The 273,503-nt window shown below is 47.0% G+C and overlaps 2 protein-coding genes, 143 non-coding genes and 1 pseudogene across 146 annotated transcripts; 1 reads left to right on the top strand and 145 right to left on the bottom strand.

Annotated features, from left to right (window-relative positions):
• Positions 1-48,835: 48,835 nt before the first annotated feature.
• On the top strand, positions 48,836-52,340 carry LOC144128129 (very long chain fatty acid elongase 4 pseudogene; annotated as a pseudogene). The gene has a single exon (XR_013313696.1). The product of XR_013313696.1 is annotated as a very long chain fatty acid elongase 4 pseudogene (transcript).
• Positions 52,341-61,836: 9,496 nt separating this feature from the next.
• TRNAV-AAC (transfer RNA valine (anticodon AAC)) lies at positions 61,837-61,909 on the bottom strand. The gene has a single exon. It is a non-coding gene; the product is annotated as a tRNA-Val (tRNA).
• Positions 61,910-67,086: 5,177 nt separating this feature from the next.
• On the bottom strand, positions 67,087-67,159 carry TRNAV-AAC (transfer RNA valine (anticodon AAC)). Its single transcript has one exon. It is a non-coding gene; the product is annotated as a tRNA-Val (tRNA).
• A 6,578-nt stretch (positions 67,160-73,737) lies between these two features.
• On the bottom strand, positions 73,738-73,810 carry TRNAV-AAC (transfer RNA valine (anticodon AAC)). The gene has a single exon. It is a non-coding gene; the product is annotated as a tRNA-Val (tRNA).
• Positions 73,811-75,061: 1,251 nt separating this feature from the next.
• LOC144128128 (uncharacterized) lies at positions 75,062-78,696 on the bottom strand. Its single transcript, XM_077661217.1, has one exon. It carries the CDS (start codon positions 78,662-78,664, stop codon positions 77,405-77,407), a length of 1,260 nt encoding a protein of 419 aa, XP_077517343.1. The 5' UTR covers positions 78,665-78,696; the 3' UTR covers positions 75,062-77,404.
• A 262-nt stretch (positions 78,697-78,958) lies between these two features.
• TRNAV-AAC (transfer RNA valine (anticodon AAC)) lies at positions 78,959-79,031 on the bottom strand. The gene has a single exon. It is a non-coding gene; the product is annotated as a tRNA-Val (tRNA).
• A 231-nt stretch (positions 79,032-79,262) lies between these two features.
• TRNAV-AAC (transfer RNA valine (anticodon AAC)) lies at positions 79,263-79,335 on the bottom strand. The gene has a single exon. It is a non-coding gene; the product is annotated as a tRNA-Val (tRNA).
• Positions 79,336-79,571: 236 nt separating this feature from the next.
• On the bottom strand, positions 79,572-79,644 carry TRNAV-AAC (transfer RNA valine (anticodon AAC)). Its single transcript has one exon. It is a non-coding gene; the product is annotated as a tRNA-Val (tRNA).
• Positions 79,645-79,875: 231 nt separating this feature from the next.
• Positions 79,876-79,948, bottom strand: TRNAV-AAC (transfer RNA valine (anticodon AAC)). Its single transcript has one exon. It is a non-coding gene; the product is annotated as a tRNA-Val (tRNA).
• A 236-nt stretch (positions 79,949-80,184) lies between these two features.
• On the bottom strand, positions 80,185-80,257 carry TRNAV-AAC (transfer RNA valine (anticodon AAC)). The gene has a single exon. It is a non-coding gene; the product is annotated as a tRNA-Val (tRNA).
• Positions 80,258-80,494: 237 nt separating this feature from the next.
• TRNAV-AAC (transfer RNA valine (anticodon AAC)) lies at positions 80,495-80,567 on the bottom strand. The gene has a single exon. It is a non-coding gene; the product is annotated as a tRNA-Val (tRNA).
• A 236-nt stretch (positions 80,568-80,803) lies between these two features.
• TRNAV-AAC (transfer RNA valine (anticodon AAC)) lies at positions 80,804-80,876 on the bottom strand. Its single transcript has one exon. It is a non-coding gene; the product is annotated as a tRNA-Val (tRNA).
• A 547-nt stretch (positions 80,877-81,423) lies between these two features.
• TRNAV-AAC (transfer RNA valine (anticodon AAC)) lies at positions 81,424-81,496 on the bottom strand. Its single transcript has one exon. It is a non-coding gene; the product is annotated as a tRNA-Val (tRNA).
• A 5,115-nt stretch (positions 81,497-86,611) lies between these two features.
• Positions 86,612-86,684, bottom strand: TRNAV-AAC (transfer RNA valine (anticodon AAC)). Its single transcript has one exon. It is a non-coding gene; the product is annotated as a tRNA-Val (tRNA).
• A 240-nt stretch (positions 86,685-86,924) lies between these two features.
• On the bottom strand, positions 86,925-86,997 carry TRNAV-AAC (transfer RNA valine (anticodon AAC)). Its single transcript has one exon. It is a non-coding gene; the product is annotated as a tRNA-Val (tRNA).
• Positions 86,998-87,235: 238 nt separating this feature from the next.
• Positions 87,236-87,308, bottom strand: TRNAV-AAC (transfer RNA valine (anticodon AAC)). Its single transcript has one exon. It is a non-coding gene; the product is annotated as a tRNA-Val (tRNA).
• A 238-nt stretch (positions 87,309-87,546) lies between these two features.
• TRNAV-AAC (transfer RNA valine (anticodon AAC)) lies at positions 87,547-87,619 on the bottom strand. The gene has a single exon. It is a non-coding gene; the product is annotated as a tRNA-Val (tRNA).
• A 2,306-nt stretch (positions 87,620-89,925) lies between these two features.
• On the bottom strand, positions 89,926-89,998 carry TRNAV-AAC (transfer RNA valine (anticodon AAC)). Its single transcript has one exon. It is a non-coding gene; the product is annotated as a tRNA-Val (tRNA).
• A 2,112-nt stretch (positions 89,999-92,110) lies between these two features.
• TRNAV-AAC (transfer RNA valine (anticodon AAC)) lies at positions 92,111-92,183 on the bottom strand. The gene has a single exon. It is a non-coding gene; the product is annotated as a tRNA-Val (tRNA).
• Positions 92,184-96,127: 3,944 nt separating this feature from the next.
• On the bottom strand, positions 96,128-96,200 carry TRNAV-AAC (transfer RNA valine (anticodon AAC)). The gene has a single exon. It is a non-coding gene; the product is annotated as a tRNA-Val (tRNA).
• Positions 96,201-96,437: 237 nt separating this feature from the next.
• Positions 96,438-96,510, bottom strand: TRNAV-AAC (transfer RNA valine (anticodon AAC)). Its single transcript has one exon. It is a non-coding gene; the product is annotated as a tRNA-Val (tRNA).
• An 883-nt stretch (positions 96,511-97,393) lies between these two features.
• On the bottom strand, positions 97,394-97,466 carry TRNAV-AAC (transfer RNA valine (anticodon AAC)). The gene has a single exon. It is a non-coding gene; the product is annotated as a tRNA-Val (tRNA).
• Positions 97,467-99,786: 2,320 nt separating this feature from the next.
• Positions 99,787-99,859, bottom strand: TRNAV-AAC (transfer RNA valine (anticodon AAC)). Its single transcript has one exon. It is a non-coding gene; the product is annotated as a tRNA-Val (tRNA).
• A 1,190-nt stretch (positions 99,860-101,049) lies between these two features.
• Positions 101,050-101,122, bottom strand: TRNAV-AAC (transfer RNA valine (anticodon AAC)). Its single transcript has one exon. It is a non-coding gene; the product is annotated as a tRNA-Val (tRNA).
• Positions 101,123-105,066: 3,944 nt separating this feature from the next.
• On the bottom strand, positions 105,067-105,139 carry TRNAV-AAC (transfer RNA valine (anticodon AAC)). Its single transcript has one exon. It is a non-coding gene; the product is annotated as a tRNA-Val (tRNA).
• Positions 105,140-105,376: 237 nt separating this feature from the next.
• On the bottom strand, positions 105,377-105,449 carry TRNAV-AAC (transfer RNA valine (anticodon AAC)). Its single transcript has one exon. It is a non-coding gene; the product is annotated as a tRNA-Val (tRNA).
• An 883-nt stretch (positions 105,450-106,332) lies between these two features.
• On the bottom strand, positions 106,333-106,405 carry TRNAV-AAC (transfer RNA valine (anticodon AAC)). Its single transcript has one exon. It is a non-coding gene; the product is annotated as a tRNA-Val (tRNA).
• Positions 106,406-108,725: 2,320 nt separating this feature from the next.
• TRNAV-AAC (transfer RNA valine (anticodon AAC)) lies at positions 108,726-108,798 on the bottom strand. Its single transcript has one exon. It is a non-coding gene; the product is annotated as a tRNA-Val (tRNA).
• Positions 108,799-109,678: 880 nt separating this feature from the next.
• TRNAV-AAC (transfer RNA valine (anticodon AAC)) lies at positions 109,679-109,751 on the bottom strand. The gene has a single exon. It is a non-coding gene; the product is annotated as a tRNA-Val (tRNA).
• Positions 109,752-109,988: 237 nt separating this feature from the next.
• TRNAV-AAC (transfer RNA valine (anticodon AAC)) lies at positions 109,989-110,061 on the bottom strand. Its single transcript has one exon. It is a non-coding gene; the product is annotated as a tRNA-Val (tRNA).
• A 3,944-nt stretch (positions 110,062-114,005) lies between these two features.
• TRNAV-AAC (transfer RNA valine (anticodon AAC)) lies at positions 114,006-114,078 on the bottom strand. Its single transcript has one exon. It is a non-coding gene; the product is annotated as a tRNA-Val (tRNA).
• Positions 114,079-114,315: 237 nt separating this feature from the next.
• Positions 114,316-114,388, bottom strand: TRNAV-AAC (transfer RNA valine (anticodon AAC)). Its single transcript has one exon. It is a non-coding gene; the product is annotated as a tRNA-Val (tRNA).
• Positions 114,389-115,231: 843 nt separating this feature from the next.
• LOC144129680 (uncharacterized) lies at positions 115,232-129,394 on the bottom strand. The gene is made up of 2 exons (XM_077663782.1): positions 128,288-129,394; positions 115,232-115,243 (listed from the first exon to the last, which is right to left on the bottom strand). The coding sequence occupies exons 1-2, from the start codon at positions 129,392-129,394 to the stop codon at positions 115,232-115,234; spliced, it is 1,119 nt and encodes a 372-aa protein (XP_077519908.1).
• TRNAV-AAC (transfer RNA valine (anticodon AAC)) lies at positions 115,272-115,344 on the bottom strand. The gene has a single exon. It is a non-coding gene; the product is annotated as a tRNA-Val (tRNA).
• TRNAV-AAC (transfer RNA valine (anticodon AAC)) lies at positions 117,665-117,737 on the bottom strand. Its single transcript has one exon. It is a non-coding gene; the product is annotated as a tRNA-Val (tRNA).
• Positions 118,618-118,690, bottom strand: TRNAV-AAC (transfer RNA valine (anticodon AAC)). Its single transcript has one exon. It is a non-coding gene; the product is annotated as a tRNA-Val (tRNA).
• TRNAV-AAC (transfer RNA valine (anticodon AAC)) lies at positions 118,928-119,000 on the bottom strand. The gene has a single exon. It is a non-coding gene; the product is annotated as a tRNA-Val (tRNA).
• Positions 122,943-123,015, bottom strand: TRNAV-AAC (transfer RNA valine (anticodon AAC)). Its single transcript has one exon. It is a non-coding gene; the product is annotated as a tRNA-Val (tRNA).
• TRNAV-AAC (transfer RNA valine (anticodon AAC)) lies at positions 123,896-123,968 on the bottom strand. Its single transcript has one exon. It is a non-coding gene; the product is annotated as a tRNA-Val (tRNA).
• On the bottom strand, positions 124,206-124,278 carry TRNAV-AAC (transfer RNA valine (anticodon AAC)). The gene has a single exon. It is a non-coding gene; the product is annotated as a tRNA-Val (tRNA).
• TRNAV-AAC (transfer RNA valine (anticodon AAC)) lies at positions 124,516-124,588 on the bottom strand. Its single transcript has one exon. It is a non-coding gene; the product is annotated as a tRNA-Val (tRNA).
• A 295-nt stretch (positions 129,395-129,689) lies between the features above and the next one.
• On the bottom strand, positions 129,690-129,762 carry TRNAV-AAC (transfer RNA valine (anticodon AAC)). Its single transcript has one exon. It is a non-coding gene; the product is annotated as a tRNA-Val (tRNA).
• Positions 129,763-130,387: 625 nt separating this feature from the next.
• Positions 130,388-130,460, bottom strand: TRNAV-AAC (transfer RNA valine (anticodon AAC)). Its single transcript has one exon. It is a non-coding gene; the product is annotated as a tRNA-Val (tRNA).
• A 5,151-nt stretch (positions 130,461-135,611) lies between these two features.
• Positions 135,612-135,684, bottom strand: TRNAV-AAC (transfer RNA valine (anticodon AAC)). Its single transcript has one exon. It is a non-coding gene; the product is annotated as a tRNA-Val (tRNA).
• A 317-nt stretch (positions 135,685-136,001) lies between these two features.
• Positions 136,002-136,074, bottom strand: TRNAV-AAC (transfer RNA valine (anticodon AAC)). The gene has a single exon. It is a non-coding gene; the product is annotated as a tRNA-Val (tRNA).
• A 237-nt stretch (positions 136,075-136,311) lies between these two features.
• Positions 136,312-136,384, bottom strand: TRNAV-AAC (transfer RNA valine (anticodon AAC)). The gene has a single exon. It is a non-coding gene; the product is annotated as a tRNA-Val (tRNA).
• Positions 136,385-136,621: 237 nt separating this feature from the next.
• On the bottom strand, positions 136,622-136,694 carry TRNAV-AAC (transfer RNA valine (anticodon AAC)). Its single transcript has one exon. It is a non-coding gene; the product is annotated as a tRNA-Val (tRNA).
• Positions 136,695-136,931: 237 nt separating this feature from the next.
• Positions 136,932-137,004, bottom strand: TRNAV-AAC (transfer RNA valine (anticodon AAC)). The gene has a single exon. It is a non-coding gene; the product is annotated as a tRNA-Val (tRNA).
• A 237-nt stretch (positions 137,005-137,241) lies between these two features.
• TRNAV-AAC (transfer RNA valine (anticodon AAC)) lies at positions 137,242-137,314 on the bottom strand. Its single transcript has one exon. It is a non-coding gene; the product is annotated as a tRNA-Val (tRNA).
• Positions 137,315-137,551: 237 nt separating this feature from the next.
• TRNAV-AAC (transfer RNA valine (anticodon AAC)) lies at positions 137,552-137,624 on the bottom strand. Its single transcript has one exon. It is a non-coding gene; the product is annotated as a tRNA-Val (tRNA).
• Positions 137,625-137,941: 317 nt separating this feature from the next.
• TRNAV-AAC (transfer RNA valine (anticodon AAC)) lies at positions 137,942-138,013 on the bottom strand. The gene has a single exon. It is a non-coding gene; the product is annotated as a tRNA-Val (tRNA).
• Positions 138,014-138,247: 234 nt separating this feature from the next.
• On the bottom strand, positions 138,248-138,320 carry TRNAV-AAC (transfer RNA valine (anticodon AAC)). The gene has a single exon. It is a non-coding gene; the product is annotated as a tRNA-Val (tRNA).
• A 237-nt stretch (positions 138,321-138,557) lies between these two features.
• Positions 138,558-138,630, bottom strand: TRNAV-AAC (transfer RNA valine (anticodon AAC)). The gene has a single exon. It is a non-coding gene; the product is annotated as a tRNA-Val (tRNA).
• A 237-nt stretch (positions 138,631-138,867) lies between these two features.
• TRNAV-AAC (transfer RNA valine (anticodon AAC)) lies at positions 138,868-138,940 on the bottom strand. Its single transcript has one exon. It is a non-coding gene; the product is annotated as a tRNA-Val (tRNA).
• A 626-nt stretch (positions 138,941-139,566) lies between these two features.
• Positions 139,567-139,639, bottom strand: TRNAV-AAC (transfer RNA valine (anticodon AAC)). The gene has a single exon. It is a non-coding gene; the product is annotated as a tRNA-Val (tRNA).
• Positions 139,640-141,601: 1,962 nt separating this feature from the next.
• Positions 141,602-141,674, bottom strand: TRNAV-AAC (transfer RNA valine (anticodon AAC)). The gene has a single exon. It is a non-coding gene; the product is annotated as a tRNA-Val (tRNA).
• Positions 141,675-141,846: 172 nt separating this feature from the next.
• TRNAV-AAC (transfer RNA valine (anticodon AAC)) lies at positions 141,847-141,919 on the bottom strand. The gene has a single exon. It is a non-coding gene; the product is annotated as a tRNA-Val (tRNA).
• Positions 141,920-142,172: 253 nt separating this feature from the next.
• On the bottom strand, positions 142,173-142,245 carry TRNAV-AAC (transfer RNA valine (anticodon AAC)). Its single transcript has one exon. It is a non-coding gene; the product is annotated as a tRNA-Val (tRNA).
• A 318-nt stretch (positions 142,246-142,563) lies between these two features.
• Positions 142,564-142,636, bottom strand: TRNAV-AAC (transfer RNA valine (anticodon AAC)). Its single transcript has one exon. It is a non-coding gene; the product is annotated as a tRNA-Val (tRNA).
• A 237-nt stretch (positions 142,637-142,873) lies between these two features.
• TRNAV-AAC (transfer RNA valine (anticodon AAC)) lies at positions 142,874-142,946 on the bottom strand. Its single transcript has one exon. It is a non-coding gene; the product is annotated as a tRNA-Val (tRNA).
• A 237-nt stretch (positions 142,947-143,183) lies between these two features.
• On the bottom strand, positions 143,184-143,256 carry TRNAV-AAC (transfer RNA valine (anticodon AAC)). Its single transcript has one exon. It is a non-coding gene; the product is annotated as a tRNA-Val (tRNA).
• A 237-nt stretch (positions 143,257-143,493) lies between these two features.
• On the bottom strand, positions 143,494-143,566 carry TRNAV-AAC (transfer RNA valine (anticodon AAC)). Its single transcript has one exon. It is a non-coding gene; the product is annotated as a tRNA-Val (tRNA).
• A 237-nt stretch (positions 143,567-143,803) lies between these two features.
• TRNAV-AAC (transfer RNA valine (anticodon AAC)) lies at positions 143,804-143,876 on the bottom strand. Its single transcript has one exon. It is a non-coding gene; the product is annotated as a tRNA-Val (tRNA).
• A 237-nt stretch (positions 143,877-144,113) lies between these two features.
• TRNAV-AAC (transfer RNA valine (anticodon AAC)) lies at positions 144,114-144,186 on the bottom strand. Its single transcript has one exon. It is a non-coding gene; the product is annotated as a tRNA-Val (tRNA).
• A 1,961-nt stretch (positions 144,187-146,147) lies between these two features.
• Positions 146,148-146,220, bottom strand: TRNAV-AAC (transfer RNA valine (anticodon AAC)). Its single transcript has one exon. It is a non-coding gene; the product is annotated as a tRNA-Val (tRNA).
• Positions 146,221-146,457: 237 nt separating this feature from the next.
• Positions 146,458-146,530, bottom strand: TRNAV-AAC (transfer RNA valine (anticodon AAC)). Its single transcript has one exon. It is a non-coding gene; the product is annotated as a tRNA-Val (tRNA).
• A 237-nt stretch (positions 146,531-146,767) lies between these two features.
• On the bottom strand, positions 146,768-146,840 carry TRNAV-AAC (transfer RNA valine (anticodon AAC)). The gene has a single exon. It is a non-coding gene; the product is annotated as a tRNA-Val (tRNA).
• A 236-nt stretch (positions 146,841-147,076) lies between these two features.
• Positions 147,077-147,149, bottom strand: TRNAV-AAC (transfer RNA valine (anticodon AAC)). Its single transcript has one exon. It is a non-coding gene; the product is annotated as a tRNA-Val (tRNA).
• A 1,963-nt stretch (positions 147,150-149,112) lies between these two features.
• TRNAV-AAC (transfer RNA valine (anticodon AAC)) lies at positions 149,113-149,185 on the bottom strand. The gene has a single exon. It is a non-coding gene; the product is annotated as a tRNA-Val (tRNA).
• Positions 149,186-149,417: 232 nt separating this feature from the next.
• On the bottom strand, positions 149,418-149,490 carry TRNAV-AAC (transfer RNA valine (anticodon AAC)). The gene has a single exon. It is a non-coding gene; the product is annotated as a tRNA-Val (tRNA).
• A 237-nt stretch (positions 149,491-149,727) lies between these two features.
• TRNAV-AAC (transfer RNA valine (anticodon AAC)) lies at positions 149,728-149,800 on the bottom strand. The gene has a single exon. It is a non-coding gene; the product is annotated as a tRNA-Val (tRNA).
• Positions 149,801-150,037: 237 nt separating this feature from the next.
• Positions 150,038-150,110, bottom strand: TRNAV-AAC (transfer RNA valine (anticodon AAC)). The gene has a single exon. It is a non-coding gene; the product is annotated as a tRNA-Val (tRNA).
• A 237-nt stretch (positions 150,111-150,347) lies between these two features.
• On the bottom strand, positions 150,348-150,420 carry TRNAV-AAC (transfer RNA valine (anticodon AAC)). Its single transcript has one exon. It is a non-coding gene; the product is annotated as a tRNA-Val (tRNA).
• Positions 150,421-150,657: 237 nt separating this feature from the next.
• TRNAV-AAC (transfer RNA valine (anticodon AAC)) lies at positions 150,658-150,730 on the bottom strand. Its single transcript has one exon. It is a non-coding gene; the product is annotated as a tRNA-Val (tRNA).
• A 318-nt stretch (positions 150,731-151,048) lies between these two features.
• Positions 151,049-151,121, bottom strand: TRNAV-AAC (transfer RNA valine (anticodon AAC)). The gene has a single exon. It is a non-coding gene; the product is annotated as a tRNA-Val (tRNA).
• Positions 151,122-151,293: 172 nt separating this feature from the next.
• On the bottom strand, positions 151,294-151,366 carry TRNAV-AAC (transfer RNA valine (anticodon AAC)). The gene has a single exon. It is a non-coding gene; the product is annotated as a tRNA-Val (tRNA).
• Positions 151,367-151,538: 172 nt separating this feature from the next.
• Positions 151,539-151,611, bottom strand: TRNAV-AAC (transfer RNA valine (anticodon AAC)). Its single transcript has one exon. It is a non-coding gene; the product is annotated as a tRNA-Val (tRNA).
• A 318-nt stretch (positions 151,612-151,929) lies between these two features.
• TRNAV-AAC (transfer RNA valine (anticodon AAC)) lies at positions 151,930-152,002 on the bottom strand. Its single transcript has one exon. It is a non-coding gene; the product is annotated as a tRNA-Val (tRNA).
• A 237-nt stretch (positions 152,003-152,239) lies between these two features.
• TRNAV-AAC (transfer RNA valine (anticodon AAC)) lies at positions 152,240-152,312 on the bottom strand. The gene has a single exon. It is a non-coding gene; the product is annotated as a tRNA-Val (tRNA).
• A 237-nt stretch (positions 152,313-152,549) lies between these two features.
• On the bottom strand, positions 152,550-152,622 carry TRNAV-AAC (transfer RNA valine (anticodon AAC)). The gene has a single exon. It is a non-coding gene; the product is annotated as a tRNA-Val (tRNA).
• Positions 152,623-152,859: 237 nt separating this feature from the next.
• Positions 152,860-152,932, bottom strand: TRNAV-AAC (transfer RNA valine (anticodon AAC)). Its single transcript has one exon. It is a non-coding gene; the product is annotated as a tRNA-Val (tRNA).
• Positions 152,933-153,023: 91 nt separating this feature from the next.
• On the bottom strand, positions 153,024-153,096 carry TRNAV-AAC (transfer RNA valine (anticodon AAC)). Its single transcript has one exon. It is a non-coding gene; the product is annotated as a tRNA-Val (tRNA).
• A 318-nt stretch (positions 153,097-153,414) lies between these two features.
• TRNAV-AAC (transfer RNA valine (anticodon AAC)) lies at positions 153,415-153,487 on the bottom strand. The gene has a single exon. It is a non-coding gene; the product is annotated as a tRNA-Val (tRNA).
• A 237-nt stretch (positions 153,488-153,724) lies between these two features.
• Positions 153,725-153,797, bottom strand: TRNAV-AAC (transfer RNA valine (anticodon AAC)). Its single transcript has one exon. It is a non-coding gene; the product is annotated as a tRNA-Val (tRNA).
• A 237-nt stretch (positions 153,798-154,034) lies between these two features.
• Positions 154,035-154,107, bottom strand: TRNAV-AAC (transfer RNA valine (anticodon AAC)). The gene has a single exon. It is a non-coding gene; the product is annotated as a tRNA-Val (tRNA).
• Positions 154,108-154,344: 237 nt separating this feature from the next.
• TRNAV-AAC (transfer RNA valine (anticodon AAC)) lies at positions 154,345-154,417 on the bottom strand. The gene has a single exon. It is a non-coding gene; the product is annotated as a tRNA-Val (tRNA).
• A 237-nt stretch (positions 154,418-154,654) lies between these two features.
• TRNAV-AAC (transfer RNA valine (anticodon AAC)) lies at positions 154,655-154,727 on the bottom strand. Its single transcript has one exon. It is a non-coding gene; the product is annotated as a tRNA-Val (tRNA).
• Positions 154,728-154,964: 237 nt separating this feature from the next.
• On the bottom strand, positions 154,965-155,037 carry TRNAV-AAC (transfer RNA valine (anticodon AAC)). The gene has a single exon. It is a non-coding gene; the product is annotated as a tRNA-Val (tRNA).
• A 237-nt stretch (positions 155,038-155,274) lies between these two features.
• Positions 155,275-155,347, bottom strand: TRNAV-AAC (transfer RNA valine (anticodon AAC)). Its single transcript has one exon. It is a non-coding gene; the product is annotated as a tRNA-Val (tRNA).
• Positions 155,348-157,308: 1,961 nt separating this feature from the next.
• On the bottom strand, positions 157,309-157,381 carry TRNAV-AAC (transfer RNA valine (anticodon AAC)). The gene has a single exon. It is a non-coding gene; the product is annotated as a tRNA-Val (tRNA).
• A 237-nt stretch (positions 157,382-157,618) lies between these two features.
• On the bottom strand, positions 157,619-157,691 carry TRNAV-AAC (transfer RNA valine (anticodon AAC)). Its single transcript has one exon. It is a non-coding gene; the product is annotated as a tRNA-Val (tRNA).
• A 237-nt stretch (positions 157,692-157,928) lies between these two features.
• Positions 157,929-158,001, bottom strand: TRNAV-AAC (transfer RNA valine (anticodon AAC)). Its single transcript has one exon. It is a non-coding gene; the product is annotated as a tRNA-Val (tRNA).
• Positions 158,002-158,238: 237 nt separating this feature from the next.
• TRNAV-AAC (transfer RNA valine (anticodon AAC)) lies at positions 158,239-158,311 on the bottom strand. The gene has a single exon. It is a non-coding gene; the product is annotated as a tRNA-Val (tRNA).
• Positions 158,312-158,548: 237 nt separating this feature from the next.
• On the bottom strand, positions 158,549-158,621 carry TRNAV-AAC (transfer RNA valine (anticodon AAC)). The gene has a single exon. It is a non-coding gene; the product is annotated as a tRNA-Val (tRNA).
• Positions 158,622-158,858: 237 nt separating this feature from the next.
• On the bottom strand, positions 158,859-158,931 carry TRNAV-AAC (transfer RNA valine (anticodon AAC)). The gene has a single exon. It is a non-coding gene; the product is annotated as a tRNA-Val (tRNA).
• A 237-nt stretch (positions 158,932-159,168) lies between these two features.
• Positions 159,169-159,241, bottom strand: TRNAV-AAC (transfer RNA valine (anticodon AAC)). The gene has a single exon. It is a non-coding gene; the product is annotated as a tRNA-Val (tRNA).
• Positions 159,242-159,478: 237 nt separating this feature from the next.
• Positions 159,479-159,551, bottom strand: TRNAV-AAC (transfer RNA valine (anticodon AAC)). Its single transcript has one exon. It is a non-coding gene; the product is annotated as a tRNA-Val (tRNA).
• Positions 159,552-159,788: 237 nt separating this feature from the next.
• On the bottom strand, positions 159,789-159,861 carry TRNAV-AAC (transfer RNA valine (anticodon AAC)). Its single transcript has one exon. It is a non-coding gene; the product is annotated as a tRNA-Val (tRNA).
• A 237-nt stretch (positions 159,862-160,098) lies between these two features.
• Positions 160,099-160,171, bottom strand: TRNAV-AAC (transfer RNA valine (anticodon AAC)). Its single transcript has one exon. It is a non-coding gene; the product is annotated as a tRNA-Val (tRNA).
• A 237-nt stretch (positions 160,172-160,408) lies between these two features.
• TRNAV-AAC (transfer RNA valine (anticodon AAC)) lies at positions 160,409-160,481 on the bottom strand. Its single transcript has one exon. It is a non-coding gene; the product is annotated as a tRNA-Val (tRNA).
• Positions 160,482-160,718: 237 nt separating this feature from the next.
• TRNAV-AAC (transfer RNA valine (anticodon AAC)) lies at positions 160,719-160,791 on the bottom strand. The gene has a single exon. It is a non-coding gene; the product is annotated as a tRNA-Val (tRNA).
• A 237-nt stretch (positions 160,792-161,028) lies between these two features.
• TRNAV-AAC (transfer RNA valine (anticodon AAC)) lies at positions 161,029-161,101 on the bottom strand. The gene has a single exon. It is a non-coding gene; the product is annotated as a tRNA-Val (tRNA).
• Positions 161,102-161,338: 237 nt separating this feature from the next.
• On the bottom strand, positions 161,339-161,411 carry TRNAV-AAC (transfer RNA valine (anticodon AAC)). Its single transcript has one exon. It is a non-coding gene; the product is annotated as a tRNA-Val (tRNA).
• A 1,961-nt stretch (positions 161,412-163,372) lies between these two features.
• Positions 163,373-163,445, bottom strand: TRNAV-AAC (transfer RNA valine (anticodon AAC)). Its single transcript has one exon. It is a non-coding gene; the product is annotated as a tRNA-Val (tRNA).
• A 237-nt stretch (positions 163,446-163,682) lies between these two features.
• Positions 163,683-163,755, bottom strand: TRNAV-AAC (transfer RNA valine (anticodon AAC)). The gene has a single exon. It is a non-coding gene; the product is annotated as a tRNA-Val (tRNA).
• A 237-nt stretch (positions 163,756-163,992) lies between these two features.
• Positions 163,993-164,065, bottom strand: TRNAV-AAC (transfer RNA valine (anticodon AAC)). The gene has a single exon. It is a non-coding gene; the product is annotated as a tRNA-Val (tRNA).
• Positions 164,066-164,302: 237 nt separating this feature from the next.
• Positions 164,303-164,375, bottom strand: TRNAV-AAC (transfer RNA valine (anticodon AAC)). Its single transcript has one exon. It is a non-coding gene; the product is annotated as a tRNA-Val (tRNA).
• Positions 164,376-164,612: 237 nt separating this feature from the next.
• Positions 164,613-164,685, bottom strand: TRNAV-AAC (transfer RNA valine (anticodon AAC)). Its single transcript has one exon. It is a non-coding gene; the product is annotated as a tRNA-Val (tRNA).
• A 237-nt stretch (positions 164,686-164,922) lies between these two features.
• TRNAV-AAC (transfer RNA valine (anticodon AAC)) lies at positions 164,923-164,995 on the bottom strand. Its single transcript has one exon. It is a non-coding gene; the product is annotated as a tRNA-Val (tRNA).
• A 236-nt stretch (positions 164,996-165,231) lies between these two features.
• TRNAV-AAC (transfer RNA valine (anticodon AAC)) lies at positions 165,232-165,304 on the bottom strand. Its single transcript has one exon. It is a non-coding gene; the product is annotated as a tRNA-Val (tRNA).
• Positions 165,305-167,266: 1,962 nt separating this feature from the next.
• Positions 167,267-167,339, bottom strand: TRNAV-AAC (transfer RNA valine (anticodon AAC)). Its single transcript has one exon. It is a non-coding gene; the product is annotated as a tRNA-Val (tRNA).
• A 237-nt stretch (positions 167,340-167,576) lies between these two features.
• TRNAV-AAC (transfer RNA valine (anticodon AAC)) lies at positions 167,577-167,649 on the bottom strand. Its single transcript has one exon. It is a non-coding gene; the product is annotated as a tRNA-Val (tRNA).
• A 237-nt stretch (positions 167,650-167,886) lies between these two features.
• On the bottom strand, positions 167,887-167,959 carry TRNAV-AAC (transfer RNA valine (anticodon AAC)). Its single transcript has one exon. It is a non-coding gene; the product is annotated as a tRNA-Val (tRNA).
• A 237-nt stretch (positions 167,960-168,196) lies between these two features.
• On the bottom strand, positions 168,197-168,269 carry TRNAV-AAC (transfer RNA valine (anticodon AAC)). Its single transcript has one exon. It is a non-coding gene; the product is annotated as a tRNA-Val (tRNA).
• A 237-nt stretch (positions 168,270-168,506) lies between these two features.
• TRNAV-AAC (transfer RNA valine (anticodon AAC)) lies at positions 168,507-168,579 on the bottom strand. Its single transcript has one exon. It is a non-coding gene; the product is annotated as a tRNA-Val (tRNA).
• A 237-nt stretch (positions 168,580-168,816) lies between these two features.
• On the bottom strand, positions 168,817-168,889 carry TRNAV-AAC (transfer RNA valine (anticodon AAC)). The gene has a single exon. It is a non-coding gene; the product is annotated as a tRNA-Val (tRNA).
• A 237-nt stretch (positions 168,890-169,126) lies between these two features.
• TRNAV-AAC (transfer RNA valine (anticodon AAC)) lies at positions 169,127-169,199 on the bottom strand. The gene has a single exon. It is a non-coding gene; the product is annotated as a tRNA-Val (tRNA).
• A 237-nt stretch (positions 169,200-169,436) lies between these two features.
• TRNAV-AAC (transfer RNA valine (anticodon AAC)) lies at positions 169,437-169,509 on the bottom strand. The gene has a single exon. It is a non-coding gene; the product is annotated as a tRNA-Val (tRNA).
• Positions 169,510-169,746: 237 nt separating this feature from the next.
• Positions 169,747-169,819, bottom strand: TRNAV-AAC (transfer RNA valine (anticodon AAC)). Its single transcript has one exon. It is a non-coding gene; the product is annotated as a tRNA-Val (tRNA).
• A 236-nt stretch (positions 169,820-170,055) lies between these two features.
• Positions 170,056-170,128, bottom strand: TRNAV-AAC (transfer RNA valine (anticodon AAC)). Its single transcript has one exon. It is a non-coding gene; the product is annotated as a tRNA-Val (tRNA).
• A 237-nt stretch (positions 170,129-170,365) lies between these two features.
• Positions 170,366-170,438, bottom strand: TRNAV-AAC (transfer RNA valine (anticodon AAC)). Its single transcript has one exon. It is a non-coding gene; the product is annotated as a tRNA-Val (tRNA).
• Positions 170,439-170,675: 237 nt separating this feature from the next.
• Positions 170,676-170,748, bottom strand: TRNAV-AAC (transfer RNA valine (anticodon AAC)). The gene has a single exon. It is a non-coding gene; the product is annotated as a tRNA-Val (tRNA).
• Positions 170,749-170,985: 237 nt separating this feature from the next.
• On the bottom strand, positions 170,986-171,058 carry TRNAV-AAC (transfer RNA valine (anticodon AAC)). The gene has a single exon. It is a non-coding gene; the product is annotated as a tRNA-Val (tRNA).
• Positions 171,059-171,295: 237 nt separating this feature from the next.
• Positions 171,296-171,368, bottom strand: TRNAV-AAC (transfer RNA valine (anticodon AAC)). The gene has a single exon. It is a non-coding gene; the product is annotated as a tRNA-Val (tRNA).
• A 236-nt stretch (positions 171,369-171,604) lies between these two features.
• On the bottom strand, positions 171,605-171,677 carry TRNAV-AAC (transfer RNA valine (anticodon AAC)). The gene has a single exon. It is a non-coding gene; the product is annotated as a tRNA-Val (tRNA).
• A 237-nt stretch (positions 171,678-171,914) lies between these two features.
• TRNAA-AGC (transfer RNA alanine (anticodon AGC)) lies at positions 171,915-171,987 on the bottom strand. The gene has a single exon. It is a non-coding gene; the product is annotated as a tRNA-Ala (tRNA).
• A 237-nt stretch (positions 171,988-172,224) lies between these two features.
• On the bottom strand, positions 172,225-172,297 carry TRNAV-AAC (transfer RNA valine (anticodon AAC)). Its single transcript has one exon. It is a non-coding gene; the product is annotated as a tRNA-Val (tRNA).
• Positions 172,298-172,534: 237 nt separating this feature from the next.
• Positions 172,535-172,607, bottom strand: TRNAV-AAC (transfer RNA valine (anticodon AAC)). The gene has a single exon. It is a non-coding gene; the product is annotated as a tRNA-Val (tRNA).
• A 237-nt stretch (positions 172,608-172,844) lies between these two features.
• On the bottom strand, positions 172,845-172,917 carry TRNAV-AAC (transfer RNA valine (anticodon AAC)). The gene has a single exon. It is a non-coding gene; the product is annotated as a tRNA-Val (tRNA).
• A 238-nt stretch (positions 172,918-173,155) lies between these two features.
• TRNAV-AAC (transfer RNA valine (anticodon AAC)) lies at positions 173,156-173,228 on the bottom strand. Its single transcript has one exon. It is a non-coding gene; the product is annotated as a tRNA-Val (tRNA).
• A 5,154-nt stretch (positions 173,229-178,382) lies between these two features.
• Positions 178,383-178,455, bottom strand: TRNAG-ACC (transfer RNA glycine (anticodon ACC)). Its single transcript has one exon. It is a non-coding gene; the product is annotated as a tRNA-Gly (tRNA).
• Positions 178,456-178,692: 237 nt separating this feature from the next.
• Positions 178,693-178,765, bottom strand: TRNAV-AAC (transfer RNA valine (anticodon AAC)). The gene has a single exon. It is a non-coding gene; the product is annotated as a tRNA-Val (tRNA).
• A 237-nt stretch (positions 178,766-179,002) lies between these two features.
• TRNAV-AAC (transfer RNA valine (anticodon AAC)) lies at positions 179,003-179,075 on the bottom strand. The gene has a single exon. It is a non-coding gene; the product is annotated as a tRNA-Val (tRNA).
• A 6,145-nt stretch (positions 179,076-185,220) lies between these two features.
• On the bottom strand, positions 185,221-185,293 carry TRNAV-AAC (transfer RNA valine (anticodon AAC)). Its single transcript has one exon. It is a non-coding gene; the product is annotated as a tRNA-Val (tRNA).
• A 236-nt stretch (positions 185,294-185,529) lies between these two features.
• TRNAV-AAC (transfer RNA valine (anticodon AAC)) lies at positions 185,530-185,602 on the bottom strand. The gene has a single exon. It is a non-coding gene; the product is annotated as a tRNA-Val (tRNA).
• Positions 185,603-190,537: 4,935 nt separating this feature from the next.
• On the bottom strand, positions 190,538-190,610 carry TRNAV-AAC (transfer RNA valine (anticodon AAC)). Its single transcript has one exon. It is a non-coding gene; the product is annotated as a tRNA-Val (tRNA).
• Positions 190,611-190,851: 241 nt separating this feature from the next.
• On the bottom strand, positions 190,852-190,924 carry TRNAV-AAC (transfer RNA valine (anticodon AAC)). The gene has a single exon. It is a non-coding gene; the product is annotated as a tRNA-Val (tRNA).
• Positions 190,925-197,926: 7,002 nt separating this feature from the next.
• Positions 197,927-197,999, bottom strand: TRNAE-UUC (transfer RNA glutamic acid (anticodon UUC)). The gene has a single exon. It is a non-coding gene; the product is annotated as a tRNA-Glu (tRNA).
• Positions 198,000-216,050: 18,051 nt separating this feature from the next.
• Positions 216,051-216,123, bottom strand: TRNAV-AAC (transfer RNA valine (anticodon AAC)). The gene has a single exon. It is a non-coding gene; the product is annotated as a tRNA-Val (tRNA).
• A 6,077-nt stretch (positions 216,124-222,200) lies between these two features.
• Positions 222,201-222,273, bottom strand: TRNAV-AAC (transfer RNA valine (anticodon AAC)). Its single transcript has one exon. It is a non-coding gene; the product is annotated as a tRNA-Val (tRNA).
• A 2,985-nt stretch (positions 222,274-225,258) lies between these two features.
• On the bottom strand, positions 225,259-225,331 carry TRNAV-AAC (transfer RNA valine (anticodon AAC)). The gene has a single exon. It is a non-coding gene; the product is annotated as a tRNA-Val (tRNA).
• Positions 225,332-233,063: 7,732 nt separating this feature from the next.
• TRNAV-AAC (transfer RNA valine (anticodon AAC)) lies at positions 233,064-233,136 on the bottom strand. Its single transcript has one exon. It is a non-coding gene; the product is annotated as a tRNA-Val (tRNA).
• Positions 233,137-240,868: 7,732 nt separating this feature from the next.
• Positions 240,869-240,941, bottom strand: TRNAV-AAC (transfer RNA valine (anticodon AAC)). Its single transcript has one exon. It is a non-coding gene; the product is annotated as a tRNA-Val (tRNA).
• Positions 240,942-258,736: 17,795 nt separating this feature from the next.
• TRNAV-AAC (transfer RNA valine (anticodon AAC)) lies at positions 258,737-258,809 on the bottom strand. The gene has a single exon. It is a non-coding gene; the product is annotated as a tRNA-Val (tRNA).
• Positions 258,810-260,875: 2,066 nt separating this feature from the next.
• TRNAV-AAC (transfer RNA valine (anticodon AAC)) lies at positions 260,876-260,948 on the bottom strand. Its single transcript has one exon. It is a non-coding gene; the product is annotated as a tRNA-Val (tRNA).
• A 4,855-nt stretch (positions 260,949-265,803) lies between these two features.
• On the bottom strand, positions 265,804-265,876 carry TRNAV-AAC (transfer RNA valine (anticodon AAC)). The gene has a single exon. It is a non-coding gene; the product is annotated as a tRNA-Val (tRNA).
• Positions 265,877-273,503: the final 7,627 nt, after the last annotated feature.

The raw sequence follows: 273,503 nt of genomic DNA, 5'->3' as shown, positions 1-273,503 counted from the left end.
GGGAAAGCTTGTACCCATTGTATCACCGGTGGGTACCCGGCGGCACTGGGGATCGAACCCCGTACCTCCCGCATGCGAGGCGGATGCTCAACCACTTGGCCACCACTGCGGTGGTCGTACTGTTAATAAAGCCCTTTCAAGCTCTGCCCAAGATAGCGAGTTTTCAAATGAACCAGCACGTCTGCAGAACCATTTTTTTTTTCACACAACGTGCGAGTGGATAAAAAGGAGGACAAGGAGAGATGCAGACTACACACGCGACGCCGACAAGACAGCGCGGACTCCGTCTCTCCTTGTACTAGTTCGTGTGCACTCCTACCTGATGTGAAGAAAGCGCAGCGCCAACTCGCTCAACAATCCGTTCTCTTGTGCAACCATGCAGGGACATATCCTCACACCTTGAGAGACGCGACTGCGACATGTTGTCTAGCCTTCTGAAGGACACCGGCGTGAGACAGCTATGCGCATTCTAAGCTCGGAATTTGCGGTTAGCCTAAGTCACTTTCATCAACATCAGGATAAGCGCCAATAGAGAGCCTAATGACCAGTTTTAATTCGATTCGCCTCAGGCCTTGAGCACACTTTCGCCTCAGAACTATTGCTCAATAAAAAAAATTCTTGGGTCGCCGCTGAATGATACAAAATATCATTTTTTTTTTATTCCGCAAGCACGCTAAGCGACGTGACACTTAGCCGATTGGTGAAATGTGTTTTTAAAGAGGCAAGCAGTGCCAGTCAGTAGCCTTCGTTATTTATTTGGCGTACATGCGATGGCCAACAAGTCTCTCATCATATATGAATGATATAGAGAAAGAAGATAGTGACAATGATTAAAATGCTAGGATCTTGGACGGCAAAATTTCTGGCATGCTTCTTCAGCAAGCTTTTTTTTTTACCTGCACTGGCAGCTTCCCGTAGGAAAGTGGAGGGTGACGCTGAAACTGCGCGACAGCGGCAACACACACCTATATCAGACACAGGCAATAGGCTGAATTTCAAACATCACACTGTGAGGCGAAGTAAATAAGCAGTGGGTAAAAAAAATTTAAACAGTGTTTAACCACGGTTATACCCGAAGGTCGAGTGAGATCATTTTGGCAATGGCCCAGGCCAAATTTGGAGGTTGCCATCATGTCGGCTACGCTCAGTTATGGTTGAACATCGATTATGGTCCAAATGGGCTAAGGTCAAATTTCGGGGGTAGACCGGGCCAAATTTTGGAGTTATGTAAACTACAAAGGATGTCTACTACTTTCGAATCAATGCGAAAACACTGATTTGTCCTACGTAGAAGACGACGTTGAGCGAGCAGTGCCCTCGGATGGAGCATATGGAAGTTCATGAAGACGACGCTTTGAAGCGCACAGCGCGAAAGTGCGCTGTAGTTTACTACTCCTTCTCCCCCTCTAAACGCTACTATTTAGCAATTCATCGCCTTTGTCTTGGCCACTCCCCCGTAGTTGGTATGTGCCATCCTTATTTGAGACCGACCGACCGACCGACACGAGTCGTGTTCGGCTGTGGCTATAATACATCGCATCATTGTAATAAGTACCATGTTCAAAGAAAACAGTAGCCATAACCTGTGTCGTGTGAAGCTGATCCGGTCGAACTGCCGCGGGTTCGACTCGCACTGGTCGATGTGGTTTTTTTCTGCGTCTTTTTCTATCTAGGCACATTTTAACCTTGGATAGGCTGAAGGTCTAATTCAGATAGCGGACAGGCGACGTGGCATAGAGCGGGGATGGAGCATCGAGTAGACCTCTCGCTCTTAAACGTCGTTCTTTGCTCTGTTTAAAGGCAAGGAAATGCAAAGACGATACAAGTCGCTTTTTCTGCTCTGCACGCGAAGGCCCAGAATCAACTTGTACCGTCTGCTGTGCAGTAACTTGGAGCGGGTAAACGTGATCACTGCGATTTCTTGTTTTTTTACAAATCTCCGTGGTCGGGCGAAGAGATGGCCGATGAGATGGCGATGGCCGAGCAAGCTGCCCTGCTTCTTTCTCGACTAGATAGGAACCACGCGCCCCTCTAAGTCGAGACCGTCGGTGAAGGCTATGTGGCCTGTGAAGTTTAATGGGTCTTCCATATATCCCGTGAGGATGCCGGCGACCTCACCGAGCGTTTCGAGGCATCGCCGTAGAGGGGAACACGGAAGACGGCAGCTGTCAGCCGAGAAGACGCTTCTTAACGGAATGATATGCTTGGTCGCAGAGATTACCACGCACCAGATCGCCGATAAATTCGTTGTTGTGAGTTGTCCATTCGAGAACTGCGTGAATTGTCTGTTGGAGTTCCTCTCGACCACTTCGGCCGATGTTTTTCGTTGGAATAGACATTCTAAACACAAGAAGAGTGGTGCGGGATTCGGGCCTTTGGCTACGACGAAGAGCGTCAGACAAGGCCTGCCCAACGCCATTGAACGTCGCGATGGTTGCGACAGCGACCCACGTCCACGAGAAGGTGTGAACACTTACATTAGAGAAGAATCCTGAACCAAAGAAGCAGTTCACTGCGCCTACTCCGGGTTCCCGGGTTCTGCGCATTACGAGTGAGCACTGGAGAACAGTTTCCCCAGCAGAAACACCGTTGACAAGTTCGAAGGCAATTCGTAGTTTTGTAGAAACTCAAAGCATGAAGCATGCAAGTTCAGGAAGATAGAACAGCATCACGTTCAAAAACTGCACTTTTATTTATATATTTCATGCTTCTTTTACACAATTTATGAATGACCTTTTATTAACAGCATGCTGTAGCATTCACACATAACTTAAGTGAAATATGGCCTATGTCTAATTTTTCAGCTCACTGCGAAAGATGCGTGATAATCATGGGAAATGATTTACCGTGTTATGAATAATGATCGATGGCTCAAAGAATTATTAAGCTGGACGCCTCCATGAAGATTCATCCTACTTTCTGCAGCCGTGACTCGGGACCTTCAACAAGCGCCCAAGCAGAAGCTACGAGGTAATGTCAGTTATGAATTGTGGGCTCTAATGTCCCTAAGGCACACATGGTCTGTGATGAACGCAGCAGTGGAGGACTCCAGATTACTTTAGACCACCTGGGGTTGTTTAACGTGCGCTAACACAGCGCAGCACACGGGTATTTTTCTAGTTCGCCTAAATCAAAATACACCCACAGCGGCAGGGACCGAACCCTCCACGCTGGAATAAGCAGTCAATCGTCAAAGTCGCTTAGCCACCACTGCGGATGAAGCTACCAAGGGGTCTTCAATCAAGTTCAGTAACCATGAGCAATCAATAATCAGCGAGTAATCATCAAAGGGGCATTGAGGCTGCTCAAACAATATCTCAAAAGGCTTCTTTACGTAGATTAACATTGCAATGAGGAAATGGTCCTCATAATTGTGGAGGCATGTGCTCTTCACCTGTGCCCAGGGTTCAATGATGATGCCGACCACGTGCCAGAGAGCTGACCAGGCAGCCAATGGCAGTCGCCAGTGCGAAAGACCTTGACCGGCGGGGAGGGGGGAGGGGAGCATTCTGTTTTTCCCAGGAGAGATCTGTGACCGCTTATCAGCCTTCCTGCACTCTCTCTACCATAAAAGTATTTTAGGCGCACGTCAAGCGCGTCTGCAGTTTGTTCTGAAATTATGTTGTAAGTGTAGCATTACCAACAACAAAAAAATATGATCCAATGGAGACCAACCCAACAGTGTCGGTTCGATTTATTCCATTTGATCCTAATTGCGTTTTACCTGTTTACAATTGGACGTTACGTGTTTCTTTTCTTTTTCACTGAGATATATTGTCCGCATGAAAATTTCCCTAATTGGGAGGCAAAGATGTAGTCAGCCTGAGGCCGCCATTTGTTTTTCCTTGAAACGTACGAGTATGTGATGGCAGCCATAACAAAGACTACGCTCATTGATCTCGAAAAATTATAAGGTGAGTACTTACGTAAGTTGAAGCCCACAGAAAAAGGAGAAGTCTTGCTTTCACTGACCTGGCCAAGGTTCTAGCGGCAAAGCTAGCTGAACATGATGTAATAGAAAGTCCTTTCTCAGGATCCAAGAATATTGTGTAGTACTAGGAATCAAGAGACATCATGCTGAAGTGCGCGACATAACAAACTAAAATACTTTTCTAAAACTTTCTCAGAGCAGAGATACTTCTAGCAGCATGATGCGAGAATATAGCAACGGGTCACTATAGAGATGAGTGTGCTGTTTTGATGTTAGTGTAGGGAAGTGAAAATTTGTAACAGAAACGAAAAAGAAGAATAACGTACGACTAATCAACAAGCATAAATCAAGAAAAAACAGAAAAAAAGCAAAAATAAAATGCTAAACCAAGAATAAACCAAGACGACAGAGTTATTGCTGCTACTATAAAAAACAGCTGATGCGATTAAACAGCTGATGATATATAAAAAAAAGAAAAAAGTAATGTTGAAGACCAGAAAAGTTGCTTCATAATAATATGCGTATCCTGCATAAAAAAAACACCAACTAATTTTCGCCATTGCCTCCAGTGTCTTGACAAAAATAGATGCATAAAACGAGAACCAGGAAACGGCAATTGATCGCGTCAAGTTGTTGCCACAGAGATAAAAAAAGAATGTCTACTATATGAAAAAGTTGGATTACAAAATGCCTACCATACACACACGCAAGAAATGCGTAGATCTAATTTTTGTCACTGCCTGTGAGGTGCGTTTCCTCAGAGACTGAACAAGTCTCTCAAGTGGCACAATTTTGCTTTACGTATCTCCATCTTCTCACAGTGCTGCCTTTCTCTGCTTGCGAAGCTCTTGACGACAGCGTCATCCAGTCAGAGTGCCGCCGTCTTCTTTAAGGGGGAGTCGCCCACCTTCACTCTTACCAGACGGATACAGCTGGTGTAAGCTCGATCCAGATTCAGGGTCCTCGTCCAAACTGGAGGCAATAAAGATAATAATAATAATAATAATAATAATAATAATAATAATAATAATAATAATAATAATAATAATAATAATAATAATAATAATAATAATAATAATAATAATAATAATAATAATAATTGGTTTTTGGGGAAAGGAAATGGCGCAGTATCTGTCTCATATATCTTTAAACACCTGAACCACGCCGTAAGGGAAGGGATAAAGGAGGGAGTGAAAGAAAGGAAGAATAGGTGCCGTAGTGGAGGGCTCCGGAATAATTTCGACCACCTGGGCATCTTTAACGTGCACTGACATCGCACAGCACACGGGCGCCTTAGCGTTTTTCCTCCATAAAGACGCAGCCGCCGCGGTCGGGTTCGAACCCGGGAACTCCGGATCAGTAGTCGAGCGCCCTAACCACTGAGCCACCGCGGCGGGGCGCAATAAAGATAAAAAATCCTATTTTCTACACATAATTGTATTGTATAATTATTACACCACTTCACAGCGCGTACTTGACAAAAACCTAGCACAGGGTGCCACATACATAGCTGTGCCCATCACCAGCAGAGTGCACTGTGTCTGTTGACTGCAAACAGAAAACCTCTCGATGCTACGCGACAGTTCTCTGGCAGAGCTGCCCCTCTTGTTGTTCCGTTGACACAAGACATTGCACGCATATTTGACAGCAGTGCATTCATTATACGTATCTCCAACAGTCAGTTGATCTGTAGGACAGACCTCTGTGTTAGCTATGATGTCGGCTATCGTATGCGGGCAGACGTTTTGATGGATTCCAGCTATGCGGCCGGCAAGTGCTGCATATCTCTGAAGCAACCTCAACGACTCTTGTGTGCGGGAACCGTTCTTTCACTTCCAAAGAAGCGTATGCCGTTTGCTTACGTCTACAATATGTTATTTGAGTCAGCTACGTGGGGACAGCATTAACCCCTGAGGTCAGTGAACACACTGCATTACTTACAAAAAATTGCCCCTCAGATCTTCTCAGTTCACTTCAGTTTGTTACATTACAAGTTCACGGTTTTAGGGATATCACATCACATCTTAACAGTACGTTGTATTGTGCAAGTTGGAAGTAATTCATATTGTGGACCCCGTGCCGTCGTGGCACTCGGGTCGTCCTCTCTTTCCTGTGTCCGTTGTCTGTTTTGCGCTGGTCCACAATCTGAATTACATTACAGGAGGGGGGGGGGGGGGGGGGGTGTTACAAAAATCGGTTTTAAATTAAGCGAACATGCTTACACGATGAAATATAGACGTTACGGAACTGAAAAACGTAGATATGCAGATGACTTTGGCGACGTCGTGTGGAAGCCCATTCCAGACTAAGACTATGCGCGATGCAGGAAGGATGCAGCAAACGTCGTAATGTGAGAACGAGCGCGGGAAACTTGAAGCGGATGACCAGGGCGGAGTGAAATACGTGCCGGAGAAGTGATGCAGGACGAAGGATGGAATTAGCTGCAAGAAAACTTGAAAAACAAGCCCATGCTGTCGATTCCATGACTAGAAGCTCAGGTTTGTTGGGCCGGACTCTTCCTCTAATGATACTGTGGTGACGTCGTACAATAGCGGGAATGAATGAAGCTAGTGGCTTGATTCGGTACTGATTCTGGTTGTTATTGTTAAATAAGTATGGGTAGAGATTTAGATGCGAATGCATTTTCCAGCTTTTATCGACCCAATGACTTATACACCAGCAAATTTAGGTCTTGAGGCGCGGCAGCACTGATGACGGTTTTCTAAATGGACTCAGTTAATGTATATTGCCGCGAATATTTGTACTGCTTGTTTTTTTATTGTTTAAAGCAGCGGCATGCGGCTTTATCGCTTTGTTTGTGATGCAAGACGAGACCATGAAACACGGTCACTACAAAATTAACACACAAAACAGAAAAAACAGTATTCATTTTCGCGCATAATACGGCTTTAGATGAACGGCACGGCTTTTGATGGACGCTGCTCAGTGTGCCCCTGTCGTCGAACACTTCAGTTCTGCGAACGTGGGAGGCGCGAGGTCTAACTGGTTGCTTTCGCGTCTTGAGGAGCTCCCATCAACAGTCTCTTTTCTTAGTTGGACCGAGTGCTTGGCTTTCATTACCGCTGTTGGCAGTGTACTCTGTGCCGCAGCATTCATCCGTGCCTTTCTTTCGGGATAGGCAGCGAGCACAGCATCCCTTGCTGTTTCCGCTGTTTGACGCGGCATAGCTCTCGCCCGCTCTTCATCGGCCTCAGCGAGGCATTTGCCCACATTTGCCGCCTTCTCACCTTCATGTGCGGCTATACGTAATGTTGCGATTGGCGAGATTGTCTAACATTTCTATCTCTTAAATCAACCGGCTCAATTTAACAGTCACAACGACTACTACTGGCGCCATGCTTTTGGCAGCGATGAAAGAGCGGATGAAAAATCAGGAGGACGACGTGAGGATACGTAACGGTAAACGCTGCCGGTTAGAACACACAGCACGAGAGGCCACGGCGATGCCGCTTCCAAGAAGTATTGCAAATAGTTCATGGACATAGAACATGACTTCAGTGTAATTTTACAATGTTTAAAGGGGAAAAAGAAACAAAGCTATGGCGATGGCAGGGAGTTCTAAGGCATCGAAAGACGTAGGCGATCTGTATGCGCCGGCGTTGGCTAGACCCTCGCTCGGGGGCTATAGGGCGTTAATCGTTTTTGTTGCTATAGCTTTACAATCACCATATCGAAATAAAATCTGTCCACCCGTCAGTATGAAGCCTCGGTTGGCAGGTGGTAAAGGGGAGAGAGGCAAATCCCTCCACTTTCATCGAAAAGGAGAGGAAGAGGGCAAGTGGGAGAGGCAAAACAAAGAGGGGATTTGAGGTGACGGGCGGCAGATGACAGAATGTAAAGGGGTAAATCCCTCTGTCCCCTTGAAGAAGAAAGGAGGGAGACAGAAAATGAGGGAGAAAGAAGAGAGGGTGGTAGGTGATGGGTATTGGGTGAGGTAGAGTGGAGCGGAACTGCGGCGTGCCCCGCTGTGGTTGAAGTACTGGCACGGCATCCACTAGCACGGTCTGAACCCGTCAGCGGCAGCGGCCGCTCCGTTGGAGAAAACTCTAATGCTCAGCTCATGCAATGCCGCATCAATCGCATTGATCGTCTATAATTTTTCTTTCTCGCTACCATGATACGATCAGTTGGGAAGTTTCCAGGGGAAGTTCGGCTTTATGTTGCGGCCTCAGATTGGCTGCGCTCTCCTGACAATGTTTGCCCGAATTTGCCGAGAATGGGAGCTAAAAGCATTTCATGAATCAAAAACAAAGGCGAATTTTAAATGGGAAATATATAGAGGCCTAACACAAAGAAAGTAGGGAGCAGGTATGTAAGGTCGTCATCCACATGTCTCAGCAAGAAGCAACAGATATTCAGAGACATGTTGATCTGGCTGTACCTTCACTGGCCATGCATATCTCCGTTTTCGCTAGTGTGGTGACTGTATATCTTTTTCGTTGCCATATCTTCTAGTTAGTGCTTTTTTTTACTTACTTGACGACGCCATACCTGAAGATATAACTACCGTACAGTCACGGTTATAAGTGAGCACCGCTCCTACAGCTGTAACCTGACACCTGCGCGAAAACTCTCCGAGAAATTTTGGTACCAACGTCGCGTCGTCTTACCCGCGATGCATGACCATGAAAACAAACAGTTCTGCGTCCTTCACGTCTCGCGGTTCAGGTGTTTTTGCTGGCGCGCAACCCAGCGAGCGACGAGGGCCGCTCCGCGACAAGGGTGAGACGCGTGGCGACGCCTATTACCATTCGTACCAAAGCATACATGGAACTCGAGTTCTGCATGATGTGCTTTTATGCGTTCTCGTCGCATGGTAAATTACGCCCTCCAAGCGAGGGTGCTTGGCGCTTTGCCTTCTAGAAAGGAAACGGCGAGGTATCGTAATCTTCCTACAGGAAGAGGAATCTATGGCTTACGTATAATTCCGATTCCTCTGTCAAGTCATTCGTAAAAGGCAGCAATAGCTCATTGAGGCAAGTTCAGTATCAATCAGTTGGAAAGACCGGGTCATCTCGGCCAACTAGGTCCAGTTGTCTGAGCGCTTGATCTACGCTCTTCAAGAAACTTGTGTTTCTCGCTTGCTTTCTGCACCATTGATAAGGAAGTTCTCCGCATACGAATGGAAATGTAAATATGTTTTGAATTCTAAAGGACAGGATACAAATTATCCGTCAATTTTACTTCAATTAAAGAAAACTTTTTAAAAATTTAAGCGTTGCACTCATTTATATTTTGTTTTACCATGTGATCCTTCATAAATCTTGTCCTCTTGGCTGTAATTACTATGTATCAAATGAAAGAACTGAGACATGTTAAATTTAAATAAAATTGCAACATGCTAATACAAAGGAGCGCATCATTTTTCAATACAGTCCGTCCAGGCGAACACAACAAAGCAGTTGCTCCCCAAGCATATTTCCGTATTTAAGATGTGGAATGAATGAATGAATGGAAACTTTATTGTCCACCGAGAAGGAGCCCCCAAATCCCCGGTCCCGGCACGCAGGCCTGGGACGCGGGTAGGGGATGCTCCGCAGACAAGTAAAGATGCATTGTTCTTCACAGCCTCAGCCGCCAGGTAGGTGACTTGCTGTTGGATGGTGGGGTCCTCGGTCCGCAGCGAAACTTCCCACGCTTCTCTACTGTTGATGCTTAAGTTGGCGCCCGGGGATTCGGCGCCTTCTCAAATTAAGTGATCAAGAGTGCCCCTTTCACCGCAATTTTTAAATTTTGAATCTTTTTCATCCCCGGTCTGTGTCAGGTAGACCCAGACTGGGCAGATGTAATTTCCAGCTTGTAACCGCCTCCAAATGCGCGCCTCATTATTGGAGAGAGACCGATCAAGACATGGATTCCCCCCTCACCTATCACTGTTCCGGAAAACCAGCAGCATTATAACTTCTCCTCCCCCGCCCCCCCCCCCCCCCCCAAAAGAAAATGCAAGTCGTTGAACATTTTAATTCATTGAATGTTGGGAGAGAACGGGTACTTCCCTTCCACACACAAATGCAATGATCGTTCTTACTTTTTGAGGAGAGATAGAAGTGGTCGCGTGCGTTTCACGGTTTTCACCTCGCTGTCTGTAAAAGGGAATTCTGGAGTACAGACACATGGCAGTGTGTGTTCTGAAACCGGTCCGGTCGTTAAACAGTGCGTCACGTTCGGCGAACCAAAGCACCTCGGCCCCGACACTGCTACCTTGAGAGAAATTACAACGCCACCCCTTCCCATGACCGAAAGAAAGAAAAAAAAATTAAGTAGAAAACAAGACGCGAAAATTTATAACAAGAACATTTTCTTCCTCAACACAATCTTTCTCAGGAAATAAATTAGGATACACACTTTTCAATATTCCACTGTCATCAGAAAACATACTATTTTAGCGTAACAAAACGGTCTGCATTGTTAAATTTATATATTGTATAGCGCTTGTCCCGTCCAGTTCTCTTGTCCTTTGTCTTTACCTGTGCTTTAAAAATTCATACCCTGTTTAAACTTTTCGAACATATCTTTCAAAGTAACGAAAAGCCATTGACAGCACGTCGGTAGGTTACTGATCGGTCTCAAATGCATCTGTGTAGATATTTGAGAAGGCTGTGTTAGGTAGGCACCCGTTTGTTTGTTTAGCGTTACTTAGTGTGGTTCTTCATTACGCATTTGCAGTTTATGACACAGGTTATGCTGACCTTCTTAAGATATTTATTTCTGGAGCACTGCTTTTGCAGTACTTTTCTCTGTCTCAGTTTACAATTTTGTTTCCCGTGCTTTGGGTTCTAATTCTCGCGCATGTGACCAAATTGAACTGAGGTGAAAAAGTTTAACGCAATAACCATCGCTTATAGACGTAGTGATTAGTCTAGGCCCGCAAGCTTTCCGGCCACGTGGCACACCCGCTCGAGAGTTTTCTAAACCTGGCCCTTGGTTCCTTCATAACTTATTAATGCGAAAGCATTATATGACTCATGAGGCGGAAAATCTTGCGTTGTCGTTGTCCACGCCAGACAGCCCGAAAACCCACGTGACCTCAAGACGTCACCGGCAATGAATGCATATTCAAAAAAGAAAGGAAAATTTCTCCCCAAGGAGGTTTCGAATCCATTCTACAGGTAAGAAATCAGCTTCGATGGCCACTTTATTAGAGCACTGCGCTATCCCCGCTTTTTATTTATTACCCAAACAAAATCACACAATACCTACACAAGAATCGTCAGCCAAAGTGTGACCGATGCAGAAAAGCTAAAATTGCCTAACTGCCATTAAATTTTTAATGTACGGGAGCCAGTCAGGTGACGATGAAGATGCATTTTTTATGGCGCAAGGGCAGCTATGGCCAAAGAGCGCCATGACCCAAGCTAGTTTTCATTTCACAAGGTGGGGTCAGGTGCCGTATCCCAAGGTTTGATTAATTCAATATATATTGCCATTGCTTTTTTTAAATACTCTCTAACTGACCATGCGTCAAGATCTGCACGACACACCGCCATTCTGCTCCTAAACATACTACGCAATCCCAAAGCCATGACAAGATTGTAAGGAACACCACCGTCGCTTTCAATCGGGACGTATCTAATTCCCTGGGGCTCAAGCGGAAAATCTTTCTTGAGAGTCCTTTGGAGAACATTCCTGACAAAACTAGGAAGTCTACATGTAGCGCCTTGAAAGATGGTACGTACATGTAGGCTCCCTACACAAAACTGCGTCCCAACAGTCCAAGCAAACAAGCTCAATAGTTTCACCGTTTTTACTTGAACTCCCCGCAGCACAAATAATACCATCTTCGGCAGCCATGTTTTTATGGGCAAAGTGCCGTTGTGTAAGCGAAAAAGAAAGGTTTTGGCTGCAGGAGAAATCATCATTTTCATAACACTTTTCAAACCATCTTGCCCTGAACTTGCACTGTATATGGTGGTGCACAATGGTTGAGAGAATAATTATTCACAAAGGTCTTTGAAAACGTCTTTTCGAGTCACTCTACTGAGATGATCAGAAGAAAACAACGGATGCAGAAAATGACAGGACTGTTCGACTTCCTTGCAATATCCACGAGCAGCTCTTTGAATACAGTGTTACCAGAAGAGCGTAAAATATGAACTAGCGCCTATTTTAACGAATGTTTTCAACGAAAATTTTCATTTGAAGCTAGTTCAACGGTCATTTCTATCGTCTCAAACAGTACTCATACCTAGGACAGATGACTCCGCTAAGCTATGGCAGGCTAAATTACCGTCCTGTTTGCCTAAAAATGCTAGTTATAAAATTTTCGGCTCCATTACCGCCGCACAGCACCCCGCGTGATAAAATGACAGTCTCTCGCGCTGAGTGTCCATCAACTTCTATTCGGGCGGCGCGAACAGATCAGCTTCGCAGGCCAACGCATTGGAGCAGTACACCATCGTTGCAGCCCAACACCCCGCGTGCATACTTTCGCAATTCACAGCGCGTAAATATCTGACATGCCCTCTGTAATTTTAGACGCCGTAATATTCACATAGGAATAGATCTGCCTAGTTCCCCAGCACGTCTATCTCAGAGCTAATTCTTTTCTTGAGGTGATTAGTGAATCATACGGAAGATTTTCGAGAGGAAAAATTTTGCCCGACGAGAATAAATGAGTGGGCGCGCTCGAATCGCTTCACTTACCTTCTCGATAGTTCCTTTCAGTTCATTCAAGGTCATTCAAGTTCATTCAGTTCATTCAAGTTCAGTTCAAGTAAGGATAGAACGTAGCAACGACGGTCTGCGGTGCCCATTTCAACCCGGTAATTTCTTTTGGAGTACGACGAATATTCAACGATTTTTCACTACCGTCAGTCGTAAAGAAGCCCTGGTAGAAATATTTTCAGCAGCGATCGCTTGGCAAGCAAGGCAACTCTGAATTTAGAAAGGAATCGAAGCAACTAATATTTTTTGGTGCCACAAGTGATGCTAGGTGGTGGTACCGGCTGCGGATGTGGCTCCACCTCCAAAGATCAGTACGCACTTCACATCAGGCCTGCAGCTGGCCACTACTGACTGCAAGCGTTGCGTACGTTGAATCGTTGAGTCGCGCAGAAAAAAGTATGAATTCACCTACAAAGGACTGTAAGCACAACATACATACAATCGCGCAGCACACAACTGGCGCCTGGTCTCTACATGCTGCAAGCATTGCATACATTGACTAGCGCCGGAAACATCCTGCATCCGGCTGTTCACCTCTAGTGCTGCATATACTGAACCCTTGAATTGCGCAGCATACAGCCCGCATCCGGCCGCTGATACTGCTAACGTAACATACACTGAATCGCGCAGAAAACCACCTGCATCCGGCTAGTATTGAATGCGATCATTGCATAAAATAAATCAGGCAGAAAACAGCATAAAACAGCGTACGGAGTGCATACGTTGAATCATGAACCACGCAACCTGCATCCGGCCACTTCTCAGCGCAAGTGGATATATATTGAATCGCGCAGGTAGAGCCTGTATCCGTCTACTACTGACCGTATGCGTTCCATGCACTGAATTGTTGAATAGCGCAGAAAATAGCCTGCTTGCGGCCACCACTGACTGCAAGCGTTGCGTACACTGAATCGCGCCGGAAGCAGCCTGCATCTGACCACTACATACTGCAAGCGTTGCATGCACCGACTCGCTCAGGAAACCGCCTGACTGCGAGCGTTGCATATACAATAAATCACGTAGGAAACAACCTGCATCCAGTCACTATTGTTTGGGAGCGTTGCATGCAAATCACTTGTTGAATCGCGTAGAAGACAGCCTGAATCCAGTCAGTTCTTATTCCAAGCCTTGCATACATCGAATTGCACAGAAAACAGCTTGCATTCAGTCACTACTGATTGCAAACGTTGCATCAATGGAATCGAACACGAAACTGCTGTTTTCAGTTTCACAAAATGCACTTCTAGTGTTAGCGGTCGATACTCGAAAATGTTCCTCTAAAAGGTGGTTCACAATTTACATCAGTCAAAATGACTTATCGCGAAAGAAATGTGCCCTGCAAACCGTCATAGTTGTCATCACAGGCTTTCTAAATGCGCCACTCATCAAGGACCCCTCTCCAACCTCTCAGAGTAAAAGTTTTTTCTCTCCCTTCCTATGAAAATATTGTTTACGCAGCATATTTCAAATAGCGCGGAAATATTGGGACCGTAAAGAAACAGAGGAAAAACAAAACAGCTTCAGAGAACTTGCTGTCGGGATAGTTGGATTAGGTTCATTGTTGATTTTAAAGAAACCCAATAAATAGGGTGGAACAGGAAGCGAGGCGCTTCGTCCTGTCATCTACCTTCATGCTCTGTACCGTTTGTTTGGCGCCTTTAAAATCTATAACAGAACAGCTGCTGTCGTTGCCTCTGGAGCAATGGCGCATACCCACAGTGGATGATTGGCCAGAGTTTGGTGCAGATCCAAACAAGTGAAAAATTCATCCAGACGCCAGTGCTGTCGTTTGTGTGTTTCTTCGTCGTCTTCATTTTATCGCACTCCAACCGGTGGCATGGTTGTTTTTTCCGCTGCTTTATAGTTAATTTTCTTTAAGTGATAAAATCTTCACTAATAATCTGCGTTGATCAACACAACAAATAATAAAAAAAATCTATGCTCCTTGATTTCTGCAGCTTCTCTCTCTTATATATATATATATATATATATATATATATATATATATATATATATATATAGCTTTGTCTGCTATATATATATATATATATATATATATATATATATATATATATATATATATATATATATATATATATATATATATATATATATATATATATATATATATATATAGCAGACAAAGCTAAGGAAATGAGGGGCTCGTTTGATACACTTATGAAGGGAGCCAACAGTCACCGAAACCAAGGTGCATAGGGGAATTTTTAATTTTTTTTAATGTGTAGTGTTGATCAGTGGGATAATAATACTTCGATTAATCAATCGCTTATAAGTAATTTATTAGTAATTTTCTTTAAGTGATAGGGTAATCGAAGTATTATTATCCCACTGATCAGCACTACACATTAAAAAAAATTAAACATTTCCCTATGCACCTTGGTTTCTGTGACTTTTGGCTCCCTTCATAAGTATATATATATATATATATATATATATATATATATATATATATATATATATATATATATATATATATATATATATATATATATATATATATATATATATATATATATATATATATGGTTCTATGGGGGATGTCGTAGTGCAGGGCTCCGGATAATTTCGACCTCCTTTGGTTCTTTAACGTGCACTGACATTGCACAGCACACGGGCCTCAAGCATTTTGCCTCCATCGAAATGTGACCGCCGTGGCCGGGATCAAACCCGCATATTTCGGGTGAGCAGCCGAGCACCATGACCACTGAGCCACCGCGGCGGCTCCAAAAATTGATTGTTCACTCAAAACTCTTAATTGTTTACAGATGCATTACCGCTGACATTTTCATTATCTGACATCATGGTTCGGAAGAACATCTTGCCTTCTTTGCATCATTTCACAGTTTCTGGACATCAATCTCACTTTCGCGGTTGTGAGCTTTAAATATTAATTTTCTTAATGCTGCATTGCATCGTGCGATGCCATTTAAACATTTCCAAACAAGCATTCCATACAGGCAGCCAGTTCGTTTCAAAAGTATATGCTCCTAGCCATCGGACTTTTACCAGAATTTCACAGCACCTCAGGGCACCTTTACAAAACAAAATATCCGGGACAAATAAATGACGACGCCATAAAACAAGCCGATGCACTTGCCCACAGGACGCTTCATAACGCTACGAAATAATCTGTGCCGAAAAAAAAAACTAACTTTGTCAAAACCTATTTGCAGCCTGACCGCAATGTAACAGGTGCTAAAAGTGGCACCAAAATAATGCAAATTGATCGTCTAAAGGACATCTTCCGGGAACCCCTGCTATCAGCATATCGAACGCTACAAATTTTCCTGACCTTGATTTATGTATAACTTCTTCCAAAATTGTAGTTTCTTTCTTCACTGATTGTTCACCGTGAGAGAAACTCGCTGATAAGTCAGTCAGCAAACCACAACTTCACAGTCAGCTTTCAGCACTGCTTCTAGCTGTAGAACAAGAATAGAAGGAAACTTAATTTGCGACTCATAAAATGTATTGTACCTGCTTGAATGTTCGGTTTTCCAGCTCCAATATATAAAATATCTACCATTCAATAATCACAAGGCTCAAAGTAACGGCCTTCGAGATCTACTTTTATCCAAGCGTGCACTAATTTCGGGTCACTCATTTGAAAATTTAGAATCTGCATTTCGATCACACAAAGACAATGAAATCGGGGGATCACTTTCAGCGACAGGTTTCAAAGGCCCGCTCCTTGCGTTTAGCGTAGGCGTTGTAGTAGCAGCAGTCGGCGTAACCGCAGGGGGTTACCGTAGAAAGAGGGTTGCAGTGACGTCAGTCATGAAGTCACTGGAATGCGCCATGGCAACGCGGCATGCAGAGTGGTCCGAACCCAGTGATTTTAGGATTGACAGCGCAGTTTCGCTCTCTCGTAACCACACTCACTGCTCTTAAGATCCCCCCCCCCCCCCGGCACACAAGCATAGATTCAGCATCAAGCATTGGTTCAAAATCTTCAACATATATCCTGACTCTTCTCGTATGACAAGTTTCTCTTCATAAATATAACAAGGACTGGGAGAAAAGTGCTACCTTAAAAGCGAGTACGTATGAAAAATAAAGAAGAGGAGGGAGGAGGAGAAAGAACTTTAATGGAACAGGAGAGTATATGTGCATGAAGCCCTCATACGCATTACCTGAGTAAATCACAAAATCAAAATACTTCAACAGCTGTCTCTGAACCTGGCGTTACGCAGTGGGAACCATACTGTGAGTTTTTGCTTCCTCATTCAAACTTGCAAAGCTGTCTCCCCACGCATAACGAAAGCGTTGGAAACTAACCTGTTTATCTGATTTATCAAGAGCTACGTAGCTTGAAAAAACTGGAGGAAACACATAAACTCCGTCCTGAGGGTGTAACGCGATAGCGTAATGGGATGATTCCTGTACATGCACAAGGTCATTCCCTACTTTTCATTCATAGATCCAGCCGCCGCGGTGGCAGAGTGGTTACGGCGCTCGGCTGCTGGCCCGAAAGACGAGGTTTCGATCCCGGCCGCGGCGGTCGAATCTCGATGGAGGCTAAATTCTAGAGGCTCGTGTACTTTGCGATGTCAGTGAACGTTAATGAACCCCAGGTGGTCGAAATTTCCGGATCCCTTCACTACGGCGTCTCTCATAGCCTGAGTCGCTTTGGGACGTTAAACCCCATAAACCAAACCATTCATAGATCCCTGGAAGTTCTCATACCCTCCTGGCGCAGTGGTGCAGCGGTTAAACGATGCGCCACTGTCCTGCGATGGCAGGTGCTCTGAGCGGTGAGTACTGTGCGGCCTAGGTTGATCTCCCCTGGTGACCATTAATTTAACTGCCACCAGCCATGGCGGGCAGTTTGCGCACCCTTCGGTGGGCAGTTTGTGATGACGCCGCAAGGTCACGTGACCTAGGTGGCCCACCTGCCTCCTGGGTTGCTCGCTGGTCATCACCTGCCAGAGTAGTGCTCGTGATTTTCCGCTAGCAAAGCTGACGTGTGTCTGTGCGTGTGTTTGTGCAATATTGATACCACGGTTATCAGTTAGTAACGCTAGTCACCCAGCATCAGTTGGCTCCTTATTGTGAAAAAGGTAGAAACATTACAGTTTTGTTAGTATAGTGAATGATCTAAATAGCATCGCAGCTGCGATCTAGTGGTTTGCGCATTCGCCTCGTGCTCGGGAGATGCTTGGTTTGTGTGTTGAAGCTGCATTTTCAACTTTTAAAGGCGGGTGTCCAAAATTGCAGTGGTGCTGGGTTGGAGGGTAGGCGAGGCATTTTTACCGTGATGCCAGGAGGCGTATTTTCACATTGGGCTTTACGAACTGCGTCCCATCGTGCATGCCTGCCGGCCATGACATTTCATCGAGAATAATCAGAGCTCATCTTCATCGGATTCAATAGATATCCTCTTCGCCATTTTTCCATTGCGAGTGCTGCTAGGCAGAGTCGCCTCCACCAGTTAAAGTGCTAGTGCCTCTCCATTCTGCTAAGGGCGCTACGGGGACTGAGATATTGGCTGCGGCTGCACAAGGCCCACGCCTTTTCAGGGAAACACACAGCGCCAAGTTTGTTTTTTTCAAATTGCAAATGCGAGCTAGAGAGGAGTACACAGCAGAGCACTAAGAGCATGAAATTCGCTATCGCATCAGTTGCTTGCGAGTAGTGGAATGGTCTTAGTATGCGGCTAATGTCACCGTTAGGGAGGAGGAGGAGGACACGTAAAGATCATGAGGATAAACACGTTGTAGGTGACAGAAGTACACAGCGCACGACGACACAAGGAAAGATGAGACATGGGACACACGAGCGCTGAATTACAACAGTTTATTTCGAACATCGGAATGTAATACAAGTAGACCATGACCAACATCACGGATGTCCAGCAAGTAGGATATTCAATTGCGTTCCGAGGTTGAAAATAAACTGTTGTAAGTCAGTGCTTGTGTGTCCCACGAGTCCCACATGTCCCACGTGTCGTTTTCTTTCCTCGTGTCGTCGTCCTTTGGTGCGCTGTACGCCTGTGTATAGTAGCACTGGGAGAGTTGCGGATGTACCTGAAAAACATAATGTAGAGGAAAAACCTCCAGAATTCTTGCCCTCCTGCGAGGCGAAGGGTTGATCATCCTTCATATTTTATTTTCCGTTAAACGCCTTATGGGGTATCACATAAAAGGGGAGAGGACAGCCAGTGCTCACAAATAAAACAATATGATGTGAAGAAACAATTACTTAGACATGAGAACTTCAGTTCTGCCCCCTCCCGAGAACTCCACCCTGTCTCACCGCTTCCAGCCCCGAGGCATAGGTGTGCCATGTCCATTAAAATCCCATGACCAGGCTCACAGTGCACGTCTTGCACAAGCGGCCGCCTCTCTTCCTTCGTGAATAAAGCACATAAGAACGAGGCAGCTTTTGGTGACGTATTGTCTGCATGGCCAGGCGTGCGCTATTTAACCCCGATGAAGTTCTATATGGAGCCTTCGCAGTGCAATGAGTCACCTGTCCAAAAGCACGTCTCTATTACTCTTCGGTTTTCTCACACGTAATGCGTTGCCTCCATGGTCGCTTTACGTAAGCACGACTCGGTGGTAGAAGGGGGCATTCCACGGAGGGTCCAACGCACACGACTGTTCCCTGGAAATGGCCGAGGATGAATAGATGGCGAATAAATACGTGCGTAATGCTCACTTGCGCAGAGATGTCGGCGCAGTTTCAAATTTGGCGGAAAATGCTCAGCACCGATTAACCTTCACCAGCCAAAGTCTTGTTTTCACGTTGCCTTTACTGGTAATTACCCACAAACGCTCACATCCACACTTTTCTCAGGCTTTCCTTCAACCGGTTTTCCCTTTATACGCGTTTAAAATTCCACATTTTTTAGTCATGTCCAGCTTTCTCGGGCAAAAATTTTCAAACTTGAAAAATTGTAACACAATATTCTGAAAATCTTGAAAATAATGATCCATTATTCTGATATGTATAAAAATCTTTAGAGTGTTTCCAGCGATCGCATCGAACATTTAAGATGCCATAAAAACCCAATGGGGAACGCTTTTAACGAAAGCGAAAAACGTGAACAGAAAAAAAAATACAAGACTGCCATAGGGTGATCTGCAGATGTATTGAGTGTTTTAAAGAAATCTTAGATTATATGAAAAGACTGTGTTCATAACGGTTTCCCGCTCAAAAATGCTTTTGTCCATAATTGCTGGGTATGTAGGGCATTATTCGTGAGCTTGATTAGTTGCGGCGGGAAACAATAAAAACGGGTGATTCGTCGGAGGGGAGCGGACTGAGATTCATCAAGTCTGGTTAACTGTAGTGAGGTTTGCATTGATGGCGTGAACGGCGTATTGGTGGAAAGAGAAGAAAAAAACGACAACTTCGTTCTTATGGCTGCCGACGAGCGCGGAATAATTAGCAAGCAGAATTAACATTGCTATAAAAAAATTGCAGCAGTTCTGGAATGCGGTGAAATCGGCTTCCTACACGATATCCGACGCGCATGTTGTCTGGTTGCAGGAGATTGCGCTTGGTCGACCCTGACCATCAGTACATCTTGTCTTCATTAGTTATCTTTATTTTAAATTGGTTCTTTCGTTCTATATGTTTCTTGATGGTCTGGTTGGCAGCCAACAAACATTGGCCACACGCCAATATGCATTGCATTGTCCATTAAATGCACCTTATGGTGCAATGCATGGAACGATATTTTAGGCCAATCATCACTAGCTGACTGCACATTTTTATATTGTCCAAAACTATTCGAAAAGATATGTCATAAACTATTACTTCACAAACTGACGTAACTAATTACTGACTGTAACTTGTTGAATTAGGCTGAGCTTTTTTCTTAATCGGTCACAATTTGTGCTAACAGTTGTAACTGCGGTCTTACAGTCGTGTGTTCAGATGTTCCACAAGGTTCACTTCTTGGAGCCCTTTTGATTCTAATTCATGTTAATGATCACCCCTCTTTTGTGAACTCGCATATGTACTCTTGCGAACTCCTACTTTCGTTTTCCTCACGTTGTACCATCATCATCGCACTCTTCGCGATCGCTCATCTCCCAGTCAATTTATGTATTTCATCGCATTGATCACCACACAAAGTCGGCATTGCGTCATACAAAACTAAATGTTTCACGCAATCATTCCTGCCGGGAACATTACGGAACTGGAACCATATTTTCGCAGAAGTTACTGGCGTTGATAATTATAAACAGTTCTGTGAAGCGTTTTCTAACACGTATATTCAGGTGCCTCATTTTGATATAATTACCCCTCCCCCTCGTTATACCTCTGACCCTGGGGGATATAATAAATAAATATAGAAAGGAAGAAATAGTTGCTAGTTTGCCTAGTGACCCTCACCTTTCTTTTATCTTATGTTCGCCCCTAATCGTAATTTGCAACATGCTGGTCGGCCACCGACTAGGCGAACTGTACACTTTTAGGATGTTCATGGGTGCATTGCTACCAGTATTTTGCCTTCATTGCCGCATAGATCATGGCGCTGTAGTGCTTTCTCCTCTGGCACATCAGGGACATCGTTATTCCATTTATTTACGCGATGGGCTTCGTAGAAGAGCAGTGAGTGCGACTCTACTTGTCTCAGTGTAAACAATTCTGTGCCTCCACCTAGTTGGGTGCTTTTGACCTACAGTACACCGACGTCGGGATACCATGCCTATACGTCGGTGAAACCACCGCGGTGGTAGGATCTCGTTAGGGCTTATTGTAAAAAAAGACGTTGACTTGTCTGTTCGTTTTCCTCCATTACACGAGCATCGTTTCCCTATAGCTAATGCTCGGCTAAATGAGTACGGGAAAAGCGAGTCCAGGGATGCGGGCGCATTCATCTCAAACGCATCGCTGTCTTTTCGTCCTGCTGCTTTTGTGAATGCGGCACGTATCATCCATGCGCACTGCGACCATCAGCACGGGGCGAGATCGTCTCATATCGATCATCAATGATCTCCGTGGCGATTTATCCAGTAATCATCTTTGCCGTTGTCCACAAGGAAACATTGCCTGTTGCAAAACCCTGAAAAACAACAACAAAAAACTGCGGCAAATCTCTGTGGCGGACCTTTGTTGATCAACCGTTATTTCACGTGCGGCGCAATATTTTGTTCCTTCCTCGAAGCTTTCTGGCACGTCTTCATTTCACCTTCTTCTCTTCTCTCTCTTTATCTCTCTCTCTCTCTCTCTCTCTATCTCGCGCCGGTCACACCAGTTTTCCATATCGTCGGCTTCGGGTTCTCGCTTGCGCAACGGTCGGTGAGCCATGGCGGTGATTTTGAAATTTGCTCGTGCGTCATCGATCGCTGGGCGGTAGAGTGCTGAGGTGCTACTGTGAGGGTGCCCCAGCATGCACAGGCAGCGCACTTCGACGCAGACCAACGTCAGCGATCACCTCATCCTGTCCTCTAGCCCTCTATCATTTCTGTATTCTCTGCCGCTTTGTGCTTAACAAGAAACCTCAAGGCCACTGGAACAAGGAAATGTTGGCTCGGAGAATGTAGGCACTTCATTACTTATACGCGCCCGCATCTGTATTTACACAATGCCTTATGACGATAAAGGAACCGGACCGCAGGAAGAAGTCTGGCATTAAGCTAGTTTAACAGAAAGGCAGCGTCAGTTAAAGCCTCTAAAAATTACAAGTCCATCGCTTACGGTACATCGTGCACCAGACATTAAACATGGTAGTTGCTAATAGAACCATGGCAACGCTAGGGTTTCACTGCGCATGAAACCGGCAAATTTTGCATTAAGGTACTGAAAAGCAGGTCACGTTTATGCCAGCTGTCAGAGTGTGCAGAAATCTGCAGGAGACAAAGCTCCCCTTTGAATGGCTTTTAGGCTAGGAATAAGCATTTTATTCAGTGAGAACCGCGTCAGACATTCCAGGACTAGGAGACTAAAGCGCCGAACGAGGATACTCAGATCTGCTATAAACAAAGGTGGGTATCCTCACGAGGGCGAGCCCTCATGAGGGCGTCCTCACCCTCACCTCAGAAGGATTTCACTTCGTGACGTGGGCGGAGGATCGGCGCTTTAAAATTCTTGAGAACGAGGGTGAGGGACGCAAGACACGATGAGGTTAGTGCAAGGGCGGCATGATGCTCGGTCTGAGGGTGCGGATGGAGGCCCGAACCGTACTCCGGGCTAACGTTTCTTGTCTGTGCAGCCCGCTGTGGACACCCGTCTTAGAGCGCTAGTTCTTAGTGCGAAGGTTCCCGGGCAAGACGTAGTTTCGGCAGTCAGGAGATACACGAGGCAAACACTAAGCGAGATACCTGTCAGCCTTCGACTTGTCAAAATATAACCAACAAAATACATGTTTAACGCTGCGGAATCGGATCAAGCGAGGCATCTGCCTCCCACTCTCAAAGAGCAAGAATCTGCAGCACCAAGCCGCATCTCCGTCAGCCTCTGAGTCACGGCCGGATCGGACCGTCTCGTCCGGTCACCACAACGCATTTCTCACTTTCAACTAATCACTGGTCTCCTCGCTTTCTCTCGAAGAAATTAAACGTTACAAAAACAAGGAAAAATCACAACTACTCACGCGCTACTGACACTATGCCGGAGTTAAGATACAGAAATCCCCGCACATGTGTGGCGCATAGCGTAGCATCGTGGCTCAAGCCAAACGGTGCAAACAGCATAACTCGGTTTTCGACCGGACTCGAAGTCTCGCACGTGTTGCCAGCATGCGGTATCCAGTAGCCGTCTCCAAGGGCTTCGATTCCAAACGCAATGAGGGCGTCCCCCGGAACAGTGTGATGGCGTGACCCGAAAGGCATTTAAAATGTGGCCCATTAAAATCGCGATATTTCCCAATCAAATTGACATGCTCTTCCCATTTTCAAAACTATTCTGAATATCTCAACTGAAACTGAAGGTATTGCAGACTACCTGAGTCCGAAAGAGTATGTGACTAGGAAGTCACCAAATATTTTCGGCTTCAAATCTAGTCGAGGCGATGACAATATTTAGTATTTCATCGGGAATTGGATGAGGCTGATCAGCTGATGGGGCAAGCGGTGCTAGCGGAGCCATCGAACATCCCTTCATCCTACCACGCGGCTTTCATTGGAGTGTATGACGCTTTATCTCCCCGTATGCATGGCACATTGTAAGACTTCAAAAGTGCGTCTGCCGCGCCCCGGCATCAGATCCTTCCAACTCACAAAAGTACGCGACGTAGGGAAACAAAAGAAGCCGTAAAAAAAGACATAAATATAAACTTAGCTAAGCGAGTGGTGGGATTAAAAAACTCGCGAATCAACGGAGGGAACAAAGCGAACGAAGGAGACGACGCGCTCGCCCTGGAATCCCTTCGCGACTCTCGCGAGAGCGCAAACCGGAGAAACAAGGGCGCTGCGTGTAACCACAGCCTAGACGAACGAATCGGCTGCCTGGAGAGCCGGTTTCGCGTTGCACGGCCTTTCGCGGAGCCCAAGCAGGTCTCTAGGGTGACACTGTGTCCTGACGTGGAATGAAATTGGCTGGTGGTATGACAGAACATAAGCACTGTTTAATCAATTCCTTGAGATGAACACAGACGAAAGCAAACTGACAATACTAGAATGATCCTAAACCCCCGTAGTGAACGATATAATCCTGCAAGAACGTGATTAAGTGTGGAAGGACTCTAGGCAGCATCGGCCATGCTTAGCTCAACAGTTCGCACAGCCTTAACTTACACGTTCCGTTTGTGCTCATTAGATAAAGAGGAAAACAGCTAATGCCATACACATACCACACACACTAGACCATATCTACTACATGCATCACTACATATTACGAGGCGGCCGCCGCGGTGGCTCAGTGGTTATGGCGCTCGGCTGCTGACCCGAAAGACGCGGGTTCGATCCCGGCCGTGGCGGCTGAATTTAGATGAAGAAATTCTAGAGGCCCATGTACTGTGCGATGCCAGTGCGTGTTAACGAACCCCGGGTGGTCGAAATTTCCGGAGACTTTCACTACGGCGTCCCTCATAGCCTAAGACGCATTGGGACGTTAAACCCCAATAAACCAAACCAAACACATTACGAGGCAGAGCGTGCTAAAAAAAATGAAGTCAGGCGTCCAACTACAGAATCAGAGAGATTTGGACACTTACTTGAAAAACGTTTGAGGTCATTGCGGTAACCCACATTGGAGGAATGCGAAAGGATTGACGCCTCCTCGTTTCTCTTTGCCCCGCTTTTCCTCTCTTTGATTCACTTGTTCCTTCTCCTCACATTTACTCGATTAAACACTGGTGTAAAGTCTTCCAATTTCCCAATTACCACAATCAATTCTCTTACTTAATCAGGTTCCATCAATTGCCAATTTTGAGTTTTCAAGCTTGGCGCCACGCTTCGTTTTAAAATTTGGCGTCACGCGTTGGCTCCGCCCACACTTCAGGTTTTACAAATTTGGCGCTACACATTGCTCTGGCTCCGCCCACTTTTTGGACATATTTGGCTCGAATTAATTAACTAATCACTCTATCAACAGATTTTTTTTTTTTTGCGCAGCACCCTGACATCATCCTCTTGCGATTACAACCATTCGTTTGGCGTTACCTCTTCTGACTTCGCCACAACTGCTGCGGACACGTTTTGCGGACACGACCTTGTAGCCTAGTAAAGCTTTCGCGTTAATAATAACTATTCTACCGAGTGCGTAATTAAAGTCCCATTCATGTTAAGGTGGCATAGAGCCAGGTACGGAGATGAGGGAATTTGCTGAGGTAAAGTGGGCGCCGCTGGCGCGGAATAGGTCTAATTGAAGGAAAGTGGGAGGGCCCGTTGTCTGAAGTGAACTTAATAGGGGTGACGAATACGAGGACGATGATGACGCCCAGCCGATACCGATGTACCCGGGATTGGGCAGGCCATTAGCGCCGGCAATCACTGAAAAGAGGAACCATATTGTCTGATGGCGGTTTTCTTTTCAAGTGAAGCTAAAAATGCGTTTTCCGTAGAAAGGTTGACGATGGCGGTGAGCAGGTGATGGATGAAGCCGGTGGTGCCTCTCTGAGCTGTATCGTTGTCACGTTGGGTATACTACTTCGAGCCACCGGGTGGGCTAGGACGCCTGTGCGCGTATCGGTGATCGTCTGTGACTTGCATTCGCCATGCTTATGCTGATGACCACATCTTGCCGTTCGTGCAAACAGCCTATAGCACTGCCGTTCTACAAAGCTGGCTGAACGAGGGACGTTTCATGGTGCTTAGTAATATACGTTGTTGCTGTGCGTCCGTCTTGACAGAAATAACTTGTCGCACCTGCAGCTAGCCCTGGACTGCCCCTGCTGCATGTATTCTGTGTCGTGCTTTGTTGCAATGCAAACACACTGCGCGTTGCGTATGCATGGAGATCCCGTAGACGCCCTTGCATTTTATTGACGCTACCTTCTTTCTTAGAGCGCCACTCTTAAGCGCCCGTTCGTGGATTGAGCCGTGTCGCCACCGTCGGTATAACCGAGCCAGAAAATAAATAAGTTAATAAAAATAAACATTGCCGCCACTGCGATTCCAAAGCAAAAAGATCAGCTTCACTGGCCCCTGCACGAAGGCACAAGGCTACCGACGCAGCTGATCCCACCTCGTGTTAAACTGCAACACATCCTCGCGCTATTTATTGCACATCGCTGTCTTTATTGCATTAATATCGTCATTTATTGCACTAATATCGTGCCGACGACCCAGCAAAGCAAACCATTGAGCCTACAAAGCCTGAGACACCGACAGAGATGCGGTCAACTTTCGCGTTTGAGAGAATAATAATCATCCGTAGAATTTTTTCTCCTTCTTCGTCTTTTCTTAAACTCATCTGGATATTGTAGATAACTTGAAATCTTAGCTACGCGGCCGTGCATGCAGCCTGCACTGTGAGTGGCCTGCACGTAGCCTGTACGTTGCCATGTATGCAATGAGTGCTTACAAATCCAAGGGCACTCATTATTATTATGCAGGTGAGCTTAGACATGAAGTGTTGTTGAGCTGTTGTACATGAAGCTCTAAGATGGAATGGAACAGTCAGTTTACATACGAGAATGATTGCTGCCATTACTGCCGAACTTTAGTTGAAAATGACTCACGGACGTTATCAGTCCACAGTACAACTATCTAGATCAAAATAAAAAACGTGAATTTCACTCATAATAAAAATGAGATGAAAACTTTTGAAAACAAAAGAAAAAAGGGTGATTTTCACTCATACTTATACGGAAATGACTAGTTGAATACGAACAGTGGGTTCCCTTTTTACTGGTGCGAACTATATAGTTCCCCTTTTTAGTGGTGTTCCAAGCCCACTTTGGCCCACATTCTGTAGAAAATTTTGGTTCTTCGATCGACACAATGCGCTCACTGACTGGTTGAAGCAGCAGAAACTCCTGTGGCTCTCATTCGTGACGAAAAGTAGAGTGGTTAGGTCGTACACCGTCTGCATCTGTGGCGCCAGTGTATTATAAAGCATGAACAGTGCCTTACATGTGTAGGCCGCTTTTTAAAATACGGGTATAACGCACTAAGAAAGAATATTTTCGATACACAAGGAATTGTCACGTCCTAATATAATGATGCGTCTGGAAATTTGATTTTTGCGCATTACCAACAAAGACACATTTTTGGCCATGCTTTCTAAGCATAACTGCCACGCAAACACGCTGGCGTCATGCCGCTTAGACGCCACGAAATACTGCCTTATAACTTGCACATCTCCGTGACAACCAACGTAGTAGCCGCGTCTTCTGTGTCGGTGGCCGTGCAGCAAGAAACAGCCGCCAAATCAGAACGCGTGTCGGTAGAGACGTACACGCCACAATCCTTACGACTCATCCAACAATGCTTTGTGGTGCAGCTGAGCGGTACATCCGCTTATGCTGCATGCTCAGCCAATCGGTGAGAGCTTAAAAGGACCGGAGTGAGGATATGGGCCCCGAATACTTTTTCATGTTGGCCAGCTAAGAGCCCACCCGTGGACGAACGGACGAAAATGTGCCGACACGGTAATAGTGGTCCCCAAGAGTGATGCCCAAAGGGCCAAACATACGTCGGGACCAGTATCCCCATCCCCCCCTTCATAGCAACAACCACCTACACGGTAAAGTGCCCATGTGAGTGCCTAATGCACTCTGTGCATTAGAACTCCCGCGATCGCTTCTTGTACCCCAAGAAAGATGTCGAGTTGGCCGTGCGGGGTCCATGCAGTGTGTGGGTATCAGGGAGCAGGCGCACCACGAAAACATTCAACCTGTGGTCGTACTGGACAATACAGTCTTTAGAGCGCAGCTGTACGTCGGAGAGGGGGGGTGGGGGTGAGGTGGGCAGCGTGCGTGCAGTGGCTACTGCTGCCACTTCATTGGCCCGGATACTGCGGAGAGCTTGAAATACTTCCAGCGGTCAACGCCGACTGTCTGCGGGAGGCAAGTACAGTCTTTGTCAGAAATATACATTCCAAGGGGTCTGCTTCAAAGCCGTGTAGCGGGGCTCTTAAGCAAATTTGATAGTTGTATGCTTGGAAGGGTTCAAGATTCAAGTTCCTCCCGCCTTCGTGAGATTGGGGTCCCTGAGTGTGCAAGAGGAGCCGTGCTGCAGGGCTCAGAAGCAGACCTATTGGGTTTTATAATTTCGACAAAGACTGCACGCCGGGAGTGGCGTTACTCCGCCCGGACAGCTGAGAGCAACGGCACACAATGGTTAGAGCCCCACCCACAACTCTCACTCGTTACCGTGACCGCTATCACACGCTTGCTTGTCGATGCATGGAAATGTCCCCGTTATGAGATGCGCGGCGCCGCAGTCTACTGTTAAATACAACAACAAATATATATACCACGAGTGGATGCTCTTCCTAGGATCCGGCGTTATCACTGGACGCTCAATGTATAGAGCACCTTTGCAATGACAAGCCGTTGCGGCTACTTGCCACGGAAAATAAGGCTTACTTTGCTCGCAAGCACGCCATTCAATACGGGAGATAAAACCAGTTAATGATTTCTTGTTCTACGTTAGCGCATTGTTTTTCACTCGTGACATCCTCTGTACATTAAACGCGCACAAAGCAAGGAGGCTTCTTTTAGACCCTTAACGAAAGCAACTGTTTTTTCTGAAGTAGCTGCCCGATCTGAAGTAATATAACATAATTCATTTGCGTTTGTATTGCATTCCTCCTAGTTCTTCGTAAAAAGTGGCACGCATTACGTATTCTCCTTGCGTCACTGACTCCAGCTCATCAACGAAAAGGCTTTGCTTCCATAAAACTCCAAGAGCGACAGAAATAAAATTAGAATGTATATAAAAAAGGAATGCTTATGACATCGGTCTAACATACACGCGTAGTACACCATGTAAGGTAGCTCATGTGACTGATGCCTAACCTGAGACTGCCCAAAAGTCGGCTCAATCGGCTTGTCTGACTGCGTTTCTACCGCACTTGCCCTCGCTTACCTTGGCAGCTTACTGTTAACGTCGTGTTTATTTTCCTCCTTTTTTCCTCACAGATCTCTTAAGTCCGATTACCCGTCACGACAGGAACCCCGCTTTGTGCATACATTTCCGACTCACTCGCTCGAGGTGCGTCGCATCGAGTTTCGGCTGCGTAATAGTTATCTGTTGATTGAGTGAGCACTATGCGCCAGATTTGTAGCAATAGCTACATTACGGCAGCATTTCTAGCCTTCAGCGTGGCGGCACCGCCACCCTGTGACTGCGCTGCCACGCTGTCGCGTGGTTGGTCACGTGGTGTGGAACAGCTGCCGGCGGCACGGCGCCGTGGCTTATGACGTGATCCGTCACGTGGTTGGTAACGTGACCAGCCACGTGGTGCGTAGCAGCTGCTGCTGCTGGCGGCGCGGCGCGCCGGCGAAACCGAGCTGCCACAGCTGTGCGCATGCGCCGTGTCAAGTTGGACGAAGATGAAGAAGGAACGCCCAGCGAAATGGAGCGGCGAAGGAATGACTTGGCAATTCAACTGAGCAAGTTCCACTCGGCCAGCTGTAGCTATCGCGCCACTGCAGGTTTAACCAGAGCTAAACCACCGCCATTTTTTTCCCCGACAGCAGCATACGAGACGAGAGGACACAGGCAGAGGCGTAACTGCTCGCTACATAAGGTTGAGATATTACGTGCTTTAAGCCATAGAGAAGACCATTTTTACCGAATAGTGGTGGGCCATCATGTCCACGGCTCCATTATCTCAATTCCAGAACACCGCCAATGTATCACTTTCGCGCCAGAATGCACGAGAACTGTGAGGCTGTGGCTAGGCGCGGCTCTATGACACATACGAACTCTGCTTATAGTTCTAAAATCAGAACGAACGGAACAACTTACCCGACCTCAGTCAAACTCGTACCTCGCGGATTCTGTAAAAGCCACACTGCCGGTTCTGGGAAAGGTAGCGAGTGCAGCGATCTCCCCTCCACACACTGTGGGCAGCACGTGTATTGCTGCAATTCGCAGTAAAGATCCCTCGCAAAACTCGCAACCGCTGCATGCGTGTCCACTGTCCACGAAAGGAAAACGAAGTTATACAGTGAGCTTGAGGGTATCATCGTCACCACCACCCTTACTTATTCCAGTAAGGTGTGGGGCTGTCTCTGCCAGCGTCAGCCAAAATGTACGTCGTCGACAAGAGCCAGTCCATGCAGGGCTACAGCCATTCCGCTTGCCTTTTACTTCTATTCCATTCTGATTCTTTTCTCCCACCGTCGGTGACTCGACTTAGCGCTATTGACGGGATTAATCGATCGGTGTGGCGTAATGAACTGATTACAAGAGAGGCACCGCCTAAGCGGTGTGCAGTTTTCAATGCGCAACTTCTGCCTTTGGAAAGGTTTATTGTACACTGACCTAGAAAAAACGAACCTGACATTACCGAGGCTGAGCGAATTATAGGCAAGGAAGTGCGCAGTTTCTACTCCACCGCATCGGTGTTTGGAGAGGTTTTGCGATACTGGACTAAAAGAACAAACCTCATGTTCTTGAGCCAGGAATAAATCTTGGAGTAATTTTTGCTACACCACCTCTCTTAGGGGAGACATTTTGTTATACTGACACAAAAATAAAAAGAATTACAATCCATACTGAAGCCTGCGCGAAGTATTGACAAGGCAGTAAAAAGACTTTACAAATCAATGCTTCTCTCAGTGTGAAGTACTTTTTTCTTTAACCTTATAATGGAAAGGTTGGATCCTGGAGCTTGAGGAGGTATTGGGAAAGCAGTGTCGAACTTACGCTACGCCGTCTCCTGCAGGCGTTGTAAACCATTAACAGCTAGCGTTACCTCTGACCATGACCGAAACAGGAAAACTACTCGGTGGAGCGAAAGTTGTCCTGCAAGTGACGAAAACTACCGACACGAACACGACAGACAACGGCTGAGGAAAGTCATCGAAGCATGTCCTTCATACATACATATTCCTAGATTATTCCTTTGTTGTTTCCCGTTTCCTTTATTTTATGTTCTTCTTTCGTTACGATCAGTTTTTTTAGCAGCTGCATCGCTACTGCTTCTAGGAGGCAGCGTCGTCCACCGCTGCCTTCTGAGCTTTCCTCCTGGTTTTCATTGTTCTATCACGCTTATGTGCTTCGCTAGATTGCGTGCGTGGTCCTCTTGTAGCACGTGTGGCTCACTAATGTCCAAACACTTTCCTTGCCCTTGGCGAGCCGTGGCTCGATAGTGATATTATGAAGATCCGGCACTGCTTAACTATTGAAGACACCTCAGTCTCGCACTTATATGTAAAGTCTACGGTTAAATTCCGGCAATCAATTTGCTTTCATTTCCGTGCTCAACAGAGGGCTCGCGCCCGGCTTGACCAGGAGTTCTACTGTGTTTCGCGCCATTTTATACGTCCGAAACCTTACTGAGAAAAAAACAATGAACGCTTCAAATTTTCTGCGAGCCAGCACTCTCAGGATTTCTGTATATAGCGCAAAACGTTCAGCTTCTTTCTCAAAGCAAGTCACAGTATTCAAAAATGACCGGTCTAATCCGTGATACGCCTAGAATCAATTACCCCACTGCACAAACGCATGCGTGCTGTTCAGCATTTTGATCTCATGCGTACACAAGGAACAACACAATGGAGGTTGTCACTAAAGTAACCTGTATGCATTCGAGCAAACAAGTGAAGGCAAAAGAGGTGCTCGTTATGGCATACATGACGGAAGCCGACAGGCTCCAAAACCAAGCAGCATAGGCGGAATTTGTAGTTTTTCATGAATAGCAGGTTAATAAAAGGAAAGGAAAACAAACCACAGGCCGCTGGTGGGGTTCCGACCCAGGACATCTCAATTTTGCGTCCGGTACTCTACTAACTGACGTACCGTGACTGCTGTCCAGTCTGCTCCTTTTGGGGGTATTTATGTGTAGTGTAAGCGAACCTTAAGAGTGCCCACCAGCGCCACCCTCATCCGTAGCGGCGGACATAGTACGTCCTGTATTACCGCAGGTGCCACGTAGGAGCCTGGCCGAAGCGCGAGGGCGGAAGCTGTGCGAGAACCCTCTTACGCTACCTCGGCACCAAGGCTGCCAGATTTGAGGCCCTCGTTAAACTGTTAAGCATACAAGTGAAAACAAAAGAGGTGCTCGTTATGGCATACATGACGGAAGCTAACAGGCTCCGAAACCAAGGTGCATAGGGGATACCTTTTTTTGTTGTTTCGTAAACGCAACAGACAACGCATCAAAAAGGAAAACATTCAGCGCTTTCCAAAAGCAAAAAAAAAGTTGCAACATTTTTCACGGAATGTCTCTTTGGTGACCTCATGAGGGTAATGTGCATTTATAAGGCGCCGCGTGTTCCTTCTTGGACCCGTCTTGTAAGCGCTGTTCTTGCCATCATGATTCACCAACTCGCCCAACAAGCATCACTTTTATAGGCTTCTACCACCTCCACACCAGCTGAAACGGAGGGGACATAGCGGGTATCTGTTGCTGCTGCAATTCCTACAACGCGCCTATTCTCTCAATCTTTTCCTTCCCATCTATTTGTTTCGACTCCCTTCAGTATGCACGCGACAGTAATAGTGGCCCAGTTGGAGAGGATCACTTTGTCGTAATGTGCACGGACGGACCGACGAACATCTGCCGGCCAAGAGACCTGAAAATATATCCGCCCTGCAATAAAAGCTTCGCCATGCCAGCACATTGCGCCAGGTGTTCGCCAGGCGCTCAGCTTACCGAAGCGAGAACGTGCAACTAGGTTTATGCGCGCGGCCGTACTTTACTATGCACAGCCTACGGGGCCTGGCTAGCTAGCAGGAACAGTGCACTGCTGCAGCAAACAAAGTGATATATGATCGTGGCCGCAGTATCCGTCTGTACGGAAGGTGAGAGGTCTTACGCAAGCATATGTCAACACAGGCATACGCAACTTGTGAAAGCAAAAGCTGTTTTTCTTTTCAGCAGGAGCTGCTCAGTTTCACCAGTTCTGCCTCGCATTGCAGTGCTCGAGAACTCCACCCAAGCCTCACGTGATTGGAACATACTTGTTTCTGAAAACTGGTTTTTGAAGAAATGAAAGGTCCTTAACTCTCTGGCTTCTCCGTGGACACCTGACGGACGCCGTGAGGGAAGGAAGACGGTGGAAGTGAAATAAGATGAAATAAGAGCGAGAAAAAGAGGTGTCGTAGTGAAGGGCTCCGGAATAATTTCGATCGCATGGGGATATTTAAGATACACTGACATAGTACTACATCTTTTGCATTTCGCCATTATCGAAACGCGGCCGCCGCGGCCCGGTTCAAGCCCGGGTGTCACAATTTTTTGACATCGGGTACACTAGCTCATTGGTCGACCGCTACTTATTTCTGTCGACGCTGAACATTCTGTATAATTATGGAGAGGACCAAATGTAACCAAGCTTATGTTAGCTCAAGTTATGAAGCAAGGAGAGAAGCTGTAAGTCTCTCGCTCTGTCATTACGGGTGCATGAACAGCGTCAACGCGACCCAGATTCACCTAAGGCAGCATTACAAAATGGTGCACGGAGGAGAAGGGGGTCGAAGTGACAATGTTGATGACTGCGCTTGTCGAAGTGCCTTATTTAACTCAGAATGAGTTCAATGTTTCAATTCCGAAACTCAGATCCTGCTCTGGTGAGTTATGTGAGAACGCACTTCATATCGATATAACCTCAAAGCGAAAGACATGCACTTCGAAAAAGCCAACCATTGGTCAGCGTTGGACTTGGTCACATTCGTCATTCAGCGGAATTTTAATTTCTCGCACAGCCTTTACACTACCCCTTTATGCATTCCTTAAGATGTACCTCTCTATGGCTTTATTATAGGGGAGGGATTCTGCTTTGCAACGAATAAAAACTATTTGTATTCACAAAAGGAACGTCCAGGTTCTTCGGATTTCTTATCTTTTGAAAGCGAACTGAAAGCGAACTGGCAAAGAGCATCCACTTTCAAAAAATTATTAAAGCTTCGCAGCCCTCACAGTAAGAAAATCAAAAATTTGCATGTCGTGGTTTTCTTTTTTTTGCTTCATACCCAATCTGAGTGAGTGAATTCCTCCCGCAAGTGCCTCTAATTTCGTTAGTTCCTGACCAAGGTAATACGAGAGGTGTTCAATTGGCTGTCTAACAGGGTGTGAAAATAAAATTTTTGGACCAAGTAGAAGCTACTGCTTACTGATGTAATCCCCCTTGGCATCAACATACAAATTATACTTCTTTTTATGGTTGCGTTCACAACAGAAGGAGACTTCTCGGAACTGCAAGAAGCCTGCCACCACATATTTGACTGCACAATCGTAAAAAAAAAAGCGTTGCCTACGCAGAGATTATTTCAGGTTGCAGAAAAGAACAAATTACCGGGACCCAGACTTCATCTGCAACCTGACTGGTTAAGCGCAGTGATGCTACATTCCAGACAACAGCAGGTATTTGCAAGGTTTGTGAGTTGAGGCATTGTTATGAGGCAGAAACGGACTTGTCGAGAACATAAAACGGCGTTCCGCATTCGTCATCATCATGAGTCTGTTTACATCCACTGCAGGGCAAAGGCCACTCCCATTTCTCTCCAATTAATCCTTTCCTTTGCCGGCTGCGCCCACCCTATACCTGTAAACTTCCTAATCTCATCCGCCCGCCTAACCTTCTGTCGCCCCTGCTGCGCTTAATTTCTCTTGGAATCCACTCCGTTACCCTTAAGGACCAGCGGTTATCTTGCCTTCGCATTACGTGCCCAGTCCTAGTCCATTTCGTCCCCTTGATTTCGACTAGCATGTCATTAACCAGAGTTTGTTCTCTCACCCACTAAGCCGGCTGCCGGTCTCTTAACGTTACACCTATCATTTTTCTTTTCATGGCTCGCTGTGTTGTCCTTAACTTAAGCTGAAGTTCAGCATTGGCTGCTTACCTATTGCTTTCATTAGTGACTCATAGGGGTCGCCAGTCATAGTCTTGTGTTTCATGAACTTCAGTAATGAAACGCCTCCGGTATCCTAAAATCCATTTCCATTAATTTTCCCGCAGGCATTTGCGCACGAAATTTCTTTCGAATTGGTGACCGTTGTGCTTCTACTGAGTGGAGGCTTCTTTTAGGCTACGGATGGTGATGGTGGACCCATGCTTTATCACCTGTATTAATTCGAGAACAAAAGTCTCCTAGATTTTTTTTTCTAAGCATGTCTTAATGCTCTTGGATATGTTACTTGCGACATGCTCTGTACTCACGTCTCAAATTCATGGTACCCTTCGCGAACTGGCCTTTGACATCACCAAAACAACATCGATGATAATAAAAACTATGCCACTGCATTATCACCTTCGATTAGTTCCCTATCGTTTTTAAACTGCTTGACCTCCGCATTCACTTGATGGCAGGAAGGTGGATCATGGTCATGTACGGCAGTCAAGTTTTCATGAGTCTCTATACTTGCACTGTAAATAAGCTATACATAGAAACGAAGCTCAAAATCCTTTGCTTTCTTCCGAGGCCACACTTTACTGCATTTGCTATCCAGTCACTTCCAGTGCTTTGATAGGTGCGAACAGCTACACTCGGTTCACATCGGGGTTTTCTCAATGTGCAAGACAAGACTAGCTCTCTAGTCCGGGCACAACACCGTGAGGTGGACAACTTGCTGAACACCGCTCGTGTGTGTAACAATTAGGTTAAGCTCTTCTTTTGCACTGACAAACATTTCTTTCACCTTTCCATTCTTTCCGATGTACTTTAGCTGCTTTTAGTTGTCTGTGTAAGCTGTCTTGGTTTGTTTATTACATGTTCTCGGTCACTTCTAGCCCCATAAGTTCAGTTGTTCTCTACATACTGTAGGGGTCCTAGCACCATTCGCCACTTTAGTATTCGTTTATTTTTGCAGCACGCTCTTTTCGCATGCCCGGGCAGTGGTTGCCTCAGTTGATTATTATTTTATTACTAGTCATCCCCACGGATATCAATTCAGTTTTTCTGCATATATTTAAATAGTCCTTGTCTGGTATCGGTTTTAACTCTTCCTAAATATTCCTACAGACATTATTGTAAACTTTTAAATCTTGAATTAGTCTTAACATATACTTTGTATATAATTTGTTTATTCCTGACTGAGCTACTTTAAAACAGTCCATTGCCACATTAATTAATCCATGTCAGGAAACGTTAATGTGTTTATCTATTCATTAGCTTTTCTTTACTCTTTAAGCAAATTTGATACTTTATCTTTCTGCTTCCTCTCATATTAACATGCAAATGTATTTACTCAGTAGGTTCCCATGTTTTGTACAGCTTACTTATCTGTCGTAATGCATGCAGCGAGCTCCACATTGGAGCGGCGCACGGCGGTAGAGCTGTGCACTGGAAGAGACGTGGGGCTGACGCTCTGTCCATCCAACCAGCTGCAATGACCCCGTTTACGCCACAGCTGAGCAGAGCTCGTATCTGTAGCAATAAGGGTAGTTGTCCCTGCAGTATTATTAAATACCTGTTACACCTTGCCACTCTCGGAAATGTGCTATAGCTGCTTCCCTGTATCTCTAAACCGCTTTGATTGGCGTATTACATGTTCTTGGTGACTTCTGCACATGTTCTGTTGTTTTTTGCATAGTGGATTACGCCTAGCGCCATTTGCCACTTTAGTTGCTGTTCATCATTGCAGTACACGCATTTTCACAAGCTCGGACAGTGTTTGCTTCAGTTGATTATTGCTTTATTTGTACTCATGTATGTGAAGACCGGTTTAGTTTTTTTATATATGTTCTTATAGCCCTTGGCCGGGGGTCATTTTCACTCTTAGTATTGTAGTGCTTTTGAATGTTCAAACAGTATTTAGAAATACGTACTATTTCTTTTTTATTCTTGACTTTGCTATCTTCATGCAGTCAACTGTTACATCAATTCAATCATGTAAAAGTTTGCTGAGTTTATCCCTTGATTAGCGCTTATTCGTTCTTAAAGCAAATATCAAACTTTTGTTTTTCTGGTTCTTCGCATACGAACATGCAAATGCGATTACTAAGCAGGTTTCTCATGTGTTGTTTTACTGACTTATCGGCCGTAAGATGTGTAGCGATGCCCACATTGAAGCTGAGCACGGCCATAGAACCGTGCACTTACTGGTTGGGGTGACGCTCCAGCCACCGCACCGGATGCAGCTGACCCTAGTGACTCTGGTGCTCTGAACAACCGCGCTCTCTCTTCGTGTTCTCCAAGGGACGGCGGAAAGAAGGCAATGATTAAAATTTTCATGATGATGGTGGTTGAGGGATGCTGTGTATGCTAATAATACATTTGTTTGCGTTGCATCTGGGCGAACGAGACACAGCCTAAAGAACTTCGTCCAGCACTCGGCGCAGTCTACTGAAGTTTTTTTGTCTCTGAGATATTGCTTAAAATAGTTAATACTCTCTTACAGCTTTTTCTGCGCGTGCCACAACGATTAAGAAAGGTGTAACAAACTCTGGAGTCTTTTTAGCTGATTAAACTTCATTTCCGTTGGTTGCACAGCGCCAAGAGCATCCAACTTAAAATGTGACGGCACGAAACAACGCACGACACGAAATGGAGAAACATTTGTCCCTTAGCTGCAGATGTCTACAACCGTTTTCTTATCAATGAAATTAGAACAAAAGTGAATTTTTAAGCAATCTCAGCATGCAGGTGTGGCCTGAACAATGTGGCCTGCATTGCCCTGTGCGACCTGCATAATCCGTCTCTCAATGCCTGGCTGGATTTCCAGGGAGCGAATAAGTTTTTCATGATTTCAATGTTCCGAAAACTTTGGTGGGCCCAAACTTTTGCTCATGCGTCCAGCGCTTCATCAAGTCGAAGTGTTCAAGATGAACATACCTGCCGTCACAGACTGGTTCACCTCCTCTTCTCTCTCGCCTTCCACTGTCTGAGAGCGGTTGATGCAGCAGTGAATACCTTACGTCAGCAGTAAATAGCGTTTTCATTTGGTTGTTTTTCACAAAATGCGGACAGTCTAAGTTTTCTGCAACAGAACTGCACAGAGATCAGCAAGAACCCAGCAGAGTTGGGTTCCTGGTGAATTGCAGTTGCCAAAATTTTTTTTATTAGAATGCAATGTGCGCACAGTGAAAATGTACCATAAACTTTCTGGCAGCGTTTCGTTCTTGTAACAATTACTTCGCACAAATTATAACAAAAAAAATAGGAGGAGGAACTTAAGCTCTGACTTAAGAGCATGACGCGATAGATTTAATGGGTTAATATTCAAATATGCGAAATCTGTCACTGTCTTCTTTACATTGGAAAATGCCTCAGAGTCCCCATGCCAATAATGGCGCAGTGAGCAGCGGTTAAGCGATGCGCCACTGCCCTGCGGCATATCAGGTGCTTCCATTGGTGGAGCTTGTGAGACCAAGGTTGCTCTTCCCGGTTGTGATGACGCCACAAAGTGACGTGACAAAGGATGAGGTGACAATGTCACGTGACCGGCCTATTTTTCGACCATGCTTAGTTGCGAGAGGCCGAGCAGAATTTTATGCTCCAGGGTGGCACCCTGGGCGGTTATGTGGACCGCCTGAGTCACGCTACGCTGGCCAGTTCTTCGCTCACAACACCGACGACGGCTATGAAGGGGCCGGATTTTCTGCGGAACGGAAGCCTTAACGCTGTCGGGTTAATAAGCTCGTCGCTTTACTGAAGCAAACAGCAATGCTTATACATAAATTAACCCATTAAGCTCATTTTTGTTCTACGCGGACTGTAAATTCTGCAATCGTTATTTTGTTTAAAAACTTACAGGCTATGAAAACTGGGTCCGAAAACGTGGCTGATATGCTTCTTCCTGCATTTAAAACTTTCTACTACCAGAGTGATGCTTAGTAGGTCGAAAATATTGAAATTACCGACCCACAAGGGAAATTTAGGGCCTTCTTTGCTCATATGCGTGTTCTCAAACGCCACTTGCAATGTAAGGAGCGTCAAGAGCTGCTTACAAATTATTTACCGCACTTTTAAATAGCGCGACTGAATCCGCTTCCATCTCTTACCGCCATCGCTCGCGCTTGGAGTCACTAACTTGACTCGCGGTGACTTCCCATTGGTTTTGTTCTTTTTGTAACGCTGTCTCAAGAGGCGCAAAACAATACGACTTCGCCGACACTCATTTCACGAGGGCACAGGCGCTGAAAGTAGCCGAGAAACACTATTTTACGGGACTAAAATCTCCTTCCAAGGTTGCTTGGGGCGAATATTCTACAGCGCGTGTGACGCCGTTGTTCAGTGCATTAGACAAAGTTTGCAATGCTGACCGGGAATCAGCATGACAACTTGCCCGAGACGCGGAGCACTGCAGGAAAGCTCAAAATCTTGAAAACGCCCACCCAGGAGCGAAGCTTGAGAAGAATTAAATAAAAGCGGCGTTTTCACGGCCACGCGGACGTTATATACGGTCGTTATATAAAGCGTTGACGTCTGTAGTTGCTCAATAGAACACTCTACGGGACTTCACTGGAAAATTAGACGTCATTTATAGCCATCACCATCCAACTATAAATGCCGATCGGCAGGACGTTTTCCAGGGCGCCCACGTCAGCATCTATGCCTGCCGTCGCCGGTTGTTATGCTCGTTGTTGCATATATTTGCTCCCTTTGGTTTTCCCGGTTTGCTTTTTCACCGCAACTAAAGCTACGGTGCGGCAACGATTCATAATGCCAAAGCCAAAGGGCAAATTAAAGGGCCAAAGAATAAAGAAAGCTTCCTAATCAGAGCTCGGAGCGACGGGACTCTTGGCAACGTTTCAAAACGAACAGCGTCACACGGCACGTTGGGCGCCTGTTCGCCGGAGACTTACCCGCGCGCTCCTTTCTTTAGCGCTCGCGCTCACTGCCCTTGTTGTTGCTGTAGTTTTTTTTTTATTTGCTTTCATTCTTGCTACCAGCTCTTCTCGAGCTTGCCGGGAGACGGCACGGTGCATCTAACGACGGTCCGGTCCGCGACATGCGGGTGTCCGCTGACTTGAGTGATGCTGCTCCGAGACATGAACATTAAACAGAATCGACGGCGTCATGTTGGACGGCGTTGCCGCTGCGACCGTGTAATGCTCGTAGTTTGGGGCTGTCTTTCGGCGTTTAGTAAATGCTCCCCGACCTCAACTGAGTTCTGTGATTTTGGTGCGATATGTCTAAGTTGTTTTAATTGTGGGGCCAAAACTCACGCTCGCTTATTCTTCCCGACGCCGGTGACTGACGTCAAATGCAGGTGAGCCAACTATAAGCCTCCGGCTGCGCCGTTGTTACTGCTGCAATCCACAAATGAAAAATGGCCCTTACCCACTGCGGGGACTTGGCTTCCTGCTGCTCGAAGATATTGTGTAATAAAATATTTGAAAATAACATGCTTTTATTCACGAGTATAACGGAATGTTAATGCTAGGCAGTTGCACCTGCTTTTTTCCCCTCTATTGTCCAAGCCAAGTAACATTCGGAGTAGAAAAAACTCGACAGATAGCAGTGGCACTGATATTCAGGGTGTTCCCCCTAAACTTTTACAGAATATTTAAAGCTAGATGCTTTGAGCTAGAAGAGCGCTCTTTTCGTCATAGCATTGCCAGCGGTGTAGTACATGAGAATAGATTTAAGCCATGCGAACTAGCGTAATGGTTAATTAATATTGAATAGTTAAGTTTTTAATTAATACCGTTAGGCTCCTTAATTATTTAGAGACGTGTAGGCCACTATAATTAATATTGATATCAGTTTTTAGAATTTCTAAAACGCGGCTGGTGTCTGCGCTGAGGTCGAATAAATTTTGGCTGTTTCGACGAGTTACGTGCACTGGAGAGGTTGCTTTGCCTGCAAGCTTCTGAAAAACGCATGTATTCTGACTTAATGGAGCCGAAATTTGTTGGGCCACAGCGCCGAGGATAACCGCGTTTTTGAAATCCTAAAAGCTGATGTAGATATTATTTACGGTTGGCGACACGCCTCTCCATAATTAAGTAGCCTTACATTAATAATTAAGAAGTTAACTATTCAATATTATTTTACGAGCCTACTAGTTAGCACTGCTTAGGTGTGTTCTGATGTAATGCAGAACGCAATGTTATGCAAAAATAGAGCTATTTAAACTCAAAATTCATATTTTTAAAAATTGTGTGGTCTAAGGTGAAACGCCCTGCAAACAGGTATGCTGTTATAATAAACTGCACATCTCCAACCGAAAACTTTAATTTGAAACCCAACGTTACGAAGCCGGCTCGGCTCCTTCATCAGGGGTGACTGGGGGCAGTAGTGGCAGTAGCTAGCGTCTTTAAGTACGGAGGGGAGGAGTATGGAGCACAATTCTGTTGCCGAACATTCCGAAGACTCAGACCACAGAATGAACTTCGACGAAACCAGCATCCTCGGAACCGAAACAAATTACCAAAAAAGGCTCCTTCTCGAATCCTGGCACATCCAAACTACCCCGAACAACATCAACCGCACAAAAGGAAACCTGCCTCCAGTATATGCCCAGGGACTTCGCTCTGCAAGTCAAACAAAAAAATTCGCCATTGACTGCCTCCCCACAGTGCGACAACGCGACTCACAGCCTTAACCCCCCCCCCCCCCCCCCCCACTTCCTCCCCCTCCCCCACGCCTTTCGCATCACAACTTTCGTTCTTTTGACCCCCTCTTTCCCTCCATACTTAAAGAGGCTAACTAATGCCCCCAGTCACCCCTGATGAAGGAGCCGAGCCGGCTTCGAAACGTTGGGTTTCAAATTAAAGTTTTGGTTAGAGATGTGCAGTTTATTATAAGTCTTCAAACCCAACCAGACAGGCAAATCTGTCAAAATGTTTAGTTCTCAAGGTAATGTGTTCCATATAATTTTAACGCGAACAAGCAAACACATGTGGTAATGCAAAAATAACAAAGTTGTTGGTGATGCAGGTCAAGCACTACAACAAAAGCTTGTGGCTTACCAAGAGCCGTCAAGTGTGACGTTCATGCGATGCAAAGGACAGTGATTAGTTCAATCGAAGACTTTATATGCCTCATTCATTTAGAATTTGCCTCAGCCCCACCTCAACAGCAAGTTCAAGGGACCACAAAACAAAGCAGGTAGATCTTTTGCTACGAAGTACTGACGCTGCACAAGAAACAAAAGGGACGCTCCCCTGGCTCGATATTGCGAGACTAATGAGGCTGACTCATTTTTCGAAAGCCTTACCGCGGTCAGACCTTTAGCGGTCAGACCTTGAATAAGTTCATCTCAAGGAAAAAAGTTTTCAGTTTTTGTGCACGTCTTTTGTTTCTATTTTTTAAAATAATTTCACAAGCACAGTTGGCCGCCAGCATAGTTGGTTTGTGAGGACAAACCACGTGCGCGTATGACCTCCCGCCTTTGGCTTATTGAACTTTGTCAAAGGCAGAGCCGCAGCAGTGGCTCAGTGGTTATGGTGCTTGGCTGCCGACCCGAAATACGGGGGTTCGATCCCGGCCGCGGCGGTCGAATTTCGATGGAGGCGAAATTCTAGTGGCCCGTGTACTGTGCGATGCCGGTGCACGTTAAAGAACATCAGGTGGTCGCAATTTTCCGGAGCCCTCCCACTACGGCGTCCCTCAAGGCCGAGTTGTTTTGGGACGTTAAACTCCATGAACCAAAAACCAAACCAAACCATCCAAAGAAATGCAACATCTTCCCTACGCCACGTAACGAAACAAGTAACCATACGTTTTGGTCTAAATGTTGACTTTTGTGAATCTCAAGTGTTAGGCCACTGAGTACTTAATCTCTAAATACATGCGTTGAAGCTCAAAACACAGATGTCGGTCGGAAACTTAACGCCACCTCACTGACTACGTAAACTCTCCAAAGCCGCAATTACTATTACCTGCCTACTTAGTGGACAGACGCCTCTCCCAGTTATCAACTCTTTCTCGCTAGCGTCAGCCGTGACTATCCTTTTCCAACACATGCCTTAGAAGTTCACCACTCGATTCCACTATATGCTGCCGCCGATTGCGTCTTCTTCTTCTTCTTCTTCACCCCAGGTATATGGCACATACCCACGCGGGGGATTGGCCAAAGTGTAGTTGAATAAACAAAGAAGTTGCGTCTTCAGCTTAATGCTTCGTCACCCCTATGCTTCTTCACCTTCGTCTTCACCTTAATGCTTCGTCACACTACGAGATCTGTGGTTATCAGTTCTACGCATTACGCACCCGAGGCTTGTCAATTCCTTAACCCTTAATTTAAGCTGGGAAACAGCAACAGATTAGACTGTTTTCTTGTTCATGGTACTCTCCTTCTTTACCCTTGGGTTCCAGCATGTTCCTGTGCTTCCCTCGCGCCGCTATCCTCTCTGTCATGTAGTTTTGATAGCATCCACGTTTCTGCTGCACAAAAGAATTATAACGGGGCACATCAGATAAATTCTTCTTATTTCGAGGATACCAGTAAGCTCACCATTAAGAAGGGAACATGTCCGAAGGTCCACAAGCTCGCTCTTATTTGTACGCTTATTTCTCTTTAATAATCTGAATATGCGCAGTCACTTGGTCCTGGTGGACGAACTTCCCAACTACTACCGGCAACTCCGACCAATTGTTCTTTTGGTGCACTTCTGGTACCTTATTTCCGCCGTAAGATGTTGATGCTCTGTCGAACTGTTGAACATTGCGTTTAATCCATTTTGACTCTTATACCTGTTGCGCTAATCCTTGCGGCAAGACAGTGTTATCAGTGGCTGGATGGACGGTAGCTACACTACTCTTTTCAGACGCGTATTATGTTCTGCTATCCAGAAAAGTGCGAAAATTTTGGGGTGAATAACTTCTACGCCCTATTTCATAGAAACAACCTCAATGGCAGAAACAGTACAGGAATTCACGCATGCAGGCAGGCTTCTTAGTTTAACACATTACTGTGTAGATATTTGATTTGGTGATCACCTGAAATTCCTCTGCAACGAAAGGAAAAAGTGAAGTGACCGCAAAAGACTAGTCTTCCTTGACGCGCCGCAAAACTTCGCGACGTTCAACTTAATTTCTTGCCCTGGAAATATAATTATTTTTTCTGGACACAAATTCACCTTGTCATTCTGTCTAGCATGACTTTCAAGAACCGTCAGCATGACTGAATTGGGGATAATAGCGCTAGGTAGACATTTTAAAAAATCGCAAAGGTTCCGGGCACAATCATGGATGTTTCGTTGCGTAAACACGTCTCACAATGTCGTGTCTTCTATAGGGGAAGCCGAAATGCGGTTTTTGCCGAACATTCCAGCATGCGAAAGCGCGAGATGTAAAAAAAACAAACCAGCCATCTCCTTCTAGCACGTCCACGTTTAGGCGCCAAGTTTCGAACCCTGCTTTTGATCGGTTGGGGTGCTATAGACGGTTCTTTGAAGAAAAGGTCCTTGTTTAGCCGCGCAGCTTCCACGCGTAAAAATGATGAGTTTTCCTGAATGAATCCTTCATATAAACGTACCGATGGAGTGCGGAAGAGAGAGAGAGCAAAGGAGCCCCCCCCCCCCCCCCCCCCCCTCCCAAGCATTGTGCTTCAGCGGAAGGAGAGTAGTTGGTGTCCTCTCCAATTCAGCTTCCATAGAGAATCCCGCAGACAGAATATCAAAACCACACGGGCTCTCAGGTCGTGTAATTAGGCGCAAGTGTTCGGCTCAACAAAAGTCAGACGCAGCCCGCAAAACCATTATGTGCAACAACTCCTGCTATTACCTGACATGGTAGATTTTATTTTTGATTCAAGATTAGTATTCGAAAAATGCCAACGGCTGCTTTTGGGGTTTTAGAGAATGATGTCGTAAGTCCAAATTTTATTTGTGTTCATATACGAAAAGGAGTAGCTGGCGCCACTGTCAGGCACCAAGCAATTCTTACATGTCCAAGGAGATAAAGAAAAGGTCACTTATTGGCATGTGCTTAAAAAGAACGAGTATCAATCAATCAATCAATCAATCAATCAATGCTATTCCCCGTACCTCTACCTTATGTGCCATCGTATTTGAGGCAACAACAGCAACGGGCGTGACAATGTCAAGCATGGAGATTCTCTCTATAGACCAGCGACCATATATGGCTCTCGTTATGCCGATATGAAACCGGCGTGACTGTATACCATAAAATTATCTTTTCCTGCTCGGTTGTAGCTTTTAAAAGTACGAAAGAACACTGAACATTTAGTTAGTTATACCGAAGATTTGCCCTTACTGTGCAGTTGCTAATATGCCAAACAAGGCAGACTGTAGGCAGCTGCGCCGCTAACCAGTTATTGCAGTTATGTCCGGCCGCTGCCGGCTGCGGTTTGAGCTTTTTACGGGAACCATGGCGCGCAAGTCAAGAGTGCCGTTTTCTCCTTCAAGGCAGCACAGCACGGAGACTACACAAGAAGACTCTTCATATGAGTTCTGATCACACAGATTCCGGATAGTGGACCGGAATATTTGTACTCAAACTAAAAAAAAAAACAATGCGCACATAGGAGGTAAAGATGCGCACACAGATTTGTAGGCCACAATGCCAGTGCGGGCGGAGCAAGATTGCTTCCTTCACCTAGGTTCAGGCCCTGCTCACCAGCCGAAGAATCCATGGTTAATGTTAATTATTTCATTATTTTTAAGTCAGCCTTAAACAACACTGTGATCAACAAAGGTCGATCATACTTTTGAACATAACGAAGGTACCAAATGCCAATTCGAAAAACAAGGGCCCCACTGTTCAAACGGCGGTAGTGGCCTTCGCCACGGAGGCCGCCGGGGCTCAAGCTTGGGCTCCCTGCCGTCTGATTCACCGTCGTCCCTACTTTAATGGTTACTGATAAAGTCTTAGTCAATCAATCAATCAATCAATCAATGCGGTTCACCGTCCCTCTACTTTAATTGCTAATGATAGTCTTCGTCAATCAACCAACCAGTCAATCAATAATGAACTAACGATAGGTGGAAGAAAAGGAGGGGGAGCTGTCTTTTATTATTTACCCGATGCTATGCAAGGTCACACATGCGAGACGTCTTCTGTAACTAACAGGTGCTGTCAGGGCTTTAAAAGAACATTAACAACCACTCCTTCTGATTACTGTTATAATAAAAATTAATTATCCGGCTTTTTTCGGCTGTGGTGACGTTTGCACGGCAACAAAAGTTGCATTAATCAGCAAGAAAATTGAATTTAAATATCGACCCATTCAAAATCATTACGCCATTAGTGAAAAGGACACATTGCCAATGAGTTGAAGCGGATGCTGGGGTAGAGTTGGCTCTGGAATTGGCACGACAAAATCGGTGCGGACACATGCATTTGTCTTGCGAAATCGGCTGGTGAAGGCGATCCCGGTATTACGTTTTTTCGTATGTTGTTGCTTATAAAAGTTCTGCTTTTGGTGAACGTGGTCTCTACTGGATTGAAATCAGGTACCCTATCGATGAAATCCTGGTTCTATTCGTCCTCAGTGTTCCTTTGAGTCCTTGGTGTAGCTGCTGCTGCTACGGAAGAATATGCTGGACCAGATGACATGCTAGTTTCTATCAATCCCAACAGCATTCTGTCTTCACTTGTGCAATCTACTGTAGGGGCAAAGCAACAGACCCCCTTCCAAGTTCCGACCCGTGCCACTTTATGTAGGGGCGCCACCGGGAGTCTTTTGTCGTGTGGCGCCCCCACACAGAGTGGCACGGGTAGGAAATTGAAGGGCGCGTATGTTATTTTTGCTCACGATGGTACAATAGCTTCCAATGCCTGTCTTCGCGCTGCAGCTTTCGTGGAATCAGAATCAGGTAACTCGTTCAACCAACTTCCTTCTTGTTAAACTCTACTTAGTCGAGTTTCACAACAAGCATCCATAAAGTGCCGCTCAGTCTAGTTGTGCCGTCTGCTGAAACAGCGGTGGAATTAGCAAAACTTGTCGCACATGAGAACAAATAGGGGGTCAGCTGCAGTGTGTGGACAGTGTTCAGTGTTCAACACGAGATAGGCGATGTTATCACAATCGGGGCTAATGCTTACTGGCGGACAGCTATGAAAATTGATTACTGCACTGATTAAGTGACGTCACATCTGGTATTAAACCATCTTTCGTAAACTACATAAAGTAGCCTTCCCGATCAAAGGTTTGCTAGAGGATGGGTGTATTTTCTTCGTTTGGGGATACAGGTGTTTGATTTACAGACAACTATATATAGAGACAGTAAAGCAGGCCTCCTTCGACTGCTGTTAAGGCGCTTGAAAGGGTCTGCCAATGACACCGCGGGCAACACGCTATCTCACATCCGAACGCGATGCTATCCAGTACGACCGGATGCTGCTAGGCCTTGACAGCGCTTGTCAAAACAGGTTGGCTGTTGGGAATTTTGATCGAGATGCTCAATTTGCGCGTAGTTAGTTTGTCGAAGGAGTGCATGTCAGTTGCGGGTAGTCTTCAAAGATGGCGACATTGAAGCGAGGTGTGTTGAACGTGTGTTGAACAAGTTTTGGGCCGGGTTATCGTTGCGATTTAGATTAGGCGGAGCTGACGGCCAAAGAGCACGGTAGCCACAAATATTTACACATCCGTGCGTGAACTGGCCCCACGCGCAGAAGAAAACAGAGCGTACAATCGATTTGTCTGGTAGACACCTGCACGAAATTTCAATCAGCCTTCCCTTTCAAGGAAACACCTAAATACGGACACATCTCCCTCACACTGGAAGAGAGGCGTGGAACCTAACAAGGCAAGAAATAGGAACAAAACCCAATGCCAAACGGCGCTAGCCAGTATGAATGCGTAAAAATAAAAACAATCCCCGCCATTTCTGTCTCGCTTACAGGGACTTTCTGACTTGGAAAAACATGTTTTTATTTGAATGTTTTTCCGTAAGGATGACTTCTATTCCCGAAAGTTTTCCTTTCTTATTTTGGACTTCAGTAAAAACCGCCATATGTTTAGTGCCACAGGCCTCCGTCTATTCTGTTCAGTTTTTACCTCCACCAGTTACCACTGTTATGGCGCCCCTGTTCGTGAGAAGGGGTGCAATTCCCCATCATTCAGTTAAAGTGAATTGTGCTTTCCCCATCGTGCAATCGAGCTACAAGTCGCGAAATCGTTACTTTGACACCCTTATCAAGCGGCAAGATATTTCAGTGACGAAACGTTGCCCTTACCGGAACGCCCGATTCCTCTCCTAGAAAGCATGCCGTGTAACGACGTCACGGAGGGGAAAAAATAGCGGGTCGAAACATCTTTAAGACATTGCTAGAAAACAAAGGCCGCGACCCGTGCGTCAACCAGCCGGAGACGTTCGCGTGCCAAATGCCCCAGCGGTCTCTACTAAATCCCCGCTTTGGCGCGCGCACGCGCGCATGTGGGTAATTTTAGTGTTTCGGAGAAAGGTGGCGACGAGCGGCCTTTAGTTTACATTTATTTACTTTTTCCTGTTGCGCAATTCCATTTCGTGGTCTTGTCCGGAGAGCAAGCACGCGACTGGAGCGCCGACGCGCGGAGCAGTCGGCGGATAAACAAACACGCCGTCGGCACCAGCCTTGCGTACGCGAGACGATCCGCAAGCGTGTTTCCCCGACGCTGACTCGTTTGTCGACTACGCGCGAGGTACGCTACGCGCGGTGCTCGCAAACGAACCAGCTTTTTCCTCCTCCGCTCCCTCTGGTCCGGTTTTGTCGACGTCACAGACCCCGTTGACCAATCGGGTGCTGCGCTCGGCGATTGCCGCGACTTTCGAGAGCGGAAAGGGACCCGTGCCAGCTGCTGCGCCTCCTTTTATCAACTGTATCTCCTCACCGCGTTGAGCGTACGGCGCGACGCGCGGCTTCCGACCGCGCCGCGCAGCAGTGTGAAGAGCGGAACGCACAGGTGCCCAAGCGCACCTCGGAACACCCCGTCACCGGCACGCCGCAATGATGACGTGCGTGACGTCACTGACCAATCAGAGGGCTCCGTACAGTCGACAGCTGCGCCCCATTGGCTTCGGGGCCCACGACGCTAGGAAGTGTCCACGTGAACACGCCAAGGTGCGAATTCGCCTGACGTCAGCGGTGTCGCCGCGACCGACCACCTAAATGGCGTCGATCTCGTTCAGGGCTCGACAGAGCTCGCTTCGCTGTCTACACAGGCAGTCGCACACGGCGTGGGACGAAACGAATAGCATCGACCGAAGCGCTCGCCCGGAGCCTGCCACTACTGTCCACACGCCATGGCTCTTTTGGAAGATGGACTCCGGTACATGTCGTCCCTCGCGGACCCCAGGGTCCAGGGTTGGCCCCTGGTTGACAACCCGATCACCGTGATCAGCGTTGTGGCCGTGTACGTCTCCTTCGTGACCACGGTGGGACCTCACTGGATGCGAGACAGGAAGCCCTACAGTTTGAAGCCTCTGATCATGGCATACAACCTTGGCAACGTCTTGGCCAGCGCTTACTTCGCGTTTCAATTCTTCCGGTACACGTACTTCGGCGGCGGCTACAGTTGGGCCTGTCAGACCGTGGACTACTCGGACAGCCCCAACGCCCTGGCCCTGACGAGGCTTGCCTGGTGGTACCTCATGCTGAAGATCGGCGACCTGCTCGACACCGTCTTCTTCGTGCTTACCAAGAAGCAGAGTCACGTGACTGTCCTGCACGTCGCGCATCACGCCATGGTCGTCATGACCGTGTGGATGGTGCTCAAGTACGCCTGCGGCGGCCAGAACATACTCACGGCGGCCGTCAACAGCTGCGTGCACGTCATCATGTACAGCTACTATTTCCTCTCACTCATGGGCCCCTCGGTGCAGAAGTACCTGTGGTGGAAGCGCTACATCACCCAGATCCAGCTCATCCAGTTCGTAGGCCTCGTGGTGCACGCAATCATGCCCCTGTTCGTGCGATGCGGCTTCCCTCTGTTCTTCAGCTGGCTCTGCATCGGCGAGTGCATCTTCTTCTTCCTCATGTTCTTCCGGTTCTACCGCAAGAGCTACAAGAAGCTAGTCAAGGATTGCTAGGCCTGGCCAGCAACGACTCGAGTCAGCCCATAGGGACCACTCTACCACTCAGGACAGATGCGCTGTTTGTTCCCCCGTTGTGACACGTGCAACTCACTCAGCAATACGCCATCGAGTCCTGGCTCGGGATCGCCTGGTTGGCCGTGTGAGCTATCATCGTAGCCGAAGGTGCTTCGCGTATTCGCAAGACCACAACGGGCTCGTGCCACACCTATAGCAACTACAGCCAGCCGTCTTTCGAGGACAGACGACTCGCGAACGCGACGGCAAATCCTCGCTCGTGCAATCACACACACAAACGCTGCGCGTACGTCGGGACCGGTCGTCCGTCTTTGCCTCGAAGGTTGTCAAGGTTCGTGCACATACTCGGCACTTCTGTGTACCATTACAACTTGCAAGATAAACGGCGAAGAAGAAAAGGAAGAAAAAAAAAAAGGCGGCGGCGGGGCGCGTGTATTGCACATAGACTAGCTGTACGAAAGCAGGGGTGTCGAGGTTCTTTCCTCTTCGTTTTAGCTGTGTTTCTATCTTCTTTCACTTCGTTTGCGCTGAGCGTGTCGCGTGTTCCCATTTCGGTCTCGCTTCAAAGACGGCCTCCCGTTGTTCGCTTTCATTGCCACCACAGCTTTGCCGGCACTCCAGTGACGCGTAAGGCTGTGCTCGCGTGTCAGCCCCCTCTCCCACGCACACAAAAGCACCTGGCCCCACCGCCCCCTCCCCTGCGAAATTCTGTCTTTCCCCGCACTTATGTGAATACCCACTCTCGCAGGCAGCGTCATTGGCAGAAAGGACGGGCTATCTGTTCTTTTGGAGTGTGCTGCACACTCCTTACAATTGACGCACGGTTCGCAGAAAAGAAGAAAAAAACACGGAAAGCGGACTGCTGCGGAAGAGACACTGTCATCCTACAGTAGAGGACGTATAGGACTCATTAAATGCGCTCATGCGTGACCACCTTTCAACTGGCCCATCACGCAGGAGATTCGTATCGGCGCCTGAAGAGGTCGGCCTGTGTGTGAGGTCATCGCCTGCATTGCACGCTTCGGTCTTCCTGTCTTAAAATAATACGAGGTCGAGAAGGAATCCCTCATGTCGCCTCAGTTTTCCAGTTAGGGCAAACGATTGGGAATTTGCTTTCTTCGGCAAGCATTCGTTGGTCTTAAAATTGGATGCACCAGCTCAACAACCCAAGATAAATGTTTCAAGAAGGACTCTTTGTCGTCCCCTATTGAGCCAGTAGATGTATAACTGAGTGCACATGGTTAGCAGTTCGATTCCTAGGGCAATATCCAAGAGCGAAACCAGTGTCCTTCCTCATTAACTCTCCTATCGCAGTTGAGGTCGAAGGAGTGGTGCAAGCAACAGCATTTCTTCTCAATATCTCCTCCTAAGCGCACCATTTCTTGTTGTTGCATTTGAAATTAGAGCAGAAAAACTTTACTTCCGATACACCGGGAGCCCATGGGAACAAATTGACCCTTGTACTTTTTCTCTTCACACGGGCCGAAACTAGGTGACCCCTGTGCCGTCAATGTCGCGTTCGCGCGTTCTGCCATGCCTAATGCAACGCCATCATTCTATGTGATATTTTGTCCGAGGTTGTTGGCTACAACATGTGTGGAGAAAACCTCGAATGCTCACCTGAGCTCCTCTGTACATACAAAATACGTTTTGCAGTGTTGTTTTTAATATGCATTGTTCTATATCCAGGGAGGCCCAGTTTAAAATATGTCACTGCCTGCAAGATACACGCCTCCAGTGCGCATGCTTGAAAAGGAGGAGGTTATAGACTTACTGTTCACAAGGGGATAGTTTTGTTCGGTGATTTCTCGTTGCCCTTGGAACTAGATGATGATTTTGAATTTAACCTTGCACGTAAGTCATGTTTTAGCGATTGTAGAATTGAATTTTCAGATGACGAGAACGCGATGAAGACCAAGCATTAATGTTTAGATTATTCGGCAGTCTCGCTCGATGATATGTGCAGCTATATAAATCTTCAAGAATTAATAAGTTCCCAGCTTTCTCTTTTGTTTTATGAAGGAAGTGTTGGTCTGTAAGGAGACAGCATGTGTATGTGATGAAACTTGTATTGAATGGTTTGCGATGTAACTGTCTCTCTTCCTGCAGGTACTCATCATCGCTGAATGTTTTTATCCTCGCATATTTATATTCGTCGTTGTCTTTTTACTCTTGCACCTGTACATAAGTACCATCATTGTTATAGAGTGTGTTGAACTACGGAAGAATGAAATTGTTATTTGTTCTTGTTAGTCGGTTGTTTATTCCCTTTCCGAATTAAAAGAATGCTCAATACGTAGAGTCCTACGCCTCGTAGTTTATTGTTCTAAAGTGACAAAAAGAACAAAATTATGTCTGAGTCACTTTATAATCAAGCCGAAAACTCTTCCGTGATGCCATCCCGAGCTTTTAAAATTGCGTGGCACTGAATGCTGTGCCACTTAGGCACCCATACAAGAAGAGTATTGCCTTTTTGTCTTTATGTTTCAAAAGTTCGGTCGGAGACAACTTGGCAGAAGGAAAAAAAATGCCTTTGTGAGAAAGAACCTAATAACATGCGAAACCTTCAGGATCATCGAATTCGTTCTCAGCGCCATGAATCTGTGAAAATAACGGAAAGCAACAACATTAAATTAAAACAGACACGAGTAATGGCTAAAACAGAGAACGTGAAGCGTTGGTGCGCTGTCGTTTCAGCAGTGCTATTTTCCTACCACTAGCAAACATCCTAACAAACGTTTAGTGCTCTGATTGTAGATCAACTATATGCATCGCAGCAATTATTCTTCTCCTTTTCAAACACACTGCTGTTCCAATATGTTATTTTTACTGTCTTGTTAGTGCCTTAAATAGGAATTTCTACCCGCCGCGATGGCTCAGTGGTTAGAGTGCTCGGCTACTGATCCGGAGTTCCCGGGTTCGATCTCGACCGCGGTGGCTGCGTTTTTATGGAGGTAAAACGCTAAGGGGCCCGTGTGCTGTGCGATATCAGTGCACGTTAAAGATCCCAAGGTGGTCGAAATTATTCCGGAGCCCTCCACTACGGCACCTCTCTCTTCCTTCCTTCTTTCACTCCCTCCTTTATCCCTTCCCTTCCGGCGCGGTTCAGGTGTCCAACGATATATGAGACAGATACTGCGCCATTTTCTTTCCCCAGAAACCAATTATTATTATTATTACATTGTCTGTAGTCGATTTACTTTTCATTGGTATTTTTCCGCCTTGATCGGGGCTTGTCTGTTACTTGGTATCTCAATACTGACCTTGTAACTGATTCTTTAACTGCAACTATTTCCGTCATATGCTCACTCTTGTAGCTGTTTGACTTGTATAATATTGTTATCAGTTTATGCAAGATACGCTACTTTATTAATTGTTGTCCAGCTTGTATGCACAGCTTGTATGTATGAATCTACCATACACAGCCCATTCTTTTACAGTCTCTGATGGTATTAACAGTAGCAACTTTAAAAAAGAAATGCACCAAATAGCTCAATTTCCGGCGTTATTAAATTTACGAGCAGGGTTAGACCTCAACTTAGGATATCGGTGTTTGTGTCTTTGGATAAGCAACTCCTTTCTGTGCACTCTCGAATTTTTTCTCCGCACATCCCTTCAGGCTGAAAAACGTGAGGCAGCGTCTTATTTACATTGGGTTCAGCGCCTTTGGACGCTCTTTAATACGGCTTTCGTCTCTCCTTGGGGGCACGCGGGCAACGCGCTACGCCTAATGAGAAGCGGAGATCGTCTCGGTGCCAACAAACTTCCGACTCCCGGAGCCGACGCTTAGAAGCCTTGACTCGTTCATTCACGACCGCGTTGCTCCTGCCAGCACGCAGGCGGCGAGCGATCGTAGACATTTCACAATCGCGATTCGGAATCACTGCTCCCACCGGTCTCTCTTCGCCTGAGCCGCTCTCCGAGGCGTAGATCGCGGAGCAAAGATGACTATCGACGCAAGGCTGATTTCGACGGCAACGGTGGCGACGACGGACTTGACGTTCTGCCAGGCAGAAATCGCTCTGCACGCTTATTTTCGTGTCTCTCTTTTTTTGATTTTTCGCTTCATCTTGCGGCATCGTTCGCTCTTTTATCACGGTTAGGCGAAACACGCTAACCTACGCCGCCATCATGAGGAGGGGAAGTGAGAGGAGGAGATGCTTTGCGCGTCGTCACACCAGTGCACGAGAAGATGCTGCGGGTGCATGTACCTTGGATTCAAGGCCAGCCGCGTGCAAGACTTGTATGTATATAAATTAGAACAGAGGAGAACGGCCTGCGAGATGATGGAAACGCCTTTGCCGGACGAGGCGCGTTGCCAAAAGTCAAAACGCTAGGTGCGAAAACAAAAAAAAAGAAGAAAAAACTCCAAGGAGACACAGCCGGGCCGACGGCTCAGTGTACCTGCGACGCGATCCGTCAGATGGGCATTGGGCCAGGCGACAGCTTGCTGGCTGGATCAGTTGCAAGTATAACATGCAATAGGAAAAGTGATGGCGCACCGACCCCGTGGAGTGCAGTGCCACTTTTCGCTGGGACATGCTTTGTTTAAAAGCTTTAACGTGTGTTGCGCCAAAGCTCCGGCGCGCTGTGGGGAGCGCACGTGTCGCATGCACCTTGTTAAGTGCAGTGCTGCTTTTAACTAGAGCATCTCTTCTTGTACGCGCCTTAATGTGTGCCGTGCCAATGTACTGAATTGTTGTGAACGCAGCGGGCGTGTTAGAAACGTGATCTCGCAGCTAGCGCCACATAAACGTTCGCGTAAAGAGGACGTGAAATTTACTTATCTCCGTGAAACGGAATGTAGAGCCCGAGAAGAAGCAGTCGAAGCGCGATGTCGAATCAAATGTTTTGAATAACAAGTGCTCTGTTGATGAACTGTGAGGACCTGAATGCTTAGGTGAAAACAAAAGCAAAGGTGATGATGCTGATCCCCTCGCGGTGGCTTAGTGGCGATGGCTTTCGGCCGCTGAGCCCAAGGTCATCGGATCAAACCTCGCCCTGGGGGCCACATTTCGATCTGTGCGAAATTAAAAACCGCCTGTGTGCTGTGCGATGTAAATGTAAGTTAAAGGAGCATTGAGGAGAAATTGAAATCGGCCTGTATCAATAGACAGCGCTATTGTAACGACAATGAGATAATTCTAGCCGAAAACAGATGATGTAAAAGCTATAAAAGAGAAGAAAAACGTAGTACAGTTTTCTTCATGACCGACCGATTTAGCAAGCAAAGTGCATGTGTCGACATCGAATTTCGGGCACGGATACATTTTCCTCAATGTCCATTTAATGAACTACAGGCGGTCGACATTATTCGTCCCGAGCCCCACACTGCAGCGTCTCTTATAGTTCATGCGCAGCTTTGCGATGTTAAGCACCACATACCAAACCATACCATACCATACCATACTGTACCATACCATACCATACCATACCATACTGTACCATTATATAATGTACCATAGCATAACGTACCACATCGTGCAATGGTATACGACAACGTAGCAATATTAACGATTATAATCTCAAATTAAATAAGCTTCTTTCTAGAAGTTAACCAAACTAACATTACCCGAGGCTGGTGCTTTGCTTAGCCTGCTAAACGGAAATGATTCGCACGTTCTAGATGTGGCCATGCTGAATTGAACAGTCATTCCCCGGTAAGCGAACGACTGGAGAGCACGAAGCACCACGCGCCGTGTGTATGCTCCACACAGCCTCAGGCTACTACACACCCACGCTGCAATCCTCTGTATATTGCGCAAGGCGAGCAAATTGCGCGCCCTACAAGTGTTCCGGCTTCTATCTCGAATCGTATTTATAGGTTATGTAAGCACTCAGCCTGCTTCCCGAATTTAAACTCGCGTCAGAGTAATCAGCACTTTCCTTGCCTTCTCCATGGAAGTTCGGCGGCGCGTGCTGCGCATTCGAGGATTTTTCAGCAAAGGAACTAGCGACTACGGAGTTCAGTCTAAGTAGACAACTGGAACTTGTCTGTGAACAGCTAGAATGAAACAAGTACGCGTTTATGACGGACGTTGAAAGAGGTTTCGAACACACACCTTAATTGTCCAGGAAAGAGGCAGGATTAATGCTGCATACTTGACATTTACTTGGAAGCATATTTCTTCATCGTCGGAGGTATATAGACATTAACAAAAAGATGCAATGAACAAGTGGGCTCGGTAAAGCATATTGTCCAGCGAGCAAAATTACTGCAAGTGCCAGAACCTTCAAAGATTAGTATCTGTGAGAAATTGAGTAGAAATGTTTGAATTATTGTGTGATGGAGAAAACTTAGCCTGGATGTAAACGACATTATATCATTGCATATTAGGGTAACAACGCGAGGCTATTTTTCTTGTTTTTTTACATGAAGAAGGTATTATCTAAAAAAAATATATCCAACAGTAAAGCAAATGTGACATTATAACAAGAAATCATGTGATACAGATTAAACCGTGATGCTCTGCCAAACGCAACGAACGGAGCAGCCAGGACAGGAAATACATCACTTTGGAGCATAGTGCATTTCCTCAGTTTTGGCTGGCACCTGCATTGCCAAAACATGACAGAAAAACTATGTAATCGCCAACATCTATCTGTCCAAGGAAATAACACCACCGGGCATTTGCAGCGCGCTCGCAAGGACCTCAACTGCCTTAGAATTTGGCAGCCAGGAGACATTAAAGCTCGTTCTCTGTGACCTGTGACGCAGATACATTTCAGTCAGTCCTGCGTTGGGTAACTATCAGCTGATTTTTCGGTATCTTAATTACTTACGTAAACACAGAGGGAAAAACCGCGCCTTATCGCCCTCACCTTGAAGGTTCCTGGGCAGACGCACTGCTGCCAAATGCGGGCCGAACGGGTTCTCGGAAAAAGACGATCCTTATCGATCGCCCAGCTCTACGCTGGCCAATCTGGCGCACCTACGGCGGGCAGTATCTCGGCCTGCGATCGCAACGGCGGCCCTGTGCCGATGTTTGGCAACGACGATCCATCCTGCGCAAGTGGCGAGCGTGAAGGCTGCTGAATTCATAGTTGCGCCGTAACCGTCTCGGACATCACGCCCCTAGGGCAAGGTCCTCGGGTCGGTTCCGGCAACCGGGGCTTCGGCAGAAGGGCTGACGCAGAGAAAACAGTGGCGTGATGCGACCAGGACGTAACGGTGGCCTGTCGTGCACTGACAGTGAGAGCCGAGTGCTGGTTTTCACATTAGTATGTCGATTCCTCGCAATTGCTGCGGGCATATTTGCACTTATTCGCTTTGTTCAGAGAAGGATGTCTGATCAATACCGCTGTAAACATGTCACCCGGGTTTAAGACCGTTAGCGTACCCATACTGTTATAATTTGACGATTTTAAACTAATATGTCACTATTATTAACGAGCAGAGTGCGCAAACTTTTGCAGGACCTTTATTAGCTGGTGAATGCGAACTGGGGCGCATTACATAGAAAAACATCAAAACGAACATTATATAAGCACACTTCGGGTCATATTGTTGAGCACGAGAAAGAACGGTCTTTTTGGTCCAGTCAATTAATCATAGAAGGTAGATTACGAGGCCGGAATACTTTGTAATATTATGCCCATTCATGCGGTTGGCACGAGCCATGTTTTAACACCTTTGGCGCATCGGGCGATGTTGCTGTTTATTTTTTTTGTGCCTTGGTGAGAGTACAAAGTAGGGATGCTTTGCAATAGCATGGTGTCGACGATATATCTTAGGCATATCGGATGAACTTACCTTTTTTCTGCCTTAGTGAGTTGAGATATCTGAAACCCAACAATAACTTCACATTTCGGACATAGCCGCAACCTCATAGTGCCATATAAACCGGGAGAGGCGTAAAGTCAAGGAAGATCCAGAGCTGATCCCCAAGGAAAAGACTATAATTTTTGCCATAATTTTGAAAAACCCTAAGTTGAGAATATTGATAGGGTGGGTTGGAGGAAGGCAAACAAACCGGACGAAGCACTACTTTTAAGCTTTTTTTTTTTGCAAAGAACCTGCGTCACATCATGTGCAGAGAAGGAAAAGAAAAGGAGATTTCCCCCGAGCACCGCTCCGTCAACGCGCCTTCGGTGACCTTAAGAAGGATTTTGAAGATTAAAAGAGCACATTCTTTCGCTGCTTTGATGCCCGTGCGTGGTTTCTTATCTTTCTTGTTGCTTTCCACATTTAGCTGTGGGCTCCTGGCAGTTATTTTCCTTCCCAGGATATTATGTGACGTAGAACTGACTCTATGTATTCCTCGTGCTTTCTAAAAAAATGTTCGAAGTAGCGCTTCGTCCAAATTGTCTTCCTCGCACTTGTCCAGTGCCTGTTTCTAATATATGATGACATTCCAAGTAGTCGTTGTCGTACCTATTTTGTTATATAACTAACTCAGAAAAGGATGTGTTTCTGTGCTAGCATGACTCTCACAGTAAATATAACTTCTGAAAAAAATGCGCTCAAGCTTCACTGAGATAACAACACCTCTCTATTGATTTATCCATCTATTCTGTTCAGTATCCAAGTGAAGTCTTCGGTAAGAGTTATGAACGATATTAAAACACAGTAGAAAAGTAATCTAAGGAAATGCAAAATAACGGTGCAGTAATAAAGCTACCAAGAAACTGTAAATGCGGTAAAAGGATGAACTATTTTGACGAAGGAAGTCTAGCAGCCTAAATACTTCGTCTTCGATAAGGTGCTGCATGCACTTTGTCTTCCGATAAAGATAGCAGTACATTTTTTCTTGTTTCAGTTAATAATCGGATGACTTGCACGAATCCGAGTCTTCTGTCTGCCAGCGGTCTTTTAGACCTGAGCTCCGCTTTATTTTAAGAAGAACCTCCGACAGCAACAAACACATGAGCGCACTGAACAAAACAATCGTCATGGATAAAGTTTGCTGTGTCGCCAAGGTACAAACGGCCCCAGAATGGTCCTCAGTGGTACCCCAGAGTTCACGGATAAAACACCTGCCGTGCTTGCCTGTTTTACGTGTCTGTCTCTATTTTTTCAACTTCATACCCGACATGATCCCTTACCAACATGCCCAACGTTTCGTCCTGCCTCAAGAATGCATATACAGTGTTATGTCTGCTGCAGTATTCAGTTGTGTGCAATTTTAACAGCGCGTGTACTTTTTATTTCACATACACCACAAACTTTAATATTCAGAAGAAGAATGCCGTGAGATCTAGAATAAATTATATTCAATTCAATTTATTTCCAGAAAAAAATTCTGGTGGGACACCTGGGCTAAAATCTGCATTTGTCAGCTTGAGGAGGCCCGGGGCCCACCGTATTACAAGGCAGGGCAAGTCACACAAATATTTTAAACAGAAAAATAAAGGAACATAAAATATAGATACTCAAACACACAGTACAGATAGACGTGTAAAATGTGGTGTCAAGTATAACGTGCATACAATTTTGTAGGAATGTAAAACTGAAAATGAAACATGCATATGGATGATTTTAAACACATTCAAAATAAAAATAAATAACATCAGTCCAAAACGAGGTAGAAAAACAGTGCAAAAGAAAAAAAGTTTGTAGAATGTGGTTACAATGGTTGCGCGATGAAAAAAAATATTAAGAAAAATATTTGGAACAATGGAAAAGAGTTCACCAGAACATAAAAAGGGATGCAAATGACTGTCGTAACTGGTTAAGGCTGGAATTGGTAACTTGCGAATAATTATTTAAAATTAACGGGAGGTTTTGCTTAAGTAACTGTAGTTTGTAATTGGGTGGAAACGGGGAATTTGCTATGAATCAGTGCTGCGTGTAAATGCATTATTGCTGCTATGTTGAAGAGATGCGATTGTAAAAATAAATTGTCTGAAATGGCCTGATGAAGCATAATATGTGCACAACTTGCGAAATTCATAAATACCTTGTATGGGGACGATATTGTACTGACGGAAATATTGTTCAGTAGAAGAAAAGTCAATGTTAGATACGTTGCGCGCAATCTTTATTTGTAACATGTGGATTTTTTTTATCTCTTTAGTAGTTGTTAGCCACACTAAATTGCAATAATTGATATATGACGAGAACAGGGCGTGGTATATTTGAAGTTTAATATGAATTGGGAGAAAAGAACGGCATCGCGATGAGGCGCCGGTTGTCCTGCCAAGTTTTGTGCGTATGTTGTCAATGTGTGAATCCCACGTTAATGTTTCTGAAATGTCACTCGCAGACTTTTATGTTCCTTAACAATAGCAATTTCTTCCCATTCGCACTGAACATCATATTGTAGGCTCACTATTTTGTTTCGCGGCCGAAATATAATTACTTTTGTTTTAGTCGGATTAATCTTTAGTTCAGCTGTTACACTGTGACCACAAAACCAATTTTTCAAGCAGGTCATTACACCATATAATGAGTTTATTTCCATCAGGGCCAGATAACAGAATTTTGCTGTCATCGGCATAGATTATAAATTGAGCCTTTGAATCAATGGTTACAATGTCATTAATATATACATTAAAGAGAAAGGGTTCTAAAATACTGCCCTGAGGCACCCCGGCTTTGTTGGGTAGAAAAGAGGACTGCTGATTACTAATATGCAGCACTGGCTTCTGTCGCGTAAATAAGATCGGATGAGATTAAGGCGTGTTCCTCGTATTCCGTGTAGATGTAATTTGTGTAAAAGAATGTCATGGCTGAGGGAGTCAAACGCCTTAGAAATACCCTCAAAAACTCTGCGCACGTTTAACAAATCTAAAGGAGGAATTTCGTTAAGCGTTCCAGGGTTCAGCAAAGGTTTATCCATTTCGCGGGTCCCGTGAAGTGCACTTGCCACCTGTAGAATCGAAGTGGTCTAATGGATTTATTTCTTTGTTTCTGTCAACTATTAGATCATTGTTCTTAATTTCCTTTTTAGGTGGCGTTTCGAAACGTTACGAATAAGTGTACACTTTTCCAAACGTTACTTGCACATCCACGCCTTATGCTTTCTGCTTGTACAAGGAGGCGTGCGAGGGATGAGCCTGTTTTTGTTTTGTTTTTTGTTGTTGTTGTTTTTGTTGATCGAATAAATTTAGATATCAGCGTGCCTAGGCGCACGGGGCACGCAATACTACTTATACAGCGGAGACTTTGGGATAATTAAAAAAAAATCTAGCAAACAACGCATACAAAATTTTCAGTTTGATTTTAATATACAGCAAACTTGATCGAAATTAGAAACCTATATTGAGAACTGTATCCCTCAAGAGAAAAGTATACAACAGCTGTATCGTACCGGTACTCACCTGTGGGGCAGAAATGTGGAGGCTAACGAAAAAGGTTCAGCTCAAGTTAAGGACAACGCAGCGAGCTATGGAAAGAAAAATGATACGTGTAATGTTAAGTGAGCGGAGGTGGACAGAGTGGGCGAGGGAACAAACGCGTGTTGATGACATCCTTGTCGAAATCAAGAAGAAATGGGCTTGGCATTGCATACATGCAATGCGAAGGAAAGATAACCGTTGGTTCTTAAGGGTAACGGAGTGGCAAGGAGAGGCAAGCGTAGCAAGGGGCGGCAGAAAGTTACGTGGGTGAATGAGATTAAGAAGTTTGCGGGGCTACTTTTTCCGCAGCTGGCAAAGGACAAGGTTAATTGGATATATATGGGAGAGGCCTTTGCTCTGTAGTGGGGGCAGTCAGGCTGATGATGATGGTGATGATGATGACGATTGATTGAGAGCTCTCCGCATGCCACAAAAAATGCGGGCCAAAGTAGCAACTGCATGGCCGTGAGCTCTAATGCAAGTACTAAGATGTTTTTTAAAATAAAAAAAAGAGTCGTGTGCCTGCCAGGGATCGAACCTGGGACCTTCCGCGTGTTAGGCGGATGTGATAACCACTACACCACAAGCACAGCTGTCAACATGCGTTTTGAAGGAAAGCGTTGTGAACGCTATCTCCGGCAGCGCCCTACTTCTGCGACCGGTTGAAGGCCGGCAAACCGCACGTACGTTGCGACACGGTCGTCTCCTGGGACAGCGCTTGGAGAGCTAACGCCCCCTGAGATTGAAAACGCACACTAGCGCTGCACGGCCACGGCTGGCACTGCCAAGCTTCGCAGTCGGGCTCTGGAAGTAAAATCAACGCATTTTTGTGCAAGACACTGCTCAACTTAGGGCAAACCCTTGCGTCGACTTTCCCCACAAGGTGTTAAGTATAACTGACACTACGAAAATTCGGGTTTCCCGAGAATTCGAGGTCTAAAAGGTATCAGTGTTATTGAGGTAAAATCTGGCAATAGCGCAATGGAGAGCAAACAAAGCTACAATTGAGATAACTGCTGTGTGCTGCACCGCTCTAACAGCAGGTGCAGACGCGGGCCAAGGCGGGCATTAGGACTTCCGTACCATAGCTGCAGCTTTGTTTTGATGTTGTAAGGACCCATGGAGAGCTGTAGGCTACTTTTGGGTTTCTTTTCTTTTTTTTTCAGTATCAGTGTGCATGAGCCATGCTTTTTCATGACGTCCTGGCCTCTCTACTGTATCCACCCCGTATCCAAAATTGCGCCTTTTTGCGACATTGTTTTTGTTGATCAAATCAATTTAGATATCAGTGTGCCTAGTCGCATGGGACACGCAAATACTACTTACAAAGCGGAGACTTTGGGACAATTTTCAAAAAAAAAAAAACCTAGTCAAGCAGTGCATGTATAAGTGTGAGGCGTGATCAGTTTACGGAGACACAAACTGAAATGAATTCAGTGCGCATATAAAAAAATATGAGTGACGAAATGTTATCATTAATTTTTTTTTGCCACTTACAGGGCGTAAAGCTCAGCATTAAAAATTATACCACGTCGGCTGCAGTTTGTTGCGACTGTCCAATAACTTAAGTGCGAAACACGTATTATAGTAACGTCTTAATTAATCTTGATATTTAGTAGTAAACTAAAGAAATGCATACCTCAGGGATTAGGGCAGCACTAAAAATATTAACTTATCTTTGTAGTCGCGAAGTAGGCGATATTGTCTTTTTTTTAGGAAAAGGCAGAAGGGTGCTTCCTAATTGTCCAATTCTTCGGCGCCGATAACGGAAAAAGCCGGTATAAGCAGCGTTGCAAAGAAGGCGTGCCCAGAAAAGGCGGCTAGTTATGCCCCAGAAAGAAAACAAAGATATGAAGTAGAGCGTGACATTCGCGCTGTTCGTAATAGAATTCCCTGGACGCCTATAGGGCAACGAGCTTTCCCACGAACCTCGCCCATGAATTACTACCCCGAGCATTGTCGCAGATTGATCACAACTATGATGTGCCACTCTACACCTTTTGCTGAAATCCCACAGAACTACATGCTCCAACAATCATAATTGCCTAAACATTCGGAAGTATTAAGCAAGGACAAAGAAATAACATTAAGAAGGATACAAACCACACCTTTCACACCCCCAGATCAGCACACACCTGGTACTCAGAACTTTATAGGCCAGAATTTTGGCACTGTGGAGGAATTCCGGATCTCTATACCACATGTTATTCACGCAACAGATAAAAAAAAAGCCATATCGTCTAAACCTGACAAGAAAAACGAGGTCATATCCTCTAAACCTAAGCAGTGCGAGACCGCTCTGCTCAACGAAGAACCTGAGGACCAGACAGGGCCGCCGTAGCAGCTTTGACGAAAGGAATACTGAAATAGGGGCACACGATATGAACCACGGAGTTCATACTCAGTTTGGTCAATAAACATTTGCAGCAACAACGTGATTAAGTTTTCTTGTAAACGAAAACACAGACTGCATGAAATACCGTGTAAGCATCACAACAGCAATGAGTGAGAGCAACAAGGGAACAGCGCACAGAGTCCTCGGAGCAAGCACTCACCACTGAGAATTCAATAAGAAAACTCATTCAGTATGTACGTACTACCTACACAGAAGTAACAAATGTGCATTAGGCCCATATTTTACAATAAAAATTCCCTTGCGAGCCAGCGATTGTTCCGTCTGCTCTTGTAGTGCCCCGTTCCATCTGTGCATTCTTTCTGTGACAATGCACGTCTATGAACTTCAATTGAATTGTATTTGCCGAAATTTCAGCACTAATGACTGATAATGAGTGATTTACAAAGGTCACGTGAAAAAGTGAGATGTGCTTTAGTCAGGTCTGACAGAGAGCAAGCGACAGTTTGACTGCGCTACCCACCAAAACAAGTCAAGGTCGAACCAGACAAAATAGCAAATAGCATAGAGAAGCGTCTGTAATGCACCATTTGTTCTTAGGACAACAGCATAATTTTCGCAAAACCCAGAGAATCCTTCCTTCAGCGATACTCAGTAGTTGTTGCGTGCACTGTAAAAAGAGAGAGCATGAAGATGTGAACAAAAGCAGTTATGGGCGAGACATCGTACTGATGTGAACAAAAGCGGTTATGCGCGAGACATCGTACTGAAGTATAGAAGGGAGTTGTAACATCTAAAATGCAAAAAAATCACCCCAAAGCAACAAATGAATAAAAAAAAACCGAATCCAGAATCTGAGACCCTCAAAGGATATTCACTCGTTGCTGCGAGCATTATAAAACAAAAAAAATATCAAGAAAATAAAAGAGAGGTCCTCGGTCACATATCCAACTCAAGTATAGAAGACAGCGCTGTTATTTCAGATACAAAAAAAATCACGGAAAAACTACAAAGGAATTAAAGATTACGAACGCAGGAGCTAGGACCATGACAAGATTTTCATTCGTTGCTTTATGCACTGTACGGTAGCCGGCAAGGAGGCTCAGTGGTTATGGTGCTCGGCTACTGATTCGAAAGATGCCGGTTCGATCCCTGCAGCGGCGGTCACATTTCGATGGAGGCGAATTGTTTGAGAGGTTTCGTGTATTGTGCTATGTCAGCGCACGCTAAAAGACCTCAGGTTGTCAAAATTATCCGGAGCCCTCCACTCCCGTGTCCCTCACAGCGTGAGTTGCTCTGGGACGTTAAACCCCGTAGACAAAATCATGCATTCTACAAAGAAAGAGCACGAAGAGATGAACGAACGCTGTTCTGGGCCACGCATCTAATGGAATTATATGAGACAGCTGCGACATTTGAGATGCAGGAAATCACCGTAGAGCTAAAAAGATATGAAAAAAATTCGAACGCAGAAGCTTGAACCTGTCATTGTATTTAAGCAGGCGGAAGGTTTCATTCATTCATTCATTCATTCATTCATTCATTCATTCATTCATTCATTCATTCATTCATTCATTCATTCATTCATTCATTCATACTTCATTTTCCAGAAAAACTGAACGGCATCTTGGGCTAAAAGGTATTCTCGCCAATTTCCATCTTTTCTTTTTTTCGGTACTAAAAAGTGCCTTGGCAAAGTGCATCAGCCTTGGTGGAAGGAGAAGTAAAATGATAACTTTTCTTGATATGTAACTTAGCATTCAAGTTGTACGAACAATGGCAAGAAATACTCGCGGTGCAAGTGAATGTCCTACGCTTTCTGCAACGCGCGAAAATGAATACGCGCAACGCCAAGCAGCATTTTCTAGAAGCATTTAAAACCTAAGAAGTAGGTTGACATATTTTGTTCTGCATGTTTTCGTTCAGACTGCTCCTATAGAGAGTTGAGGTTCTCAACTAGAAATTCCAACATTGTGCAGTTCGAACATCGCATCGCATTTTAGCTAGATGACTCCTTTCGTCGCAAAGACGCCATTAAAAAAAGTTTTTAAGTTCTCATTTAAGATAAAGACAGGAGAACTTAAAGGCACAGGGCAAATCTTTCTCACTACCAAGGGTCGATCCTGGAACCTTCCCTGTGTTATGCGCATGTGGCGACCACTCACCATTGGCTTCATATTATTTTTTGTTTTGATTACTGGGACATGAAGAAAGAGGTTCTTGCCTGGCAGAGGCGCCGGCTGCTCTTTTTGGCAAGGGGCGGAAATTAGGCTACAACTAGCTCTATAATGAACCACAAATAACAGCTCCGACACGAAGTAAGTGATTCAAAACGTAGAGAACGAATGGACAGCCAGAAAATGCTAACAGTAAATGGAAAAACAATGACTAAGAATCAGTGATACTAACAATAAATGGTAATTAATCAGGAGAAGCAATAATAAGCAATAAAAATATGTAAGGGTATTGCAATAAGGTCATAATCACAGACACATGAAAATAACGGTTTGATGATCTAGAATGAATGAGTGAATGAATGAATGAATAAGTGAATGAATGAATGATGTGTTGATGACAATGCTAGATAACTAAGATCGTACTTTCAGGAATTTTTCAGCCACATCATGAAAGAGTTGAGGTTCAGATGCCTGCCCGATATCGGCGCACAAGATCGGAAGCATTAAAGTACCTGTCTGAGTTTCGATATTTCATTTATTCCGGTTCAGCGACGGCTATTGCATTGGTACTCTTGGAATTGCTTTGCTATTCCTATTTGCTGTTGCTATTTTTGAAATTGCTTATTTGCAAAGGAGAAGACTGCTCCACAAGCACAGTTTCCGAAACCGATTTTCAATACGCCGTTAATGAATGAAGTACTCAGTGGTTTCTAGTCTCTGTAACAGATGGGGTAGTCTCAAACCATGTATTATTGCGGCACTCCAATCAACTGCTAATTTAAGCTCTTTACTACACTTCTTAATGCAGGAGAAAAATGCATGAAACTGCTACGCAGCGCTTCTCAGTAAAGCCTTAGCGCGCGCTGAAGCCGTTAGAATACCTCGGCCAAGGGCTGACTGAATTTTTTTGGACAAGAACGTAAAAACGCGACCGGCCAAGACCGACAGATTTAAGAGGGCATTTATAAAGCAAAGGTCAGGCACAGACTCTCCAGTGGTGTCCAATTTTTGCATTTGATTGAGGGCGCTGACATCACGTGTTCCTGCAGCATTCAATTCCACCGCAAGGTTCTGCTTTACAAAACCCGAATTATTACTGGGACAAAACATCGACCCGCTGAGAAGTCATTGAGTACATTTATTCCTCACTTACGGAACGAAAGTAGACAATTAGCTGTTCCATGTAGTCTAGATTTGCAAGAAATTAATGATGACACTTCGGAAAAAAAAATAACCGTGTGCCTGCCAGGGATCGAACCTGGGACCTTCCGCGTGTTAGGCGGATGTGATAACCACTACACCACAAGCACAGCTGTGCGTCGCTGACTTACAATGAGAAGGTCGTCGATGGAGTTCGCAGTGCTGTCCGGTTTCTGCAACCGGTTGGTCTTACTGAGAGGGCGTACGATTGCGAAACTCTCGGTGTTGAATTACGTCATATGAAGCGTTACTGCCCAGACGGCCTCGTCTTATATTCAATTCAAATGACGCAAAAGGGAGCCTCGTGAAGAAGCTCGGCCTTGTGGAGAGAAGCAAAGCTTTCAGAAGTAGCCGACGCTTACATGCCGGGCTATGCCAATATAATAAAATACTCCAGCAAACAGAAACTATCCCGCATCACAGGCAACGGCGTGGCCTTCAGAAAAAAACATTTTCTTCGTATTATCGCATATCTTCATAAGTATTCTATCAACTGCAGCAGCAGCTGTGGGGCTGGAACGATCGGTTTTAATCATTATTTTTGTTTATTGATAGCAGAAGCGCAACTTCTATCGTAAAGTTGCATTGTTTGTGTTCGTGTGCACATCGCTACGTATGTGATTGTTCTTTCTATTATTTTTCTATTGGCCAGACGAAACCAGTCTTTGCACTGCACGTATTTAAATAGTAGGACAGTTTCAAATTATACTACGTGAACAACCGATATCATAGGCACGAAAAAACGAGGGTACAACACAATTAAAAAAAATGCGCATTTACCCTCCTGCATATCGCTTCCTTATATACTAGCGAAGGTGATAAGGAAGCCAGCCCCTCGAGAAGTAATTATTCTGCGATTTCCATCCCTTATTCGCATTAAAACAGCATGTGCACCACATGCGTGTTCGGCTTAGAAAGTAGTGCGTTACTATGCCTCTCGGTTGCGCAAAAACGCCCGCGCATGATTTTTGCGAGGTTGAAGCACACTGTGTTTGCGATGTGCAGCTCTCATGCGGCTTCGCTTTTTGATCCGCTCTTCCAAGTCGATTCAGGTTTCAGTACCGAGAGGACGCGAAAATATTGGCACCTGTCTACCCGTCGTCGTGTTGCATCGAAGAACAGAAACACCACGCACCTACCCACCCAGCCCCTTTAGCTTGGGGCTGCCAACCGACCCACCGCCACGCTCGAGCCGACCTCCGCCTACCTTCCCTTACAGAAAGGGTCTATAGACTACTTACAGCCTCTAATGCCTTCCTATAGATATTTCTTTGTCTATTCATAGCCTATATACTGTCTATAGGTAAAGGTCTACTAAAAGTGCACGGCCATAAATCAATAGACGGTCTATAGACTGTCTATAGGATTTGTATTGCCTATAGACTTCTCTACGGTTTGTCTATGGAGAGTCTATAGACTCTATAGACAGAAGTCTATGGACTACCTAAAGAAATTTTTGTAAGGGTTCACTCCCCGGGAGAACTCTGACGCAGGCGTGAAGCCTCGGTTTAGAGCAGAAACATTCATTTCAGTGGTAATATAGACGTCATGACCGACGATGAATTAAACTTCTTTGGAAGAATTGTTGCGCGTCCGACTGCCCACTATTTTTTTGTATCAGGATAGTAAGTAAAAAATGCAGGCATTAACCTGCGTTGATACCCATCGGCTTCAGACAGCAGGCTACAAATGAAGTTACTACAACTAAACCCTAGATACTTTTTTTAATAACCCGGATTAAATCTTCACATTAATTTCAAATTTAGCATTTCTTTATCTGCGGTGGGTTTTCTAGTAGCCTAGAAGATTTGGAGGGAGTCGTAAATGGCGAGGCGGACTCAATTTCATGAGGTTTCGTGGCGGGAGCGATACCAGAATAAAGAGACATAGCATCGGCATAGCCATTGTCGCTTTAAGCCAGTTAGCAAGCAAAACAACAGTGATTCAGGGACTACATTGTATTCTTATAAGCATGAGAATCATAAAAAAAGTAATCGAGTTGAGTAATATAATAATTGAATGATAATGTCTGTATCAAATGTAACATTCTCATTAAGAAGATACTGAAATATAACTGGTAACTGGCGTGAAATGATTTGTCTCAGTTCTTCAATGCACAAAACAAGCTAGAAAGAGAACGAAATTAGCTCCATAAATCATGCACAAAACTTGGCGCAGGTGCTTAAAATTAGATTCCACCATAAACTTGCGCTATGGAAAGTGGAAAAAGTCAAGAACCTCTTAGAACAGGCAAGTGCTTATAAGTGTACATAAGAGCAATGATAAGAGTTACAGCTCAAGAGCTTTTATCTCGTGCCCGATTGCTGACACAGTAGGTATTATTTCGTAGCCGTCTTCTTATCGTTCACTTAGCCTTGCAGTTATTGAAATGCCACGCAACAGTACGCCTAAAAAACGCAAGTCGCTCTACCAACCTTTTCCTTGACAGTGAATTCGCCTGAAACACATTTTGACAACTGTATTTTGTTTTCCAAGATGGATGGGCGCATCGTCAGCATTCCCTTAAGCCCAGCTGTTTCCATGAAGCATGACTGCACCGTTCAGTCTGGCTTGACTAGTGACACAATCAGCAATAACAATCAGCTTTATTATTAAGCTATACGGGCAATCGGACTATGACGTGCACACACACACGATCCGCTGGACACCTGAGTGAGTCTAGGGTGGTGGGTGATGACGCCTCATCTGCGAGTGAAAACTCTCTCCGGCGATACGTGACGTATGTCGACGTCAGTGAGAGCGAGCATCTCTCAACTACGGCTATCGTTTTTCCTCAAATATTAGCATATATAGCAACCTGCTGATGCGCTTGCTCTGCTGTCTGCCCGTCGATACAGGTGGAGCTGTTGGCCATTCAGGAAGTGTTAAGCAGCCTCTTCCCAAACCTTTTGCCCACTAAAACTCACCTTAGCATTCTCATAGGCTCCTCTGGTGCAATACGTAGCCTGCGGCATGCTCTTAACTCCGAGAGGTCGGCTCAGGAAATTCAGGAGAAAACTGAAAAATGTTCCCTCACAGTACGGGGTACAATGGTTCGTCGAAGTGCACACCCCACACAAGCCTTGGTGAATAGAGTAAGTCACGACTGAACACCTCCACGTCCCGTTCAACTGGCCCCAACCTCTCCGGACACAAGCCTTTTGCTAGAAAAAGAAAACCTACTGTGCGCCACGCGAGCACTTCTCCCAAATTGTGGTAGTGACCTTCCTGAGGAAGAGAAACGCTAAGGCGCCCATTTCTCGCTAGGGCGCCCGTGTGCTGTGCGATGTCAGTGCACGTTAAAGATCCCCAGGTGGTCGAAATTATTCCGGAGCCCTCCACTACGGCACCTCTTTATTGCTTTCTTCTTTCACTTCTTTCTTTATCCCTTCCCTTACGGCGCGGTTCTGGTGTCCGCCGATATATGAGACAGATACAGCGTCATTTCCTTTCTCTAAAAACCAATTTTCATTTCCTGGAGGCCTTGCACCACCAGGAAGGTTACTATGTCTAGCACTACGATTTTCTAGCACTATTTTGTGTAGCACTATCAATAATGCGCATGACATAATAAATTTCTGAGGACAGAAACCGATTATCGGGCATCGCCAAAATATCGGAAGACCGTGGGGGAGAAATGTCTGAGCGTAACAGTGTAGATTTGGCACATGTGCCTTCCAGTAATGCATTCTACGTTTACATGCATTTAATAAGACGCAATGGTACTTGGGAAGGTTACGCGTTCATGCTGCACGGTCATATTCAGTGGTGTTGACCGATATACCAGGTGCTTCAGCGAAGGTGAACCGGAATTTTTATAAATAGGCTTTTGAGGTATGAAGACGGCTTATGAGGCATAACGATACCTGGTTTGGCGGACATTAAAAAACAGGCGAATAAAGTTAACAACATAGGCGCTTAGATAATTTCTGGTAATTAATCTTTCACTATTCCTGTTAGGTGACCGATTAAAATAAGCGATTTTTTGGTGACCGATTAAGATAAGAGATTTTTATCGGGTCGTTAGTGATAGCCATATCGGTTTTTAGAATTTCGAAAATACGATAACCCCTTCGCTGTGGCCCAGCAAGTTTTGCTAAGATCGTGCCAGAATGCATGCCCTTTCGCACCTCATGCAGGCAAAACAACCGTTCCAGTGCACGTAACTAATCGAAATAGATAAATCGTGGCAAGCCACAGCGCCGAAGCCATTCGCGTTTTAGAAATTCTGAAAACTAACCACTGGCTACAAATCTCTAATTTCCACCAGTAGCCTAACTGTTATAGTTCGAAAGTTAATTATCAGAAATTAAGCTGCTAACTAGTTAACATTATTTACATGTCTGCCAATTCAGATATTATTGGGCCACAGAAGCTGCCTTTATACCTGAAAAAGTCTTTTTTCAAAAATATTCTTTCACCTTCACTGAAACACCTGGTAAGCAAACCGCAAATCATAACTTTTATAACGTATGATCCGTGTCGCTGAAACTGAGCCAAAGTTGCCCGTTAAACCAACAACTATGTCTATTCTTGGCATGACACCGCTGAAAAACAGAGGTGATGCGCATAAACTAATGCCCTGAGCTCGTTTTCTAGAATAAAACCACCGACGGGACCACTATTCAGAATGCTCGTACACAGCGGTTCTAAGTACAGAGCGAAGAGCAGGGGAGGCAACGGGCAGCCTTGTTTTCCCGAGAAGAGAATTCTCTTAAGGTGCAACGGCGACTTATCACCATGCACTCATCCTCTGAACCGGGCTTAGGAAGGTATATAGAAGGTGCTTAGGACTATCCGCATGTTTGAAATAGCGGCAAAGAGGGGGGTGCACTATATTTCTAAGTTCAAAATAATTTCACCCCAACTTGTAGCTTAAAAAGGGTTCCAGGACTCACTTGACAGCCGCGTGCTGGCACTCATTAAGCTAGCCCTGACTAATTGGTTCTTCAGAGTGCAAAGAAAAATTACTTCGAGACCGAAAACGGAAACCCGGAAAGCGTTTTGCCTCGTACTGTTGAAGGTGGCGTTTTACGACGGCAATTTCCGCACACATTCAAGATCATGAATGTTGCAAAGGCCTTTTAGCTACAGCTTCTTGGCAGTGTATTTGTGACAAGACTGTATAGAATTTATCTCAACGGCAATGCCCATAAACACCTTTCATGCTGCAAATAATAGAATATGCATAGACATGATGCCAGAGCGGTTCTCAGTAGCTCTTTAGTATCTTCCTCTCTTATGAGCGCAGCGTTTAGCTTCCAAAGCCCCCCCCCCCCCCCCCCCCCCCTGAATCCAAGACTTTTTACGGGCTCAATCTTGAATCCGGGAAAAGACAATGAAATAATCGGAGAAACAGAGAGGTTTACCGTGGCACGAAATGCGCCGATTAAGGAGGGCGCATAGAAAAAAATTCCGGTCAGGACGAGCTTGAGAGATTTCTATAATGCAGCTGAAGATGGAAGACCGCCCAGCATTAATTAAACCTCCGTTTTCAGCGATGCGCGTTAACACCGCAGGGCTCTTGTCGGTTTCCTGCCTAGAACCAGTACGGTCGTTCGGATCACACACGCAGGTAAGTCTCTTATGAAAACAACTTGACGATCACTCTCAGAGAGAGCCCAAATATTCTCAAGAAATCTGCTCACTTCGTCCAATCATTAAAAGCATATGCTTTCCTTAACCTTCACGATTCGCTACGAAAGTGAAAGGGGCAACATACACAGCGCCCCTCCTCATCAGCTCGGCACGTAAGGATCGAATCAGGATTTTTTTAGGGACAAAAACCAACCTACCAAAAAAGAATAAAGGGTGTGTGTGACTCGCAGAGACTGAAACCCGCTAAGGAAGACCGCAGGGTCCTCTCTCTGCCACCGACAGTTTCTGCCTTAGACTTCAGTAGAAAATTGCCCCCCAAACGGCCGGCGCAGCTGTATCTGCCTGGAGCCCACATACTCGAACATTCAATGCTGCAATGATCAGCTTCCGGACGTTTGCCATGATGATCAACTAGAATTAACTCAGGCGTCTTGGAAGTCTGGCGGCTAACCTGAGAGTGAGACCTCACTGGACAAAGCACCCCTTCCTCCTAGATCTTGAGCACAGAGATGCTTTTCTGCTAGGCTTGTCAGGATAGTACTTCTTCGAAACCGAATCGATTACGAGAAGTCTAGCTTTGCTACCGAATTTAGTACGAATCGTATCGTTGAAAGCCAAACGAATGCGAATCGAATATTTCCTTGACAATTAGCTGCCTGGGGGAATATTCGTACCGAACGAATTTTCATGCGAAACAGCGAAGCGCTAGCGACGACGCTGTAACTCATGGAGGTAAAGCTGCAGCTCTCGCAACACCTAACGCTGCCTTCAACTACGGGGCATGCAGCACGTGTCATTACGCAAAAGGAAGTCATGGTTAGGTTCTAATGACGGTAGCGACGAAAGCACCGCCATATCTTAGTTCCTGAGCGAAATGTATCAATCAATGAAGGGGTTCGCAGTCGTGTCAGTTTCCTGCAACCGGTTGGGCAGCATGAGAGCATGAAGCACTCCGGCGCGCAATCGAGTGCCGACGCTGCGCAGGCCAACGAATTTCCGCTAGTGCGTGTAATTCAATCAGCACTGTTTTTAGAGCCATGAGCGTTTACCTTCAAGGCTGCAGACTGCCGAGCAAAAAAGAAAAAGGACATGTGCCTGCCAGGGATCGAACATGGGACCTTCCGCGTGTTAGGCGGATGTGATAACCACTACACCACAAGCGCTTTTTTTTTTTTTTTTTCTTTATTGCCTGGCTGCGACACATAACATTTACACAAAAAAACACTCAACAAAAAACACACAAAACGCTATGTACATAGGACACTGTCGTGGTCAGCCATCATGAGTCTGGCTTCGTCATACTAAAATTCACGAAGCCTACAGAGCGGCTCTAGCCTCGAGAGCCACTCGGGAGGCTCCGCAGTTGCTTTCTGGATGGCCAGAAAGCAGTCCATTCTTTCCCGAAAATAAATGCGGGCAGGTCGTGCGTCTTTGTCACAATAATAGCCTGCCATTCTGGAGCGCCATATACTGTGGAGGCCCAAGAGCATTATGAGATCAAATGGTACCCCATCCTCATTGTCTGTGCTTAAATAACGAATTCCCTGCGCGTCAAGTGGTAGCTCTTTCTTTATTGTCCTTTGTAACACATCCCAAAAATAAACCCCTTCCCAGCAATGCAAAAAAACATGGTCTATTGTTTCGGGCTGTTTACAAATTAAGCAGTTCGATCCCCACGGTAAAAAGAAATCCTTTCCTTCCAAAAACTTTTTAACTGGGAGTGTCCCGGTGTGTAATTTAAAAAAGAAGGTCTTTACTCCTGGTGGCACCTGCATTTTCTTTACCCTTTTTAAAACATCAGCTCCAGGACCTCCACTGTACAAGGCCCTGTACATAGGCTCTGGGAAAACAATATCACAAAGATCATGGTACAACTTCTTTCTTTTAGTTTTATACAAATAATCGCTAGAAAAACGCGCTGAAAGAAACCTAACACTTGCAACAATCTCTTTGTAGTAACCAAAAATTCCACCCGAGAGCTCTTCTGTGGTAACAACAAACTCGGGCAGCAAACGCCGCAGCCTGACCTGGCACACGGTGCGCAAGAACGGGTCTGAGACGTCGCGAAAAAACAAAAAACGGTTCACCAGCTGCCTTAAAAAGAGGTGCCCTAGCCCCAACCCCCCGTCTTTTACCCGCCGGAACAGGTTCGTTCTGCTGCAACGTTCCCATTCGGAAGCCCATATAAAGACGGCAAAAATCCGGTGTAACTTCTGAATGTGCACCCGAGAGCAATGCAAAACCTGCATCACATACCAGAGCTTGCTAATAAAAAACAGGTTGCAGACTGTAGCTCTGGCGAAAATGGAGAGGTTGGTGCCTTTCCATTTTCCAGCTCTGTCACGTGCTTCTTTCGTTTGCTGTTTCCAATACTCCTCGCTTTCACGATAAGCATCGAGCGGAATGCCCAAATACTTGCCCGGTGTCGTCGTCCACGGTACGTTGGCAAAATGGTCCGGGTGGGATGGCCACCATCCATGCCAGAGTCCGAGGCATTTGGACCAATTAACCCCGCTACCGGTGACTTCGCTGAACTCGCGTACACACCCGACAGCTTCGCTTATGCTCTCCTGATCAACCGTGAATACAGCAACGTCGTCAGCATACGCCAACAGCTTAACTTCAGCAGCTTGCAACCTAAAGCCATTAATACTATTGTCTTCTAATATTTTCCTACACAGTGTTTCGATGTAAATACAAAATAAGAGAGGGCTGAGGGGGCAGCCCTGACGCACCGAACGCTGCACGCTAATGGGGGCCCCCAAGCACTTGTTAACAATCAATCTTGTCGTGCAGTTTCGATACGCCATGGCTACACCCTTGCGGATAACTGAACCGACATTCACATGGTCTAAAACGGAAAACAAGATTTCATGAGAAACACAATCAAAAGCTTTTTCGAGATCAATCTGAAGCATGGCCACCCGCCCATTAATTGCATCGCAGGTTTCAAGTACACTGCGTGCTTTGTGAATGTTGGAAAAAATTGATCGCCCTTTTATTCCACATGTCTGGTGGGGTCCAACAATTTCCTTTATCACTGTCTGTAGTCTTCGCGCCAATACCTTCATAAAAATTTTGTAGTCGACATTAGTGAGTGCTATCGGTCGATATGCGGTAACAGATTTTAATTTCTCTATATCATCAGTTTTCGGTATGAGTACCGTATGGGAGGTCCCAAAAGACGGAGGCAAAAAGTTTATTCCATAGGCTTCGTTAAACATTCTACATAGCACCGGGGCAATTTCATGCTTAAATTCTTTATAAAATGCCGCACTGAATCCATCTGGTCCTGGTGATTTTCCGAGGTTTAATTCATCTATCGCACGCCCTACTTCGTTTTCAGTTATTTCTAGTTCCATTTTCTTTTTCCTTTCTTCGTCCAGCCGTGGCATTGCACCAAGAAACTGATGCTTAAATGCAACTGCATCTGCCGGATGCCACGAAAAAAGCCTCTGGTAGAATTGTGTAAAGGCTGCTTCGATGTGGTCATTGTCTGCCGATAAGATACCCCCCCATTCTATTTTATCGATATGATTACTTTCAGCGTAGGCTTTTTCTAAACCGAGAGCACGTTTTGATGGCGCTTCGCCAGCAGCTGTGTCTTCCGCCCTCGCCCTCACCAGTGCTCCGCGATAACGCCGTTCTTCCATGAGTTCTATCTTTTGCTTGGTTTTCCTGACATCTTCAATCCATTTCCCAGGCGCCTTGCATTCCTGCTTCAGCAACGTTTCCAGTAGTGCCTTGAACTCAGCTTCGTCTTGTTTTTCCTTATACCGTATACAAGTGGCCCTTTCTATTGCTTTGATTTTTAAAGATTCTTTGCTTAACTCCCACTGCTGCCATATCTTCAGGTTCTTGCACGGGTTTATTTTTCCTATTTCATCCTTTACTGCTCGGTAGTAGACATCGTCGCGAAGAAGCGTGTTGTTTAGCTTCCACATTTCCCATGAAAATGCCTTGCTTCGATTGACACTTCCGAGGCAGCACTCAACTAAACAGTGGTCTGAGAAGGACACTCCCACAACTTCGTACTGGCTGCATACAGGGGCAAGGTCAACTGATGTATAAATGCGGTCCAGCCGTGCATGGCTTGAGCCCTGAAAATGGGTGAACTTCACTGCCCGCGCACCCTCAAGACATTCAGCCACATCTTCGAGGTTTCCGTTATCAATAATTCTGATCAACACTTCAGTGCTCCTGTCTCGAAACCCCCGGATGCTTGACTTATCGCGAGCATTTAGGACACAATTGAAGTCACCTAAGACGATGAGCTGCCTTTCCGTGCAAACGCGTTCTAGGAGGCTTTGGAAAAAAGCAACTCTTTCCTCTACCCCATTCGGTGCATACACGACAACAATGCGCCACTCAATGCTATTCAGGGAAAAGTCAAGGACAATACACCGGCCAGACACACACGAAAAATATGCTTGCACCTCTAGCCCCGGGATCTTCTTTACAAAGAGCACGCAACCAGCAGATGTCCCCACTGCATGACTGACGACAGCAAAAAATCTAGTCGTGAAACGCAGCACCATGCTGTCGGTTCCTTCGTTGCCGTCCACTTTCGTCTCTTGCACGGCCAATACATCTATCTCGCGCTCCGTAATAAGTCGATACACCTGACCTTGTTTTTTCCTAGTCGCCAGGCCTCGTACATTCAGCGTAGCGACTTTAAAGGGAGAGGCGGGAGCCATTTTAATTTAAAAGGAAAGGACCCAACAGCATGGCGCTTACCTCCCACGTCTAGCGCGCGGCTAGACGCCACTGTTGCCGCCGGTATCATCCGGCAGAAGAACATCGGCCTGCTCGAGGAGTACCTTGCCGCCGGAACGCTTGTCATCCGAAAGGTTTGGGCGCGGCCGTAACTTCGGACGCCGGGATTGAGCCGTCTTTGCAGGGGGTTCCTCGACGCCGGGCGCTACCACCTTGTCCCCTTCGGGGCTGGTCTGGTCGTGGGGACGCTTCGCCGGTGTGGTGACGGGGGGCGTGACGCTAGTTGCACGGGCGCCGCTCTTCTCGTGGATGTCCTCGCTCGGCTCTTTTGCCTCGACGTCCTCAGGCTCTGTTGGGCAGGCCCCGTTCCCTGACGTCTCGTTAGCAAAGCGGGGGCAGTCTACCGTCGGCGGTTGGCTCGCTGGTTCGTCGGCCGCCTTGGTGCTATCCTCGGAGCTCACACACGTGGCAAGCGTCGAAGGCGGCTTGCCCGCCTCGTCCGTGCCAGTCGCTGCTTCCTCCGCCTCGGCGACGTCCATGAGTTCCACGGTGTCGTTCGCCTTTCCGAGACCGGTAGCCGACGCGTAGGTACGGACGCAGTCCGCGTCCGTGTGTCCATAGCGCCTGCACTGGGAACACCTGGGAACCTTGCAATCTCGGCGAACGTGGCCCGTGCCGTGACAACGCAAGCACTGCATCGGTCGCCCGGGCACAACCACGAGGGCCAGCTCACCGGCTACTCGCAACTGGTGCGGCAAATCATCCACCTTCATTCCAGGCTTCAACTTGAGTAGCACGGTCCTGGTGGTTGAGCCTTTCTCCTTCATCCCTTGGACGCGCCAACGCTCCCGCGTCACCTCCGTCACGTTTCCGAACGCCGCGAAAGCAGTCCTGATGTCTTCGTCAGCCACACCGTGCAGCATCCAATGCAGGCGCAGCTTAACCTGCTGATCCTCCGGGTCGAAAATGATGCACCGGCGTCCTTTCACTTGTAGCTCCTTCAATGCAGCAAGCTTTTTCGTGGCTTCAGCACTGCTGAGCGTCACCGCCCACACATGATTTATCTGATACGCCCCCAACGCCACGACGTCGGGGAGCGCACCAGCGTTGGCGAGGGCGTCCCGAAAATCTTCCACCCGGTAGGGCCTCGCTCGCACGTCACCATGCAGAAACACCGTGTTAAACACAACACGTCCTGTTGGCAGAGTAGGCAGAACAATCTCGTAGTCCTTATCTGCGTCGGCAACAAGCCTGTTTCCGCGGCCAGCAAGGGCCGCAATCGCCGCTCCGCCGGAGCTCATGATCCCGCGTCCGTCACGCTCGGTGGCCGGAAGCAGAGTCTGACTACACCACAAGCGCAGCTGCTAATGTGGCTTGAAACTGTATCGGTCATTGAAGGGGTTCGCAGTCGTGTAAGTTTCCTGCAACCGGTTGGGCAGCATGAGAGCATGAAGCACTGCGGCGCGCAATCGAGTGCCGACGCTGCGCAGGCGAACGAATTTCCGCTAGTGCGTGTAATTCAATCAGCACTGTTTTTAGAGCCATGAGCGTTTACCTTCAAGGCTGCAGACTGCCGGGCAAAAAGAAAAAGTACATGTGCCTGCCAGGGATTGAACATGGGACCTTCCGCGTGTTAGGCGGATGTGATAACCACTACACCACAAGCGCAGCTGCTAATGTGGCTTGAAACTGTATCGGTCATTGAAGGGGTTCGCAGTCGTGTAAGTTTCCTGCAACCGGTTGGGCAGCATGAGAGCATGAAGCACTGCGGCGCGCAATCGAGTGCCGACGCTGCGCAGGCGAACGAATTTCCGCTAGTGCGTGTAATTCAATCAGCACTGTTTTTAGAGCCATGAGCGTTTACCTTCAAGGCTGCAGACTGCCGGGCAAAAAAGTACATGTGCCTGCCAGGGATCGAACATGGGACCTTCCGCGTGTTAGGCGGATGTGATAACCACTACACCACAAGCGCAGCTGCTAATGTGGCTTGAAACTGTATCGGTCATTGAAGGGGTTCGCAGTCGTGTAAGTTTCCTGCAACCGGTTGGGCAGCATGAGAGCATGAAGCACTGCGGCGCGCAATCGAGTGCCGACGCTGCGCAGGCGAACGAATTTCCGCTAGTGCGTGTAATTCAATCAGCACTGTTTTTAGAGCCATGAGCGTTTACCTTCAAGGCTGCAGACTGCCGGGCAAAAAGAAAAAGTACATGTGCCTGCCAGGGATCGAACATCGGACCTTCCGCGTGTTAGGCGGATGTGATAACCACTACACCACAAGCGCAGCTGCTAATGTGGCTTGAAACTGTATCGGTCATTGAAGGGGTTCGCAGTCGTGTAAGTTTCCTGCAACCGGTTGGGCAGCATGAGAGCATGAAGCACTGCGGCGCGCAATCGAGTGCCGACGCTGCGCAGGCGAACGAATTTCCGCTAGTGCGTGTAATTCAATCAGCACTGTTTTTAGAGCCATGAGCGTTTACCTTCAAGGCTGCAGACTGCCGGGCAAAAAAGTACATGTGCCTGCCAGGGATCGAACATGGGACCTTCCGCGTGTTAGGCGGATGTGATAACCACTACACCACAAGCGCAGCTGCTAATGTGGCTTGAAACTGTATCGGTCATTGAAGGGGTTCGCAGTCGTGTAAGTTTCCTGCAACCGGTTGGGCAGCATGAGAGCATGAAGCACTGCGGCGCGCAATCGAGTGCCGACGCTGCGCAGGCGAACGAATTTCCGCTAGTGCGTGTAATTCAATCAGCACTGTTTTTAGAGCCATGAGCGTTTACCTTCAAGGCTGCAGACTGCCGGGCAAAAAGAAAAAGTACATGTGCCTGCCAGGGATCGAACATGGGACCTTCCGCGTGTTAGGCGGATGTGATAACCACTACACCACAAGCGCAGCTGCTAATGTGGCTTGAAACTGTATCGGTCATTGAAGGGGTTCGCAGTGGTGTCAGTTTCCTGCAACCGGTTGGGCAGCATGAGAGCATGAAGCACTGCGGCGCGCAATCGAGTGCCGACGCTGCGCAGGCGAACGAATTTCCGCTAGTGCGTGTAATTCAATCAGCACTGTTTTTAGAACCATGAGCGTTTACCTTCAAGGCTGCAGACTGCCGGGCAAAAAAGAAAAAGGACATTTGCCTGCCAGGGATCGAACGTGGGACCTTCCGCGTGTTAGGCGGATGTGATAACCACTACACCACAAGCGCAGCTGCTAATGTGGCTTGAAACTGTATCGGTCATTGAAGGGGTTCGCAGTGGTGTCAGTTTCCTGCAACCGGTTGGGCAGCATGAGAGCATGAAGCACTGCGGCGCGCAATCGAGTGCCGACGCTGCGCAGGCGAACGAATTTCCGCTAGTGCGTGTAATTCAATCAGCACTGTTTTTAGAACCATGAGCGTTTACCTTCAAGGCTGCAGACTGCCGGGCAAAAAGAAAAAGTACATGTGCCTGCCAGGGATCGAACATGGGACCTTCCGCGTGTTAGGCGGATGTGATAACCACTACACCACAAGCGCAGCTGCTAATGTGGCTTGAAACTGTATCGGTCATTGAAGGGGTTCGCAGTGGTGTCAGTTTCCTGCAACCGGTTGGGCGGCATGAGAGCATGAAGCACTGCGGCGCGCAATCGAGTGCCGACGCTGCGCAGGCGAACGAATTTCCGCTAGTGCGTGTAATTCAATCAGCACTGTTTTTAGAACCATGAGCGTTTACCTTCAAGGCTGCAGACTGCCGGGCAAAAAAGAAAAAGGACATTTGCCTGCCAGGGATCGAACGTGGGACCTTCCGCCTGTTAGGCGGATGTGATAACCACTACACCACAAGCACAGCTGCTAATGTGGCTTGAAACTGTATCGGTCATTGAAGGGGTTCGCAGTCGTGTCAGTTTCCTGCAACCGGTTGGGCGGCATGAGAGCATGAAGCACTGCGGCGCGCAATCGAGTGCCGACGCTGCGCAGGCCAACGAATTTCCGCTAGTGCGTGTAATTCAATCAGCACTGTTTTTAGAACCATGAGCATTTACCTTCAAGGCTGCAGACTGCCGGGCAAAAAAGAAAAAGAACATTTGCCTGCCAGGGATCGAACCTGGGACCTTCCGCGTGTTAGGCGGATGTGGTAACCACTACACCACAAGCACTTTTTTTTATTGCCGGGCTTCGACAAAATACAACAAAAAGCATACACGGGTAGACACCCAAACTACAAAAAGGTAGCCTACAGCCCCCAGAAGGCCTGGCCTTGTCAGTTTAAAATTCCCTGAGTTCCGTCAAAGGTTCGAGCTTTGAAAGCCACTCAGGGGGAGATGCTTGTGTTTTCAGCCCCTCGATGAACTTGTGCATTGTCTCACGGAAATACAATCGCGCAGGCCGCGCATCCGGGTCACAATGAAAGCCTGCCATTCGGGAGCGCCATATGCTATGGAGGCCCGCGAGCATTACTAAATCCAACGGCATGCCATCTTCTTTTGCTGTAGGCAGGAATCGGATTCCATACGGATCCAATGGTGATTCTTTTTTGATGGTCCTTTGAAGGACGTCCCAAAAATATACCCCTTCCCAACAGTGCAAGAAAACGTGGTCGTTTGTTTCTGGTTGTTTACATATAAGGCAGTGGGATCCCTAAGGAAGGTAAAACCCCTTTTTTTCTTGGAAAGATTTTACAGACAGAGTCCCGGTGTGAAGCTTGAAGGAGAAATTTTTTGTTCCCGGTGGTACCTGCATTTTTTTCACCCGTTTCAGGACATCTCTGCCTGGGCCTCCGGAGCATATTGCCCTGTACATTGGTTCCGGCAATAACACGTCACATACATCCTTGTACAATGTTTTCCGCTGAACACCACTTAAATAATTTTTTGAAAATCTCGCCGTCAAAAACCTGACGCTAAACACAACCTCTTTAAGAAAACCAAAAATACCTCCAGTCATAGTCTTCGTTCCAACAATGAAATCTGGCACAGCACTCCCGAGCCTGACTTGGCATACGGTACGCAGAAAGGGATCTTTAACGTCTCGGAGAAACAAAAATCTGTTTACTATCTGCCGTACGAACGAGTGGCCCAGACCAAGTCCCCCTGCCTTGATGCTCCTGAACAAATTTGTCCGGCTGCACCTCTCCCATTTTGAGGCCCATAGAAAGACAGCGAAAATACGATGCAGCTTTTGCCCATTTAACCGTGAGCAGTGGAGTACTTGCATCACGTACCAGAGCTTGCTTATCAAAAACAAATTGCACACAGTTGCTCTTGCAAATACAGACAAATTAGCACTTTTCCATTTTTCGGCTTTCTCACGCGTTTCTTCCGCCTGTGTTTTCCAAAAAGGCTCAGTGTCCCTGTAAAATTCGAGTGGAACACCTAACTATTTCACGGGTGTTGTCACCCAAGAAACGGTGGCGAAAACAGCTGGAGTTGACGGCCGTTCTCCGTGCCAGAATCCCAGGCACTTGCCCCAATTCACCAAACTTCCGGTGACCTCACTGAAACCCTTTACTGCTTTGATTGTCCTGCTTATGCTATCTTGGTTAACGCAGAAAACAGCAACGTCATCTGCGTATGCTAAGAGCTTCACTTCTGATGCCTGTACACGAAAACCATGAATAGCCTCATTTCCTATAATGTTTAGGCAGAGGGTTTCTATATAAATACAAAAGAGCAGGGGGCTGAGGGAACAGCCCTGGCGTACCGATCTCTGCACACTAAAGGGGGCCCCCAAGGTCTTGTTTACTATTAACCTCGTAGTGCAGTTACGGTAAGCCATTGCCACACCCTCTCTGATAACAGAACCAACGTTAATGTAATGTAGAATGGAAAGCAGCAATTGGTGCGCCACACAGTCAAACGCCTTCTCAAGATCAATCTGAAGAACTGCGACCCGAGCATATATTGCGTCACAACATTCAAGCACGCACCTAGCCTTGTGAATATTCTCAACAATGGAACGCCCCTTGATCCCACACGTTTGGTGAGGTTCCGACTATTTTATGCATTACGGTCTGTAGCCTGCCTGCAACAACCTTCATATAAATTTTGTAGTCGACATTTGTGAGGGCTATGGGCCTGTAAGATGTTACCTGTCTGAGTTTTTCTGTTTGATCGGTTTTTGGTATGAGCACAGTATGCGAGGATGCATATGATGTAGGCAGAGCATGCAACACATACGCTTCATTAAATACCACTGAGAGGAGCGGTGCTAGTTCCTTCTTGAAAGCTTTATAAAAAGCCGCGCTCAGGCCGTGGGGCACAGGCGACTTTCCTGAGTTTAATTTATCAATAGCCTGTTCCACTTCTTGTTCGCTAATTGGCAGCTCTAATCTTATTCTGTCTGTGTCATCAATACGTGGCATGGCCTCTAAAAATATCTCCCTAAATCTTCCCATGTCAACATGCCTCGAAGCGAAGAGCGCTTGATAGTAATCAAAAAAAGCCTTTGCAATGCTGTTATCGTCAGATGCAGTGGCACCGCCCCATTGAATTTCCGCGACATGGTTTCGCCGAGCGTGCGCCCTTTCCATTCCTAATGCCCGTTTTGTGGGTGTTTTGGTCGCGGCGAATTGCTCAGCTCTCGCGCGCACAAGTGCACCGCGATATCGCTCTTCCTCTATCGCTTCTAGCTTTTGTCTGGTTTTTCGGACGTCTTCACTCAAAACACCCGGTGCCTTGCATTCCTGAGCTAATAACTTGTCCAGTAAGGACTTCAAATGCGCCTCGCTTAACCTTTCTTGAAAACTTATGCAGCTAGCCCTTTCTAATGCATACACTTTTATCTGCTGTTTGCAACTTTCCCATTCTTCTTCAGCAGCCCGATTGCCATTAACTGTTATTTTATTAATTTCCTGTGCTGCAAACCCTGTGAAAATTTCGTCTTCCAGAATCTTATTGTTGAATTTCCAGAGGTCCCACTGGAAAGAGTTTTTACGTTTTACCGCGCCTATGCTACATTTCACCAAGCAGTGGTCCGAGAAAGTTGCAGGAACAACATCGTAGCTGTGACACTTTGGCGACAGGTCGACCGATACATATATTCTATCAAGGTGGGCATGGCTACTTCGTTGGAAGTGCGCGAACATCATGCCGCGCTTGTATACCACGCATTTAGTCACGTCCTCCAATGCAAACTTATCAATCAAGCGACGGAGAAGTTCGGTGCTTTCATCGCGGTGGGACCGCGTGCTGGTTTTGTCAGCCGCGCTCAAGACACAATTAAAATCTCCCAACAATATCAGGTGTATTTCTGTGCGTAAGAAACGCTGAATGCTCTCAAAAAAAGCTACCCTATCCTCGCCCAGGTTAGGTGCGTAAAGGCAAATTAGTCGCCATTCAGAGCAGGCAAAAGCAAAATCCACTACTACACAACGACCCGAAGGGCACGATGTGTACGCCTGCACCTCGAGGCTAGGCAGCTTTTTTATAAACACAATGCATCCGGCAGATGTACCGACGGCATGGCTCACGACCGCATAGAATCTTGACGTAAAACGTTGCACAATGCTCTTGGTGTCTTGTTCCCATTCCACTTTCGTTTCCTGAATAGCAAGCAGATCGGTATTATGATCTGTTAAAATTCGGTGCACTTGGCTCTGCTTCCTCTTAGCGGCAAAACCTCTGACATTGAGCGTTGCAAAAGTCAAGAAGGTTGCAGAAGCCATATTTAAAAACGTGTGAAGACGCCGAGAGCACCGTGCTCACCTTTCCCGTCTAGCCCGAAGCTAGACGCCGTTGCCACCGCCCGAGCCGTCAGGAGCGGATGCCTGGTTTTGCTGCAGAAGCAGTGGAGGCGCCTTCTCGGCGACCCGCTTGCCTGCCGCAAGGTTGGGCGTTGGCCTGAGTGTTGGTCGCCTGGACTGGCCTGTTTTCGCTGGCGGCTCCTCAACGCCGCCATCTGCGGGCTTGTCCCCTTCGTTGTCGGTCGGGTCGTGAGGTCGCTTGGCTGGGGCGGCGACGGTCGTCACACGGGCGCCGCTCTGGTCCATCTGTTCCTCGCTGGTCGGTGGTTGGTCGACATTTTTAGCCGGATGACTGGTCCCGTCGCTGGACGACCCTTCATTGGTCCCAGCAGGAATTACCGTCTCCGGTTACTTCCCACCGCCGCTGGCCGTGTTTCCGACGCCGCTCGGGTGCCCAGAAGACTGCGTCGTCACCGCCGGTTCCGTCGTCACGTCGGTTCCCTTTGCCGCCTCTTCTGTCTCGGCGACGTCCATAATATGCTCCGTCGTGTCGACTCCCATTGCCAGTCCGGTTGCCACTGCGTATGTGCGGACGCAGTCGCTGTCAGCGTGGCCGTAACGCCTGCATTTCGAACACCGGGGCACTTTACACTCTCGCCGAACGTGGCCCGTGCCACGACAGCGCAAGCACTGCATCGGTCGCCCCGGCGCCACAACAAGTGCCAGCTCCCCGGCGACACGTATCTGGTGAGGCAGATCGTCGACCTTCAAACCAGGTTTCAGTTTTAGGAGCACAGTTCGTGTTGTAGATCCCTTGTCGTGGACGCCCTGGACGCGCCACCGTTCCCGTGTAACTTCTGTTACCTTCCCGAACGCAGCAAAAGCCGTCCGGATGTCTTCGTCGGCCACGCCTTCCAGCATCCAGTGGAGCCGTAGCTAGACTTGTTGGTCTTCCGGATCGATGATAAGACATCGCCGTCCTTTCACTTTGAGTTCCTTGAAGGCGAGAAGCCTCTTGGCTCCTACAGCGGTCTTGAAAGTCACAGCCCAAACGTGGTTGATTTGGTACGCCCCCAAAGCCACCACGTCTGGGAGCGTACCAGCCTGGGCCAACGCATCACGAAAATCCTCGACCCGAAAGGGCCTAACACGAACATCGCCGTGTAGAAAAAGTGTGTGTTAAAACCACACGTCCGGTAGGCAGCTGTGGCAAGATAACCTGATAGTCCGTATCGTCGTTTCCCTCGATCCTGTTTCCGCGGCCAGCAAGAGCCGCTGTCGCCGCTCCGCCGGAGCTCATGATCCTGCGTCCGTCACGCTCGGTGGCCGGAAGTAGAAACTACACCACAAGCACAGCTGCTAATGCGGCTTGAAACTGTATCGGTAATTGAAGGGGTTCGCAGTCGTGTCAATTTCATGCAACCGGTTGGGCGGCATGAGAGCATGAAGCACTGCGGCGCGCAATCGAGTGCCGACGCTGCGCAGGCCAACGAATTTCTGCTAGTGCGTGTAATTCAATCAGCACTGTTTTTAGAGCCATGAGCGTTTACCTTCAAGGCTGCAGACTGCCGGGCAAAGAAGAAAAAGGACATGTGCCTGCCAGGGATCAAACCTGGGACCTTCCGCGTGTTAGGCGGATGTGATAACCACTACACCACAAGCACAGCTGCTAATGTGGCTTGAAACTGTATCCGTAATTGAAGGGGCTCGCAGTCGTGTCAGTTTCCTGCAACCGGTTGGGCGGCATGAGAGCATGAAGGACTGCGGCGCGCAATCGAGTGCCGACGCTGCGCAGGCCAACGAATTTCCGCTAGTGCGTGTAATTCAATCAGCACTGTTTTTAGAGCCATGAGCGTTTACCTTCAAGGATGCAGGCTGCCGCGCAAAGAAGACAAAAAAAGACATGTGCCTGCCAGGGATCGAACCTGGGACCTTCCGCGTGTTAGGCGGATGTGATAACCACTACACCACAAGCACAGCTGCTAATGTGGCTTGATACTGTATCGGTCATTGAAGGGGTTAGCGGTCGTGTCAGTTTCCTGCAACCGGTTGGGCAGCATGAGAGCATGAAGCACTGCGGCGCGCAATCTAGTGCCGACGCTGCGCAGGCCAACGAATTTCCGCTAGTGCGTGTAATTCAATCAGCACTGTTTTTAGAGCCATGAGCGTTTCTCTTCAAGGCTGGATCTGCAGGGCAAAAAAGAAAAGAAGGACATGTGCCTGCCAGGGATCGAACCTGGGACCTTCCGCATGTTAGGCGGATGTGATAACCACTACACCACAAGCACAGCTGCTAATGTGGCTTGAAACTGTATCGGTAATTGAAGGGGCTCGCAGTCGTGTCAGTTTCCTGCAACCGGTTGGGCGGCATGAGAGCATGAAGCACTGCGGCGCGCAATCTAGTGCCGACGCTGCGCAGGCCAACGAATTTCGGCTAGTGCGTGTAATTCAATCAGCACTGTTTTTAGAGCCATGAGCGTTTCTCTTCAAGGCTGGATCTGCAGGGCAAAAAAGAAAAGAAGGACATGTGCCTGCCAGGGATCGAACCTAGGACCTTCCCCGTGTTAGGCGGATGTGATAACCACTACACCACAAGCACTTTTTTTTTCTTTATTGCCTGGCTTTGACCCATAACATTTACACAAAAAACACTCAACAAAAAACACACAAAACGCTATGTACATACGACACTGTCGTGGTCAGCCATCATGAGTCTGGCTTCGTCATACTAAAATTCACGAAGCATACAGAGCGGCTCTAGCCTCGAGAGCCACTCGGGAGACTAGAAATAACTGAAAACGAAGGAGGGCATGCGATAGATGAATTAAACCTCGGAAAATCACCAGGACCAGATGGATTCAGTGCGGCATTTTATAAAGAATTTAAGCATGAAATTGCCCCGGTGCTATGTACAATGTTTAACGAAGCCTATGGAATAAACTTTTTGCCTCCGTCTTTTGGGACCTCCCATACGGTACTCATACCGAAAACTGATGATATAGAGAAATTAAAATCTGTTACCGCATATCGACCGATAGCACTCACTAATGTGGACTACAAAATTTTTATGAAGGTATTGGCGCGAAGACTACAGACAGTGATAATGGAAATTGTTGGACCCCACCAGACATGTGGAATAAAAGGGCGATCGATTTTTTCCAACATTCACAAAGCACGCAGTGTACTTGAAACCTGCGATGCAATTAATGGGCGGGTGGCTATGCTTCAGATTGATCTCGAAAAAGCTTTTGATTGTGTTTCTCATGAAATCTTGTTTTCCGTTTTAGACCTTGTGAATGTCGGTTCAGTTATCCGCGAGGGTGTAGCCCTGGCGTATCGAAACTGCACGACAAGATTGATTGTTAACAAGTGCCTGGGGGCCCCCATTAGCATGCAGCGTTCGGTGCGTCAGGGCTGCCCCCTCAGCCCTCTCTTATTTTGTATTTACATCGAAACACTGTGTAGGAAAACATTAGAAGACAATAGTATTAATGGCTTTAGGTTGCAAGCTGCTGGCGTATGCTGACGACGTTGCTGTATTCACGGTTGATCAGGAGAGCATAAGCGAAGCTGTCGGGAGTGTACGCGAGTTCAGCGAAGTCACCGGTAGCGGGGTTAATTGGTCCAAATGCCTCGGACTCTGGCATGGATGGTGGCCATCCCCCCCGGACCATTTTGCCAACGTACCGTGGACGACGACACCGGGCAAGTATTTGGGCGTTCCGCTCGATGCTTATCGCGAAAACGAGGAGTATTGGAAACAGCAAACGAAAGAAGCACGTGACAGAGCTAGAAAATGGAAAGGCACCAATCTCTCCATTTTCGCCAGAGCTACAGTCTGCAACCTGTTTTTTATTAGCAAGCTCTGGTATGTGATGCAGGTTTTGCATTGCTCTCGGGTGCACATTCAGAAGTTACACCGGATTTTTGCCGTCTTTATATGGGCTTCCGAATGGGAACGTTGCAGCCGAACGAACCTGTTCCGGCGGATAAAAGACGGGGGGTTGGGGCTAGGGCACCTCTTTTTAAGGCAGCTGGTGAACCGTTTTTTGTTTTTTCGCGACGTCTCAGACCCGTTCTTGCGCACCGTGTGCCAGGTGAGGCTGCGGCGATTGCTGCCCGAGTTTGTTGTTACCACAGAAGAGCTCTCGGGTGGAATTTTTGGTTACTACAAAGAGATTGTAGCAAGTGTTAGGTTTCTTTCAGCGCGTTTTTCTAGCGATTATTTGTATAAAACTAAAAGAAAGAAGTTGTACCCTGATGTTTGTGATATTGTTTTCCCAGAGCCTATGTACAGGGCCTTGTACAGTGGAGGTCCTGGAGCTGATGTTTTAAAAAGGGTAAAGAAATTGCAGGTGCCACCAGGAGTAAAAACCTTCTTTTTTAAATTACACACCGGGACACTCCCAGTTAAAAAGTTTTTGGAAGGAAAGGACTTCTTTTTACCGTGGGGATCGAACTGCTTAATTTGTAAACAGCCCGAAACAATAGACCATGTTTTTTTGCATTGCTGGGAAGGGGTTTATTTTTGGGATGTGTTACAAAGGACAATAAAGAAAGAGCTACCACTTGACGCGCAGGGAATTCGTTATTTAAGCACAGACAATGAGGATGGGGTACCATTTGATCTCATAATGCTCTTGGGCCTCCACTGTATATGGCGCTCCAGAATGGCTGGCTATTATTGTGACAAAGACGCACGACCTGCCCGAATTCATTTTCGGGAAAGAATGGACTGCTTTCTGGCCATCCAGAAAGCCGCTGCGGAGCCTCCCTAATCGAGTGCTGACGCTGCGCAGGCCAACGAATTTCCGCTAGTGCGTGTAATTCAATCAGCACTGTTTTTAGAGCCATGAGCGTTTACCTTCAAGGCTGCAGACTGCCGGGCTAAAAAGAAAAAGGACATGTGCCTGCCAGGGATCGAACCTGGGACCTTCCGCGTGTTAGGCGGATGTGATAACTACTACACCACAAGCACTTTTTTTTTCTTTATTGACTGGCTTTGGCTCATAACATTTAACCAAAAAAAACATTCAACAAAAAACACACAAAACACTATGTACATAAGACACTGTCGTGGTCAGCCAGCATGAGTCTGGCTTCGTCATTCTAAAATTGACGAAGCATACAGAGCGGCTCTAGCCTCGAGAGCCACTCGGGAGGCTCCGCAGCTGCTTTCTGGATGGCCAGAAAGCAGTCCATTCTTTCCCGAAAATAAATTCGGGCAGGTCGCTACACCACAAGCACTTTTTTTTTCTTTATTGCCTGGCTTTGGCTCGTAACATTCAACAAAAACACACCAAACACAATGTACATAAGACACTGTCGTGGTCAGCCAGCATGAGTCTGGCTTCGTCATTCTAAAATTCACGAAGCATACAGAGCGGCTCTAGCCTCGAGAGCCACTCGGGAGGCTCCGCAGCTGCTTTCTGGATGGCCAGAAAGCAGTCCATTCTTTCCCGAAAATAAATTCGGGCAGGTCGTGCGTCTTTGTCACAATAATAGCCTGCCATTCAGGAGCGCCACATACAGTGGAGGCCCAAGAGCATTATGAGATCAAATGATAAAATGGCTGTGCTTGTGGTGTAGACAATGAGGATGGGGTACTACACCACAAGCACAGCTGCTAATATGGCTTGAAACTGTATCGGTCATTCAAGGGGTTCGCGGTCGTGTCAGTTTCCTGCAACCGGTTGGGCGGCATGAGAGCATGAAGCACTGCGGCGCGCAATCGAGTGCCGACGCTGCGCAGGCCAACGAATTCCCGCTAGTGCGTGTAATTCAATCAGCACTGTTTTTAGAGCCATGAGCGTTTACCTTCAAGGCTGCAGACTGCCGGGCAAAAAAGAAAAAGGACATGTGCCTGCCAGGGATCGAAACTGGGACCTTCCGCGTGTTAGGCGGATGTGATAACCACTACACCACCAACAGCTGCTAATGTGGCTTGAAACTGTATCGGTCATTGAAGGGGTTCGCGGTCGTGTCAGTTTCCTGCAACCGGTTGGGCGGCATGAGAGCATGAAGCACTGCGGCGCGCAATCGAGTGCCGACGCTGCGCAGGCCAACGAATTCCCGCTAGTGCGTGTAATTCAATCAGCACTGTTTTTAGAGCCATGAGCGTTTACCTTCAAGGCTGCAGACTGCCGGGCAAAAAAGAAAAAGGACATGTGCCTGCCAGGGATCGAAACTGGGACCTTCCGCGTGTTAGGCGGATGTGATAACCACTACACCACCAACAGCTGCTAATATGGCTTGAAACTGTATCGGTCATTCAAGGGGTTCGCGGTCGTGTCAGTTTCCTGCAACCGGTTGGGCTGCATGAGAGCATGAAGCACTGCGGCGCGCAATCGAGTGCCGACGCTGCGCAGGCCAACGAATTCCCGCTAGTGCGTGTAATTCAATCAGCACTGTTTTTAGAGCCATGAGCGTTTACCTTCAAGGCTGCAGACTGCCGGGCAAAAAAGAAAAAGGACATGTGCCTGCCAGGGATCGAAACTGGGACCTTCCGCGTGTTAGGCGGATGTGATAACCACTACACCACCAACAGCTGCTAATATGGCTTGAAACTGTATCGGTCATTCAAGGGGTTCGCGGTCGTGTCAGTTTCCTGCAACCGGTTGGGCGGCATGAGAGCATGAAGCACTGCGGCGCGCAATCGAGTGCCGACGCTGCGCAGGCCAACGAATTCCCGCTAGTGCGTGTAATTCAATCAGCACTGTTTTTAGAGCCATGAGCGTTTACCTTCAAGGCTGCAGACTGCCGGTCAAAAAAGAAAAAGGACATGTGCCTGCCAGGGATCGAAACTGGGACCTTCCGCGTGTTAGGCGGATGTGATAACCACTACACCACCAACAGCTGCTAATGTGGCTTGAAACTGTATCGGTCATTGAAGGGGTTCGCAGTCGTGTCAGTTTCCTGCAACCGGTTGGGCGGCATGAGAGCATGAAGCACTGCGGCGCGCAATCGAGTGCCGACGCTGCGCAGGCCAACGAATTTCCGCTAGTGCGTGTAATTCAATCAGCACTGTTTTTAGAGCCATGAGCGTTTACCTTCAAAGCTGCAGACTGCCGGGCAAAAAAGAAAAAGGACATGTGCCTGCCAGGGATCGAACCTGGGACCTTCCGCGTGTTAGGCGGATGTGATAACCACTACACCACAAGCTTTTTTTCTTTATTGCATGGAAGAACTTCTGTAGAAAGGAGGAAACTTCAATCAGACTAGTTCGCGTCTCAAGTTACCGGGCTGCTAAATATGAGCCCCCCATAGCCCTAACTCACCACTGCATCCCCATCAAAACATCAAAGTTCAGGGAGGCACACACAAGCATCTAGGCACGGCAGCCAGCTTGGAGGTTCGTCGCGAGCAGCATATACACTCCTCACCAACGCACACTGTTCCCGAAACACAGATTTGGACGATCTTGGTGGCTCGGCATGTCTGTCCATCATACGGCTTTTCCAAAGACTGAATAGTCCCATCAACACAAACACGTCATAAGGCACAACAGAGTTTTTGTCAACAGGCAGAAATCTAATAGTGTATGGTGTAATTTCAATGTCCTTCTTAAGAGTTCGTTGTAGTATGTCCCAAAAGAACATGGCATCACGGCACAGGATGAAGCAATGATCAATTGTCTATGGCACGTTACACAGACGACAATTCACATTCCAGGGTACAAACATCCCCTTGTCATTAAGAAATGTCTTGACAGGCAGCGTCGCTGTGTGTAGTTTGAAAAAGAACGTTTTAGCAGCTGCCTGAATGCACATCCGCCTAACACGCTTGAGAACACTGATGTCCAAAGACCCCAGATAAGGCTGCCGATACAATGGTGTAGGGAACAAAGACTCAGTGGGAGCCTGGGTCATCTGCTTTCTCGAGAGGCTATACAGGTAATCTAAAGAGAAGCGCACAGTGAGAAAATTGAAAGTGTCAGCAACCTCCTTAAGAAATCCCCATAAAGTCCCCTCACGAGCCTGCACAGTCGGTGCGAATAAGTAAGACAAATGAAAACTAAGCCGCCTAATGAGCACAGCTACCAGAAACGGGTCGTTTGCCGATTTGAAAAAGAAAAAACGGGAAACGAGTTGATGCACGAACAGGTGAACAAGGCCCACTCCACCACCCTCTAAGGGAAGGAACAAGTTGTCACGCCTCATCGGCTCCCATTGAGAGCGCCAAACGAATGCTGCAAATATTCTATGTATTGCTTGCACCTTCCTCCTCGCACAATGCAGGACTTGAAGGACATACGCGAGCTTTGCAAACAAAAAAATGTTACAGACCTGTGCCCTCGCAAACACTGAGAGTTCCCTACCCATCCAAGCCTGTGTTTGCCGCCGTAGAGTTACAGTTTGTGAATCCCAGTAGGCTGTACTGTTGCGAACTTGGTGCAGCGGAACGCCTAGGTACTCAAGAGGGCTACAGTTCCAGCATATACCACCGAACTGGCTTGGCCTAGTTCCCCAATGACCCAACCAAAAGCCTTTGGATTTCTCTAAATTAGGAGCCGCGCCTGATACATCGCAGAACTGTTTAGTCAAGTTTAGAGCCTCGAGTACACTCTTTTTGTCAGAACAAAAGAGGGCGACATCATCAGCGTAAGCTAAAACTTTAACTTCACATTGAGCCAGAGAGAAACCGCGGATAGCTGCGCTGTTAATTATACTGAGACAGAGGGGTTCCAGATATAGGGCAAACAACAATGGAGACAGTGGACATCCTTGACGAACAGATGCTTCTAGTGGTACTGGTTTCGTTAGCTCCTGATTAACAATAACCCTTGTATAGGAGTTCTTATAGCACAGCCTTATGCCTTTGAGCAAGACGTCACCAATATTTGCATACTCCAAGACCGCGAACAAGAAATCGTGCCGAACTTTATCAAACGCCTTAGCCAAGTCAATTTGAATCAGAGCTACTTGGCCTATCTCATCTGATACTGTCTCTAATACTGAACGTGCAATATGGATATGTGTTTGAATACTGCGGCCTCTAATACCACAGACCTGATGCGGACCTATCAAGTCCATAATGACGAGCTGCAGACGACTGCTAAGAACCTTGGCAAAAATTTTGTAATCAACATTGCAAAGGGAAATTGGACGATATCCCTCAACAGTTTTCAACCGATTAGTATCTTTGCTTTTGGGAATTAATATTGTGTGCCCAGAATAAAAAGTGGGAGGCAGGACACCCACATCATAAGATGCTTTGAAAACTTCCATCAAAACAGGCACTAGGCAAGGCGAAAATGTTTTATAGAATTCGCTAGTAATACCATCTGGCCCAGGAGATTTCTGGCTCTGCAGGGCAGAAATGGCTGATTGAATTTCATCCAAAGTGATAGGTCCCTTCACTATAGCACACTTCTCATCATCAAGTCGAGGGAAGTTTCCGAGCAAGGGACTGTAATCGAAACCCTGACTTGGATCTTCGCAACTGCCAAACAGCTTCCGATAATAGTCGAAGAAAGCAGCAAGAATAGCAGGCGCATCACTGTATGTGCAATCACCATACTGAATTTCCAATATTTCCTTCGCAAGAGCATTCTCTCTTTCATCACTCAGGGCCCGACGAGAAGGTTGCTCATCAAGAAACCTTCGGGACCTAGATCGTATCAAGGCCCCCTTATATCTGTCTGTCGCAAATTGTTGAAGCTGTGCTTTTACGTTATTAATCTCTTCGAGATAGGCACCCGGGCTTACCCTCTCTAGCTCATGTAGCTCGGTTAGGGTGCGCCCAAGCTCACGAAGGTGGTGTCTCTTCAGGAAAGCGATTCTTGCTGAGGCCTCAATTGCCAAGTTTTTGATCTCCTGTTTAAACAAGTCCCACTTTTGAAAAATGGAAAGATCACGGCGTGACCATACGTCCTTCAAACAAGTAGGTACAGGACGCTGAAAGATTTCGTCTGAGAGCAGACAGTTATTCATCTTCCACAACTCCCATCGAGGGTGAAGTACATGGCGAGTGTACTTTCCCATCTGAAGAGACACCATACAGTGGTCACTGAAGAAAATGGGCCGCACCCAGTAGCCAAACACACTTGCTAATGCGTCAACAGAAACGTAAATTCTGTCAAGGCGAGCATTAGAGGAAAACTGAAAATGAGTTAAATGTATACTGTCGCCTTTTTCCTGCCCCACATCCACAAGACTATATTCAGAAACCAAATCGGTAAGTAATGCAGCACTATGGTCGTATCTCTTACAAACCACTGAACGGTCCTCATCCCTACAAACGCAATTAAAATCTCCCAACAATATAATTTTGCGGTCCGTGCACAAATGTTCAACTAATGACAGAAAAAAAAGCCTTCTATCGCGCTGCTTTGTGGGGGCATAAACACAAATAATCCGCCACTGTACACCTGAAATTGTGAGACCACAGCATATAAGTCGCCCCTCGTCATCTATGCAATAAGACATGGCTGTCATCTCTAGCGTGTTCGCCAGGAATAGCATACAACCTCCGGATAAGCCTCTCACGTGGCTAACAATAATGCTGTATTCCGACAAAAAAGGCTCAAGAGCAGCTGCTGTCTCTTCATCAGAGGATAACTTTGTTTCCTGGATAGCGGCTACACACACACTCCATTTCTTTAATAGATGCCGTACCTGCTGTTGCCTCCTACGATTACGCATGCCCCTAACGTTAAGGGTAGCGACTTGATATGCTGCGACGCTCGCCATTTTGGTGCCAGTCTTAACAAACGCCATCCCCTGGAATGTGGTGGCCCGCCGCCAAATTGGCGGCCCCTCGGGCAGACATCGCCCTCCTCTTTAACACCACCCTTCCCGTGGCCTCTACACATTGTGCCTTCTGGTCAGCGCCATCGATACACACCTCGTCAGCATCTGCAGCATCACAGCTGCTAAAGTGGCTTGAAACTGTATCGGTCATTGAAGGGGTTCGCAGTCGTGTCAGTTTCCTGCAACCGGTTGGGCGGCATGAGAGCATGAAGCACTGCGGCGCGCAATCGAGTGCCGACGCTGCGCAGGCCAACGAATTTCCGCTAGTGCGTGTAATTCAATCAGCACTGTTTTTAGAGCCCTGAGCGTTTATATTCAAGGCTGCAGACTGCCGGGCAAAGAAGAAAAAAAAGACATGTGCCTGCCAGGTATCGAACCTGGGACCTTCCGCGTGTTAGGCGGATGTGATAACCACTACACCACAAGCACAGCTGCTAATGTGGCTTGAAACTGTATCGGTTATTGAAGGGGTTCGCAATCGTGTCAGTTTCCTGCAACCGGTTGGGCGGCATGAGAGCATGAAGCACTGCGGCGCGCAATCGAGTGCCGACGCTGCGCAGGCCAACGAATTTCCGCTAGTGCGTGTAATTCAATCAGCACTGTTTTTAGAGCCATGAGCGTTTACCTTCAAGGCTGCAGACTGCCGGGCAAAAAAGAAAAAGGACATGTGCCTGCCAGGGATCGAACCTGGGACCTTCCGCGTGTTAGGCGGATGTGATAACCACTACACCACAAGCACTTTTTTTTCTGTATTGCCTGGCTTTGGCTCATAACATTTAACCAAAAAAAAACATTCAACAAAAAACACACAAAACACTATGTACATAAGACACTGTCGTGGTCAGCCAGCATAAGTCTGGCTTCGTCATTCTAAAATTCACGAAGCATACAGAGCGGCTCTAGCCTCGAGAGCCACTCGGGAGGCTCCGCAGCTGCTTTCTGGATGGCCAGAAAGCAGTCCATTCTTTCCCGAAAATAAATTCGGGCAGGTCGCTACACCACAAGCACTTTTTTTCTTCTTTATTGCCTGGCTTTGGCTCATAACATTCAACAAAAGACACACCAAACACTGTGTACATAAGACACTGTCGTGGTCAGCCAGCATGAGTCTGGCTTCGTCATTCTAAAATTCACGAAGCATACAGAGCGGCTCTAGCCTCGAGAGCCACTCGGGAGGCTCCGCAGCTGCTTTCTGGATGGCCAGAAAGCAGTCCATTCTTTCCCGAAAATAAATTCGGGCAGGTCGTGCGTCTTTGTCACAATAATAGCCTGCCATTCAGGAGCGCCATATACAGTGGAGGCCCAAGAGCATTATGAGATCAAATGGTAAAATGGCTGTGCTTGTGGTGTAGACAATGAGGATGGGGTACTACACCACAAGCACAGCTGCTAATGTGGTTTGAAACTGTATCGGTCATTGAAGGGGTTCGCAGTCGTGTCAGTTTCCTGCAACCGGTTGGGCGGCATGAGAGCATGAAGCACTGCGGCGCGCAATCTAGTGCCGACGCTGCGCAGGCCAACGAATTTCCGCTAGTGCGTGTAATTCAATCAGCACTGTTTTTAGAGCCATGAGCGTTTCTCTTCAAGGCTGGATCTGCAGGGCAAAAAAGAAAAGAAGGACATGTGCCTGCCAGGGATCGAACCTAGGACCTTCCGCGTGTTAGGCGGATGTGATAACCACTACACCACAAGCACTTTTTTTTTCTTTATTGCCTGGCTTTGACCCATAACATTTACACAAAAAACACTCAACAAAAAACACACAAAACGCTATGTACATACGACACTGTCGTGGTCAGCCATCATGAGTCTGGCTTCGTTATACTAAAATTCACGAAGCATACAGAGCGGCTCTAGCCTCGAGAGCCACTCGGGAGACTAGAAATAACTGAAAACGAAGGAGGGCATGCGATAGATGAATTAAACCTCGGAAAATCACCAGGACCAGATGGATTCAGTGCGGCATTTTATAAAGAATTTATGCATGAAATTGCCCCGGTGCTATCTACAATGTTTAACGAAGCCTATGGAATAAACTTTTTGCCTCCGTCTTTTGGGACCTCCCATACGGTACTCATACCGAAAACTGATGATATAGAGAAATTAAAATCTGTTACCGCATATCGACCGATAGCACTCACTAATGTGGACTACAAAATTTTTATGAAGGTATTGGCGCGAAGACTACAGACAGTGATAATGGAAATTGTTGGACCCCACCAGACATGTGGAATAAAAGGGCGATCGATTTTTTCCAACATTCACAAAGCACGCAGTGTACTTGAAACCTGCGATGCAATTAATGGGCGGGTGGCTATGCTTCAGATTGATCTCGAAAAAGCTTTTGATTGTGTTTCTCATGAAATCTTGTTTTCCGTTTTAGACCTTGTGAATGTCGGTTCAGTTATCCGCAAGGGTGTAGCCCTGGCGTATCGAAACTGCACGACAAGATTGATTGTTAACAAGTGCCTGGGGGCCCCCATTAGCATGCAGCGTTCGGTGCGTCAGGGCTGCCCCCTCAGCCCTCTCTTATTTTGTATTTACATCGAAACACTGTGTAGGAAAACATTAGAAGACAATAGTATTAATGGCTTTAGGTTGCAAGCTGCTGAAGTTAAGCTGCTGGCGTATGCTGACGACGTTGCTGTATTCACGGTTGATCAGGAGAGCATAAGCGAAGCTGTCGGGAGTGTACGCGAGTTCAGCGAAGTCACCGGTAGCGGGGTTAATTGGTCCAAATGCCTCGGACTCTGGCATGGATGGTGGCCATCCCCCCCGGACCATTTTGCCAACGTACCGTGGACGACGACACCGGGCAAGTATTTGGGCGTTCCGCTCGATGCTTATCGCGAAAACGAGGAGTATTGGAAACAGCAAACGAAAGAAGCACGTGACAGAGCTAGAAAATAGAAAGGCACCAATCTCTCCATTTTCGCCAGAGCTACAGTCTGCAACCTGTTTTCTATTAGCAAGCTCTGGTATGTGATGCAGGTTTTGCATTGCTCTCGGGTGCACATTCAGAAGTTACACCGGATTTTTGCCGTCTTTATATGGGCTTCCGAATGGGAACGTTGCAGCCGAACGAACCTGTTCCGGCGGATAAAAGACGGGGGGTTGGGGCTAGGGCACCTCTTTTTAAGGCAGCTGGTGAACCGTTTTTTGTTTTTTCGCGACGTCTCAGACCCGTTCTTGCGCACCGTGTGCCAGGTGAGGCTGCGGCGATTGCTGCCCGAGTTTGTTGTTACCACAGAAGAGCTCTCGGGTGGAATTTTTGGTTACTACAAAGAGATTGTAGCAAGTGTTAGGTTTCTTTCAGCGCGTTTTTCTAGCGATTATTTGTATAAAACTAAAAGAAAGAAGTTGTACCCTGATCTTTGTGATATTGTTTTCCCAGAGCCTATGTACAGGGCCTTGTACAGTGGAGGTCCTGGAGCTGATGTTTTAAAAAGGGTAAAGAAAATGCAGGTGCCACCAGGAGTAAAAACCTTCTTTTTTAAATTACACACCGGGACACTCCCAGTTAAAAAGTTTTTGGAAGGAAAGGATTTCTTTTTACCGTGGGGATCGAACTGCTTAATTTGTAAACAGCCCGAAACAATAGACCATGTTTTTTTGCATTGCTGGGAAGGGGTTTATTTTTGGGATGTGTTACAAAGGACAATAAAGAAAGAGCTACCACTTCACGCGCAGGGAATTCGTTATTTAAGCACAGACAATGAGGATGGGGTACCATTTGATCTCATAATGCTCTTGGGCCTCCACTGTATATGGCGCTCCAGAATGGCTGGCTATTATTGTGACAAAGACGCACGACCTGCCCGAATTTATTTTCGGGAAAGAATGGACTGCTTTCTGGCCATCCAGAAAGCCGCTGCGGAGCCTCCCTAATCGAGTGCTGACGCTGCGCAGGCCAACGAATTTCCGCTAGTGCGTGTAATTCAATCAGCACTGTTTTTAGAGCCATGAGCGTTTACCTTCAAGGCTGCAGACTGCCGGGCTAAAAAGAAAAAGGACATGTGCCTGCCAGGGATCGAACCTGGGACCTTCCGCGTGTTAGGCGGATGTGATAACTACTACACCACAAGCACTTTTTTTTTCTTTATTGACTGGCTTTGGCTCATAACATTTAACCAAAAAAAACATTCAACAAAAAACACACAAAACACTATGTACATAAGACACTGTCGTGGTCAGCCAGCATGAGTCTGGCTTCGTCATTCTAAAATTGACGAAGCATACAGAGCGGCTCTAGCCTCGAGAGCCACTCGGGAGGCTCCGCAGCTGCTTTCTGGATGGCCAGAAAGCAGTCCATTCTTTCCCGAAAATAAATTCGGGCAGGTCGCTACACCACAAGCACTTTTTTTCTTCTTTATTGCCTGGCTTTGGCTCATAACATTCAACAAAAAACACACCAAACACTATGTACATAAGACACTGTCGTGGTCAGCCAGCATGAGTCTGGCTTCGTCATTCTAAAATTCACGAAGCATACAGAGCGGCTCTAGCCTCGAGAGCCACTCGGGAGGCTCCGCAGCTGCTTTCTGGATGGCCAGAAAGCAGTCCATTCTTTCCCGAAAATAAATTCGGGCAGGTCGTGCGTCTTTGTCACAATAATAGCCTGCCATTCAGGAGCGCCACATACAGTGGAGGCCCAAGAGCATTATGAGATCAAATGATAAAATGGCTGTGCTTGTGGTGTAGACAATGAGGATGGGGTACTACACCACAAGCACAGCTGCTAATATGGCTTGAAACTGTATCGGTCATTCAAGGGGTTCGCGGTCGTGTCAGTTTCCTGCAACCGGTTGGGCGGCATGAGAGCATGAAGCACTGCGGCGCGCAATCGAGTGCCGACGCTGCGCAGGCCAACGAATTCCCGCTAGTGCGTGTAATTCAATCAGCACTGTTTTTAGAGCCATGAGCGTTTACCTTCAAGGCTGCAGACTGCCGGTCAAAAAAGAAAAAGGACATGTGCCTGCCAGGGATCGAAACTGGGACCTTCCGCGTGTTAGGCGGATGTGATAACCACTACACCACCAACAGCTGCTAATGTGGCTTGAAACTGTATCGGTCATTGAAGGGGTTCGCAGTCGTGTCAGTTTCCTGCAACCGGTTGGGCGGCATGAGAGCATGAAGCACTGCGGCGCGCAATCGAGTGCCGACGCTGCGCAGGCCAACAAATTTCTGCTAGTGCGTGTAATTCAATCAGCACTGTTTTTAGAGCCATGAGCGTTTACCTTCAAAGCTGCAGACTGCCGGGCAAAAAAGAAAAAGGACATGTGCCTGCCAGGGATCGAACCTGGGACCTTCCGCGTGTTAGGCGGATGTGATAACCACTACACCACAAGCTTTTTTTCTTTATTGCATGGAAGAACTTCTGTAGAAAGGAGGAAACTTCAATCAGACTAGTTCGCGTCTCAAGTTACCGGGCTGCTAAATATGAGCCCCCCATAGCCCTAACTCACCACTGCATCCCCATCAAAACATCAAAGTTCAGGGAGGCACACACAAGCATCTAGGCACGGCAGCCAGCTTGGAGGTTCGTCGCGAGCAGCATATACACTCCTCACCAACGCACACTGTTCCCGAAACACAGATTTGGACGATCTTGGTGGCTCGGCATGTCTGTCCATCATACGGCTTTTCCAAAGACTGAATAGTCCCATCAACACAAACACGTCATAAGGCACAACAGAGTTTTTGTCAACAGGCAGAAATCTAATAGTGTATGGTGTAATTTCAATGTCCTTCTTAAGAGTTCGTTGTAGTATGTCCCAAAAGAACATGGCATCACGGCACAGGATGAAGCAATGATCAATTGTCTATGGCACGTTACACAGACGACAATTCACATTCCAGGGTACAAACATCCCCTTGTCATTAAGAAATGTCTTGACAGGCAGCGTCGCTGTGTGTAGTTTGAAAAAGAACGTTTTAGCAGCTGCCTGAATGCACATCCGCCTAACACGCTTTAGAACACTGATGTCCAAAGACCCCAGATAAGGCTGCCGATACAATGGTGTAGGGAACAAAGACTCAGTGGGAGCCTGGGTCATCTGCTTTCTCGAGAGGCTATACAGGTAATCTAAAGAGAAGCGCACAGTGAGAAAATTGAAAGTGTCAGCAACCTCCTTAAGAAATCCCCATAAAGTCCCCTCACGAGCCTGCACAGTCGGTGCGAATAAGTAAGACAAATGAAAACTAAGCCGCCTAATGAGCACAGCTACCAGAAACGGGTCGTTTGCCGATTTGAAAAAGAAAAAACGGGAAACGAGTTGATGCACGAACAGGTGAACAAGGCCCACTCCACCACCCTCTAAGGGAAGGAACAAGTTGTCACGCCTCATCGGCTCCCATTGAGAGCGCCAAACGAATGCTGCAAATATTCTATGTATTGCTTGCACCTTCCTCCTCGCACAATGCAGGACTTGAAGGACATACGCGAGCTTTGCAAACAAAAAAATGTTACAGACCTGTGCCCTCGCAAACACTGAGAGTTCCCTACCCATCCAAGCCTGTGTTTGCCGCCGTAGAGTTACAGTTTGTGAATCCCAGTAGGCTGTACTGTTGCGAACTTGGTGCAGCGGAACGCCTAGGTACTCAAGAGGGCTACAGTTCCAGCATATACCACCGAACTGGCTTGGCCTAGTTCCCCAATGACCCAACCAAAAGCCTTTGGATTTCTCTAAATTAGGAGCCGCGCCTGATACATCGCAGAACTGTTTAGTCAAGTTTAGAGCCTCGAGTACACTCTTTTTGTCAGAACAAAAGAGGGCGACATCATCAGCGTAAGCTAAAACTTTAACTTCACATTGAGCCAGAGAGAAACCGCGGATAGCTGCGCTGTTAATTATACTGAGACAGAGGGGTTCCAGATATAGGGCAAACAACAATGGAGACAGTGGACATCCTTGACGAACAGATGCTTCTAGTGGTACTGGTTTCGTTAGCTCCTGATTAACAATAACCCTTGTATAGGAGTTCTTATAGCACAGCCTTATGCCTTTGAGCAAGACGTCACCAATATTTGCATACTCCAAGACCGCGAACAAGAAATCGTGCCGAACTTTATCAAACGCCTTAGCCAAGTCAATTTGAATCAGAGCTACTTGGCCTATCTCATCTGATACTGTCTCTAATACTGAACGTGCAATATGGATATGTGTTTGAATACTGCGGCCTCTAATACCACAGACCTGATGCGGACCTATCAAGTCCATAATGACGAGCTGCAGACGACTGCTAAGAACCTTGGCAAAAATTTTGTAATCAACATTGCAAAGGGAAATTGGACGATATCCCTCAACAGTTTTCAACCGATTAGTATCTTTGCTTTTGGGAATTAATATTGTGTGCCCAGAATAAAAAGTGGGAGGCAGGACACCCACATCATAAGATGCTTTGAAAACTTCCATCAAAACAGGCACTAGGCAAGGCGAAAATGTTTTATAGAATTCGCTAGTAATACCATCTGGCCCAGGAGATTTCTGGCTCTGCAGGGCAGAAATGGCTGATTGAATTTCATCCAAAGTGATAGGTCCCTTCACTATAGCACACTTCTCATCATCAAGTCGAGGGAAGTTTCCGAGCAAGGGACTGTAATCGAAACCCTGACTTGGATCTTCGCAACTGCCAAACAGCTTCCGATAATAGTCGAAGAAAGCAGCAAGAATAGCAGGCGCATCACTGTATGTGCAATCACCATACTGAATTTCCAATATTTCCTTCGCAAGAGCATTCTCTCTTTCATCACTCAGGGCCCGACGAGAAGGTTGCTCATCAAGAAACCTTCGGGACCTAGATCGTATCAAGGCCCCCTTATATCTGTCTGTCGCAAATTGTTGAAGCTGTGCTTTTACGTTATTAATCTCTTCGAGATAGGCACCCGGGCTTACCCTCTCTAGCTCATGTAGCTCCGTTAGGGTGCGCCCAAGCTCACGAAGGTGGTGTCTCTTCAGGAAAGCGATTCTTGCTGAGGCCTCAATTGCCAAGTTTTTGATCTCCTGTTTAAACAAGTCCCACTTTTGAAAAATGGAAAGATCACGGCGTGACCATACGTCCTTCAAACAAGTAGGTACAGGACGCTGAAAGATTTCGTCTGAGAGCAGACAGTTATTCATCTTCCACAACTCCCATCGAGGGTGAAGTACATGGCGAGTGTACTTTCCCATCTGAAGAGACACCATACAGTGGTCACTGAAGAAAATGGGCCGCACCCAGTAGCCAAACACACTTGCTAATGCGTCAACAGAAACGTAAATTCTGTCAAGGCGAGCATTAGAGGAAAACTGAAAATGAGTTAAATGTATACTGTCGCCTTTTTCCTGCCCCACATCCACAAGACTATATTCAGAAACCAAATCGGTAAGTAATGCAGCACTATGGTCGTATCTCTTACAAACCACTGAACGGTCCTCATCCCTACAAACGCAATTAAAATCTCCCAACAATATAATTTTGCGGTCCGTGCACAAATGTTCAACTAATGACAGAAAAAAAAGCCTTCTATCGCGCTGCTTTGTGGGGGCATAAACACAAATAATCCGCCACTGTACACCTGAAATTGTGAGACCACAGCATATAAGTCGCCCCTCGTCATCTATGCAATAAGACATGGCTGTCATCTCTAGCGTGTTCGCCAGGAATAGCATACAACCTCCGGATAAGCCTCTCACGTGGCTAACAATAATGCTGTATTCCGACAAAAAAGGCTCAAGAGCAGCTGCTGTCTCTTCATCAGAGGATAACTTTGTTTCCTGGATAGCGGCTACACACACACTCCATTTCTTTAATAGATGCCGTACCTGCTGTTGCCTCCTACGATTACGCATGCCCCTAAAGTTAAGGGTAGCGACTTGATATGCTGCGACGCTCGCCATTTTGGTGCCAGTCTTAACAAACGCCATCCCCTGGAATGTGGTGGCCCGCCGCCAAATTGGCGGCCCCTCGGGCAGACATCGCCCTCCTCTTTAACACCACCCTTCCCGTGGCCTCTACACATTGTGCCTTCTGGTCAGCGCCATCGATACACACCTCGTCAGCATCTGCAGCATCACAGCTGCTAAAGTGGCTTGAAACTGTATCGGTCATTGAAGGGGTTCGCAGTCGTGTCAGTTTCCTGCAACCGGTTGGGCGGCGTGAGAGCATGAAGCACTGCGGCGCGCAATCGAGTGCCGACGCTGCGCAGGCCAACGAATTTCCGCTAGTGCGTGTAATTCAATCAGCACTGTTTTTAGAGCCCTGAGCGTTTATATTCAAGGCTGCAGACTGCCGGGCAAAGAAGAAAAAAAAGACATGTGCCTGCCAGGTATCGAACCTGGGACCTTCCGCGTGTTAGGCGGATGTGATAACCACTACACCACAAGCACAGCTGCTAATGTGGCTTGAAACTGTATCGGTTATTGAAGGGGTTCGCAATCGTGTCAGTTTCCTGCAACCGGTTGGGCTGCATGAGAGCATGAAGCACTGCGGCGCGCAATCGAGTGCCGACGCTGCGCAGGCCAACGAATTTCCGCTAGTGCGTGTAATTCAATCAGCACTGTTTTTAGAGCCATGAGCGTTTACCTTCAAGGCTGCAGACTGCCGGGCAAAAAAGAAAAAGGACATGTGCCTGCCAGGGATCGAACCTGGGACCTTCCGCGTGTTAGGCGTATGTGATAACCACTACACCACAAGCACTTTTTTTTCTGTATTGCCTGGCTTTGGCTCATAACATTTAACCAAAAAAAAACATTCAACAAAAAACACACAAAACACTATGTACATAAGACACTGTCGTGGTCAGCCAGCATAAGTCTGGCTTCGTCATTCTAAAATTCACGAAGCATACAGAGCGGCTCTAGCCTCGAGAGCCACTCGGGAGGCTCCGCAGCTGCTTTCTGGATGGCCAGAAAGCAGTCCATTCTTTCCCGAAAATAAATTCGGGCAGGTCGCTACACCACAAGCACTTTTTTTCTTCTTTATTGCCTGGCTTTGGCTCATAACATTCAACAAAAGACACACCAAACACTGTGTACATAAGACACTGTCGTGGTCAGCCAGCATGAGTCTGGCTTCGTCATTCTAAAATTCACGAAGCATACAGAGCGGCTCTAGCCTCGAGAGCCACTCGGGAGGCTCCGCAGCTGCTTTCTGGATGGCCAGAAAGCAGTCCATTCTTTCCCGAAAATAAATTCGGGCAGGTCGTGCGTCTTTGTCACAATAATAGCCTGCCATTCAGGAGCGCCATATACAGTGGAGGCCCAAGAGCATTATGAGATCAAATGGTAAAATGGCTGTGCTTGTGGTGTAGACAATGAGGATGGGGTACTACACCACAAGCACAGCTGCTAATGTGGTTTGAAACTGTATCGGTCATTGAAGGGGTTCGCAGTCGTGTCAGTTTCCTGCAACCGGTTGGGCGGCATGAGAGCATGAAGCACTGCGGCGCGCAATCTAGTGCCGACGCTGCGCAGGCCAACGAATTTCCGCTAGTGCGTGTAATTCAATCAGCACTGTTTTTAGAGCCATGAGCGTTTCTCTTCAAGGCTGGATCTGCAGGGCAAAAAAGAAAAGAAGGACATGTGCCTGCCAGGGATCGAACCTAGGACCTTCCGCGTGTTAGGCGGATGTGATAACCACTACACCACAAGCACTTTTTTTTTCTTTATTGCCTGGCTTTGACCCATAACATTTACACAAAAAACACTCAACAAAAAACACACAAAACGCTATGTACATACGACACTGTCGTGGTCAGCCATCATGAGTCTGGCTTCGTTATACTAAAATTCACGAAGCATACAGAGCGGCTCTAGCCTCGAGAGCCACTCGGGAGACTAGAAATAACTGAAAACGAAGGAGGGCATGCGATAGATGAATTAAACCTCGGAAAATCACCAGGACCAGATGGATTCAGTGCGGCATTTTATAAAGAATTTATGCATGAAATTGCCCCGGTGCTATCTACAATGTTTAACGAAGCCTATGGAATAAACTTTTTGCCTCCGTCTTTTGGGACCTCCCATACGGTACTCATACCGAAAACTGATGATATAGAGAAATTAAAATCTGTTACCGCATATCGACCGATAGCACTCACTAATGTGGACTACAAAATTTTTATGAAGGTATTGGCGCGAAGACTACAGACAGTGATAATGGAAATTGTTGGACCCCACCAGACATGTGGAATAAAAGGGCGATCGATTTTTTCCAACATTCACAAAGCACGCAGTGTACTTGAAACCTGCGATGCAATTAATGGGCGGGTGGCTATGCTTCAGATTGATCTCGAAAAAGCTTTTGATTGTGTTTCTCATGAAATCTTGTTTTCCGTTTTAGACCTTGTGAATGTCGGTTCAGTTATCCGCAAGGGTGTAGCCCTGGCGTATCGAAACTGCACGACAAGATTGATTGTTAACAAGTGCCTGGGGGCCCCCATTAGCATGCAGCGTTCGGTGCGTCAGGGCTGCCCCCTCAGCCCTCTCTTATTTTGTATTTACATCGAAACACTGTGTAGGAAAACATTAGAAGACAATAGTATTAATGGCTTTAGGTTGCAAGCTGCTGAAGTTAAGCTGCTGGCGTATGCTGACGACGTTGCTGTATTCACGGTTGATCAGGAGAGCATAAGCGAAGCTGTCGGGAGTGTACGCGAGTTCAGCGAAGTCACCGGTGGCGGGGTTAATTGGTCCAAATGCCTCGGACTCTGGCATGGATGGTGGCCATCCCCCCCGGACCATTTTGCCAACGTACCGTGGACGACGACACCGGGCAAGTATTTGGGCGTTCCGCTCGATGCTTATCGCGAAAACGAGGAGTATTGGAAACAGCAAACGAAAGAAGCACGTGACAGAGCTAGAAAATAGAAAGGCACCAATCTCTCCATTTTCGCCAGAGCTACAGTCTGCAACCTGTTTTTTATTAGCAAGCTCTGGTATGTGATGCAGGTTTTGCATTGCTCTCGGGTGCACATTCAGAAGTTACACCGGATTTTTGCCGTTTTTATATGGGCTTCCGAATGGGAACGTTGCAGCCGAACGAACCTGTTCCGGCGGATAAAAGACGGGGGGTTGGGGCTAGGGCACCTCTTTTTAAGGCAGCTGGTGAACCGTGTTTTGTTTTTTCGCGACGTCTCAGACCCGTTCTTGCGCACCGTGTGCCAGGTGAGGCTGCGGCGATTGCTGCCCGAGTTTGTTGTTACCACAGAAGAGCTCTCGGGTGGAATTTTTGGTTACTACAAAGAGATTGTAGCAAGTGTTGGGTTTCTTTCAGCGCGTTTTTCTAGCGATTATTTGTATAAAACTAAAAGAAAGAAGTTGTACCCTGATCTTTGTGATATTGTTTTCCCAGAGCCTATGTACAGGGCCTTGTACAGTGGAGGTCCTGGAGCTGATGTTTTAAAAAGGGTAAAGAAAATGCAGGTGCCACCAGGAGTAAAAACCTTCTTTTTTAAATTACACACCGGGACACTCCCAGTTAAAAAGTTTTTGGAAGGAAAGGATTTCTTTTTACCGTGGGGATCGAACTGCTTAATTTGTAAACAGCCCGAAACAATAGACCATGTTTTTTTGCATTGCTGGGAAGGGGTTTATTTTTGGGATGTGTTACAAAGGACAATAAAGAAAGAGCTACCACTTGACGCGCAGGGAATTCGTTATTTAAGCACAGACAATGAGGATGGGGTACCATTTGATCTCATAATGCTCTTGGGCCTCCACTGTATATGGCGCTCCAGAATGGCTGGCTATTATTGTGACAAAGACGCACGACCTGCCCGAATTTATTTTCGGGAAAGAATGGACTGCTTTCTGGCCATCCAGAAAGCCGCTGCGGAGCCTCCCTAATCGAGTGCTGACGCTGCGCAGGCCAACGAATTTCCGCTAGTGCGTGTAATTCAATCAGCACTGTTTTTAGAGCCATGAGCGTTTACCTTCAAGGCTGCAGACTGCCGGGCTAAAAAGAAAAAGGACATGTGCCTGCCAGGGATCGAACCTGGGACCTTCCGCGTGTTAGGCGGATGTGATAACTACTACACCACAAGCACTTTTTTTTTCTTTATTGACTGGCTTTGGCTCATAACATTTAACCAAAAAAAACATTCAACAAAAAACACACAAAACACTATGTACATAAGACACTGTCGTGGTCAGCCAGCATGAGTCTGGCTTCGTCATTCTAAAATTGACGAAGCATACAGAGCGGCTCTAGCCTCGAGAGCCACTCGGGAGGCTCCGCAGCTGCTTTCTGGATGGCCAGAAAGCAGTCCATTCTTTCCCGAAAATAAATTCGGGCAGGTCGCTACACCACAAGCACTTTTTTTTTCTTTATTGCCTGGCTTTGGCTCGTAACATTCAACAAAAACACACCAAACACAATGTACATAAGACACTGTCGTGGTCAGCCAGCATGAGTCTGGCTTCGTCATTCTAAAATTCACGAAGCATACAGAGCGGCTCTAGCCTCGAGAGCCACTCGGGAGGCTCCGCAGCTGCTTTCTGGATGGCCAGAAAGCAGTCCATTCTTTCCCGAAAATAAATTCGGGCAGGTCGTGCGTCTTTGTCACAATAATAGCCTGCCATTCAGGAGCGCCACATACAGTGGAGGCCCAAGAGCATTATGAGATCAAATGATAAAATGGCTGTGCTTGTGGTGTAGACAATGAGGATGGGGTACTACACCACAAGCACAGCTGCTAATATGGCTTGAAACTGTATCGGTCATTCAAGGGGTTCGCAGTCGTGTCAGTTTCCTGCAACCGGTTGGGCGGCATGAGAGCATGAAGCACTGCGGCGCGCAATCGAGTGCCGACGCTGCGCAGGCCAACGAATTTCCGCTAGTGCGTGTAATTCAATCAGCACTGTTTTTAGAGCCATGAGCGTTTACCTTCAAGGCTGCAGACTGCCGGGCAAAAAAGAAAAAGGACATGTGCCTGCCAGGGATCGAGCCTGGGACCTTCCGCGTGTTAGGCTGATGTGATAACCACTACACCACAAGCACAGCTGCTAATGTGGCTTGAAACTGTATCGGTCATTGAAGGGGTCCGCAGTCGTGTCAGTTTCCTGCAACCGGTTTGGCAGCATGAGAGCATGAAGCACTGCGGCGCGCAATCGAGTGCCGACGCTGCGCAGGCCAACAAATTTCTGCTAGTGCGTGTAATTCAATCAGCACTGTTTTTAGAGCCATGAGCGTTTACCTTCAAAGCTGCAGACTGCCGGGCAAAAAAGAAAAAGGACATGTGCCTGCCAGGGATCGAACCTGGGACCTTCCGCGTGTTAGGCGGATGTGATAACCACTACACCACAAGCTTTTTTTCTTTATTGCATGGAAGAACTTCTGTAGAAAGGAGGAAACTTCAATCATACTAGTTCGCGTCTCAAGTTACCGGGCTGCTAAATATGAGCCCCCCATAGCCCTAACTCACCACTGCATCCCCATCAAAACATCAAAGTTCAGGGAGGCACACACAAGCATCTAGGCACGGCAGCCAGCTTGGAGGTTCGTCGCGAGCAGCATATACACTCCTCACCAACGCACACTGTTCCCGAAACACAGATTTGGACGATCTTGGTGGCTCGGCATGTCTGTCCATCATACGGCTTTTCCAAAGACTGAATAGTCCCATCAACACAAACACGTCATAAGGCACAACAGAGTTTTTGTCAACAGGCAGAAATCTAATAGTGTATGGTGTAATTTCAATGTCCTTCTTAAGAGTTCGTTGTAGTATGTCCCAAAAGAACATGGCATCACGGCACAGGATGAAGCAATGATCAATTGTCTATGGCACGTTACACAGACGACAATTCACATTCCAGGGTACAAACATCCCCTTGTCATTAAGAAATGTCTTGACAGGCAGCGTCGCTGTGTGTAGTTTGAAAAAGAACGTTTTAGCAGCTGCCTGAATGCACATCCGCCTAACACGCTTTAGAACACTGATGTCCAAAGACCCCAGATAAGGCTGCCGATACAATGGTGTAGGGAACAAAGACTCAGTGGGAGCCTGGGTCATCTGCTTTCTCGAGAGGCTATACAGGTAATCTAAAGAGAAGCGCACAGTGAGAAAATTGAAAGTGTCAGCAACCTCCTTAAGAAATCCCCATAAAGTCCCCTCACGAGCCTGCACAGTCGGTGCGAATAAGTAAGACAAATGAAAACTAAGCCGCCTAATGAGCACAGCTACCAGAAACGGGTCGTTTGCCGATTTGAAAAAGAAAAAACGGGAAACGAGTTGATGCACGAACAGGTGAACAAGGCCCACTCCACCACCCTCTAAGGGAAGGAACAAGTTGTCACGCCTCATCGGCTCCCATTGAGAGCGCCAAACGAATGCTGCAAATATTCTATGTATTGCTTGCACCTTCCTCCTCGCACAATGCAGGACTTGAAGGACATACGCGAGCTTTGCAAACAAAAAAATGTTACAGACCTGTGCCCTCGCAAACACTGAGAGTTCCCTACCCATCCAAGCCTGTGTTTGCCGCCGTAGAGTTACAGTTTGTGAATCCCAGTAGGCTGTACTGTTGCGAACTTGGTGCAGCGGAACGCCTAGGTACTCAAGAGGGCTACAGTTCCAGCATATACCACCGAACTGGCTTGGCCTAGTTCCCCAATGACCCAACCAAAAGCCTTTGGATTTCTCTAAATTAGGAGCCGCGCCTGATACATCGCAGAACTGTTTAGTCAAGTTTAGAGCCTCGAGTACACTCTTTTTGTCAGAACAAAAGAGGGCGACATCATCAGCGTAAGCTAAAACTTTAACTTCACATTGAGCCAGAGAGAAACCGCGGATAGCTGCGCTGTTAATTATACTGAGACAGAGGGGTTCCAGATATAGGGCAAACAACAATGGAGACAGTGGACATCCTTGACGAACAGATGCTTCTAGTGGTACTGGTTTCGTTAGCTCCTGATTAACAATAACCCTTGTATAGGAGTTCTTATAGCACAGCCTTATGCCTTTGAGCAAGACGTCACCAATATTTGCATACTCCAAGACCGCGAACAAGAAATCGTGCCGAACTTTATCAAACGCCTTAGCCAAGTCAATTTGAATCAGAGCTACTTGGCCTATCTCATCTGATACTGTCTCTAATACTGAACGTGCAATATGGATATGTGTTTGAATACTGCGGCCTCTAATACCACAGACCTGATGCGGACCTATCAAGTCCATAATGACGAGCTGCAGACGACTGCTAAGAACCTTGGCAAAAATTTTGTAATCAACATTGCAAAGGGAAATTGGACGATATCCCTCAACAGTTTTCAACCGATTAGTATCTTTGCTTTTGGGAATTAATATTGTGTGCCCAGAATAAAAAGTGGGAGGCAGGACACCCACATCATAAGATGCTTTGAAAACTTCCATCAAAACAGGCACTAGGCAAGGCGAAAATGTTTTATAGAATTCGCTAGTAATACCATCTGGCCCAGGAGATTTCTGGCTCTGCAGGGCAGAAATGGCTGATTGAATTTCATCCAAAGTGATAGGTCCCTTCACTATAGCACACTTCTCATCATCAAGTCGAGGGAAGTTTCCGAGCAAGGGACTGTAATCGAAACCCTGACTTGGATCTTCGCAACTGCCAAACAGCTTCCGATAATAGTCGAAGAAAGCAGCAAGAATAGCAGGCGCATCACTGTATGTGCAATCACCATACTGAATTTCCAATATTTCCTTCGCAAGAGCATTCTCTCTTTCATCACTCAGGGCCCGACGAGAAGGTTGCTCATCAAGAAACCTTCGGGACCTAGATCGTATCAAGGCCCCCTTATATCTGTCTGTCGCAAATTGTTGAAGCTGTGCTTTTACGTTATTAATCTCTTCGAGATAGGCACCCGGGCTTACCCTCTCTAGCTCATGTAGCTCCGTTAGGGTGCGCCCAAGCTCACGAAGGTGGTGTCTCTTCAGGAAAGCGATTCTTGCTGAGGCCTCAATTGCCAAGTTTTTGATCTCCTGTTTAAACAAGTCCCACTTTTGAAAAATGGAAAGATCACGGCGTGACCATACGTCCTTCAAACAAGTAGGTACAGGACGCTGAAAGATTTCGTCTGAGAGCAGACAGTTATTCATCTTCCACAACTCCCATCGAGGGTGAAGTACATGGCGAGTGTACTTTCCCATCTGAAGAGACACCATACAGTGGTCACTGAAGAAAATGGGCCGCACCCAGTAGCCAAACACACTTGCTAATGCGTCAACAGAAACGTAAATTCTGTCAAGGCGAGCATTAGAGGAAAACTGAAAATGAGTTAAATGTATACTGTCGCCTTTTTCCTGCCCCACATCCACAAGACTATATTCAGAAACCAAATCGGTAAGTAATGCAGCACTATGGTCGTATCTCTTACAAACCACTGAACGGTCCTCATCCCTACAAACGCAATTAAAATCTCCCAACAATATAATTTTGCGGTCCGTGCACAAATGTTCAACTAATGACAGAAAAAAAAGCCTTCTATCGCGCTGCTTTGTGGGGGCATAAACACAAATAATCCGCCACTGTACACCTGAAATTGTGAGACCACAGCATATAAGTCGCCCCTCGTCATCTATGCAATAAGACATGGCTGTCATCTCTAGCGTGTTCGCCAGGAATAGCATACAACCTCCGGATAAGCCTCTCACGTGGCTAACAATAATGCTGTATTCCGACAAAAAAGGCTCAAGAGCAGCTGCTGTCTCTTCATCAGAGGATAACTTTGTTTCCTGGATAGCGGCTACACACACACTCCATTTCTTTAATAGATGCCGTACCTGCTGTTGCCTCCTACGATTACGCATGCCCCTAAAGTTAAGGGTAGCGACTTGATATGCTGCGACGCTCGCCATTTTGGTGCCAGTCTTAACAAACGCCATCCCCTGGAATGTGGTGGCCCGCCGCCAAATTGGCGGCCCCTCGGGCAGACATCGCCCTCCTCTTTAACACCACCCTTCCCGTGGCCTCTACACATTGTGCCTTCTGGTCAGCGCCATCGATACACACCTCGTCAGCATCTGCAGCATCACAGCTGCTAAAGTGGCTTGAAACTGTATCGGTCATTGAAGGGGTTCGCAGTCGTGTCAGTTTCCTGCAACCGGTTGGGCGGCGTGAGAGCATGAAGCACTGCGGCGCGCAATCGAGTGCCGACGCTGCGCAGGCCAACGAATTTCCGCTAGTGCGTGTAATTCAATCAGCACTGTTTTTAGAGCCCTGAGCGTTTATATTCAAGGCTGCAGACTGCCGGGCAAAGAAGAAAAAAAAGACATGTGCCTGCCAGGTATCGAACCTGGGACCTTCCGCGTGTTAGGCGGATGTGATAACCACTACACCACAAGCACAGCTGCTAATGTGGCTTGAAACTGTATCGGTTATTGAAGGGGTTCGCAATCGTGTCAGTTTCCTGCAACCGGTTGGGCTGCATGAGAGCATGAAGCACTGCGGCGCGCAATCGAGTGCCGACGCTGCGCAGGCCAACGAATTTCCGCTAGTGCGTGTAATTCAATCAGCACTGTTTTTAGAGCCATGAGCGTTTACCTTCAAGGCTGCAGACTGCCGGGCAAAAAAGAAAAAGGACATGTGCCTGCCAGGGATCGAACCTGGGACCTTCCGCGTGTTAGGCGTATGTGATAACCACTACACCACAAGCACTTTTTTTTCTGTATTGCCTGGCTTTGGCTCATAACATTTAACCAAAAAAAAACATTCAACAAAAAACACACAAAACACTATGTACATAAGACACTGTCGTGGTCAGCCAGCATAAGTCTGGCTTCGTCATTCTAAAATTCACGAAGCATACAGAGCGGCTCTAGCCTCGAGAGCCACTCGGGAGGCTCCGCAGCTGCTTTCTGGATGGCCAGAAAGCAGTCCATTCTTTCCCGAAAATAAATTCGGGCAGGTCGCTACACCACAAGCACTTTTTTTCTTCTTTATTGCCTGGCTTTGGCTCATAACATTCAACAAAAGACACACCAAACACTGTGTACATAAGACACTGTCGTGGTCAGCCAGCATGAGTCTGGCTTCGTCATTCTAAAATTCACGAAGCATACAGAGCGGCTCTAGCCTCGAGAGCCACTCGGGAGGCTCCGCAGCTGCTTTCTGGATGGCCAGAAAGCAGTCCATTCTTTCCCGAAAATAAATTCGGGCAGGTCGTGCGTCTTTGTCACAATAATAGCCTGCCATTCAGGAGCGCCATATACAGTGGAGGCCCAAGAGCATTATGAGATCAAATGGTAAAATGGCTGTGCTTGTGGTGTAGACAATGAGGATGGGGTACTACACCACAAGCACAGCTGCTAATGTGGTTTGAAACTGTATCGGTCATTGAAGGGGTTCGCAGTCGTGTCAGTTTCCTGCAACCGGTTGGGCGGCATGAGAGCATGAAGCACTGCGGCGCGCAATCTAGTGCCGACGCTGCGCAGGCCAACGAATTTCCGCTAGTGCGTGTAATTCAATCAGCACTGTTTTTAGAGCCATGAGCGTTTCTCTTCAAGGCTGGATCTGCAGGGCAAAAAAGAAAAGAAGGACATGTGCCTGCCAGGGATCGAACCTAGGACCTTCCGCGTGTTAGGCGGATGTGATAACCACTACACCACAAGCACTTTTTTTTTCTTTATTGCCTGGCTTTGACCCATAACATTTACACAAAAAACACTCAACAAAAAACACACAAAACGCTATGTACATACGACACTGTCGTGGTCAGCCATCATGAGTCTGGCTTCGTTATACTAAAATTCACGAAGCATACAGAGCGGCTCTAGCCTCGAGAGCCACTCGGGAGACTAGAAATAACTGAAAACGAAGGAGGGCATGCGATAGATGAATTAAACCTCGGAAAATCACCAGGACCAGATGGATTCAGTGCGGCATTTTATAAAGAATTTATGCATGAAATTGCCCCGGTGCTATCTACAATGTTTAACGAAGCCTATGGAATAAACTTTTTGCCTCCGTCTTTTGGGACCTCCCATACGGTACTCATACCGAAAACTGATGATATAGAGAAATTAAAATCTGTTACCGCATATCGACCGATAGCACTCACTAATGTGGACTACAAAATTTTTATGAAGGTATTGGCGCGAAGACTACAGACAGTGATAATGGAAATTGTTGGACCCCACCAGACATGTGGAATAAAAGGGCGATCGATTTTTTCCAACATTCACAAAGCACGCAGTGTACTTGAAACCTGCGATGCAATTAATGGGCGGGTGGCTATGCTTCAGATTGATCTCGAAAAAGCTTTTGATTGTGTTTCTCATGAAATCTTGTTTTCCGTTTTAGACCTTGTGAATGTCGGTTCAGTTATCCGCAAGGGTGTAGCCCTGGCGTATCGAAACTGCACGACAAGATTGATTGTTAACAAGTGCCTGGGGGCCCCCATTAGCATGCAGCGTTCGGTGCGTCAGGGCTGCCCCCTCAGCCCTCTCTTATTTTGTATTTACATCGAAACACTGTGTAGGAAAACATTAGAAGACAATAGTATTAATGGCTTTAGGTTGCAAGCTGCTGAAGTTAAGCTGCTGGCGTATGCTGACGACGTTGCTGTATTCACGGTTGATCAGGAGAGCATAAGCGAAGCTGTCGGGAGTGTACGCGAGTTCAGCGAAGTCACCGGTGGCGGGGTTAATTGGTCCAAATGCCTCGGACTCTGGCATGGATGGTGGCCATCCCCCCCGGACCATTTTGCCAACGTACCGTGGACGACGACACCGGGCAAGTATTTGGGCGTTCCGCTCGATGCTTATCGCGAAAACGAGGAGTATTGGAAACAGCAAACGAAAGAAGCACGTGACAGAGCTAGAAAATAGAAAGGCACCAATCTCTCCATTTTCGCCAGAGCTACAGTCTGCAACCTGTTTTTTATTAGCAAGCTCTGGTATGTGATGCAGGTTTTGCATTGCTCTCGGGTGCACATTCAGAAGTTACACCGGATTTTTGCCGTTTTTATATGGGCTTCCGAATGGGAACGTTGCAGCCGAACGAACCTGTTCCGGCGGATAAAAGACGGGGGGTTGGGGCTAGGGCACCTCTTTTTAAGGCAGCTGGTGAACCGTGTTTTGTTTTTTCGCGACGTCTCAGACCCGTTCTTGCGCACCGTGTGCCAGGTGAGGCTGCGGCGATTGCTGCCCGAGTTTGTTGTTACCACAGAAGAGCTCTCGGGTGGAATTTTTGGTTACTACAAAGAGATTGTAGCAAGTGTTGGGTTTCTTTCAGCGCGTTTTTCTAGCGATTATTTGTATAAAACTAAAAGAAAGAAGTTGTACCCTGATCTTTGTGATATTGTTTTCCCAGAGCCTATGTACAGGGCCTTGTACAGTGGAGGTCCTGGAGCTGATGTTTTAAAAAGGGTAAAGAAAATGCAGGTGCCACCAGGAGTAAAAACCTTCTTTTTTAAATTACACACCGGGACACTCCCAGTTAAAAAGTTTTTGGAAGGAAAGGATTTCTTTTTACCGTGGGGATCGAACTGCTTAATTTGTAAACAGCCCGAAACAATAGACCATGTTTTTTTGCATTGCTGGGAAGGGGTTTATTTTTGGGATGTGTTACAAAGGACAATAAAGAAAGAGCTACCACTTGACGCGCAGGGAATTCGTTATTTAAGCACAGACAATGAGGATGGGGTACCATTTGATCTCATAATGCTCTTGGGCCTCCACTGTATATGGCGCTCCAGAATGGCTGGCTATTATTGTGACAAAGACGCACGACCTGCCCGAATTTATTTTCGGGAAAGAATGGACTGCTTTCTGGCCATCCAGAAAGCCGCTGCGGAGCCTCCCTAATCGAGTGCTGACGCTGCGCAGGCCAACGAATTTCCGCTAGTGCGTGTAATTCAATCAGCACTGTTTTTAGAGCCATGAGCGTTTACCTTCAAGGCTGCAGACTGCCGGGCTAAAAAGAAAAAGGACATGTGCCTGCCAGGGATCGAACCTGGGACCTTCCGCGTGTTAGGCGGATGTGATAACTACTACACCACAAGCACTTTTTTTTTCTTTATTGACTGGCTTTGGCTCATAACATTTAACCAAAAAAAACATTCAACAAAAAACACACAAAACACTATGTACATAAGACACTGTCGTGGTCAGCCAGCATGAGTCTGGCTTCGTCATTCTAAAATTGACGAAGCATACAGAGCGGCTCTAGCCTCGAGAGCCACTCGGGAGGCTCCGCAGCTGCTTTCTGGATGGCCAGAAAGCAGTCCATTCTTTCCCGAAAATAAATTCGGGCAGGTCGCTACACCACAAGCACTTTTTTTTTCTTTATTGCCTGGCTTTGGCTCGTAACATTCAACAAAAACACACCAAACACAATGTACATAAGACACTGTCGTGGTCAGCCAGCATGAGTCTGGCTTCGTCATTCTAAAATTCACGAAGCATACAGAGCGGCTCTAGCCTCGAGAGCCACTCGGGAGGCTCCGCAGCTGCTTTCTGGATGGCCAGAAAGCAGTCCATTCTTTCCCGAAAATAAATTCGGGCAGGTCGTGCGTCTTTGTCACAATAATAGCCTGCCATTCAGGAGCGCCACATACAGTGGAGGCCCAAGAGCATTATGAGATCAAATGATAAAATGGCTGTGCTTGTGGTGTAGACAATGAGGATGGGGTACTACACCACAAGCACAGCTGCTAATATGGCTTGAAACTGTATCGGTCATTCAAGGGGTTCGCAGTCGTGTCAGTTTCCTGCAACCGGTTGGGCGGCATGAGAGCATGAAGCACTGCGGCGCGCAATCGAGTGCCGACGCTGCGCAGGCCAACGAATTTCCGCTAGTGCGTGTAATTCAATCAGCACTGTTTTTAGAGCCATGAGCGTTTACCTTCAAGGCTGCAGACTGCCGGGCAAAAAAGAAAAAGGACATGTGCCTGCCAGGGATCGAGCCTGGGACCTTCCGCGTGTTAGGCTGATGTGATAACCACTACACCACAAGCACAGCTGCTAATGTGGCTTGAAACTGTATCGGTCATTGAAGGGGTCCGCAGTCGTGTCAGTTTCCTGCAACCGGTTTGGCAGCATGAGAGCATGAAGCACTGCGGCGCGCAATCGAGTGCCGACGCTGCGCAGGCCAACAAATTTCTGCTAGTGCGTGTAATTCAATCAGCACTGTTTTTAGAGCCATGAGCGTTTACCTTCAAAGCTGCAGACTGCCGGGCAAAAAAGAAAAAGGACATGTGCCTGCCAGGGATCGAACCTGGGACCTTCCGCGTGTTAGGCGGATGTGATAACCACTACACCACAAGCTTTTTTTCTTTATTGCATGGAAGAACTTCTGTAGAAAGGAGGAAACTTCAATCATACTAGTTCGCGTCTCAAGTTACCGGGCTGCTAAATATGAGCCCCCCATAGCCCTAACTCACCACTGCATCCCCATCAAAACATCAAAGTTCAGGGAGGCACACACAAGCATCTAGGCACGGCAGCCAGCTTGGAGGTTCGTCGCGAGCAGCATATACACTCCTCACCAACGCACACTGTTCCCGAAACACAGATTTGGACGATCTTGGTGGCTCGGCATGTCTGTCCATCATACGGCTTTTCCAAAGACTGAATAGTCCCATCAACACAAACACGTCATAAGGCACAACAGAGTTTTTGTCAACAGGCAGAAATCTAATAGTGTATGGTGTAATTTCAATGTCCTTCTTAAGAGTTCGTTGTAGTATGTCCCAAAAGAACATGGCATCACGGCACAGGATGAAGCAATGATCAATTGTCTATGGCACGTTACACAGACGACAATTCACATTCCAGGGTACAAACATCCCCTTGTCATTAAGAAATGTCTTGACAGGCAGCGTCGCTGTGTGTAGTTTGAAAAAGAACGTTTTAGCAGCTGCCTGAATGCACATCCGCCTAACACGCTTTAGAACACTGATGTCCAAAGACCCCAGATAAGGCTGCCGATACAATGGTGTAGGGAACAAAGACTCAGTGGGAGCCTGGGTCATCTGCTTTCTCGAGAGGCTATACAGGTAATCTAAAGAGAAGCGCACAGTGAGAAAATTGAAAGTGTCAGCAACCTCCTTAAGAAATCCCCATAAAGTCCCCTCACGAGCCTGCACAGTCGGTGCGAATAAGTAAGACAAATGAAAACTAAGCCGCCTAATGAGCACAGCTACCAGAAACGGGTCGTTTGCCGATTTGAAAAAGAAAAAACGGGAAACGAGTTGATGCACGAACAGGTGAACAAGGCCCACTCCACCACCCTCTAAGGGAAGGAACAAGTTGTCACGCCTCATCGGCTCCCATTGAGAGCGCCAAACGAATGCTGCAAATATTCTATGTATTGCTTGCACCTTCCTCCTCGCACAATGCAGGACTTGAAGGACATACGCGAGCTTTGCAAACAAAAAAATGTTACAGACCTGTGCCCTCGCAAACACTGAAAGTTCCCTACCCATCCAAGCCTGTGTTTGCCGCCGTAGAGTTACAGTTTGTGAATCCCAGTAGGCTGTACTGTTGCGAACTTGGTGCAGCGGAACGCCTAGGTACTCAAGAGGGCTACAGTTCCAGCATATACCACCGAACTGGCTTGGCCTAGTTCCCCAATGACCCAACCAAAAGCCTTTGGATTTCTCTAAATTAAGAGCCGCGCCTGATACATCGCAGAACTGTTTAGTCAAGTTTAGAGCCTCGAGTACACTCTTTTTGTCAGAACAAAAGAGGGCGACATCATCAGCGTAAGCTAAAACTTTAACTTCACATTGAGCCAGAGAGAAACCGCGGATAGCTGCGCTGTTAATTATACTGAGACAGAGGGGTTCCAGATATAGGGCAAACAACAATGGAGACAGTGGACATCCTTGACGAACAGATGCTTCTAGTGGTACTGGTTTCGTTAGCTCCTGATTAACAATAACCCTTGTATAGGAGTTCTTATAGCACAGCCTTATGCCTTTGAGCAAGACGTCACCAATATTTGCATACTCCAAGACCGCGAACAAGAAATCGTGCCGAACTTTATCAAACGCCTTAGCCAAGTCAATTTGAATCAGAGCTACTTGGCCTATCTCATCTGATACTGTCTCTAATACTGAACGTGCAATATGGATATGTGTTTGAATACTGCGGCCTCTAATACCACAGACCTGATGCGGACCTATCAAGTCCATAATGAGGAGCTGCAGACGACTGCTAAGAACCTTGGCAAAAATTTTGTAATCAACATTGCAAAGGGAAATTGGACGATATCCCTCAACAGTTTTCAACCGATTAGTATCTTTGCTTTTGGGAATTAATATTGTGTGCCCAGAATAAAAAGTGGGAGGCAGGACACCCACATCATAAGATGCTTTGAAAACTTCCATCAAAACAGGCCCTAGGCAAGGCGAAAATGTTTTATAGAATTCGCTAGTAATACCATCTGGCCCAGGAGATTTCTGGCTCTGCAGGGCAGAAATGGCTGATTGAATTTCATCCAAAGTGATAGGTCCCTTCACTATAGCACACTTCTCATCATCAAGTCGAGGGAAGTTTCCGAGCAAGGGACTGTAATCGAAACCCTGACTTGGATCTTCGCAACTGCCAAACAGCTTCCAATAATAGTCGAAGAAAGCAGCAAGAATAGCAGGCGCATCACTGTATGTGCAATCACCATACTGAATTTCCAATATTTCCTTCGCAAGAGCATTCTCTCTTTCATCACTCAGGGCCCGACGAGAAGGTTGCTCATCAAGAAACCTTCGGGACCTAGATCGTATCAAGGCCCCCTTATATCTGTCTGTCGCAAATTGTTGAAGCTGTGCTTTTACGTTATTAATCTCTTCGAGATAGGCACCCGGGCTTACCCTCTCTAGCTCATGTAGCTCCGTTAGGGTGCGCCCAAGCTCACGAAGGTGGTGTCTCTTCAGGAAAGCGATTCTTGCTGAGGCCTCAATTGCCAAGTTTTTGATCTCCTGTTTAAACAAGTCCCACTTTTGAAAAATGGAAAGATCACGGCGTGACCATACGTCCTTCAAACAAGTAGGTACAGGACGCTGAAAGATTTCGTCTGAGAGCAGACAGTTATTCATCTTCCACAACTCCCATCGAGGGTGAAGTACATGGCGAGTGTACTTTCCTATCTGAAGAGACACCATACAGTGGTCACTGAAGAAAATGGGCCGCACCCAGTAGCCAAACACACTTGCTAATGCGTCAACAGAAACGTAAATTCTGTCAAGACGAGCATTAGAGGAAAACTGAAAATGAGTGAAATGTATACTGTCGCCTTTTTCCTGCCCCACATCCTCAAGACTATATTCAGAAACCAAATCGGTAAGTAATGCAGCACTATGGTCGTATCTCTTACAAACCACTGAACGGTCCTCATCCCTACAAACGCAATTAAAATCTCCCAACAATATAATTTTGCGGTCCGTGCACAAATGTTCAACTAATGACAGAAAAAAAAGCCTTCTATCGCGCTGCTTTGTGGGGGCATAAACACAAATAATCCGCCACTGTACACCTGAAATTGTGAGACCACAGCATATAAGTCGCCCCTCGTCATCTATGCAATAAGACATGGCTGTCATCTCTAGCGTGTTCGCCAGGAATAGCATACAACCTCCGGATAAGCCTCTCGCGTGGCTAACAATAATGCTGTATTCCGACAAAAAAAGCTCAAGAGCAGCTGCTGTCTCTTCATCAGAGGACAACTTTGTTTCCTGGATAGCGGCTACACACACACTCCATTTCTTTAATAGATGCCGTACCTGCTGTTGCCTCCTACGATTACGCATGCCCCTAACGTTAAGGGTAGCGACTTGATATGCTGCGACGCTCGCCATTTTGGTGCCAGTCTTAACAAACGCCATCCCCTGGAATGTGGTGGCCCGCCGCCAAATTGGCGGCCCCTCGGGCAGACATCGCCCTCCTCTTTAACACCACCCTTCCCGTGGCCTCTACACATTGTGCCTTCTGGTCAGCGCCATCGATACACACCTTGTCAGCATCTGCAGCATCACAGCTGCTAATGTGGCTTGAAACTGTATCGGTCATTGAAGGGGTTCGCAGTCGTGTCAGTTTCCTGCAACCGGTTGGGCGGCATGAGAGCATGAAGCACTGCGGCGCGCAATCGAGTGCCGACGCTGCGCAGGCCAACGAATTTCCGCTAGTGCGTGTAATTCAATCAGCACTGTTTTTAGAGCCATGAGCTTTTACCTTCAAGGCTGCAGACTGCCGGGCAAAAAAGAAAAAGGACATGTGCCTGCCAGGGATCGAACCTGGGACCTTCCGCGTGTTAGGCGGATGTGATAACCACTACACCACAAGCACTTTTTTTTCTTTATTGCCTGGCTTTGGCTCATAACATTTAACCAAAAAAAACATTCATCAAAAAACACACAAAACACTATGTACATAAGACACTGTCGTGGTCAGCCAGCATGAGTCTGGCTTCGTCATTCTAAAATTCACAAAGCTTACAGAGCGGCTCTAGCCTCCAGAGCCACTCGGGAGGCTCCGCAGCTGCTTTCTGGATGGCCAGAAAGCAGTCCATTCTTTACCGAAAATAAATTCGGGCAGGTCGCTACACCACAAGCACTTTTTTTTTCTTTATTGCCTGGCTTTGGCTCATAACATTCAACAAAAAACACACCAAACACTGTGTACATAAGACACTGTCGTGGTCAGCCAGCATGAGTCTGGCTTCGTCATTCTAAAATTCACGAAGCATACAGAGCGGCTCTAGCCTCGAGAGCCACTCGGGAGGCTCCGCAGCTGCTTTCTGGATGGCCAGAAAGCAGTCCATTCTTTCCCGAAAATAAATTCGGGCAGGTCGTGCGTCTTTGTCACAATAATAGCCTGCCATTCAGGAGCGCCATATACAGTGGAGGCCCAAGAGCATTATGAGATCAAATGGTAAAATGGCTGTGCTTGTGGTGTAGACAATGAGGATGGGGTACTACACCACAAGCACAGCTGCTAATGTGGTTTGAAACTGTATCGGTCATTGAAGGGGTTCGCAGTCGTGTCAGTTTCCTGCAACCGGTTGGGCGGCATGAGAGCATGAAGCACTGCGGCGCGCAATCGAGTGCCGACGCTGCGCAGGCCAACGAATTTCCGCTAGTGCGTGTAATTCAATCAGCACTGTTTTTGGAGCCATGAGCGTTTACCTTCAAGGCTGCAGACTGCCGGGCAAAAAAGAAAAAGGACATGTGCCTGCCAGGGATCGAACCTGGGACCTTCCGCGTGTTAGGCGGATGTGATAACCACTACACCACAAGCACAGCTGCTAATGTGGCTTGAAACTGTATCGGTCATTGAAGGGGTTCGCAGTCGTGTCAGTTTCCTGCAACCGGTTGGGCGGCATGAGAGCATGAAGCACTGCGGCGCGCAATCGAGTGCCGACGCTGCGCAGGCCAACGAATTTCTGCTAGTGCGTGTAATTCAATCAGCACTGTTTTTAGAGCCATGAGCGTTTACCTTCAAGGCTGCAGACTGCCGGGCAAAAAAGAAAAAGGACATGTGCCTGCCAGGGATCGAACCTGGGACCTTCCGCGTGTTAGGCGGATGTGATAACCACTACACCACAAGCACAGCTGCTAATGTGGCTTGAAACTGTATCGGTCATTGAAGGGGTTCGCAGTCGTGTCAGTTTCCTGCAACCGGTTGGGCGGCATGAGAGCATGAAGCACTGCGGCGCGCAATCGACTGCCGACGCTGCGCAGGCCAACGAATTTCCGCTAGTGCGTGTAATTCAATCAGCACTGTTTTTAGAGCCATGAGCGTTTACCTTCAAGGCTGCAGACTGCCGGGCAAAAAAGAAAAAGGACATGTGCCTGCCAGGGATCGAACCTGGGACCTTCCGCGTGTTAGGCGGATGTGATAACCACTACACCACAAGCACTTTTTTTTTCTTTATTGCCGGTATTTTGACCCACATGAAAAGAAAGCACATATTCATACATAAGCACTAAAACACAATCAACATCTTTGTTAAAACAACGGCCGCTCAGCTTGTGCGGTCACGCTCATGCTAAAATTCCTTCATCGCCAATAATAACTCAACACGTGACAGCCACTCTGGACTACATTCCAGCATCTTTTTCTCCTGAACAAAGTTGCTTATGCTTTCTTTGAAATATTGACGTGCCGGTCTTGCATCGAGATCGGCGTGCCTTACTGCCATTCTGCATTTCCAAATACTGTGTAGGGCTATTAGCATGATCAAATCAAATGGGGTACCGTCATCACTTTCAATTGGCAAGTAGCGAATTCCGTACCCATCAAGCGGAAATTCTTTTTTGACTGTGCGCTGAAGCACATCCCAAAGGAACACAGCATCCCAGCATTCAAGGAACACATGCTCAATTGTCTCCTCCTTTCTGCATATTATACAGTGAGTACCCCAGGGAACAAAAAAACCTTTTTCAGCCATCCACGGTTTGACAGTCAGAGTTCCAGTGTGTAATTTGAAAAAGAAAGTCTTAACACCAGACGGGACTAACATTGCCTTAACACGCTTTAGTACCTTGTTTCCTATACCTTCCCTGTAAAGGGACCGATATAAAGGCACGGGGAGAACCACACTACAGAGGTCTTTATACAGTTTTTTCCGGTTAACTTCACTCAGGTATTGGAGTGAAAACCGCGCCATCAAAAACCTACATGAAACCACAACTTCGCGTAGAAAACCATGCACTCCACCGGGCATACTGCCAGCAGAGACAACCATATTAGGCAAGTGCTTCCCCAGGCGAAGTTGACAGACAGTGTGTAGAAACGGGTGCTTAACGTCCCGAAGAAATAAATACCGATTGACAACCTGTCTCAAAAACAAATGTGACAAACTGAGTCCTCCATTTCGAACTCGTAGAAATAAATTGGTGCGGCTTGATCTTTCCCAGGAAGATGCCCACACGAACACTGCAAACACCCGATGAAATTTTTGGATATGAACCCTGGAGCAATGTAAGACTTGAAGGACATACCAAAGTTTGCTCACTAAAAATATGTTGCAAATTGTGGCTCTCGAGAACATTGACCAATTCCATCCATTCCATTTATTCACTCTTTCCCTCATTTTATCCACTTCACTCCTCCAGTAGGCCTCGCTGTCTTTGTAACACTCAAGAGGAACTCCCAAGTATTTAACAGGAGTCGTAGTAAAACTCATGTTGGCAAAAGTGTCTGGGGCCTCCGGCCAATCCCCGTGCCAGAATCCCAGGCACTTACTCCAGTTTACCGCGCTGCCACTGGCCGCACAAAAACTTTGAACACACTTAACAGCCTGTGTTACACTGTCGTAATCATTACAAAACATGGCTATATCATCCGCATAAGCCAACAGTCGGACTTCTAACTGATGTAGTTTAAAACCGCGCATACAATCGCTCTGTATCACGCTCAAACAAAATGACTCTATATACAAACAAAACAACAGTGGCGAAAGAGGGCAACCCTGGCGCACCGAGCGTTTGACTGGAATGCGTGAACCCACAACCTTGTTGACAATTAGACTTGTCGTGCAATCCTGGTACGCCATGGCGACCCCGCCTCGAATAATTCTACCCACATTCACATGATCTAGAATGCACAGAAGAATTTCATGAGGCACCCTATCGAAAGCTTTCTCCAGATCAATTTGGATCATTGCCACTTGTGTGCCCATTGCGTCGCAGCACTCAAGGATACTACGCGCTACATGTATATTTGAGAAAATAGATCGGCCTTTAATACCGCACGTTTGATGCGGCCCCACCAGGTCAGTAATGACTGTCTGCAATCGCTTAGCCAAAATTTTCATCATTATCTTATAGTCTCCATTTGTGAGGCAAATTGGACGGTAAGAAGTTACTCTGCGCAATACAGAGGGGTCTTCTGATTTCGGTATAAGAACAGTGAGGGAGGATGTGAAGGAAGGCGGCAGTAAATTGAGATCGAATGCCTCATTATAGACAGCAGCTAAAACTGGTGAAATTGTTCTTTTTAGACGTTTATAAAAGGCTGAGGTCAGACCATCCGGGCCCGGAGACTTCCCCGGCTGCAAGCTTTCAATAGCGTTTTTCACCTCCTCTACTGAGATAGCTGCCTCCAATAATTCCTTCGTACTGTCGTCTAGGCTGGGCATCAACAAAAGGAAGTCCTTCTTGAAACGATCAATGTCAACTGAGCAGTTGGCAAATAACCCACTGTAGTGCTCGAAGAAAGCGCGCTCAATATCTTCTGCTGTGTCACTAACTTTTCCACCAACTTCAATTTCCACTATCTGATTGCGCCGCGCGTGCCACTTTTCTGCGCCCAACGCTCTTTTTGATGGAACTTCCCCCGCTATCAGCTTTTCAGCTCTCGCTCGCACCAGAGCACCGTGGTATCTTTCGATGTCGAACTGTTCTATTTTATGCTTTAGTGCGCGAATATCGTCCATGAACATGCCGGGTCTACTACACTCTTCACTGATCAATTTTTCCAAGTTTCTGCGCATCGTTTTTTCCTCTGCCCCCTTTTGTCTGCGTATAGCGCTCGCCCGCTCCAATGCTTTCATTTTAACTGTCTGCTTGAAGTTCTCCCATTTTTCTCTGTACGTCGTATTACCCATATGTTTCATTGCATCAACTTGCGTCGTCACGTCTGCCATAAAAATTTCATCATCCAGTAATTTTGAATTCAATTTCCATAACTGCCACTCGAAGCTTCTTTTCCTTTCTTTCGTGCTTGCTACTAGAAAACTGACTAAGCAGTGATCAGTAAATGAAACAGCGCTCACTCGGTACTCCTTGCAAAAGGGTACCAAATCAAGGCTTACGTATGCTCTATCCAAACGAGCGTGGCTCGAAGCCTGAAAATGGGTGTACTGCGTATTTCTTCCACCACCAAGGCATTCAGCCACATCCGCCAAACTACTGTTCCCTATTATTTCATTTAGGGCAGTCGTGCTTGCATCCTTGTACGGTCGGGTGCTAGTTTTGTCCCGGGATGAAAGAACGCAGTTGAAATCGCCAATAAGAATGACCAACCTATTACACTGGGTATACCGTTTTAGCTGTTCAAAAAGCCTGCACCTTTCCCCGGCAACAGTCGGCGCATACAAACAGATTACACGCCACTCCAAGGACGACAACAAGAAATCACCTACAATAAACCTTCCTGACGTGCATGACGTAACGGCTTCTATTTTAGCTCCTAGACTATGTCGGACCAACAATGCGCAGCCTGAAGAATATCCCACGGAATGGCTCACAATAGCACAGTATCGCGCTACGAATTGCTGCACCATGCCCCCGGTTTCCACGTCGCCCTCGACTTTCGTCTCCTGCACTGCTAGAAAGTCAAAGTCAAAGTCGCTTAACAGGCGGTACAGTTGACTCTGCTTCCTCCTTGAGGCAAGCCCTCGGACATTTAATGTTGCCACGCGAATGGACTTGTCCATAGCCATCATAGCAAGGCGGGAAAGAAAACCGTGGGCATGGCGCTTACCTCACAACTGCGGTTTGATCCGGAGTGTGCTAGCACAGGGCGGTCCTCACGGCGGCATAGGCGGCGTTTCCGCCGTCTTGCGCGCCGACGAAGTGTTCGGCAGCGGTCGAAATGAAGGACGCCGTCCAACAGTCGTCTTGGCTGGCGGCTCGTCTGCAGCAACGACACTAAGCTCCTTCCCATTTTCGCCTGCGTCGTGAGGTCGCTTTGCAGCGGCACTAATACTGTCGCTGTCCATCACGGTGACTGGTGCCGGCTCGGTGGGTGGTTTCTCGCCTCCTCCGGGAGAGGGGTGGCCCGTAGTGCTTGCCTCATCCTTCTCGTTCCCGCCTTCTGCGTCGTCATGTCGCCGCTTGTCTGCGGGTTTATCTCCGCCGTCAATTTGTTGTTCCCCTTGAAAGTTCGACGATGCACCTTGCGTAACCAGGTTACGGCTCGTCCTTGCTGTTTCCTCTGAGTCTTCCTCGTCCATCAGGTGGTCCGATATGTCGTTTGCCTGCACTGGTCCGGCTACGCTGGCGTACGTCTTTGCGCAGTCAGCATCGACGTGGCCGAAACGACGACAACGACTACAGCGCGGCACTTTGCAGTCGCGACGAATGTGCCCGGTGCTCTTGCAGCGCAGACACAGAGGAGCGCGGCCCGGCACAACAACAAGAGTGAGCTCTCCGGCTATCTTCAGCTGATGCGGAATATCGTCTATTTTGACGTCGGCATGCAATTTTAGTCCAACTGTACGAGTCGTCGACCCTTTTTCAGTGACACCGAGCGCCCGCCACTTCTCCCGGGTCACTTCCAACACCTTCCCGTAGGGCGACAGTGCCACGCGAACGTCTTCGTCGGTAACGCCATGCAGCAACCAGTGCAGCTTTACGCGAACCTCTCGGTTATTCGGATCAATGAGCAAACATGGGCGATCCTTTACCTTCACGTCGACGGCCAAAAGCAGCTTCTGAGCAGCATCAGCAGTTGTCATTGTCACAGCCCACACGTGGTTCATTTGATACGCCCCCAACGCCACAACGTCGGGAAGCGCACCAAGGTTGGCCAAAGTGTCCCGGTAGTCTTCAACACGATACGGCCGGGCTCCTGGATCGCCGTGCATGAAAACGGTGTTGGCGACGATGCGTCCGGATGGCAGATTGGGCAGAATAACCTGGTAATCATCGGCAGTAGCCGCAAAAAACCTGTTACCGCGGCCCGACTGGGCCGCTGAAACCGCTCCGACGGAGCTCATGATAACGCGTCCGTCACGCTCGGTGGCCGGAAGTCGAATCCGACTACACCACAAGCACAGCTGCTAATATGGCTTGAAATTGTATCGGTCATTGAAGGGGTTCGCAGTCGTGTCAGTTTCCTGCAACCGGTTGGGCGGCATGAGAGCATGAAGCACTGCGGCGCGCAATCGAGTGCCGACGCTGCGCAGGCCAACGAATTTCCGCTAGTGCGTGTAATTCAATCAGCACTGTTTTTAGAGCCATGAGCGTTTACCTTCAAGGCTGCAGACTGCCGGGCAAAAAAGAAAAAGGACATGTGCCTGCCAGGGATCGAACCTGGGACCTTCCGCGTGTTAGGCGGATGTGATAACCACTACACCACAAGCACTTTTTTTCTTTATTGCCTGGCTTTGACTCATAACATTTACACAAAGAACACTCAACAAAAAACACACAAAACGCTATCACAGCTGCTAATGTGGCTTGAAACTGTATCGGTCATTGAAGGGGTTCGCGGTCGTGTCAGTTTCCTGCAACCGGTTGGGCGGCATGAGAGCATGAAGCACTGCGGCGCGCAATCGAGTGCCGACGCTGCGCAGGCCAACGAATTCCCGCTAGTGCGTGTAATTCAATCAGCACTGTTTTTAGAGCCATGAGCGTTTACCTTCAAGGCTGCAGACTGCCGGTCAAAAAAGAAAAAGGACATGTGCCTGCCAGGGATCGAAACTGGGACCTTCCGCGTGTTAGGCGGATGTGATAACCACTACACCACCAACAGCTGCTAATGTGGCTTGAAACTGTATCGGTCATTGAAGGGGTTCGCAGTCGTGTCAGTTTCCTGCAACCGGTTGGGCAGCATGAGAGCATGAAGCACTGCGGCGTGCAATCGAGTGCCGACGCTGCGCAGGCCAACGAATTTCCGCTAGTGCGTGTAATTCAATCAGCACTGTTTTTAGAGCCATGAGCGTTTACCTTCAAGGCTGCAGACTGCCGGGCAAAAAAGAAAAAGGACATGTGCCTGCCAGGGATCGAACCTGGGACCTTCCGCGTGTTAGGCGGATGTGATAACCACTACACCACAAGCACTTTTTTTTTCTTTATTACCGGTAAACAATACATAAAAATCTCTAGCCACACTTTGGCCGAGACAATGGGTTAAAACTTTTTCATATTAATCAGTTCATCCATAACTGCCACCCAGTCCGGCGGCTGGGGTTGACTGCGGAGAACATCTCTCAGGAAAACTGCACTTTCTATAAAGTTTTCTCTCACTGGTCGCACATTTGCGTCGGCGTGCCTGGCCGCCATTCTCGTTTTCCAGATGCTGTGGAGGCCCAGTAGCATAAACATGTCGTAAGGAACTTCATGACTTTCTATAGGTAGAAACCGGATGCCATAAGGAGTTACAGGTAGTTCTTTCTTCAATGTTCTTTGCAAGATGTCCCAGTGGAAAACCGGGTCCCAGCAGTCGATAAACACATGTTCGATGGTCTCGGGTTTTTTGCAGAGTATGCAGTCGGTGGTCCAGGGCACAAAAATGCCTTTATCGTTTAGCCATGTTTTCACCGGAAGGGTACCGGTATGAAGTTTAAAGAAAAAGGATTTGACAGTCGGTCTTACCGGCATCTTCTTAACTCGCTTTAACACATCTTTGCCTGGGCCTCCGCAGCAAAAGGAACGGTATAAGGGAGCAGGTATAAATATATCTAGCAAATCTTTGTACAGTTTTTTCCTGGGTACAGCAGATAGATACTGTGTAGAAAAGTGAGCGCTCAAAGTGCGAAAGGCTGCCACAACTTCACGCAAAAAACCTGTTACAGCACGATTCGTGGCCGGGTAACTGGACACAACAAATTCCGGCAACACGTTGCCTAAGCGCACCTGCAACATTGTGCGCAACAAGGGATCGGTTTGATCACGTAGAAACAAAAATCTTGAGACAACTTGCTTCAGAAACAAATTAGAAAGACCAAGGCCGCCCCTTTTGACCGGAAGGAACAGATTAACTCGACTTGTTCGCTCCCAATTTGAGCTCCAAATAAAGACAGCAAACACTCTATGCAGCTTCTGCAGGTTTGCTCGGGTAATGAGCACGAACTGCAATATATACCAAATTCTGGCTATTAAAAATACATTGCACACACTTGCGCGCGCGAAAACAGAAAGGTCACGTCCTTTCCAGCCATCCGCTTTTCTCCTTGCACTCTGCGTTATCTCACCCCACAACTCCGTACTGCTTTTATAGTGCTCCAAGGGTACCCCCAAGTACTTCGCAGGGGCGGTCGTCCATTTCATGTTAGCAAACACGGCAGGTGTGCTGTCCCAATCACCGTGCCAAAAACCTATGCACTTATCCCAGTTAATTTCGGACCCAGTCTTTTTGCAATATTCCCCCGCAACTTTCACAACTTCTTTAACGCTTTCTTGATCCGCGCAAAAAACAGCAATATCATCAGCGTAAGCAAGCACTTTTACTTGCGCCGACAGAAGAGTGAAACCGCAGATCCCATCATTGTGCAACAGTGATAACAGAAAAGGCTCAAGGTAGATCGCAAAGAGCAAAGGCGAGAGCGGGCAACCCTGCCTGACCGAAGAACACACAGGTACAGGTTCAGTCAGCTGTTTGTTCACTATAATTCGGGTAACACAGTTGTCGTACGCCATCTGTACACCTTGTATTATCACAGAGCCGACGTTGGCATATTCTAGAATGGCGAAAAGAATGTCGTGCGACACTCGATCGAAGGCCTTTGCAAGGTCAAGCTGTATCATGGCAACTCGGCCCCCGAAGGCATCGCAGCATTCAAGAACAGTTCTGGCAATGTGCACATTTGTTCCAATGGTGCGACCTTTAATACCGCACGTTTGGTGGGGCCCTACAAGGTCCTTTATGACCTTTTGCAGTCTGTTGGCAAGAATCTTCATAAACACTTTATAGTCAACGTTGGTTAGGCTTATCGGCCGATAAGCCCCAACGGACAGAAGTTAAGCCTGGTCCTCACTCTTGGGTATTAAAACCACATGTGCTGTTTTAAATGATGGTGGCATTTTCTTTGTCTCATAAATTTCGGTGAAGACGCAGTGGAGAGCTTGGGTGAGTTCGGCTTTGAACTTCTTATAAAATTCACTACCTAAGCCGTCAGGACCGGGAGATTTTCCGGCACTCAGCTCTTCGATTGCTCTTCCCACTTCGCTTACGCTGATTGGTACCTCCAGCCCTTGTTTTATATCGTCTCCTAGTTTTGGCATACGGGACAAGAACGTGTTTGCAAACCCCTCTTCTTCAATCCGTCGCCGCCCAAGCAATTCCCGATACTGCTCAACAAACGCCAACTGAATCACTTTGCTATCATTCGTTACCTCGTTTCTGTACCTGATTTGTCTTACTTCGTTCTGAGTCGCGTACTTCTTTTCGTCAATAAGCGAGCGTTTAGTAGGTACTTGGTCAAGCCAGAGACGTTCAGCACGGGCCCGTATCATGGCAGCTGTATACTTGTCTTTTTCGATAATCTCAAGTTTACTTTTTGTATCTCTTATTTCTTTCTTATATCTTCCCGGCTGGGAACTTTCCAGGCTTACGAGCAAGTCAAGTTGGCAATGTAGTTCTTTTTCTTTAACACGTTTATCGTGGCATATGATGCTTGCCCTTTCAATCGCGTTTATTTTCACTTGTTCTTTGAAATCTTCCCACCTAATTACCCAGTTCCCAGGCTCTGCTGATAGCAATGCTTTAATGCATTCATTAACTTTAATGTCAAAGCGTTCATCCTCGAGTAATTGTGCGTTAAACTTCCAGAGGTCCCACGAGAAACGAGATTTCTTGTCTTTGTTCCCCAGGGTAAACGTAACTAAGCTGTGGTCGGTAAAAGACATGTGTTTTACCTCGTAGCTATTGCACAAAGGAATCAGATCAAGCGACACATACGCTCTGTCAAGTCTCGCGTGACTTTCACCCTGGAAGTGAGTAAAATGCGGCGCTACCGAAAGAACTTCAGCAACATCATCTAAACCATTTTCTTGCACAATCGAATTCAACAATTCCGCACTTTTGTCACGAAGGAGTCTTTTTGTAATTCTATCCTCTGCTTTACAAACGCAGTTAAAGTCGCCCAAAAGCACAATTAACCGCTCACAGCACACATATTGTTCAACGCGCTCAAAAAATTCCTTGCGCTCGTTCTCCCTGTTAGGAGCATACACGCATATGACTCTCCATAGCAAATTGCAATAAAAAAAATCCACTACAACCAAACGGCCAGTTTGACACACAGTTAAATTCTGCTCGACAATCCCCAGAGAATTCCTAATAAAAACAGCACAACCGCCCGATATGCCAGAAGAATGGCACACACAAACATTGTAGCGTGCCGTAAAAGGCTGCACCATAAGGTCCGCCTGTTCCTGTCTTTCGACTTTCGTCTCCTGTACGGCTATTATGTCTAGGTCATTATCAACGAACAGCCGGCTTAGCTGGTACTGACGCTTCTTGGAAGCCAGTCCCCTGACATTAATTGTTGCAATGCGCAACGCTCTAAGAGGTGTAGAAGCCATCTAGTTTAGGTACAGGAGCCATATGGTGTATACCTCGGGACACAAGGCGACGGTGCGGGTGACTTGTATAATCTGAGGTGCTCGATGGGTGCGGTGCCGGTAATCCAAAGTCTCTTGCACAAGTGCCTCTTGCGTATGGACTGGAAAATCAGCCCATGCAGTCCGTTACCGAAAAAGGCCATCTCACGCCCACAGAAACCACTCACAGGGCACTCACTCCAACTAAGGCGGCGGCTTAGCCGCCGCTCGTTGATCGGCCTCTACATTCGGCCGCGGTTTCAACGTCGGTCGCCTGACACCAACAGTCTTCTGCGGCGGCTCGTCGCCTTCGCTCACTTTGGGCTCTCCATTCGCACTGTGCTCATGCGGTCGCTTCCCTGCTTGGTTGCTGGTTGATGCATGTGACACTTCCATGCTGTCACCATGCTGAAGAACGACGGGAGCTGACGCCCCACCGCTCAAGACTTCGTCCGTTGGCGCCTTGACTTCTGCAGGCCGCGCTGCCTGTTGCTGCCGCTTACTGCTGGGCTCCTCTACGCTTGTGGATATTTCCGTAGGGGGCACAGCAGGGGCCTTCTCCACACTGTCCCCTGCCTCTGCTGCAGCGTCTTCCGCGTCAGCCTCGTCCATGACAAGTTCGGACGAAATGTCAGTGTTGACTGGGACGGCAGCACTCGCGTACGTGCGTACGCAGCTGCTTTCTTCGTGCCCGTAGCGACGACAGGCGCCGCATCGTGGAACCTTGCACTCACGGCGAATGTGCCCAGTACCGTGGCAGCGCAGACACAGCGGAGCTCTGCCCGGTACAACCACGAGAGCCAGCTCACCGCCAACCCTGACTTCGTGAGGGAGGTCTTCCAGCTTCACGCCAGGGTTCATTTTCAATGAAACCAAGCGTGTCGTCGACCCCTTGCTGGCGACACCCTGGACGCGCCACCGCTCCTTGGAGACTTCGCTCACCTTGCCGTACGGAGCAAAGGCTACCCTCACGTCTTCGTCGGGCACGTTGTGCAGCAGCCGGTGCAGCTTGACGCGGACGTCCTGGTTTGCCGGGTCGATGACGAGACAGCGGCGGTCCTTGACTTTCAGGTCTCCGGCAGAAAGAATTTTCGTCACCGCTTCAGCACTCGCGAAAGTAACAGCCCATACATGGCTCATGCGATACGCCCCCAAGGCGATAACCTCGGGGAGCAGCATCAGCTGAGCCAGCGCATCCCTGAAATCTTCGACCCGATAAGGACGGGCCCGCACGTCAGCGTGCAAAAAAACTGTGTTCAACACAACACGTCCTGTAGGAAGGGTAGGCAGAATCACCTGATACTCTTCATCCGAGGCAAAAGCCCTGTTTCCGCGGCCAGACATGACCGCTGTAGCTGCTCCAACGGAGCCCGTCATCGCACGTCCGTCACGCTCGGTGGCCGGAAGTCGAATCCACTACACCACAAGCACAGCTGCTAATGTGGCTTGAAACTGTATCGGTCATTGAAGGGGTTCGCAGTCGTGTCAGTTTCCTGCAACCGGTTGGGCGGCATGAGAGCATGAAGCACTGCGGCGCGCAATCGAGTGCCGACGCTGCGCAGGCCAACGAATTTCCGCTAGTGCGTGTAATTCAATCAGCACTGTTTTTAGAGCCATGAGCGTTTACCTTCAAGGCTGCAGACTGCCGGGCAAAAAAGAAAAAGGACATGTGCCTGCCAGGGATCGAACCTGGGACCTTCCGCGTGTTAGGCGGATGTGATAACCACTACACCACAAGCACTTTTTTTCTTTATTGCCTGGCTTTGACTCATAACATTTACACAAAGAACACTCAACAAAAAACACACAAAACGCTATCACAGCTGCTAATGTGGCTTGAAACTGTATCGGTCATTGAAGGGGTTCGCGGTCGTGTCAGTTTCCTGCAACCGGTTGGGTGGCATGAGAGCATGAAGCACTGCGGCGCGCAATCGAGTGCCGACGCTGCGCAGGCCAACGAATTCCCGCTAGTGCGTGTAATTCAATCAGCACTGTTTTTAGAGCCATGAGCGTTTACCTTCAAGGCTGCAGACTGCCGGGCAAAAAAGAAAAAGGACATGTGCCTGCCAGGGATCGAACCTGGGACCTTCCGCGTGTTAGGCGGATGTGATAACCACTACACCACAAGCACAGCTGCTAATGTGGCTTGAAACTGTATCGGTCATTGAAGGGGTTCGCAGTCGTGTCAGTTTCCTGCAACCGGTTGGGCGGCATGAGAGCATGAAGCACTGCGGCGCGCAATCGAGTGCCGACGCTGCGCAGGCCAACGAATTTCCGCTAGTGCGTGTAATTCAATCAGCACTGTTTTTAGAGCCATGAGCGTTTACCTTCAAGGCTGCAGACTGCCGGGCAAAAAAGAAAAAGGACATGTGCCTGCCAGGGATCGAACCTGGGACCTTCCGCGTGTTAGGCGGATGTGATAACCACTACACCACAAGCACAGCTGCTAATGTGGCTTGAAACTGTATCGGTCATTGAAGGGGTTCGCAGTCGTGTCAGTTTCCTGCAACCGGTTGGGCGGCATGAGAGCATGAAGCACTGCGGCGCGCAATCGAGTGCCGACGCTGCGCAGGCCAACGAATTTCTGCTAGTGCGTGTAATTCAATCAGCACTGTTTTTAGAGCCATGAGCGTTTACCTTCAAGGCTGCAGACTGCCGGGCAAAAAAGAAAAAGGACATGTGCCTGCCAGGGATCGAACCTGGGACCTTCCGCGTGTTAGGCGGATGTGATAACCACTACACCACAAGCACAGCTGCTAATGTGGCTTGAAACTGTATCGGTCATTGAAGGGGTTCGCAGTCGTGTCAGTTTCCTGCAACCGGTTGGGCGGCATGAGAGCATGAAGCACTGCAGCGCGCAATCGAGTGCCGACGCTGCGCAGGCCAACGAATTTCTGCTAGTGCGTGTAATTCAATCAGCACTGTTTTTAGAGCCATGAGCGTTTACCTTCAAGGCTGCAGACTGCCGGGCAAAAAAGAAAAAGGACATGTGCCTGCCAGGGATCGAACCTGGGACCTTCCGCGTGTTAGGCGGATGTGATAACCACTACACCACAAGCACAGCTGCTAATGTGGCTTGAAACTGTATCGGTCATTGAAGGGGTTCGCAGTCGTGTCAGTTTCCTGCAACCGGTTGGGCGGCATGAGAGCATGAAGCACTGCGGCGCGCAATCGAGTGCCGACGCTGCGCAGGCCAACGAATTTCCGCTAGTGCGTGTAATTCAATCAGCACTGTTTTTAGAGCCATGAGCGTTTACCTTCAAGGCTGCAGACTGCCGGGCAAAAAAGAAAAAGGACATGTGCCTGCCAGGGATCGAACCTGGGACCTTCCGCGTGTTAGGCGGATGTGATAACCACTACACCACAAGCACAGCTGCTAATGTGGCTTGAAACTGTATCGGTCATTGAAGGGGTTCGCAGTCGTGTCAGTTTCCTGCAACCGGTTGGGCGGCATGAGAGCATGAAGCACTGCGGCGCGCAATCGAGTGCCGACGCTGCGCAGGCCAACGAATTTCCGCTAGTGCGTGTAATTCAATCAGCACTGTTTTTAGAGCCATGAGCGTTTACCTTCTAGGCTGCAGACTGCCGGGCAAAAAAGAAAAAGGACATGTGCCTGCCAGGGATCGAACCTGGGACCTTCCGCGTGTTAGGCGGATGTGGTAACCACTACACCACAAGCACTTTTTTTTAATTGCCTGGCTTTGACTCATAATATTTACACAAAGAACACTCAACAAAAAACACACAAAACGCTATCACAGCTGCTAATGTGGCTTGAAACTGTATCGGTCATTGAAGGGGTTCGTGGTCGTGTCAGTTTCCTGCAACCGGTTGGGCGGCATGAGAGCATGAAGCACTGCGGCGCGCAATCGAGTGCCGACGCTGCGCAGGCCAACGAATTTCCGCTAGTGCGTGTAATTCAATCAGCACTGTTTTTAGAGCCATGATCGTTTACCTCCAAGGCTGCAGACTGCCGGTCAAAAAAGAAAAAGGACATGTGCCTGCCAGGGATCGAACCTGGGACCTTCCGCGTGTTAGGCGGATGTGATGACCACTACACCACCAAAAGCTGCTAATGTGGCTTGAAACTGTATCGGTCATTGAAGGGGTTCGCAGTCGTGTCAGTTTCCTGCAACCGGTTGGGCGGCATGAGAGCATGAAGCACTGCGGCGCGCAATCGAGTGCCGACGCTGCGCAGGCCAACGAATTTCCGCTAGTGCGTGTAATTCAATCAGCACTGTTTTTAGAGCCATGAGCGTTTACCTTCAAGGCTGCAGACTGCCGGGCAAAAACGAAAAAGGACATGTGCCTGCCAGGGATCGAACCTGGGACCTTCCGCGTGTTAGGCGGATGTGATAACCACTACACCACAAGCACAGCTGCTAGTGTGTCTTGAAACTGTATCGGTCATTGAAGGGGTTCGCAGTCGTGTCAGTTTCCTGCAACCGGTTGGGCGGCATGACAGCATGAAGCACTGCGGCGCGCAATCGAGTGCCGACGCTGCGCTGGCCAACGAATTTCCGCTAGTGCGTGTAATTCAATCAGCACTGTTTTTAGAGCCATGAGCGTTTACCTTCAAGGCTGCAGACTGCCGGGTAAAAACGAAAAAGGACATGTGCCTGCCAGGGATCGAACCTGGGACCTTCCGCGTGTTAGGCGGATGTGATAACCACTACACCACAAGCACAGCTGCTAGTGTGTCTTGAAACTGTATCGGTCATTGAAGGGGTTCGCAGTCGTGTCAGTTTCCTGCAACCGGTTGGGCGGCATGACAGCATGAAGCACTGCGGCGCGCAATCGAGTGCCGACGCTGCGCTGGCCAACGAATTTCCGCTAGTGCGTGTAATTCAATCAGAACTGTTTTTAGAGCCATGAGCGTTTACCTTCAAGGCTGCAGACTGCCGGGCAAAAAAGAAAAAGGACATGTGCCTGCCAGGGATCGAACCTGGGACCTTCCGCGTGTTAGGCGGATGTGATAACCACTACACCACAAGCACTTTTTTCCTTTATTTCCTGGCTTTGACTCATAACATTTACACAAAAAACACTCAACAAAAAAACACACAAAACGCTATCACAGCTGCTAATGTGGCTTGAAACTGTATCGGTCATTGAAGGGGTTCGCGGTCGTTTCAGTTTCCTGCAACCGGTTGGGCGGCATGAGAGCATGAAGCACTGCGGCGTGCAATCGAATGCCGACGCTGCGCAGGCCAACGAATTCCCGCTAGTGCGTGTAATTCAATCAGCACTGTTTTTAGAGCCATGAGCGTTTACCTTCAAGGCTGCAGACTGCCGGGCAAAAAAGAAAAAGGACATGTGCCTGCCAGGGATCGAACCTGGGACCTTCCGCGTGTTAGGCGGATGTGATGATCACTACACCACCAACAGCTGCTAATGTGGCTTGAAACTGTATCGGTCATTGAAGGGGTTCGCAGTCGTGTCAGTTTCCTGCAACCGGTTGGGCGGCATGACAGCATGAAGCACTGCGGCGCGCAATCGAGTGCCGACGCTGCGCAGGCCAACGAATTTCCGCTAGTGCGTGTAATTCAATCAGCACTGTTTTTAGAGCCATGAGCGTTTACCTTCAAGGCTGCAGACTGCCGGGCAAAAAAGAAAAAGGACATGTGCCTGCCAGGGATCGAACCTGGGACCTTCCGTGTGTTAGGCGGATGTGATAACCACTACACCACAAGCACTTTTTTTTTTCTTTATTACCGGTAATCAATACATAAAAATCTCTAGCCACACTTTGGCCGAGACAATGGGTTAAAACTTTTTCATATTAATCAGTTCATCCATAACTGCCACCCAGTCCGGCGGCTGGGGTTGACTGCGGAGAACATCTGTCAGGAAAACTGCACTTTCTATAAAGTTTTCTCTCACTGGTCGCATATTTGCGTCGGCGTGCCTGGCCGCCATTCTCGTTTTCCAGATGCTGTGGAGGCCCAGTAGCATAAACATGTCGTAAGGAACTTCATCACTTTTTATAGGTAGAAACCGGATGCCATAAGGAGTTACGGGTAGTTCTTTCTTCAATGTTCTTTGCAAGATGTCCCAGTGGAAAACCGGGTCCCAGCAGTCGATAAACACATGTTCGATGGTCTCGGGTTTTTTGGAGAGTATGCAGTCGGTGTCCCAGGGCACAAAAATGCCTTTATCGTTTAGCCATGTTTTCACCGGAAGGGTACCGGTATGAAGTTTAAAGAAAAAGTATTTGACAGTCGGTCTTACCGGCATCTTCTTAACTCGCTTTAACACATCTTTGCCTGGGCCTCCGCAGCAAAAGGAAGGGTATAAGGGAGCAGGTATAAATATATCTAGCAAATCATTGTACAGTTTCTTCCTGGGTACAGCAGATAAATACTGTGTAGAAAAGTTAGCGCTCAAAGTGCGAAAGGCTGCCACAACTTCACGCAAAAAACCTGTTACAGCACGATTCGTGGCTGGGTAACTGGACACAGCAAATTCCGGCAACACGTTGCCTAAGCGCACCTGCAACATTGTGCGCAACAAAGGATCGGTTTGATCACGTAGAAACAAAAATCTTGAGACAACTTGCTTCAGAAACAAATTAGAAAGACCAAGACCGCCCCTTTTGACCGGAAGGAACAGATTAACTTGACTTGTTCGCTCCCAATTTGAGCTCCAAATAAAGACAGCAAACACTCTATGCAGCTTCTGCAGGTTTGCTCGGGTAATGAGCACGAACTGCAATAAATACCAAATTCTGGCTATTAAAAATACATTGCACACACTTGCGCGCGCGAAAACAGAAATGTCACGTCCTTTCCAGCCATCCGCTTTTCTCCTTGCACTCTGCGTTATCTCACCCCACAACTCCGTACTGCTTTTATAGTGCTCCAAGGGTACCCCCATGTACTTCGCAGGGGCGGTCGTCCATTTCATGTTAGCAAACACGGCAGGTGTGCTGTCCCAATCACCGTGCCAAAAACCTATGCACTTATCCCAGTTAATTTCGGACCCAGTCTTTTTGCAATATTCCCCCGCAACTTTCACAACTTCTTTAACGCTTTCTTGATCCGCGCAAAAAACAGCAATATCATCAGCGTAAGCAAGCACTTTTACTTGCGCCTACAGAAGAGTGAAACCGCAGATCCCATCATTGTGCAACAGTGATAACAGAAAAGGCTCAAGGTAGATCGCAAAGAGCAAAGGCGAGAGCGGGCAACCCTGCCTGACCGAAGAACACACAGGTACAGGTTCAGTCAGCTGTTTGTTCACTATAATTCGGGTAACACAGTTGTCGTACGCCATCTGTACACCTTGTATTATCACAGAGCCGACGTTGGCATATTCTAGAATGGCGAAAAGAATGTCGTGCGACACTCGATCGAAGGCCTTTGCAAGGTCAAGCTGTATCATGGCAACTCGGCCCCCGAAGGCCACTACACCACAAGCACAGCTGCTAATGTGGCTTGAAACTGTATCGGTCATTGAAGGGGTTCGCGGTCGTGTCAGTTTCCTGCAACCGGTTGGGCGGCATGAGAGCATGAAGCACTGCGGCGCGCAATCGAGTGCCGACGCTGCGAAGGCCAACGAATTTCCGCTAGTGCGTGTAATTCAATCAGCACTGTTTTTAGAGCCATGAGCGTTTACCTTCAAGGCTGCAGACTACCGGGCAAAAAAGAAAAAGGACATGTACCTGCCAGGGATCGAACCTGGGACCTTCCGCGTGTTAGTCGGATGTGATAACTACTACACCACAAGCACAGCTGCTAATGTGGCTTGAAACTGTATCGGTCATTGAAGGGGTTCGCAGTCGTGTCAGTTTCCTGCAACCGGTTGGGCGGCATGAGAGCATGAAGCACTGCGGCGCGCAATCGAGTGCCGACGCTGCGAAGGCCAACGAATTTCCGCTAGTGCGTGTAATTCAATCAGCACATGTGCCTGCCAGGGATCGAACCTGGGACCTTCCGCGTGTTAGGCGGATGTGATAACCACTACACCACAAGCACTTTTTTCCTTTATTGCCTGGCTTTGACTCATAACATTTACACAAAAAACACTCAACAAAAAAACACACAAAACGCTATCACAGCTGCTAATGTGGCTTGAAACTGTATCGGTCATTGAAGGGGTTCGCAGTCGTGTCAGTTTCCTGCAACCGGTTGGGCAGCATGAGAGCATTAAGCACTGCGGCGCGCAATCGAGTGCCGACGCTGCGAAGGCCAACGAATTTCCGCTAGTGCGTGTAATTCAATCAGCACATGTGCCTGCCAGGGATCGAACCTGGGACCTTCCGCGTGTTAGGCGGATGTGATAACCACTACACCACAAGCACTTTTTTCCTTTATTGCCTGGCTTTGACTCATAACATTTACACAAAAAACACTCAACAAAAAAACACACAAAACGCTATCACAGCTGCTAATGTGGCTTGAAACTGTATCGGTCATGGAAGGGGTTCGCAGTCGTGTCAGTTTCCTGCAACCGGTTGGGCAGCATGAGAGCATTAAGCACTGCGGCGCGCAATCGAGTGCCGACGCTGCGCAGGCCAACGAATTTCTGCTAGTGCGTGTAATTCAATCAGCACTGTTTTTAGAGCCATGAGCGTTTATCTTCAAGGCTGCAGACTGCCGGGCAAAATAGAAAAAGGACATGTGCCTGCCAGGGATCGAACCTGGGACCTTCCGCGTGTTAGGCGGATGTGATAACCCCTACACCACAAGCAAAGCTGCTAATGTGGCTTGAAACTGTATCGGTCATTGAAGGGGTTCGCAGTCGTGTCAGTTTCCTGCAACCGGTTGGGCAGCATGAGAGCATGAAGCACTGCGGCGCGCAATCGAGTGCCGACGCTGCGCAGGCCAACGAATTTCTGCTAGTGCGTGTAATTCAATCAGCACTGTTTTTAGAGCCATGAGCGTTTATCTTCAAGGCTGCAGACTGCCGGGCAAAATAGAAAAAGGACATGTGCCTGCCAGGGATCGAACCTGGGACCTTCCGCGTGTTAGGCGGATGTGATAACCCCTACACCACAAGCAAAGCTGCTAATGTGGCTTGAAACTGTATCGGTCATTGAAGGGGTTCGCAGTCGTGTCAGTTTCCTGCAACCGGTTGGGCAGCATGAGAGCATGAAGCACTGCGGCGCGCAATCGAGTGCCGACGCTGCGCAGGCCAACGAATTTCTGCTAGTGCGTGTAATTCAATCAGCACTGTTTTTAGAGCCATGAGCGTTTATCTTCAAGGCTGCAGACTGCCGGGCAAAATAGAAAAAGGACATGTGCCTGCCAGGGATCGAACCTGGGACCTTCCGCGTGTTAGGCGGATGTGATAACCCCTACACCACAAGCAAAGCTGCTAATGTGGCTTGAAACTGTATCGGTCATTGAAGGGGTTCGCAGTCGTGTCAGTTTCCTGCAACCGGTTGGGCAGCATGAGAGCATGAAGCACTGCGGCGCGCAATCGAGTGCCGACGCTGCGCAGGCCAACGAATTTCTGCTAGTGCGTGTAATTCAATCAGCACTGTTTTTAGAGCCATGAGCGTTTACCTTCAAGGCTGCAGACTGCCGGGCAAAAAAGAAAAAGGACATGTGCCTGCCAGGGATCGAACCTGGGACCTTCCGCGTGTTAGGCGGATGTGATAACCCCTACACCACAAGCAAAGCTGCTAATGTGGCTTGAAACTGTATCGGTCATTGAAGGGGTTCGCAGTCGTGTCAGTTTCCTGCAACCGGTTGGGCGGCATGAGAGCATGAAGCACTGCGGCGCGCAATCGAGTGCCGACGCTGCGCAGGCCAACGAATTTCTGCTAGTGCGTGTAATTCAATCAGCACTGTTTTTAGAGCCATGAGCGTTTACCTTCAAGGCTGCAGACTGCCGGGCAAAAAAGAAAAAGGACATGTGCCTGCCAGGGATCGAACCTGGGACCTTCCGCGTGTTAGGCGGATGTGATAACCACTACACCACAAGCACAGCTGCTAATGTGGCTTGAAACTGTATCGGTCATTGAAGGGGTTCGCAGTCGTGTCAGTTTCCTGCAACCGGTTGGGCAGCATGAGAGCATGAAGCACTGCGGCGTGCAATCGAGTGCCGACGCTGCGCAGGCCAACGAATTTCCGCTAGTGCGTGTAATTCAATCAGCACTGTTTTTAGAGCCATGAGCGTTTACCTTCAAGGCTGCAGACTGCCGGGCAAAAAAGAAAAAGGACATGTGCCTGCCAGGGATCGAACCTGGGACCTTCCGCGTGTTAGGCGGATGTGATAACCACTACACCACAAGCACTTTTTTTTTTCTTTATTACCGGTAATCAGTACATAAAAATCTCTAGCCACACTTTGGCCGAGACAATGGGTTAAAACTTTTTCATATTAATCAGTTCATCCATAACTGCCACCCAGTCCGGCGGCTGGGGTTGACTGCGGAGAACATCTGTCAGGAAAACTGCACTTTCTATAAAGTTTTCTCTCACTGGTCGCATATTTGCGTCGGCGTGCCTGGCCGCCATTCTCGTTTTCCAGATGCTGTGGAGGCCCAGTAGCATAAACATGTCGTAAGGAACTTCATCACTTTCTATAGGTAGAAACCGGATGCCATAAGGAGTTACGGGTAGTTCTTTCTTCAATGTTCTTTGCAAGATGTCCCAGTGGAAAACCGGGTCCCAGCAGTCGATAAACACATGTTCGATGGTCTCGGGTTTTTTGCAGAGTATGCAGTCGGTGTCCCAGGGCACAAAAATGCCTTTATCGTTTAGCCATGTTTTCACCGGAAGGGTACCGGTATGAAGTTTAAAGAAAAAGTATTTGACAGTCGGTCTTACCGGCATCTTCTTAACTCGCTTTAACACATCTTTGCCTGGGCCTCCGCAGCAAAAGGAAGGGTATAAGGGAGCAGGTATAAATATATCTAGCAAATCTTGTACAGTTCCTTCCTGGGTACAGCAGATAAATACTGTGTAGAAAAGTGAGCGCTCAAAGTGCGAAAGGCTGCCACAACTTCACGCAAAAAACCTGTTACAGCACGATTCGTGGCTGGGTAACTGGACACAACAAATTCCGGCAACACGTTGCCTAAGCGCACCTGCAACATTGTGCGCAACAAAGGATCGGTTTGATCACGTAGAAACAAAAATCTTGAGACAACTTGCTTCAGAAACAAATTAGAAAGACCAAGGCCGCCCCTTTTGACCGGAAGGAACAGATTAACTCGACTTGTTCGCTCCCAATTTGAGCTCCAAATAAAGACAGCAAACACTCTATGCAGCTTCTGCAGGTTTGCTCGGGTAATGAGCACGAACTGCAATAAATACCAAATTCTGGCTATTAAAAATACATTGCACACACTTGCGCGCGCGAAAACAGAAAGGTCACGTCCTTTCCAGCCATCCGCTTTTCTCCTTGCACTCTGCGTTATCTCACCCCACAACTCCGTACTGCTTTTATAGTGCTCCAAGGGTACCCCCAAGTACTTCGCAGGGGCGGTCGTCTATTTCATGTTAGCAAACACGGCAGGTGTGCTGTCCCAATCACCGTGCCAAAAACCTATGCACTTATCCCAGTTAATTTCGGACCCAGTCTTTTTGCAATATTCCCCCGCAACTTTCACAACTTCTTTAACGCTTTCTTGATCCGCGCAAAAAACAGCAATATCATCAGCGTAAGCAAGCACTTTTACTTGCGCCTACAGAAGAGTGAAACCGCAGATCCCATCATTGTGCAACAGTGATAACAGAAAAGGCTCAAGGTAGATCGCAAAGAGCAAAGGCGAGAGCGGGCAACCCTGCCTGACCGAAGAACACACAGGTACAGGTTCAGTCAGCTGTTTGTTCACTATAATTCGGGTAACACAGTTGTCGTACGCTATCTGTACACCTTGTATTATCACAGAGCCGACGTTGGCATATTCTAGAATGGCGAAAAGAATGTCGTGCGACACTCGATCGAAGGCCTTTGCAAGGTCAAGCTGTATCATGGCAACTCGGCCCCCGAAGGCCACTACACCACAAGCACAGCTGCTAATGTGGCTTGAAACTGTATCGGTCATTGAAGGGGTTCGCGGTCGTGTCAGTTTCCTGCAACCGGTTGGGCGGCATGAGAGCATGAAGCACTGCGGCGCGCAATCGAGTGCCGACGCTGCGCAGGCCAACGAATTTCCGCTAGTGCGTGTAATTCAATCAGCACTGTTTTTAGAGCCATGAGCGTTTAACTTCAAGGCTGCAGACTACCGGGCAAAAAAGAAAAAGGACATGTACCTGCCAGGGATCGAACCTGGGACCTTCCGCGTGTTAGTCGGATGTGATAACTACTACACCACAAGCACAGCTGCTAATGTGGCTTGAAACTGTATCGGTCATTGAAGGGGTTCGCAGTCGTGTCAGTTTCCTGCAACCGGTTGGGCGGCATGAGAGCATGAAGCACTGCGGCGCGCAATCGAGTGCCGACGCTGCGCAGGCCAACGAATTTCCGCTAGTGCGTGTAATTCAATCAGCACTGTTTTTAGAGCCATGAGCGTTTACCTTCAAGGCTGCAGACTGCCGGGCAAAAAAGAAAAAGGACATGTGCCTGCCAGGGATCGAACCTGGGACCTTCCGCGTGTTAGTCGGATGTGATAACTACTACACCACAAGCACAGCTGCTAATGTGGCTTGAAACTGTATCGGTCATTGAAGGGGTTCGCAGTGGTGTCAGTTTCCTGCAACCGGTTGGGCGGCATGAGAGCATGAAGCACTGCGGCGCGCAATCGAGTGCCGACGCTGCGCAGGCCAACGAATTTCCGCTAGTGCGTGTAATTCAATCAGCACTGTTTTTAGAGCCATGAGCGTTTATCTTCAAGGCTGCAGACTGCCGGGCAAAAAAGAAAAAGGACATGTGCCTGCCAGGGATCGAACCTGGGACCTTCCGCGTGTTAGGCGGATGTGATAACCCCTACACCACAAGCACAGCTGTAATGTGGCTTGAAACTGTATCGGTCATTGATCGGGTTCGCAGTCGTGTCAGTTTCCTGCAACCGGTTGGGCGGCATGAGAGCATGAAGCACTGCGGCGCGCAATCGAGTGCCGACGCTGCGCAGGCCAACGAATTTCCGCTAGTGCGTGTAATTCAATCAGCACTGTTTTTAGAGCCATGAGCGTTTACCTTCAAGGCTGCAGACTGCCGGGCAAAAAAGAAAAAGGACATGTGCCTGCCAGGGATCGAACCTGGGACCTTCCGCGTGTTAGGCGGATGTGATAACCACTACACCACAAGCACTTTTTTTTTTTCTTTATTACCGGTAATCAATACATAAAAATCTCTAGCCACACTTTGGCCGAGACAATGGATTAAAACTTTTTCATATTAATCAGTTCATCCATAACTGCCACCCAGTCCGGCGGCTGGGGTTGACTGCGGAGAACATCTGTCAGGAAAACTGCACTTTCTATAAAGTTTTCTCTCACTGGTCGCATATTTGCGTCGGCGTGCCTGGCCGCCATTCTCGTTTTCCAGATGCTGTGGAGGCCCAGTAGCATAAACATGTCGTAAGGAACTTCATCACTTTCTATAGGTAGAAACCGGATGCCATAAGGAGTTACGGGTAGTTCTTTCTTCAATGTTCTTTGCAAGATGTCCCAGTGGAAAACCGGGTCCCAGCAGTCGATAAACACATGTTCGATGGTCTCGGGTTTTTTGCAGAGTATGCAGTCGGTGTCCCAGGGCACAAAAATGCCTTTATCGTTTAGCCATGTTTTCACCGGAAGGGTACCGGTATGAAGTTTAAAGAAAAAGTATTTGACAGTCGGTCTTACCGGCATCTTCTTAACTCGCTTTAACACATCTTTGCCTGGGCCTCCGCAGCAAAAGGAAGGGTATAAGGGAGCAGGTATAAATATATCTAGCAAATCATTGTACAGTTCCTTCCTGGGTACAGCAGATAAATACTGTGTAGAAAAGTGAGCGCTCAAAGTGCGAAAGGCTGCCACAACTTCACGCAAAAAACCTGTTACAGCACGATTCGTGGCTGGGTAACTGGACACAACAAATTCCGGCAACACGTTGCCTAAGCGCACCTGCAACATTGTGCGCAACAAAGGATCGGTTTGATCACGTAGAAACAAAAATCTTGAGACAACTTGCTTCAGAAACAAATTAGAAAGACCAAGGCCGCCCCTTTTGACCGGAAGGAACAGATTAACTCGACTTGTTCGCTCCCAATTTGAGCTCCAAATAAAGACAGCAAACACTCTATGCAGCTTCTGCAGGTTTGCTCGGGTAATGAGCACGAACTGCAATAAATACCAAATTCTGGCTATTAAAAATACATTGCACACACTTGCGCGCGCGAAAACAGAAAGGTCACGTCCTTTCCAGCCATCCGCTTTTCTCCTTGCACTCTGCGTTATCTCACCCCACAACTCCGTACTGCTTTTATAGTGCTCCGAGGGTACCCCCAAGTACTTCGCAGGGGCGGTCGTCCATTTCATGTTAGCAAACACGGCAGGTGTGCTGTCCCAATCACCGTGCCAAAAACCTATGCACTTATCCCAGTTAATTTCGGACCCAGTCTTTTTGCAATATTCCCCCGCAACTTTCACAACTTCTTTAACGCTTTCTTGATCCGCGCAAAAAACAGCAATATCATCAGCGTAAGCAAGCACTTTTACTTGCGCCTACAGAAGAGTGAAACCGCAGATCCCATCATTGTGCAACAGTGATAACAGAAAAGGCTCAAGGTAGATCGCAAAGAGCAAAGGCGAGAGCGGGCAACCCTGCCTGACCGAAGAACACACAGGTACAGGTTCAGTCAGCTGTTTGTTCACTATAATTCGGGTAACACAGTTGTCGTACGCCATCTGTACACCTTGTATTATCACAGAGCCGACGTTGGCATATTCTAGAATGGCGAAAAGAATGTCGTGCGACACTCGATCGAAGGCCTTTGCAAGGTCAAGCTGTATCATGGCAACTCGGCCCCCGAAGGCCACTACACCACAAGCACAGCTGCTAATGTGGCTTGAAACTGTATCGGTCATTGAAGGGGTTCGCGGTCGTGTCAGTTTCCTGCAACCGGTTGGGCGGCATGAGAGCATGAAGCACTGCGGCGCGCAATCGAGTGCCGACGCTGCGCAGGCCAACGAATTTCCGCTAGTGCGTGTAATTCAATCAGCACTGTTTTTAGAGCCATGAGCGTTTACCTTCAAGGCTGCAGACTGCCGGGCAAAACAGAAAAAGGACATGTGCCTGCCAGGGATCGAACCTGGGACCTTCCGCGTGTTAGGCGGATGTGATAACCACTACACCACAAGCACAGCTGCTAATGTGGCTTGAAACTGTATCGGTCATTGAAGGGGTTCGCAGTGGTGTCAGTTTCCTGCAACCGGTTGGGCGGCATGAGAGCATGAAGCACTGCGGCGCGCAATCGAGTGCCGACGCTGCGCAGGCCAATGAATTTCCGCTTGTGCGTGTAATTCAATCAGCACTGTTTTTAGAGCCATGAGCGTTTACCTTCAAGGCTGCAGACTGCCGGGCAAAAAAAGGACATGTGCCTGCCAGGGATCGAACCTGGGACCTTCCGCGTGTTAGTCGGATGTGATAACTACTACACCACAAGCACAGCTGCTAATGTGGCTTGAAACTGTATCGGTCATTGAAGGGGTTCGCAGTGGTGTCAGTTTCCTGCAACCGGTTGGGCGGCATGAGAGCATGAAGCACTGCGGCGCGCAATCGAGTGCCGACGCTGCGCAGGCCAATGAATTTCCGCTTGTGCGTGTAATTCAATCAGCACTGTTTTTAGAGCCATGAGCGTTTACCTTCAAGGCTGCAGACTGCCGGGCAAAAAAGAAAAAGGACATGTGCCTGCCAGGGATCGAACCTGGGACCTTCCGCGTGTTAGGCGGATGTGATAACCACTACACCACAAGCACAGCTGCTAATGTGGCTTGAAACTGTATCGGTCATTGAAGGGGTTCGCAGTGGTGTCAGTTTCCTGCAACCGGTTGGGCGGCATGAGAGCATGAAGCACTGCGGCGCGCAATCGAGTGCCGACGCTGCGCAGGCCAATGAATTTCCGCTAGTGCGTGTAATTCAATCAGCACTGTTTTTAGAGCCATGAGCGTTTACCTTCAAGGCTGCAGACTGCCGGGCAAAAAAGAAAAAGGACATGTGCCTGCCAGGGATCGAACCTGGGACCTTCCGCGTGTTAGGCGGATGTGATAACCACTACACCACAAGCACAGCTGCTAATGTGGCTTGAAACTGTATCGGTCATTGAAGGGGTTCGCAGTGGTGTCAGTTTCCTGCAACCGGTTGGGCGGCATGAGAGCATGAAGCACTGCGGCGCGCAATCGAGTGCCGACGCTGCGCAGGCCAATGAATTTCCGCTTGTGCGTGTAATTCAATCAGCACTGTTTTTAGAGCCATGAGCGTTTACCTTCAAGGCTGCAGACTGCCGGGCAAAAAAGAAAAAGGACATGTGCCTGCCAGGGATCGAACCTGGGACCTTCCGCGTGTTAGGCGGATGTGATAACCACTACACCACAAGCACAGCTGCTAGTGTGTCTTGAAACTGTATCGGTCATTGAAGGGGTTCGCAGTCGTGTCAGTTTCCTGCAACCGGTTGGGCGGCATGACAGCATGAAGCACTGCGGCGCGCAATCGAGTGCCGACGCTGCGCTGGCCAACGAATTTCCGCTAGTGCGTGTAATTCAATCAGAACTGTTTTTAGAGCCATGAGCGTTTACCTTCAAGGCTGCAGACTGCCGGGCAAAAAAGAAAAAGGACATGTGCCTGCCAGGGATCGAACCTGGGACCTTCCGCGTGTTAGGCGGATGTGATAACCACTACACCACAAGCACTTTTTTCCTTTATTGCCTGGCTTTGACTCATAACATTTACACAAAAAACACTCAACAAAAAAACACACAAAACGCTATCACAGCTGCTAATGTGGCTTGAAACTGTATCGGTCATGGAAGGGGTTCGCAGTCGTGTCAGTTTCCTGCAACCGGTTGGGCAGCATGAGAGCATTAAGCACTGCGGCGCGCAATCGAGTGCCGACGCTGCGCAGGCCAACGAATTTCTGCTAGTGCGTGTAATTCAATCAGCACTGTTTTTAGAGCCATGAGCGTTTATCTTCAAGGCTGCAGACTGCCGGGCAAAATAGAAAAAGGACATGTGCCTGCCAGGGATCGAACCTGGGACCTTCCGCGTGTTAGGCGGATGTGATAACCCCTACACCACAAGCAAAGCTGCTAATGTGGCTTGAAACTGTATCGGTCATTGAAGGGGTTCGCAGTCGTGTCAGTTTCCTGCAACCGGTTGGGCAGCATGAGAGCATGAAGCACTGCGGCGCGCAATCGAGTGCCGACGCTGCGCAGGCCAACGAATTTCTGCTAGTGCGTGTAATTCAATCAGCACATGTGCCTGCCAGGGATCGAACCTGGGACCTTCCGCGTGTTAGGCGGATGTGATAACCCCTACACCACAAGCAAAGCTGCTAATGTGGCTTGAAACTGTATCGGTCATTGAAGGGGTTCGCAGTCGTGTCAGTTTCCTGCAACCGGTTGGGCAGCATGAGAGCATGAAGCACTGCGGCGCGCAATCGAGTGCCGACGCTGCGAAGGCCAACGAATTTCCGCTAGTGCGTGTAATTCAATCAGCACATGTGCCTGCCAGGGATCGAACCTGGGACCTTCCGCGTGTTAGGCGGATGTGATAACCACTACACCACAAGCACTTTTTTCCTTTATTGCCTGGCTTTGACTCATAACATTTACACAAAAAACACTCAACAAAAAAACACACAAAACGCTATCACAGCTGCTAATGTGGCTTGAAACTGTATCGGTCATGGAAGGGGTTCGCAGTCGTGTCAGTTTCCTGCAACCGGTTGGGCAGCATGAGAGCATGAAGCACTGCGGCGCGCAATCGAGTGCCGACGCTGCGCAGGCCAACGAATTTCTGCTAGTGCGTGTAATTCAATCAGCACTGTTTTTAGAGCCATGAGCGTTTATCTTCAAGGCTGCAGACTGCCGGGCAAAATAGAAAAAGGACATGTGCCTGCCAGGGATCGAACCTGGGACCTTCCGCGTGTTAGGCGGATGTGATAACCCCTACACCACAAGCAAAGCTGCTAATGTGGCTTGAAACTGTATCGGTCATTGAAGGGGTTCGCAGTCGTGTCAGTTTCCTGCAACCGGTTGGGCAGCATGAGAGCATTAAGCACTGCGGCGCGCAATCGAGTGCCGACGCTGCGCAGGCCAACGAATTTCTGCTAGTGCGTGTAATTCAATCAGCACTGTTTTTAGAGCCATGAGCGTTTATCTTCAAGGCTGCAGACTGCCGGGCAAAATAGAAAAAGGACATGTGCCTGCCAGGGATCGAACCTGGGACCTTCCGCGTGTTAGGCGGATGTGATAACCCCTACACCACAAGCAAAGCTTCTAATGTGGCTTGAAACTGTATCGGTCATTGAAGGGGTTCGCAGTCGTGTCAGTTTCCTGCAACCGGTTGGGCAGCATGAGAGCATGAAGCACTGCGGCGCGCAATCGAGTGCCGACGCTGCGCAGGCCAACGAATTTCTGCTAGTGCGTGTAATTCAATCAGCACTGTTTTTAGAGCCATGAGCGTTTATCTTCAAGGCTGCAGACTGCCGGGCAAAATAGAAAAAGGACATGTGCCTGCCAGGGATCGAACCTGGGACCTTCCGCGTGTTAGGCGGATGTGATAACCCCTACACCACAAGCAAAGCTGCTAATGTGGCTTGAAACTGTATCGGTCATTGAAGGGGTTCGCAGTCGTGTCAGTTTCCTGCAACCGGTTGGGCAGCATGAGAGCATTAAGCACTGCGGCGCGCAATCGAGTGCCGACGCTGCGCAGGCCAACGAATTTCTGCTAGTGCGTGTAATTCAATCAGCACTGTTTTTAGAGCCATGAGCGTTTACCTTCAAGGCTGCAGACTGCCGGGCAAAAAAGAAAAAGGACATGTGCCTGCCAGGGATCGAACCTGGGACCTTCCGCGTGTTAGTCGGATGTGATAACTACTACACCACAAGCACAGCAGAGCATGAAGCACTGCGGCGCGCAATCGAGTGCCGACGCTGCGAAGGCCAACGAATTTCCGCTAGTGCGTGTAATTCAATCAGCACATGTGCCTGCCAGGGATCGAACCTGGGACCTTCCGCGTGTTAGGCGGATGTGATAACCACTACACCACAAGCACTTTTTTCCTTTATTGCCTGGCTTTGACTCATAACATTTACACAAAAAACACTCAACAAAAAAACACACAAAACGCTATCACAGCTGCTAATGTGGCTTGAAACTGTATCGGTCATGGAAGGGGTTCGCAGTCGTGTCAGTTTCCTGCAACCGGTTGGGCAGCATGAGAGCATTAAGCACTGCGGCGCGCAATCGAGTGCCGACGCTGCGCAGGCCAACGAATTTCTGCTAGTGCGTGTAATTCAATCAGCACTGTTTTTAGAGCCATGAGCGTTTACCTTCAAGGCTGCAGACTGCCGGGCAAAAAAGAAAAAGGACATGTGCCTGCCAGGGATCGAACCTGGGACCTTCCGCGTGTTAGGCCGATGTGATAACCACTACACCACAAGCACAGCTGCTAATGTGGCTTGAAACTGTATCGGTCATTGAAGGGGTTCGCAGTCGTGTCAGTTTCCTGCAACCGGTTGGGCGGCATGAGAGCATGAAGCACTGCGGCGCGCAATCGAGTGCCGACGCTGCGCAGGCCAACGAATTTCTGCTAGTGCGTGTAATTCAATCAGCACTGTTTTTAGAGCCATGAGCGTTTACCTTCAAGGCTGCAGACTGCCGGGCAAAAAAGAAAAAGGACATGTGCCTGCCAGGGATCGAACCTGGGACCTTCCGCGTGTTAGGCGGATGTGATAACCACTACACCACAAGCACAGCTGCTAATGTGGCTTGAAACTGTATCGGTCATTGAAGGGGTTCGCAGTCGTGTCAGTTTCCTGCAACCGGTTGGGCGGCATGAGAGCATGAAGCACTGCGGCGCGCAATCGAGTGCCGACGCTGCGCAGGCCAACGAATTTCTGCTAGTGCGTGTAATTCAATCAGCACTGTTTTTAGAGCCATGAGCGTTTACCTTCAAGGCTGCAGACTGCCGGGCAAAAAAGAAAAAGGACATGTGCCTGCCAGGGATCGAACCTGGGACCTTCCGCGTGTTAGGCGGATGTGATAACCACTACACCACAAGCACAGCTGCTAATGTGGCTTGAAACTGTATCGGTCATTGAAGGGGTTCGCAGTCGTGTCAGTTTCCTGCAACCGGTTGGGCGGCATGAGAGCATGAAGCACTGCGGCGCGCAATCGAGTGCCGACGCTGCGCAGGCCAACGAATTTCTGCTAGTGCGTGTAATTCAATCAGCACTGTTTTTAGAGCCATGAGCGTTTACCTTCAAGGCTGCAGACTGCCGGGCAAAAAAGAAAAAGGACATGTGCCTGCCAGGGATCGAACCTGGGACCTTCCGCGTGTTAGGCGGATGTGATAACCACTACACCACAAGCACAGCTGCTAATGTGGCTTGAAACTGTATCGGTCATTGAAGGGGTTCGCAGTCGTGTCAGTTTCCTGCAACCGGTTGGGCGGCATGAGAGCATGAAGCACTGCGGCGCGCAATCGAGTGCCGACGCTGCGCAGGCCAACGAATTTCTGCTAGTGCGTGTAATTCAATCAGCACTGTTTTTAGAGCCATGAGCGTTTACCTTCAAGGCTGCAGACTGCCGGGCAAAAAAGAAAAAGGACATGTGCCTGCCAGGGATCGAACCTGGGACCTTCCGCGTGTTAGGCGGATGTGATAACCCCTACACCACAAGCAAAGCTGCTAATGTGGCTTGAAACTGTATCGGTCATTGAAGGGGTTCGCAGTCGTGTCAGTTTCCTGCAACCGGTTGGGCAGCATGAGAGCTTGAAGCACTGCGGCGTGCAATCGAGTGCCGACGCTGCGCAGGCCAACGAATTTCCGCTAGTGCGTGTAATTCAATCAGCACTGTTTTTAGAGCCATGAGCGTTTACCTTCAAGGCTGCAGACTGCCGGGCAAAAAAGAAAAAGGACATGTGCCTGCCAGGGATCGAACCTGGGACCTTCCGCGTGTTAGGCGGATGTGATAACCACTACACCACAAGCACAGCTGCTAATGTGGCTTGAAACTGTATCGGTCATTGAAGGGGTTCGCAGTCGTGTCAGTTTCCTGCAACCGGTTGGGCAGCATGAGAGCATGAAGCACTGCGGCGTGCAATCGAGTGCCGACGCTGCGCAGGCCAACGAATTTCCGCTAGTGCGTGTAATTCAATCAGCACTGTTTTTAGAGCCATGAGCGTTTACCTTCAAGGCTGCAGACTGCCGGGCAAAAAAGAAAAAGGACATGTGCCTGCCAGGGATCGAACCTGGGACCTTCCGCGTGTTAGGCGGATGTGATAACCACTACACCACAAGCACTTTTTTTTTCTTTATTACCGGTAATCAGTACATAAAAATCTCTAGCCACACTTTGGCCGAGACAATGGGTTAAAACTTTTTCATATTAATCAGTTCATCCATAACTGCCACCCAGTCCGGCGGCTGGGGTTGACTGCGGAGAACATCTGTCAGGAAAACTGCACTTTCTATAAAGTTTTCTCTCACTGGTCGCATATTTGCGTCGGCGTGCCTGGCCGCCATTTTCGTTTTCCAGATGCTGTGGAGGCCCAGTAGCATAAACATGTCGTAAGGAACTTCATCACTTTCTATAGGTAGAAACCGGATGCCATAAGGAGTTACGGGTAGTTCTTTCTTCAATGTTCTTTGCAAGATGTCCCAGTGGAAAACCGGGTCCCAGCAGTCGATAAACACATGTTCGATGGTCTCGGGTTTTTTGCAGAGTATGCAGTCGGTGTCCCAGGGCACAAAAATGCCTTTATCGTTTAGCCATGTTTTCACCGGAAGGGTACCGGTATGAAGTTTAAAGAAAAAGTATTTGACAGTCGGTCTTACCGGCATCTTCTTAACTCGCTTTAACACATCTTTGCCTGGGCCTCCGCAGCAAAAGGAAGGGTATAAGGGAGCAGGTATAAATATATCTAGCAAATCATTGTACAGTTCCTTCCTGGGTACAGCAGATAAATACTGTGTAGAAAAGTGAGCGCTCAAAGTGCGAAAGGCTGCCACAACTTCACGCAAAAAACCTGTTACAGCACGATTCGTGGCTGGGTAACTGGACACAACAAATTCCGGCAACACGTTGCCTAAGCGCACCTGCAACATTGTGCGCAACAAAGGATCGGTTTGATCACGTAGAAACAAAAATCTTGAGACAACTTGCTTCAGAAACAAATTAGAAAGACCAAGGCCGCCCCTTTTGACCGGAAGGAACAGATTAACTCGACTTGTTCGCTCCCAATTTGAGCTCCAAATAAAGACAGCAAACACTCTATGCAGCTTCTGCAGGTTTGCTCGGGTAATGAGCACGAACTGCAATAAATACCAAATTCTGGCTATTAAAAATACATTGCACACACTTGCGCGCGCGAAAACAGAAAGGTCACGTCCTTTCCAGCCATCCGCTTTTCTCCTTGCACTCTGCGTTATCTCACCCCACAACTCCGTACTGCTTTTATAGTGCTCCGAGGGTACCCCCAAGTACTTCGCAGGGGCGGTCGTCCATTTCATGTTAGCAAACACGGCAGGTGTGCTGTCCCAATCACCGTGCCAAAAACCTATGCACTTATCCCAGTTAATTTCGGACCCAGTCTTTTTGCAATATTCCCCCGCAACTTTCACAACTTCTTTAACGCTTTCTTGATCCGCGCAAAAAACAGCAATATCATCAGCGTAAGCAAGCACTTTTACTTGCGCCTACAGAAGAGTGAAACCGCAGATCCCATCATTGTGCAACAGTGATAACAGAAAAGGCTCAAGGTAGATCGCAAAGAGCAAAGGCGAGAGCGGGCAACCCTGCCTGACCGAAGAACACACAGGTACAGGTTCAGTCAGCTGTTTGTTCACTATAATTCGGGTAACACAGTTGTCGTACGCCATCTGTACACCTTGTATTATCACAGAGCCGACGTTGGCATATTCTAGAATGGCGAAAAGAATGTCGTGCGACACTCGATCGAAGGCCTTTGCAAGGTCAAGCTGTATCATGGCAACTCGGCCCCCGAAGGCCACTACACCACAAGCACAGCTGCTAATGTGGCTTGAAACTGTATCGGTCATTGAAGGGGTTCGCGGTCGTGTCAGTTTCCTGCAACCGGTTGGGCGGCATGAGAGCATGAAGCACTGCGGCGCGCAATCGAGTGCCGACGCTGCGAAGGCCAACGAATTTCCGCTAGTGCGTGTAATTCAATCAGCACTGTTTTTAGAGCCATGAGCGTTTACCTTCAAGGCTGCAGATTACCGGGCAAAAAAGAAAAAGGACATGTACCTGCCAGGGATCGAACCTGGGACCTTCCGCGTGTTAGTCGGATGTGATAACTACTACACCACAAGCACAGCTGCTAATGTGGCTTGAAACTGTATCGGTCATTGAAGGGGTTCGCAGTGGTGTCAGTTTCCTGCAACCGGTTGGGCGGCATGAGAGCATGAAGCACTGCGGCGCGCAATCGAGTGCCGACGCTGCGCAGGCCAATGAATTTCCGCTTGTGCGTGTAATTCAATCAGCACTGTTTTTAGAGCCATGAGCGTTTACCTTCAATGCTGCAGACTGCCGGGCAAAAAAGAAAAAGGACATGTGCCTGCCAGGGATCGAACCTGGGACCTTCCGCGTGTTAGGCGGATGTGATAACCACTACACCACAAGCACAGCTGCTAATGTGGCTTGAAACTGTATCGGTCATTGAAGGGGTTCGCAGTGGTGTCAGTTTCCTGCAACCGGTTGGGCGGCATGAGAGCATGAAGCACTGCGGCGCGCAATCGAGTGCCGACGCTGCGCAGGCCAATGAATTTCCGCTAGTGCGTGTAATTCAATCAGCACTGTTTTTAGAGCCATGAGCGTTTACCCTCAAGGCTGCAGACTGCCGGGCAAAAAAGAAAAAGGACATGTGCCTGCCAGGGATCGAACCTGGGACCTTCCGCGTGTTAGGCGGATGTGATAACCACTACACCACAAGCACAGCTGCTAATGTGGCTTGAAACTGTATCGGTCATTGAAGGGGTTCGCAGTGGTGTCAGTTTCCTGCAACCGGTTGGGCGGCATGAGAGCATGAAGCACTGCGGCGCGCAATCGAGTGCCGACGCTGCGCAGGCCAATGAATTTCCGCTTGTGCGTGTAATTCAATCAGCACTGTTTTTAGAGCCATGAGCGTTTACCTTCAAGGCTGCAGATTACCGGGCAAAAAAGAAAAAGGACATGTGCCTGCCAGGGATCGAACCTGGGACCTTCCGCGTGTTAGGCGGATGTGATAACCACTACACCACAAGCACAGCTGCTAATGTGGCTTGAAACTGTATCGGTCATTGAAGGGGTTCGCAGTGGTGTCAGTTTCCTGCAACCGGTTGGGCGGCATGAGAGCATGAAGCACTGCGGCGCGCAATCGAGTGCCGACGCTGCGCAGGCCAATGAATTTCCGCTAGTGCGTGTAATTCAATCAGCACTGTTTTTAGAGCCATGAGCGTTTACCTTCAAGGCTGCAGACTGCCGGGCAAAAAAGAAAAAGGACATGTGCCTGCCAGGGATCGAACCTGGGACCTTCCGCGTGTTAGGCGGATGTGATAACCACTACACCACAAGCACAGCTGCTAATGTGGCTTGAAACTGTATCGGTCATTGAAGGGGTTCGCAGTGGTGTCAGTTTCCTGCAACCGGTTGGGCGGCATGAGAGCATGAAGCACTGCGGCGCGCAATCGAGTGCCGACGCTGCGCAGGCCAATGAATTTCCGCTTGTGCGTGTAATTCAATCAGCACTGTTTTTAGAGCCATGAGCGTTTACCTTCAAGGCTGCAGACTGCCGGGCAAAAAAGAAAAAGGACATGTGCCTGCCAGGGATCGAACCTGGGACCTTCCGCGTGTTAGGCGGATGTGATAACCACTACACCACAAGCACAGCTGCTAATGTGGCTTGAAACTGTATCGGTCATTGAAGGGGTTCGCAGTGGTGTCAGTTTCCTGCAACCGGTTGGGCGGCATGAGAGCATGAAGCACTGCGGCGCGCAATCGAGTGCCGACGCTGCGCAGGCCAATGAATTTCCGCTTGTGCGTGTAATTCAATCAGCACTGTTTTTAGAGCCATGAGCGTTTACCTTCAAGGCTGCAGACTGCCGGGCAAAAAAGAAAAAGGACATGTGCCTGCCAGGGATCGAACCTGGGACCTTCCGCGTGTTAGTCGGATGTGATAACTACTACACCACAAGCACAGCTGCTAATGTGGCTTGAAACTGTATCGGTCATTGAAGGGGTTCGCAGTGGTGTCAGTTTCCTGCAACCGGTTGGGCGGCATGAGAGCATGAAGCACTGCGGCGCGCAATCGAGTGCCGACGCTGCGCAGGCCAATGAATTTCCGCTTGTGCGTGTAATTCAATCAGCACTGTTTTTAGAGCCATGAGCGTTTACCTTCAAGGCTGCAGACTGCCGGGCAAAAAAGAAAAAGGACATGTGCCTGCCAGGGATCGAACCTGGGACCTTCCGCGTGTTAGTCGGATGTGATAACTACTACACCACAAGCACAGCTGCTAATGTGGCTTGAAACTGTATCGGTCATTGAAGGGGTTCGCAGTGGTGTCAGTTTCCTGCAACCGGTTGGGCGGCATGAGAGCATGAAGCACTGCGGCGCGCAATCGAGTGCCGACGCTGCGCAGGCCAATGAATTTCCGCTTGTGCGTGTAATTCAATCAGCACTGTTTTTAGAGCCATGAGCGTTTACCTTCAAGGCTGCAGACTGCCGGGCAAAAAAGAAAAAGGACATGTGCCTGCCAGGGATCGAACCTGGGACCTTCCGCGTGTTAGTCGGATGTGATAACTACTACACCACAAGCACAGCTGCTAATGTGGCTTGAAACTGTATCGGTCATTGAAGGGGTTCGCAGTCGTGTCAGTTTCCTGCAACCGGTTGGGCGGCATGAGAGCATGAAGCACTGCGGCGCGCAATCGAGTGCCGACGCTGCGCAGGCCAATGAATTTCCGCTAGTGCGTGTAATTCAATCAGCACTGTTTTTAGAGCCATGAGCGTTTATCTTCAAGGCTGCAGACTGCCGGGCAAAAAAGAAAAAGGACATGTGCCTGCCAGGGATCGAACCTGGGACCTTCCGCGTGTTAGGCGGATGTGATAACCACTACACCACAAGCACAGCTGCTAATGTGGCTTGAAACTGTATCGGTCATTGAAGGGGTTCGCAGTGGTGTCAGTTTCCTGCAACCGGTTGGGCGGCATGAGAGCATGAAGCACTGCGGCGCGCAATCGAGTGCCGACGCTGCGCAGGCCAATGAATTTCCGCTAGTGCGTGTAATTCAATCAGCACTGTTTTTAGAGCCATGAGCGTTTACCTTCAAGGCTGCAGACTGCCGGGCAAAAAAGAAAAAGGACATGTGCCTGCCAGGGATCGAACCTGGGACCTTCCGCGTGTTAGGCGGATGTGATAACCACTACACCACAAGCACAGCTGCTAATGTGGCTTGAAACTGTATCGGTCATTGAAGGGGTTCGCAGTGGTGTCAGTTTCCTGCAACCGGTTGGGCGGCATGAGAGCATGAAGCACTGCGGCGCGCAATCGAGTGCCGACGCTGCGCAGGCCAATGAATTTCCGCTAGTGCGTGTAATTCAATCAGCACTGTTTTTAGAGCCATGAGCGTTTATCTTCAAGGCTGCAGACTGCCGGGCAAAATAGAAAAAGGACATGTGCCTGCCAGGGATCGAACCTGGGACCTTCCGCGTGTTAGGCGGATGTGATAACCACTACACCACAAGCACAGCTGCTAATGTGGCTTGAAACTGTATCGGTCATTGAAGGGGTTCGCAGTCGTGTCAGTTTCCTGCAACCGGTTGGGCAGCATGAGAGCATGAAGCACTGCGGCGTGCAATCGAGTGCCGACGCTGCGCAGGCCAACGAATTTCCGCTAGTGCGTGTAATTCAATCAGCACTGTTTTTAGAGCCATGAGCGTTTACCTTCAAGGCTGCAGACTGCCGGGCAAAAAAGAAAAAGGACATGTGCCTGCCAGGGATCGAACCTGGGACCTTCCGCGTGTTAGGCGGATGTGATAACCACTACACCACAAGCACAGCTGCTAATGTGGCTTGAAACTGTATCGGTCATTGAAGGGGTTCGCAGTCGTGTCAGTTTCCTGCAACCGGTTGGGCAGCATGAGAGCATGAAGCACTGCGGCGTGCAATCGAGTGCCGACGCTGCGCAGGCCAACGAATTTCCGTTAGTGCGTGTAATTCAATCAGCACTGTTTTTAGAGCCATGAGCGTTTACCTTCAAGGCTGCAGACTGCCGGGCAAAAAAGAAAAAGGACATGTGCCTGCCAGGGATCGAACCTGGGACCTTCCGCGTGTTAGGCGGATGTGATAACCACTACACCACAAGCACTTTTTTTTTCTTTATTACCGGTAATCAGTACATAAAAATCTCTAGCCACACTTTGGCCGAGACAATGGGTTAAAACTTTTTCATATTAATCAGTTCATCCATAACTGCCACCCAGTCCGGCGGCTGGGGTTGACTGCGGAGAACATCTGTCAGGAAAACTGCACTTTCTATAAAGTTTTCTCTCACTGGTCGCATATTTGCGTCGGCGTGCCTGGCCGCCATTCTCGTTTTCCAGATGCTGTGGAGGCCCAGTAGCATAAACATGTCGTAAGGAACTTCATCACTTTCTATAGGTAGAAACCGGATGCCATAAGGAGTTACGGGTAGTTCTTTCTTCAATGTTCTTTGCAAGATGTCCCAGTGGAAAACCGGGTCCCAGCAGTCGATAAACACATGTTCGATGGTCTCGGGTTTTTTGCAGAGTATGCAGTCGGTGTCCCAGGGCACAAAAATGCCTTTATCGTTTAGCCATGTTTTCACCGGAAGGGTACCGGTATGAAGTTTAAAGAAAAAGTATTTGACAGTCGGTCTTACCGGCATCTTCTTAACTCGCTTTAACACATCTTTGCCTGGGCCTCCGCAGCAAAAGGAAGGGTATAAGGGAGCAGGTATAAATATATCTAGCAAATCATTGTACAGTTCCTTCCTGGGTACAGCAGATAAATACTGTGTAGAAAAGTGAGCGCTCAAAGTGCGAAAGGCTGCCACAACTTCACGCAAAAAACCTGTTACAGCACGATTCGTGGCTGGGTAACTGGACACAACAAATTCCGGCAACACGTTGCCTAAGCGCACCTGCAACATTGTGCGCAACAAAGGATCGGTTTGATCACGTAGAAACAAAAATCTTGAGACAACTTGCTTCAGAAACAAATTAGAAAGACCAAGGCCGCCCCTTTTGACCGGAAGGAACAGATTAACTCGACTTGTTCGCTCCCAATTTGAGCTCCAAATAAAGACAGCAAACACTCTATGCAGCTTCTGCAGGTTTGCTCGGGTAATGAGCACGAACTGCAATAAATACCAAATTCTGGCTATTAAAAATACATTGCACACACTTGCGCGCGCGAAAACAGAAAGGTCACGTCCTTTCCAGCCATCCGCTTTTCTCCTTGCACTCTGCGTTATCTCACCCCACAACTCCGTACTGCTTTTATAGTGCTCCAAGGGTACCCCCAAGTACTTCGCAGGGGCGGTCGTCTATTTCATGTTAGCAAACACGGCAGGTGTGCTGTCCCAATCACCGTGCCAAAAACCTATGCACTTATCCCAGTTAATTTCGGACCCAGTCTTTTTGCAATATTCCCCCGCAACTTTCACAACTTCTTTAACGCTTTCTTGATCCGCGCAAAAAACAGCAATATCATCAGCGTAAGCAAGCACTTTTACTTGCGCCTACAGAAGAGTGAAACCGCAGATCCCATCATTGTGCAACAGTGATAACAGAAAAGGCTCAAGGTAGATCGCAAAGAGCAAAGGCGAGAGCGGGCAACCCTGCCTGACCGAAGAACACACAGGTACAGGTTCAGTCAGCTGTTTGTTCACTATAATTCGGGTAACACAGTTGTCGTACGCTATCTGTACACCTTGTATTATCACAGAGCCGACGTTGGCATATTCTAGAATGGCGAAAAGAATGTCGTGCGACACTCGATCGAAGGCCTTTGCAAGGTCAAGCTGTATCATGGCAACTCGGCCCCCGAAGGCCACTACACCACAAGCACAGCTGCTAATGTGGCTTGAAACTGTATCGGTCATTGAAGGGGTTCGCGGTCGTGTCAGTTTCCTGCAACCGGTTGGGCGGCATGAGAGCATGAAGCACTGCGGCGCGCAATCGAGTGCCGACGCTGCGCAGGCCAACGAATTTCCGCTAGTGCGTGTAATTCAATCAGCACTGTTTTTAGAGCCATGAGCGTTTAACTTCAAGGCTGCAGACTACCGGGCAAAAAAGAAAAAGGACATGTACCTGCCAGGGATCGAACCTGGGACCTTCCGCGTGTTAGTCGGATGTGATAACCACTACACCACAAGCACAGCTGCTAATGTGGCTTGAAACTGTATCGGTCATTGAAGGGGTTCGCAGTCGTGTCAGTTTCCTGCAACCGGTTGGGCGGCATGAGAGCATGAAGCACTGCGGCGCGCAATCGAGTGCCGACGCTGCGCAGGCCAACGAATTTCCGCTAGTGCGTGTAATTCAATCAGCACTGTTTTTAGAGCCATGAGCGTTTACCTTCAAGGCTGCAGACTGCCGGGCAAAAAAGAAAAAGGACATGTGCCTGCCAGGGATCGAACCTGGGACCTTCCGCGTGTTAGGCGGATGTGATAACCACTACACCACAAGCACAGCTGCTAATGTGGCTTGAAACTGTATCGGTCATTGAAGGGGTTCGCAGTGGTGTCAGTTTCCTGCAACCGGTTGGGCGGCATGAGAGCATGAAGCACTGCGGCGCGCAATCGAGTGCCGACGCTGCGCAGGCCAACGAATTACTGCTAGTGCGTGTAATTCAATCAGCACTGTTTTTAGAGCCATGAGCGTTTATCTTCAAGGCTGCAGACTGCCGGGCAAAAAAGAAAAAGGACATGTGCCTGCCAGGGATCGAACCTGGGACCTTCCGCGTGTTAGGCGGATGTGATAACCACTACACCACAAGCACAGCTGCTAATGTGGCTTGAAACTGTATCGGTCATTGAAGGGGTTCGCAGTGGTGTCAGTTTCCTGCAACCGGTTGGGCGGCATGAGAGCATGAAGCACTGCGGCGCGCAATCGAGTGCCGACGCTGCGCAGGCCAACGAATTACTGCTAGTGCGTGTAATTCAATCAGCACTGTTTTTAGAGCCATGAGCGTTTATCTTCAAGGCTGCAGACTGCCGGGCAAAAAAGAAAAAGGACATGTGCCTGCCAGGGATCGAACCTGGGACCTTCCGCGTGTTAGGCGGATGTGATAACCACTACACCACAAGCACAGCTGCTAATGTGGCTTGAAACTGTATCGGTCATTGAAGGGGTTCGCAGTGGTGTCAGTTTCCTGCAACCGGTTGGGCGGCATGAGAGCATGAAGCACTGCGGCGCGCAATCGAGTGCCGACGCTGCGCAGGCCAACGAATTACTGCTAGTGCGTGTAATTCAATCAGCACTGTTTTTAGAGCCATGAGCGTTTATCTTCAAGGCTGCAGACTGCCGGGCAAAAAAGAAAAAGGACATGTGCCTGCCAGGGATCGAACCTGGGACCTTCCGCGTGTTAGGCGGATGTGATAACCACTACACCACAAGCACAGCTGCTAATGTGGCTTGAAACTGTATCGGTCATTGAAGGGGTTCGCAGTCGTGTCAGTTTCCTGCAACCGGTTGGGCGGCATGAGAGCATGAAGCACTGCGGCGCGCAATCGAGTGCCGACGCTGCGCAGGCCAACGAATTTCCGCTAGTGCGTGTAATTCAATCAGCACTGTTTTTAGAGCCATGAGCGTTTATCTTCAAGGCTGCAGACTGCCGGGCAAAAAAGAAAAAGGACATGTGCCTGCCAGGGATCGAACCTGGGACCTTCCGCGTGTTAGGCGGATGTGATAACCCCTACACCACAAGCACAGCTGTAATGTGGCTTGAAACTGTATCGGTCATTGATCGGGTTCGCAGTCGTGTCAGTTTCCTGCAACCGGTTGGGCGGCATGACAGCATGAAGCACTGCGGCGCGCAATCGAGTGCCGACGCTGCGCAGGCCAACGAATTTCCGCTAGTGCGTGTAATTCAATCAGCACTGTTTTTAGAGCCATGAGCGTTTACCTTCAAGGCTGCAGACTGCCGGGCAAAAAAGAAAAAGGACATGTGCCTGCCAGGGATCGAACCTGGGACCTTCCGCGTGTTAGGCGGATGTGATAACCACTACACCACAAGCACTTTTTTTTTTCTTTATTACCGGTAATCAATACATAAAAATCTCTAGCCACACTTTGGCCGAGACAATGGGTTAAAACTTTTTCATATTAATCAGTTCATCCATAACTGCCACCCAGTCCGGCGGCTGGGGTTGACTGCGGAGAACATCTGTCAGGAAAACTGCACTTTCTATAAAGTTTTCTCTCACTGGTCGCATATTTGCGTCGGCGTGCCTGGCCGCCATTCTCGTTTTCCAGATGCTGTGGAGGCCCAGTAGCATAAACATGTCGTAAGGAACTTCATCACTTTCTATAGGTAGAAACCGGATGCCATAAGGAGTTACGGGTAGTTCTTTCTTCAATGTTCTTTGCAAGATGTCCCAGTGGAAAACCGGGTCCCAGCAGTCGATAAACACATGTTCGATGGTCTCGGGTTTTTTGCAGAGTATGCAGTCGGTGTCCCAGGGCACAAAAATGCCTTTATCGTTTAGCCATGTTTTCACCGGAAGGGTACCGGTATGAAGTTTAAAGAAAAAGTATTTGACAGTCGGTCTTACCGGCATCTTCTTAACTCGCTTTAACACATCTTTGCCTGGGCCTCCGCAGCAAAAGGAAGGGTATAAGGGAGCAGCTATAAATATATCTAGCAAATCATTGTACAGTTCCTTCCTGGGTACAGCAGATAAATACTGTGTAGAAAAGTGAGCGCTCAAAGTGCGAAAGGCTGCCACAACTTCACGCAAAAAACCTGTTACAGCACGATTCGTGGCTGGGTAACTGGACACAACAAATTCCGGCAACACGTTGCCTAAGCGCACCTGCAACATTGTGCGCAACAAAGGATCGGTTTGATCACGTAGAAACAAAAATCTTGAGACAACTTGCTTCAGAAACAAATTAGAAAGACCAAGGCCGCCCCTTTTGACCGGAAGGAACAGATTAACTCGACTTGTTCGCTCCCAATTTGAGCTCCAAATAAAGACAGCAAACACTCTATGCAGCTTCTGCAGGTTTGCTCGGGTAATGAGCACGAACTGCAATAAATACCAAATTCTGGCTATTAAAAATACATTGCACACACTTGCGCGCGCGAAAACAGAAAGGTCACGTCCTTTCCAGCCATCCGCTTTTCTCCTTGCACTCTGCGTTATCTCACCCCACAACTCCGTACTGCTTTTATAGTGCTCCGAGGGTACCCCCAAGTACTTCGCAGGGGCGGTCGTCCATTTCATGTTAGCAAACACGGCAGGTGTGCTGTCCCAATCACCGTGCCAAAAACCTATGCCCTTATCCCAGTTAATTTCGGACCCAGTCTTTTTGCAATATTCCCCCGCAACTTTCACAACTTCTTTAACGCTTTCTTGATCCGCGCAAAAAACAGCAATATCATCAGCGTAAGCAAGCACTTTTACTTGCGCCTACAGAAGAGTGAAACCGCAGATCCCATCATTGTGCAACAGTGATAACAGAAAAGGTTCAAGGTAGATCGCAAAGAGCAAAGGCGAGAGCGGGCAACCCTGCCTGACCGAAGAACACACAGGTACAGGTTCAGTCAGCTGTTTGTTCACTATAATTCGGGTAACACAGTTGTCGTACGCCATCTGTACACCTTGTATTATCACAGAGCCGACGTTGGCATATTCTAGAATGGCGAAAAGAATGTCGTGCGACACTCGATCGAAGGCCTTTGCAAGGTCAAGCTGTATCATGGCAACTCGGCCCCCGAAGGCCACTACACCACAAGCACAGCTGCTAATGTGGCTTGAAACTGTATCGGTCATTGAAGGGGTTCGCGGTCGTGTCAGTTTCCTGCAACCGGTTGGGCGGCATGAGAGCATGAAGCACTGCGGCGCGCAATCGAGTGCCGACGCTGCGAAGGCCAACGAATTTCCGCTAGTGCGTGTAATTCAATCAGCACTGTTTTTAGAGCCATGAGCGTTTACCTTCAAGGCTGCAGACTGCCGGGCAAAAAAGAAAAAGGACATGTGCCTGCCAGGGATCGAACCTGGGACCTTCCGCGTGTTAGGCGGATGTGATAAACACTACACCACAAGCACAGCTGCTAATGTGGCTTGAAACTGTATCGGTCATTGAAGGGGTTCGCAGTGGTGTCAGTTTCCTGCAACCGGTTGGGCGGCATGAGAGCATGAAGCACTGCGGCGCGCAATCGAGTGCCGACGCTGCGCAGGCCAATGAATTTCCGCTTGTGCGTGTAATTCAATCAGCACTGTTTTTAGAGCCATGAGCGTTTACCTTCAAGGCTGCAGACTGCCGGGCAAAAAAGAAAAAGGACATGTGCCTGCCAGGGATCGAACCTGGGACCTTCCGCGTGTTAGGCGGATGTGATAACCACTACACCACAAGCACAGCTGCTAATGTGGCTTGAAACTGTATCGGTCATTGAAGGGGTTCGCAGTGGTGTCAGTTTCCTGCAACCGGTTGGGCGGCATGAGAGCATGAAGCACTGCGGCGCGCAATCGAGTGCCGACGCTGCGCAGGCCAATGAATTTCCGCTTGTGCGTGTAATTCAATCAGCACTGTTTTTAGAGCCATGAGCGTTTACCTTCAAGGCTGCAGACTGCCGGGCAAATAAGAAAAAGGACATGTACCTGCCAGGGATCGAACCTGGGACCTTCCGCGTGTTAGTCGGATGTGATAACTACTACACCACAAGCACAGCTGCTAATGTGGCTTGAAACTGTATCGGTCTTTGAAGGGGTTCGCAGTCGTGTCAGTTTCCTGCAACCGGTTGGGCGGCATGAGAGCACGAAGCACTGCGGCGCGCAATCGAGTGCCGACGCTGCGCAGGCCAACGAATTTCCGCTAGTGCGTGTAATTCAATCAGCACTGTTTTTAGAGCCATGAGCGTTTACCTTCAAGGGTGCAGACTGCCGGGCAAAAAAGAAAAAGGACATGTGCCTGCCAGGGATCGAACCTGGGACCTTCCGCGTGTTAGGCGGATGTGATAACCACTACACCACAAGCACAGCTGCTAATGTGGCTTGAAACTGTATCGGTCATTGAAGGGGTTCGCAGTGGTGTCAGTTTCCTGCAACCGGTTGGGCGGCATGAGAGCATGAAGCACTGCGGCGCGCAATCGAGTGCCGACGCTGCGCAGGCCAATGAATTTCCGCTTGTGCGTGTAATTCAATCAGCACTGTTTTTAGAGCCATGAGCGTTTACCTTCAAGGCTGCAGACTGCCGGGCAAAAAAGAAAAAGGACATGTGCCTGCCAGGGATCGAACCTGGGACCTTCCGCGTGTTAGGCGGATGTGATAACCACTACACCACAAGCACAGCTGCTAATGTGGCTTGAAACTGTATCGGTCATTGAAGGGGTTCGCAGTGGTGTCAGTTTCCTGCAACCGGTTGGGCGGCATGAGAGCACGAAGCACTGCGGCGCGCAATCGAGTGCCGACGCTGCGCAGGCCAACGAATTTCCGCTAGTGCGTGTAATTCAATCAGCACTGTTTTTAGAGCCATGAGCGATTACCTTCAAGGCTGCAGACTGCCGGGCAAAAAAGAAAAAGGACATGTGCCTGCCAGGGATCGAACCTGGGACCTTCCGCGTGTTAGGCGGATGTGATAACCACTACACCACAAGCACAGCTGCTAATGTGGCTTGAAACTGTATCGGTCATTGAAGGGGTTCGCAGTGGTGTCAGTTTCCTGCAACCGGTTGGGCGGCATGAGAGCATGAAGCACTGCGGCGCGCAATCGAGTGCCGACGCTGCGCAGGCCAATGAATTTCCGCTTGTGCGTGTAATTCAATCAGCACTGTTTTTAGAGCCATGAGCGTTTACCTTCAAGGCTGCAGACTGCCGGGCAAAAAAGAAAAAGGACATGTGCCTGCCAGGGATCGAACCTGGGACCTTCCGCGTGTTAGGCGGATGTGATAACCACTACACCACAAGCACAGCTGCTAATGTGGCTTGAAACTGTATCGGTCATTGAAGGGGTTCGCAGTGGTGTCAGTTTCCTGCAACCGGTTGGGCGGCATGAGAGCATGAAGCACTGCGGCGCGCAATCGAGTGCCGACGCTGCGCAGGCCAACGAATTTCCGCTAGTGCGTGTAATTCAATCAGCACTGTTTTTAGAGCCATGAGCGTTTACCTTCAAGGCTGCAGACTGCCGGGCAAAAAAGAAAAAGGACATGTGCCTGCCAGGGATCGAACCTGGGACCTTCCGCGTGTTAGGCGGATGTGATAACCACTACACCACAAGCACAGCTGCTAATGTGGCTTGAAACTGTATCGGTCATTGAAGGGGTTCGCAGTGGTGTCAGTTTCCTGCAACCGGTTGGGCGGCATGAGAGCATGAAGCACTGCGGCGCGCAATCGAGTGCCGACGCTGCGCAGGCCAATGAATTTCCGCTTGTGCGTGTAATTCAATCAGCACTGTTTTTAGAGCCATGAGCGTTTACCTTCAAGGCTGCAGACTGCCGGGCAAAAAAGAAAAAGGACATGTGCCTGCCAGGGATCGAACCTGGGACCTTCCGCGTGTTAGGCGGATGTGATAACCACTACACCACAAGCACAGCTGCTAATGTGGCTTGAAACTGTATCGGTCATTGAAGGGGCTCGCAGTGGTGTCAGTTTCCTGCAACCGGTTGGCGGCATGAGAGCATGAAGCACTGCGGCGCGCAATCGAGTGCCGACGCTGCGAAGGCCAACGAATTTCCGCTAGTGCGTGTAATTCAATCAGCACTGTTTTTAGAGCCATGAGCGTTTACCTTCAAGGCTGCAGACTGCCGTGCAAAAAAGAAAAAGGACATGTGCCTGCCAGGGATCGAACCTGGGACCTTCCGCGTGTTAGGCGGATGTGATAACCACTACACCACAAGCACAGCTGCTAATGTGGCTTGAAACTGTATCGGTCATTGAAGGGGTTCGCAGTGGTGTCAGTTTCCTGCAACCGGTTGGGCGGCATGAGAGCATGAAGCACTGCTGCGCGCAATCGAGTGCCGACGCTGCGAAGGCCAACAAATTTCCGCTAGTGCGTGTAATTCAATCAGCACTGTTTTTAGAGCCATGAGCGTTTACCTTCAAGGCTGCAGACTGCCGGGCAAAAAAGAAAAAGGACATGTGCCTGCCAGGGATCGAACCTGGGACCTTCCGCCTGTTAGGCGGATGTGATAACCACTACACCACAAGCACAGCTGCTAATGTGGCTTGAAACTGTATCGGTCATTGAAGGGGTTCGCAGTGGTGTCAGTTTCCTGCAACCGGTTGGGCGGCATGAGAGCATGAAGCACTGCGGCGCGCAATCGAGTGCCGACGCTGCGAAGGCCAACGAATTTCCGCTAGTGCGTGTAATTCAATAAGCACTGTTTTTAGAGCCATGAGCGTTTACCTTCAAGGCTGCAGACTGCCGTGCAAAAAAGAAAAAGGACATGTGCCTGCCAGGGATCGAACCTGGGACCTTCCGCGTGTTAGGCGGATGTGATAACCACTACACCACAAGCACAGCTGCTAATGTGGCTTGAAACTGTATCGGTCATTGAAGGGGCTCGCAGTGGTGTCAGTTTCCTGCAACCGGTTGGGCGGCATGAGAGCATGAAGCACTGCTGCGCGCAATCGAGTGCCGACGCTGCGAAGGCCAACAAATTTCCGCTAGTGCGTGTAATTCAATCAGCACTGTTTTTAGAGCCATGAGCGTTTACCTTCAAGGCTGCAGACTGCCGGGCAAAAAAGAAAAAGGACATGTGCCTGCCAGGGATCGAACCTGGGACCTTCCGCCTGTTAGGCGGATGTGATAACCACTACACCACAAGCACAGCTGCTAATGTGGCTTGAAACTGTATCGGTCATTGAAGGGGTTCGCAGTGGTGTCAGTTTCCTGCAACCGGTTGGGCGGCATGAGAGCATGAAGCACTGCGGCGCGCAATCGAGTGCCGACGCTGCGAAGGCCAACGAATTTCCGCTAGTGCGTGTAATTCAATAAGCACTGTTTTTAGAGCCATGAGCGTTTACCTTCAAGGCTGCAGACTGGCGGGCAAAAAAGAAAAAGGACATGTGCCTGCCAGGGATCGAACCTGGGACCTTCCGCGTGTTAGGCGGATGTGATAACCACTACACCACAAGCACAGCTGCTAATGTGGCTTGAAACTGTATCGGTCATTGAAGGGGCTCGCAGTGGTGTCAGTTTCCTGCAACCGGTTGGCGGCATGAGAGCATGAAGCACTGCGGCGCGCAATCGAGTGCCGACGCTGCGAAGGCCAACGAATTTCCGCTACTGCGTGTAATTCAATCAGCACTGTTTTTAGAGCCATGAGCGTTTACCTTCAAGGCTGCAGACTGCCGTGCAAAAAAGAAAAAGGACATGTGCCTGCCAGGGATCGAACCTGGGACCTTCCGCGTGTTAGGCGGATGTGATAACCACTACACCACAAGCACAGCTGCTAATGTGGCTTGAAACTGTATCGGTCATTGAAGGGGCTCGCAGTGGTGTCAGTTTCCTGCAACCGGTTGGGCGGCATGAGAGCATGAAGCACTGCGGCGCGCAATCGAGTGCCGACGCTGCGAAGGCCAACGAATTTCCGCTAGTGCGTGTAATTCAATCAGCACTGTTTTTAGAGCCATGAGCGTTTACCTTCAAGGCTGCAGACTGCCGGGCAAAAAAGAAAAAGGACATGTGCCTGCCAGGGATCGAACCTGGGACCTTCCGCCTGCTAGGCGGATGTGATAACCACTACACCACAAGCACAGCTGCTAATGTGGCTTGAAACTGTATCGGTCATTGAAGGGGCTCGCAGTGGTGTCAGTTTCCTGCAACCGGTTGGGCGGCATGAGAGCATGAAGCACTGCGGCGCGCAATCGAGTGCCGACGCTGCGAAGGCCAACGAATTTCCGCTAGTGCGTGTAATTCAATCAGCACTGTTTTTAGAGCCATGAGCGTTTACCTTCAAGGCTGCAGACTGCCGTGCAAAAAAGAAAAAGGACATGTGCCTGCCAGGGATCGAACCTGGGACCTTCCGCGTGTTAGGCGGATGTGATAACCACTACACCACAAGCACAGCTGCTAATGTGGCTTGAAACTGTATCGGTCATTGAAGGGGTTCGCAGTGGTGTCAGTTTCCTGCAACCGGTTGGGCGGCATGACAACATGAAGCACTGCGGCGCGCAATCGAGTGCCGACGCTGCGCAGGCCAACGAATTTCCGCTAGTGCGTGCAATTGAATCAGCACTGTTTTTAGAGCCATGAGCGTTTACCTTCAAGGCTGCAGACTGCCGTGCAAAAAAGAAAAAGGACATGTGCCTGCCAGGGATCGAACCTGGGACCTTCCGCGTGTTAGGCGGATGTGATAACCACTACACCACAAGCACAGCTGCTAATGTGGCTTGAAACTGTATCGGTCATTGAAGGGGCTCGCAGTGGTGTCAGTTTCCTGCAACCGGTTGGGCGGCATGAGAGCATGAAGCACTGCGGCGCGCAATCGAGTGCCGACGCTGCGCAGGCCAACGAATTTCCGCTAGTGCGTGCAATTGAATCAGCACTGTTTTTAGAGCCATGAGCGTTTACCTTCAAGGCTGCAGACTGCCGTGCAAAAAAGAAAAAGGACATGTGCCTGCCAGGGATCGAACCTGGGACCTTCCGCGTGTTAGGCGGATGTGATAACCACTACACCACAAGCACAGCTGCTAATGTGGCTTGAAACTGTATCGGTCATTGAAGGGGCTCGCAGTGGTGTCAGTTTCCTGCAACCGGTTGGGCGGCATGACAACATGAAGCACTGCGGCGCGCAATCGAGTGCCGACGCTGCGCAGGCCAACGAATTTCCGCTAGTGCGTGCAATTGAATCAGCACTGTTTTTAGAGCCATGAGCGTTTACCTTCAAGGCTGCAGACTGCCGGGCAAAAAAGAAAAAAGGACATGTGCCTGCCAGGGGTCGAACCTGGGACCTTCCGCGTGTTAGGCGGATGTGATAACCACTACACCACAAGCACTTTTTTTTTCTTTATTACCGGTAAACAATACATAAAAATCTCTAGCCACACTTTGGCCGAGACAATGGGTTAAAACTTTTTCTTGTTAATCAGTTCATCCATAACTGCCACCCAGTCCGGCGGCTGGGGTTGACTGCGGAGAACATCTCTCAGGAAAACTGCACTTTCTATAAAGTTTTCTCTCAGTGGTCGCACATTTGCGTCGGCGTGCCTGGCCGCCATTCTCGTTTTCCAGATGCTGTGGAGGCCCAGTAGCATAAACATGTCGTAAGGAACTTCATGACTTTCTATAGGTAGAAACCGGATGCCATAAGGAGTTACAGGTAGTTCTTTCTTCAATGTTCTTTGCAAGATGTCCCAGTGGAAAACCGGGTCCCAGCAGTCGATAAACACATGTTCGATGGTCTCGGGTTTTTTGCAGAGTATGCAGTCGGTGGTCCAGGGCACAAAAATGCCTTTATCGTTTAGCCATGTTTTCACCGGAAGGGTACCGGTATGAAGTTTAAAGAAAAAGAATTTGACAGTCGGTCTTACAGGCATCTTCTTAACTCGCTTTAACACATCTTTGCCTGGGCCTCCGCAGCAAAAGGAACGGTATAAGGGAGCAGGTATAAATATATCTAGCAAATCTTTGTACAGTTTTTTCCTGGGTACAGCAGATAGATACTGTGTAGAAAAGTGAGCGCTCAAAGTGCGAAAGGCTGCCACAACTTCACGCAAAAAACCTGTTGCAGCACGATTCGTGGCCGGGTAACTGGACACAACAAATTCCAGCAACACGTTGCCTAAGCGCACCTGCAACATTGTGCGCAACAAAGGATCGGTTTGATCACGTAGAAACAAAAATCTTGAGACAACTTGCTTCAGAAACAAATTGGAAAGACCAAGGTCGCCCCTTTTAACCGGAAGGAACAGATTAACTCGACTTGTTCGCTCCCAATTTGAGCTCCAAATAAAGACAGCGAACACTCTATGCAGCTTCTGGAGGTTTGCTCGGGTAATGAGCACGTACTGCAATAAATACCAAATTCTGGCTATTAAAAATACATTGCACACACTTGCGCGCGCGAAAACAGAAAGGTCACGTCCTTTCCAGCCATCCGCTTTTCTCCTTGCGCTCTGCGTTATCTCACCCCACAACTCCGTACTGCTTTTATAGTGCTCCAAGGGTACCCCCAAGTACTTCGCAGGGGCGGTCGTCCATTTCATGTTAGCAAACACGGCAGGTGTGCTGTCCCAATCACCGTGCCAAAAACCTATGCACTTATCCCAGTTAATCTCGGACCCAGTCTTTTTGCAATATTCCCCCGCAACTTTCACAACTTCTTTAACGCTTTCTTGATCCGCGCAAAAAACAGCAATATCATCAGCGTAAGCAAGCACTTTTACTTGCGCCGACAGAAGAGTGAAACCGCAGATCCCATCATTGTGCAACAGTGATAACAGAAAAGGCTCAAGGTAGATCGCAAAGAGCAAAGGCGAGAGCGGGCAACCCTGCCTGACCGAAGAACACACAGGTACAGGTTCAGTCAGCTGTTTGTTCACTATAATTCGGGTAACACAGTTGTCGTACGCCATCTGTACACCTTGTATTATCACAGATCCGACGTTGGCATATTCTAGAATGGCGAAAAGAATGTCGTGCGACAATCGATCGAAGGCCTTTGCAAGGTCAAGCTGTATCATGGCAACTCGGCCCCCGAAGGCATCGCAGCATTCAAGAACAGTTCTAGCAATGTGCACATTTGTTCCAATGGTGCGACCTTTAATACCGCACGTTTGGTGGGGCCCTACAAGGTCCTTTATGACCTTTTGCAGTCTGTTGGCAAGAATCTTCTTAAACACTTTATAGTCAACGTTGGTTAGGCTTATCGGCAGATAAGCCCCAACGGACAGAAGTTGATCCTGGTCCTCACTCTTGGGTATTAAAACCACGTGTGCTGTTTTAAATGATGGTGGCATTTTCTTTGTCTCATAAATTTCGGTGAAGACGCAGTGGAGAGCTTGGGTGAGTTCGGCTTTGAACTTCTTATAAAATTCACTACCTAAGCAGTCAGGACCGGGAGATTTTCCGGCACTCAGCTCTTCGATTGCTCTTCCCACTTCGCTTACGCTGATTGGTACCTCCAGCCCTTGTTTTATATCGTCTCCTAGTTTTGGCATACGGGACAAGAACGTGTTTGCACACCCTTCTTCTTCAAGCCGTCGCCGCCCAAGCAATTCCCGATACTGCTCAACAAACGCCAACTGAATCACTTTGCTATCATTCGTTACCTCGTTTCTGTACCTGATTTGTCTTACTTCGTTCTGAGTCGCGTACTTCTTTTCGTCACTAAGCGAGCGTTTAGTAGGTACTTGGTCAAGCCAGAGACGTTCAGCACGGGCCCGTATCATGGCAGCTGTATACTTGTCTTTTTCGATAATCTCAAGTTTACTTTTTGTATCTCTTATTTCTTTCTTATATCTTCCCGGCTGGGAACTTTCCAGGCTTACGAGCAAGTCAAGTTGGCAATGTAGTTCTTTTTCTTCAACACGTTTATCGTGGCATATGATGCTTGCCCTTTCAATCGCGTTTATTTTCACTTGCTCTTTGAAATCTTCCCACCTAATCACCCAGTTCCCAGGCTCTGCTGATAGCAATGTTTTAATGCATTCATTAACTTTAATGTCAAAGCGTTCATCCTCGAGTAGCTGTGCGTTAAACTTCCACAGGTCCCACGAGAAACGAGATTTCTTGTCTTTGTTCCCCAGGGTAAACGTAACTAAGCTGTGGTCGGTAAAAGACATGTGTTTTACCTCGTAGCTATTGTACAAAGGATTCAGATCAAGCGACACATACGCTCTGTCAAGTCTCGCGTGACTTTCACCCTGGAAGTGAGTAAAATGCGGCGCTACCGAAAGAACTTCAGCAACATCATCTAAACCATTTTCTTGCACAATCGAATTCAACAATTCCGCACTTTTGTCACGAAGGAGTCTTTTTGTAATTCTATCCTCTGCTTTACAAACGCAGTTAAAGTCGCCCAAAAGCACAATTAACCGCTCACAGCACACATATTGTTCCACGCGCTTAAAAAATTCCTTGCGCTCGTTCTCCCTGTTAGGAGCATACACGCATATGACTCTGAATAGCAAATTGCAATAAAAAAAAATCTACTACAACCAAACGGCCAGTTTGACACACAGTTAAATTCTGCTCGACAATCCCCAGAGAATTCCTAATAAATACAGCACAACCGCCCGATGTGCCAGAAGAATGGCACACACAAACATTGTAGCGTGCCGTAAAAGGCTGCACCATAAGGTCCGCCTGTTCCTGTCTTTCGACTTTCGTCTCCTGTACGGCTATTATGTCTAGGTCATTATCAACGAACAGCCGGCTTAGTTGGTACTGACGCTTCTTGGAAGCCGGTCCCCTGAAATTAATTGTTTGCAATGCGCAACGCTCTAAGAGGTGTAGAAGCCATCTAGTTTAGGTACAGGAGCCATATGGTGCATACCTCGGGACACAAGGCGACGGTGCGGGTGACTTGCCTAGTCTGAGGTGCTCGATGGGTGCGGTGCCGGTAATCCAAAGTCTCTTGCACAAGTGCCTCTTGCGTATGGACTGGAAAATCAGCCCATGCAGTCCGTCACCGAAAAAGGCCATCTCACGCCCACAGAAACCACTCACAGGGCACTCACTCCAACTAAGGCGGCGGCTTAGCCGCCGCTCGTTGATCGGCCTGTACATTCAGCCGCGGTTTCAACGTCGGTCGCCTGACACCAACAGTCTTCTGCGGCGGCTCGTCGCCTTCGCTCACTTTGGGCTCTCCATTCGCACTGTGCTCGTGCGGTCGCTTCCCTGCTTGGTTGCTGGTTGATGCATGTGACACTTCCATGCTGTCACCATGCTGGGGAACGACGGGAGCTGACGCCCCACTGCTCAAGACTTCGTCCGTTGGCGCCTTGACTTCTGCAGGCTGCGCTACCTGTTGCTGCCGCTTACTGCTGGGCTCCTCTACGCTTGTGGATATTTCCGGAGCGGGCACAGCTGGGGCCTTCTTCTCCACGCTGTCCCCTGCCTCTGCTGCAGCATCTTCCGCGTCAGCCTCGTCCATGACAAGTTCGGACGAAATGTCAGTGTTGACTGGGACGGCAGCACTCGTGTACGTGTGTACGCAGCTGCTTTCTTCGTGCCCGTAGCGACGACAGGCGCCACCTCGTGGAACCTTGCACTCACGGCGAATGGGCCCAGTACCATGGCAGCGCAGACACAGCGGAGCTCTGCCCGGTACAACCACGAGAGCCAGCTCACCGCCAACCCTGACTTCGTGAGGGAGGTCTTCCAGCTTCACGCCAGGATTCATTTTCAATGAAACCAAGCGTGTCGTCGACCCCTTGCTGGCGACACCCTGGACGCGCCACCGCTCCTTGGTGACTTCGCTCACCTTGCCGTACGGAGCAAAGGCTACCCTCACGTCTTCGTCGGGCACGTTGTGCAGCAGCCAGTGCAGCTTGACGCGGACGTCCTGGTTTGCCGGGTCGATGACGAGACAGCGGCAGTCCTTGACTTTCAGTGCGCCGGCAGAATTTTCGTCACCGCCTCAGCACTCGCGAAAGTAACAGCCCATACATGGCTCATGCGATACGCCCCCAAGGCGATAACCTCGGGGAGCAGCATCAGCTGAGCCAGCGCATCCCTGAAATCTTCGACCCGATAAGGACGGGCCCGCACGTCAGCGTGCGAAAAAACTGTGTTCAACACAACACGTCGTGTAGGAAGGGTAGGCAGAATCACCTGATACTCTTCATCCGAGGCAAAAGCCCAGTTTCCGCGGCCAGACATGACCGCTGTAGCTGCTCCAACGGAGCCCGTCATCGCACGTCCGTCACGCTCGGTGGCCGGAAGTCGAATCCCCCACTACACCACAAGCACAGCTGCTAATGTGGCTTGAAACTGTATCGGTCATTGAAGGGGTTCGCAGTCGTGCCAGTTTCCTGCAACCGGTTGGGCGGCATGAGAGCATGAAGCACTGCGGCGCGCAATCGAGTGCCGACGCTGCGCAGGCCAACGAATTTCCGCTAGTGCGTGTAATTCAATCAGCACTGTTTTTAGAGCCATGAGCGTTTACCTTCAAGGTTGCAGACTCCCGGGCAAAAAGAAAAAGGACATGTGCCTGCCAGGGATCGAACATGGGACCTTCCGCATGGTAGGCGGATGTGATAACCACTACACCACAAGCGCAGCTGCTAATGTGGCTTGAAACTGTATCGGTCATTGAAGGGGTTCGCAGTCGTGTCAGTTTCTTGCAACCGGTTGGGCGGCATGACAGCATGAAGCACTGCGGCGCGCAATCGAGTGCCGACGCTGCGCAGGCCAACGAATTTCCGCTAGTGCGTGTAATTCAATCAGCACTGTTTTTAGAGCCATGAGCGTTTACCTTCAAGGCTGCAGACTGCCGGGCAAAAAAGAAAAAGGACATGTGCCTGCCAGGGATCAAACATGGGACCTTCCGAGTGTTAGGCGGATGTGATAACCACTACACCACAAGCACAGCTGCTAATGTGGCTTGAAACTGTATCGGTCATTGAAGGGGTTCGCAGTCGTGTCAGTTTCCTGCAACCGGTTGGGCGGCATGAGAGCATGAAGCACTGCGGCGCGCAATCGAGTGCCGACGCTGCGCAGGCCAACGAATTTCCGCTAGTGCGTGTAATTCAATCAGCACTGTTTTTAGAGCCATGAGCGTTTACCTTCAAGGCTGCAGACTGCCGGGCAAAAAAGAAAAAGGACATGTGCCTGCCAGGGATCAAACCTGGGACCTTCCGCGTGTTAGGCGGATGTGATAACCACTACACCACAAGCACAGCTGCTAATGTGGCTTGAAACTGTATCGGTCATTGAAGGGGTTCGCAGTCGTGTCAGTTTCCTGCAACCGGTTGGGCGGCATGAGAGCATGAAGCACTGCGGCGCGCAATCGAGTGCCGACGCTGCGCAGGCCAACGAATTTCCGCTAGTGCGCGTAATTCAATCAGCACTGTTTTTAGAGCCATGAGCGTTTACCTTCAAGGCTGCAGACTGCCGGGCAAAAAAGAAAAAGAACATGTACCTGCCAGGGATCGAGCCTGGGACCTTGCGCGTGGTAGGCGGATGTGATAACCACAATTTTTTTCAATGACTTTATATTGATACAAGCACGATACATTGCTAAAACAACGCGGCCTGCTTCGGCCGGTCACAAGTTAAAATTTATTGAGTAGCACCAATTCATCGAGCACACGCAACCATACATGTGGGTCTGCCTGTGCCCGGTACACATCTCGTATGTAACACACAGTCTCCACGAAGTGCTCTCTTACAGATCGAATAACAACATCAGCATTCCGGACAGCCATTCGGGTTTTCCATAAACTATGGAGGCCCAGAAGCATAATCATGTCATAAGGGACGCCTGTGTCATCTATGTCTACCGGTAAGTAGCGAATGCCAATTGGTGTTATGGGTAATTCCTTTTTAGTGTGCGTTGTAAGACATCCCAATAAAAATTCGGGTCCCAGCATTCAATGAACACGTGTTCTATAGTTTCAGGCTTTTTGCAAAGCAAGCAGTTCGTTGCCCATTGTACAAATATACCTTTGTCTGCAAGCCACGTCTTAACCGGCAAAATACTCGTGTGTAATTTTGAAAAGAATGTTTTTTGTGCTTGCCTTGACTGGCTTCTTTTTAATTGTTTTTAGAACATCTTGCCCTGGGCCTCCAGAATTTATTGTACGGTACAGAGGCACATGCATTATGATGTCTATCAGATCCCTGTACAAATTTTTTTTCTTTACAGCGCTAAGGTACTCCAGTGAAAACAGAACCTTAAGGAATCGCACAAAGTCCACAACCTCTCTCAAGTAACCTCTAGCACCATAAGTTGACGGTCTCACAGTAGACACTATAAAATCTGGCAGAGCCCTGCTCAGACGAACCTGCATCACGGAACGCAAAAAGGGCTCGTTCTGATCCCTTATAAACATAAATCGCGACACAAGCTGGCGAACAAACAAATGTGCGAGACCAAGACCGCCATCTTGAACAGCTCGAAACAAATTGGTTCTTTTAACCCTCTCCCAACTTGAACTCCAGATAGAGACAGCAAACACCCTACGCATTTTTTTGCATAATTACACGCGACATAGCCAGAAACTGCAAAAAAATACCAAACCTTCGCGATTAAGTTAAGAAAATGTTGCATCGACAAGTCCGTCGTTGCCATGCCCTTGCTTTTTCCTTTGCTTTTGGTGTCACCTCATTTCAATAATCAGCGCTCTTGTCATAGTGCTCTAGAGGCACACCCAAGTAGCTAGGTGGCACGGCTGTCCACTGCAAATTCACGAACGGCGGCGGTGTAATATCCCAGCTTCCGTGACAACAGCCGAAACTCTTCTTGCAATTAATCTCAGCACCTGTTAGCTGACAAAACCATTTAGCGACACCAACAGTTTCCCAAACAATTTCCCGGTAACTGAAAAATGCAGCTATGTTGTCTGCATACGCAATAATTTTAACATTACATGACTGAAACCAGAAGCCATTAATTCGCTCACTGTTAATAAGATTTAAACAGAGGGGTTCCAGATAAATCGCAAACAGTAAGGGTGAAAGTGGGCATTCTTACCTAACGGAGGGTCGCAGAGGGACGGCTTCACTCAGGTTCTTATGACAATTACGTGAAGATAACAGTTGCTGTAAACCATTTTAAGCCCATCTTGTATTTACACTGCCCACATTCACTTGTTCCAGAACCGAGTACAAGACATCGTGCGCCACGCGATCAAACGCCTTCGACAGGTCTAGCCGCATCATTGCGACACGGCTCCCGAGGACATCACAGCATTCCAGAATACTTCGAGCAACGTGTACATTCGTGCAAATTGTACGGCCGTTCACTCCGCATGTTTGGTGCGGTCCAGCGAGCTTCGTGATCACACCCTGCAACCTTCATCCTAGAATTTTCATATAGATCTTATAGTCAACATTTGTGAGGCTTATCGGACGATAAGGCCCCACTGGCTGCAATTTCTCTCGGTCATCTGTTTTAGGGATCAATACTATGTGAGCAGTGCAAAAGGAAGGTGGCATTTGATTCACTCTATATGCTTCTGAGATCATTTCATATAAAACCGGGCTGACTTCTTCTCTGAATGCTTTATAAAAAGCAGCCCCTAGACCATCCGGCCCCGGTGTTTTCCCAAATGGTAGTTCATCTATAGCCTTCTGAACCTCCTCTAAACTTACAGGCGTTCTAGGCGAGCCTGTGTCTCTTCGTCTAATCGAGGCATGAGCTGCAAAAAATCTTCCCACTGCACGCTCTTCACGCTTCTTTCATTCCCTATCAGCTCTTTGTAATGGTCGACAAACGCCTGCTCAATTTCTTCTTTATCGGCCGTTATTCTGTTGCGGTAACGGATCTGTCGGATTTCATTTTGTGCAGCATACCTTCTTTCATCGCACGACGCACGCTTATTGGGCGTTTCGCCCGCCCACAGCTTTTCAGCGCGCGCCCTTATCACAGCTGCTCGGTACTTATCTATTTCCAGAGGTTCTAGCTGGCTTTTAACTTCTCGGATTTCTTTTATGTGCAACCCAAGCGCTGCTGTTTCTATGCGCGTCAAAATGTTTAATTGGCATTGCAATTCTTTTATTCTTTTCTTTTGATCTTGTTGAAGGATAGTTCCCCTTTCTATCTCTACCATCTTGACGGTGTTCTTAAAGTTTTCCCACTTTTCTGCACAGCTTCCTGACTGGATGGATGACACTTTGGTCACTTCTTTTTTAACTTGTTCAACGAAGGCTTCGTCTTCTAGCAGTTTCATATTTAGTTTCCAAAGTTTCCAGTTGAAGCGGGTCTTAACGGCTTTATTCCCAAAGGTCACCATCACAAGGCTGTGGTCGCTGAATGAAACGTGTTTAAATTCATATTTGCCACACACGGGCACAATTCCTATGCTTGCGTACACTCTATCTAGCCTCGCATTGCTGCCGCGTTGGAAGAGCGTAAAGCATGGCTTCGAGTCATGGGACAACACCCAGCCAAGATCTTCTATGTCGTGTTCTTGAATTATTGCATCCAGGTACTGTGCACTCTGATCACGCACCGGGGCGTTCGGCACTCGATCCTCTGGCATACAAACGCAGTTAAAGTCACCCATCAGCACGACACTTTTTTCACAGTTCAAATACAGCTCGACTTTTTCAAAAAAACTAATACGCTCCTTATGACTGTTAGGAGCGTAGACACAAATCACTCTCCAAGCATATCCAGAGAAGCTAAAATCCACAACCAGCAACCGTCCTCCTTCCTACGCAACAACAGTTTCATTTGCAATGCCCACATTATCCTCAAAAAATAACGCAGAAGCCCCGGATTGGCCAACCGCGTGAAATATACCGACACTGTATCGGGACCGAAAATTTTCAACCATGCGCTCTGTGTGCTCCTGGCTCTCAATATTTGTTTCTTGCAATGCGACTACATCCAATTCATTTTCTAGGAAGAGGCGACTGACCTGGCACTGGCGTTTCCTCGCAGCCAGTCCCCGAACGTTCAGCGTGGCTACGCGCAGTGGCAGGTGAAAGTTTGCTTCATCATTTTTAAAAGCACCCGCAGTTCGAGCAGTACTCACCTCAGGGCACCCCGACGCTGCAGAGGGTTCCGTGCGCTGGGGCTTCGCGGGCCTTAAGCTGAGCCTGGCACTTTCACAGTCCACGGCCAAAGTTTGACGGTCACGCGCAGAGTTCCCTTCCATAGCTTATGGTCGGCACCGTTGCACGTTGATCCGGACCCGAAAGCAGCGCGTTACCGCAGTTTCAGTGCTATTTAGGCGCCGCTTCCGCTCGTCTTCTGTCTGGTGGAATATTTGACTTTGGTTTGAAGGACGCCCGTAGCGTCGGCGCCGCTTTGGTGGGCGGCTCCTCCGATGGTGCGCCGTCTGTTGATTGGTCATCCTGCACTGTTTCAAGATGAGCGCGCTTTGTGGCTAAAACCGCAGCATTCCCCACTGTGATGTAATTATTTTCTTGTCCTATGTGCGACTCCTGCGCTGGGCTCATAGGTGTTTTGACGGTAGGCTGCTTCTCTTCACTCGCCTTCTCATAAGGGGCGTTTTGTACCACTTCAGGTGGCTTGACCGCACTCGTCTCGCTATGCTCAAAGCTTGAAGGTTGAGCGCTCTTCTCATCGACTGCTGCTATCCCTCCAGCTGGCCCTGACGCTTCCCCAGCCTCCACCTCGTCCATGACATGTTCAGCCACGTCAATATTCCTTGCAGGTCCTGTCATGCTCGCGTACGTCGGTACACATTGGTTTTCGTCATGACCAAACCGGCGACATCGCGAGCACCGATTTACTCGACAGTCGCGACGAATGTGGCCCTTCCCTTGGCATCGAAGGCAGGGGGGGAGGGGGGGGGGGGGCTCCCAGCGACTACCAAAAGCGCTGGTTCACCGGCAATACGCAGCTGGTGAGGTATGTCCTCAATGGTGATGCTCGACATCAACTTCAGGCTTAGGACTCGGGTTGTCCCTTTTTCCGTTACGCCGAGAACACGCCAGCGCTCCTTCGAGAGCTCGGTCACCTCACCATACGGCAGGAATGCCGCACGCACTTCGTCAGTCACGTTGTGAAAACCCAATGCACTTTAACACGCACCTCTTGCTTGTTGGGATCGATCACGAGACACCATGTGCTCCTTGACGCTAATGTTGCCGCCAGCGAGCATTTTCTTTACTGCATCAGAGTTCTTAAACGTGACCGCCCACACATGATTCATTTGAAACGCTCCCAAGGCCACGACCTCGGGAAGCAGTTACAAACGGGCAAGGGCGTCCCTGTAGTCCTCGACCCTATACGGCCGCGCTCGAACGTCACCGTGCAAAAATACAGTATTAAAAACAATACGACCTGTTGGGAGGTGGGGAAGCATAACTTCGTATCCTGCTTCGCTATCTTCAGTAGCAATCCTGTTTCCGCGGCTCGGCTGAGCCGCTAACACCGCTCCGACGGAGCTCATGATAACGCGTCCGTTCGCCTCAGCGGCCGGAAGCAGAACCCTCCGTGATAATTACTACACCACAAGCACTTTTTTAATGCATTTATATTGATACGAGCACGATACATTGCTAAAACAACGCGGCCTGCTTCGGTCGGTCACAAGTTAAAATTTCTTGAGTTGCACCAATTCATCGAGCACACTCACCCATACAGGTGGGTCTGCCTGTGCCCGGTACACATCTCGTATGTAACACACACTCTCCACAAAGTTCTCTCTTACAGATCGAATAACGACATCAGTCTTCCGGACAGCCATTCGAGTTTTCCATAAACCATGGAGGCCCAGAAGCATAATCATGTCTTAAGGGACGCCTGTGACATCTATGTCTACCGGTATATAGCGAATGCCAATTGGTGTTATGGGTAATTCCTTTTTTAGTGTCCGTTGTAAGATATCCCAATAAAAAATTGGGTCCCAGCATTCAATGAACACGTGTTCTATAGTTTCAGGCTTTTTGCAAAGCAAGCAGTTCTTTGTCCATGGTACAAATATGCCTTTGTCTGCAAGCCACATCTTAACCGGTAAAGTACTCGTGTGTAATTTGAAAAAGAATGTTTTTGCGCTTGCCTCGACTGGTACCTTTTTAATTCTTTTTCGAACATCTTTCCCTGGGCCTCCAGAATTTATTGTACGGTACAGCGGCATAGGCATTATGATGTCTATCAGATCTCTGAACAACTTTTTTTTCTTTACAGCGCTAAGGTACTCAGCGAAAACCGTACCTTAAGGAATCGCACAGAGTCCACAACCTGACTCAAGTAACCTCTAGCACCATAAGTTGACAGTCTCACAGTAGACACTATAAAATCTGGCAGAGCCCTGCTCAGACGAACCTGCATCATGGAACCTGTTTTAGAGCCATGAGCGTTTATCTTCAAGGCTGGAGACTGCCGGGAAAAAAAGAAAAAGGACATGTGCCTGCTAGGTATCGAACCTGGGACCTTCCACGTGTTAGGCGGATGTGATAACCACTACACCACGAGCACAGCTGCTAAAGTGGTTTGAAACTATATAGGCCATTGAAACGGTTCGCAGTCGTGTGTTTCCTGTATCCGGTTGGGCGGCATGAGAACATGCGGCAATGCGGCGCGCAATAGAATGCCGACACTGCGCAGGCCAACGGATTTGCGCTAGTGCGTGTAATTCAATCATTACTGTTTTTATAGCCATGAGCGTTTATCTTCAAGGCTGGAGTCTGCCGGGAAAAAAAGAAAAAAGGACATGTGCCTGCCAGGGATCGAACCTGGGACCTTCCGCGTGTTAGGCGGATGTGATGACCACTACAGCACAAACACTTTTTTCTTTATTGCATGAATATACACATGAATAAAATATCGTAGTTGCCATTCCCCTTGGCAGACAACCGTGTCTAGTGGACTTTCATTACAACAAGTTGGTCCATCAGCCTCAATACATCATCCGCATAGTCCTGCTGCTTCAGGACCTCTCTTGATTTATACATATGTTCGACAAAATAATCACATACCGATCGTGCATCCAAATCACAATGTCTAAAAGCCATTCTACTCCTCCAAATGCTGTGAAGGCCCAATAACAATCTGGTCATACTGTGCAACATCACTTTCAGTGGTCAGGTACCGAGTTCCGCGTGGTGTCAATGGCAAGTATTTTTGTAGGGCTCTCTGCAAAACATCCCCGTAGAACACCGCATCCCAACAATCCAGGAACACGTGTTCTACCGTCTTTGGCTTTCTACACAAGAGACAGTTTGAGCCCCAAGGAACAAAAAGACCCTTTTCCTCTAGCCATGTTTTTACTGGTAGGGTTCCTGTATGCAATATGAAAAAGAATGTTTTAACGCCAGGCGCAACAGTCATCTTCTTAACTCGCCTGAGAACGTCTTTTCCAGGGCGTTCACAGTAGAAGGTTCTGTACAGTGGAGCTGGAAACAACTGCTCAACAAGATCTTTGTATAGTCGCTTCGGCGTTACACTCGCTAAATACTCTAGAGAAAACCGCACTTGCAAAAACCTGGATGACCAGACCACCTCTCGCAGGAAGCGATACACTGTGTACCTCCGAGCATTGCACGAAGAGACAGTGAATTCTGGAAGTGCACTAGATAGCATGGTTTGTATGAATGTTCGCAAGAAGGCGTCATTTTGGTCACGCAAGAAACAAAACCTTTAAACCACCCGCCGTACATATAGATGCATAAAAGACAGTCCTCCGACCTTTACTCTCCGGAAGAGATTACCTCTGCGAATTCGTTCCCAATTGGACGCACAAATAAACACAGCAAAAACCTGATGGAACCTTTGGATGTTGTTTCGTGCACAATATAATACTTGGAGTAAATACATGATCCTTGCAACAAGAAAGGTGTTACATACAGTAGCACGCGCGAAAATGGAAAGGTTACGGCCCATCCACCCTTTAGTCCTGTCCCGCATTTCTTCTGCTTTTTCGTTCCAGTAATTGGTATTCTCCCCATATTTGTCCAGCGGGACTCCCAAATAAACTCTGGGAGTTGTAGCCCATCGGACCCGCAGAACCCTTCAGCTTCTAAGTCCCATTGCCCATGCCAGACTCCAAGACATTTGTCTAAATTAACAGCGCTGCCAGTTTGCCTGCAAATCTTTCAGTTATATGTAACGCTTCTAGAACACTTTTTCGGTCTTCACAAAAGAGCGCTACGTCATCTGCGTATGCCAGTATTCTCACCTCACACGCTGCCAACCTAAAACCTCGGATGTTCCCATTCGCAGTTATCATCCTACAAAAAGGCTTCAAATAAATTGCAAAAAGGAGAGGGGACAGTGGACATCATTGTCGAACCAATGCCCTTACATCATTTTTTTCAGATGACAGTTTGTTTATCATAAGGCGTGTCGAGCAACATGCATAAGCCATTTTTATCCCTTTGAGAACAACTGAACCAATACCAATATGTTCCAACAAACAGTAGTGTATTTAATGAGATACGCGATCGAACGCTTTTTCAAAGTCAATTTGAACCATAGCCCCTTTCTTTTTCAGCGCTCGAGCACGCTGCGTGCTACATGAATATTATTAAATATGCCTCTGGTTTTTATGCCACACGTTTGGTGAGGTCCTACAATATCCTTTATGACGTATTGCAATCGCTTAGCTAACACTTTCATCAAAATTTTATAATCAACGTTTGTTAACGGGATCGGTCTATATCCTGTAACCTTTACCAGCTTGGCTGGGTCACCTGTCTTGGGAATTAGGACCGTATGGGCACTGTTAAACGAAGGTGGCAGCCTACCGACCTCAGACCACTCCTTGAAAAGCTTATAAAGCATAGTGGCCACGTCATATTAAAAGCTCTCATAAAAGGCCGCACTCAAACCGTCAGGTCCCGACGACTTTCCGGCATTCAGTTCATCAATTGCTCTCACTATTTTCTCAATACTTAATTCGTTCTGTAGTTCTTCAGTGATCTCATTTCCTAATATTTGCATAAGTGGCAAAAAATTCCCCTGAAACCCTTCTTCACTTGGTGCTTTGCTTGCAAACAGCTCACGGTAATGTTCCACGAATGCACTCGAAATTCCAGCTGGATCACTCAGGATTTGCCCTTCGTATTCCATAACTGAGATCTCGTTCGAGCGCGCGTATCGCTTTTCATCTGAGAGCGCGCGTTTTGTTGGCGTTTCGCTAGTAAGCCATTTTTCCGTGCGTGCTCTTATCGCTGCCCCTCTGTACTTCTGAGCGCCTAAAGCTTCTAGCCTAACTTTGACGCCCTTTATATCATGCATGAACATGCCCGGCGTTTGTTCCTCTTCGCGCCCTAAATTTTCCAGAAGCTCTCGCACTTGCTTTTCTTCTTTTTTTCCTCATACTTTATTATACTTAAGCGCTCAATGCCATGAATTTTCACCTCCTGCTTAAAGCGTTCCCAAGATTCAATACATCCTGCTTCACTATTATTAAACATATCCATGCTTTCCATCACTTTTCGTAAAAATATGTCGTCTTCTATAAACCTTGAGTATAGCTTCCACATATCCCAGTTCATGTTTGTTTCACGCTGCTTCCTTCCTCCCAAAGCTACCTTAACTAGGGAGTGGTCACTAAAGGACACTTGCTTCACGTCATACTGCTCACAGTAAGGCGACAACTCCGGCGACACGTATATTCTGTCGAGTCGTGCGTGGCTACTTCCTTGAAAATGCGTAACATGCACATGTTTATGACTATTCGCCACGTCCATTACGTCCTCTAAGCTGCACTCGTTCAGGACACTATTTAACAAATCAGCACTCAGATCTTTTACATTCTTTCCATTTGAACGATCTTTAGGGTCCAAAACACAATTGAAATCACCCAATAATATGAGCACTTGACTGCACTCAAGGAACGAACCTAACTGTTAAAAAAAATCCGCGGCGTTCCTTTTGTATCCTAGGAGCATACAGGACAACAACCCTCACCGCGAGTGTTTCGTATGTGAAGTCACACAGGATAAACCGCCCCCTTGCACAAGTTATTATTTGCTCCTCTACTATGCCTATGTTTTTCCTCAGGAAAAGACAGCATCCCGCGGACAAACCAGTCGCATGGCTTACAAAAACATTGAATCGTGACCGAAAACCAAGCACCATGTTATCTGTTTGCTGGTCATCCTCAACTTTTCTTTCTTGAATAGCCGCGATATCTAGATCTAACTCGCCGAACAGTCGGTTCAACTGCACTTGCTTACGCTTCGAGGCAAGTCCTCGTACGTTCAGAGTGCCAACTTTTAGCGGTTTCTTCAAGCAAGCCATAGCGTACACACAGCAAACAAACAACAGTGCTTATAACGCTCACTGCTTCGGTCGCGAGTGAGCGACGAGGACCATGACAAGGCTAACTTGCCTTTCTTGGCTCCCTCCCCTCTCCAATGCCTTTATAGCCGACGAAGCTCTCGGTCCGTAGCCGGTGCCTTTTCGTAGTCACGAGGTTGCTTAATGGATGCGACTGCTGCATCCATCGGCGCCTCGGAGTCGTGGTCGCCTGTAGTGCCCTCCTTCGTTGGCTCTTCTGGCGGCGCAGCAGCATCCGCCTTCTTGCCAGTCGCTTCTGCAGCGGGGTCACCTTGCGACTTCTCGTTGCCAGCAGGCAGCTCCGGCTGCTGGAGAGCAGGGCCGTCGCTGAGTCTTGAAGGGGGCGGGGCTCCGGCGTTCTCCAGTCCCTCTTGGTCCATAAGCAGCTCGCTTCTGTCGTCTTGCGGCGGAGCAGTACCCGTGGCCACACGCGCGTACGTGCGGACTCATCCTTCCCGTTCGTGTCCGAAGGGCCGACACAAACTGCACCTCGGCGTGCGGCAGTCGCGTCGAATATGTCCCGTCCTCTTGCACCGTAGGCATATTGGTGGACGTCCAGGCACCACCACTAACACTTGCCCTCCGTAAAACTTGAACATGTGGGGTAAATCATCGATAGAGAGCCCCTTCTTCAGAACCATGCACACCAGCCGGGTTGTCGACTCGGCGTCTTCGAAACCCGGACTGTTCCACTGCTCACGAGTGACATCTGTCACTTCTCCGAACTCTTCAAAAGCCTTCTGCACAGACTCATTCGACACATAGAAGGGCACCCAGTGCACCCTGAAGGCCAACTCACGTTTTTTGGGTTCAATGACTGCACAATAGCGTTTTTCCACTTCCAGTGCTCCTTCTGTCAGCAGTCGTTCCTTTGCTTCTGCAGTTTTCAGTTTCAACATCCACACATGCGACATTTCAAAGGGCCCAATGCCAGCCACGAAGGGTAGAACACCGGCAGTTTCCAATGGCTCGCGAAAATCCTGTATGCAATAAGGCCGCCCGGCAATATAGGAGGGAAGGAAAACCGTAGTCTTCATTGCGTCTCCCGTAGGCAGCGTAGGGAAAACTAAGCGATAGCCCACTGGTGGGCGTCGCTCACTGAAACCTCGGCCAGGCATGACCGATATGAAGCGCGCTCAGTGCTTCCCATCACACGTCCGTAAGCTGCGGAGACCGGGAGCGGAATGACTGAACCACAAGCACAGCTCCTAAAGTTGCTTGAAACTTTATCGGCCATTGAAGGGGTTCGCAGTCGTCTGTTTCCTGTAACCGGTTGGGCGGCATGAGAGCATGCGGCACTGCGGCGCGCAATAGAATGCCGACACTGCGCAGGCCAACGGATTTGCGCTAGTGCGTGTAATTCAATCATCACTGTTTTTAGAGCCATGAGCGTTTTATCTTCAAGGCTGGAGACTGCCGGGCAAAAAAGAAAGGACATGTGCCTGCCAGGGATCGAACCTGGGACCTTCCGCGTGTTAGGCGGATGTGATAACCACTACACCACAAGCCCAGCTGCTAAATTGGTTTGAAACTGTATCGGCCATTGAAGGGGTTCGCAGTCGTGTCAGTTTGCTGTAACCGGTTGGGCGGCCTGAGAGAGAGCATGCGTCAATGCGGCGCGCAATAGAATGCCGACACTGCGCAGGCCAACGGATTTGCGCTAGTGCATGTAATTCAATCAGCACTGTTTTTAGAGCCATGAACGTTTATCCTCAAGGCTGGAGACTGCCGGCAAAAAAGAAAAAAGGACATGTGCCTGCCAGGAGTCTAACCTGGGGCCTTCCGCGTGTTAGGCGGATGTGATAACCACTACACCACAAGCACAGCTGCCGAGTGGGCTTTAAAGTGTAACGTTCATCAAAGGAGTTTACAGTCGTGTCAATTTCCTATAACCGGTTGGGCGGCCTGAAAGCATGCGGCAATGCGGCGCGCAATAGAATGCCGACACTGCGCCGGCCAACGGATGTCCGCTAGTCCGTGTAATTCAATCAGCACTGTTTGTACAGCCATGAGCGTTTTACCATTCAAGCCTCGAGACTGCGTTTGAAATGGTGTACAGGAGGGAGTCTCGTGAAACAGGTCGGACTTGTGTAGGGAAACAAAACAGGCAGGAACAGCCGAAGCTCAGGTGCCGCACTATAAGATACAAATTAAATACACAAGCAAGCAAGAAAAAACCCGCAAAAGACGCAGTGATTGTAAAATAGCAGTTTATAATATATATTCACAAAAAATGGCAGTGTTAAGAACAAGCTTGTTTTTTTGGACCTTTGCGTCATCCTATAGGTATTTTACTAACGGCTGGAGCAGCTGTGGAGTTCCAGTGACCAATTTTTATTCCGTTAACCAGCGCCAGTTGTACCGTAAAGTTGCTTTAGCTTCGTACAGGGAGTGCTCAGTAGTTTGTGATTATTTGTGCAGTTTATGTATGGTCTTGAAGAAAACGGTCCTTGCGGTCGAGATAATACAATAGAAGGGCAGCCTGAAGTAATGGGAGTAAGCTAAATACATCTTATGCGATAGAGAAAAGGAAGGTATAGCACAATATTTATTTATATATTTATTTGCAGTATACTGCAGGCCCTACTGGGGTACTTGGAGGAGAGCTGATCCAATACAATATCAAAAAAACACTGAGAAAAATTTAAAACAAAAAGCCGATACATGTGACGACGTCAATCTTCTTTTTTTGATGGAGTCTATATCACCGAGCGGCGCCGAATGCAAAACATTCCATCCAGTTACAGTGTGAGGGAAGGAGGAATATTTGAACACGTTAGTTAGGGCAGTGAATGGGGTCAGTGAATCAGAGTGGCGATGTCTCGTTGACCATGTCGGGGGAAAATATTACCAATGATCGGTGCAGATTGACAACCTGTTACGTTCGACGAGAGAAGAAAATTTAATCCGAGAGTTTTTCTTCTTCTAATGTTTTGAATCCTGTATTCCCGCATTGTGGCACTTGTAGTTTGGCGGGTCTTTTCTAGTGCCAACTGCGCGCACCTCAACCCATTTGTTCAATTGCATGAGCATCCAAACTTTACATGAATCAACTATCGCCTTTAAAAAACTCTTTTTTTTTTTGCCAATCGCAATGCAAGAGAGGAATCAACTTCCCGACTCCGTTGTCATCGAGCGCGATCCCTTAAGTTTTTAAGAACGCCTGCTGATCTATATCTTGCTGCATGAATTGTTTCCTTTTCCTTTTCATGAGAGCTTCCTTTCTATTTCCGCTGTAGTTGCCTGTGTAGTTTTGATTATTTCTCTTGTTTGCCCACTCATGAGTGATCATATTTGTTTACCCCCCCCCCCCCCCCTTTATGTAATGCCCCACCAGGGGTCTTTAAAGGTCGAATACATGATGATGATGATGGCGATGATGATGATGATGGGGAGTCTGTTGAAGGGCATTTCGAAAAGGTGAATCGAATGGCCTTGCACTGAATCATTTCGAACACATAAATGTTAGTTTTAATAAATGTGTCCCACACAATGCATGCGTATTATAACTTAGGTCTGATTAACGATGAATAGTCTAATAAGTTTAAGTCTGGAGGAGTGTTCTTTAGTTTGTGCTTGAGGACACAAAACTTCCAGAAACCTGATGCGCTAGCGTTGCTTATATGCATAGTCCAGCTTAGATTATTAGTTATTGTGACGCTAAGAGATTTATATTCGATTACCTCAGAAAGCGGAAATGAAGGAAGAGCATAAGGGTACGATAGAGTGTTCTTTTTATTGAATAATTTCATAAGTACTCTTTCTTGAGCGTTAAGTTTCATGTTACGCTGGTTACACCAATCAAGAATATTCTGGTATTGACAACAAATAATTACATTGAACCAAACACGGTTATCTGCAAACAGCCTTCTTAGAACGGGTGAGTGTCTACTTTATCAATGTAGTTCACATACAATAAAATAATCTGAAAAAAATTGAAATATGTGTTCTATCCTAAATTGCCTCGAGGTTGACGTGCCAGTTATGAATCCATGAAATATTATGCAAGATTTGAGTGCGCTGTATAAAAGGACAGCCACAACTGAATGAGCTTCAGATATAACGCACCGCAGTCGTGTGCCCTCCTTGTTCTCGTCCGTTCTCTGCGAGCGCCGTTTTTCTCAGAATGTACCTCAAGTAACTCGCCCAGCAACACACCTTGCTCAAGACATAAGGTGCTGCTCATGACAATCTCTAGACAATAGGCTGAAAAAGTATATACCTTTCCCAATGAGCCTACTTATTTTCAATAGATAGCATCGCGTTTTGAATTATGGCAAAATTACTGCGTTAAAATAAGGTTTGGCATGGAAAAATGATGTTACTCTCAGTTTTTCTACTCTGGCTGTTCTGACGAGTTGACACTTGCTGTTAAATAGTTACATAGAGACGACCGTAATTTCGTTGGGAAGAATCTTGATTTAGTTATACTTTAGAGGAAATTAACAAGAAAGAAAAAATACACATAGGCCGAGATCTAACGCAGTGAGGAGATTACCATTATATTGTTTGAGGAACATTGCGTAATTTAGCAGACGGAAGACGTAGGATGGGGTGGACAAAACTAAGGTGGGAAGATAAAACTAGAAAATTTGCCTGGGATAGGCTTGGGATAGGCGTGACGTAACTGGCACCGAACAGTGTTATTATAGACTATTGGCAGAGGCCCTTGTACTGCCGCGAACAAAATCTCTTTCAACCGCAACATTTACCCGAGCATTTCAGCCTGTTATAATATGGCAAAGCTAGTACTATACTTCCTTATAAGGCTCCTGGTTTACATTGAATTGTTACGGATTAGGACTTGCTGATTTCAAGTTAAGCCTTGAAATTCGTTTCCCCAGGCAAAACTTATCGAGACAAACCTGAACGTGCACTAGTGTGATGACCTGCGAGCCTTCATTTCCTAGAACAACCTTCCACTAAATGAAGAACCGAAGTATCTATTAAAATCTACGAATAAATCGAACGCATTAATTTTACGCTGAATTTGTTCAATAAAATAATTTTTAAGCAAGCAGGGCAAGTTCACTTAAACTGGGTGTGGGAAATTTGTATGTGAAAGAAAATTTCCCGCCTTGTTGTTCTAATATCGATTGGCCATGGTTCTTATCAGTCTATTAATGAGCAAGTAACGCCTTGGCAACTTGCTTGTTATTGAGAGAGACGCCTTCCTCAAGTGCGGAGCCTAAGAGGTTATTAACTGCTTCGTTGGTGAATCCCGCCATGGCCAATTACGCAACAACGTGGGTGCGGTTAGACAGATTACTTTCTCGTCTCATTCGTGGAGCGTAGAGCGATCGATAGCGTTGGCCAATGATATCTAGGGTGAATGCTTTCGAAACGTATCATTACCAGCTTTCACCGTAAGATTTCAAAGGCAGCGAGTAATATGTGTTTTAAAAATCCTATTATTTTTAAACACATGTTTATGTTTAAAGTAATTCGTGCCAACTAGCACCTCCCCCACCCCCCTTGCACTCATCCGGACTGGATGCCTGGATTACTAATTCAAATCGTTGGCAGGCTAATCAGGAGAAAAATATAAGTGCACCGAATCTAGGTAATGAACGGAGTGTCGATTTTTTTCTTTGTTTTACAGGTTTTTCCCTTTTCGCAGTGCGCCTTTTATATCGGCGGAATAACACACGTAGAGCAGGATTCCCTGCATTCCCGAGTTCCACTGAGTCATGTTAGGAAGTGCTTTCATGCTTTTGTCCCTGTTTTAAGGCGAAAACCTTTAATGGCGCATACTCGGGCGTCCGGTGTAACGTTGTCTCCTACGAATAACGCAGAAACTAATCAGGATAGCAGAAAACAAACGGTAGCGCCAGATAGAAGGGACAAAATGTAACCACCATGCCAAGTTTGATGACTGTAGAGTGATTAGTTAATTACTATAACCAATTATAGCGAAGAAATACAAAGGAAACCACCAAATGCGTCGATATAGCGCGGGCGTCGATATAGCGACGGGAGAGGGTGACGTCACACCCGAGGTCGTCATGGTAACGGCGCGCGCTCTGGTGCTGCCACCAGAGAAGCCAGAGAGGAAGAGAAGAAGGCCAGAGAAGCAGACTGCAAACGCCAACAACGTCGTCTAGATCGAAAGTGTGGCAAGGCAGAAGAAGCCTTTGGGAGTCACCGGTATGGGAACCTGCGAAGCTAGAATCGCAGTCGGCAGGACCAAAGGTTTTCGCCTTGCCACACTTTAGATTGGCAAAGTGCTCTCGTAACTTTTGGTAGGTGGCAGGGTGGACTCTTCCCCTAGAATAACTTAGCATTGCGTTTTATTAAATTTCTTTTGCATCACGTGTAGGTTTTCGCGGGCAATATTGCTTTATTTGCAATTTCCCTCATCGAAAACCTCTACTAACACCAAATTGTTACTTCGTACCTGTCGTGCTTGATTAATCCAAGAAGGTTGGACATGTCAGTTAAACTTGCCTTTTATCACAGCTAGCATGGCTTTCCCTTTGAAATGATTGCATAGCGCTTGGGCAGCATTTTATTAAAAATAGCTTGCATGAGCTAAAGCTCTGCGCTAAATTGTCGTGATGCGCCTTTTCGTCCATCCTTCACTTAACCATATCTTTGCTGGCACAGACGCAGTTGAAATCATCTCGGACAACAGATTATTAATAAAGCGAGTTTTCGAAGAACCTAGTTGCTGCCACGCGTTGCTCACCACGCAAAGACGTCAGTTGTTATTACGAATCCGACGAGGAGCCATAAAAGAGATAAGGCATCCAGCTCCGCAAAAAGTAATACTTCTGTGGTACCGTACCTTCCCCGTTATTAGACGGCACATGTACCGCATGTGTATTCGGCCTGGAAAGAAGCGCGTTTGTGCCTGTACGCATGGCTTAAGTTTGTGCCTGTACGCATGCCTTCAAGCGGAAACTTACGATCCTTGTGAAGCTAGTGCGTAAAATACGCGCCCTCACGATTCTTGTGAGGTCGTAACGCTCTGTGCTATTGATGTACAATTGGCGAGCAGCGTTACTTTGCGATCCATTCTTTCGAGCAGATTCATGTTTCAGTATTTAAAGGGCAGAGCACTCCTGGTTTGTACAGCTGATCAAGTGGCTCTCGTTCAGGTAGCACAGGGTATGCACAACACGCGACAAGCGACTGATAGCACTTTGATCGCTTAGTCAATACAAAGCTATGCGGCCAACAAAGTGTTCACAAAATACTGGGTTCAGTCTGAATATCAACAGCTGTAATTAAAGCCCTTTGCTACTACAGTATTTCCAGGGGCCTCGCAACGCTCCGCAGGCTTTTAGCTATCATCCGCAATAACAGACAGTCGATGACGTTAGTATACGGCTTACGGGAAAGTGCGACCTCACAAGCAGTCGTTCTCCAAGATAATAATCTTTCCCCTATATGCAAATGACGACTATAAAGAAAAGGCCATTCGCCCGCGTTGAATCTCGCCAAATAAATTTTGGACAACTAAGCTCCAAAGCTTTTTTAATACCCGGCCCAGATTATGGCATTAATTTAAATTCTTACTCCTCTATAACTATGGTGGGTTCTCTATAGTAATCTGGAAGATATGGAGGGAGTACGAATTACGATACGGGCTAACTCGAACGGTTTCGGAGCTGAAGCGATAATACCAAAATAGACTGTTGACAACAGGAGAGCTATTGTCGTTTTGCGCCAGCTAGGACACAATACAGCCGCGATTCAGGGACCACATTTTAGTCATAAATCATGAGAAACAAAGCAAAGAAAAAGCAATTCTGTTGAGTTATCGTATATTAGCCAAATGATAATGTCTATTAAATGAAGTATTCCGATACGGAAAATAAGGCAACGAAACTAGTAGTTGGTGGAAAATGTCAATTTTGCTGATGTCTTCAATGCATGAAATGGATGAAAAATTTAAAATGGCTCCAAAAATTATGAAACAACGCAAAAGGCGTTGGGGCAGCAGCTTAAAATAGGATTCAACCAAGGACATGCACTATTGACAGTGAAAAAGCCAAGAACCTCTTACAAGAGGCACGTGCTTATAAGTGTACACTACATCAACGATAAGAACTACAGCTCAAGCGTCGTTATCTCGTGGCCGGGTGTGGACGCAGTAGGCGCTGTTCCGAAGCCGACTGCTTACCCCTCACATCGCCCAGCAATTCTCAAAGTGCTGCCAAATAATAGTCCTTAAAAATGAAAGTCGCACTAATTGCCTTGGACTTGGCGCCAAAGTTTCTTAATACACGTCTTGACACCTGCACCTTTATTTTTTTTCCGCCAGTGATGGCCCACCATTAGCATTCCCTAAACCCACTTGTTTCCATCAGGCATTGCATAACAGCAGTGAAAAAGTCTTAAGCAGAAAAATTTTAGGAACATCATTTGCTATAAAAAAGATTTCTGGCGGTAGCTTTGATGACAGAGAGGTTTCTGTGACTTCCAATGATGGAAGCTGTGACCTTCTCTACAGATCATAGGCGGATGCGATGAGCATTGAACAGCAGGCACTCTTTTTTTTTTCGCTATCGACTGCATAACGACCGCAGTATTTTAAGCCCTATATGTTGCCAAAGCCATCAGCGAAGCTCACAGTGGGGTTCAGTTTCTGGAGCCGGTTGGGTGGCTGGCTTCAGGTGACGAGGAATCGCGACACGCAACTTAATGGCGAAAAACTACTTCATAATACATCGACCAACTCAACAGAGGCCTTCAGCAAAATAACTGCCTGGAGATTTCAGTGCTAACTTTCGGAGCAAAGGCAGCTACAGCCGGCGCGCACAGCTTCAGTAACGTAATTCCAGCCCCATGCCGCCAAAAAAAATAAAAAAGACTGGGTCGTGTGCCTGCCAGGGATCGAACCTGGGACCTTCCGCGTGAAAGGCGGATGTGATAACCACTACACCACAAGCACTTTTTGTTTTCTTTATTGCCTGGCTTTGACCCATAACATTTACACAAAAAACACTCAACAAAAAACACACAAAACGCTATGTACATACGACACTGTCGTGGTCAGCCATCATGAGTCTGGCTTCGTCATACTAATATTCACGAAGCATACAGAGCGGCTCTAGCCTCGAGAGCCACTCGGGAGGCTCCGCAGCTGCTTTCTGGATGGCCAGAAAGCAGTCCATTCTTTCCCGAAAATAAATTCGGGCAGGTCGTGCGTCTTTGTCACAATAATAGCCTGGCATTCTGGAGCGCCATATACTGTGGAGGCCCAAGAGCATTATGAGATCAAATGGTACCCCATCCTCATTGTATGTGCTTAAATAACGAATTCCCTGCGCGTCAAGTGGTAGCTCTTTCTTTATTGTCCTTTGTAACACATCCCAAAAATAAACCCCTTCCCAGCAATGCAAAAAAACATGGTCTATTGTTTCGGGCTGTTTACAAATTAAGCAGTTCGATCCCCACGGTAAAAAGAAATCCTTTCCTTCCAAAAACTTTTTAACTGGGAGTGTCCCGGTGTGTAATTTAAAAAAGAAGGTCTTTACTCCTGGTGGCACCTGCATTTTCTTTACCCTTTTTAAAACATCAGCTCCAGGACCTCCACTGTACAAGGCCCTGTACATAGGCTCTGGGAAAACAATATCACAAAGATCATGGTACAACTTCTTTCTTTTAGTTTTATACAAATAATCGCTAGAAAAACGCGCTGAAAGAAACCTAACACTTGCTACAATCTCTTTGTAGTAACCAAAAATGCCACCCGAGAGCTCTTCTGTGGTAACAACAAAGCTGCGGCGATCACTACACCACAAGCACAGCGGTCCCGCAAGCTTCACCATGTGACAGTCGATTGAGCAACTGTCTGTAATCTATTCAGCGGAGTGAGAGAGTGCATCATTGAGATGTGCAACTGAATGGCAATAAAAGCTGTGATCCGGGGGTTCTTGCCAGGCGGTATAACCTCGTTTGAGGACTATGGGTCACGAAATGGTGACACCGAAGCTATGCGATAAGGATACATCACGGAGCGGCGATACCATTTTTCCCGGTGCCATACGTTTACTGGCCTTTCCGAAAAAGGCCGCTGGTTTCTGGGATGATGTACAACCCATGACAGTTGGCTTGCCTATGTGGCTGACGGAGCAAGATGGTAGGCAGAGGCATTCGTCTGGCGTTCTCTCGCTGTCGCTGACGTCTCCTCCCGGTCCTTGGCGATTTCGGCGCACCTGCCCGTCGCCACTTGCGGCCTTCGGCCAATCCGCTGCCGCTTCTCCGGCGCCTGTTGGTGCGCACTTGCGACCGGTCTGGGGAAGAGGGGAAGAGCAGTGTTCCCGTGTCATCATCATCATCATCATAATCATCATCATCATCAGCCTTACTACACCCACTGCAGGGCAAAGTCCTCTCCCATGTCTCTCCAATTAACCCTATCCTTTGCCAGCTGCATCCACCCTTTGCCTACAAACTTCTTAATCTCATCCGCCCACCTAACCTTCTGCCGCCCCCTGCTACGCTTACTTTCTCTTGGAATACACTCCGTTACCCTTAAGGACCAGCGTTTATCTTGTCTCCGCATTACATGCCCTGCCCAAGCCCATTTTTTTCTCTTGATTTCGACTAGGATGTCATTAACCCTTGTTTGTTCCCTCATCCACTCTGCCCGCTTCCGGTCTCTTAACGTTACACCTATCATTTTTCTTTCCATGGCTCGCTGCGTTGTCCTTAACTTAAGCTGAACTCTTTTCGTTAGCCTCCACGTTTCTGCCCCGTAGGTGAGTACCGGTAAGATTACGCTGTTGTACACTTTCCTCTTGAGGGAAATTGGTAAACTGCCACTCCTGATCTGCGAGAATTTTCCATATGCGCTCCACCCCATTCTTATTCTTCTAGTTATCTCCCTCTCATGATCAGGATCAGCTGTCACTACCTGCCCTAAGTAGACGTATTCCGTCACAACTTCTAGGCTCTCGCTGCCAATTGTGAACTGTTGTTCTCTTGCTAGGCTGTTGAACATTACCTTGGTTTTCTGCATGTTAATTTTTGGACCCATCGATCTGCTCTGCCTGTCTAACTCATTGATCATGATTTGCATTTCACCTCCTGAGTGACTCAGCAAGGCAATGTCATCAGCAAATCGCAGATTATTTAGGTATTCTTCATTTATTCTTATTCCCAACTGTTCCTAATTCAGGCCTCGAAATACCTCCTGTAAACATGCGGTGAACAGCATTGGCGAGATCGTGTCTCCTTGCCTGACGCCCTTCCTTATTGGAATTTTATTGCTGACTTTATGGAGGACTATTGTAGCTGTGCAGTTGCTATATATGTCTTCCAGTATTTTGACATAAGGCTCTTCTACCCCCTGATTACGCAATGCCTGTATGACTGCAGAGGTTTCCACTGAGTCGAATGCTTTCCCGTAATCAATGAAAGCTATATATAGAGGTTGGTTATATTTTGCGAATTTCTCTATCACCTGATTGATATTGTGAATATAATCAATTGTGGAAAATACTTTACGAAAGCCTGCCTGATCATTTGGTTGATTAAAGTCCAACGTTGCTCTGACTCTATTAGCGATTACCTTAGTAAATACTTTGTAGGCAACGGATAGTAAGCTGATCGGCCTGTAATTTTTCAAGTCCTTGGCGTATCCCTTCTTATGAATTAAGATAATTTTTGCATTCTTCCAAGCTTCTGGTACAGTCGAGGTCAGAAGGCATTGCGTATACAGGGTGACTAGTTTTTCTAGCACGATGTCCACTCCATCCTTCAAAAGATCTGCTGTTACCTGATCCTCCCCAGCTGCTTTTCCCCTTTTCATTGCTTCTAAGGCTTTCTTTACTTCATCTATCGTTACTGGCGGGATGACGCCCTCATGATTTGGCGCTTCATAATCAGATCTTTCGTCACCTGAGATAGCTTCCCGGTATCCTTTCGAACTGTCCTACGGCCTACTTCTACTGCGCACTCCGTAATTATTGAGTCAGATTATCGCGCATTGAATGAACGTCAAGATCGTCTTCCTCATTTATAGGCCGAATATCTGTTTTGCAGCGCTATCCTAAACTCCTGTGCTTTCCCTCTTACGGCTAACTCGTTAATGGTCTTCTTCTTCACTAGCTTATTCCGTTCCCTCTTCAAGTCTAAGCTAATTCTAGACCTTACCATTCTGTGGTCGCTACAACGCACCTTTCCGAGGACGGCCACATCCTGAATGATGCCATGTTTAGCGCATAGTATGAAGTCGATTTCATTTTTAGTTTCACCATTGGGGCTCTTCCAGGTCCACTTCCTGTTTTCTCGTTTGCGGAAGAAGGTATTCATGATCCGTAAATTATTTCTATCCGCGAATTCGATTAATAGCTCTCCCCTGCTATTTCTAGAGCCTATCCTATAGTCACCTACCGCGTGGTCGTCAGCCTGCTTCTTGCCCACCTTCGCATTCAAGTCACCCATCAGTACAGTGTACTGCGATTTTACTTTGTTCATTGCCGATTCTACGTCCTCATAGAAACTTTCAACGGTCTGGTCATCATGGCTGGATGTGGGTGCGTAGGCCTGCACTACTTTCAGCTTGTACCTCCTATTCAGCCTAATTACTGTAGCTGCTACCCTCTCGTTAATACCGTAGAACTCCTCTACGTTGCCAGCTATATCCTTAATAATGAGGAATCTTACACCTAGTTCCCGTCTATCCTCTAATCCGCGAAAGCACAGTATGTGTCCGTGCTTTAGTACTGTATACGCCTCACCTGTCCTCCTAATTTCGCTAAGCCCTATCGCATCCCATTTAATTCCCGCTAGTTCCTCGAACAGCACTGCTAGGCTAGCCTCACTAGATAAAGTTCTAACGTTAAGCGTTGCCAGGTTCAGATTCCAATGGCGGCCTGTCCGGAGCCAGAGATTCTTAGCACCCTCCGCTGCGTCACAGGTCTGACCGCCGCCGTGGTCAGTTGCTCCGCAGCCGCTGGGGTCTGAGGGCCGAGGGTTAATTGGTTTGATCATAGAAGGTTGTGGCCAAGTACTACACCAGAGTGGCCAAAACCTGCTCTGGTGAGAGAGTGCGTTGTCGGTTCTGGTCACCGAGATCAGGCCGCACTCCAGGCCTGGTTAAGCAATTCCATCTACACGCGGATTTTTTTTTAAAACCCGGTGGAGAATTGCGCGGCACCAGGATTTGAGCCCCAGTCCTCTTGCACGCGAGGCGGACGTTCCACCTCTACGCCATCGCTGCAGGTTCCCGTGTATGTTCCCGTTTATGAGAACATTAGGGATGAGCCGGCCCAGTGCGCCCGATTGGATAGCTTGTTTACTTGGTCGTGGCGAATAAACGAAAATGTCGGCTCCCTTCGTCCCCGAGGCGCGCCGCGCCGGCGAGGTGAATACAATGCATCCCGTAGTTCCTACAGCTTTCTAATTGACACTAAAACACCGGTCGCAACGCCGAAAAGCTATTTTGCTCCGAAAATTAGTCTGGCGGTCAAGACACATAATCTGATCGTGCTGAATAACACATGAAATAAATGTCTGGTAAGGCATTCCTGCGTTTTTTTTTAGTACCCTTAGCCAGAACATCCTAATCTGTTATCTTCAGGGCCGTAACTAATAATTTTCTGCAGAAGATTAATAATTTCTGCATTTCTGTTTGCGCAAGATTACAATACTGCCACACTGCTGACACTCTGCCGGCGCCACGTGGTGGCCGAACCTTATCTCCTAGCACGTGGCCGATCGTCATGTAACCGTCCACGACCCCCCGGGCATCGGGTTCTTGCCCTCGTCACGAAGAAAGACGGCACCCTCAGGTTCTGCGTTGATTACAGACGCCTAAATAACATCACGAAAAAGGATGTGTGCCCTCTGCCACGCATTGATGACTCTCTGGACCGCCTGCGCCATGCGACCTACTTTCGTCCCTTGACCTCTGCAGTGGGTATTGGCAAATATAGGTCGACGAACGCGACCGAAAGAAGACCGTATTTATTACTACTGACGGTTTATACGAGTATAAGGTGCTCCCTTTTGGCTGTGCTCGGCTGCTTCCACAATCCAACAAATGATGGACACCGTGCTGTCTGGCCTCAAGTGGCAGTCTTGCCTCGTATATCTCGATGATGTCGTGATTTTCACCGACACGTTCGATGAGCACCTGAAACGTTTGCGTGCTGTTTTCGAGGCCATACGTTCCACCGGTCCCCCTCTCTCAAGCAAGAAAAATGTCACCTTGCGTTTAATGAGCAGAACTTTCTTCGTCACATTGTCAGCGCCCGAGCCGTTAGTCCAGACTTCTTGTCAGCGCTCGAAAAGACGGCCACCATAGCTGCCTTCCCCACGCTCAAAGACAAACGAACCCTGCGTCGTTTCTTGGGCCTCTGCGCGTACTATACCCAGTTTGTTCACAATGTCTCCAAGCTACCTGAGCCTCTGACGTGCCTGACGGAAGACGCTGAGCCCTTCTTCTGGGGCCAGGACAATGGAAAGAGTTTTCACGGAACTTAAGTCCCGTCTCCAATGTACGCCTGTACTTGGCCACTTCGACGAGGAGGCCGACACGGAACTACACACAGATGGCAGTAACGTTGATCTCGGTGCGGTCCTTGTTCAGTGGCAGGATGGTCTAGAGCGCGTGATTGCTTACGCCAGTCGCACTTTATCCCGCTGCGAAGTCAATTATTCCACCACGGAAAAGGGATGCCTGGCTGTTCTGCGGGCAGCCACGAAATTTCGTTTGAAGTTGTTTGGATGGCCGCCCGTTGAGAAGTCTAGGCCGTGATCCCCCCCCCCCCCCCCTTCTTTTTATGAAATACGTCAGAAAGACAATTAAGAACAGAATTTGAAGCTTAATTAATTTAGAATGCATTTTCTATTCGAAGCAAAGAAATAAGCACGTAAGTTGCTGCAAGAAAATCAAAACGCGTATGTGGCTCTCGCAACTGAGGTTAGTACCAGGTGACATGATTTTTCAAATGCGCGCCCAAATCAGTCCATGCGTTATTATGTGGACCTCGCTACTTCAAGAAATGAAATAAAAAATTGAGGTTGCAATGTCACATAGGTGAGAACTTGTACGTTCCGTTTAGTTTAGTTTAATTGGGTTTAACATCCCAAAGCCACCCGGGCTATGGGAATGCCGTAGTGAAGGGCTCCGAATTATTTCGACCACGTGGTGTTGTTCAAAGTGCACTGACATCGCGCAGCACATGGGCATCTAGCACTTCACCTCCGTCGAAATGCAACCGCCATGGTCGGGATGACACCCGCGTCTTTCGGGTCAGCGGCCGAGCACCATAACCATTGAGCCATCGAGAATTCTCCACACGTTTCGTGGTATAGTGCCGGTGCCTGCTTGCGCCAAGGGCATATGAGTTGCTATATTTGTCTGGACACATTAAACTTGTTTGGGCTCGTGTATTTTTGTATTTATCGCCACAAGGCGGCTTCTTCCGCGTTTAGTGGACTCGCCAGCATGCGAATACTGCTGTCCACCACTTTGTACCAAGCCTCCGCAGTGCTGTGCTATCACGCACTATCTCTACTACTTTAAACATTGAATTAAACGTGCGCTGTAATTTAAAATCACCATTTGAGAGCAAATTGAACTTAATAGAATTTGTTGACGCGAGAGACCTGATCCCATTAACCTTAAAGCTAGCCTTAAACTACTGCTGATACATTGCATTTCAGAATTATAAAGCAGCATTAATGAACAGCTTTGGAAAGTGAGGCAGTTCCAATAGAATGCAAAGTATCAACCTATTTTACAAGTCTTCTTGTCGAAACGTTAGCAAGCACCCTAGGTTTTCCTTCCCTCCTTCACTTTCTCATTATGAAGAACCACCTGACCAACCTCTCTCTCCCATATTTCATAAAAAGAAACGTTTGAACCACCACATTCTGAGGATTGATTCACATTTTTTCAACGTGTCGGTGGTCTGTGCTGTACAACCTGTCTTTTTGTACATATTGAAGGATGCAGCAGTTTTTGCTGACTTTCTGTTTCTCCGAACGTCTTCATGGCAGCAAACCTTTACAAAAACTTCGTTACAAAGCCTACGGACTGTGCATAGACTTCTGTCTATAAAGTATATAGACTCTCTACAGACGAAATCTAGAGAACAGTCCATAGGCAATACAAATCCTATAGACAGTGTGTAGACAATCTATATATTTATGGCCATACACTTTTAGTATACTTTTGTCTATAGACAGCATATAGACTATGAATAGATAAAAAGAAATATCTATAGGGAGGCAGTAGAGTCCATAAGAAGTCTGTAGACAGTCTATCGACCATTTTTATGAGGGATTGAGCATAAACTTCGTCAAATCAAATTTATATCCTTGAATTTGCAGGGGAGTGTTTCATTACATTTCTTGCCCCGAAAGTTAGCGCATTTCATGCTGTCAGTTTTGCTTGAACCTGCTCCCTCGTGTCATTTTTTTTTATTATCTCTCAGCGCACTGCATGCCGCGTTATACTGCTATTACGCGTTATACTGCTGCTGTTTTAATAGTCTTGCACCCGGGCATTCTGGTACGACAGAATCTAAAACGTTTAAATTTTAAGTGTCTTTCGTCCCCATTTGGAATGCAATTAAATATATTCATCCGTATCCGAGATCTGCAATCTGAGCGCACCGCTAAACAAGCCTCTACGCGGTATTGTACTGAGATAACCACGCTCGGGATCAGTCCCCTATATCAAGGCGCGTCACTTTTCTAGTAAATTACAAGCATCGGAATATTATGCACGCGGAGTGACCGCCGGCACTTTCAGACAAAATGATTTCGTAGACCATGAATGCTTCTTGCTGGAAATGAGGTACTGAGAGCACCGCGTTTTGAAGAAATGGAACATTAAAAAAAACATACGTGCCTGCCAGGGATCGAATCTGGGACCTTCCGCTTGTTAGGTGGATGTGACAACCGCTACGGCACGAGCACTTTCTTTTTCTCCTTTATTGCCTTGATTTCACTAAGCAAAATACATACTGGACGAATCGGACAGGCGATCCGTTTTACAACATGACACCACAAGCACAGCTGACGGAGAGAATTTAAATGGTGGCCGCTATCAGCTGCTCTCCTCGGCGGTGGCCTACCTCCGAGACCGGTTCCGCCATCATAGCTGCGTGAACTGCGATGCAGTGGAAATCGCATATAAATGAATCCAGTGCTTGTGTCAATGTGGTGCCTAAATACATGTGAACAGAATGCGCAATAAAATGGGCCACGTGACGGCTAACAGCCACGTGTATTTCGTTCTCTAGAAGAAGCGCTTTTGGGCTTCAGTTGCCCTTGCGTAAAAAAAAAACAATCTTCCTGAATAATGTGTATTACTTGAGTTGAAAAAGTAGTGTCCACAAGCCTGCCTATTCGTTGCTTCTATTGACCATTGGAAGCCTAAATAATGGCTTAAATTTAGTGCATAAGGCTTCACACGACGCGACCACTTTACTGTGCGTCACGAGCGTCCTTCGCTACGCGCGCAGTTAACCCCACTATACAGCCAGCCTTGCAGCCAAATTTCTTCACAAGAGCATTTCTGTGGATTTTGTCAGTGCAAATATGAATGTAGCTTGTGTTTGGAGAGCCGAATGGCCGTTAACACCGCATTACTGACGCATCGCTAAAAGTCAGCTAACGCGACATTGTCAGTCACGTTTTCATTGGATCCCTCTCTATTTGTCGGCCCAGGTCACATGTTTGAAACGTACATTTTGTTGGTTACAGGCGCGAAAACAGACACAACACAAGGCAGAAATACGGGACGGAGCGCCACTCACAACTGATTTATTTGAAGGCAACACGGACAAATATATACCATCGTTTACGCAAGGAATGCTGTCATCTTCAAAACGAGTGAAAAAATTGTTCTCTGCCTTATACAAAGATATGGACGTGTCGCTGATGCACATGCTTCTTTTCTTTGTAATAAAAAAAGCTTCTATTAATTCCCTCGCTTTTGTGTCTTTGCTTTTTGATAGAATTCGCGCACCGGAAAAACATGGCTCACCAGAGCGTGACGGGCAGGACCTTATATGCTTAGGCATATTTGGGCCTTCTTTATCTTGCTCTACGTTTCGTTCATATTACCATGTACAGTTACCAACTTGCCCAGCAAGACGTTCTTTTAAGTATGAAACGTTTTTGGAACCATTTTCGACGGTGAGCATAGAAATCGTGAGGTCACATTACAGAAGGGGTCGGGAGCAGTGATAGGCAACCTCAGGAGGGCGAGCCCTCGTGAGGGCGTCCTCACCCTCACCTCATGAGGATTTCACTCGGTGAGGTAAGGGTGAGGGAGGATGCACGCCTGAGAATTCGTGAGGTCGAGGATGAGGGAGGAAAGACATGATGAGGTGAGGGCGAGGGAGGGCAAGATGCACGGTCTGAGGGCGAGGTTGATGGCCCAAACCGTACTCGCTGCTAACGCTTTTTTCCTGTGCAGCCAGTTATGAATTCCAAGTTTCAGAAAGTCTGTTCTTAGGCTGATGGTTCTGAGGGCAGACGTAGTTTTGGCAGTATGGAGGTACACGAGGCGAACACGAAAGGCAGAGAGCTGCACCCCTTCTCCGTCACCCACCGCGATGTAATACACCGCTTTGAATGCAATGCCGAAAAGAGCGCTTCTTACTAAAAATGCCTATATTGAAAAATTCGATAAAGTTTTAGGTGAAGCACTCTTTATAGTGCGCTAATAGGGAGGCAATGGTGGGGCCGTGCAGTTGGTCTCCGGTCCAACGGCAACCGTGCTACCGCAGTTAGCATTTTCATTATCAGCCCCGAGTCTGTGAGATCATCAGAGTGTAGACTAAAGCATGTAGAAATTATACCTAGTAAGGCTACTGCATTCCCAAGTTCTAAGCCCTTTTTCCCGGAACGAAGTCCGATTTCCGCTTAGTGAGGTTTCAAATAACTGGCCGCAGCGCAAAAAAATACTTCCACGAAATTCCGCTGTCATATTAAAGCCTGTTGGCGGTGTTGGTGAGGAATTTTTTCATTCACGCTAGGGGCAGTTCAGTATAGTCGTATCTTTCAATTTTCGCTGGAATTGCGGTATAAGAAAGCGGTGCCGGAATGTGGTGGGCAAAGCCAACCACTGTAGTCTTACCATGAAAATAAATCAGCAGCTTAACCACCTCGGTCTGAATCATCGCTCGATCCGCCTTGAATTATACAAGGTGCTAAACAGAAAAAGTTCTACTGCTCTCCAAATAACATCAACATCTCTTGGTTTATTTCTACCCCTGGTGAGACGCGTGACAGCGTAATCACGCGCCTGATTGTATGAACCAAATTTCTAGCACGCATGGTAGGGAATTGACACCCATCGTTTGGTTAATGCGTAGACATGCAAGCAAAAAAAATCGCGGGTGGTTTACCTTGGGGTTAACCACGAATTAATGAGCGCTAGCACGATTAGTCCTGGTTTTAAATGGTTTAATTGTTTTAACTTTTTGTTTTTGCCTGACCTAAACTTGCTTACTTTGGTTGATATATCATATGATGTAAGCTTGCCTGATATCGCATCATTTCAGACTTGCACGTGGCAGAATTGGTCATTCTGTACAATCACAGATCCTTGGGAGTCTTGATTCCGCTCCCAGCGCATTGGTGCAGCGGTTAAGCTACGCGCCACTGCCCTGCGATGGCATGTGCAGCCATCGGTGAGGCTTGTGAGACAATGTTGTTGCTCAGCGCGAGATTATTAATGGCGGGTGATTAGAAGCAGCGAAATTAAGAATACCTATTGCTATTGCAAAGACATCGTTAATGATAATTAAGCACCCTACAAACTTTCCTTGTTCTGAGTCTATTCGTGCTTAGCACTTATTGTAACTGTCGCGGTAGACGCTACTGCATTGCTTTCTAAATATTATTGGCGTAGATAAATTTTGTACACAGACACAAAAACGCGCTGACTCATTTTAACAGTGCATATAGATAACATTGAAATGTTATAAGTGCAGGGCCATGCATGAATGCAGTGTGCGCCAGAAGTAAAGGCAGAGTGATATTTTGGCGCTCAACTAACTGGTAACTCTCTAGGTTTCGTCTCACGTATTAGCTCAAACAACACGCACACATATGTACACGGACGCACACAGCAATATAAGCATCTAGCCTCTCGTCCAGTAGTGCCTTGGGGGCTTGTCTTTTATGCTTATCACTCAGTAATATCGCCAGAAGTTGCTGACTACAAGCAATAACCCGAGTTTTGAAAAGGCTGTTATTGAGGGTGAGGGTGAGGGAGGGCCATGGATTCAAAAGTGAGCGTGAGGGAGAAAAAGTAAAAATGAGGGCATTTGCCCACCTCTGGTCGGGAGGGTTTATTGTTATTCGGCCATATAAAAAAATACAAACTTTCTGCTTCTCTTGGTTCCGTTAGACAAAAAGAAAAGAGGAAAGCTTTCGCAGCCTTCTGCGCGAATGCCCTGTGTGTAGTTATTACGCGTTTTGAGCGGCTGTAGTGCGAATGCTACATGATGTGTCTGAAACCCTCGCCTCCATCCATTTCTTTAGGGGTCAATGAGGTGGCAGAGATAAAAATGTTGCATGCGCCCATTCCTTCCTTCCGCCTCCTGCCAGCACCCATTGTCACTCTCATTCGTCAGAGGGTGAGCGCGAAAGTTCTCCGTTAAAACTCGTGGCCCAAGCGTGTAACTCGAGTAAAATCATACAAGCACCGCTGTCGAAACTTATGAAAAAAAATGATACAGTAATATTAAGTACATATTCACACATGCGAGTAGTGAACGTCGCTTGAAAAATTTCGGTCGATTTGTTACGGTTCCGATTCACTAGAAGATTAGGGACGCAGTGCAGCGAATCGGTCACAACCAGTCGCGGCACATGAGAAACTGGGAGGTTTGAAGGCGCCTTAAGAGGCACAGATAAAGTAGCGCTTGTCAGAGAGCTCCAGTTTAGGATACATCAGCGTGAATCAAGAGGAGCAATCAAACATATAACGCACAGGAAAAGAAAAAATTGACAGGTGGTCTTTTAGGGCAATGAAGTAGATTCCAAATGTGGTGGATAACCTAGCTGGGGGTCGCATAAAATCAGTTCGGGAGATGTAAATGTGAAGCGTTTGTTCTGATAAGGTGGTCTAGCGGTTCTCGCAGGATAAAGCTAACTTGGGATGAACGCTATACCCTCAATGATGTCATTCTTTTGTCATAGCAGGGCTCACGGCGACAGTTATGATAGTGATGGTGACACGTTTTGCTGATAGAAACAGCACATTAAAAGGACATTGAGGTCAACGCCATGTAATTAATATTCGTTCAGACTGAAAATCGATCATATGTCTCTTGCTGGCTACATTGAAGTTTGTTCTTTTAGAAAACATATATTTATTATTGTGAAGTTTGTGTTTAAAAAGCAACAATGTCGTTTCCTTCACTCAATTTAAACTTGTGACGTGAAGAACGAAAAACGACTGCGTGATTGCCGTTTAGATGAGAATGGCGACGTGACCTTGCTTCAGAATTCGCCACGGACAAAACTCTTGACTTTAACGCAGTTTGTTAGCGGCAACGGTTGTGTGCGACGGCCTACCTGCGGAAATATAGACGACACGAATTATGAAGGCTTTTTCTGTGGACCAATGTTTTACAGCGAATTTACGCCCCGTTATATGCAAACTCGCTGTCCGCGGAGAGCGGACAGGGCGAAAATGCACAGAACCCAATAGTGTCCGTGTATTTCTGGCCCGTAAATATGGAGAGCGACGAGACCAACCCTCGACTGGCCTCTTCATATATTTGTTTTCGTGTGTTTTGAGCGCAGAACACCAGCGAAAGCTAGTGCGAGAGCTCACATATCTGAGAAATATACTTTTTTTTTTGGTTTCATGATTTTGACTGCTAAGGTGACCGGTCTAGCGCATTACCATCTGTCGTATTACCTGAACTGTTGCGAATAAAACGCTTTCGGTCAGCTTCTGCTACGTTAAGAGCACTGCTGTGCACCCTCCCGTTATTACGGAAACTCAGTTTATGTACAGTTTTGCTTGGGAACAAAAACGTCTATATTAATGAGGCCCTACTTACTTTGTTTTTTGGCATTTTTATATTTTGTAAAGTCTCCGCTTTAAACATTGGTAATCATCCGATACAGGTAAAATTCAGCTTTTTCTCAGTGTCCCTTCAATGTGCGACTGCATAAGACCGCACTGCGTCTGGTATCATGAGCCACGATAGAGAGACACCAGCCCTCGGACACCGCGCCGCTGGAATTCTGCAGCGCGCGCCAATTCTCAGGACACGGCTATCGAATAAAAATGATTTTAACCGTGCATTGTCGTGCTTTCGATTTCATTCCCAATTCGTCTTTTCCTCGCGGTGTTGTACAGGTGACCACCTATAGTGAAGTTTACAGCTGGGTTTCTACTGAGCACAAAATGAAGAAAGGAGGAGGAAGCCTCACGGAGCTTACCAATGTTTCGACAAGAATACTTGTCTTCGTCTGGCGAAGCGTTCGTCGTCGACGGGGTTCGAGTAGGGCCTGTATTCCGAGGATGAAGACCCGGGGATGGACAAGGGGTCGATGAAGAGAGAAGGGTGCTTAGATGGGGAGCGTGAATCTTTTCCAGGCATGATGGCTGCTAAAGAGGATCAACTGGTTGAGCTACGAAACTTTGAAAAGAAATACGCCAGCTCAGCAGAGAGCAATCAGTGGCGTGGTGTTTCTGAGGGGACAGCGAACGAGGGCTTGAAAGAAGGCTGTGTGTCCACCAACGGGGAGCTGCGACAATTGGCATGGTATAACTGGTTGGGCTGACCTCGAAACAATATAAGAAAAAACTGAGCCCTAAAGCAGGCCGAAATACCGGGAAGCGACAAAAAGCGAGATGCATGGTAGCAGCGAAAAGAAATAGGGAGCATAAGGAAAGCGAAAGCAAAGGGTTCCTGAGAAAAGGTAGCAGGTGGATGAAGTTAGCAGCTCTAACGGTTTAAATTGCCTCACAATCTTCTACTCCTGCAATCCTCTGGCACATAAAGACTTCACTTTTTTAAGAAAATTGTCTACATACGAATAAAGCAATACAAAAAATGTATGAGCGTTGGTGGTAGAAACTCTCAGCGAAAGGTAGGCCAATTAGATCGCCAGGCTTTTATGCTTCACTACGAAGGCAGCTGTAGTGTGTCTCCCCCTCCCCTCCACGTATATCTATTTATTTATTTATTTATTTATTTATTTATTGATAACTGTACCCACAGCGCCTGTACGGCATTGATGGGGGGGGGGGGGGGGAAGAAAATGGAAGGCAAGAGCGTAAATGCAGGATTTACATCAACAATCAGAAATATGCAACAATGGAATCCATAGAAGCAAAAGACTCATTTGATAAGACAATTGCAACAGTAATATCAAGTCGATTCCATTCCCTGATACTCCAGGGAAAAAATGACATTTTGAATAGGTCTGTTCTACAGTATATTTCTTTCACCTTGTTCCTGTGATCTGTACGCGACGAAATGTAGTTGGGACTCAGCATGTACCGACCGGGTTCTATACCTGTTTTGGAATGAAAGATATTGTGAAATAATTTCAGGCAAAGGATTTTTCCTAGTTTTTCAAGCGTGTCCCAGCCAAGACTGTCTTTTGTAGTTGTTACACTGAAGTTCTTTGAGTAGCTGTTGAAGACAAAGCGAAGTGCCTTGTTCTGTACACTTTCTGATTTGCGAATATTACTCACTGTCCACGGATCCCACACTGTGCACCCATATTCAAGTACAGACCGGACAGACGTCTTTTATAACAGTGCTTTTGTTTCAGCAGGCAGGCGTTTCGTGTTTCCGCCGATGAACCCTAAAACTCTGCCGGCTTTAGCTTTAGCTGCAGTAACATCAATATGTCGATTCCATGTGAGATTGGCTGTTATGTAGACGCCTAGATATTTGTGCTCCGTCAATTATTTTAAATTTGTTCTATTAATATTATAAGCATATTCATGAGATGTCTTTTATCTAGTGAAGGACATGCGTACTGTTTGTTCAGGTTAATTTGCAAGTCCCATGTATCGCACCATACGGCAATCCTATTTAAGTCTTCCTGTAATTGGATGCAGTCATTTGGATTTGTAATTTCCCTGTACATCACACAATCGTCCGCGAATAGCCGTACACAAGAGGAAATACAATCACAAATGTCATTCGTTCATATAAATTAAAAACAACAGTGGGCCCAGAACAGACCCTTGCTGCACACCAGAAGACACACCTACACCATTCGACTGTTCTCCCTTTACAATCACCTGTTGACTTCTTAAATTAAGATACTCTTTAATCCATTAAACACCCGATTGATTTATGTTATGCCAGGACAGCTTTTTGGTCAACAGTGAGTGGGAAACAACATCAAAAGCTCTTTTAAATTCCAAGAGCACACAGTCAACAACAATCCCTTGATCTAAAGCACCTGCTATATCATGGGTTAATTCTGTAAGTTGAGTAATGCAAGAAAAGCCGTTACGGAAACCATGCTGTTGAGGATTCAACAGAAAGTATTTATTCAAATGTTTCATGATGGTAGTGCAACACACATGCTCGAGAGCTCTAGAAGCGACACTTGTTAAAGAGACTGGTAGGTAATTTCTAACGATATTCCGAGGTCCTGATTTGTGCACTGGTACAACCTTTGCTACCTTCAAGTCTAGAGGCAAAGCGCTCTCTTGCAGTGATTTACAAAAAATAATGTGCAAGAATTTGGAAAAAGAATTCGCGCAAGCGGAAAGCAAGCCAGATGGCAATCCATCAAGGCCGGTGGCTTTGGACTTATCGAGTCGTTGTAATATTGCCTCGATGTCATGTTTATTGATAACAATATCATCCATTGGCTCATTGGGCACTATACCGGAAACGAACTAGTGTTCGGTTTTCGTTGCAATGGGCAGAAAACAGAGATTTAAGGAAGGAGTTAAAGCATTCGGCTTCATCTAGGCTTCCATCAATAATGTCACCGTTCACGGGAAGTGGTGGAATGGAAACGTCATCTTTACTATTTCTTTTAATAAGCTGCCACAGTTCTTTGGGGTGTTCTCTGACGCGTAAATGAAATGAGTCAAAGTATGTATCCTTCGCGCGTTTAAGAACGGTGTTCAATTCTTCACTTATGGCTTCTAATTTTTGCCTTTGCTTTACTGAAAGATGCTTTTTGAAGGCAGCACAAGCGCTTTTTAGTTTTTGAATTGCTCTCCGTACCTCTCTTGTACACCAAGGTTAAGTTTTGCTGCGCCGCTGCGTCATTACCCAAGACACACATACTGGTCACGCAGCTCAAAAATTTTTGTTTTGAATGTGTTCTACAAATTCTGCACGCTTTGAGATTCGGCTAATGTTTCGAACACATCCAAGTACTTATCTATTGAAAACGAGAACTCTGCCATGCGTGCTTTTGCGTACGTATATATGCGCGGCTTTCTCTGTTTAGCGAACCTTGCATACTGCAAATTCATTTCGCACATAACCGCCATATGAACGCTTACACCCGGTAGTACTAGGGTAGACCGTGCTGCCGCGGGTTCGTTGGTTAGCACCAGGCCTAAAACGTTCCTTTAAAACGTTCAAACATTTCTTCAAGTTTGGCCATTCTGGGCTCTAGTGTAGTTAACCGTGTATTGAGAAACGCCATGGCTGTCTTATGTTCTGCCTGATGTGCTTCCATGGCAACTAATTTATCTTTAATTTCTGTTAAGTGAAGTCTCCAGCCGTCGAATCCCGATGTACCTCCCCCACCCCTCCACTGCCACCCACCTTCACCCATCAGTGCCGCCATCCGTCACCCACCCGCCCACCCAACTACACCCTCCAGAAGCACCCCTCACTTCCATCTAACCATCTTCTATGCTGCACAACTGCTCCACCTACGAAGCAGCGGAACGCATAGTCGACGGCGAAATCGACTTCAAAGACGTAAGGGCGAAGCCAGCTCCTCTGCAGAAGCGCCACCCACAAGCCACTTCCCACCTCACATCGTTAGGCAGGCGGCTGTCCACCCACTCATCACCAAAATCCCACCTTCACCCTCCTGGAACGCCACCCACCACCTTCCCACTCACCTCCGCCCATCTTCAAGCACCAGAGAAATTCTGTTCCTTGTGAAGCCTCGGCTTAGAAATAAATCATTCATTAGAGTTACAGCAACAAAGTAATCACCGAGGATAAATCCAGTTACTTTCACGGGATTGCCTCATCTTCCTGATCATCTTCTGATCTTCCCAGAATTTCTAAAATACTGAGCGCAGAAGATGTCAGGCTTTAAAGTAGCATCATGGCTCCATGCCAAAAAATTATGCATAAGAATGTACCTTCAAGCAAAGCAATAATATTACCGCTCCTTTGGCGAGGATAACCTGAATCGCGTTGTTCGGTCGGATAGATCGGGCAAATTAGGTTCTGCAGCAAGTATTCTAGATCGATGGCATGGGAAGGAAGTTGGGATAAAGAAGGAGAGCAGAGGTGTTTGGTCACTGGCGAATAGAATGCGTCTATCTGCTCTGTGTGCCAGCCTTCAAGCCATACCATCTAACCCAAATAACGGGTCTTGCACATTCATGAAACCCATTCCTACAATGCGACATTGAAACAGGTCAGTGCGTTACTTTCTGCTTTCCCGATAAACAATATATTTATTGACCGGAACGACAGGCGCAATTATCGTAATAAAAGATCCTCAAAGAGAAACACTGAAAAGTTTTCAATATTTAGACCCTTGAATCAGAAAAGATACGGATCACATAAGAACACAAAATTTTACACCACATTCAGGCCTCCCCCAAATATATCTGGCATGTTTCCACGATACCACGCAACCGCTTGTAATTTACTTAATTTTCTGCTTTTACTGCTACCACCTTGGAAGCGACAAAAAGGAATTGCAGAAAATACATCACGCCCGTTTGTTGTCGAGTTAGTTGATGCAGATTCAAGAACGCAGTAAGCTCCCAGAGGTAAGTGCAAGTGCATGGAGAATTCTGCTACATGAAAAAAAAAGTTCATGTGCCTGCCAGGGATCGAACCTGGGACCTTCCGCGTGTTAGGCGGATGTGATAACCACTACACCACAAGCACAGCTGTCGCGCGGTGATAACAAGCTAGCTTCAAGGGAGAATTGCGAGGGAGGGTGCTGTGGAACCGGTTGGTGTCTCGGAGGGCAAGTGCTTTGCGACACATTCTCGATATTGCTGTGGTTCACACGAAATCCTACTCGACTACTAATGAGCTGGAAGACTGGAGCAATGACCTGATAAAAAGATCGCCACCTTTTCTGGCATGATCTCCTAAGCGCAGATAGATAACGTTGGAGTTCCAACGTTATCTCTTATGATTTACATACAAAACTAACACCATGAGAGCATAAAACACGGAAGTCTACGTCACTGAAGCATCAGCACGAGCACTTCCGATCGACAATCACAATCTTACGACTCATAACGTTGGAACAGATTTTCGCTATCGGCATTGCATTTCTTCGTCGACGTTCAAAGAGCGTACCGCAGAATCGAGAAATCTTGCCAACGACGTTCCAACACCGCCAGTTATATGCTCACTTTTGCAGAGTAACACACCCTTCCAGTTCAACCATCCGTGCACGCTTCAGTGATAGTGTGGGATAACACACATAAGAAGGTTTACAGAAATATTTTTACCCTCCCTATATTGGTTTGGTAGAAAGCAACGTAGTATACCTGAAATTATAAGAAGCATAATTAAAACACATGGGTAGCAAGCAAATACACATGAAGGAAGTTTGCAAAATATACTATATCCATTTTATCACGTAGGGATAGATGACAGCGAAATTAGCGGCGCACAGAGTTAAATAGAACACGGTAAATTAAGTTGAGGTGTTTTTTATAGGTAATTAAAACGACTATATAGTATGATCCTTCCAAACTAATGTAGCCCCTGGCCGAGACAAGACCAATACAGTAAATATAGGTATCTCATACAAAATCTATAGTTCTTTCTTTAGAACACTCTTCAATACGTGTCTCCGAATCGGTTATATTCCAGCGTCCCGGAGGCAGCCAAGGATAAGTATTATCCCGTAACCAGAAGGAAAGTGTAAGAAGGAGCAGGAAAATCCTCCCTGGAGCTATTAACTCTATATAGGCGCCTTAAATAAGATATGGAAAGGGATTACACATTTAAAGTCGGATAGCCTCGCAGCTGCGGGGCATATTTCTGGATATAGCGAACGCCTTTAGGTCAATAAAACTCCAGTTAATCGGTAAGATATAAAAGCATTTGAACGTCCCTAGAATGTAAATCAAATCGCTGGATCCAAATAAAGAACAGAAACGCAATTATGAGAATCTTTGATCAGACATCCCGATGGAAATCAGAACCTGGTCGCCTCAGCGTTGTTAGTTGTGCATTGTTTTGAACTTAACTAATTTAAGAATTTTTCGATTACTTTTAGGCCAATAATGTGCGCCTACTGGTGTGTACGGACTACATAATTTTGGTCATGAAATTTAAATCAATAGGCGAGGCAGGGGTGGAATCAAGAAATGTTCTCTACCCATTAGAAAAATTTGCAAACAAAGTCAGCCTCATTTTGAAGCCAGAAAACCTAAATACACCGTAGGCAAAGAGTACCGCGTCACACCCCTATTTTAAAAACAATGATAAAAATAAACGTAGTCACATACGTAAAATTGTTTTCAGCAGGCTTTGATAATAAACTTTAATTTCTTCCGTACTGAACATAAGTAATGAAAAAATTTCTAACAGTTACAGATTTTCTGGAACTTCTCGAGGGATGAAGACGGAGCAGCTAAAAAAAGACATTCATACAGAAGAAATTTCGACATCGCACTTAAACAAGTTAGCCAGCCCCCCAACAGTACGCCTAAATATGTGAAATCAGTTTGATTTATGATCTACTGAAACGAAACATCATACGGATTCAACGGATTAACTTCATCATAGCGAGGGATCGTCAAGATATACGACTTATCCGATTACCACCTTGCTCATGAACGAAATTTTGTGTGTGCGCAGAGCGAAATCAAACATTTGATTTTTTCAGTCCTTACCAACGGGTCCAAAGTAAATAATAAAGCAGCTTATATAGTCCACAGCAACACAACTTAGATTACTGGCCTAAAAAAGCAGTTCCACTTGCCTGAATGCAGTAGTAAATAAGATACGGGGAAAATGAATTATATTTTAACAACAATAACATCCAGTTGCAAATATTCACTGGTAGCTTCCCTACGAATCACGCTTTCAAAAACCCAAGCGCTACCAATTAATTTATACACAGAATAAAAGAAACAAAAATTCAATGCATCAAATATTTCCTTCATACACAGGGCGTCCCAGCTAAGTTTAGGCAGGGTTTGAAAATATGCCGCAGCACTCTAAGACGACGCGACCCAATGCATGTTGTTCGCTATTGTATGGAGCAACTCACACTTTTTTGTGTCGTGCTTCATTGCATAATTAGTCGACAATAATTAACCAACTTCGCAAGCAATGAAGATAGGCGAAAAAGTCCAATCAAAAAGTTGAAGAACGGTCCGCGAAACGTCGAAGAGAATAGTTTTTAACTTTCCATGTATTACGTTACAGCTCTTTTTCGCTCTCTGCAGATGCCCGCAAATTACAAAAAATACCACGTGACAATTCCACTTGCGCGCCGCGATTGCAGTGCCCTCAAACGTTCCGCGTAGGAACGAACAGATCATTTAGCCCGTGTGCTGCTGTTTAAAAGGTCACAAGACTGCGACGCCGGCGCTGGCTGTGCGATTTACGCGAGCGCAAGCGATAAGGACTGTGTCTGCTTGGCACTATCAAGGGCGATGAGGGAAGCATACCGCTGGGCTATATCGCACAGCCAGCTGCCGCATCGCTGGCCTGTCACCTTTTAAGTAGCAGCACACCGGGCTAAATGATCTGTTCGTTCCCATGCGGAAGGTTTGAGAGCACTGCCATGACGGTGCGCAAGCAGGCATGTCACGTGGTATTTTTGTTTTCCGCGGGCATCTGAAATGAGTGAAAAAAAGCCCTTACGTAATAAAGTGAAAGTTAGAAACTATTCAGTTGGACGTTTCGAGGACGGCTCTACAACATTCTCCTTGGACTGTTCCGCCTTTCTTCGTCTTTCGAAGTTGGTTAATAATTTCGACTAATTATTCAGTTAAGCACAATACAAAAAATAGTGCAACTTGCTACACACAATAGCCAGCCGCATGCATTTGGTCGCGTCGTTTTAGAGTGCCTCGGCGTATTTTAAAACTTTGGCCTAGTTTAGCTGGGACACCCTGTATAGTAAAAGGCCATAGTGGGAATGGGTTAAGTGTTTAAAGAAAAATGTTTTGGTACAAGGCGAAATCGGCATTTTACGCATTCGCCTCAGCACATAATAGCCGATACAATTGCAGTAGAGAGAGCAATACAATGGAGGAGGGAAGAGCATAGATATGAATTCCTTGTATAATGTTTTACGTGAAAGAGAGAATAAGTACTCATAAGGAAAGCGAACTGCCAGAAAACACACTGAGTCATAAATTTCTTTAATAAAACCATATAATATGGGCCACTCGAAAAAATTATAAGAGCCCACTAAGTCGGGAACAAGGTTCACAAAGCTAATTTTCAGGGATGCTCTGGTAATCACATGGGGACTGTCAACGGAAAAGAAGAAAAATGCATCTAACTGTCTCACATAGAGATCTGTCAAGCCTTGTCCGCCGGCACAAACAGGCCTCAACAGTCATCGCGCCGCATTGGCTCAAAACTGGAGGACCATATGAACGTCACAAATGTTCGGTCAAAGCTTTGGATGTAGTGTCTCGTTTCGCCCAATGAAGTACCTGCAAAACGTAATAAATTCTTGTTGCCAAAACTACGCTGCAGGCCTGCGCTCGACCAAAAATTTATAGGCGGCGCGGAACAAGAGTCTGAGCATAGCTCTGGAGGGCTGGGACCCGCTCCCTCCAGAAATGCCCACTAGACTTGAATGCATGAAAGGAAACTCCAAGGTATTTTGGGGGTACACGAGACCGTTCAATTCTAGCATAATCAGTCGGTATTGATTCCCATGAACCGAACCACAGACCCGAACATTTAGAGCTATTCATTTGAGCGCCAGAGACAATGCGAAACTGCTAAATACTGGTTATAGTTTTTTCAGTACCGGGTTTATCAAAGCAAAGAAAGGCCAATTCATCGACGTATGCAAGCACTTTGATTTCATGGCCGAAGGCCACAAAACGTCGGATATGGTTGTTTCGCAGCACAATCAAACAAAGTGACTCTAGGTAGAGGACAAAGAGTAACGGTGTCGTCGGACAGCCTTGCTTCACAAATGACCAGATTGGTACAGGCTCTGAAAGGTTACCATTATCAATCAAGCGGGTGGAACAGGTCTCGTATCAAAGTTGCACCCGTTTAGTACTGCATCACAAACACAGCTGCTCTAATCTGCTTACAATGCGAAGTTATTTCACGGAGTTCACAACGGAGTAAAATTTATGAAATCGGTTGAGTGGTCTGAAAGCGCGTGTTTCTTACAAAAAAGAGCTTTGGCTTTTTGTTGACGGAGTGTTGATATTCTTTAGACATTAGATATATTTAACGAAAACGCAAGTGCTGTTCACGGTCAAGCCGATGTTAGCACAATTGTTATCGAGCTTCAGTTTAAACTTTATTTCTGTGTTATTTCTGTTCAATTCCAATTGAATCATGATTCAAAGTAGCAAACGTAGCTAATCCTAAGTTAAATAAATCAGACCTAATTTAGATATGCCACGTGTAACCACATCCTCACTATGCACTTTATACTTAGTATGAATGTAGCGCCTGTTATGACTTCAGCAAGATCCTCAAGATTTCCCTCTCACTCCAACAATCAGTGCCAATGGATGCACTCTAACTCTCATGTGAACGTTTTTCAATGTATTGTATGTGCGCTCACGGAAAAACGGCTCTATACTACTGCTTTATTCTTGATGTTATAGAAGGAATGAAGGTGTTCAACTAACAGAACATCGGATTTGAGCCTGCATAATTGTTCTGTGCGAAAATTAAATACGTAGCCACGAAAATAATTTAGGTAACTCAGCTATTTGGTATTTGATCATCCGAATTGTTCACACATCCTCGAGGAGCAGTATATTAAGATGAAGCTGAGGAAAATAGCACTAATGGATATACAGCCATTCCACATTAAGAAGTCGTGTGCGAACTGTTGACTGCACTGCATATGTGAGGCTTTATGTGCATGCGTGTGTATGTATCAAACGGTTACGGTATGGTTGCTGACAGCGCCACGCCAACACGAGGTTGCTCCAATGAAATATAACCAGTCGTTGCGCGCAGGTCTAGAAGCTGAATCGAATGTGCTCCAAAAATCACATTGGAGGTGGGTTTTTGGGCGTAATAGGCACATATATTTTTTCTTTTCACGTTGACGCGCAGTCAGCAAAAAAGATGTTGAAAAGAAAAAAAAGATGGTCAACAAATTGAGGCCTTCCTTCCTTCCTTTCTTCAACAGTTCGGAGTGCCACTATTGATGAATTTGGCAACAGCCCGACTTAAAACGTTTCGCTTCAGATTTATTGATCGTGTTGAGGAAATTCAACACAACCAGCACGAAAACAAAAAGGCTAAGTTTTGTAAGCGCGTTACTGAGACACGCAGTTCAAATCGCAAAGTTCTGCGTTCTATAGTCAACTAATTGTTAGAGGGACGAAAACACCCACCTTTTTGGAAGCCTTTTTCAGGAAAGTGTATTTGACGAGCGCTTTGCTCTTCAAGAATACAGAATATTTACAATTCTAGGTTGTGCAGGAATTTTCGGTAGATTAGCTACGGCAATCTTAAGTCCTTTATTAAATAATAAAGTCTCAACACTGCCGGCATAACTAACCCGCCGCGGTGGCTCGGTGGCTTTGGCGTGGCTGCTGACCCTGAGGTCAGATATTCGATACCGAGCGCGGCGGCTATACTTAGATGGCAGTAAAATACAAAAAAAAAACTGTGCTGTATGATCCGAGGGTAAGTTAAAGAAGCGCAAGTGGTGTAAATTAATCTGGAGCTCTGGAATACAGCGTCCATCATAGCCAAAGTACAGATTGCGGGCGCTAAACACCCCACTAGCTACATGGCTACGGAGCAAGAAGAAAAAAAGAACGTGTGCCTGCCAGGGATCGAACCTGGGACCTTCCGCGTGTTAGGCGGATGTGATAACCACTACACCACAAGCACAGCTGAGGGAACAGCACAAGGAAGCTGCCGTCGATAGAACTCTCTGGCGGTGCCCTATTTCTACAACCGGTCGCGCCGTTCGAGGTCCCGGATGTTTCGACATAGTCGACGCCAGACTGCACCGTTCGGTACGCTGGCGCCTCCTAGACGACGAAGCGGACACTACTGCACCAGACAAATTATGGCAGTCTCTCGTGATCACGGTCATACAGTATTTCACTCTATTTTTTTTTAAAGATACCTCTCGAACTTGTCCCAGGTCAGCAGCGCATCTTCTTTAAGGATAATTACAATGTGCTGCCGCGATAAGAAAGGCTAAAGTAAGCGATTCCTTGCGCCGAAAACCTTAAAGAGACTATGCAATATATTAATTGAGATTATGCGAAGCAGACGAGAGGTAGGCATTTCATCACTCGTCATCCCAACGCAAGAATTTTTAAGCTAGCATCAATAATAACGAAGATATAGGCGATTAAACATAACGCTCCTCTCCCCCCTCAACTCGTACACGCGGGGCACTAGACAAAAATAAAGAAAACAGCTCTGGGACTGGGCTCCGCCCATGATTACGTCATTCACTGACGTTCCTTTTGCAACTTCCGGTTGTCGCTCCTAGCACCCCAGCTAGATCTCTCTAGTACACTGTACCCCCGCAGCAGCGTCGGCGGCGTGATTGCGGCGCGCGTCGGGCTTCTTTGCTTGTCGGCTGCTGTAGTTACCATTAATGGACCCGGACCTCGAGGCGCGCTTGCTCGCTCTAACGGCCGCGATGGGCATCGAGCCCTATGCGTTGAATGCCGTACCGGCTGAACGCCAGCGACGACAGTAGCGGCTCGGCGAGCCACTGCGAATGACTTCGCAACTCCCGACAGAAGGAGGTGGCAGAGGAAAATTGAAACCATATGCGCGAAGGCAATGTCCTGGCTCGCACTTGCCCAAGAGGGTCGAGCGGCGGCACGAGCAGACGATTTCCACGGCTACCGGAAGTGTGCCCGTGACGTCGTGGCTGCCGTGGCTCCAGCTGATGACAGTGTGTGGTGGCCTGGTGACGTCATGGGTACAGTGACGTCTTTTTTCACGATTTTAGTTTCAAAATCGGTCGCTACGAGCACACCAATTGGCTCGCAAATTAAAAAAAAACGGATTTTTAAAAATTCATAATAAATTGCCGGCTCAGTTTTAAAGACTCATACTTGGTGTGAATGCTTCTTAGCATAATTTCTAAGCATTTAAAACGTTGACAAGCGACTTTTTAATCATTGCGTAGTCCCTTTAAAGGATTAAATGACACAACTTAGCGATCGCACGCGATGAACTCATTTTCGTGGACAGGCGCGCGCGGCATCAGTGCCAATGGCCACGCCCGCCGGCTGCGTTACCCTTTCGGATGTGACAATCGCGGCAGGTGTGGTGCTACATATACAAAGTAGTTTGATATTACATTAACCCTCCATTCCCTGTCCTTTCTTCTTGTCGCTGCCTCTTTTCCTTCCCGCGCCTTTCCGCTCCTTTTGCCTTTTATTTGCGCTGGCCGAAGCTAAGATCATTTCGTAGTGGCCACGGACAAATCCCTATAGGGCAGTAAAAATCTTCTCCTTAATTCTGGCCCCTTATTTTGAAATAAACCAGTACTACGACTATGCAGTTTCTCTCTAGTACCGTAATTGAGGTCTTATAGCTCTAGAGTTCTTCCTGTGGGGGCTGGGATAAAAATAAACGGCCACGTTCGGCACGTAATCAAATGTGCATAACTTGCATTTTTTGCATGAACAGTGGAAAATAAGATCTGTTGCCTTTCGAAATAGAAATTTTATTTCCCTCACTAAAAGAGTCTAAATTATTTACCAAAGCGAACACGAGAATTTTTCGGGAAAAGAGAGCACCATATAGGCAAAGTGTATGAGAATTTCGCGAGCAAGAGAAATTAGGGTGCTCAAGACGATCAAACATTCAATATAGGTTCTAGATTTCATGCGAGGTTTTTTTTAAAAAAAAAAACGTCCCACGAATGACGAAGCAGTGTCGAATCCAGTACAGGTTAAGATGCCGGTTTTATGCGGTTTGAACGGCGTGGCCTGTTAGGGCACGGAATGTTAACATTAGCTAACCAGGGTAATACTTAGTAACTATTCGGCTTGGGAAACTTAGCGGTATATCACGTCAAACTCAAGATTCTGCTATCAATAGCCCTGCTTCTCGTAGACGATTTTTTTTTTGTGGCCAGACCATTTTTAACAGGTAAACGCTCCAGTAAGCCTTCTTTTATGTTTTCTCCTGGCCCGAAAGAAATGCGAATAAGGGCAATTCAATATTGAGCATGTAAGCACAATCATATTCCGAAAAATAGTAAATATACGCCCGCTTACTTATCCTCTATGTCCGTCTGAGAGGAAGGATCACTCTCATAAAGTAAGAGATTTTAATGGCAGAGCCTAGTTTTAAACTCTCATTTCTTCGTCTGTATATATCGGAAGTAGAACCAATCATCGTCTCAGCAAGGTTGTATCAATAATACCTAGCTAACGCATTCATTCTCTCGAAGTTATTTTTCTAATGTACATTTCACAAACCCCTTCCTACAATGCGACACTTAGACGACGTCAGTGCGTTACTTCCTCGCTCCCCGAAAAGCAATATATTTATTTGAACTGAACACCGCGCGCGGTGACGCATAAAGATAAAGAATGAATAGCTTTCAAGATTTGAACCCCTGCATGAGAAGAGATTTGGATCACCTAAGAGCGTAAAATTTTCCACCAAAGTCAAATATGCCTGGCCTGTGTCCACGAAGCGGCACGACTGCTTGTAATTTACTCTTTTTCGCATTTTAACGATCACACCCGAAAAACCATAAAAATGAACTTATTTAATGGACGATTAATACCGAGTTAGTTGGCGCAGGTTTAAGAACGGAATAAGCTGCTATAGCTAAATGTAAATGAAGTTTGTAGGTACCACTGCTGCATAAGAAAAAAAATGTATCCCTGTGCCTGCCAGGGATCGAACCTGGGACCTTCCGCGTGTTAGGCGGATGTGATAACCACTACACCACAAGCACAGCTGTCGTGCTCGGATTGCAATGCTAGCGTCAAGAGATTGGTCAGAGGGAATGTGCAGTGAAACCGGTTGGTGTCCCGGAGGGCAAGTGCTTTGCGACACATTCTCTATGCCGCAGTGGTTCACTCGAAGTCCTACTCGACTACTAATGAGCTGCAAGGCTTCGCAGCATGAGCCTGATTAAGAAATCGCTGGACTTTTTGGCAATAACCTCAAAAGGAAAGTTTGTTGATGGAATATAATTCTAACGTTATCACTTAAGAGGTACGAAACACCATGCGAGTGTAACATACCCAAGCTAATGTTAGCATTACACCAGATGATATATCTTCAAAGCTTTCTATCAACAATGAGAATCTTTGATATGGCTCGTAACCTTGAAGCAAAATTGCCCAACTGGAGTTGCATTTCTTCCTCAACATTCGTGTAGCATTCCGCAGCATAGAGAAATTCCAGTCTGCGGCGCGTTAACCATACTTAAATGGCTACTCTGCACAGTTATTCACATTTTCTGTTCAACCATATGTGCACGTACCACTAATAGTGTGGGGTAACGTAAGTGAGGAAGTTCGCGGCAATCGTTTTGCCCTCCTATCCAAAATTGCTAGAAAACAACTTAGTATATCTCAAATTATAGGAAGCCTCACTAAGTCAAATGGACAGCAAGCAAAAACACTTGTAGAAACTGTTCAGTACATAGTAGATTCAATTTATTACACAAAGGTGACTCCGACATTTGGGATACACACAATTAAATAAAAACTACTGCCGACATTGCAGCTGTTGTTATATCTATCGATATAACGAAGCCTTCAAATCTCTAAAGCGCAAATAATTAGTAAGAAATTGAAAGCGTTTAACTTCCCTCACAGTATAATTCAATTTAGTGAATCCATAATAAACAGCCGAAATATTATTTGTGAGCGTCTCTGGTAAGACAACACATTGGAAATCCGAACTAGGTCCCCACAGGATTCTTTGTTGTCCATTATTTTGGCATTCACTGATTTCTAAAAATTCTCACTAAGCTTAAGCCAAAATGCCCATTTACAGATGTTTACAAACGATATAATTTTGGTCAAGAAATTTAAATGAAGAGCGGTCGCAGAAACAGAACGAGTCAAGAGAGGTACTTTAAGCATTAGAGGAATGGGGCATGTAATTCGGCCTTGTATTCGAGCCAGGAAAGCCTAAATACATCTTAGGCAAGGACTACAGTGTCACAGTTCTATATCTAAAATAATGACAGCAATATAAACATAGTAATAGAACTTTTCTCATGAGTAGTCTTTAATAATAAACTTTCATTTCTTCCAGGCTAAAAATATATAAAAGAAAAACTCCAAACACTCACAAAAAGCTTAGAGATTTTTCGAAACAGCTCGAGAGATGAAGCGAGAGCAACAATAGAGATATACACATTATCAATACAGATTATAATAGTATATGCCGCACCTATGAGTTGCAGTCCAAATATAATGATTAAAAATAAACGAAAAAAAATATCAACGACTGCGAGTTATATTGGTCACAAGGTCATAGAGAAGAAATTCTAACATAACCATAAACATCTTAGCCAACATCCCGCGGGTACACCTAAAGATATGAAACGAAATTGAACTTTATCCCCTAATAATAAAAGCTAATCATAAGGATACACTGAAATCACTTCTTCAGGGTGAGAGGTCGCCAACAAATACGTCTTAAGCGATTACCAACTTGCGCCTGAACAAACATTTAGGTACACAGAGAGCCAGAGGCAATATTAAAATTTGCAGTCCTTAATGACGGATTCAAAATAAAAAGAAAGCACGGGCAGCTAATATACTCTGCAATAGCACAAGCCGGACTACTGAACAAAGAGAGTTACACTTTCGACAATATAGTACTAATTTCGAGGCGGAGGCAATAGATTAAATTCATACAACAATAATAGCAAAAACCCACCAATATATTCACTGATAGCTTCTCAACGCGAAAGCTATGAAAGCCCAAATAGTACCACTCCATTAATACGCTGGAACGAAGTACAAAAACTAAATGCATCAAGTATTTTTTTAACATATTGTAAAATTCATGGTGGAAATAAGTGAAGTGTAGAAACCGATACACTAGCCAAATCAGCGTTAGATCCGGGAAACCTAGTCTATATTAGTGTGACTGAAAAATAAGTTGAAAATAGCTAAATTAGAATTATTTTTAAATAGAAAGGGATATGGCAAGCAAAGGGCAAATATAAGGTTATAAGGTTAAGCATATCACAACCCATTTTCCGACCAATCATCATACTCCGCAGGTTGCGTCGGGAAAAGATATATTCTGGCGCTACCTACTACGGTTTGGTACACCAATTTACTATGCAGATGCTGCAAAGAAGCCATAGAATTCGATAATTTCCTGTCAAACTGTGCAATAACTAGACTTTACCTCTTTTCTTACCGCGATAAAATGGTTCTTTTGAGTGTTTTAAAATAAAAATTATTTTTTCAACTAGTGCTAAATGCACTGCGCTTTGTAATTCGATCATTGTAATGCAATCAGACTGTAGCTTACTGACTATACTTCCGAACGACAAAAGCACCAGAGTTATCTATGCAAACCTTTTCGAAAATTTATTGGATAAATATGCTTTCGACAAAAAAAATGCCAGCAAACAAAATAGGCTGCTGCACTGAGCCTGAGCCAGAAATTGATTACAAGAATACACAAAATGTTCCACATGTTTGTAGCTATCATACTTGCAATTTTCAGTTGCGAAAATAACACACTGCACTTTCCGTGAAGTTTCACGTCAGGCAAAATGACTGCTGTGCCACTAGACAAAGCAGTCGCGTGACTACAAGAAGTGGAGGTAGATGTTGTATGGGCTGCACATTGCACTAGTTCGGAGTTTTCTTGTTTTTTATATAGCAGATCTTTCAATTCCTATTTCTGTTGTTTTGGATGGTAGTGAATGGGCTCAATGACTGAAAATGAGGCATGGTCTTCCTTGACATGACTATAATAAAAAATCTGCTGGCGCCTTTGAAAAAATATTTTACCATTAGGTTCCAAACATCATAAAGCACCAAAGAAGACCACTCTCATCATATAGAAATAAAGCGCACTGCATAAAGTACAACGCGAAAGGCAAAACGAAACACGCACGAGCACGCGCTGATGTTACGGGCATCTGAGACAAGGTATCGCAATAGGGACTGAAATTCTACCATTCCCTGTGGTTGTCTAGCTCACCACAGCTGATATAAAGAACAAAAGAAGTGCTTAAGGTAGCTTTTTGCCTTTTGAAGAGCGCGCGGCAAAAGTGATGCCGTGATCGGCAATGCGCGGACTGCGCCCGATCATAGTTTCATTTTTCACGTCCTCTACTCGCGTTATAAAAGGGAAGAACAAAAGTGACACCAAAGAAACGGTGTTAAAGAAGCAAACGAGCTGGCGCAGCTCTTCCATGAGCGCCATCTTCAATATTTGACGGCAGTTTCAAAACTTCGGTCATATATGACCGATTGTCTAGCACGGTAAGGAAATAGTTAAGAAAAAAGATCTCTAAAGAATTTCGAGAATACAAACAAATGGGAAAAAAATCTTAAAGAGAAAAGACGCCCTACAATTCTTAATTATATGGCTACACAAATAACACAGAGATCCTATGAGTAGTTCTATCCTTGGCCCCTCATCTAAACTTCGCGGCTGAAAGCGGGAAAGGCGCAAAGGATTCTAGGAGGTCAACGTTACAAATATTGCACGCTAATGTTAGGCATTATTTTCAAATGCACAAAATATTCAAACATAAATCAGTCATTATAAACATTTGAAGAGAAAACGAAGAAGCAATTCAAAAATATCCCAGTAGGACAAACCTTTGGCTGAAAATAATTAGGCCTCTGTAAAGTGCATTCAAACACATGCAGACTCCCCCACTGGGAGACGGCCGAAGGAAGGGACGTTCAAATAAACTAAGAGACGGCTAGCAACTGGCTTCGATAGACATAACCAAATCGGAATGAGACAATCCACGATATTATTTTATTTTTGGTACCCTTTGTGTTGTTTGGTTATGTCTAAAAAAAGTGAAAAAAAAATAAATCCTCTTGTTTGGTTGGGAAGGTGCTGAATATAGCCCTCCTTATCTCATTTTCGTTTTTCTCTGTAATTCCCTCCCTTTCTCCACACATTTCCTTTTTTAAATTTCTTTCCCACCACAGTGACTTTCTGGTACTGAGCCGCTGTCAATTATTTTGAAATGGCATTTCCTTTCCCCGTGACACTGCAGTGGTGTAGGAATAAAACACTGCTAATGTATCACTCTACAGTAAGTGTTTGATATATCAAATCATTCTTTTATTTTTGCCCACGGAGTGAAAAGGATACTGCTGTCAGGTGAAGGGTAAGTTTTATAGTGCAGAAAACTGCGCTCGCAATCGTATTTTTGTGAATCTAAAGTTGGAATTTTGTCCACAGCGCCAGAAGAGCCAATCTGTTTTTTAAACCCCATTTTGTTTGAAGTCTTCCTGTCCGATATGAGGCAGACCATGCAGCAAGCGCTCACGAAATAACAGGGACAACATGTGGCTACATAAAGTTTACCTATTAATTGAAAAAACAAAGTATGTAGAAAGACAGAGAGCTCTGTTTTCCCGTGTAAAAAATTCCGCAAGATTTGGTGTACAAAACAGACTGCATGCGATGGGACCAAAAGGTTCGAACATGCAAAGAGCTCCCGTCATTTTTTTTTTATCCCCTTTGTGATGTCCGGAAGGTCTGTGCGATCGACAATCACTCATTCAACTCTATCACAAAAGGTATGTTTATGGGTCAAGATGTCATTTGTTACGACTCCACTGCTTTTAAACATGTTAATGAGGGGATAACCTCCTTTGCATCCCTTCTATACCCAGCTGATAAGGTTATTAAGTTTCCTCTTTTTTTACTCCAGATGGTTCCTTATATTATCACCGCCATTGTTTTCTTTCCCGCTGTTTGTCGTATTCATTTAAATCAAGCTATAACTGCAATGCGGTAAGTGCGGACTTGCCGATGTTCCCTTTATCATGCCACTGACGCCTACAGACAGCCGTGTTCTGCACCAAGAAGGGGCAATACGACAAATAGGTCTTTCTCTGTGTTGCCTCACGAGCAAGGAGTAGTGTTAAAAATGTCACCTAAAAAAAAAAACGGCCGCGAAGCGTTGTGTTTCTTAATGCTTAAAGCCTCAAAGGCGCGGCTTTGTCACTCAAACGGTGGCGCTAGACGTGGCCTAACTTGAATCGAATGATTCTGGGTGTTTGTAGTTTGCCGTAGCTGCTTTCCGTGATTTGGCTTGAAAGTTTGTTAGCTTTAAATTTAGCGCGACCAAGAGCGACACTCAGTCTGACCATCGAAGAGCGCTAAGTTCACATTTTAGTATCGCCATCGCCGATTTAAACTCTGTTTCCATCGAAAGTCTTCGGCTGTCTTCCTTCCCTCACAACACCACGTGGCATTCTGGTGCAGGGGCTGGTCTTACAAAACCCGCTTATCGTCAGACGGAACAAGACAAACTGATTGCGATGCATTTTCTTTCTCGAGGGCCGAAAACCACTATATAAAAGCGTCGCCTGCTTATCTCGTCACTTTTGGCCATTAACGTTTAGTGTCAATAGTTGATTACCAGTAAGAATAAATATCAGGGTTAGTTATATTGTTATTCATAATGGTGTTAGGGATAACCAACGATAACTCTTTCGTTGGTTTCATTAATTGCACAAAGTTTGATTTGAAGGAAGGCATTTCGCACATCTTTTATAATTCCTCATCAGTATTACAAATGAGCCCAAGTCTCTCATGTGCCTAAATTCACATGCTATTGATATATTCTGTTACGGTCTGTCCCTTTTCCCATAAGTGTAACGTTGGAGCTCTATGTTTCGCATGTATTTACAGAAACTGTCGGAACTAGCCTGTGAGGTGAGAATTTCTCCCTATATTGCGTATTGAGTAGAAGTGTGTGCTCAGTAGTAAACGCAGATCCTTCATTTTTTTACAAATAAGTTTTGATGAAAATTAAGCACGTATGCCCGTAATTTTTTGTAACATCATCGAAATTTTCAGCAATAATGATTATCTTGGCGTCCTGTTTTTGGGAGCCTCTCTGAGTAAGAGCTGTCTCATTGCTTAACTAGGCGGCACAAAAATTCTCAATAAAGTAGTTTCAACATAAGACGCGCGCCTGGTCTCTGAAACTAACAAACAAAGTTGGCGTCTAAAGAAGAACACACACACAAAAAAAAGTTGGACTGAGGCTTAGCTTAAGTTTTAAGCCTGGATATCTCGGAGGGAAAAGCTTCGTGGCGATGCTAGTGGTTTAGCTTAAAGTTTCATACGTAGGGTTACAATTTGGGTATAGTACCTTTCTAGCTTTTCCAAAACGTGTGGTCTTAGGTATACAAAGCTTGTACAATATACAAGGCTATTAAAACCTCCAACTCCCACGCTACCACTTCTGGGTCTTCTCCTTCCTTCCATGGTGAAAGGTCAGACGACGGCTGCGGCAGTAGCGGCCACCTGCGCTCCGCGTGTTTTCACTCGGTTTCACGGTCAGACGACGGAGCCAGCGCGCGGTGGCTACAACGGCTGTGGCAGCAGCGACCACTTGCGCTCCGCGTGACGTCACTCGATTTCGCGCATGCGCAGCTGTGGCAAATCTGTAGTGTGGCTCACGCGAAGCTCGGCGTTGACGAGCCTAGTGAAGCTTTTCGCTTCAAAAGCGATGTGGCTGCCAGGGTACCCGCCGCGGAGTTTCAGTGGTTAGAGCGCTCGGCTACTGATCCGCAGTATCCTGTTTCGAAACGCGACCGCGGCGGCCGCGTTTCGATGAATGTGAAACGCAAAGGCGCCCGTGTGCTGTGCGATGTCAGTGCACGTTAAAGATCCCCAGGTGGTCGAAATTATTCCGGAGCTCTCCACTACGGCACCTCTTTCTACTTTCACTCCCTCTTTTATTCCTTCCCTAACGGTGCTTTTCAGGTGCCCTCCGAGATATGAAAGAGATACTGCGCCATTTTCTTTAGCCAAAAACCTATTTTCACTTTTCATTTTTGTGGCCGCCAGGGATCGAATATCGCACCTTCCGCGTGTTCTGCGGATGTGATAGCTCCTACACCACAAGTAATTTTTATTTGTGCATTACACTACACCACAAGAACAGCTGCTCCAGTTTACTATGCGAAGGCCTTCGACGGAGTTCACAGAGGAGTGAAAATTCTGCAGTAGATTCGGGCGCTCCAATGCCGCGTATTATTGCGGCTCTGTTACAGGGACAAAAAGTATTCGCCCGCTATGAAGGCGTCTTGAGTTTAGTATTCTTGACAGACGATTTGCTCTTCTAAATAGCGCGATAATTTTCAGTACATTAGTTACGAAAATTAAAAGTCCTTCACTTAATAATAAAGTTTCGATACTGAGTCATGACTAACACCTCGTGGTAGCTCGGTGGGTGTGGCGTTCGGCTGCTGATCCCGTGGGCACGGGTTGCATACCGAACGCTGCGGCCGTATTCAGAGACGGTAAAGCACAAAAACGTCCGGGCTCTGTATGATTGCAGCGCATGTTAAAGAAGCCCAGGCGGTCTAAGTTAATCTGCATCCCTGCATTACAGCGTCCCCCCATAGCCCAGGTGTAGCTGCGGGCGGGGCGTTGAACACCGCGATTTAGAATTTACTATCGGCTTGAATATGGAGCAAGAAAAAAAGACGTGTGCCTGCCAGGGATCGAACCTGGGACCTTCCGCGTGTTAGGCGGATGTGATAACCACTACACCACAAGCACAGCTGTCGTGCTCGGATTGCAATGCTAGCGTCAAGAGATTGGTCAGAGGGAATGTGCAGTGAAACCGGTTGGTGTCCCGGAGGGCAAGTGCTTTGCGACACATTCTCTATGCCGCAGTGGTTCACTCGAAGTCCTACTCGACTACTAATGAGCTGCAAGGCTTCGCAGCATGAGCCTGATTAAGAAATCGCTGGACTTTTTGGCAATAACCTCAAAAGGAAAGTTTGTTGATGGAATATAATTCTAACGTTATCACTTAAGAGGTACGAAACACCATGCGAGTGTAACATACCCAAGCTAATGTTAGCATTACACCAGATGATATATCTTCAAAGCTTTCTATCAACAATGAGAATCTTTGATATGGCTCGTAACCTTGAAGCAAAATTGCCCAACTGGAGTTGCATTTCTTCCTCAACATTCGTGTAGCATTCCGCAGCATAGAGAAATTCCAGTCTGCGGCGCGTTAACCATACTTAAATGGCTACTCTGCACAGTTATTCACATTTTCTGTTCAACCATATGTGCACGTACCACTAATAGTGTGGGGTAACGTAAGTGAGGAAGTTCGCGGCAATCGTTTTGCCCTCCTATCCAAAATTGCTAGAAAACAACTTAGTATATCTCAAATTATAGGAAGCCTCACTAAGTCAAATGGACAGCAAGCAAAAACACTTGTAGAAACTGTTCAGTACATAGTAGATTCAATTTATTACACAAAGGTGACTCCGACATTTGGGATACACACAATTAAATAAAAACTACTGCCGACATTGCAGCTGTTGTTATATCTATCGATATAACGAAGCCTTCAAATCTCTAAAGCGCAAATAATTAGTAAGAAATTGAAAGCGTTTAACTTCCCTCACAGTATAATTCAATTTAGTGAATCCATAATAAACAGCCGAAATATTATTTGTGAGCGTCTCTGGTAAGACAACACATTGGAAATCCGAACTAGGTCCCCACAGGATTCTTTGTTGTCCATTATTTTGGCATTCACTGATTTCTAAAAATTCTCACTAAGCTTAAGCCAAAATGCCCATTTACAGATGTTTACAAACGATATAATTTTGGTCAAGAAATTTAAATGAAGAGCGGTCGCAGAAACAGAACGAGTCAAGAGAGGTACTTTAAGCATTAGAGGAATGGGGCATGTAATTCGGCCTTGTATTCGAGCCAGGAAAGCCTAAATACATCTTAGGCAAGGACTACAGTGTCACAGTTCTATATCTAAAATAATGACAGCAATATAAACATAGTAATAGAACTTTTCTCATGAGTAGTCTTTAATAATAAACTTTCATTTCTTCCAGGCTAAAAATATATAAAAGAAAAACTCCAAACACTCACAAAAAGCTTAGAGATTTTTCGAAACAGCTCGAGAGATGAAGCGAGAGCAACAATAGAGATATACACATTATCAATACAGATTATAATAGTATATGCCGCACCTATGAGTTGCAGTCCAAATATAATGATTAAAAATAAACGAAAAAAAATATCAACGACTGCGAGTTATATTGGTCACAAGGTCATAGAGAAGAAATTCTAACATAACCATAAACATCTTAGCCAACATCCCGCGGGTACACCTAAAGATATGAAACGAAATTGAACTTTATCCCCTAATAATAAAAGCTAATCATAAGGATACACTGAAATCACTTCTTCAGGGTGAGAGGTCGCCAACAAATACGTCTTAAGCGATTACCAACTTGCGCCTGAACAAACATTTAGGTACACAGAGAGCCAGAGGCAATATTAAAATTTGCAGTCCTTAATGACGGATTCAAAATAAAAAGAAAGCACGGGCAGCTAATATACTCTGCAATAGCACAAGCCGGACTACTGAACAAAGAGAGTTACACTTTCGACAATATAGTACTAATTTCGAGGCGGAGGCAATAGATTAAATTCATACAACAATAATAGCAAAAACCCACCAATATATTCACTGATAGCTTCTCAACGCGAAAGCTATGAAAGCCCAAATAGTACCACTCCATTAATACGCTGGAACGAAGTACAAAAACTAAATGCATCAAGTATTTTTTTAACATATTGTAAAATTCATGGTGGAAATAAGTGAAGTGTAGAAACCGATACACTAGCCAAATCAGCGTTAGATCCGGGAAACCTAGTCTATATTAGTGTGACTGAAAAATAAGTTGAAAATAGCTAAATTAGAATTATTTTTAAATAGAAAGGGATATGGCAAGCAAAGGGCAAATATAAGGTTATAAGGTTAAGCATATCACAACCCATTTTCCGACCAATCATCATACTCCGCAGGTTGCGTCGGGAAAAGATATATTCTGGCGCTACCTACTACGGTTTGGTACACCAATTTACTATGCAGATGCTGCAAAGAAGCCATAGAATTCGATAATTTCCTGTCAAACTGTGCAATAACTAGACTTTACCTCTTTTCTTACCGCGATAAAATGGTTCTTTTGAGTGTTTTAAAATAAAAATTATTTTTTCAACTAGTGCTAAATGCACTGCGCTTTGTAATTCGATCATTGTAATGCAATCAGACTGTAGCTTACTGACTATACTTCCGAACGACAAAAGCACCAGAGTTATCTATGCAAACCTTTTCGAAAATTTATTGGATAAATATGCTTTCGACAAAAAAAATGCCAGCAAACAAAATAGGCTGCTGCACTGAGCCTGAGCCAGAAATTGATTACAAGAATACACAAAATGTTCCACATGTTTGTAGCTATCATACTTGCAATTTTCAGTTGCGAAAATAACACACTGCACTTTCCGTGAAGTTTCACGTCAGGCAAAATGACTGCTGTGCCACTAGACAAAGCAGTCGCGTGACTACAAGAAGTGGAGGTAGATGTTGTATGGGCTGCACATTGCACTAGTTCGGAGTTTTCTTGTTTTTTATATAGCAGATCTTTCAATTCCTATTTCTGTTGTTTTGGATGGTAGTGAATGGGCTCAATGACTGAAAATGAGGCATGGTCTTCCTTGACATGACTATAATAAAAAATCTGCTGGCGCCTTTGAAAAAATATTTTACCATTAGGTTCCAAACATCATAAAGCACCAAAGAAGACCACTCTCATCATATAGAAATAAAGCGCACTGCATAAAGTACAACGCGAAAGGCAAAACGAAACACGCACGAGCACGCGCTGATGTTACGGGCATCTGAGACAAGGTATCGCAATAGGGACTGAAATTCTACCATTCCCTGTGGTTGTCTAGCTCACCACAGCTGATATAAAGAACAAAAGAAGTGCTTAAGGTAGCTTTTTGCCTTTTGAAGAGCGCGCGGCAAAAGTGATGCCGTGATCGGCAATGCGCGGACTGCGCCCGATCATAGTTTCATTTTTCACGTCCTCTACTCGCGTTATAAAAGGGAAGAACAAAAGTGACACCAAAGAAACGGTGTTAAAGAAGCAAACGAGCTGGCGCAGCTCTTCCATGAGCGCCATCTTCAATATTTGACGGCAGTTTCAAAACTTCGGTCATATATGACCGATTGTCTAGCACGGTAAGGAAATAGTTAAGAAAAAAGATCTCTAAAGAATTTCGAGAATACAAACAAATGGGAAAAAAATCTTAAAGAGAAAAGACGCCCTACAATTCTTAATTATATGGCTACACAAATAACACAGAGATCCTATGAGTAGTTCTATCCTTGGCCCCTCATCTAAACTTCGCGGCTGAAAGCGGGAAAGGCGCAAAGGATTCTAGGAGGTCAACGTTACAAATATTGCACGCTAATGTTAGGCATTATTTTCAAATGCACAAAATATTCAAACATAAATCAGTCATTATAAACATTTGAAGAGAAAACGAAGAAGCAATTCAAAAATATCCCAGTAGGACAAACCTTTGGCTGAAAATAATTAGGCCTCTGTAAAGTGCATTCAAACACATGCAGACTCCCCCACTGGGAGACGGCCGAAGGAAGGGACGTTCAAATAAACTAAGAGACGGCTAGCAACTGGCTTCGATAGACATAACCAAATCGGAATGAGACAATCCACGATATTATTTTATTTTTGGTACCCTTTGTGTTGTTTGGTTATGTCTAAAAAAAGTGAAAAAAAAATAAATCCTCTTGTTTGGTTGGGAAGGTGCTGAATATAGCCCTCCTTATCTCATTTTCGTTTTTCTCTGTAATTCCCTCCCTTTCTCCACACATTTCCTTTTTTAAATTTCTTTCCCACCACAGTGACTTTCTGGTACTGAGCCGCTGTCAATTATTTTGAAATGGCATTTCCTTTCCCCGTGACACTGCAGTGGTGTAGGAATAAAACACTGCTAATGTATCACTCTACAGTAAGTGTTTGATATATCAAATCATTCTTTTATTTTTGCCCACGGAGTGAAAAGGATACTGCTGTCAGGTGAAGGGTAAGTTTTATAGTGCAGAAAACTGCGCTCGCAATCGTATTTTTGTGAATCTAAAGTTGGAATTTTGTCCACAGCGCCAGAAGAGCCAATCTGTTTTTTAAACCCCATTTTGTTTGAAGTCTTCCTGTCCGATATGAGGCAGACCATGCAGCAAGCGCTCACGAAATAACAGGGACAACATGTGGCTACATAAAGTTTACCTATTAATTGAAAAAACAAAGTATGTAGAAAGACAGAGAGCTCTGTTTTCCCGTGTAAAAAATTCCGCAAGATTTGGTGTACAAAACAGACTGCATGCGATGGGACCAAAAGGTTCGAACATGCAAAGAGCTCCCGTCATTTTTTTTTTATCCCCTTTGTGATGTCCGGAAGGTCTGTGCGATCGACAATCACTCATTCAACTCTATCACAAAAGGTATGTTTATGGGTCAAGATGTCATTTGTTACGACTCCACTGCTTTTAAACATGTTAATGAGGGGATAACCTCCTTTGCATCCCTTCTATACCCAGCTGATAAGGTTATTAAGTTTCCTCTTTTTTTACTCCAGATGGTTCCTTATATTATCACCGCCATTGTTTTCTTTCCCGCTGTTTGTCGTATTCATTTAAATCAAGCTATAACTGCAATGCGGTAAGTGCGGACTTGCCGATGTTCCCTTTATCATGCCACTGACGCCTACAGACAGCCGTGTTCTGCACCAAGAAGGGGCAATACGACAAATAGGTCTTTCTCTGTGTTGCCTCACGAGCAAGGAGTAGTGTTAAAAATGTCACCTAAAAAAAAAAACGGCCGCGAAGCGTTGTGTTTCTTAATGCTTAAAGCCTCAAAGGCGCGGCTTTGTCACTCAAACGGTGGCGCTAGACGTGGCCTAACTTGAATCGAATGATTCTGGGTGTTTGTAGTTTGCCGTAGCTGCTTTCCGTGATTTGGCTTGAAAGTTTGTTAGCTTTAAATTTAGCGCGACCAAGAGCGACACTCAGTCTGACCATCGAAGAGCGCTAAGTTCACATTTTAGTATCGCCATCGCCGATTTAAACTCTGTTTCCATCGAAAGTCTTCGGCTGTCTTCCTTCCCTCACAACACCACGTGGCATTCTGGTGCAGGGGCTGGTCTTACAAAACCCGCTTATCGTCAGACGGAACAAGACAAACTGATTGCGATGCATTTTCTTTCTCGAGGGCCGAAAACCACTATATAAAAGCGTCGCCTGCTTATCTCGTCACTTTTGGCCATTAACGTTTAGTGTCAATAGTTGATTACCAGTAAGAATAAATATCAGGGTTAGTTATATTGTTATTCATAATGGTGTTAGGGATAACCAACGATAACTCTTTCGTTGGTTTCATTAATTGCACAAAGTTTGATTTGAAGGAAGGCATTTCGCACATCTTTTATAATTCCTCATCAGTATTACAAATGAGCCCAAGTCTCTCATGTGCCTAAATTCACATGCTATTGATATATTCTGTTACGGTCTGTCCCTTTTCCCATAAGTGTAACGTTGGAGCTCTATGTTTCGCATGTATTTACAGAAACTGTCGGAACTAGCCTGTGAGGTGAGAATTTCTCCCTATATTGCGTATTGAGTAGAAGTGTGTGCTCAGTAGTAAACGCAGATCCTTCATTTTTTTACAAATAAGTTTTGATGAAAATTAAGCACGTATGCCCGTAATTTTTTGTAACATCATCGAAATTTTCAGCAATAATGATTATCTTGGCGTCCTGTTTTTGGGAGCCTCTCTGAGTAAGAGCTGTCTCATTGCTTAACTAGGTGGCACAAAAATTCTCAATAAAGTAGTTTCAACATAAGACGCGCGCCTGGTCTCTGAAACTAACAAACAAAGTTGGCGTCTAAAGAAGAACACACACACAAAAAAAAGTTGGACTGAGGCTTAGCTTAAGTTTTAAGCCTGGATATCTCGGAGGGAAAAGCTTCGTGGCGATGCTAGTGGTTTAGCTTAAAGTTTCATACGTAGGGTTACAATTTGGGTATAGTACCTTTCTAGCTTTTCCAAAACGTGTGGTCTTAGGTATACAAAGCTTGTACAATATACAAGGCTATTAAAACCTCCAACTCCCACGCTACCACTTCTGGGTCTTCTCCTTCCTTCCATGGTGAAAGGTCAGACGACGGCTGCGGCAGTAGCGGCCACCTGCGCTCCGCGTGTTTTCACTCGGTTTCACGGTCAGACGACGGAGCCAGCGCGCGGTGGCTACAACGGCTGTGGCAGCAGCGACCACTTGCGCTCCGCGTGACGTCACTCGATTTCGCGCATGCGCAGCTGTGGCAAATCTGTAGTGTGGCTCACGCGAAGCTCGGCGTTGACGAGCCTAGTGAAGCTTTTCGCTTCAAAAGCGATGTGGCTGCCAGGGTACCCGCCGCGGAGTTTCAGTGGTTAGAGCGCTCGGCTACTGATCCGCAGTATCCTGTTTCGAAACGCGACCGCGGCGGCCGCGTTTCGATGAATGTGAAACGCAAAGGCGCCCGTGTGCTGTGCGATGTCAGTGCACGTTAAAGATCCCCAGGTGGTCGAAATTATTCCGGAGCTCTCCACTACGGCACCTCTTTCTACTTTCACTCCCTCTTTTATTCCTTCCCTAACGGTGCTTTTCAGGTGCCCTCCGAGATATGAAAGAGATACTGCGCCATTTTCTTTAGCCAAAAACCTATTTTCACTTTTCATTTTTGTGGCCGCCAGGGATCGAATATCGCACCTTCCGCGTGTTCTGCGGATGTGATAGCTCCTACACCACAAGTAATTTTTATTTGTGCATTACACTACACCACAAGAACAGCTGCTCCAGTTTACTATGCGAAGGCCTTCGACGGAGTTCACAGAGGAGTGAAAATTCTGCAGTAGATTCGGGCGCTCCAATGCCGCGTATTATTGCGGCTCTGTTACAGGGACAAAAAGTATTCGCCCGCTATGAAGGCGTCTTGAGTTTAGTATTCTTGACAGACGATTTGCTCTTCTAAATAGCGCGATAATTTTCAGTACATTAGTTACGAAAATTAAAAGTCCTTCACTTAATAATAAAGTTTCGATACTGAGTCATGACTAACACCTCGTGGTAGCTCGGTGGGTGTGGCGTTCGGCTGCTGATCCCGTGGGCACGGGTTGCATACCGAACGCTGCGGCCGTATTCAGAGACGGTAAAGCACAAAAACGTCCGGGCTCTGTATGATTGCAGCGCATGTTAAAGAAGCCCAGGCGGTCTAAGTTAATCTGCATCCCTGCATTACAGCGTCCCCCCATAGCCCAGGTGTAGCTGCGGGCGGGGCGTTGAACACCGCGATTTAGAATTTACTATCGGCTTGAATATGGAGCAAGAAAAAAAGACGTGTGCCTGCCAGGGATCGAACCTGGGACCTTCCGCGTGTTAGGCGGATGTGATAACCACTACACCACAAGCACAGCTGTCGTGCTCGGATTGCAATGCTAGCGTCAAGAGATTGGTCAGAGGGAATGTGCAGTGAAACCGGTTGGTGTCCCGGAGGGCAAGTGCTTTGCGACACATTCTCTATGCCGCAGTGGTTCACTCCAAGTCCTACTCGACTACTAATGAGCTAGACTTCTTAGCAAGGGCCTGATAAAATGATTGCCACCCTTTCTGGCATGATCTCCCGAGCAAAGATAGATAACGTTGGAATTCCTACGTTATCTTGTACGATTTACTTACAAAACTAACACCATGCGAGCATAACAAAGGGAAGTGTATGTCGCTTGAGCACCAGATGAAGTCTTTTCAAAACTTGCTATCAACAATGGCAATCTAAAGGATTTATTAAATTGGAAGAAATTTGCCCCTACCCGCGTTGCATTTGTTCGTCGACATTCAAAGAGCGTGCCGCGGAATCGAGAAATATAGCCCGCGACGTTCCAACAGCGCCAATCATGTGCCTACTTTTGCAGAGTTGCGCACACTTCCAGTTCAACCGTCTGTGCCCGCTTAAGTAATAGTGTAGCATAACTTATGTCAGAAGGTTTACAGGAATCTTTTTACCCTCCCTACACAGGGTTAGTAGAAAACAACTTAGTATACCTGAAATTACAGGAAGCCTTATGAAGCCACATGGACAGCAAACAAATACGCTTGAAGAAAGTTTCCAATGCATATTAGACCCATTTTATTACGCAGAGATGACTTAGAAATTGTGTACACACAGAGCTAAATAAAATATTATGGTAACTTAAGTAGAGATACCTTTTACAGATGATTAAAACGACCATATAATGAGATCCTTTCAAACTAATGTAGCCCCTGGCCCTGACAAAATCAATAGAGTATACATGGTGTCCCAGCTAACATTAGCCAGGGTTTAAAAATACGCCGATGCACTCTAGGACTACGCAACCAAATGCATGCTGCTGGTTATTATTGTATGGAGCATCTCACATTATTTTTATTGCGCTTAAGTGCGTAATTAGCCGATGTAAATTAACGAATTTCGCACGCAAAAGCAAGGAGCTTTTTTTTCGCCGACTCCAAATGCCTGCGAAAAACAAAAAAATACCACGTGACATGTCCGCTTGAGCGCCGCGATTCCAGTGCTCTCAAACGTTCCGTATAGGAACGAACAGATCATTTAGCCCCGTCTGTTGCCCCTTAAAAGGCGAGAGGGCAGCAGCAGCTGGCTGAGCGAGTTACGCCAGCGGTATGCTACCCTCGCGGCGCTTGATGATAGCGACAAGCAGACGCAGTCCTTATGGCTTGCGCTCCCATAACTCCACAGCCAGCGCGTGCGTCGCGGCCCTGTCATCTTTTAAGCAGCAACACGCTCGGATAAATGAGCTGTTTGTTGGGCGGAACGTTTGAGAGCACTGCAGTCGTGGCGCGCAAGCGGGCATGTCAAGTTGTATTTTATGTATTTTGCGTGCATCTGCAGAGAGCGAAAAAAAGCCGATCTGTAATAGACGGAAATTTAGACACTGTTCAGTAAGAAGTTTCGCGGACCGTTATACAACTTTCTCATTTGACTTTTTCGCCTATGTTCTTTGCTTGCGAAGTCGGTTAATTAATCTCGACTAATTAGGCACTTAAGACTAATACCAAAACAGTGAGAGATGCTTCATACAATAGCCAGTAGCATGCATTGGGTGGCGTCGTCTTAGAGTACTGCGGTATATTTATAAACTTTGGCGAAAGTTAGCTGGGACACCCTGTATATAGGTATCGTACAAAATCTATACTTCTTTAGAACACTCTTCGATACGTCTCTCCGAACTGCTTATTTTCCAGTGGCCTGGAGATAGTTGAGAACAAGTATCATCCTGAAATCAGAAGGAAAGTGTAAGAAGGGGCAGGGAAATCTGCCCTGGAGCTATTAACTCTACACTGGGTAAAACAGTAAAAGAGCTAATCAAAAGAACGATATACCCATTTTTTTGAGTTAACAAACCATTCCCCCGGCACCATCACGGATTTAAGCCCAACACCTCAGCTACAGGCGCCTTAAATGAAATAAGAAAAGGGATTACACATTTAAAGCTGGATAACTTTGCGGCTGCGGGCATGTTCTTGGACATATAAAACGCCTTTAAATCAATAAAACTCAAATTATTTGGATGTAAACAAAAACATTTCTACGTCCCCGGAATTTAATTCAAATCGCTGAATCTGTAATGAACATCACAAACACAATTTTGAGAATCTCTGAATAGACGTCACCATGGAAATCAAAACCGGGTCGCCACAGCGTTGTTAGTTGCGCATTGTTTTGAAATGAAGTGATTTAGGAAGCTTTCCATTACTTGTGCATTGTTTTGGAATAAAGTGATTTATGAAGCTTTCCGTTACACGTACCACAAGACGCGTACCTACAGGTGTCTACGGTCAACATGATTTTTCTCATGAAATTTAAATCAAGAGCCGAGGCAGGGACAGAACCCAGAAATGTCCTCTACCCATTAGAAGAATTCCAAAACTAACGCGGCCTCATTCTCAGCCCAGAAAGGCCTAAATACACCGTAGGCAAGCAATACTATGTCACCCTCCTATATTATTTAAAACAACGATAAGAAAATGACCGCAGTTGCAAGGATAAAATTCCTATGAGAAGGTTTTGATAATAAACTTTATTTCTTCCATACTAAACACATATCATGAAAAAATTTTGAAGTCATAAACAGTTTAAATTGATTTTCTGGAACTACTCGAGGGATGAAGACCGAGAAGCTAAAAAGTTATTCATACAGAAAAAATTCCAACATTGCACTAAACAATTTAGTTAGCATCCCACCAGCCCGCCTAAATGTATGAAATTAGATTTACTTTATGATCTACTGAAAGGAGAAAAATCATACAGATTCAACGGATTCGCTTCATTATGGCTAGAGATCACATTGCTCTTGAACTAAATTTTCTGTATGCGAAGAACCAAATCAAAAATTTGATTTCTTCAGTCCTTATTAACAGATACAAAGTAAATAATAACGCAGGTTATATACTTTACAATAGCACAAGCCATGTTATTTGCCAAAAGCAGTTCCACTTGCCATAATATAGTAGTAAACTGGATACGGAAACAATTTTTTATATGCTAACAATATTACCAAGCTGCAAATATTCAGCGATAACTTCCGTACGCATAAAGCTACGAAAAACCCAAACACTACCAATCCGTTTGCTGCATCGTAGCTCGGACACTGCGCTTGACGCAGTCGAGGCAAACACAAGCTGACAAGCTGAAAGAATGGGCGTTTATTTGCAGTGCACGTCGAAATATATACGACAGCTTAAGAAAGTAGGGGAAGGGAAACAAAGTAAGAAAACAAGATAGGCAACCAGATTGGCACGTGTGGCCGTCGACATCATCTGATAACTCATAAGAAGAACATTGCAGTTATAACACTTCTCCAACAATAATACTGAAGACGCTGCACAGGTATGCGCTCTCGAGTTGAGCGTCGTAGTTCCGGGGCCACTCTAGGTTCACCGTTTCTCTCTTGTGCGTCCAGGGGTTGGGGTGATGACTGACGCTGTGGTTGTGGCGTTTCACGCATTTCGGCTTTTGCCTTTGGCCCTGCTCCGGGAGTTTCTTGCGGAGTTCTCGAGATCGACGAGCTTGCACTTTCCCTGTGGCCTCGTGTAGCCGTTGGGTCTTTCCTTGCGTGAACTTGATCCACGTGTCGTCGAACGAGGCCCTCAGGCGTTTCCACTGTCACCATCCGAGCTCCGTCTGCTGACTATCGTGCCCGTCTTCCATTTATCACCCTTACCAAAGTTACGGACGTAAACATTTGTGTCTGGTGCAAGGGTCCACTCATCCGATGTTCCCGATCTTTCTGCAACCAAAGGAGGAAAAGATGTGTCGAGGCGGGACCGGATTTGGTAGCCCAGAAGAAGTTCCGAAGGAGATTTGCCCGAGGCAAGGGGTGTTCTCCGGTAGTTGAAAAGTAGTCGACAAAGGCAGTCTTGTAATCTGCCCTGGTTCATCTTCTTCAGACCATCTTTAACAGTTCGGACAGCTCTTTCTGCTAGGCCATTCGACTGTGGATGAAACACAGCCGTGCGCAGGTGGGTTATGTTATTGTTTGCTAAATCAGTAAATTCTTGGCTAGTGAACTGCGCCCCATTATCTGAAGCAATTGTGCGAGGAATGCCGAACCTGCTAAAGAAGCTGCGCAGGCAAGTAATAGTCGAAGACGTGGTCGCCTGTTTCATTGGTACGGCCTCAATGCCTTTGCTGTGAGCATCTACGAGAACAAGGATCATGTGTCCATTGATTGGCCCCGCGAAATCTATATGCACTCTTGACCAGCTTTCTCGGCAGGTCGGCCAGTTAACTGGCGGAGCAGATGCTGGCATTGGTCGATTTTGGATGCAGCTTGTGCACCCCGCTGACAGTTGTTCTATGTCATGGTCCATTCCGGGCCACCAGAAAGCTGACCGAGCAATTGATTTCATCGCCGATGATCCTTGATGTGTCTCGTGCAACATGTGCAACATTCTGTGTTGCGCGTTAACTGGAATGACAACTCTACGGCCCCAATGCAGCAAACGGTGGGCCAATGACAGTTCCAGTCTGCGGTCGTAAAAAGGGGGGTAAGCTTCGTTCTAATGCTTTAGCGCTTGGAGGCCACCCGTCCCTTGTGTACTGCACAACCTTTGAAAGTACTGCGTCACCTGCCGTCAGCGCCTGCAGTTATACCGAGACCTCCCCCTCCTGGACACCTGCGAGTGCCAGAACGTAGTCAGGTGGCTCCCCTTCTGTGGTTGGCTCCAAAGTTTCTTGTGGCAACCTACTAGGTGCGTCTGAGTTCAGGAGCTGCTTGCCTGACGAATACTGTAACTTGTAGCGAAATCCTCCCAAATACAGCGCCCAGCGCTGTATGCGAGCAGCAGCCAGAGGCGGCGTGGGCCGGTCCGGTCTCTGCAGGCCCAGGAGCGGCTGGTGATCTGTGACCAGGATGAATTCTCGGCCTAGAAGGTAATCACGAAACTTCATTACTCCAAATACGACGGCCAATGCTTCACGTCACGTTCAAGTTGCGAATAATTTTTTTCTCCTTTCGACAATGCCCTTGAACGAAATCCAATCGGCTTGTTGACGTTCCCTTTCGTGTGAAAAAGCACTGCGCCGATTTCTTTTTGCGATGCGTCGCACTCTAGTTTCAGCGGTTGTGAAAGGTCGAAATGAACCAACACCCCTGCTTGCTGCAAACAGCAAACGTTTTGCTTTGTCGAACGCCGTTTGTTGCTCTTCTTTCCAGAGCCAATGTGTGTTCTTTTCCATCGGCCGATACAATGGAGCGAGCAGGGACGAGATGTTCGGCAAAAATTTTGAGTAGAAAGTGATCATGCCGAGAAAAGAACGAAGCTCGGCTACATTTTTCGGGCTAGGGGCTTCTGTGATAGCTTCGACATTCTTTTCTATTGGGTGCAACCCTTGCTGATCGATTCGATGGCCGAGATATGTAACGGACTCTTGCCGAAATTTGCATTTGTCGAGGTGCAGTTTAACGCCCCTGTCGCGGAAACGCTGTAGAAAGGCTTTTATCACGTCGTCACTTCCTGCTCTTTCGGACACCAAGACATCGTCCAGATAAGCTTGCGCGCCTGATAAGCCTTGTAGAACTGTTTCCATTCTGCGCTGAAAAATGGCTGGCGCAGAGGCAATGCCGAAAGGTAATCTGTTGTAGCAGAACAGACCTTTACGCGTATTAATCACGCATAACTAGCGCGATTCCTCATGAGAGAGACTTAGTTATATGCGTCTCGTAAGTCCAGTGTGCTGAAAATTTTTCCGCCGCTTAAGGACGCGAACATGTCATTGATTACTGGCAACGGGTACTGCTCTCGCTCACATGCCGAATTTAAAGTGACCTTGAAGTCTCCACAAATCCTAACGGTGCCGTCCTTCTTAAGGACGGGTACAATGGGCGTAGCCCATTCGGAATGCGGCACTGGTGACAAGACGCCTAATGCCACAAGCCTATCAAGCTCATCATATACCTTGTCGCGTAGAGCGAAGGGAATAGATCGCGCCTTACAGAACTTCGGCGTGGCTCCGTCCTTCAGCTGTACGTGTGCCGCGGGTCCTTTGACGAGGCCCAGATCCGAGCTAAAAACATCTGGAAACTCGGCGAGCACGTCAGCAGTGACCTGCGTGGGTGTAGACGACTGTGCGGTCTGCGGCTTGGCTGAGAGGCTAAGGACCGGGGAGCCTGCGTCGCTCAGGAGGGAAATTATGTCTCGACCACATAAGCTTGGACCGGGGCAATCTAGCACCACCAGTGTGCATTCCTCAGTTGTACTGTCGGACGACACTGGCAAGAGGAGCTCGCCAAGAACTGGCAATTTTCTGAGGTAGCATGATAACTTCATGCGTGAAGGCCGTAGCGAAGGCCAAGTGTTTTTGTGCTGCTCAAATAGCTGTCAGGACACTAGGCATACCGGGGAACCCGTATCGAGGAGCATCGGAACGTCCACACCTCCCTATGTGAAGGTGCGTCGTATTTGGGGCTTCACATTCACCTCCCGTGTCGATTTTAACGTCCAAATGTGCATGCTATCCTCTGTGTCTTCATCTGTCTCCCCTTCCTTAACAGCCAGTACTCCGCCGCGAAATCCCCGGGTTCCTTCTCGAGTTCGAGATTTTGCGCTTTCTTCGTTCCGGCATTTTACTGCTAAGTGACCACGTCGACCGCAGGGATAACAACGAGCATTACTCCAACGGCAGGCGTTACTGTTGTGCTTTGTGCTGCCACAACGCCCACATTCGGCCAGTACCTCTTCCGTTGAGATTGACTGCACCTTCATTTTGAACACACCGCCGATGTGTCTGCGACCATTTTATTGGCATCCTTATCTGCAGCTTCATCCGCCAGAGCCATCGTTTCAGCGTCCTCTACGGACAAATCTTTCTTTGTCAGAAGTTGTTTCTGCAGGGCACTGGATCTTATGCCGCACACATTTCTATCCCGTATCATTCGGTCAAGCAAGGTACCAAAATTGCAGTTGTCCGCAATTCGACGAATTTCTGTGATGAATTCGTGAACGCACACACCGTCAAGCTGGCGGCGGTTGAAGAAGCGGAAACTTTCGGTAATTTCATGGCGCTTGGGATCAAAGAACTCGTTCAGGACCTTCACGACGTCTTCGTACTCCAAAGAATTCGACTTCTTCGGCGCTACTCGTCCTGCTAATATCTGAACGGTGCGCGTGCTTAAAGCTGCTACCACAAGCGCCCGTTTCTTTGCCGACTCCGTCACGCCCGTTGCCTCAAAGTATGCCTCTGCCTTGATAACATAGGCCTTCCAGTTGTCTCTTCGGTCGTCGAAGTCGGGCAGTTGCTGGTGTGCTATCTTCGAGTCGTCGCTCCGTAGCGTAGCTGCCGTCCGGTGCTTCAAGGTTTTGCCAGGGGTTGTGATTTCCGTTTCTCGTCGCCACTGTTGCATCGTAGCTCGGACACTGCGCTTGACGCAGTCGAGGCAAACACAAGCTTACAAGCTGGAAGAATGGGCGTTTATTTGCAGTGCTCGTCCAAATATATAAGACAGCTTAAGAAAGAAGGGGAAGGGAAACAAAGTAAGAAAGCAAGATAGGCAGCCAGATTGGCACGTGTAGCCGTCAACATCATCTGATAACTGATAAGAAGAACATTGCAGTTATAACACCGTTTATACACAAAATAAAAGAAACACAAAAATTCAACAAATCAAGTATTTCCTTATAATATGTTCAAAGACCATAGTGGGAATAGGTGAAGTGTGGAAACTGACATACTAGCCAAATCAGCGTCAGATCAGGGCGGCCTAGTATATGTTCCTCCTATTAAACAATTTATTCATATTAGATAAAAATATAAATATTTAATAAATAGAAAGAAATATTGCAAGTCCAAGGCAATCACCCTTACGTATAGAAATCGGGTAAAAACGGTGAAGATATCACATCGTATTTTTCAGCCAATCATTATACTCCACAGGCTGCATCGGGAAGAAAGTATCTTCTCTTCCTACCTTTACCAGACTGGTAACATCAACTCACATCACAATGCACTTGTGGAAAAGAAGTTATATAACATTGATCATTTCCTGTCAAACTGTGCAATAACAAGATCTAAAGAAGAAGTAATTATAAAGAATTTGAAGAAGACATTGACGATAGGAAACCGATATTTTTTAAGAGAAAAGACCGTACAAACCCTTAATGACTTGAATAAAATAGTACAGAGATCCTGTGACTAGTTGCTTTCGTCGCGCCTGAAATAAACTCCGTGGCTGGAAGGCCGGGCATGGGGCGTGGAGGCAGAGGGTAGTGCGAAGGTTTGTAAGGGTTCAAAATTACTCACACTGAAAGCTGGGAGCAGGCAATATTTCCAAATACAGAGGGCATTGAAACACAATTCACCCATTCCGACACATTAAATACAAAACAAAGAAGCAAATTAAAAAAAATATTGTAGAATAGGAGCAGCCTTTGGCGGAACAAAACAAAGCTCTGTAAAACATATTTAAAAGCATCCGATACCCCACTACTGGAAGACCCGCAGGGAGGAGTGATGTCGAAATCAACAAAGGAACGGGAAGCAACAGGCTTCGAGAGATATAACGAAACCGGACTGATGATGGAGACAACCCTAGTTATGGTTTTGCATTTATTGCTGCTAAGCGAAAGAAATAAATGCCTTTGAGAGCCCGCCCGTTCCCATGAGTGGAGAGCTGCTGAATATAGTTATCTTTATCTAACTTGCTTCTCCTCGGTGATTCCCTCCCTTTCCCAGCACGCTTCCTCCTTTAATATTTTTGTCACCAGCAGAGCCTTTTTGGTGCTGAGACGCTGTCATTTATTTTAAATTGGCATTTCCTTATCCCGTGACACAACAGTGGCGTGGGAATACAATACTGATAATGTCTTAGAGCTGAGGCGACAGGTGATCGAACAACGTCCTGATAATGTCTTACTCTGCAATTAGTGTTTGATATGTCAATGCTTTCGTTGAACTTTGCCCGAGAAGTGAAAAAGAAACTGCAACTATGGGAATGGGCAAGTGTCACAGTGCAGAAAACAGCCCTCGCATGTGCATATTGTGAATATGAGGCTCGGATTTGGTCCACAGCTCCAGAACAACTGAAGAGTTTCTTTAACCCCCCCGATTTGTTTCAAATCTTGCTGTTCGCCTTGAGATAGAGACATGCACAAAGAGGTAAGATTAAATATCATGAATAACATGTGCACACACAGTTCACCTACCTGATGAAAAAATTAGCTATTAATAATGATGACCATTTCTGTTTCCCTTGTGACTTCAAAATGCCGCAAGATCTGCGACAGAAAAAGGACTGCACGTCATCGGAACAAAAGGACCTAACATCCGAAGAGCTTTCCTCGTGTTTTTTACCTTTTTCTCGATGTTTAAAACGTAAGTGGGACCTATAATCAATCATCCAACTCTACCACAATTTGAATGTTTATGTGTCAAGATAACGACTCCACTACTCTTTACGGCTCCACAACTGTTTATTATATTTATGGAAGGCGCATAGCTTACTTTGTATCCCTTTTACACCCTGCTGAAGTTCTGTTATTTCCAATGCGGGTACCTTATTCTATCATGCCGACATTGATTTTGCTGTCTGCACCACGCTGTAGTTATTTGAATCGAGCTGACATCAGTGCGGTAACTGTGGAATCGGATATTGCCTTTATCTTTCGAATGACGCTTACAGGCCGCCGTATTTTGCTCGGAGAAAGGGAAATACGACATATAGGCGCCAACAACGCGGCGAGCGGCAAGTTCTGGCGGGAAATTCCGGAAATCCGGCTTGAAAACCCGGCAATCCCCCCGGGGAATCCCCGAAGCGAGAGGAAGCGCCACCAAGGCGGAGACTTCCGCCGCTGCCGGGAGAAGACCTCAAAATAGTCCTGCGACCGAGGGGACACGCAGTCAAGGATCTGCAGACGCACCAAGTGGCGCGGGCGGTGGTCATGGCCACCGGGCACGGATGCAAGGTGGAAGACTTGATCATCCGACTACGCAACGGCTCGAGCATCATCATCGTGAGCACGAGTAACGAAGAAGCGGCCCAGAAGATCAGAAGCACAACGCAGTTGAACTTTGGAGGCAAGGACTACGCCATTAGTGCCCACGTGGCGGCACCGGAAGGCACGCTGCGTGGCGTTATCCACGGCGTGGACCAAGGAACCTCGCCGGAAGAACTCAAGACCAACCTCAGAACCCGCACGCAAGGAGTAAAGATCCTGGCGGCCCGCATGCTGGGCAACTCTAGCACGGCCGTCATAACCTTCGACGGACCTACGCTCCCGAAGCAAGTATTGTATTACGGCGGGGAGATGTGGTGTTACCCGTACCGGCCCACGAGGCAAGTGTGCTACGCCTGCGGCCAACAGGGGCACCGAATGGACGTCTGCCCGTTCCCGGAATCCAGAACCTGCCGGCAATGCGGTTGCCGAAACCCGGAGGACATGCACCAGTGCACGCCAAAATGCCTGCTGTGTGGCGGAGACCACGCGGCGGGCACCAAGGACTGCAAACAACGCCTCAAGCCGGCGAGCGAGCTGAGATGGGGCCCCAAATAACAGCAGCGACGCGGACGCAGCCGCGGAAGACGGCCGCGATGGTTCCGGAACGAGAGCCAGGTCCGGAGCGAGTCGCGGAGCCGCAGCCGAAGCCGGAGCCGGGGACCACAAGGCCAAGACAAGTCCTTCCCGCCCCTCGGTAGGCCGGGCCAGACGAAACAGCAAAAGAAGAGCGGCGGCACTAAGGTGAGCTGGAGAGACGGCCCTCCCAAATCGCTTTACGCTACACACTCAAACACAAACACACAAGACAACCAATTTAGGGAAGAGATTAAGAACCTTAAGCGCGAGCTCGAGCAGAGCCGTAGAGAGTCGAACGAGCTGAGAAGACAGCTCAATGAGCTCATTAGAGACAAACAGGAGGTGAGAACAGGGCGCTCACCACGTAGAACACCAACCCCTCCCCCTATGGAGACGCAACAAAGCAACAATGAGGGAAACCTCGACAGCAAAATAGAAAATTTCATGGCTCAAATAATGGAGCAAATGAACCAAATGAAAAACGAAATTCAACAAACTCAACAAAAGTTCGCCCTACAGGAGCAAAGCTTTAGGAATTACGTAAAAAATCAAAACACCCAAAGAGTCAATGACGCTAGAGACAGACTATTTAACGAACGAAGGTTCGGCACAGAAACCCAGAGTACAACCAACTTTAACCAATCATGGCAGAACACAAACAACAGCAATTAGAAATTTGGCAGTGTAACTGCAGGGGGTACAAACGCAAGCAAGGCCTCCTCCAGCAATTTATCCACACCCAAGCAAGCCCACCAGACGTAATCATCCTGCAGGAAACTAACAACACCCCCGCACTAAGGGGCTATACATGTCAGGAAAACGGCCGTACGGCAACGCTCATAAGCAACAAAGTAGTAGCCATAGTGCACGACGAAATTAAAGATACCCAGATAGAACACGTAATTACGGAAATAATACCCAAAAAGAAAAGGAAAACCAACAGCACCTTTATCGTACACATATACAGCCCGCCCAGCCAGACCAAAGGGGACTTTATCAGACTCTTTGCGGAGGCGAAAAAGAAGGCGGGACAAAACGCACTGATAATTGCGGGCGATTTTAACGCTAAAAGCCCAAAATGGGGCTACCCCAAAGAGGACAAAAAAGGGCGCGGCATATGCACGGCGGCAGAAAGCGTGGGCTGTGAACTTCTAACCGACGAAAATCAACCGACCAGACAGGGCAACAGCGTGAGTCCAGACACGTGTCCCGACCTAAGCTTCATAAGGGGTGCCAAGAACGCAGAGTGGGAGAACCTGCTCGAGAACCTTGGCAGCGATCACTACATTCTAAGAATCAGCCTTACGGCGGAACAAGTCAGGAGGAAGATTGGCACGGCTCGGCTAACAGATTGGGACGCCTTTAGAGCGCACTGCAAGCAGCTCGAAGGAGGAACCATCGAATCGGCGGAGAACTGGAGCCAACAACCAAGACAAATCCAGGACCTCTACACCAAAGAGGTAGTTAGAACAGAACAGACACCCGAGGTGGACAAGCGGCTACTAAGGCTATGGGAGGCAAGACGCGGACTCACCAAGCGGGGGAAGAGACAAAAACTCAGAAAACTCAAAAAGAAAATTGCGGACATTTCCAGGCAGGCGGAGGAGTACGCGAACCAGCTGGCAAGACAGGGATGGCAACAGTTTAGCAACTCGCTGAACGGCACCCTCAGCACGGCTAGGACGTGGCAGATCCTCAAGGCCCTCTTGGATCCGAGCAAAAACAAATCGGAAAGCAGCAAAGCGATACAGCGGCTAACCCATCAATACCAAGGAACAGAAGAGCAACTACTAGAGGAAGTCAAGGTCAAATGCTACGGCAAAGACCAAGTCGAAAGTTATAAAGAAGAATACCGCGGAGAAGACAACCCCACGATGGACAGACCCATCACGAGAGAAGAAGTGATGGAAGCGGTCGCGTCGGCAACAAAAAACAGCGGCAGGAGCAGACAAGATCAGAAACTCCTTAATTCGCAACCTCAACAACGAGGCAATAGACCATCTGACCAAATATCTAAACACGCTATGGCAGGAAGGAAGAGTCCCGGCGGAATGGAAACACGCCGTCGTCGTGATGATCCCGAAACCAGGCAAGAAACTACAGATAGAGAACCTCAGGCCGATATCACTCACGTCCTGCCTGGGGAAGCTCTATGAGAAAATAATAACCAGAAGAATCCAAAATCATCTAGGAAAGGAGCAACTGTACCCGGACAGCATGTTTGGGTTCAGAGCCAACCTATCCACGCAAGACGTGCTACTCCAACTCAAGGAAGAAGTGCTCGAAACGATTCCGAAAGCGGGCGAAAACGTGGTCATGGCCATCGACATAAAGGGGGCCTTTGACAACGTGAGCCACGTGGCCATCATGGAGGGCCTGAACAACGCCAACTGCGGAAAGAGGACCCACGACTACGTCAGGGACTTTCTCAGCAACAGAACGGCAACGGTAGGGCTAGGCGAGCTAAGAAGCGACGTCTTCCACACCCCGTGTAAAGGCACACCTCAAGGCTCGGTCATCTCGCCCGTCCTCTTCAACGTGGCAATGATTGGACTAGCAAACAAACTAAAGAAGATCGAGGGAATTCAGCACGCGATGTACGCCGACGACATCACGGTCTGGACACCCGGGGATCCCTAGGCGAAAAACAAGAAAGGCTGCAAGAAGCTGCCACCTGCGTGGAAAATTACACAAAGGAAAGAGGACTGCGGTGCTCGACAGAGAAATCGGAGCTCCTCAGAATCGGCAGACATCCCACCCAAGCAACCCTGGAAGTCACCCTCGAGGGTCAACTCATACCCGAAAAGAACATGATAAGAATCTTGGGCATGTGGCTACAAGGCAGCCGCAAATGCAGTCACACCATTAGCCTGCTAAGCAAAGCGGCAGAGCAGGTGGGCCGCATGATCAACCGCGTCTCTCAAAAGAGATACGGCATGGGAGAGGAAGACACCCTCAAGCTAGTAAACAGCCTCATAGTCAGCCGAGTTACGTACTCCCTGCCGTACCACGCAACCACAAAGGCGGAAAGAGAACAAGCCGACACCATCCTGAGGAAGGCTTACAAGATGGCTCTCCACTTACCCAGAAACACGTCAACCGAGAAACTGCTACAATTAGGCATCAGCAACACTTTAGACGAACTCGCGGAAGCGCTGCTGGGAGCACAAAAAGTCAGACTAAGAGGCACTCCTGCGGGACGGGTGCTCCTGAAAAGGCTGGGTCGGGACACTCGCGGACTGACAGACTGATACGCGGAGATGCCGGACCACCTTAGAGAAACCTTTAACGTTAAGCCCATACCGAGAAATATGGACCCTAACCTTCACGCAAACCGACGCAAGGCTAGGGCGGAGTACGTAGAGAAAACGCTAGCCTCGGCAGAAAACACAGTATACACGGACGCTGCCGTCTACCCGTGCGGGTCAGAACACGCAGCCGCACTGGTAGTCGTAGACAGCAAAGGAAGAATGCTAACGAGCGCCGCAGCAAAAGTCGCGGGCGCAGCGGAGGCCGAGGAAATTGCCGTCGCGCTGGCGGCAGCAGAAGGCTACAGAACCGGTCGCCCACTCAACATACTAACAGATTCGAAAGAAACGTGCAAAAACTATACAAAGGGCAGAGTCAGCAAAACGGCCCTTAGGATACTCGGCGGGGTAGCCCCTGCAGGGTTGGAAAAACTCAGACATAATTTAATTTGGATCCCAGGCCATGCGGGAATAGAGGGGAACGAAAGGGCAGACAGCTTAGCTCGAGGGGAAGCAATCCGAGCCGGGCAGTCACACGCCCCGGGTCTTCACCTTCAAGCCTGCGAGGGGGGATACACAGAACTTTTAAACCTATGCAAAGGCGTCAGGATTATATACCCGCCACCACACAAAGCTCTGACAAAGGAGGAGGCCACTGCTTGGCGCAGATTGCAAACGAACTCCTTCCCCAATTTATATATACTAAGCAAAATGTACCCATCGCAATACAGGGACACCTGTCCGTGGTGCGGAGCCATACCCACACTCTACCACATCACATGGGAATGCGAACGTAACGAGGCATTTCACAAACACAAACACCCGAGTGCGGAGCAATGGGAGAGCCGTCTCACCAGCAGCGAGCTCACGGCCCAGAGGGCCTTTATAGAGCACGCGACCGGTGCAGCACGACTCAGTGGAGCCTTGGAATAGGGGCCCACCCTTGCTGAAAGAAGACTCTAGTCGTCGGCGCAAGCACGAAGACGACGGAGCCTTCGATCCGCGAATCCCTTTGGAAATCAATAAATGTTTTCACTCACTCACTCACTCCGTTGTTATAGATGGTCCTATATGCTTACTGCGGCTTGGCTCAAAAGTTCCGCTGTAGCTTTAAATTAAGCGCGACCAAGAGCGACACCCGGTGCTGACCACCGCAGACCGCTTAGCGCACTTCCTGGTATCGAAGCCACAGCGGCAAATTCTGTTTCCTTGAAAAGATTCAGCGGCCATCTTACTGCTCAACTGCCGTCACCCCCTCGTCACATTCTGGTCGAAGGGCTGGTTATACACAACTAGCTTACCTTCAGCATTCCGGAATTGATGAGAACTGATTGCGGAGGATTTTTATTTCTAAGAGCCGAAAACCACTGTCGAAAAGTAAAGCCATCCTAACTAATCATTTTGGGTCATAAAATTTGTGACGTTAATTTTTTATCTTCGGTAGGGATAAATATCCGGTTTAGTCACACAGTTCATGATAATGATGCCACGGTTCTCTGTTACGCGGTCTTTGTTAGCGGATTTCATTTCTACTGGAGAGGGCAAGCGATAAATATTTCTTTGTTTTCTTTATTTAATATATATATATATATATATATATATATATATATATATATATATATATATATATATATATATATATATATATATATATATATATATATATATATATATATATATATGTTAAACAAGGCATTTCGCACTTTCCCGCAGTTTTCCTTTCTGTTTAAAATGAGCTCAAGTCTCTCACGTGCAGTAAATTCGCATTCTTTAGATATATTCTGTTGCTGTCTGCCGCCTTTCCGACAAGTGTTACCGATGGAGCAGTCTATTTCGTTTGCATTTGCAGGAACTGTGCGGCAACTAGGCTGTGAGATAAGATTTTCTACCTCTATTTCCTGATAAGTGGAAACAGCAGTTAATTCGCTTATTCAAAGGCAGATCCTCCATATCTCAAAGATAATAGTGTGAAAGATTAGGATGTCTCCCCATATTTCTTCGCAACGTCGCCGAAATTTCCAGCCATAATCGCGACATTGATGTGGTGCATTTGGCATCCGCTGAAAATAGCTTTTACACCTGTGTGCAGTGGTCCATCAAAGCATTATTCACAATCTCCGCGCTTTTTTGTGCATGATATGCGTTTTTCTTCCTTCTTGAGCTCTATTATTATTACGAATGAACCACTCAACGTGGTAAAACAAAACTTTCAGTAAAACGGTTCTATTGATAACAGGCGCTTCTAGTTTCACAAACTAAGCAAAAACTTTTTATTTAAAAACAAACAACGAAAGCTTCGTGCCTGTCAGAGATCAAACCTGGGACCCTCAGCGTGTTAGACAGTATGATAACCACTCCGCCACAAGAACTTTTTGTCTTCATTGTCTGTTTCGACAGTTTACAACAGATCACAAATATGTTTTGCGCTACAATCTCAAACATCAATCGCGGACATGCGTTTCACTCACGTGAGAAAATCAAAACTGTTTCAAGGAACACAACTCTCCCATCAGGCACACCACAAGCACAGCTGCTAAAGTTTACTTACAATGCGAACTTATTCGACGGAAATCACAGGGGTGTAAACTTTCTGAAATCGCTTGGTTGGTCTCAAATCACGTGCTTGTTACAAAAAAGAGCGTTGGCTTTTTGTTGACGTAGTGTTGATATTGTTTACACATTAGATACATTCAACGAACACGTAAGTGTTGTTCACGGTAAAGTCGATGTTAGCCAAATTATTGTTGAACTTCACTTTATACATTATTTCGTCAATAATTTCTGCTTAATATAAATTGAATCATGTCTCAAAGTAGCAAATGTAGCTAATCCTAACTTAAGGAAATTAGACCCAATCTAGATATATGACACGTGCAACCGCAGCCTCACTATGCACTTCATGCTTAGTATGAACGCAGTGCCTGAAATGACTTTAGCAAGCCGCTCATGCTCTCCCTTTCACGCCAGAAATCAATGCCGATGGCTGCACTCTGAACTCAACGTTTTGCGGAGTATTGGATGTGGGCTCACGAAAAATGGCTCTACTATTGCCTTTATTTTCGATGTTCTGAGAGGAATGAAGGTGTTCAACTAACACAACATCGGATTTGAGCCTGCATAATTGTACTGTGCACAAATTAGATACGTAGCCACCAAAATAATTTAGGTAACTTACCTGTTTGGTATCTGATCACCCGCAATTGATCACCAGCAAAATAGAAGTTGAAAAGGAAAAAAAGATGGTCAACAAATTGTCAACAGTTCGGAGTGCCACTATCGATGAATTTGGCAACAACGCGACTTAAAACGTTTCGCTTCAGATTTATTGATCGTGTCCAGGAAGGTCAAAACAACCGGCACAAAAAGAAAAAGACTAATTTTTGTCAGCGCGTTACTGCGACACGCAGTTAAAACCGCGAAATTCTGCGTTCTAGTCGACTAATTATTAGAGGGGCGAGAATATCCACCCGCTAGGAAGCTGTTTTCAGGTAACTGTACTTGACAAGAGCTTTGCTCTTAAAAAAAAACAGAATATTTACCCTTCTAGGTTGTGCAGAAATTTTCGGTAAATTACGTACGGCGATCCTAAGTCCTTTATTCAATAACAAAGTCTCAACATGGCCAGCATAACTAACCCGCCGCGGTGGCTCGGTGGCTTTGGTGTGGCTGCTGACCCTGAGGTCAGATATTCGATACCGAGCGCGGCGGCCGTACTTAGATGCCAGTAAAATACAAAAAAACTCCGTGCTGTATGATCCAAGTGTAAGTTAAAGAAGCCCAACTTGTGTAAATTAATCTGGAGCTCTGGAATACAGCGTCCATCATAGCCAAAGTACAGATTGCGGGCGCTAAACACCCCACTAGCTACATGGCTACGGAGAAAGAAAAAAAGAATGTGTGCATGCCAGGGATCGAACCTGGGACCTTCCGCGTGTTAGGCGGATGTGATAACCACTACACCACAAGCACAGCTGAGGGAACCGCACAAGGAAGCTGCCTTCGATAGAACTCTCTGGCGGTGCCCTACTTCTACAACCGGTCGCGCCGTTCGAGGTACCGGATGTTACGACATACTCGATGCCAGACTGCACCTTTTGGGACGCTGGCGCCTCCTAGACGACGAAGCGGACACTACTGCACCAGACAAATTATGGCATTCTCTCGTGGTTACGGTCATACCGTATTTCACTCAATTTTTTTTTTTTAAAGATACCTCTCGAACTTGTTTCGGGTCAGCAGCGCATCGTCTTTAATTAGGATAATCACAACGTGGTGCCATGATAAGAGCGGCTAAAATTAAGCGGACTTTTGAGCCGAAAAACTTACGGGATAAAATGACATGAGTTAGCGACTGCGCGCGACGAATTAATTTTCGTGGACAGACGCGCGCGGTCTCAGTGCGAAAGGCCACGCCCGGAGGCTGCGTTATCCTTTCGGATATGACAATCGTGGCAGGTGTGGTGCTATATATACAAGGTAGTTTGATATTACATTAACCCTTCATCACCTGCCCTTTCTTTCTGCCGCTGCCTGTCTTTCTCCCCGCTGCTTTCAACTCCTTTTGCCTTTTATTTTCGGTGGCCGCAGCTAAGGTAATTTTAATGTTGAGATGATCAATGCTTATAGCTCAATAAAAGTCATCTCGGTACATTTTCAATTTTGTTTTGAAATGGACCATTACTACGACTGGGGGATTTTCTTTCTAGTACCGCAATTGAGACCTTTTAGATCTAGAGTTATTTCTCTTGGGGCTCAGCAAAAAATAAATGGTTGCGTTCAGCCCGTATTAAAATGTGCATAACTTGCATTTTTCTCTTGAACAGTGGGTAATAAGATCGGTTACCATTCGAAATAGTAATTTTATTTCTCTCACTAAAAGAGCCTAAAATATTTACCAAAGTGAACACGGGAATTTTTCGATAAAAGGGAGTACCATAAATGTAAAGAGTACGAGAATTTCGCGAGCAAGAGAAATTAGGGCGCTCAAGACGAATATATATGTTCCAGCTTTCATGAATGCTTCTTCGTAAAAACGTCACGTGAATGACGCAGCAGTGTCGAATCCAGTGCATATTAAGATGCCAGTTGCACGCGTTTAAACGGCGTGTCCAGTTAGTGCACGGAATGCTAACATTAGCTAAGTAGGATAACGCTTAGTAACCATTAGGCTAGAGAAACATAAAAGAATGTCACGTCAAACTCAAGATTCTGCTGTAAATAGCCCTGTTTCTCGGAGAGGATTTATTTTTTGGCTAGGTCTTTTTGCAGAATTTAAAAGCTACAGCAAGCCTTCCTTAATGTATTCTCATGCCCTAAAGAAACGCGAGAAAGGGCAATTCAGACTTCAGCATACTCCGATACAGAGGAAATAGAGGAGTGCTGACTTAGCCTCGATGTGCATCACAGAGGAAGAATCACTCTCTCAAATTAAAAACAAATATATATATATAAGTGGCAGAGCCTGTTTTTCTACACTATCATTTCCTGGTCTGCATATATTGAAAGTATAACCTATTGTCGGTCTCGCAAGGTTGTATCGATAACACTTAGCGAACCTTCTCTGTCCTTCAGCTTTCCAAGCACGTTCATCAAACCCCTTCCTAGAATGCGACACTTGGACGGGGTCAGTGCCTTAGTTTCTCCCTGCGCGATAAGCAGTACATTTATTTGAACCGAACGATCCATACCAACTGAACAAATGACACATAGAGATAAAGGATGAATAGCTTTCAATATTTAAGCCCTTGTATGACCGCAGATTTCGATTATCTAAGAGCATAACATTTTCCAGTAAGGTCAGGAGTCCTTCAAATATATCTGGTATGTGTCCACGAAGTGGCACCACCGCTTGTAATTTAGTTTATTTTCTCCTTTTACTACTGCCAGCCTAAAAGTCATAAAAAGGAACTAAATGAAATATTTCAAGGCAGCATGTTATTGCGCTAGTTGATGCAGATCCAATAACGCAGTAAGCTCCTTGAGGTAAGTGTAAATGCAGTTTGTAGGCAGCACTGCTACAACAAAAACATTAATCGTGTGCCTGCCAGGGATCGAACCTGGGACCTTCCGCGTGTTAGGCGGATGTGATAACCACTACACCACAAGCACAGCTGTTTTACGCTGATAACAATGCTAGCTTCAAGAGAGAAGTGCGAAAGAAGGTGCAGTGAAACCGGTTGGTGTCCCGGAGGGCAAGTGCTTTGCAACACATTCTCTATGCCACAGTGGTTCAAACTAAGTCCTACTCGACTACTAATGAGCTGCAAGGCTTTGCAGCGTGGGCCTGATTAAGCGATCGCCAGACTTTCTGGCATAATCTGCAAAAGAAGATCGGTTGACAGAATATAAGTCCAACGTTATCGCTTAAGACTTACGAAACGAACACCATGCGAGTAACATCAGCTGATATCTTTTCAAAGCTTTCGATCAACAATCAGAATCTTTGATAAGGGTTGCAACCTTGAAGCAAAATTGCCTTACTGGAGTTGCATTTCTCCCTCAACGTTCCAGTAGCATTCGGCAGCATAGAGGAATTCTACTCTGCAGAGAACTCCATGGAAATAGGACTGGGTCGCACACAGTTCTTCGTTTTTCATTATTTTGATAAACTGATCTCTGAAAATTTTCCTTTATGGTTAACTCAAAATGTACAATTAGAGATGTTTATGAACGATATTATTTGATCATGAAATCTAAATGAAGAGCGGAGGCAGAGACAGAATCAAGAAATGCACTCTAAACCTTAAAGAAATGAAGAAACTAATTGGGCCTCGTATTCTAGCCACAGAAGTCTAATTACACCGCAGACAAAGACTACTCTGTCCCACTCCTATATTTAACATAATGATCACAATATAAACACATTGATAGAAATAAACTTTTCATGAGTAGCCTTAATTGATTAACTATCATTTCTTCCGGACTGAAATTACATCAAGGAAAAACTTGAGACTTTCACAAATTAAACAGATTTTTCGAAACAGCTCGAGGGCTGAAGAGAGAGCAACTAAAAAGATATACACATTAGCAATACAGAGTTTAATAGTATATGTAGCTCCTTGAGGTACAGAGTCCTAAATAATGATTAAAGATATACTGAAAATAAATCAATGACTCCCAGTTATATGCTCACAAGGTCGCACAGGACAAATTCCAACGTCGCACTAAACATCTTAGCCAGCATGACACGAGTACACCGAAAAATATGAAGTTAAATTGAACTTCATCACGTACTGAATCAAACCTAATCATAAGAATGCAATGTAGTCACTTATGTGATTATCACCTTGCTCATGAACCAACGTTTAGGTACACAGAAAGCCAGTGGCAATATTAGATATTGCGGTCCTTACTGACGGATCTAAATTTAATAATCAAACACTGACAGCTTATGTACTCTGCAACAGCGCAAGCGAAATTATTGAACAAGATCTCTCCGTTTGCAGGCATACAGTACTAACTTCGAAGTGGAGGTAATAGGTTATAATCTAAAAAAAACAGTAATACAAATTGCAAATGTTCACTGATCGCTACTCTACGCTAGCTATGAAAAGACCGAAATAATATAAATCAATTAATGCATGAAATTATAAAAACTACAAAAACTAAACGAATCAAGCATTTCCTTAGTAGGGTAATGGCCAAAGTGGAAATAGGTGAAGTGTAGAAGCCGATAACCTAAACAAATCAGCGTCAGATCCGGGATTCTCAGTCTATCTTAGCGTGACTTAAAGATACATTAACAATAACTAAAAGTAGAATTATGTAATTTTTAGAAACGGATATGGCAAGCAAAGGGCAAACACAACTAGGTACAATAATGGGTTAAAGAATGTTAAGCATGTAACATCCCATTTTAAAACCAATAACCATATTTCACAGATTGTATCGGGAAAAGGGGTATTCTCGTGCTACCTACTCCGATTTTGTAAAAGCAGTTTACTATGGGCATATGGCAACGAAGCTATGGACTTCGATCATTTTCTGTGCAACATCTAGACTTTACCTCTTTTCTTACCGCGACAAAATGGCCCTTTTGAGAGATTTAGAATAAAAATTATTTCTTCAAGTAGTGCTATATGCGCTGCGTATTGTAGTACGTCAGACTGTAGCTTACTGACTATACTTCCGAACGGAAAAATTCCAGAGTGTTGTGTGCAAAAGTTACCGGAAATTTATTGGTTAAATATTCTTGCAGCAACAAAAATGCAAGCAAAACAAAAATAAGCGGCCGCACTGAGCCAGAAATAGAGTACAAGAAATTAAAATACACAAATCGTTGCACATGTTCATAGCTATCATTCTCGCGATTTTCAAATGCGTACTGGGATTGACATCAATGCGGTAGCTGCAGATCTACCGACGTTGCCTTAATCATGCCACTTACGCCTGCTGGCTGACGTATTCTGCACCAAGAAGGGGCAATACGACAAATAGGTCTCTCTCCCTGCGTTGCCTCACTGACAACGTGCAGTGTTCAAAATTTAAACTAAAAATAAATAATACGGCTGCGAAGCGTTGTTACATTTGTTCACGTTTCAAGCATCAGCGACGCGGCTTCGTAACTCAGTCTGTGATGGCAGGCGTGGCCAAACTTATCCCGAATGATTCTGGGCATTTGTATGTTGCCCTAAGTGCTTTCCGCGCTTTGGCCCCAAAGTTCTTCGTTAGGTTTAAATTCAGCGCGACACAGAGCGACACCCAATCTTATTATCGAAGACCGCTCAGCGCACTTTCTGGTATCTCCACCGTCGGGTTAAATTCTGTTTCCTTTGAAAGGCTTTAGCTGCCTTCTTGCTGCCCAACTGCCATCAGCACCCAGTGACGTTCTGGCGGTGATGCTGGTTATCCAAAACTCGCGTACCATCAAACGGAATTCATCACAACTGGTTGCAGAGCATTTTCTTTCTTGAGAGCCGGAAACAACCGTCTAAAAGTGTCGCCCGCTTAACTGATCATTTTGGCCATTAGCCTTTATCGTCAATAGTTGATTAACAGTAACAATAAATATCAGTAGTAGTTGCACTTGTAGTGATAATGGTGTCAGTGTTCTGTGCTAAGAATTCTTTGCAAGAGCTTTTCATATCTAATAGAGGGGACATTCTTTAACTATTTCTTTGCTTTCTTTCATTATACAAAAAATGATTTGAAGGAGGGCATTGTGAACTTCGTATATAATTCCTTATCAGTCTTACAAATGAGCCGAATTCTATCATGTGCCCTTAATTTACACTCTATTGATATATTCTGTTGCGGTCTGCCCCTTTTCTCATATACTGGAGCTGTTCATTTCTTATGTATATACAGAAACTCTGCCGGAACTAGCCTGTGAAATAAGAATTTCTGCCTATATTCTGTACTGAGAAGAAGCGTTTGCTCAGTAGTAAACAGCGGTCCTTCATATCTCATAAATAAACATTGATGAGAGATCACAACGTCTGGCCGTAGTTTTATGTAATATCACCGAACTTTTCAGCAATAATCCTGATCTTGATGCCTTATTTCTGGGAGCCTCTGAGAGTAAGTAATATCCCACCGCTTAACGTGGTAGGACAAAATTCTCATTAAATGAGTTTTAATATAAAACTCATTTCTGGTTTCAGAAACATACTAGCAAAGCTGGCTTCTAGAGACGAACAGAATGAACAAAAAAAAAGCGATGTGCCTGCCAAAGATAGAATCTCGCACCTTCCGCGTGCTGGCGGATGTGATAGCCCCCATACTGTTACAATCATCTGAATCATGAACCCCCTTTGCAGGTTCAGTGTTGGAAACTGGTTTTGCCCCCGTAGGGTGCAGCGGGGTTTGCGGAGCCTCTTCCAAGTGCACGCCCCTGAGGAAGCCGGGCGCCGAGCCGGGAGACGCTTGTACCCATTTTTACCGGTGGGTGTCCGGCGGTGGGTTTCGAACGAACCACCTCCCGCAGCCGAGGCGGATGCCCAAGCCCCTAGACCGCAGTCGTGGCCTAGTGGTCTGGGCGTCCGTGCTGTGCGTCCCCGCTGCGCCCTTTCAGGGGCAAGCCCAGTTTCGAACACGCAACCTGCAAACGTGCTTCGTGTTTCACTGCAGAGTGAAGAGTTCGGCTCAAAGCTCGTACGCTCTAAACAGCGTCAAGTTCAACACTAAGCGATCCTTCGTCAGAAGCGCCAACTTGAGTATCATTGCGGTCATGGGCAAGTCCGGTTTTTCCGGCTGTCCGACTCCGTGAGAAAAGCCCCCCCGGCTCGGCACCCGGCTTCTTCAGGGGTGTTTGCTTGGAGGAGGCTCCGCAAACTCCCCTGCGCCCTTTCGGGGGCAAACCCAGTTTCGAACCCTCAGCCTGCACATGTGAATCGTGTTTCACTGCAAGGTGCAGAGTTTGACTCAAAGCTCTTACGCTCTAACCAGCGTCATGTTCAACACTGTGAGTGGAAACAAAAAAAAAATCTATATAATGCGAAGTTCATCGACGAAGTTCAGAGTGGAGTGAAATTTCTGCAATTGGTTGGGTGGTCGGAAGGCGGCACTAATTGATAGAGGACCAAAAAGTGGAAGCCGTTTAAGAAGCCGTCTTGAGTCGTGTATACTTGACAGACACTTTGCTCTTCTAAGTAGAGCAGGGATTTTCCGTAAATTAATTAGTTATGAAAATTGCAAATCATTCACTTAATAAAATTTCTACACTGAGTCATGACGAACTTGTTGTGGTAGCTTGATGGGATTGGCGTTCGGCTGCTGATATCTAGGTCAGGGGTTGCATACGGACCACTGCGGCCGTATTTCACAGACGGATAACACATAACGCCTCCGCTTTGCATGATGCTAGCGCAAGTTAAAGAAGCCCAGATGGTCTAAATTATTCTGCGCTCCTGCACTACCGAGTCCCTCATAGCCCAAGTGTAGCTGAGGGCGGCGCGTTGAACACTGCAATTTACGTTTAACTAGCGGCTTCACTACCAAGCAAAAAATAAAAAAAAATAAAACCTGTGCTTGCCAGTGATCGAAACTGGGACCCTCCGCGTGTTAGGCGGATGTGATAACCACTACACCACTAGCACTTTTTTTTTCTTTATTGCCTGACTTTGGCAAGAACCACAATACACAAATACACTTACACGGCACAATAAACAATACTTAACTCTATCCGCCTGGTGGGTTGTGGATTCGTCATATTAAAACTCAAAACTCTCTAAGCGCCACCAATTGCTCTACTCTTTCGAGCCACTCGGGATCTTCAGGAGCGAGTTGCTGAATGTCAGTATACTTATACATACACTCCTGAAAATAGATCCGTGCTGACCGTGCATAAGGATCGCAATGATATCCTGCCATTCTGGAGCGCTAAATACAGTGGAGGCCCATTGGCATAATAAGGTCGAATGGTGTCCCATACTCACTCTCTACAGGCAAGTACCGTATTCCATGAGAGTCTAGCGGGAATTCCTTTTTTAAAGTCCTCTGCAAGATGTCCCAGAAGTATACCCCCTCCCAACAATGCAAAAAACGTGGCCTATTGTCTCCGGTTTTTTACAGATTAAACAATGTGATCTCCAAGGTAGAAATAAATGCTCCCCTCTAAAATTTTTTTACTGGTAGTGTTCCGGTAAGTAACTTGAAGAATGTTTTTGCACATGGCGGCACCTGCATCGCCTTCACACGCTTAAGTATGTCGCGTCCCAGGCCTCCACTGTATACGGCCCTGTACATAGGTTGTGAAAGAACTACATCGCACAAATCCCTATACAACTTTTTCCTGCTAACAGAAGACAAATACTCATACGAAAACCGAAGAGATAGGAATCGAACACTCGCGACAACCTCTCTAAGGTAACCAAAAATACGTCCTGATAAACTTTCGGTTGAGACAACAAAATCCGGCAGTTCATTTCCAAGCCTTAATTGGCACACAGTGCGCAAAAACGGATCCCTTACATCACACACAAAAAAAAAAATCTGCTTACGACCTGCCGCAGAAATAACTGCCCCAGACTGAGGCCACCGTCCATGACCCGCATAAACAAATTCTTCCGGCTGCATCGTTCCCAGCCTGTAGCCCATACAAAAACGCAAAGATCCTGTGCAGTCTCTGTACGTTCATCCTTGCACAATGCAACACTTGCATCACGTACCACAACCTAGACATAAAAAACAGATTACACACTGTGGCCCTTGCGAAAATTGACAGATGTTGCCCTTTCCACCTCTCAAACTTTCCACGTATGGCTTGCGTCTGTTCTCTCCAGTACGGTTCGCCATCGCGATAACCGTCTAGTGGGACGCCATGCACTTTACTGGGGTCGTAACCCAGGACATGTTCGCAAAATTGTCGGGCTTCGTTGGCCATTCTCCGTGCCAAAGCCCCAGGGACTTTGACCAATTCACTTTACTGCCTGTGACTTTGGTGAATTGTTTTACACATGCCACGGCCTCGGTTACACCTTCCCGATCCACTGTGAACACTGCAACATCATCCGCATAGACCAGCAGCTTAAATTCTGTCGCTTGAAGCTGGAAGCCACGAATTGTTTTCTATTTTTCATGATATTCAAACACAACGCTTCAATGTAAATGCCGAATAGAAGGGGGCTAAGGGGACAACCCTGGCGCACCGAACGCTGCAGGACGATGGGGGCCCCCAAACTCTTATTTACAATTTATCTTGTCGTGCAGCTCCGGTACGCCAAGGTTACCCCCTCGCGAATAATGGACCTTGCATTTACATGGTCGAGTATGCTGAACAGGATTTCGTGTGGAACACAATCAAATGCTTTCTCAAGATCTAGCTGAAGTATGGCTACACCGCTATTTGTATGATCACAACATTCAAGCCCACACCTTGCTCTATGAATATTGGTAACAATGGAGCGTCCCTTGATCCCACACGTCTGGTGAGGACCGACTATAGTCTACGGGCTAAAATCTTCATGAAAACTTGATAATCTACGTTTGTGAGTGCGATAGGTCGATATGCTGTTACCTGTTGTAACGGTTCTGCTTCATCATATTTAGGAATTAACACTGTGTGAGATTTCACGTAAGACGGAGGCAATTAATTTACTTTGTAGGCTTTACTATACACTGCTGTCAGTTCTGGCACTATTGTGTGTTTATATGCTTTTTAAAAAGCCGCACTTAATCCACCAGGTCCAGGTGATTTTCCAAGGTTCAAATTTTCTATCGCATGCTCGACCTCTCACGCAGTTATCGACAGCTCCAACATTTCTTTCTGTTCGTCATCTAATCGCGGTAAAGCGCCAAGAATCTTTTCCTTGAACGCGCTCACATCCACTTCATGCTTCGCAAACACCTGATTATATTCAAGAAATGCCTGCTGGATATGACCGCTTTCTCCAGATAACGCCCCACCCGAATCAATCTTTTCAATGTGGTTTCGCTGAGCATGCATTTTTTCCATTCCTAGCGCTAGTTTTGACGGTGTCTCCCCAGCTGCTACATCTTGCGTCGTAGCCCGCACAAGCGCCACGATAGCGTTCTTCTTCGAAGAGTTGAATCTTGTGTTTTATGTTTCTAATGTCGTCCATCCACTTTCCAGGCTCTTCGCTTTCTTTTTCGAGAAGTCTAGCCAGTAAAGATATTAAATTTTCTTCCTCACGCTTCTCCTCTTGTCGTATACAGCTTGACCTTTCGGTCGCTGCTATCTTTATTTGTTGTGTGCAAAGTTCCCACTGCTGCCATACTTTCAGTTCCCTATTCGTTTCTAATTTGCCGATTTCTTCCTTTACTTTCATGCTAAAGATATCGTCTGTATAGACCTTATTTAATTTCCACATCTCACAAGAAAACTGATTTCAGGTTTTCTTTGTTCCTATCCCACACTCCACTAAACAATGATCAGAAAATGATACCGGTACTACACTGTAGGTACTGCTTTTTGAAATAACATCCGGCGACACATAAATGCGATCTAGCCGTGCATGGCTTGACCGCTGAAAATGTGTGAATCTCACACAGCGCTCGCCTTCTAAACATTCCGCCACATCATCGAGGTTGCACGTCGCTATAACCTCTGAGAGTGCCTCAGTGCTTCTGTCCCTAAACGCCCGTGCACTGGTTTTATCACCTCTCAGAACGCAATTAGGTCACCCATGATGATCAGGTATTTCTCACAAATTAAGTACTTTTGTAGGTTTTGAAAACAACTGTCCTTTCATCCACCGCATTTGGAGTGCACACACAAATGATGCGGAAATATGTTTTGTTGTACACGAAGTAAACCAAAACACACCTACCCGATGGACACGCCATATATCCCTGAACCTCAAGTCCCGGTAAATTCTTAACAAAAATGACACAGCCCGCAGATGTGCCTATAGCGTGGGACACTACTGCAAAAAAACCTAGACGTGAAACGTCGCACCCTGTTCCCGGTCTCATCTTCCCCGTCAATTTTCGTTTCCTGCACTGCCAGGACATCAATGTCATGCTAAGTTAAAATGCGGTATACCTGGCACTGCTTCTTCTTGATTGCCAGTCCCCTGACGTTACGTGTACCAATTTTTATGGGGGACGCAGGAGCCATTTTCATACAGAAGATAGAGGCCGGGAACATATTGCTTGCTTTTTCCGTCTAGCGCGTGGCTAGATGACGTCTTTGAAACCGGAGCCATCCGGTTCTGGTTCCAAGCCTGGCTGCGGGGGCGGTTTGTCGAGGGTTCTCCTCTCCGTCGCCAGATTAGGTCGTGGTCGAATGGATGGCCGCCGTCCTTGGGTCGTTTTTGCCGGCGGCTCCACGACACTGGGGGCTGCCGCCTTGTCTCCATCGGCTCCGGTCTGGGCGTGTGGTCGCTTCGCTGAGGCAGGAGCACTAGTAGTACGGGCGCCGCTCTTGTCATGGTCCTCGTTCGGAGTAGCTGGCTCGGTTTCTTGGAGCGCCGGCGCGCTTATTGCATCTCTCGACGCCTCCATCCCATTTGTCGAAGATTCTGCCCCTTCAGGCTTCCGCCCACCATCGCTGCTGGAGGGTCCCGAAGAGTCCGTCGCGCCTGCGTGCTTTTCGGGTTCGCCTATGACTTTTGCAGATTTTTCGGCCTCGGCTACGTCCATCAGGAGTTCCGCAGAGTCGTCTTTCGACACAGCGCCCGTAGCCACCGCATAAGTGCGGACACAGTCGGCATCCGCGTGACCGTTCCACCGACACTTCGTACAGCGGGGAACTTTACATTCACGCCGCACGTTGCCCGTACCGTGGCAGCGCAGGCACTGCATTGGACGTCCAGGCGCCACGACAAGAGCCAACTCTCCGGCGACGCGTACCTGGTGCGGTAGGTCATCCACTTTCAGACCGGGCTTCAACTTCAGTAGGACAGTTCTTGTCATTGACGCCTTGGATCCGCCACGGCTCTCGCGTAACGTCGGTCACTTTGCCAAATGCCGTCCGGATGTCGTCGTCGGCCACACCATGAAGCATCCAGTGTAGCCGCAGCTTTACCTGCTGGTCTTCCGGATCAATGATGAGGCAGCGGCGTCTCTTAACTTGCAGCTCACTGAAGGCGAGCAACTTCTTTGCTGCCTCCGTGCTCCGCAGCGTAACCGCCCACACATGGTTGATTTGGTACGCGACCACATCGGGGAGCGTACCGGTCTCGGCCAGGGCGTCGCGGAAATCCTCGACCCGAAAGGGCCTCGCTCGCACGTCTCCGTGAAGAAAAACTGTGTTGAAAACAACACGTCCTGTTGGCAGTGTCGGCAAAATGATCTGGTACTCCTTATCTTCACAGTCATCAATCCTGTTTCCGCGGCCGTCGAAGGCCGCTGTCGCCGCTCCGCTGGAGCCCATGATACTGCGATCCGATCAGCTCGGCTGCCGGAAGCAGAGTGACTACACCACTAGCACAGCTAGCAGCCACGTGCAAGGAAGCGGCCGTCGATCGAACTGTCTGGAAGTGAGTGCCCTACTCCTGCAATCGGTCACAGCGTTCAAGGATCCATATATTTCGACACACTCGATACAGACTGCATCGTTAGGGACGCTGGCCCCTTGTTGGCGGTGACGCAGACTCTACCGCGGTATCCAAAATTATGGCGGTATCTCATGATCATCTCCTCCTCGGATTTCAGTATATTTTTGCTTAACCTCTCGAACTTGTGCCGGGTAAACAACGTAACTGGGCGTGCGATAATATATTTAACGATATAATCCGAACTTTTGAACCGATAATCTTAAAGGTTTAAAGAATTACGAGAGTTGGTGACCGCTCGCGACGAACTCATTTTCGAGGACAGACGTGCGACGACTGAGTGCGAATGAGCTCGCCGGCTCCTGTGTTACCCTTTCCAACGAGGCAATCGCGTCAGGCGTGGTTCTGTATGTATGTGGCAGTTTTATATTACATTAGCTTTCCATCCCCGGTCCTTTCTTTAGATCGTTTCCTTCTTTCTTTAAGCCACCCTGTATCTATTGTTGTCGCCACCCTGAAGTCATGTGATTCTAAAATTGCTAAGGCCGATGCCGCGGCCAACAAAGATCTTTTCCTTCCTTTTTGTATTTCAGTTTGAGGTGAACCACTGGTACTACTACGCGAGTTCCTCTCTAGTACCGTGACTGCGGCCTTTTACTTTACTCTAAGCCTGTTGGAACTAGATTAAGTACAAACGGTCGCGCTCGGCACCTAGTAAAGCTTGCATTTTTCGCTTGAACACAAGGAAAAATGGTCTGGTGCCAGTCAAACGAGTAATTTTACTTCTTTCTGGCACATATGCTAAAAAATGCAATTTCATCGTCTGAGTGTATCTGAAGTAGAACCGAGTTTCGTCTCACAAGGCTGCATCAGTAACACCTAGCAAGCGTAATCCTTCTCTGGCAGTTATCTTTCCAACGTACAACGACTTGGGTGCACTGTTGTCGTTTAAATATTTTTCATGGTTTGTGACTTCGTGGTTATGTTGTCGTTTAAGTATTTTTTCAAGGTTTGTGACCACTTTTGATGCGCTGTTCCTTCTGGTATTCCTTCACGCTCCTAAGTGAAATAAATTCTTTGCGAGAGACTGGGCCCAGGCAGACACTCGGCACATCCGCCTGCAAAAGTCTAGAACCATGTATGAAATTTTGGGTGCTGCGTGGAATTCCGCGCCCTTATGCGTGCTGGATTCATAGACTCCGTTTAGACGTCGCTTTCACGCTAAAGTACTTACATTTATTTGCAGAGCGAACCCTCCGGACTGTTACACTTGTGGCCTAAAGGAGACTGTGGAGCATGTGCTAGTGGTTTGTCCGGTACATGCTCAACAAAGTATAACGTTGGTCCCTTCCTTGAAGCGTTTGGACAGCAGCCCACTCGGTGAGGACTTAGTACTCGGCACTTGGCCGCAGAGTTGGCAAATAGCCCAGGCTATGCGGGTGTTTTCACGTTTTTTGAGTGACGCGGCCTTCGACTCGTGGTTTTGATGCCATCAGATGTGAGTGCATGTACTCTCATCTCTCTTCTCAGCACATCGTCACCCATCACCACCCTATTTCTTCATCTCCCGGCCTCCTCAGTGCAGATATCAATCTTTCTGACCGCCCTTTTTGCCCTCGTGTCATTATATTTATCTATCTATCAACTTTGCCGGTATACAATTTCTTAGGCTGAACTATTTCTCATCTAATTTTACGAGTTATGATACGTCGCCTTTTACATGCAGTACAGGCGAAAATAGCACTGCATAGTTTGCACATCACATTCTAGCATTCAGTAGGCGCAGGACATGCAGGTGCAAATCGCTGTGCTCATGACGGCTTCAAGCGAACTTCCCACGCGGATCCTTTATTTTTATGAATTACATAGCGACCCACGGCCGGGGCAGCGGGCCCGGGGAGACTCCCTGATCTCGCCTGGGACGTAACGGTAGGGGTTGGATGACGGGTATGGGAATTGGGACTTGGGTTGGGGTTATGCGAATTGGGAAGGGAATGGGAACAGCGAGTTTCAGCTCTGATCCTTCATTCGTGTCGACTCTATTGCTGGCCTTTCTGGCCAGAACAGGGAGAGCATCAAGATGGTCCAACGGTGCGGCCCCGCTCACGGGATGCCCGATAACCCACAAAAGCAACGGGCTGCGACCGTCGGAGGCAGGAAAACCTAACCCGAGCCCCTTTACGAATTTCAAGGTTTGTTTCGGACCTGCCAGCTACTTGCCGTCGAGGGCTTTTTGCGGTTTTCGGACACCGGAAGCATGTGTTGGGATCCGGCCAGTAGAGGCTTAGATCGTAAGTCTATCGGCCCTCCGGCCCTCGGCGCCATGACCTAACACCTCCGGGGGGACCCACCTGTGCTTCCAACCAACCAACCATGCACTTATTTTCTTCCCTAGCTTTCTCTACACCTACTGAGGAGGGAGTGTTCAACGCTGGGCTGACACTAACCAAGAACGTGGCTTAGGGTGAGATGACCCGGGCCTACTCCGCCGGTACTCCACAACATCGGCGGTTTTTGCACTGGTCGTGCTACGCCCCCCTACCTCGGCGTCCCGCAATGACCCCAATTACCCCGCAGTCAGCCGTGAGGCTGCCTCCCCGAGGACATCGATTCCGAGGAGCCTGGCTGCTGTAAACCCCCGCGCGGACCTGGCTTCTCCGTGGCCAGAAACAGGCGCGTCCGTCGCCAGAAGCGCACTCCTCTGGATGCGGAGGCGAGTAGCATGTATTTGAAAACATTTTGAACTTTGACACATGCCTTTCGTGGC

The sequence above is a fragment of the Amblyomma americanum genome, chromosome 4, assembly GCF_052857255.1.
Source record: "Amblyomma americanum isolate KBUSLIRL-KWMA chromosome 4, ASM5285725v1, whole genome shotgun sequence".
Classification (NCBI taxonomy): Eukaryota; Metazoa; Arthropoda; class Arachnida; order Ixodida; family Ixodidae; genus Amblyomma; species Amblyomma americanum.
This window is presented reverse-complemented; position numbering and strand designations above follow the sequence as displayed.

What these genes read in the sequence shown, in the direction of transcription:
- LOC144129680 (XM_077663782.1), bottom strand. Translation starts at nt 129,394, where the DNA reads ATGAGCTCCGTCGGAGCGGTTTCAGCGGCCCAGTCGGGCCGCGGTAAC.
- LOC144128128 (XM_077661217.1), bottom strand. Translation starts at nt 78,664, where the DNA reads ATGAGCTCCGGCGGAGCGGCGATTGCGGCCCTTGCTGGCCGCGGAAAC.